The sequence below is a fragment of the Pseudorca crassidens genome, chromosome X (assembly GCF_039906515.1).
Source record: "Pseudorca crassidens isolate mPseCra1 chromosome X, mPseCra1.hap1, whole genome shotgun sequence".
Taxonomy (NCBI): domain Eukaryota; kingdom Metazoa; phylum Chordata; class Mammalia; order Artiodactyla; family Delphinidae; genus Pseudorca; species Pseudorca crassidens.
In genome coordinates, this window is record NC_090317.1 from 132,545,704 (window position 1) to 132,834,061 (window position 288,358).

The 288,358-nt window shown below is 46.3% G+C and overlaps 1 protein-coding gene and 3 long non-coding RNA genes across 10 annotated transcripts; 2 read left to right on the forward strand and 2 right to left on the reverse strand.

Moving 5' to 3' along the window:
• Positions 1-37,852: 37,852 nt before the first annotated feature.
• LOC137217484 (uncharacterized) lies at positions 37,853-71,680 on the reverse strand. The gene is made up of 3 exons (XR_010940110.1): positions 71,576-71,680; positions 41,346-41,394; positions 37,853-38,269 (listed from the first exon to the last, which is right to left on the reverse strand). It is a non-coding gene; the product is annotated as an uncharacterized lncRNA (long non-coding RNA).
• LOC137217481 (cAMP-dependent protein kinase catalytic subunit PRKX) lies at positions 70,962-155,181 on the forward strand. Of its 5 annotated transcripts, none has more exons than XM_067724387.1 (9): positions 70,962-71,186; positions 102,955-103,123; positions 120,025-120,288; positions 128,875-128,994; positions 135,574-135,669; positions 140,738-140,795; positions 144,148-144,225; positions 147,870-148,017; positions 152,283-155,181. In XM_067724387.1, exons 1-8 carry the CDS (start codon positions 71,021-71,023, stop codon positions 147,993-147,995), a joined length of 1,077 nt encoding a protein of 358 aa, XP_067580488.1. In that variant the 5' UTR covers positions 70,962-71,020; the 3' UTR covers positions 147,996-148,017; positions 152,283-155,181. The 5 variants fall into 5 exon arrangements, with proteins under 5 accessions (XP_067580488.1, XP_067580491.1, XP_067580489.1 ...); XM_067724390.1 differs by having other exon boundaries at positions 153,698-155,181; XM_067724388.1 differs by lacking the exon at positions 152,283-155,181 and adding an exon at positions 149,803-150,356 and having other exon boundaries at positions 70,963-71,186.
• A 35,032-nt stretch (positions 155,182-190,213) lies between these two features.
• Positions 190,214-247,114, forward strand: LOC137216484 (uncharacterized). 2 transcript variants are annotated; one of them, XR_010939784.1, is made up of 9 exons: positions 190,214-190,713; positions 209,069-209,168; positions 209,690-209,761; positions 213,491-213,674; positions 214,484-214,661; positions 215,976-216,307; positions 218,066-218,115; positions 218,331-218,428; positions 246,932-247,114. It is a non-coding gene; the product is annotated as an uncharacterized lncRNA (long non-coding RNA). The 2 variants fall into 2 exon arrangements; XR_010939783.1 differs by lacking the exon at positions 215,976-216,307.
• LOC137216485 (uncharacterized) lies at positions 190,338-191,464 on the reverse strand. Of its 2 annotated transcripts, XR_010939786.1 has the most exons (3): positions 191,240-191,461; positions 190,986-191,120; positions 190,338-190,723 (listed from the first exon to the last, which is right to left on the reverse strand). It is a non-coding gene; the product is annotated as an uncharacterized lncRNA (long non-coding RNA). The 2 variants fall into 2 exon arrangements; XR_010939785.1 differs by having other exon boundaries at positions 190,986-191,464.
• Positions 247,115-288,358: the final 41,244 nt, after the last annotated feature.

The following is a 288,358-nucleotide window of genomic DNA, read 5'->3' on the forward strand; positions in this document are numbered from 1 at the left end:
CTCCCAACCACTGCGCCACCAGGGAATCCCTGACCTTTCTTTTTTTTAAGTTTTATTTATTTTTTAAAATTGAAGTATAGTTGATTTACAATGTTGTTAGTTTCAGGTGTACAGCAACGCAATTCAGCCATATATATATATTTTTTTCAGATTCTTTTGCATTATAGGTTATTACAAAACAATGAGTAGAGTTCCCTGTGCTACACAGTAGGTCTTTGTTGTTTATCTATTTTATATATAGTGGTGTGTATCTGTTAATCCCAAACTCCTAATTTATCCCTCCCCCCACCTTTTCCCTTTGGTGACCATAAGTTTGTTATCTATGTCTGTGAGTCTGTTTCTGTTTTGTAAGTAAGTTCATTGTACCATTATTTTAGATTCCACATATAAGTGATGTAATATATTTGTCTTTCTCTTTCTGACTTACTTCACTTAATATGACCATCTCTAGGTTCATCCATGTAACTGCAAATGGCATAATTTCATTCTTTTTTATGGCTGAGTAATATTCCATTGTTTATATGTACCACATCTTCTTTATCCATTCATCTATCAATGGACATTTAGGTTGTTTCCACATCTTGGCTATTGTAAATAGTGCCTCATTTCTATACACTAACAATGAAAGACCAGAAAGATAAATCAAGAAAACAATCCCATTTACCACCACATCAGAAAGAACAAAATACCTAGGAGTAAACCTACCTAAGGAGACAAAAGACTAGTACTCTAAAAACTATAAGACGCTGATGAAAGAAATCGAAGATGACACAAACAGATGGCAAGATGTATCACGTTCTGGGACTGAAAGAATCAATATTGTCAAAACGATCTTTCTTTAAGATGCTGTCTTGTTCACACCGTCTGCTCATGGGATTACTGAAGGGGAAGCTGGGGAAAAGGTCTAGTCATCCATTAATTACTTATTCTTCATTCCTACTTCTTTGATCTAAGAAAAGAATCAACAGGTTAGACAAGGCATTGTGTGATCAAAAGATGTGAGAGGTGTGCTTGGGCCGGAAATGAGTGAAGCATGGGGACACCTGGTATAAAGGTTACGTTAAAATATAGCTTTGCTAAAGTGACAAGACAAGGGACCTCCTGTAAAAAGTTGCTTCCTTATAGCACAGGGAAGTCCACTTCACTTCACTGTACAGTAGAAACTAACACAACTTTGTAAAACAACTCTACCCCAATAAAAAAAAAAAAAGTTGCTTCCTGCAAAGAGCAGCTTTACACACACCGTATTCAAGACCCATGCCAGGCTTTGGGAATAGGAAGATGTGTGATATCCAGGGCACAGTCTTTGACTATCTGACGGATAGAGAGGATGTCTAGTTGGAACTGCAGACCTTGGAAAAAATCACGGTAGCAAAATGAGATAAGTGTTACGAGAAAGGTGTGTGCCGAGATAAGGGGCAGAAGGGGATTCTCTTACACTCTACTGTGCTCTACAAGCAGAGAGCCTAAGAGATACTTCTCATAAAAGAAACCTGGGTGGTTTAACAAACAGAGACAAATGCTATTCTCTTTCTGTAGGTCACTCTGAAAGGAGAATGATGAAATAAAACAAGGAAGCCCAGACAGTTCGGAGTCCAGGGCCCAAATGCCATTCTCGTATCCCATGGTTCCCAGAAACTGTAATCGAGCAGGACCCTATGGGGCCTTTCTGGGACAGATCCGTCCCCCTATATCCTTTGCCTGCCTCTAGTGTGTAGAAAAACTTTAGCCTCCTAGGCCTTCCCCGCGTTCCAAAGAATACATTTTAATCAGAGAAGTAAGAAAATGCAGAAGGAAAGGAAGAGAGTCAAGCAAGACAAAAATAATAATAGTTTAAGCTGTTAAAATCAAGGGCCTTTAGTTCCTCCTCAAGGGCTATAGAGAATATTCTGAGCCACGTCCTGTGAGCTGTCTTGTACATACTGAAACCCCAGCAGGTGGAAGAACTTAGCTCCATGATGCCCTGACTGTTGCCATGACATAAGCTGCTCTATCTTGCACAATTGCAAGAACTGGCCTCAAGGAAATGGGAACAAACTGACCTTGGAACTGAAGATTAACTGTACTTAAAACAACATGATGCTGGTCAGACCTCCACGTGGCCAACATCAAGATGACTGTCGGACTGGGCTGTATTGTTCTGCACATAGCCCCTTCCTCTTTCCCCTCTATGGTCTCTGAGCAAAACTTGGGGACTTGGAAGTTGGTTCTTTGGGACATGAGTCCCCCTTCTCCCAGGATTGCAGGCTTCCTCAGTAAAGCTATCTTTCCTTTTACTCAGTACTTGTCCCTCAGCGTTGGATTCTTGAGCGACAACCAACGAAACCTGTAACAAAAGGATGGAGTAATTTGACTTCTTCTAATTCATATCAGGAAGGGTGGGAAGAAGCACAGTCAGTAACCCAGAGAAAGCTCTCTAGCAGCCTGGAAGAACAAGATTTACCTGGGCTGAGTGTGCAGGTGGCCAACCCTGGTCTTCACCAGACTCCTCCACCATGAAATTTGACTCGGTTCAGGTTTTTTTGTTTCTAATTTTTATTTATTTATTTTTGGCTCTGTTGGATCTTCGTTGCTGTGTGAGGGCTTCCCATTGTCGTGGCTTCTCTTGTTGCGGAGCATGGGCTCTAGGCGTGCACGCTTCAGTAGTTGTGGCATGTGAGCTCAGTAGTTGTGGCATGTGAGCTCAGTAGTTGTGGCTCGTGGGCTCTAGAGCTCAGGTTCAGTAGTTGTGGCACACGGGCTTAGTGGCTCTGCGGCATGTGGGATCTTCCCGGGCCAGGGCTCGAACCTGTGTCCCTTGCATTGGCAGGCAGATTCTTAACCACTGCGCCACCAGGGAAGCCCTTGGTTCAAGTTTTCAGAGAGAGAAAAAAGACCCCAGAGGGTTGTCTGTGCTTTCCTAATGTCACGTTGAATTCATTTCCCTGACTGCAGTTAGAAAGAGAAGGCTTCCTGCCCTTGGGGTTGCATCTACCTGACTAAGGAGGAAAGTGTTTACATTCTTCCCATGACTTGAACCATTATGGATGACCTTCTCTTTATCAAAAAAGGGAGAGCAAGCATCCCTACCCTAGGATTCCATAGGTTATTAGCCCCTTTAAAAAGCAGGGCAGTTGACCAAGTGTGTTCCATCCCTACAATGGACTCTGACGCAGTATTAAAAAGGAAGGAAATACTGACACACATTACAAAGTGGATGGACCTTGAGAACACAAGGCTAAGTGAAATAATACAGTCTCAAAAGGACGAATACTACATGATTCCACTTACATGAGGTACCTAGGCTAGTACTAAGGTCATCAAATTCAAAGAGACAGAAAACAGAACGGTGGGTGCCGGGCATGACGGAGGGTAGAATGGAGAGCAGGTTTTTAATGGGTATAGAATTTCAGTTTTGCAAGAAAAAAAGCGTGCTGAAGGTGAATGGAGATGTTGGTTGCTTAATAACATAAATGTACTTTACTGAACTATAAACTTCAAAATGATCAACGTGGTATATGTTATGTGATGTATATTTTATCACAATTAAACATCTTAAGGAGGGGGAACTACTTCAGAAACACTGATACAAACTGCAAGGCATTATTTTTGGACAGAAAGGACCTTCAAGCACTTTACGTGCCCCTGGGTCCGTGTATTCACGGACGTCCTGTGGCCAGTCTGCCTGCCAAATATTGTTAGTCCGGCCTCAAGGGAGTTCCTCATTCAGATGAGAAGGTCGTTTCTGAACGCTGGGTGCAGCGATGTGATTTGCTCTTTGATTAAATAGCCCCCATGTACTTCTCTGCTGCCCACTTCCCCTCCCCTCAGAAGCAAGGCTGGATTATCCCATGACATAGAAACCAGTGGGTGATGCCAAACCATTCTTTCAAACTCCTGAGATGATTGAAAGGAGTCCTTGGGCTGTGAATCAAAACAATTCTGTAGAAAACTTCTCTAACCAGGGCAAGAACAGCCGCAAAGCAGGCAGCACCGTTCAGGAAACTATAGCCACTCTCCAGGGTAACGCTCCAAGCATAATTTTCCCCCCAGAAAAGAATCTCCGGCTTTCTTAGAAGGAACAATATTTTGCATGCTGTACTGAAAGTCTGTACGTGATTCCCATGAAAATAACCCCCAGCAAGTCCAGCATTCCACATGCAATTCCGTTGGCAACTAGGCATTTTCTTCCCCTTGTAAACCCATCCCTGAAAAACCCTGATGCCTTTTCTTTGAAGTGTATCTGCACAGTAAGTGCTGCCGCTTAAGCAAACACTCAGGAATTCACCGCCGCAGCCCTGCTCACTTGGCCCACGGGGATAGGACTTTATAACCTAATTCCATTTAGACTGTCAAGTATTTGAAAACAAGAAATTACGGGACTGCAATGTCTAATCCTGCCAAGAACAGCTGTTGATAGTGGTGAACAAAATATAAAAATGTACATTTTTTGGAAGTGCATCAGCAAATTGGCAAGTTAGTAAAGAATATTCCGTCTCCAAAACTCTGCCCAGTGAAATAAAAAATGCCCAATGGGAGAGCTGTGAGTTTTAGTCTTATTCTGGGACTTAATAAAGATGATAGCTTGGGAGACAGCCTCTCAGGTAGCGCTGATGAACTGCTCTGAAGATGTGGTGGTGAGGGGGTCATTATATGTCTGGTTTTGCTGAAGGGATATACCAATCAAGCACACGTTTCGATAGAAGGTTACTGCTAGTCATGAGGAACAGATAACCTCAGGGCATGATTTTAGTGCTTTTCTAAGCATGACAAGAGGCAAAAATCCGGGATGCTTAGATATATCTAACCATCTAAGGGCCTCTTTTTTGCCTGTTGTCCCAAAGCACAGAATGCTCCTTCCTGATCATCACCTGAGATCTTTTCAGGGCGTACTGTAGGTCCGTGACTGCAGTGGCTAATAATTTAATCCTTGTAGAACCAGATGGTGAGTGACATTTTTTGTTTGTTTTATTTACAACTCTCAGTGGAGATAAGAAGTCAGAAAGATATGCTGGCAAGGGTAGAATCTACAAAACTTGAACGACTCCAGCTTCCACAGACCCCCAGAGTCTGATATGAGATTCACCCAGCCCGCCTAAAAAAATACCTCCCCAAAGAAAACTCTCCCAACTGACCACCACAATTGTAGCAAATAATAATCAACGCTTAGGGTTTTTTTTGTTTGTTTTGGTTTTTTGTGAGTAGAGTTGGTTTACCATGTCGTGTTAGTTTCAGGTGTACAGCAAAGTGAGTCAGTTATACATACACATAGATCCTCTCTTTTTTAGATGCTTTTCCCATATAGGTCATTACGGAGTATTGAGTAGAGTTCCCTGTGCTCTACAGCAGGTCCTTATTAGTTATCTATTTCATATATAGTAGTGTGTCTGTGTCCATCCCAATCTCCCAATTTATCCCCCTCCCCCTTGCCTCCTGGTAACCATAACTTTGTTTTCTGCATCTGTGACTCTATTTCTCTTTTCTAGATAAGTTCACTTAAATGCTTGTGGTTTTAAACCATGAACTGGTGGCTGAATTGTTCGGCAGCACATCTGATTGTGACCTTTTTGTATCTGAAGTAACGGAACACGCGTAATTTATACCCACACACTTTATGCTGCTGGAACATACATTTGATCCTCGTGATTTGTCGATTCCATATTTGCCAATTCACCTGCCGCTTAAAAAATACTGGAAACCCCCCAAAATCAGTACTTGGCGGCACTTTCACAGTCCTCGGGCATCGCTTATAATTACCTCTGTTCTTCGCTCCGCTGGGAGAGACTTCCCAGAATCACGATCCCCCAGTTCTATGCTTTCCCCACCCGAGAGAGGTTATACGCGATGCCGGGAAAGAGAGGGTGCCCAGGCTTCATTACAGAAGCACTTGTCCTGGCACTAACATTAATTTGACCACAGTCTTCAGAAAGCTCTACGCTACAGGCAGTGAGGAAACAGAGGAATCCACAGGGAACCTTTATTTTATTTTTTTAATTTGTTTTATTGAAGTATAGTTGATTTACGCCAGGTTAATTTCTACTGTAAAGCGAAGTGATTCAGTTATTCATATATATATATATATTCTTTTTCATGTTCTTTTCCATAATGGTTTGTCAGAGGGTATTGAATAGAGTTCCCCGTGCTCTACAATAGGTCCTTGTTGTTTATCCATCCTACATATACTAGTTTGCATCTGCTAATCCCAGCCTCCCACGCCATTCCTTCCCCATCCCTTCTCCCCCTTGGAAACCACAAGTCTGTTCTCTATGTCTGTGAGTCTGTTTCTGTTTTGCAAATAAGTTCATTTGTGTCATATTTTGGTTTTCTAATTTTTTTTAAGATGCTGGGTTTTTTTTAATTGATTTTATTTTATTTATTTTACTTTTGGCTGCGTTGGGTCTTCTTTGCTGTGTGCGGGCTTTCTCTGGTTGTGGTGAGTGGGGGCTACTCTTTGTTGCTTTGCGCGGGCTTCTCATTGCGATGGCTTCTCTTGTTGTAGAGCACGGGCTCTAGGTGCGCAGGCTTCAGTAGTTATGGCACGGGGGCTCAGTAGTTGTGGCTTGCGGGCTCTAGAGCACAGGCTCAGTAGCTCACTAGTTGTGGTACATGGGCTTAGTTGCTCCACGGCATGTGGGATCTTCCCGGACCAGGGCTCAAACCCGTGTCCCCTGCATTGGCAGGTGGATTCTTAACCACTGTGCCACCAGGGAAGCCCTGTGTCATATTTTAGATTCTCCATATAAATTATATCATATGGTATTTGCCTTCCTCTGTCTGACTTACTTCACTTAGTATGATAATCTCTAGGTCCGTGCATGTTGCTGCAGATGGCATTATTTCATTCTTTTTCATGGCTGCGTAATATTCCATTGTATATATGTACCACATCTTCTTTATCCATTCCTCTGTCTATGGTCATTCATGTTGTTCCAAATTAATTGACTTTGAGTTCATTTACAGGAAGGTTATCTTGTGGGGGGGGTCTGACACTACATTACTCTTTCTTATAGTGACTATTCTTTTTTTTAATTTACTTTATTGAGCTATAGTTGATTTACAATGTTGTGTTGATTTCTGCTGTAAAGAAAAGTGTTTCCATTATACATGCATATGTGTGTGTGTGTGTGTGTGTGTATACACACACATACATATACATACACATCTTCCTTTTCAGATTCTGTTCCATTATGGTTTATCACAGGTTACTGAGTATAGTTCCCTCTGCTCTACAGTAGGACCTTGAGGGAAACTTTTAGAAATAAATGTCCAAGTTCGCATCTTACTCCAAACTTGAGGCCCAACATTAAGAAACCTTTCCCCCTAAGCCAATCATAGAACTGCTCTACTCATTAACTAGCAAGCCTGCTGTAGCGTGTGTGCGTTAGTTTTACGTTTAAAGAGACCTGACTCTTTTCATAATAAGAGTGTCTGAAAAGCAATTACTACTTTTAAAGGAGATGTTATGTGCAGATAGAAGTCTGCACGGCTCAAAGCTATGTGAAATCCGTGAGAAATCTTGTGCTGACCGTTGAGTGGCTTCTTGCTATTTTAATCACAAGGTCTCCTGAATTGCTTACAATGAGTGTGTGGGTAATTATGTACTGTGATTATAAAAACAAAAAAGCAAACCTGATGCTGATACCTGACTTCTTCAAACTGACTAATATGTGACTTTTCTACCATAAAAACATACCAAAGAATATCGAACCAGGATTTACCAGGAAATACGGCAGAATCCAAACTTCCAGTATTTTTCAATATGCAAAGGAATCTGTGTGAATAAAACCTGAGGTCCACTCTTCTGTCAAGACACAGCTCTCTTCCAGTGGTTACCATGCACGTTTCTGTATTTTGGATATTTCCTTCCCTACCTTAAAACTCACTGTCCTATATTCAGATCCCTCTCACGTGAGGCACTCCCTTCTAAGAAAACCGTGTTTTGCATTTTTCAATAGCCTTCCCCGAAGCAATGGCTTCACCCCAAGTAGCATCCTCATGTAGAGAGTTCTGGACTCGATGGTGGGGAGAGAAAGCCCTGTTGACAAGCATGGCTCTCGGGGAGCGTCCTTCTCAGCCTACGAAGAGATGACACTCTTCATCTGGTCCTTTCCGTATCAGCACTGTCAGACCATGCACATCAGCTGTGTCGTAGATTCCTCTCCCTTGGCACTTGGGTAAATCGTTGGCTAGATGGGCTGGCCATGCCGTTGCTCCTAAACAGCCCTGGATGCTGTGAGAACGTCACACATTAGATTGTGTTGATAGCATTTCCCTCTGTGTTTCCATTAACTAATGCTCAGTTCTGTCTGGCAGCAAAACCCCTGGTGAGATCAACCAGGGCTTCATGAGTAGCAGGGGAGTCTATAATCGGCAGCCTCTGCCTAGAGAACACAAATCAGTGATAGAAAAAAGAAAAAAACAATTACAAACTAACAGAGCATTCACAGTCAAGGGGAATTCTCAGGGTAAGCGTCAAAACCTTAGGAATTCCTTGATAATTCATTGTGAGAGCAGCTGTGGAAATGGGACCGTTTGGAGGCATACGAACGTAAACATCTCTCCAGGCACGCATGGGGCCAGATTCTTCTGTCATTCGCAGCCCTCAAATTACCCTTCTAGTGTAATTGAAGTAACAGAGCTTTACACTTCTTTCCTGTCGTGGAAATGGCTGTAAATGACCATTGTCATCTTGGTGATCGTACTCAAGTTATCTCAAAAGAAACGGGGAGTGGGGAAGACCGGAGATAGTTTCAGAAGAATAGAAGTCATTTCACATATCCAGCTACATGTTTTAGGATGAGAAGGTTTCATAGGATTTAACATTAATATGTTCACTTAATCAGATCCTGTATTTTCAGGGGCCATTTTAACCTGGAGTTTAATTCTCCCCCTGGGGGTTTTAATGAACATTTAATTAATAATTCTATTCCCACCTTCTTGTTCCACTATCTTTCCAAGATATATTTGGTGCCAGGCATACATGTATGTATACATATAATCTTCAAATGTTATTGTACGTGAGCATCCCAATACACCCTTTTCTCTCAACTTTTGATGCATCGTATTCTAAGATATACCTGAGCACTTTTATTCATCTCAGAGAAATTAAACATACCCTGAAAGACTAAAGCTAAGAAAATGCCCACACTCTCATGCATGGATGGGGGGACCAGGAACTTCTACCATTGATGAGACACTCAACCGTCCTAGGTGTCTCTACCGCCAAAAGACACGCACCAACATTTGTTGAATCCTTGGTCATTATTGCCAAGAACCGGAAGCAACCAAAAGTTCATCAACAGAGAATCGATAAACACACAATCCCGTTTTCATACACGGAAATACCTAGAAAAGGAAAGAAGTATTGAAGGAAAATAGAACTGGTAAAAAGAACAAGAATGAACCTTACGGAGATACGCTGAACTGTTACCAAACACAAGTCTGTGCGCCCGATGCACAGTGCGGCCGTCAAACCCAAAGCTTTCTCCGCTCCAAGTTTGGAGCAGAGAACGGTTTATTGTAGGGCCACGCAAGGAGAACGGATGGCTCGCGCTTACAAAACCTGAACTCCTGGATGGCTTGCTTTCTTTTTTTTTTTTTGCGGTACGCGGGCCTCTCACTGTTGTGGCCTCCCCCATCGTGGAGCACAGGCTCCAGACGCACAGGCTCGGCGGCCATGGCTCACGGGCCCAGCCGCTCCGCGGCATGTGGGATCCTCCCGGACCGGGGCACGAACCCGCGTCCCCTGCATCGGCAGGCAGACTCTCAACCACTGTGCCACCAGGGAAGCCCTCCCTGATGGTTTTCTGGGAGAAGTTTTTACAGGCAAAATTTGGGTTGAGGGTTGCAGGACGTGTGACTTTCTTCTGATTGGTTGGCGGTGAGGTGACAGGGCGGGACTCCCGGAATCTTGTGCTCAGCCTGAAGTTACCATCCTCCAGCTGGGTGGGTGCCTTAGTTCCTGCAGAAGAACTCAAAGATACCGTTACGTGTATCCCTTGAGGGGGAGCCAGGACCCTGCCCCAAGGCTGCACTGTTGCTCCTCTCTTGTCTCTGCATCCCCTCCATTCTCTGATTAGCAACGTTTTGAATCTGCCGTTTTGAACTCAGCGAAGGTCTAGGAGGCTGAATGAAGCCTATTTCCTACAAACAAGAAATGGGGGACAGGAAAGGACCTCCCTCCCCCTACAGGGTCCTGCTCAGTTTCAGAACCAGAAACCAAGAGTACGTACTATGGGGCTCCATTTATACGAAGCTTAAGGGCAAACAGAACTGAACCACGGTTGTAGAGGCTAGAATAGTTATTACTCAGGGGTTGTGGTATTACATGACCTTGAACACTAGGGAGATTTCTGGGTCGCCAGGAATGTAGTATATCTTAGTCTGGGCGATCGTCACGTGAGGGTATACATGTAAAACTCCATCGAGATGTACACTTCAGAGTGGTGTGGTCTCCTGTGTGTGTTGTACCTCAATCAATATGTTTTTTTAAAAGAAAAATACAGAAAAAAATATTGTTTCACATTTTTAAAAGGACAGTGAGGATGAAGAAGATGTGAGGATGAAGAAGATAGATTCTAAAAACTACAGATTGTTGGATTTTTTATGCTGGGCCCCAGCAGAATTCTAGAATTATTTCATACAGAGTTTCTGAGAATTAGGACTTATTCTGGATTTACTAGGAGCAAATCATACCCCAGGTATTCTGCGTCATGATACATTGCCTGGACTAATTGCTTACATCCATGTCATACATTGATGGTTAGTCTTTTTGTTTGTTTGTTTGTTTATTTTTGTGGTACGTGGGCCTCTCACTGCTGTGGCCTCTCCCGTTGCGGAGCACAGGCTCCGGACGCGCAGGCTCAGCGGCCATGGCTCACAGGCCCAGCCGCTCTGCGGCATGTGGGATCCTCCCGGAGCGGGGCACGAACCCGTGTCCCCTGCGTCTGCAGGCGGACTCTCAACCACTGCGCCACCAGGGAAGCCTGATGGTTAGTTTTATATGTCAACTTGACTGGGCCATGGAGCACCTGAATCATTGGTCAGACATTATTCTGGGTAATTCTTGAGAATGTGTTTGGATGAGATTAACATTTAAATTGGTAGATTGAGTGAAGCAGATTGCCCTCCATCATGTAGGTGGGTCTCATCCAATCAGTGGAAGCACTCAATAGAACAAAAAGGCTGACCCTCCCCAAAGCAGAAGGGAATTCTTCCTGTCTGTGGACTCAAAATAAAACATCAGCTCTTTCTGCTTATGAGACCTTCACAGGTTTAATCAGAGAAACAGAATCAAAAACTTCTGGGGCAACAAAAGCACACATACTGACCCCACGCCTGTCTGCTGCATTGCCAAGATGAGCAGGGGTCTCTTCAGAAAGCTGGTTACACACTGGGAGCAGACCCAGAGCGTATAAGGTCAGCATTGCCCTTCCTTGTGGGGGACACAGAGGGAGCTGGGTGAATGTTTGAAGCCACAGTTGGAGTATGAGTATTTACTTTTCTGATTACGTGTTGCTCTAAAGCCCTATATGCGTTATCACAGTCTATCTAAACCCTAAGTGTCTTGATCAGCTGCCCAAGATGTCCACAGGACGCTTATGTATTGTCTCATACGATCCTACATATTTGGGGAGACAAAGATCTGAAATTGACTTATCACAGTCTATCAAAACCCTAAGTGTGTTGACTACCATAACAAAAAACTTTCACTTCATGCGGCCTGTGGGTCAAATTTTTTAGAGTTCTCTGAAGGACAGGGCAGGAAGGTCATAAAAATGATATGCAGCAAAGTTAACTATGTTTGAATAAAATTCCATTCTGTGTCCTCAAGTGGATGGACCTTTCTCTCACACAGAAAACCCATTCAGACCCTTTTCCCTGGGAACCAGTTGCTTTTGTGTTAATTATGCCTCCCTGGTTAAAACATGTTGACCAAGTGACGTGGCCCTGCATGGGGGAGCGAAAGGTTATTGTTGTCACATGCAAACCCCAGGCTGCCGGGAGAGCAGCTGATTAAGGGCTGTATGTTTTTTCTTGCAGTCTTAGGGTTTTTTTCTTAGTCAGAACGCTTATTGTTTTCTCAGAGAGAAAGGAGAATGAATCCAATGTTTGAGATAAGATTGCGAGGGATTTTTATGAATATAAAGAGAACATAAAGAATCCTAAACACAAAAAGCAGAAAACCAAGCAGTGTTCTTCACCCACAGCCGGTGGTACCTCAGGCAAATGCAAGTAAGCTGTCGGCACATGCAGGTCCCAGAGCACGGAGCAGAAAAGCAGCTCCTGTCATCACCACCATCACCATCACCACCATCACCATCACCCCCACCATCATCACCATCATCTCATCATCACTATCACCACCACCACCATCATCACCATCATCACCATCACCACCATCACCATCACCATCATCATCACCATCACCATCACCATCATCACCACCACCACCACCATCACATCATCATCACCATCACCGTCATCACCATCATTATCACCATCACCATCATCACCATCACCATCACCACCATCACCACCATCACCATCATCATCACCATCACCATCACCACCATCACCATCATCACCATCATCATCACCATCGCCATTATCACCATCACCATCATCACCATCATCATCACCATCGCCATTATCACCATCACCACCACCACCACCATCACCATCACCATCATCATGACTAATACCCTGCAGATTTTAGCATGTTACACACAAACTCACATATAATGCATCTACAATAACTCAACTCAGGAGGTGCCTGGAATAGGCAAATTCGTAGAGACAGAAAGCACACTACTGGTCGCCAGGGGCTGGGGGAGGAGGGAATGGGGAGTTAGTGTTGGATGGGGACCGAGTTTCAGTTGCTGAAGATGAAAAAGTTCTGGAGATGATGGTGAGGATGGTTGCACAACAGTGTAAATGCACTTAATGCCTCTGAACTCTGCACTTAAAAAGGGATGAATAGATATTCTGTGTTATGTGTATCATACCACAGTTAAAGCACGCACGCACGCGTGTGCACACGCACACACAGAGTTGGATTTATCCTTGACCCTGGTTTCCAGGCACCCGTGGGGAAGTGTCCTATCTTTGCACCTCACTAGCTGAGCCCCAGTCCCCCATCACAGGCTACATGGTGCATTTATCTTTCAAGAATACTTCATGTTGTCTCCTTCCCTAAAACTCCATCATACTTTGTCTCAGTCATCCCTTCCTGTTAGTTACGAAGCCATGTTCTGGAGCAAAAGACCATACAAGTCATTTTCTTTGGTGACTGGGAAGAAGTGCTTGTATCTGAAACTGGGAGGAAAACCTCCCTGGGCAAACAGAAGCTGGTGTTTGGCAGCTCCAACCCTGGCCAAACCCTAGGGTTCGGGAGGCTGATACTGCATCATCAGTGGATCTGATAATTAACTCTCTGAAGAGTGGGTCTCTCCTGGGAGCAGGGACACTCTCTCGCCACCAGGAGGAAGAAACCGGTGTGATTTCCCTTCCTAATCCCTCAGGGCTCACGGGGCACACCTTACAGTTAGCCTATGTGTGAAATAAACACAGTGCTTCCATATCAGGAACTTCTCTTAAACCAACCTCCATGCAGAAAGCTGTAAAACTTGGCACCTCGGTACTTCAAGGGTGATCAGAGACCTAACTCCATGCGCAGAGCTTTCAACTTGACAGACCAGTACTTCCAGGGTTAAATGATTCGATTTTAAGAATGCACCCACTTGACATAAGAAAATATTCACGCTCTTTTTCTACCTTATGCAGAAAAAGGCAATCAGAATCATGTTGGAAACAAGCTAAAAGGAGCTGACCAAGTTTAACACAGGGGAGCGGGGGGTTGGTACTCTTTGCTTTCAAACGCAAAAATGCTCTTTGGAGAAGGAAACGAGCTTAGCTCTACCATATTGGAGAGACGAGGTCCTGATACAAATACGTACTCAACCAAGGACTTGCATTTGTGGAACCCCACTGAACACCGCCAAAGAATATGACGTTTGGGGATAATCAACTGTTTTGGTGTCCTTTTTCTAAACGAGGAAGGAAGGAAACCTCCCACGGGTTCTACCTCAGTTCTGCCTCTTACCTACCTCTCCTTTTACTACATGTCACGTGACCTCAAGACCGACAGTAGCCTAACCTCCTGCGCCCCCAGCATCACCCAGGAGCAGGTTAGGAATGAAAACATCCCACCCAGACTTCTGAACTCAGCATCTGCATTTTAACACAGTTTCCCTGTGATCCCCTTGCAAGTTAATGGTTGCAAAGCTCTTAACTGTTATAGAGCATCTCCTTAATCTGTTTACAGACCCCTTGGTCTAGACCGGGTGTTCTCAACCGACGGCAGTCCTGCCCCCATGGGGACACCTGGAGATGCCCTGAGACATTTTTAGTGTCACAACTTGAAGAGGGGCTACTGGCATCTGTTGGGAGCCGGGGACGCTGGTCAGCACACTAAAAGCACACAGTCCCCATGACACGTCCCTCCCCAGGCAATTCTAAAAGTACCACAGTGTAGGAGTTTCCCAGGGCTGCCATAAAAAATTACCACATGGGCTTCCCTGGTGGCGCAGTGGTTGAGAGCCTGCCTGCCGATGCAGGGGACACGGGTTCGTGCCCCGGTGCGGGAAGATCCCACATGCCGCGGAACGGCTGGGCCCGTGAGCCATGGCCGCTGAGCCTGCGCGTCCGGAGCCTGTGCTCCGCAACGGGAGAGGCCACAGCAGTGAGAGGCCCGCGTACCGCAAAAAAAAAAGATAGCACAGGGTGGCATCTCTTCCGCCCTCACCAAGACCACCAGACAGATGGGAGAAAATGCATCTCCGAGGGCTCGGGTGGCTGGTAGGATCTGCGTTGAATACCCCCAGGCAGATCCATAGAGGCAGGAGTGGTTCCCGGGAGCTGGCAGGGAAGTGGGAGGATTGGGGCATGGTGACCACCAACGCGTAGGATATATGTTCTCAAATCGGTACAATGCTGTGAATGTGCTCCCTGCCACAGGAGGGTCCACTTTACAGCCCTTCAACCTTTAAGCCGTACGTGTGTGCATGTCACCACAAGAAAAACAGAAAACGAAAACACGGGGTCTCAGAGATGGGACGCCCATCCTCCCCAGGTGTGCCAAGTCCCGCCAGCCTCAGAAGGCTAGGGAGAATGTCCCGTGCTGGCACAAGTTTCAGTGTGGTTTCCTATTCAGCCTGTTTATCCACGGTGCAGTCACCGTGCCCTTTTAGCCGAGCGTTTCGTCGTATCTAGGTCAGGAGCTAGTCGCTGAAAGGAAACAGAAGCCTGGACACTGGTCCTCAGGGGTTAAGTTTCTCCTGGTTCCCAGAAGTACCTGCATCTCATCTGTCTTCTGAGCTCCTCTGCGCTGCAGACCCTCCATTCAGGGCAGCCACCCAGGTGTCCTCCCGTCACCCTCCCGGCAGCCTCTGGAGCCAGGAGCCCACGTGTGCACACCTGCCTAGCGGGAAAGGTTGTCCGCCTGGATCTGCTCACCCTCCTGAGGGTCCTGTTTCCCCAGCCGGCAGGGGGAAGCCCAAGGGCATAACAGGACCCCAAGTTTATCATTTCAATCCCGGAGCATCTCCTAAACTGCCTCTCCTCTCCGCTGGATGGAGCTGCTCTCCAGCGATGCTCTCCTGCACCCTCCCGCCCACAGGTGGAAGCACCAGGCTTGCCCGGGGAAAGCCATGTGCGTCCTTCCTACCAGCCCCTAACTGCCCCTTTCCTCAATCACAAGAAAATCCACCTGAAGAAGAACCCGTTGCAGCCGCCCATCAGAGTCGGAGAGCGCTCATTGTACAAGCGCTACAGTTACCTGTGAGACAGGGGCGGGGGGACCTCGCGCCACCCCCATCACCTGCAGGAGGTCATCGTTTCCTTCAAAGCCCTGGAGTGGGGATCGGGGGCTGGCCCCACCCGTCTGCAAAAAAGCAGCTGGGTCTCTGCAGACAGATTCATTCAGGGCCAGTCTTCAAAAGGGTCCCCGTTCCAGGACCCCTGTGAGATTGGATTCCGTCCAGGGCTCACCCGCTTTGTTGAGAGAACTGCGGGGGTGCACGGGGCGGGGGGAGCTTGGAGGAGCCAGGTCCCTGGCACAGCCCCCGCCCTCTCCCTTCTCGTTTTTCAGGCCTTTGGAGAGGCATCAGCTTACAGAGCACAGGAGGGAAATAGGAGAGCAACATTTCAGGGGAAACGGCAGCTCTGGCTGGTATGTCTGCCCCATACATCCTGTGCACTGGGCAGAAACGGATGGAAAACCCAGCACACCCTGACCCCCAGCGCCGGACAAATGGGGCCCCTCACTCCTGAGCTTCTCCAAGGGCCAGACCTTAGAACTGTCAACTACAGATTGGCCCTTGCTGTCACCTCTACAAGGATTAAATCAAGAGCCGCTGCAGCTGCTGACCTTCAACACCCCCGGAAGGGAGCTCAGGGTGGAGACCAGGAATGAGGAACTCTGTGCTCTGGCAAAAACTGGCGGGACAGGTCTTCAGATAGTTAGAGATTTTCAGGAGACGGTTTTATGAGCCCAATGCTTGCACCTCCTCGTAACCACGAAAGCACTAAAATCCTTTCTGGTGACGTCTGTTCCGTGTGGCTAGCAGTAACCTGCAGGAGACTAGCAGAAACCTGCAAAAATATGTGCTTGACTGCATGCACTCCCCCTTCACCGAAACCCCACATATATACTGACCTCCCCCCTCCCCTGCTACCTCTTTGGAGCGGTTGCTCAGAGCTGTCTGAAATGCTGTCTCCCAGGCTGTAGTCCTCAGTTTACCCCAAATAAAACAGCTCACAGCTCTCACGTTGTGCATTTATTTTTAGTCGGCAGAAGTGAGCTGCTGTGAGACACCTTTCTCGGATATGTTTGTTTCCTACGTTGGGAAACTGGCCAACGCGTGTGGAAAATTCCTCCAGTGAAGCATTCAGCTCGCCCACGGGTAATTTAAGGTGCTACCGCTTCACGCCCAAGTCCCTCTTTGCAAATTAAGCAAGCTTTCCGGGGCACGAGGGGACAAGGGGGACAAAGCCAAAGTCCCTGGTGACTCTCCTCTTCATGCACCCTTTCTATAGGTAGTTTCAAACTCAAGTAAATCATTTTGCAGACACCAGAAAGTGCTTTCTTGGCTGGCGTTAAAGTGTCTTTCCAATGGCTTGCATATTTAAAATCGGTTTTGTCATGGGGCATAAATCCTGCTTAAAAGCCTTCATTTCATGTTATGCGTTGAATGAGATTACAGAGTCATAACATACGGGTTCTTTATTCAGTACGGTTTGGTGCTATCGTAATATGCGACAACGTTTTTCAGCTTTACTGAGTTGTAGTTGACAAATAAAATCATAAGATATCTCAAGTATACATCGTGGTGATTCCATATACGTAGACATGGTGAAAAGATCGCCACCGTCTAGTTAACACATCCCTCACCTTACACATTTATCCTGTTTCTTTTTGGGGGTAAGAGCTGTGGACAAAAACATGTTTCCTGTCCTATCAGGAGTCCTCAATTATTTCAAAGCAAAAGTTAAAAAACATCTAGTGAAGTAGCTTTGCTGGTCCACACCCACATTTTAGAATCGACTGAACAGACAAATGTCCATTCAGTCTATTCTAAGACCTGCTCAACTCAAGGGCAGTGAGGGACCCACGGACACCGGCCCCATAGACACGTTCTCAGGATACCTGGGGTCTCCTGACCGCTTGGTTCAGATGTGGGTCCAAAAGTACAGCTGAGTGGGTGTTTGTAGTGGACTGTTGCAGCCTGTTCTCATGACTCATGCCAGTTATGTCCTGTAAAGTCACTGCGGGTGCTACGTGAGCAGAAACCGAACCACCATCCCTGGGGGCATCCTCGGTTAGGTTCGCGCGAGCCACTGGTCACAACCTCTTCATCGGCTAATCAGTACATAACCTGGCTTTGTGTGTGTTTCTGCTTGTCAAAAGCCTCCTCATTTAATGTTTATTTTTTTTAATTTTTTTATTTTTTAACATCTTTATTGGGGTATAATTGCTTTACAATGGTGTGTTAGTTTCTGCTTTATAACAAAGTGAATCAGTCATACGTATACATATGTTCCCATATCTCTTCCCTCTTGCGGCTCCCTCCCCACCACCCGCCCTCCAGGCGGTCACAAAGCACCGAGCTGACCTCCCTGTGCTATATAATCTTTATTTTCGATGATTCACCTTGAACTCACAGCCAACAGCACTATAACTCTTGCCGGAAGGAAGCTTATCTAACGCACCTGTTTTCTCTGTAAGCCCTGTCACTACCTGCTCCCCCTTAGGAGCCCTGGACAGAACCTCAGCCCTGCTTGAAACAGCAAAATCACCAACCAGAAGCATGAAAATGCCAACAAATAAGTTGGCACTAAATAGATGAGAAAAGGACATTGTTTACAGGAAGAGCTGAAACAAGAAGGCAGAGGGTCACCTTGCTCAACCTCACCTGGGAGCTGCCATTTTTCCCGCATCTGTGCAGGTCCACGAATGACCGGGGAAGTGCGGCCATATTGGTTTATTGGTTTGGTGTACAAGTAGTCCAATTTGGAAACAGAGGATCACACAGGTAATGAGGACAGACTGTACTTTGAGGACCCCCAGATAAACCTTGACCCCCTCATATTCATGCCCCCGTGGGTCCCCTCCCCTGGAGCTAGGGTGACCCTGTGACATGATTTGTCCTACCTACACAACACGGCCGAGGGTGGCTGCACCCGTGACAAGTCTAAGAAGAGCTGGAAGCTTCCGCTTTTGTGATATGGGATAAATCAGCCTCCATGTGAAAAGTCCAACTGCCCTGAGACCCCCCCATGCCGTGAGAAGCCTGAATTAGCCATGTGGAGGAGAACCAAGCCCAGGCAGTATCCCCAGCTGAGCCACTAGCTTCCACCCGTGCATCCAGGCCAGTGCATGGAGCCATCTTGGAAGTCAACCCTCTTGCACACTCGAGCTCCCCCTTCCATGGGGCAGACCCTGGTGTGCCCACAAACCCCACAGAATCCCCAGCAGACAGCCAGGATGCCCATAGGCAGAGCTCTGTGTCATCTATTCTCTACCTGAGGCACACCTTTTCCTGGGAGACGGTTACCTTGACTTCCAAGACTGTTTACCCAATTCCCAGGGGCTTTCTGAGCCTTCTGAAAGCGAAGCGTCTCTTCCAAGAATCAAAGAAACCAAACAGGATGCCTTAGGCATCCCTGGAACATCCCTAGGCAAGTTTTACCCATCAAGCAAAGACAGGCACCAGGAGGCTCCGTTTCCGCAGCTGGGTGGGACTGACGTGAACTTTGTGTGGACCCTAATATGCATATTGTAATGTGGCTACCCAAGTGCTTTCTTAGAAGGTTCTCTCCGGATGGGGAGACGTGACCTGAATGCATTGCCACACTCCTGCTGCGTGCCCTGAAGTTCCATCAGCTCAAAGTATGTCAGTGCCACTAGGTCTTCATGAAACGGAACCACTCCCTCAAAACCCTGGAAAGGTAGGAGGACTTGATATGAAAGATGGTGACACAGGCTTTACGAGTAGAGTTTCCCCATGTATTCTTCATGAGGGACGGGCGGCACAGAGGATGCTGTGTTCACCTCGGGCACGGCACCGTGCATCCCCAAAGGGCCCATGGTGGGCAGACCTAGACACAGCAGCCCCCAATCTGTTCTACAAGAGCAAGGTCTGCTTAATCACATGGGCACCGTGACAAATCACCTCTACATGCTTCTCCATGATTAGAAGTTCATACTGGGAAACAAGTCCCCCATTGCCTTTCCTTGGAATGAATTCTCTTTTTAACTGTTTTTTAAACAATTGAAGTATAGTGAATTTACAATGCGGTGTTAGTTTCAGGCGTACAGCAAAGTGATTCAGATTCTTTTCCATTATAGGTTATTACAAGATACTGAATGTAGTTTCCTGTGCTGTACGATAGGTCCTTGTTCAGAGTGAATTCTCAGTCTCATTAATTACACGGGTCGTTCCAGAAAGTTCTGGGGCACATCCTGGGGGGTGTCTAGGGAAGTTTAGGGCAGCTCAGCTTCCCCAATATGACCAGCGGTGACGTCTGAGGCCAGGTTGCTAAGGAAAGCCCGTGGAGCCAGAGAAGAGGTGCTGTTGGAACTAAGGGACGAGCACAATGCCAGTCTTTGTCAAGACAAAGAAATAAACCAAAGCCACCTGCAGGGCATCCGTGTAGGCAAAAGGCATTAGGACTAAAGTTTAGGTCGCTGAGAGGGGTACCCACCCAGTGTCCCAGCTCCTTCACGTGCCTCACAGAGGGTGGCCAAGAGGCAAACTCAGGACATGTAAGCGTTCTCATGAAAATGATAAGTCAGAATCCCTCGTAACCCTTGTAAAGTGTCTCCTTGCTACTCCTCTTGGGTTCCTTTAAAACATCACCTGGTTGGGGGACGGGGAATTAACATCGGGCATGTGTTTCTCTTTGAGCACAATGAAATAGGACAATGAAATAATGCATCCAAAAAATTATGAACGAATTGATGTTGACCCTGAGGTTTGCTTTATCCTATGCGTCCTGGTGTGACTAGATAAGTCTGATGGGGAGAAATTACCCTCGGCCATGGCCTAGCTCAGAACTCTTCGTATGGCCCACGGTACAACAGTAATTCACTGCTCTCGACTAAAAAGCAGATTCAGGAAAAGGGTAGGAAACTGCTTATCAATTTCAAGAATAAAAGTAAAGCGTTGGCAGAACTGGGCTGTAAAACTCATCATCCAGGGCAGCCTTCCTGGGACTCTTGTTACCTTCCTATCACCTTCGAGGTACGCGGTCGACAGAATGGATGGTGTCTTATCGGAACGGTCCGTATCCTCAAATACACGCAGTTTCCAGTGCAAGTGGACTGAAATGGCCACGCAAGAGAGAGTGAGCCCTCACACAGCATGTTTTAAGCAGTTACCTGGGAGTATCCCAAAAAGCATCTTGATAGAGAATATTTCATCTCTGTCTAAACAGGCTTTGGGGAATTCGCTGTTGGTCCAGTGGTTAGTACTCTGCGCTTCCACTGCTGGGGGCCTGGGTTTGATCCCTGGTCGGGGAACTGAGATCCCACAAGGAAAAAACCCAAACAAACAAAAACAAACAAAAAATCAAGCAAACAGAAACAAACAAAACAAAAATAAGAACAACAACAACAAAAAAAACCCCCCAAGGTTTGGATTTGCTAAGCTAGCATGATAGAACAAAATTTCTTCCACATCAGGGTATTTGGCATTTGAGTAGCTGCTGTCAGACAGATGGAATGTCTTATTTCAGACAAGTGGGAAGGGCTGTCCAGGCTGTCTCCTTCTAGAAAAGGACTGCGGACTCATTTCTACCCGAAAAGAGCAGTGTATTAGTTAAGAGATTGCCGTGTACCAAATTATCACACTCATTTCTTCTGTCACGGTTTCCGGGCAGAACATGGCTGGGTCCTCTGCCCGGGGTCCCACAAGGATGAAATCAAAGTGTCGGCCAGAGCTGAACTCTCCTCTGAAGCTCCGGGTCCTTTCTCAAGCCTGCTGGCTGTGGACAGGACTCAGTTCATTGTGGTTATAGGGTTGAGGATCCCAGAGGCCACCGGCTGTTCCCTGCCACGCGAGCCTTCTCCACCCCAAGGCAGTTTGCTCCTTCAAGGACAAAAACAGAACATCTCTGCTGCTTCACATCCCTCTGACTGTAAGTCGCTCACCTGATTAGGTCAGGCCCACCCAGGACAGTCATCCCTGTTGATCAACAGAACGTCACCCGTTTCGAGACTCTAGTTACCCCTGTAAAACCCCTTCACCTTTGTTGTGTAATGTAACTTAATCACAGGTGTGGCATCCATGCTAGTCATAGCCCCACCCACATTCAGGGGGAGATTAGACAGGGTGTGTGGACCAAGGGGTAAGGATTCGGGGGATCATCTTAGAATATGTGTATCACAAGCATAATTATTACCTAGCTTTTACTTCCTACTTATTAACAAAAGAACGCGTGAAGCCAAGCATGTTTAAATATCCCCAAATCAATAAGGAAGGGAAAAAAGCTTGAGGCTCCATCTGAACTCCACCCACGCTCCCGGGAAGGCTCACAGCTCGGAAAAGGCATCCCTCAGTTTGAACAAGGACTGGATTTGCTTGGAGGCTAACACAGATCTGGAAGCAGCAGCCGTAGCTTCCCGATACCAGAGACTAATCAAACAGTGCTTGCCACACCAAGTCCAAGAGCAATTCCTGACTCTACGTTTGATTTTGAACAACTGCACACACACAGCTCACCCAGACCAGCAATGTCATCTCTGAAAATGAGAAATAAGAGAAAATAAGCCTTCTTGATCTCTAAGACACAGTGAGCAGTGGTTTGAAGCGAGACCTTAGTTCCCTGCCCAGGAATTGAACCTGGGTAGCCTGGATGAAAACCAGGAATCCTAGCCGCTAGACCAGCAAGGCCTAGAGGCTAGAAGCAGAGTCCCCCTGGTTCTTAACCCCAGTGAAAAATGCATTTCTCACAGAGGCAAAACTGTAAAAACAGACGGAAAGTTTATTATTAGAGACCCAGCACAACAATGAGTGGGACAGCACACAGAGGAATGGTTTAGTTAAGACAGAAGCAGGGCAGAGATGCACACCCAGGGAGCAAGGGTGTGGGCGTCCCCCGTAATGAGGAGAAGCCCAGGAAAGAGGTGGTTAGCTCATTCATACAGGGCAGTTCTTCCCGGTCTCTGTTTACCTTTGGCCAGTTACCTGGTTTCTTTTTCCACACCTGCCCTGCCTAGGACCCTCCTCAACACGCGTGCAAAACGTTTTCCCAAGATGGATTTCAGCCCAGAGGCCTATGGGACAGCGTTAGCATCCCTCCTTTTTGAGCCCCCAGGAGCCTTTCTGCACATGTGCAGTGTCTCCCTTGCCCCAAGGATGGGAAATGCACAACCTCTTGATCTTTTACTGAGACAGGGTTTAGCCTCTTTCTGTTCCTGCCACGACTGCTATCTTACGGCGTCCACAGGAGACAAAGCCTGGCTGTTTACCCTGTGTCTGTTGTTATTTCCATTCTGAAGTGCAAACACGAGGCTGGTTGTAAATATCTAACCTGAAGCCCATCTATCTCCTGTCTCAGGAAATGCAAACAAGCCTAGTTGCAAGTGTTCCCCTGCGGAAGCCCATCTTCTTCTCGCCCCAAGAAATGTAAACAGGAGGCCGATGTCAATGCCTAGCCTGGAGCCCATCTATCTCCTGCCTCAGTCTGGTCCTCTTCTTCCTAGCTAGGGGTAGGGAAGAATTAAAATAAAATGTAGCCTGGGATGCTTTCCAGGAAGCTGGCAAGATTGCAGCCCAGAGCAGGGATAAACTCCACAGAAGTGCCAAAGCACATCCCGTACGCAACTGTTAGACCCCAGACTGTGACTCTGCAGGTTCAAGTCCCTGTTGGCTTCTCCATCTGCTGTACAAACAGACGTGTTTTGTTTTGTTTTTTTCTGCATCTGTTGAGACGGTCACGTGGTTTTGTCTTTTCTTCCGTTGAGGTGGTGTTTCACATTGGTTGATGTGCATATGTTGAACCATCCTTGTGGACCTGGAATGAATCCTGCTTGATCATGGGGCTTGAGCCTTCTTCTGTGTTGTTGCATTCGGTGTGGTGGTATTTTGTTGAGGACGTTTGCATCTATATTCATCAAAGATATTGGCCTGTAATTTTCTTCTTTCGGTCGTGTCTTTAGTTTTGGTATCAGGGTGATGGTGGCTTCATGGAACGACTTTGGGAGGGTTCCCTCCACTTCAGTCTTTCGGAACAGTTTGACAAAGACAGGTGTAAGTTCTTCTTTTATGTTTGGTAGAATTACCGAGTGAAGCCATCTGGTCCTGAACTTTTGCTTGCAGGCAGAGTTTTTTAAATTTAATTATTCTTACAGATTCTATTACACTTCTAGTGATCAGTCTGTTCAAATTATTGGTTCCTTCCTGAATCAGTTTTGGAATGCAGGTTGTTCCAAATCCTCTCGGGGGCTGATCTCTACCCAGTCACAGACCCTCCTGATGACTCTTTTCCTAGAGTTCCCCGGCTCTCCAGTGATGAGCCTGCAAATAAGAAGATATTCAGCCCCTTCAAGCTCACTGTTCACTGCTATCACACCGGCCCCAGTCCTCCTATAAAATGTGCAGGTGGAGATAAAGGAGCCTTGGGCTCCTTTGCTAGTTTTCACCCCCTAACTGATAGCAGGTCAACAGAAACCAGCCTTCCTGCCTGTCATTTTGCCCATAAATTAAAAGCAGACCTCTGCAGTCCCAAGGTCTTTCTTTCTTTCTCCAAAAATAAGCCCTGGTATCTGTGCCCCAGATCTTTTCTGAGAACTGAAAAAAAAACAAGACAAAACAAAAAAACAAACCTCAGGAAACTTTCAAGAACTGAACTACTCACCCGACCTAGGAGCAGGAAACAAGATACCCAAATGGATAAGAACCCTGGGTCCCTTCGTCATTTAAAATATAATCACGTGGATTAAATGGTAGCTAAAAAAAACCTTAGCAAGCCCGGCCCGAACAATGGATCTCAAGTAGTCATTGTGTGACGGACAGCAGGTCGCAGGTTGAGCATCTTTTCTCCCTGGGGAAGAACAAAGTTGAATTCACATCATGGCCCGGGAGGATCTAACCCAGTGCGTCCTGGACGAGGGCAGTGGAGAGCATTACCCAGTCCTAATTCCACAAAGAAAGACTAGATTTCAGGATGGCTTCAAGCCAAAGAGTGTCCTGTGGGCTGTGGGATTCTGGGTCCTGAAAGATGATGCGGGAAAACTCTGTTACACTTTTCCCCTTTGTCTTCCTGCATCCCCTCCTTTTTCGGGGGGGCCAGTGCTTGCAACGTCTTCGTTCCCCGACCAGGGACTGAACCCAGGCCACGGCAGTGAAAGCGCTGAGCCCTAACCCCTGGACCACCAGGGACTTCCCCCCTGCATCCCCTCTTAACTGCTGAATTCTTTAAGCATCTCTGTCTCTCTTTGTCCCACTCTGCCTGCCCTCCCTCTGAGCTTTACCTGGTCCATTTTCTACCCTGCAGTGGACTCCTAATGGCCCACCTAGCATCCACGTTCTCCTTTGTCCCTATTATCCGAAGCCTAGTTTATTTGAGGTGGCCGTCGGCCTAGCTTAAAGACTAAGCCCCACGGTCTCCCCTGGCACTGCAGGGTCTCTGATGACGTGTGAGCAGAGGCCGTGCAGTGGCTCCTGCCTGAGAGCTTCTGAACGTAGAGCACCTCTGGTCTTCCGCGTCCAGCGTCTTGGACACGACGACGAAAGCTTGAGGCACCATCTTGAAACATGAGTTGACAGTGAGGTTGGAAGCACAGAGTCAAGAGGACTGGACAGGAAAGACCAGAGTATCCTGGTCTCTGATGACAGTGTAACTGGCACGCGGACCCTGGTCTGTCTCCTTCAGTGCGTCGCCACAATAAGCCTCTGCCTTACGGAGGCGCGTGGGATTTTCTTGTCTTGGCTTTTAGTTTTTCTAAGTTGTATTTATTTATTTATTTGATTGAAGTGTAGTTGATTTACAATGTTGTGTTAGTTTCTGGTGTACAGCAAAGGGATTCAGCTCTACGTTACATATATATCAATTTTTTTCAGATTCCTTTCCCCTATAGGTCATTACAAAATATTGAGTAGGCTTCCCTGTGCTCTGCAGTAGGTCCTTGTTGGTTCTCTGTTTTATATATAGTAGTGGGTATATGTTAATCCTGAACTCCTAATTTATCCCTCCCCCACCCCCTGATTTTCTTTCATAATAGATAAGTAAGAGCGTACTAGATAGGCACTTGATTGATTTTTATAAGTATCGTGCCGTCAGTAAACATCCTCTGAGCTCGAGTGGGGAGCAAGAGGGTTGTAGCAAACATCATTTCACAGATGCTCCCTGGGCGGTTCTGGAAGAGTGCCTCCGCCTCCTGTGCTTTTCCAGGAACCCTGGAGAACCGTGAGGGTCTCCTTTCTAGAAAGCGTGTGGTTAGGGCCAGGTGTTGCATCCGTGTGATCTCCTGAGAGCAAAACCGTCCACCCTCACGCTCACCCCAAGCCCTGAGAGATGAAAGCACACGTGACTGTCTGCTTCGTACGCTGTTGCTATATTCCTCCGTCTTCATTTGTTTCCACAAGGCAAGTCGTTTGATGGTCCGGGCAAGCTTTCAGTTGCTCATCACAAGAACTCCCTAGAAGACCCATCCACTCCCCGCTGAAAAGTGTCCACGGGGAGCGTGCCACGTTTTACCTCCGTGGATGCCCGTACATCAGTATGAGTTGTTGACAAATCTTTTTAATTCACCCAAGTGTTCAGAGGGGACTATTTAATCACACACACATCCATAAAGCCTTCGTTCCCAAGTCAGAACGCCCAGTGCATAGAAAGAAGAGAAACGTTTTCTGAACGTCACCATACTTGACACGTCTGAGCCGCTCCGAATAAAGCCAACGGAAGACCAGTATGTGTAGCCTCAGGTCCTTTATCCTCTCCACCTCCTCTCATCCCTTCTACGTTTCTTATCTTCTGACTTCCAGGAAATAGATGACATGGCTGAAGCGTGTTATCTGAACGGACTCTTGTCAGCCCATATCTGCTTCCGTTGCTTCAAAAGAAACCTGGACGTAGCGCGGAAATGAATGCCTCCAAGGAAGCAATGAAATCCTTCAGCTGAGCGTCGCCCCTCGTGCACAGCTCGGGGCTTTACCATTGTCTCAGCTGCACAGGTTACAGGACGACTCTTCCATCTACAGGTGCAAAAGCTCAGATTCTAAATTTCGACCATGTGCTACGCAACGCTGGATACAGCATACCAGCTGGGAAACAGAACCTCAGTGTATTCAAACACTTTTGCTCGGGAAACTTTTTCTATCACAGACGAATATATTTTCATTATTGGTGGGAACCAAAAATCCAATCACGAGCCCATTGAATAATCCCATCACCGTGCTTAAAAAAGAATCACAAGACCTTCTAAGGCAGTGGTTCTCGAGGTGGGTTCTTGGACCAGCAGCCTCAGTACGACCTAGGAACTTGCTCCAGGTGCCAATCGTCAAGCCACGTACAAACCCCCAGACCCACCGAATCAAAAACTATGTTTCCACAAGCGCTCGGAGTGTTTCTGACCCACCCTGAAGTCCAGGAACCACCGTATTAGGTGTCACTTTCTCGTAAGTAGGTTCATATCATATTTGGCGTCTGGTTTCTGGAATCACATTAATGTTCAAGCACAGCGGAAACCGTAAGATGAGCAGAAGCCATTCTCGAGATAATGACTCAGATGTCCGTGTGTCTGGTGACATGCGCCTGCCAGTAAGGAAGCCAGTGCTCAGGCGGAGAGAAGGGAGCTCTTGTAGAAGGCTGGGGCAAAACAAATTGCGTTTCCAGTGTAAAGCATCATCTTGAAAATGTGCTGCCTTGAACTTGTGTGTGGGGAGGTGTGGGGTTGGAGGGTTCTTGGGTATGGTCATGGGCATGACCTCCTTGGCACCTTTCCTCCCCAGGTTAGCTGATGGTGCCTGCAGCCTGGCTCAGCCTCAGACCTCACCTGGCGTGGTTATCCTAACTGTACAGGGGGCGACAGTCCCTCGCTTTAAACAAATCGAGGTGGAAATGAAGTCTGGATCTCAAAGACACATCTGCACTCTGATGTTCATTGTAGCATTACTCACAGCAGTCACGATGTGGAAACACTCTGAGCGTGTGTTGGTGGATGAAATGATGGGGTGTATATATAATGCAGTATTATTCAGCCTTAAGAAAGAAGGAAGTTTGGCCGTTTACAACAACTGGAATGAATAAGTGGACTGAGCCAGGTACAGAAGGACAGACACTGCATGATTCCACTTTTATGTGGGATCTAAAGAAGTCAAATACGTAGAAGCAGGGAGTAGAATGCTGATTGCCAGGGGCTGAGGGGTCGGGGGAAATGGGTGATGTTGGTTGAAGGATACAGAGTTTCCTTTAAGGACACAAAGTTTCAGTTACGTAGGCTGAATAAGTTCTGAGGATCGAATGTACAGCATGGTGACTGTAGTTAACAATTCTGTGCTGTATCCTGGGAGTTCGTGAAGTGCATGAATCCTATGCTCTGTCCTGCCCCAGACACGTGGAAGGATAAGTCTATGGGTAGTTGGATGTATTAGTTAGCTCAACTATGGTCTTCGTTTCACTACGTATCAAAACATGTACACATTATATCAAAACGTGTACGCTATTTATCAAAACGTTGTATACGTTTTGTATACATTTAATATACACAATTTTTTAATGGAAATTGAAGTATTTTTTAATCTAAGAAAAAAACAAAATACAGTGAGTAAAGAGACATCATTTGAGTTTGCACTTGAAGGCAGACGTGCATTTGGTATTTTATTTTTACCCAGGATCACAGTTCCGTTTGAGAATCTTTTCTTGGGTGAAAGATCTATCCCTTTGCCCCCAGGCCACCTTTGCAGAGATGATCCCGCTCTTGCGTATTCCAAACCCTGCATCTTGGCTGCATTCTCCAGGTACGTGAAAGAGAGCTAACCTGCCACCAAATATTGCTTTCAAAACTCTCAATTCTGCCTTCAAGCCTGCTTGAAGCTACCCTCAAGCAGACACTGTCAAGACAAGTGGAAACCAATGTCACTAACTATTAACCGTTTCCACAAGAGGACATACAATTTTGACTTCGAAGCTAGGTCAACCATGAGATTGCTTGGACATACACAAGCAAAAATGAGGGGACAGCAACAACAAAAAAGCCAGCAAACGACAAATGCTGGAGAGGGTGTGGAGAAAAGGGAGCCCTCCTACACTGTTGGTGGGAATGTAAATTGGTGCAGCCACTATGGAGGACAGGATGGAGGTTCCTAAGAAAACTAAAAATAGAGCAACCCTATGACCCAGCAATCCTACTCCTGGACATATACCCAGACAAAACTCTAATTCAAAAAATACATGCACCCCTGTGTTCTAGAAGCGCTATTTACAATAGCCAAGACATGGAAGCAACCTAAATGTCCATCAACAGATGAATGGATAAAGAAGATGTGGCACGTGTATGTATACAATGGAATATTTCTCAGCCATAAAAAAAGAATGCGATAATGCCATTTGCAGCAACATGGATGGACCTAGAGATGATCATACTAACAGAAGTAAGTCACATGGAGAAAGACAGATATCGTATGAGAGCGCTTCTATGCGGAATCTAAAAAAAATGATACAAATGAACTTATTTACAAAACAGAAACAGACTCACAGACTTAGAGAACGAATTTATGATTACCAGGGGGGAGGGATAGATTGGGAGTTTGGGATTGACATGTACACACTGCTATATTTAAAAGAAAATGTCTTTCCATGAAAAAAAAAAAAAGGTGCTTATCACAAGAAAAAAAAATGTGTAACTATGTATGGTGATGAATGTTAACTAGATTCATTGTGGTGATCATTTCATAATAAATCCACATAACAAATTTTTTTAAAAACCCAAAACAAAACAAAAGGCAATATCCATGTGAACAGGGGGTCTGACCACCTTTGCTGAGTATCTCCTGCCTTTGGGATCCACTATGACTCAGTTTAACTTCCTCCTCCCCGATCCAAGTTCCCAGAGACTGACTTGGACGGATAACATGAAAAGATTACCTCACCCACTGGTTTCCAATCAGAAGGGTGGGGTACACCAGCAGAAGCCAGGAGGGAAAAAGAAGAGGGAGGCTGACCACTTCTGCCCCGTGCAAGGTACCCCTTCCCACAGAGCTCTCCAAGCCTCGAGATTCCGGTGTTTCCTTTCCCTTCTGCTCCTTCAAGACCCAGATTTTTGCATTCTTGCCTGGAGTTTCCCTATATCCTTCCCGTACTTTGGAAACTCGTTCCTTTTTTACAATCATTCTCCAATCACAGAACTTGAGGCTGCCATGGTTTCCTGTGCAGGACTCTCCCCCCACAGCACCCCTTAGTCTGCACCGCGTTTGGAAGAAAACTCGCGGGCTGATTTAGGTGTTCAGACGCAGACCAAGCTGCGTGATTATAACCCCGTAATGTAAAACCCATTGGCTGCGAACACATTCATTTTCTGCCGTATGAGTGGGTAAGCCTGTTGACTGTGGTTTCTTTCTGATGATCGCAACGACCATTGAAACGCTGTTAGGTGATTGGAGATGGTGTCTGAAGAGTGTTTTGATTTCAGATGACTTACGGGAAACTCTCGACGAGAAGCACTTAAGGTTTGCTTGACGAGGACAGCCCGTGCATTATTTATGTGCTGTATGAAACCTGTAATTATGAATATAATTGACAGTCCGATGCTCACTGCAGGAAATAAAGAACAGTTTCTACAGTCATGCTCTGATTTCTGCTTTGGTTCTTAAGACCAGTGGGTCACAGGTAGGGACTTGAAACTTTTCAGCCAAGGCAGGGGCACCTAGGAGAACTATCACTGTATTCTGAGAGATTTAAGGCTTGAGAAATTCATGCACATGTAAGCAGCCCAAGCCTTGTGACCCTTTAATGTCGTGTAGGAGGGAAGCTCCTACCTTAAAGAGGCTGCTATGGGAAACCAAGCCTGCGTATTGATAAAATTAATGGCTATTCTGGTTATTCCCCCCCGCAGTGAACACTAAAATGACTCAGTCTTTAAGTTACACTTACCATCTTTCATGGCATTCAACCACTGCATTATAACATCTCACTGCAGCTCTGTGGATGTGGAAAGTATCGGGAAAAAAGGTGAAGACCTACTCAAACTTTATATACAAAAAGTGATCACTTTTAATCTCCAAAGCTATGGGCACATGAGGGTTCTGTCTGAAAGGCAGCAAAGTTTATCAAATAGAGAAATGCTGGCAAATGTCTTCTGCAAAAAAATGGAGAATAAATACTTTGGGCTTTGTAGGCCATACAAACTCCTTCGAAATTATCCAACTCTGTCGTTGTAGCAGGAAACAGCCACAGATAGTACCCATGTGCAAATGAATGTATGTGGCTGTGTTTCAATAAAACTTTATTTATAAAAGCTGACCGTGGGCCAGATTTGGCCCACGGTTCATAGCCTGCTGACACTTGAAATAGAGCAATGTGGCCATTTCTAAGAGTTTACTGCAAGCTTGCAGCTTATATGTGATGCAATGGAACCTCATTTAGAGCATCCTTTTCCCGAATACGCAGTTAAATTTTCCATTTCACTTTCAAAGCAGGTACCCCTGCCTCTACACCAGAGCTTGACTACAAATCTATTTAAATTCTTAATGAGGAAGGTTCTGGAAACCTTCAGGGATGAGCTTTGCTGTTCTCTTTGACTTCTGCATTAATGACCACAGCTTCCCAGGAGTCTCCCAGAACAACACCCTGGCCATTACCAGCGATTGAAATTCCAGCTCTGAGCATTTTGTACGCAGCAATTAAAGTCAAACCCATCAAAGGGAGTGTTGTCTGTGCTCGGCCTCCGCTTCTTAAAATACATATAAAAAGAATGGATATATGTATCACTGAGTCACTTTGCTATACACCTGAAACTAACACAACAGTGTAAATCAACTATACTCCAATCTAAAATAAAAATGACATTTAAAAAATACGTACAAAATCTGAACCAATGCAGAGATCCCACCTAACGAGACCCTCGGAAATTCGCAGATACGGTAACGGTCTGATTCTTCCGCTCTGATTTGCATCAGTCTTTTTTTTTTTTTTTTTTTTTCTATAATGAAGCCGCTATTGAAGGATGTCTTAAAAAAAAAAAAAAGAAAAAAAAAGAAAAGATTACTTTTGGATTCCAGAAGCTTTAATGCTAGTGTAAGAGGAGAAATTGCAAATGCACAAATGGACAGCCCATCTTAGCTCCATTAAAGGAATCATCCGTGACAGGTGTCTTCCTGGCTTTAGCTGAAAGCAATTCCATCAGCCCAGCCCACCCACTGCCTTGCCCAGCAGGTCAGCACCCTCAGGACGAAGTGACAGCTCTGATGAGAACTCACCTGTCAGTCAGCAAATGGGGGTGACTCTTCCATGAAGCATCTCCTCGGCTGCTCTTACAGCTCTCCGTTCTAGAATCTTGGATTTTAACCATCAAGGTCTCCGGTACCGGGACTTCCCTGGTGGCGCAGTGGTTAAGAATCCGCCTGCCAAGGCTGGGGACGTGGGTTCGTGCCCTGGTCCGGGAAGATCCCACATGCCGCGGAGCCACTGAGCCCGTGAGCCACAACTACTGAAACCCACGCGCCTAGAGCCCGTGCTCCACAACAAGAGAAGCCACCGCAATGAGAAGCCCGCGCACCGCAATGAAGACCCAACGCAGCCAAAACTAAAAATAAATAAATCAAAACAACAACAACAAAAAAACCAAAAAGCCTCCCTGAAACGAAAATATGGAAGTACAAAAATCCTGCACGGTGAAAAAAGCATGTGGGTGGAGGTAGGAGGTTACCAAAAATAAAAAACATCGGCTGTTTTCTGAGAGACAGAAACAGGAAGTGAGGACATGAAATGGAAAGTCTGGAGCGAGGGTGGCGACATTTGTTCTTTAGATTATGCTCAACGTTTTAAAACTTTTAAGCGCACACTCAATATGTATGCAGATGTACCTGTCAACATATTACATATTAGTAAGGTTTATTTTCTCCCGTTTAGTAAATAAAATAAATAGAAATAAAAATTATCATATTTTTCCATATCCAAATAAATCGTCTTTCTTCCTCAATGGCAGAGTGCATACTCTTCTTTTTAAACCACTAATATTTTTTTTAATTAGAAAAAAAATTTTTTGTGGTTCAATAGCAGATTTTATAGTATTTATTTCTTTATTTAATGTATTTATTGGAGCACAGTTGATTTACAATGTTGTGTTAGTTTCAGGTGTACAGCAAAGTGAATCAGTTATACATATACATATATCCACTCTTTTTTAGAGTCTTTTCCCATTTAGGTCATTACAGAGTATTGAGTAGAGTTCCCTGTGCTAGACAGTAGGTCCTTATTAGTTATCTATTTTATATATAGTAGTGTGTATGTCTCAATCCCAATCTCCCAACTTATCCCTCCACCCCCTTCCCCCCGGTAACTGTATGTTTGTTTTCTACATCTGTGAATCTATTTCTGTTGTGTAAATAGGTTCATTTTTACCATTTTTTTAGATTCCACATATAAGTGATATCATACGATATTTGTCTTTCTCTGTCTGACTTACTTCACTCAGTATGATCATCTCTAGGTCCATCCACGTTGCTGCAAATGGCATTACTTCATTCTTTTTTATGGCTGAGTAATATTCCATTGTATATATGCACCACATCTTCTTTATCCATTCATCTGTCAACGGACATTTAGGTTGTTTCCATGTCCTGACTACTGTAAATAGCGCGGCTGTGAACATTGGGGTGCACTATCTTTTCGAATTACGGTTTTCTCAGGGTATATGCCCAGGAGTGGGATTACTGGATCACATTGTAGCTCTGTTGTTAGTTTTTTAAGGAAACTCCATACTTTAAACCACTAATTTAGAAGAGTCTGTGAGGGGAGAGAGAAGGTAGCAATCCATGGGCACCTTGAAGACTGTCTCAACACGGCCAATAGACAGGTTATCTAACCCCCCAAAACATCCCCATCCTGAGGGGCTTCTGCCAGTGGAAGACCCCAAGTACAGTGACACCTTACTTTCTCAGATCCGGGAGTCAGGCACTCAGCTGCCCAGAATCTGTACTGTGTTGTAAGGCTTACACCTTTCTCTCCAAGCAGACATGTTTCCTCTCTAGTTTTGAGCGCAAATATTTGTATCGATATACAGATATCCATGTAAGACTTACACCTTTCTCTGCAAGCAGACATGTTTCCTCTCTAGTTTTGAGTGCAAATATTTGTATCTAAGTACAGCTATCCACAGGAATACCTCAGTGGTTGTTCCTGACACCCTGTGCTGCCGGCATCAGTAAAGGAACGTGAGGCAGAACCTGCCCAGTCGTCCCTTCTCGGGACTCAGGCAGTGGTCTCCCCAACAGTGGGAGCCACCAGGTCAACTCCAGAGAACCATGTGACTTTTATCAGCCGACTCGATCAAAATGATCGATTCTTCTAGCCCATCCCTGGCCCCTTGACTCTCGGGGCTGTGGACGTACCCCTTAAATTTGTGATTTCCACCAGGTCACCCCGAGGATGGGTGCTCATCTATAGTAAGTGTGTCTACATGCTGATCTCAATCATACTATACTTGTGTACTCATAAGTTATAGAAAAAACTTGTTTGAAGGAATTCCCTGGCGGTCCAGTGGTTAGGACGCGGTGCTTTCACTGCCAGGGGCCCGGGTTCACTCCCTGGTCAGGGAGCTAAGATCCCACAAGCCTCGCGGCACGACCAAATAAGCAAAGAAAAAAAACAAACTTGTTTGATTCTCTCTGAGATTGAATATCTTCGTGTGAGCTGAAAACATGACCAAAAGACTGTGAGATTCAAGTGTTGGTAAGATTAGCTAATCCACATCGAGACCTCAACACGTAACCCCATGTGGCAATTTCGCTATCCCTATAAGCCAGTTTCTAACGCAAATATGTATCAGGTATGTGATATCCATTTTTGCCATCTATACACTGAGTACCGGATAGAGAAACGGTCATCATCTTGTAACTCGTCGATGGTTAATGGTTCCAAAAAGAAATTGAATTCTGTTGTTACATCCGTCGAGACAGAAAGCACGTCAGTGGTTGCCAGGGGCTGCAGGAAGGGGGATGGGGAGTGAGTAGTCCACGGGTGCGATGGATGTCTTCTTTGGGGGGATGAAATTGCTTTCGCGCTCCATAGAGGGGACAGTGATACCGTGTCCTGAGCTTACTAAATGCCAGTGAACTGTACCCTTCACAGTGGCTAATTACATATTACGTGAAAGTCTGTTCGATTTAAAAAAAGAAAAAGGAGTGGCACACTACATGCCTGCCTTGTCCGGAACCGTGATCAGAAGAAGCAGGTATGAAATACAAATCCGTCAGCCATTTGCCTCATCATATTGACCCTGACTGCGTTCGTGAATCACATATAATTTCCATATATCGTAGGCAAGTGGCAGCCCCACCCACAGACCCTGAAGCAGCAGGGCTCGTGCGATAGCCAGGATTTCCATCTGCTACGTTGGCAAAGATGCCCACAGTGAGCTGAGAGCCCGTGGGCTGGCTCAGTGAGACGGACTGTCCCATCCCTACAGATGCAGGGAAATGAATGAAAACGGGCTGCAGTAGACGCTGCGTGTTTTATCGTCTCCTTCGTTGGAGAGTTATGGGAAAATAGTCATTGGGGTATAGATACGCCACCGAGGTACCACGCTGGAACCAAGTAATTCCAATTGACTTTCCAATTGCTATAGATTAAAAACGTAAAACCATCAAACAGAAAGCCACAGAGCGAGTCAAAGATCGGGGTGACCAGGGGTCTTGGGGAGGGAGGGATTTTAGGACCCTGAAATGATTCGGTATGATGCCGTGATGGTAGATGATGTCGTCATCCATTTGTCAGAACCTCCAGCATATGCGCTACAAAGAGTGAGCCTTAATGTAATCTCAGATTTCAGTTAATAATAATGTAACAGTATTGGTTCATCAGTTATAACAAATGAACCACACGAATGCAAGATGTTAAAGGAATGAAATGTTATAGGGAACACACTTGTGGTTGCCAAGCAGAGGTTGGGGGGGGATGGATTGGGAGTTTGGGATTATCAGATGCAAATTATTATATGTAAGATGGATAAACAACAAGGTCCTATTGTACAGGACAGGGAACTATAGTCAATAGCCTGTGATAAACCATCATGGAAAAGAATATGGAAAAGAATGTATATATATATATGTACATATATATCTGTATGACTGAATCACTTTGCTGTGCAGCAGATATGAACACAATATTGTAAATCAACTGTATCTCAATAAACTACATTTTAAAACTATGAGCTCTTGTGCATGAGTGGGAAGAAAGAGGGTGCATGGGGACTCTACTTCCTGCTCCATTTTTCTGTAAACCTGAAACTCCTCTAAAAAATAAGCTCTATTTTTAACAATAGAGTAAAGCTTAAAAATAAAGATGAAATGAAATAAAATAAACGTCTTGCTCTGCAAATTTAAGTTACGAATTGCCCCCTCCATTTGCCCCTCACAACTCCTTCAATGTTGAAATCAACATATTGGCTTATCCCACTATGGAGAACAGTATGGCAGTTCCCCAAAACACTAAAAGAAGAGCTACCATATGATCCAGCAATCCCACTCCTGGGCATGTATCCAGAGAAAACTCTGATTCGAAAAGATGCATGCACCCCAGTGTTCATAGCAGCATCATTTACAATAGCCAGGACATGGAAGCAACCTAAGCGTCCATCGACAGATGAATGGATAAAGGAGATGTGGTAGAAATACACAATAGGATACTGCTCAGCCCTCAAAAAGAAGGAAATAACGCCATCTGCAGCAACATGGATGCACTAGAGATGATCATACTAAGTGAAGTCAGTCAGACAAGGAAAGACAAATACCATATGGTATCACTTATATGTGGAATCTAAAATATGACACAAATGAACTTATCTACGAAACAGAAACAGACTCACAAAGAGAACTGACTTGTGATTGCCAAGGGGGAGGGCTTGGGGGAGGGATAGAGTGGGACTTTGGGGTTAGCAGATGCAAACTAGTATATACAGGATGGATAAACAACAAGGTCCTACGGTAGAGCACAGGGAACTGTATTCACTCTCCTGCGATAAACCATATGGAAAGGAATATGATAAAGAATGCATATATATGTATAACTGAATCACTTCGCTGTACAGCAGAAATTAACACAACATTGTAAATCAACTCTACTTCAATAAAAAAGAACATATTGGATTATGACAAGAGAAAAATGGTAGCTCTGTGTAGTGATGACAGAAGTTAACTACAGTTATTGTGGGGCCATTTCTCAGGCTATACGTATACCAAGTCATTATGCTGGACACCTGAAACCAACATAATGTTACATGTCAATTATACCTCAGTAAAGGGAAAAAAAATATTGGCTGCTCAGAAGTTTGACAGCAACGTCGAAATGAACTGACATCCTAAAAGGAGACATCTCATAGCAAATACATAAATGTGCTTAGCACACAATTGTCCTTCCATTTCATTAGGGCACACTGCACGCTGTTTTCTATATATGTTTTTAGAGATCTGTTTTTAAAATTATTTTTTCTAAGAATGACAAAATCTTTTGATAAACCAGAGTACTTATCTAAAATGATTGGAAACTCCTTAGCCAGTGTCCTTTATTGCCACAAACAAGCCAAATGTGGGTCTTAGTGCTATGAAAGGGACTGATAAATATTGGGAAAACGGATGACAGCTTAATGACAAATAACATCCCAGGTTGCATAACCCGAAGTAGGTTTACTTAGTTAGATGCTGAATTTTTTAAAAACAGAAAATCACCAAGCAGCTCACAGGATCCGAGTTATGGTGTCTCAGTCAGCTGGGGCATGATCACGGATGGTAACATTTAACATTTTCATGACTCTTCATGCAAATGGAGAAATCATTTTTTTTCAGTATTCTTTTCCCATACCTACCAAAAATGATGCCATGTTCTGCAACACCCAGCAAAACAGGATCGGTTTCTGTTAGGCGCACAGAACTATTACAAATATATAAAATAGTAATAAATGTTATCATTAAATTTATTTATAAATCTGAATTAAACTACTATCGATTATTTACTAACGGCCAAACATACGAAGTTTTCCTTATTATTATTAAGCAGTGTACCAAACATTAAATTTATTATTATTATTATTCAGTATACAAAACATAAGATGATCTATTACCATTGTTATTGTTAAGCAGTGCTTATTATTGGTTCCTCACTAAATGGCAAACGTTATAATAAGCTCTTTACGTGAAATATTTTGTGCTGGTTTCACAACAGTCACATGAGTTTGTTACGTAGGCATAGCCAGAAGCCAACTCCAGGGTGGTTGGATCTGAAGGCCAGTTTTCCTAACCTTGACAGTCCGATGAAAACATAAACATTCAAGTTTTAAAATGCTGCTATTTATAACCACAGCCACCTTTGAAGGAGAGGGACGCTCCTTAAATAGAAATCTTGGCGTTCTTCTGGGTCTTAGGAGGGCCTGGATATGTGCCTTGGGGAGAGCAGGATGGATTTTCAGAATCAGTGGAGAAGCAGTTCAGGAAGCCAAAAGCTATTTACAAATGGGATGCTTCAGCTGAGAGGAAAAGTGTGTGCATTTCTCCATTGTAAACTATCTCCACCTTCCCTGGAAGGCAGAAGAAAAGGAGTATTAAATTCAATTTTGGCCTCAAAATACACAAATAAAGAGAAACAGAATAAAAGATGTGTGGGTGGATGGATGGGTGGGTGGATGGATGGATGGATGGGTGGATGGATGGTTGGGTAGATGGATGGGTGGATGGATGGATGGGTGGATGGATGGTTGGGTAGATGGATGGGTGGATGGATCGATGGGTGGGTGGATGGTTGGGTAGATGGATGGGTGGATGGATAGATAGATGGGTGGATGGGTGAATGGATGGATAGATGGATGGATGGATGGTTGGGTAGATGGATGGGTGGGTGGATGGATGGGTGGATGGGTAGATGGATGAATGGATAGATGGATTGACGGTGGACGGATGGATGGATGGATGGTTGGGTAGATGGATGGGTGGATGGACGGAGTGTGTGTGTGTGTGTGTGTGTGTGTGTGTGTGTGTAAAACAATGTGAATTTGTAGGAACAAAATTTACAGGAAATCTAAAATTCCCACTCTATTCCCTTATTTCTGTTTCCCTTCTATTCCTCAGCATACATTTGGTTGAATCTCTTTTCATCGAGTCTCGTGTCTAAGTCATAAAACGTAACCAACGGGAAACAGATCAAAACGCAGAGCATTAGCAGGAAGGCCCAGAAGACGAAGCGCACGCATCAGGCCCCAGGGAATCCAGAGCTGAGGCTACACAGGCTTGACCCAAACTTCACATCTGACTCTCTTCCTGCTTCGCAGCCTTTAACCGACAAGAGGAAATGATTCCATGCCATCTCTTAGCGACACGAGCCCAGACTGGCGTAGCTACGAACTGAGGGAGCTGGCGTTCGTGTCCAAAACAGGCGCAGATTGTCTCTTTAGGGAAGAACATCCAGAGGGAATGGGGGGGGGGGGCGGTCCCTGCGGGCTGGATGCACCTGCTCCCAGTAGCTGTGCAGAGCCCGGGAGCAGACAGCTGCCTCCTGGGCAGGTCTGGGTGCTCGGCGGGCGGGCATCTGGGCTGTGCCCGGGATGAGCTCGGGGATGCGCCCTCCTGCACGGGGCACCTGCGGGGAAAGTCTGTACCTCCCTGTCTTGCAACCTGCCCTTCCAGGGCGGCGTCCACCACACGGGGACAGAGGCAGTCGCTGGAACACAATTCTTTGAACAGGAAACTGGCGTTTAAGATCATCCACTTGGACTTCCACCCACAATCCTTAACTCACCACAAAGAAGGGGAATGTCTAAGCCTGGATGACTCCTCCGTACATCTGGCCGCACTCAGTAAGGCAGGGAGTCGTGGCTACCTTTCTGAGGCTTGGGGCTGTCCCATTTTTGTGCTCATTACCTTGAAGTATTTCATTCCCCCACCCCTTCTGGGGATATAGGAAAAATGAAGAGTATGTAGGCCTTGCTCTGTTTTCTCAGTGTCTCCGTCAGCCTCCCAGGCAAAGGCCCCCAGTGACCTTCACTCAAAAGCAAAGGAATAAAATCATCTGATTGTTCCATACGTTCTTAGCCTGTTTATCCCTGAGAAAAAGGAAGTGAGACATGTAGAACCATTGACCACGAGAAGCATGCTAACCACGAATCAGCGTGAAAACCACGTGTATCACAAATTTACAAGCCAAGACCAATTCGTTACGTTTGGCAACAAGATGAGAAGAAAATAAGTGACTTACTAGTTATCTTCATAGAGTCGTGGTAATTTTCTCCCATAGCGTCCATTATTAGTAATAATGAGTGATGTAATATATATTTGAATTTTTCTTCAGGAAGGAAGAAAGGAACTGCTAGGTCCCATGCAATCAGCATGCAATTCTGAGTAAGGCTGTTATGAACTGAACTGTGTCTTCCCGTAACCCCTCTGAGGACATATTTGGAGCCAGGAACTTTAGGGAAGTAATTAAGGTTCAATGAGGGCATCAGGGTGGCACCCTAACCCCACAGGGCTGTGCCCTTGTCAGGAGAGGAAGAGACACCACAGTTCTCTGTCTCTCTCTGTATGTCTCTCTCCCTGTCTGTCTACTGGCATGTGCAGAGAATTGGCAACCTGAGGACACAGGGAGAAGACAGCCGTCCACACGCCAAGGCAAGGGGCCCCGGGAGAAACCAGCCCTGCCCACACCTTGATTTGGGATGTCCAGCCTCCAGGGCTGGGAAACAGTGATTTCTGTTACTGGAGCCCCCAACCCATGGTATTCTGTTATTGCAGCCCTACCTGACAAATACAAAGCACCTCACCTGTTTGCATCTTTAAGACCAACCCCGACCCTTATACCCCTCACACATCATAAGCCCTTAGTAACGTTTTACCGAATTGAGATTTTAAAAAAAATTCCCTTCTCTGAAGTGCACGCAAATCATTTGACGAAAAAAAAGGTTTAGAAAAAGTGAGAAAAAGACAAAACTCAGGGACTTCCCTGGGGGCACAGGGGTTAAGAATCCGCCTGCCAATGCGGGGGACACGGGTTCGAGCCATCGTCCGGGAAGATCCCACATGCCGCGGATCAACTAAGCCTGTGCGCCACAACTACTGAGCCCGCGTACCACAACTACTGAAGCCCGTGCTGCACAAGAGAAGCCACCGCAATGAGAAGCCCACGCACCACAACAAAGAGTAGCCCCCGCTCACTGCAACTAGAGAAAGCCTGCGCACAGCAACGGAGACCCAACGCAGCCAAAAAAAAATTAAATTAATTAAAAAAAAACAAAAAAGACAAAACTCCAACCGGAGATATTCAAGGGGGAATGAACAATTGGGATCACGTATTGGAGTTCTTTGTAGTGTCTGAAGTGTGTGGTGCACTTATTCATGCCAGGGTCGTTGAGCGGTTGAGGTCCCACCCATCACATCCTGTATCGGATTTCATTCCAGAAGTCTCTGAATGCAACACTATTACTCTGCTCTGCCCTCACCTAGTAGGTATCACAATAGGTTATAATCATGCATTCATCTCTCTCCATCCTCACGTGGTGACCTCTCTGAGGACAAGAACGGGGTTTGTCCACACCGACTGTTGACACACTCTTCCTGTAAAGGGCCAGGTGGTAAATATGGGCCGCCACGGCATGGGGGAACATGTACCTTGGTCTGGAAGGGTCTAGAAATGGATGCCCCGTGGACAGGTTTCCTCCTGCAGAACAAGAAAACTTTTGTGAGTTGTCGCGTGAGCATATCCTACTATCTCAGAAAAATAATTCCGTCTGCCACAGTCAGGGCGTGTGACGGTCCAAACAGAAACCCAGAGGAAGGCTGTGGTGAGCACACAGGTAACAAGCCCCGTGCAGTCCTGGATGGGAGATTGATGAGGGAGATAAGGAGAGAAAGGTTCCAGTTTGGAGGACCTGATAAGTGCACAGTCAACAGGATGTGGTGACAGACCGCATTTGGAAAAAAGAAAAGAAAGGCAGAGATAACGTCCAAATTAGGACTCAGCAGGATTGAACAGAAATGTGTATATATATATTTTTTAATATTGAGAAAGGGAACCACCAGCTTGGGTGATGGGGGCAAAATGTGGTAGCAATGAATTCACTTGTTATTATTTTTACTCTGGAAAATCAGTTTTCGACCCTGAGCCTTTACAAGGAAGGAATAAGAATGAACAGATCTTTCAATTATCACTTTAAAATCATGTTCATATTCATATTCAAAGCACATGTACTTGCTTTAATAGTCAAGACGCTCACGTTTCATCAAAACCAGATAAGATGCCTTCCGTTGGTGATTGGTTCAATTGGGGGTTATTTTATAAATACATAAAAAGAATGAGAACGTACACTTCTAAAATGAACAAATAATAATTTTCATTTTAAAGAGGGCAAGATACTTTTAGACTAGCTTTGCATACATGAAGTCTAGTTGACGTCTTTCCTAGAGAAAGATTAAGGTCAACATATTGGAACTATGTCCTGTCATATATGGGATATATTGCTTAGTAAAACGAGAGAGAAGGAGAGAAAAAAAGCTGGTTCTCAACCTATTCTACCACTAATTGCGACTTTGAGGGTTTTTTCCTCCATGCATATTTCTGTATTTCTGGTCTCTTCTGGGTCTTAAATTCTGATTGACGTGCTGCAGTTACAGAATCACCGATAAATTCTCACCACAGAGTGTAAATAAACCAGTCGATAGAATTATTTTCTTTTCCTTTCACGCATGCATGAGTATATAGTATCTTGTAGAGTTAAAAAGTAATAATATGAATACGCATGTACAATGTAGTATAAAGCAAGACACACATCCCACGTGGTATAAGCTTCTTGTCTGTCCCTCCAAAGCCCTCGCGGTTAAAATATCCTGAACGTATGATCCTCATTAATTTGTTCTTGTTTGTTTGGGCCACACCATGCGGTTTGCGGGATCTTAGTTCCCCAAGCAGGGACTGAACCCAGGCCCTCAGCAGTGAAAGCACCAAGTCCTGACTGCTGGCCAGCCAGGAAATTCCCGCTCGTTATTTTGTTTTATAAGTAGTTTTGTCATGGGTCTCATCTCTAAACTGTAAAGTATGTTGTTTGCCTGTTTTTGATCTTTATATAAATGGCATTGGGTTACACGTCTTCTCCTCCAACATGCCTATTTCCTTCAACACTGTTTCTGAGAATTACGTTGTTGATGTACTTAGCTGTGTTTTATTCATTTTCTTTGCTGTGTATTATTCCACCATCTGACTATCACGTGGTTTACTTACTATATTTTCCCTCTCGATAACCATTTGGAGGGTTCCCGTCTTTTTTTCCTAGTACACGTTTGTAAAAGTCTTGCCAGGGTAAGTAATTTGTGGAATTACTGAGTCATATGCATTTCCTCATCTTTATTTAGTCATGCCACATGGTTTTTCCAAGTAGCCGTAACACATCTACAGGCAGAGTATGCGTGTTCCCATGTTTCCATGTCTGTGCTCAGCTCTTCCTACTGTTGTTACCAAACCACACTTGGGTCCCCTCACCCACGTGAAGTAAAACCAATCTACTGACACGGGATTGTGGTGAAGGAAAGGCACCAAGCAAGGAGTCCGGGCAGTTAGTACTCAGAAGACCCAAACTCCCTGATGCCTTTCAGGGGAGGGTTTTTCAAGACAGAGTGAGGGAGGGGGTCTGTGGGTGTGTGGTCAGCTCGTGGACCTTCTTCTGATTGGTTGGTGGTGAGGTCATCGGCAGTCCACATCATCAACCTTCTGGTTCCAAGCGGTCTGGGGTCTCCATGCTGGTGGGCAGCATGCAGGTAACTTCTCCCACCTGGTGGAGGTTTCAGTATCTGCAAAACAGCTCACAGGACATGGCTCAGAATATGATCCATAGCCCTTGAGGAGGAACTAAAGGTCCTTGACTTTGTTTAATGGCCAAACTATTCTTATTTTGTCTTGCTTGACTGTTTTCTTTCTGCATCTTCTCACTTCTCTGATTAAATGTAATCTTTGCCTAAGTTTTTCTACAGACAAAAGGCAGGTGGAGGACATGGGGTGGAAGGAGGTGGGGGAGACCTGTCTGGGAAGTCCCCATAGGGTCCCGCTTGGTTACACTATGAGATACCAGTGCTGGTTTTAATTTTATATCCCTGATGACCACTGAGTGAGCTGCTTCCCTTTGTTTAATTTATAACTTAGGTTTCCTTTTCTTTGAAATGCCTGTTGGAGTCTTTCACCCTTTTTTCTATAATCATGTGGTCTTCTCAAGTGGACGTGTAGGAGTTCTTTATGTATTATGAATACTAATCTTCTGTGGATTATGTATAGCAAATAAGTTCCCCAGTGTGTGTCTTGCCTGGCCGTGAGGCAGGCAAGGAGTCGTGAGGCAAAGAAGTCCTTCGCTGTCATGTCATCGAATGCAGCAGTCTTCTCTTTTCAGAGTTTCTGCCGATTGTCTCTTGGTTAAAAAATTCTTTCTTCCACAAGGTCATCAATATATTTGCTTGTATTTTCTTCTAAAGCGTGTTAAGGTTTCACCTTTTAAACCTAACTGCTTAATCTTAAAACCTTTGATTTTTTTTTTTTTTGAAGCATTGTTGATTTACTTGAAACTTTTGATTTTGAAGTATGGCTTGGTCCTTATGGAGAACGAGTGGTCCCAGCGCCATATTGATTACGTCATGGTTTACCCATGGATTTGTCACACACTACCATGCCTTCCATCGACTGTTTTCAGTCCCAGCACCCAGGCACCACTGCATTCCTACTATTGCATCCTTAAAGATAACTTGACATCTGCAAGAATCATCTCCCCCTTGTTTTTCTTCTTCACATTTATTTTAGCAATATTGGCTATCTGTGTATCAGTTTTAAAGTCAGGTAGTCAGACTTTTGAAAAAAATGTTGCTATAACTATGAGAAAGAGAGAGAGAGAGAGACTGCTTGCATCTTTATGCTACCCAATTTTTCAAACTTTCAACATGATACATTTCTCAAATTATATTCTTCAGCTATGTCTGTCAACAGGACACTAGATCTGTACAATTTTCTTCATTTGTTCTTGTGTTTCTTTTAGTAGAACAATCCAAAAGACTTTATTTTTTCTTGTTATTATAAATGGGATTTTTTTTCATATTATGAAATATTCTTGTTCCAGTGTATTGAAAGGAGACTGACTTTGCTTCACGATTTTGTAAGTGGTAATTTGCTAAACTCATTAATTCTATGTTTTATCTAGAAACTTGTTTGTCTTCTTCTGTATACATGTAGAAAATGCCCTCTGCCAATGATATGATCCTCCTTCTTTCCAGTTCTTGTACTTTATTTTTTTCTTGTTCTGGTCTGATTGTACTGGCTAGAACCTGCAAGACAGTGTTGAATAGAAATGATGTTATCCCTGAATTGTTCCTGATTTTAAGGAGACCACTTTCAAAGTTTCGCTCTTTGGTCTTATGTACAATCAGTTGTTTTGTAGAAAGCCTTTATTCAATTAAGGAAGTTTTTATTTATTCCTGTTTTGTTAAATCAAGAATGGATGTTCAGTTTTACCCAAGTTATTTTCTGCATCAGGTGGTATAAGAAGGGCTTGTTTTTACTTCATTTTATTCTTTCCTTTAATCTGTTCACATTTAACGTGCAACATAAAACAAACTCACTTAATGGTTTACCTAACTTGTTTTGCCAACACTTTGCTTTGAAATTTGCAGTTTTTTTTCACAAAGAGTGAGATTGATCTGTGATTTTCTTTCCCATGCTTTCTTAAGTTTTGGCATAGAAATATTACTGGTTTCATAAAATGCATTGAAGATGTTGCTTGTTTTTCTGTTGTCTGGAGTAGTTTAGATAATACTGGAATTTTCGACTACTTCATAAAACTACCTGAGCCGAGTATTTTCTCGGTGGGAAGCTTTTAGAGTACTGATTCGATTTATTAAACGTCTATAATACTTTTCAGCTCTTACATAGGTAGTTGAGTCAGTTTTGGTAAAAAAAAAAAAACCAAATTCATAGTACAGTGTGAATGCATCTGTTGTGTCCAAGTTCTTAAATGTACGGGGAAAAGCGTTATTAAAAATGTTATCTTCTTGGGCTTCCCTGGTGGCGCAGTGGTTGAGAGTCTGCCTGCCGATGCAGGGGACACGGGTTCGTGCCCCGGTCCGGGAAGATCCCACATGCCGTGGAGCGGCTGGGCCCGTGAGCCATGGCCGCTGAGCCTGCGCGTCTGGAGCCTGTGCTCCGCAACGGGAGAGGCCACAACGGTGAGAGGCCCGCGTACCGAAAAAAAAAAAAGATATCTTCTTGGATTTTTTTTTGTTGTTGTTATAAACACTGCTGCATCTTAAGTTATATCTGCTTTTTATTATTCATTGCCACATTCTATTTTCTTTTTATGTTCAATCTTACCAGAATTTTGCTGATTCTACTATTTCTATTTCAGTGTGCTTGTAGCTATATTACAAATTAAAATTTAAATTAAAATAATTGAATGTGTTAAATGTAAATTTTTATTTGGAATTGAGAGATGGGGATTGACATATATACACTAATATGTATAAAATAGATAACCAATAAGAACCTGCTGTATGAAAAATAAAATTAAATTAAAAAAAAATTTTTTTTTTTTTTGGCCACGTGTCCTGGCTTGCAGGATCTTAGATTCCCGACCACGGATCGAACCCATGCCCCCTGCCGTGGAAGCACGGGGCGCTAACCCCTGGACTGCCAGGGAATTCCAAATGTAAATTTTTAAATAACACTAATTTTACTAAAATTCAATTTTAACTTAAAATGGATTTTATTTAAAAGTTTTAAATGCTTTTAATTTTGACTACGTGGATCTTCTGTTTCTTTTCTTTCTTTCTTTTTTTATGTAACGAACCCTGCTGTTTCCCTTTTCTTTCTTCCTCTTTCCTTTGTGTGTGTTCAACTGCTGTACTCTTTCTAACCTCCCAGGTCGGACACTGTGCGCTTTTAATCTGGTGCCGTCTCTCCTTTCCTGGCACAAACACTGTACCTTTCAATGTAACCTCTCTGCATCCCACAGCCTCTGAACTGTTGAAGAGAGTACCAAGTAGCCCCAAATGGAACTCGCCAATGTTTTCTCAGGACATGGAGACTGTCTATGTAAATATAAGGGCGCAGTCGCGTTTCAAAGATAAACATTTGCCCCATGTGAAGGTCACTCTGTGCTACCTACTCCTCCGTGAATTTGCAAAGAACGGACACTTTGTTGCGTTTTTAGCAAAGCTCCCTGTCGGGGAGCTGGAAGCAGCGACAAGATTCCCGGAGCCCCTTCGGGGAGACTTTTGTCCTTGCAACAAAAGAAGTAGGCAGATGGATTCCCCGTGCCTTTAGCCTGTGCTCAAAGCATCCGTGACCGCATGACTGGGTGACCCAAAATAGCACAAACGAGACCCGTGTGGGAAAGCACAAAAGGGAATTAGCCTTCGTGCCTGTGTCTTTGCACGTAGATTAGATGATTCGTGGCCGATGCTATATGTGCCCCACCATCTTCTGGGTGGAGGAGATGGGTACTTGCTTTGTGCTGGTTTTGAAGAGGGAGGGTCACGTAGGTGGCCCCTCCCAAGCTCCCTGCATCTTTCCTTTTCTTTAAAAAAATTTTTTTTAATTGAGATATATTTGATGTACCATGTTATGTTTCAGGTGTACAGTATAATGATTCATAATTTTTACAGATTATACTTCATTTATTATTATTATAGAATATTGACTGTATTCTCTGTGCTGTACAATATACCCTTTTACCTTATTTATTTTATTTTATTTTTGGCTGTGCCGCGCGGCATGTGGGGTCTTAGTTCCCTCACCAGGGATAGAACCTGCGTCCCCTGTAGTGGAAGCGCAGAGTCTTAACCACTGGCCCGCCAGGGAAGTCCCAGGGCTTATTTATTTTGTACACAGTAGTTTGTATCTCTTACTCCCCTCCCCCATCTTGCCCCTCCCCCTATCTTGCCCCTCCCCCTTCCCTCTCCCCACTGGGAAGTTCTCTAGATCTATGAGTCTGTTTCCGTTTTTGTTATGGTCCCTATAGATCTCTAGGTCTGTGAGTGCGCTTCTGTTTTTGTTATAGTCACTGCTTTGTTATATTTTGTAAGTTCGACATGTAAGTGATATCCTACAGTATTTGTGTCTCTCTGGCTTATTTCATTAGGCATCGTACCCTCCAGGTCCATCCCTGGTGCTGTATCCCTTGCGCCTTTTCGATGATGCTGAGGGAAGGGTGTCCTCTTACCTGGTGCGCTTCCCCAGGTGGGACGCAGGGGGAGGATTAACTGGCCTGGCTGCGTGTCATCTTTGTCAGCTCCTGAGGTGTCCATGGGAGCTGACTGCTGCCGCATCACGTAGAATCGTGCCAGGAATTGGGTTTTCTTTTTGTTTAGAACGCGCACCACGTGTTGTATTTTTCATGACCCTTGAACCCAGCCTTGCATCCCTAATTGCCTCTTGGCCAACACTGGCTGAAGTCTTGCTAACCCTAATATCACATTTACACACGCATACCCAGGCCTGATTCGTGACATAGCATATACACGTCCATCTGTACTTTCTTCTCAGGTATTTTCTTTAAGCTTCTTGTCCCTTTTTTAAAACAATTAATATTATTACCTTTTTAATCTTTTGGCCGCTCTGCACGGCACGTGGGATCTTAATTCCCCGACCAGGGATCAAACCCTCACCCCCTGCCTTGGCAGTGTGGAGTCTTAACCACTGGACCGCCAGGGACGTCCCCTCTTTTCCCTTTGAGTTCAGTTAAAACAAAAGAAACCATCTGTAAATGCCATGAACTGTAAACTGTAAACTGTTCTGACCTGCTGGAAGAGTTTAATTTCAATAAGTACACCAAATATAAATAAAAGTTTAATATTATTTCCCTTTTAAAAAATGCATGGGTCGTCATTACTGAGTTTTGAGCACTCTGGTGGGCTCAATTATACCCCCAACCTCCCCCAAAGATACCCTGAAATCCTAACCCCAGTATCTCAGAACGGGACCGTCCTTGGAAATAGGGTCTTGGCAGGTAGAACCAAGTTAACGTCAGGTCCTAGTGGAGTGGGCGGGGCCCCTCTCTTCATAGAGCTGGTGTTTTGATGACAGGATGGTCCAGTGGAGACACAGGGAAAAAAACCATGGGACGATGGACGCAGATCCTCAGGGGCTGCAGGAGGGGAACGGAGAGTGACCGCTTGATGGGTACGAGGTCTCTTTTTGGGGTGAAATGGGGGGTGCACAGCATTGTGCGTGTGCTGACTGCCCCTGAGTTGTACGCTCTATGATTGTTAAAACAGCAAGTGGGAAACCTTGTGGGTGCTATCACAGTCTCTCTCTGTGTCTCTGTGTCTCTCTCTCCCTGTCCCTCTTTCCCCCCTCCACAAATTGTGACAACCAAATGTGTCTCCGGACACGTTGCCAAGTGTCCCCTGGGGGTGGAGGGAAAAGGTCAGCCCCAGGTGAGAATCACTGATCTCAAGTCTAGTACCCACGACAGGGAATTCTCCCCCTCTCACCAGCCGCAGTCACCCACCTGTCTGCCTCGTCCATCCTTTCACTGATTTTTCACATCGATTCCGTTATAACGGCTGGCTTTTCCTTTTCTCTTCTGTTATTCTTTCCCTACCGCCCAAGCACTGCGTCTTTCAAGCTTCAACTGTTCCCGCACTCGTCTAGTTTCTGCAACATAACTTCTTTTTTTCTATTCGCCCAAAACACACATACAAGGGACCAAAATGCAGCCCCTGCCGTGGGACGGCCGCCTGGGGGCGCTTGCAGTATTCACTCCACTCTCCTTCCGCCACGAAGAGTCTGCAACCCGGCACAAGGCCTCTCGGATTCAGGACAACGACCCCAGGCTTCCTTGCCGCTGGAGGGGCGTAGGATGACAGTTGGTTGGGCATAATGAAAGCAAGAAGCCCCCGGGGGCAGCTCCCATGAGCCTCTTCGGAAGAGCTGGGTGTCTGTCACCTTCTTCTCTGACGTCTCCAGCCTCCCTCTGAGAAGCCAGATGCCGCCATCCTGGGCTGTCCGGATACAGACCAGCCTGCGAGCGGGCAGAGCACCCCACGGGCGTTGGGCTGCATCCGGGTGGACTTTCTCCTTCCTAGGAAGAGAAAATATCCATCTCTTCTGCATCACTGTGCACTGGGCTTTCTGTTGCCTGCAGAGGAAATGAATCCTACCCAACGTGGTACCCACATGTATTTTATACTTGCTGGCGTTGCTGAGACCGCGTGGCCTGTTCAGGGTCAGGTGGTGAAAAAGCAGGTGACCATGAAGACACCATCAAATCTATGAAGGCGACAGTGGTGACGGGTGGATAATAAATGTCCCTGCTCTTTGGCAAGTCACCTGACGCCCCGGGCTGACCCCCCAGCCCACCCTGCTGCCCTCTCAGACTTTATCTGAACCACGGTGGGTCTCAGCGGGGAGAGCCTCTATACACGTGGCACCATCTGTTTTGAAAGATGCTTGCACGCACTTGCTTGACGTAAGTGGCAGGGTGAGAAATGAAAACACCTGTACACACACGTTCACAGCACTGTTCACAACCACCAGCAGGTGGAAACCACCCAAGTGTCCACGGATGCCTGGATGGACAGATGGATGGAGGGAAGGAGGGACGGATGGATACACAGAATGGGATCCATCCACGCGTGGAATATGACTCAGCCGTGAAAAGGAGTGAAGCTCTGACACAGGCTATAACGCGGCTGGACCTTGAACACACGATGCTCAGTGAGAGAAGCCAGACGCGGAAGGACACACAGTGTGTGATTCCGTTGATACAAAACGTCCAGAACAGGTAGATCCAGACAGACAGAAAGTGGGTTCGTGTTTACCAGGGAGGGGGTGAGGACTGAATGTTCATGGGGACGGGCTTTCTATTTGAGGTGATGAAAATGTTCTGGAATTAAATAGAGGTGCTGGTTGCACAACTCTGTGCATGGACTGCAGGCATCCCATTGTACACCTTGGGTGAATTGAAAGCTATGTGAATAGTATCTCCGAAAGCTGTGAAAACGGAAAAGCGCTAGAATTTCCTTCTTCCCATCTGCAGACCGCAGCTAAAAGTAAAATGATACAAAATAATAAAATAAAAATAGTGAATTCTGCTGGTTTCACCTATCTCCTTTCTCAGTTTTGTTTGTATTTCAACTGGGACCTTCTGGAAGATGATGGAATCCCAAGGGTCTCCACAAAGAAGGTCATTTCAGGCACCATGCAAGGGCAATCTTTTTTTTTCCCAGCACCTCAGCCCAATTCAAGCCTGACGCCGTCATGAGACGTTTGCCCAGCTGGATTAGATCTCCTGGTTTTTACTTATTGCAACACTTCATACTCTAATAACAATTCCACCTGATCATTGGTTGACAAAATGTTTTCACACAGGTTGTTTAAGCCTCAAAACATTTCTGTGAAAGACATCTCACTCCTGATGTTTCCAAGGAATAAACAATGTAAACCCTTGAACTTGGAAAATGTAATTATTTTCCAATTTAGGATTCTCATCCTACAACTTGGCTCACAGCAAATAATATTCATGTAATCATAAAAAACAAGTTGGGATGACTCTTCACTTCTCTTTGTGACATACACACCTCAGACTTTATTTAATGAAGGGTACCTAGAGTGAAACAAAGCAAAGCCAAAGCCACTTTTCTTTTTCAAAGCACTGCGACAGCACTATAATTACTAATGCAAACACACACACACACACACACACACACACTCCTTTCCTTGCAAAGAATGTGCTCCTATTAGCTGGAAAACTTCTGATCATATATAATTATATAGTAATTAGGCTTGTAATAGCACTTTCGTCATGCGTTGGATTAGATGGGTAGCATAATTATGGCCACCGTTTCGATCTGTATTAAAACCATGTAATTGTTTGGCGGGGCTGGGTGACACAGAACAGAGCTGATGCTCCTTGGAAAACATAGATGCTAAATAAATCCTCCCCCGTGTCCACTGAAAGTTCACTTCAAACATGGTTGTTTCAGAAAAAGCAACTGTGTAAAAAGCATTGAACGGTAGCTCAGAGGCGCCTTTCCTGGTAGAGCATAGAATGAGAGAGAATCAGACCGGCAGATGCAGGAGAGTTTTGCGTATTTTTAATGTTTGGTTGGTTGGAAAAAGGCCAACTGTCGATATTTCAGAGGTTGGACTTGATTGAAGGCTATTTGAAGAACGTATTCATGTATTTTATTCTTTAACAGGAAGGGAATGTTTCAGATACACTTTTGTGTTTCCTTGTTAGGAAGTATATTGAAAATCGTGAGTGTGGTGGGTAGAATCCTAAGATGGGCCCAGTTGTGGGTTCAGTGGGTCCAAAATGTGTGTCTACCCAGAACCTGCAAATAGGAATTCGTTTGGAAATTGGGTCTCTCTGCAGACGTGATGAAGGGAAGGGTCTGAGATGAGATCCTCCTGGAGGAGGGTGGCCCTAAATCCAGTGACAGCGTCCTTACAAGACACAGAAGAGGAGAGACACAGACACAGGAGAAGCCACATGAAGACGGAGACAGAGACGGGAGGGACGCGGCCACGAGCCCAGAGATGCCTGGAGCCCCCAGAAGCTGGAAGAGGCGGGAAGGACCCTCGCCTGGAGCCTCTGGAGGGGGCGCGGCCCTGGGGCACCTTGACCTCTGACATCTGGTCCCCAGGACTGACAGAGGATAAATTTCTGTTGTTTTAAGCCATCTGGTTGGGGTCATTTGTGAAGGCAGCCCTAGGACATCTCATACAGTGGCACCCCTGGCCTCTAATTATAACAATCAAAAACACCTGCAGGCGTTGCCAGTGGGCCCCCAGGAGGCAGGATCACCCCTGGCTGAGAAGCCCGACTCTAAGCCTGCAACAGTCCAGCTTTGAGTCCAACAGAAATGAGCTCCACGTTTTCTGCCAAGAAGCAGAAGCCTCACTGAGTCTCACTGGCCTGGACAGCGTCCCCTGCCCTCACGTGAGCTGACCCGAGAAAGGAATGAGATTCTGCATGACCCCAGCACTTGGTGCCCAGCCCACAGCCATCACCGGGGAGGGGTGGGTGCGCTCCAGCGTCTTCCATACTGTCAGGTGTCTTGCCCATCGTATATCCACCCCCAGGATGCTGCTCCAGAAGAAGGGTCCCATCCTCCCTAGGGATTCAGGTGGTGAAGCTTGGGCGTCTCTGGGAAGAAGCAGCCTTCTACTCTTAGCCTGGTGCGTGCTTGGGAATTTCCCAGAAGGCTCGTTCAACACAGCCACACCCCCAGAGCTTTCTGTTCATCCCGTCTGGGAGGGACCCCAGATTCTGCATGTCCAGAAAATCCCCAGATGATGCAGCACTGCTGGTGCAGGCTGGCTTTGAGGACCACTGATTATCGGAAGAGGGAAGTTCTGTGTGGGATTCATCACTGAAAGGAATGTGCAGTCTTTCAGCGAGAAACCAAAGCTGAAGCCAGGATATGGAAGCAACCTAAGTGTCCATCGAGAGATGAGTGGATAAAGAAGGTGTGCTACATGTATACAATGGAATATTACTCAGCCATAAAAAGAAACGAAATTGAGTTATTTGTAGTGAGGTGGAAGGACCTAGAGTCTGTCATACAGAGTGAAGTAAGTCAGAAAGAAAAACAAATACCGTATGCTAACACATATGTATGGAATCTTTTAAAAAAAAAAAGGTTCTGAAGAACCTAGGGGCAGAACAGGAATAAAGACGCAGACGTAGAGAATGGACTTGAGGAAACGGGGAGGGGGAAGGGTAAGCTGGGACGAAGTGAGAGAGTGGCATGGACATATATACACTCCCAAATGTAAAATAGATAGCTAGTGGGAAGCAGCCGCATAGCACAGGGAGATCGGCTCGGTGCTCTGTGACCACCTAGAGGGGTGGGATAGGGATGGTGGGAGGGAGATGCAAGAGGGAGGGGATATGGGGATATATGTACACATATAGCTGATTCGCTTTGTTATACAGCAGAAACTAACACCATTGTAAAGCAATTATACTCCAATAAAGATGTGGAAAAAAAAAAAAGCCAAAGGCAGCATCCTGTAATTTTAGCACTAGGCTGCCCAGGTATTAAGGAAGATGGTAAAAGGCAGAAACAAGAGACTCAGAGACTCGGGGAGTTTGTAGAGTCTCCCACAAAAGTAGATGTGATATTGTGATTTATAAGAAATATGTCTTTGGTCCTCACCCCCCTTTGTGGCATGGAGCTCCCCAAACCTTTGGAATTTCGTGAGGAGAGAGACCAAGGTGTCTTTTGTTATGCTAATGAGGCGACTTTTGTTAACTTGCCTAAGGATGGGGGCCCGGGGAACCAACCCTGTGATTAGAGGTTGGAATTTTCAGTCCCACCCCCCTGATTTCCAGGGAGAGGAGAGGGGCTGGAGGTTGAATCAGTCATCCATGGCCAATGAGTGAATCTGTCGTGCTTAAGTAATGAAGCTTCCCTACAGACCCAGAAGGGTGGAATTCAGAGAGCTTCCAAGTTGGGGAGCGAGGTCAGTTCCACGTGACATGATGCCAGACCCCACACTCCACAGGGACAGAAGCTCCTTTGTTTGGGACCTTTCCGTCTGGCTGTGAATTCGTACCTTTTAATATCCTTTGTCACAAACCGGTAATCTAGAGAATAAACAGGTTTCCTGAATTCTGTGAACCACTCTAGCAAATTAATAGAATCCCAGAATAGGTGGTCGCTCAGAAACACAGGTGTCACCCTGGATTTTGGATTGGCATCTGAAGTGGAGGAAGTCTTGCAGGACTTGAGCCCTTCACCTGTGGGGTCCGACCTTTTCTCCAGGTAGATGTGTCAGAATTGAGTTGAACTGTAGGACACCCAACTGGTGTGCAAGCATTGATGCGGGGAACCCTCCCCCCACACACACACACATACACCTTGGAATTCGTACTAGAATCATTTTTATAGCACAGGAACTATTCCTGCACCATTGTATTGGGTTCAAACATGTGACTGGCCAATGCATCAGTAACAGGTGACCAAAGTGTGGGCTCTAAATGAGGCAGCCTCGTCTGTTTAATCTTCTTAGCTCCCATTCTCTGCCAGAAGAGTGGGACACCCCAAGTACCCGCTGCCCCTTGGCCTGCACCCCAGCATGAAGACCCATGGGGAAGACAGTCACCCAACCAGAAACTTGGGGTCCAGCCGAGCAGATCCCAAGTCAGTCCCGCTAAGGTTAGTGTTCACGATTTCCAGTTCGTTTGTGTATCGTCCTCATGTCTCTTGAGTCGTGATTCACAACCTGGGGGTTATTTTGCCTCCCCAGGGACACTTGGCAGTGTCTGGAGACATTTTGGCTGTGACAGCTATAGGGGAGGGGATGCTGCTGGCACGTGGTGGGTGGAGACCAGGGACACTGCTCCACAGCCCACAGTGCCCAGCACGCCCCGCATCACAGAGTCACGCAGCCCCAAAAGTCAGTGGCACTGAGGCTAGAAGACAGTGATTTCCCACACAGTAAAATGAGCGTCCCTTGCGGGGAAGTGAACCACGTGCCATTTCTCTGTGCTCACGTCTCGTCTCTTGAGTAACTGCTGTGTTTTAGATCTTCTTGTCCAGAGATAAAATGTTTGTGCAATTTTCTCGATCGCTTGCCAGAGGACAAGGACAACATTTGAATCATAAAACGCCTTTCGAAGGGACCGTACAAAAAAATACTTAAAATTTTAATTCTTAAGGATGTACACTTTAGACTTTTTTTTTTTTTTTTGGCTTGATTCGTTTGAAGCATTTTATTCCACTCCAATATCCAAACCGTATTTTAGGAAAGGCATTTGGGTTTGCAAATATGTTTTTGTAATACGGATAAGTGCCTCTGGAATAGAGCTCACGATTGTATTTCTCTAGGTAAAAAAACAGAAGATCAGACTTCTTATTAGAATCAGAGGGTGTTTCAGAAGCGACTGAAGGAACACCGCGGTCCCAGAAATCTCGGGAAAACTGGGGATGAAAGCTAAACTCAGCATTAAAACTACAACGTGTTTCAATTCCATCTTAAATCAAGGAAGGAGTATTCATTCTAGCTGCTAATTCTATGCTTAGGAAAACACCCACCTCCCCCATGTCTTCATAAAAGTCTACTTAAATAGTACAGACGTAACGATAGATTGTTTTATATTTTTAAAATCCTTTATTAAAATAATCAACATAACTTATGTCTGCATCTTCTTCCTTTTAAAAACTATGTTTAAACAAAACGTTAAATGAATATAGGCGGCGACATCTCTTTGTTCATAGAAGTTGGGGGTGCTTTCTTCATTTGGTTTTTTTTTTTTTTTTTTTTTTTTTGGTCCGGGTGTTAAAAGGACCTCCAGGTCAATAAAAGACAGATGAGTGAGATTCCTGACCCCAGATTTTCCCGTCTGAGGCACTGAGATAAGCAATAACGTCTGGAAGAGTGAGGTCTGCTGACGTAAACCCTCTCAACCCCCAGGAACTGCACAGACTCTCCCAGTGACATCTGATTAGACAGACAAGATCAAAATTCCACGGGATGAACACAGTTTCTCCCCTCGAAGCCCAGATTGCTCAATTTAAAACAAACACCCACGAGGAAAAGAATATGGATGTGTCCACAGATGCCTTAGGGGTGATCAGCTCAAACATTTAAAAATACCTAAAATGTCAGTATCAGCGTCTAACTATTTTCTTAAGAGTAATCATTACCTGGCTTCAACCTAATTTTAAGCTGTTCTTTTATACAAAGTAATTTCACCACTGAGGCAAGATTCGTTTGGAAGGAGTTATGTCGGAAAGAGGACTTTTTACATTTGGAAGCTGCAGTTTCCAGAGAAAAGCTGCATTTGGTGATGTTTTCTCAAAGTTGCGTTCTAGTGTTTGCACTAGCCCAGGGACAGTTTAAGGAATTAATGAAATGAGCTGGAGAGAGCTTTAGAAGTATCAAGCTAATGTGTCTTCAGATTCTCTGAGAAAGCTTTGCAAATGCGAATAATTCCCGCATATGCTGTGTTGGGATTACGCTACCCACGTAGGTGCAAACAAAAATAGGTCTAAAAAAAAAAGCTCTTTATGCTTATAGACCTTTACTTAAGAAAAACTTAAAAAAATACAAACGCAACAATTTGTTTGTTTCTTTTGGTCACTGTGATTTCCGCATTGGATTTCTTACTGCACTGTTTTCTATACAAATATCATTTTAGCTTCCCTGAATGGAGTTTCTTTCAAACTGGAGAGTTTCACAAAGCATGTGAAACTTGCTTCCCCCTACGCTGTCATGATAAATTGGTTGAGTAGTATTGTCATGGAACAGATACCAGGAAAGTAGCTAAGTTTGTAGAAGTATTATTTAAGATTAAACGGAGACTGGGCTTCCCTGGTGGTGCAGTGGTTAAGAATCTGCCTTTCAAGGCAGGGGACACAGGTTCGAGCCCTGGTCCGGGAAGATCCCACATGCCGCGGAGCAGCTGAGCTTGTGCGCCACAACTACCGGGCCTGTGCTCTAGAGCCCGCGAGCCACAACTACTGAGCCTGTGTGCCGCAACTACTGAAGCCCGCGTGCCTAGAGCCCATGCTCCGCAAAAAGAGAAGCCACCACAATGAGAAACCCATGCACCGCAACGAAGACCCAACACCACCAAAAATAAGAACAAATAAATTAATTAAAAAAAAAGATTAAATGGAGACAAATCCATTTTAGGGATGTTTTCTTTAAATGAAAATTGTAGCCAAATTTAAAAAGACAAATGTGGGCCTATCTATCTATCTAAGTTGTCTATTATACAATACATGTCTGGTACATAGTTTCTATCTATCTGTCCACCTATCCATCTAGCATCTATCTGCCTATCTATCTATCTAAACGTATATATACACACCCACGTACAAAAATTATATCTATCATCTGTGTGGAATAGCAGCTATACATGGTGCTAAGACAGTGATTCTCTACCACAGACAATGCCCTCCTTCTGCAGAGAGGCAAAGTCTGCAGACATTTTTGGTTGTCAGCACTGGGGAAAAGGACATGGTCCTGGCATGGGGTGAGCGGAGACCAGGGATGCTACTCCACAGCCCGCAGTGCCCAGGACAGCTCCCCTACAGCAAAGAATTATCTGGTCTAAATACCCACAGTGCCAGGGAAGAAGAACCCTGGGCTATAGATGAGGAACTATTCAGCGGGACCCGTGAAATGTGCACACCAGGGAAGGGTGCCCACGGAGTGATGGACAGAACAACACAAACGCTGTAGAACGATCTGATTAGTGTCATTCTCACCTGGCATCTCTGGTCTTTGCACCCGGTGGCGTGCCCTATACATGGAGTTGAACATAACTCCAGGTACCACCTATTCTAGAAGAGAAATAAAATAGAAAGTCCCTAAACAATTTTTAATGTATTGTCCAATAAATTATGTATTTTCTTTTACAGTGTCTTTTTTTTGGGGGGGGGTGGATGAGCCAGGGCTTTTGGGGGTTTGTTTTTAAATTGAAATAGAGTTGATATACATATACAATATTATATGTCTCAGGGGTACAACATGGTGATTCACAATTTTTCCAGATTAAACTCCATTATAGGTTATTACAAGATACAATGGCTCTATTCCCTGTGCTGTACAATATACCCTTGTATCTTATTTATTTTATACGTAATACTTTGTGTCTTTTAATCCCCTCCCCCTATCTTGTCCCTCCCCCCTTCCCTCTCCCCACTGGTAACCGCTAGTTTCTTCTCTGTACCTGTGAGTCTGCTTTTTTTGCTATATTCACTAGTTTGGTTTGTTTTTTAGATTCCACATATAAGTGAGATCCTACAGTATCTGTCTTTCTCTGCCTGACTTGTCTTGCTGAGCGTAATATCTTCCGGGTCCATCCACGTTGTTGCAAATGGCAAAAGTTTGTTGTTTTTTTATGGCGGCATAAAAATGTTAAGGAACCTCTCCGGAACCCCTCCAACGTCAGAGCATGAATTGTTTATGCCCCAAGGTTCAGTAAAACACTCAGATGGCTTTTGACTGCAAACTGAAGCAGGAAGTGTTAAGGGTGGGGCCCCGGCTCGGTGGCCAAAGTGGTTTGAGAAGTCAAGAAGATGGTATTAAGAAAAGGGTATTAAAAAAAAAGGGGGGGGTATCAGTTGAAGATTCTTGCTTCACTGCTCTGCGGCAGCTGATCCGGTGCGTGTCAGAGTGCAGTCACGGTACTTCAAACGAATGACATCACCTTTTCCCACCGTCCCCGTAAAACAAGCACCTTAAAGATGGCGCAGCCCCGGAGGTGACCTGACATCTCCCTTCCACAGGTTCTTATCTTGCCTTTCCCCCAAGAAGTGGAGCCTAAATTCCTCCCCCTTGCATCCGAGATAAACTTACTATGTCTCACATGTCTTAGTTCCCTAGAGCTGCCAAAACAATGCACCACTGATTGGGTGACGCACTGGGGCTGCACCCAATCGCCATGCGACTGGGGCTTAAACATCAGACATGTATCTCTCCCAGTCCTGGAGGTTGGAATCTGAGATCCAGGTGTGGGCAGGGCTGGTCCCTCCCGAGGCCTCTCTCCTGGGCGTGTAGACGGCCATCTCCTCCCTGTGTCCTCACAGGGTTGTCCCTCTCTGCGCGTCTCTGTCTTGATCGCCTCTTCTTATAAGGGATCAGGACCCACCCTAGTGATCTCACTGTACCCTCATCCCGTCTTTAAAGACCCCATGTCCAAACACAGCCCCATCCTGAGGTGCTGGGGGTTGGGACTTCAACATATGGATTTTAAAGGCACGCAGTTCAGTCCATGTCACCACAGAATGGGGGTGGAAGGGACACTTGTAAGAGGTTAGGAAAGCCCCTGTACCTTCCTCCCATTTCTCCAGGGATGCTCCCAGGGCTGGGAGGAAACCGAAGCCCCATGGACGGGGTCCTGCGGACAGCCCCAGCGCAAGCCAGCTTCAGGTCACCGCTCCTCAGCTCTTGATTTGATGACCGCTGCGTGCTCATTCCAGAATAGCACCCCATCCATCTAAATATGCAACCGACCTCATCCCATTTAATGAAAACCATGAAGAAACCTGAAGATTGGGAAGAGAGAGGGCAGAAGTTGTGCTATTTCATTCGTATTCATTATGCAGGAGGGAGCCAGAAATCCAGTCTGTTTCTGAAATAACTGCATTCACCTCCTTCGGAGATTCCATTTCCCGGCAGCCTTTACTTTACTTTTGACAAGCTGGAGTTGCACCAGGTGTAGCCTTGAGACAGACGGCTCCCTGTGGCCCCACAGAGCTCTGACGCGTAGGCTCTACCTGCAAGCATCCCGGCTCACACGGCAGGAGCTCAGAAGAACAAACACCCAGCCTGCAACCACAAAAGCCTGCAGCCATCTCACACCTCCGAGTCAGGAAATAATAACACGCGCCTCTTATGAACACTGGCGGCTAGTATGAGGGACGCTGCTTCTGTCCTCTGTGTCTTGTTCTCACTGCTCCTTGCAAAATTCTGGAAAGATCTTTGAGAGCAAGAAAATCGGTAGCAATAGTTCCAAAAGGAGGTCAGAGTTTTGAAGCTGTCATTCTTTTTTTTTTTAATTTAAATTTTTTTTATTGAAGTATAGTTGCTGAAGTTACAGGTGTACAATATAGTGATTCACGATTTTTATAGGTTGTACTCCACTTACAGGTATTATAAAATATTGGCTATGTTCCCTGTGCTGTATAATGTATTCTTGTAGCTTTTTTTTTTTTAACGTTTTTATTGGAGTATAATTGCTTTACAATGGTGTGTTAGTTTCTGCTGTATAACGAAGTGAATCAGCTATACGTATACATATATCCCCATATCCCCTCCCTCTTGCATCTCCCTCCCACCCTCCCTATCCCACCCCTCTAGGTGGTCACAAAGCACCGAGCTGATCTCCCTGTGCTACGCGGCTGCTTCCCACTAGCTATCTATTTTCTTGTAGCTTATTTTATCCCTAATAGTTTGTACCTCTTACTCCCCTCCCCCTATACTGCCCCTCCCCACTTCCCTCTCCCCACTGGTAACCACTAATGCATTCTCTACATCTGTGAGTCTGCTTCTTTTCTGTTATAGTCACTAGTTTCTTATGTTTTTTACATTCCACATATAAGTGATAACATACAGTATTTCTCTTTCTCTGTCTGGCTTATTTCATTTAGTCTGATCATCTCTAGGTCCATCCATGTGGTTACAAATAGAATTATTTTATTCTTTTTTATGGCTGAGTAATATTCCATTGTATATATATATATATATAGCACATCTTCTTTATCCATTCCTCTGTTTGATGGACATTTAGGTTGCTTCCATGTCCTGGCTATTGTAGATAGTGCTGCTATGAACATTGGGGTGCATGTACCTTTTCCAATTAGTTTTCATCCTTTCTGGGTATATGCCCAGTAGTGGGATTGCTGGATCATATGGTAGCTCTATTTTCAGTTTTTTAAGGAACCTCCATATTGTTCTCCATAGTAGCTGCACTAATTTTCAGTCCCACCAACAGTGCACGAGGGTTCCCTTTTCTCCACACCCTCACCAATTGAAGCCATCATCTGTGGCAAGTGCACAGTTTATCTTGGGTGGGCTGGACTGTGGAACATTCTTGCACCATCAGTTTGGGATGTGACACATTGACAGACCCCCCCACCGGTACAACCTTGTCATTTTGCAAAGAGGAAGGCAACCTGCCAACTGGCTAAAGGTAGACAGATGTATACATATTTTTAGAGTTTTTCTGTAAAAGGTTTATCCCGTGCCCTTGGGGCAACAAATGGGAGTGTCTACAGAAACAGACCCTCCACAGTACGACCTCCAGTTCATCAAATTCTCATGGGGATCTAAAATAAGACAAGCTGATGTGTTGGATTCCTGGGGTTACTGTAACAAATTACCCCAAACTGGGGCGACTTAGGGCAACAGAAATGTATCCTGAGTTCTGGAGACCAGAAGTGTGAGAGGAAGGTGTGGGCAGGGCTGGTTAGTTCTGGAGGCTCTGAGGGAGAAGCTGTCCCATACCCTCTCCCAGCTTCTGGTGGTCCTGGGCTTGTAGATGCATGACCCCAACCTCTGCCTCCTTGTAAACAATGCTTTCTCCTCTTGTGTTTCCTTTTCATGTAGGGACATGTGTCCATGCATCACTGGATTTAAGGCTCACCTGGTTCATCCAGGCTGATCTCATTTTGAGATCCTCAGTGACATCCACAAAGACTCTTTTTCCAAATAACATCCCATTGATGGATTGTAAGAGGACATATCATTTTTTTGTGGGGGGGGAGAGAGGGGGGGCCACCATGGAACCCAGTACCTGGTCCATGAAAGACAACCTCTAAGCTTCTTGGCCATTGGCTTTTTAAGAATATGGTGGAATCTCATCATTTTGGCCAAAGATTGTGGAATCCCCTACCAGGAATTCACATTTATCCAGGTACCTTCAGATTCCTTAGTGATCACACAGTAGAAATATTAGACTGATTGACATTTTCAAATCCTAAAATTTAGACCCACAGACTCCAGCCTAAATGACTTCACGGTCTGTATTAAAATGCCCCACAGAAGGCTGGGCCCATTGAGGGATCAATGTTCCCCCAAACTATACAGTTTCATCCATTGAACACTCTGTTGTGAATCTTTTGGAAAATTTTTTTAATTTATTTTTTTTATTGAACTAACTATAGTTGATTTACAATGCTGTGTTAATTTCTGCTATACAGCAAAGCGACTCAGTTATACATATATATACATTCTTTTTAATATTCTTTTCCATTATGGTTTATCCCAGGATATTGAATATAGTTTCTTCTGGAAATCTGAAACTCTTTGTACTGTCTCTAGACAAGCCCACACCTACTGCCCCCCTTTTAAGAGCTGAAGTGCTGTATCTGATATTCAGTGAACTCCAGTTCTGTGTGCCCACACAGCAGATTAAATTTGTTTCTAAATTGTTCTTAGTTCTGTGTCCCTCAAAGATTTCACACCACAGAACATTCCTATCCCATGAAGGTCTTTTTGTATTTAACCTCAAGCTTATCTGTCACACTTGTATCATCTTTCTTTTTGCCCGAGAGGGCAGCCACGAATTCAGCAAAATTCAAAACAAGTGATACCAAACCCTCGTTTTCTTATAAAGTTCCACTGTTCATTATACAAACACATGGTTGTGTTGTTGTTCTTGGTGGTGGTAACCCCAAATATAACCCATGTATGCGTGATGGATACCACCTGTTGTGCCTTTTATCCTGTGGACAGGTGTTTGATGTTAAGTCCAGGCATGAGGTGTTGGTGGCATCCTTGCTTTCTGGGGATGGGTGGAATCTGCTCTTTCAAGGTTATGGGATCCTTTTGGATATGTCCAGTATTGCCTGTTTCTAGTCAAGTCTGTCCACATTTTCTAAGACTGTTCTGAACAGCACTTCTTTTTTTCCCCTTTACTTATGTACTTTTAAATTGAAGTTTTGTTGATTTACAATGTTTTGGTTTCAGGTGGACAGCAAAGCGATTCAGTTATATATATATGTGTGTGTCTGTGTGTGTGTATATATATATATATATATATATATATATATATATATATATATATATATTCTTTTTCAGATTCTTTTCCATTATAGATTATTACAAGATATTGAGTACAGAGCCCTGTGTTGTACAGTAGGTCCTTGTTGTTTATCTATTTTCTATATCTGCTAATCCCAAACTCCTAATTTATCCCTCCCACCCCCTTTTCCCTAATTCGAAAAGATACATGCAGCTGAGTAAATAAAAATAAATTAATTAAAAAAAAAATCTTAGGGAAAAACCTGAACAAACTTTTTGGCCACCCCAATATAACTTATATATACACCATGGAAAACGTATACGTTATACAGATGATACAAATGTATTTATTATGAGTATCGTATTTTAAAATCCATATTCTCATCTAACGCTCCAGGGCTTTATTGTTGCACATGCCTTTTGACACGTGAAGAATTAATTTCCGCGTCAAGAGCGGACCAAGAGGCCGGCTTTATTTACGTTTAAGTCACCCTGCAGTTTTCCGAATAACGTTTACTGGGTGACCCACGTTCTTTGCCCTGTTAAAACGGCATACGCATTCTGGACTCCTGTGAAATGCATTTCTCAATCTCTTTCTTTCCTCTGCAATAGGAAACTATTTTTTTTAAATCCTGGCTTTATCACGAGAAAAGCTAGTTGCCACCTCATTCCCAGTCTTATTTTTCGGGATTTTTAGAGCCCCGCCACCACGCCTCGGAGGGGATGATGCTGTGAGGCTGGCCTGAATCCTCCATTAAGGAAGAATTCCAGCCACAAATGCCTTCCTCCAAGATCAGGGGGTGTGTTTCTACTTCTAGTCACATCCTCCTCACGTCCTTCACGAGTTTTCAACTTCCCTCTTCCTACCGATAAATACTGATGACCAACTACAGCAATCTGTTTCTGCGATAAGAATTAATGTTTTCTTACGTCCCTCCTGGAAGTTAAGATAAACTACAGAACCACAGTTTCTAGGCAAGCCCTAAGATAACTCTCATTCTGTATCTCCTGTGAAATCTTGTGTGTTCTGAGGTCTCTGTCCTTATGAAAAAGAAATTGGCGTACAGCATTAGAAAAATCTTTGTAACGATTCTCCTAATCCAGACACAGCCTTTTGGGACATTTCCCTCCCTTTCTGGGGCGGGGGAGGCATCGTCTTGTTATATAGTGAAGATCAGAGTGTGTTACAAAACTTGGACGGCTGCCTATGATACTTAAAATCTGGTCATAATGCTCCCATTCTGAAGAGTTTGAAAATCCCCTTACGTAAACAGACCAGTATACTTTCCCCATTTCTGGGTGTTGAAAGTATGTCTACTTATTTCTCTATAATAAAAACTGCCTTGAATCATTGGTGTCATTGTCAGATCATGTCACAAAAACAGAATATCACGGACTGGGCGGCTTAAACAGCAGAAATTTATGGTCTCCAGTCCTGGAGGCTGGAATCTGAGATCCAGGTGTCAGCAGGGCTGGTTCCTCCCGAGGCCTCTCTCCTGGGCGTGTAGACGGCCGTCTCCTCCCTGTGTCCTCACAGGGTTGTCCCTCTGTGTGTGTCTGGGTCCTGATCTCCTCTTCTTATAAGGACACCAGTGCTACGGGATCAGGACCCACCCTAGTGACCTCATTGTACCCTCATCCCCTCTTTAAAGACCCCATCTCCAAATCCAGCCACATTTTCTGAGGTCCTGGGGGTGGGGACTTCAGCATCTGAATTTGTGTGAGATTGCAGAGCACACTTCATCCCATAATCATGGGTAACTCTGATCATGAGGCTTTTGATATTCTCCAAAATTTAATTCTGAAAAGTACATTTCTAGACATAGAATGACTGCACCAAAACATATGATCATTTCGTAACATTACAACCAAAAGTGTATAAGAATTCCCTCATTAGCATGGAACATTTCACCTGTACCATGTCAGGTGGATTTAAAAACAAAAAGAAAAAAGCCGTCACGTTTGTTCTCAGTCCAGTTTCTTTGATTACTAGTTACTTTAAAGATTTTTTGTTTCCTCCCTGTGTGAAGGACCCGTAGCTATGCCCTTTTTTGGGTTAATTGTCTGTTAATGCCCATTGAACGTATATCAGTTTGCCTCATGTACTTGTCTTAGGCACTTTGCATTCTTGTTGTAAATGTGTTTTTATTTTGTTTATAATTCCATAATGTTCTTACATTTTTAGGCTGTCAGATCTGTTTATCTGTTTACCCCTGTGATTCTGTCTCTGTCAAGTTTAGGAGGTCCTCCTATGACCATCCAGGGATTGGAAAACTGACCCCACTCCACTATCATGTTCTAGTCTTGTTGTTTTATTTTTTTTGGCCATGCCACACGGCTTGGGGGATCTCAGTTCCCTGACCAGGGACTGAACCTGTGTCCCCTGCAGTGGAAGCGCAGACTCCTAACCACTGGAACACCAGGGAAGTCCCTAGTCTCATTGTGTTGTTTGTTTTCCCACTTCTTTATTTAAAAATTCTTAATTTATTTAATTAAAAAATTTTTAATGTTTATACAATTTTTAAAGGTTACTTTCCATTTGCAGTTATTATAAAATATTAGCTATATGCCCTGTGTGGTACAATACAACCTTGAACCTGTCTTGTACTTTCCCCCTATCTTTAAATCTAGTCCTTCTGAAATGGATTTTAGTTTTCTTTCGTGGTAATGTCTTCGTGGTACTTTTTAGTAGCATACAAGGTGAGAATCTAAAAACCTAAAGACGCTTTTAATCCAAAGGAGATAACAGCTGGTACTAGAATATTATTTATAATGTCTAGAGACATATATGACTTGATCTGGTATAATTTTTCTCATGTTCCTTTGTGGTACTTGGAATTCATGGAAAGCTCCAGACACTAGCACATGAGCTAAAAGGACAGCCTGACCCAAGTGACAAGGTCTGGTTTGTGGATTCTAGGATGCAGGTCACCGTGGCTCATGGGGGCCACCCCACTCATTCATTTTCACAACTTGAGATTTTAGGTAGGGAAAGGAAACTGCATTAACATATGATGGAACAGAATGATCGATGCCCTTGGTGAAATCTCTCTTAAGTCATCATATTTACTTCCTAATCATCTTTGCTTTCTAACCATCACTATGATTCCTTGGGTAAAATGTGACTTCTAAAGTTCAAGTTCAGAAGTCCAGTTACACAGCAGCCACAGGGGCATCGAACGTTAACTTCCCTTTCGGATGAAGGATGCGTCTATCCACCATATGTATTCACGTTTCGGGAAGCATGACCCACCTGTGTTCCTCCAGCATCACAGCTTAGATTTTCCATGAATCTCTTCAGCATCTGACAAGTAAAAACTTTCCTGCAAATCTTCAGTGATGAATAAATGCACCATCTTCTAATTACAGGCTGGTCTATCCCAGGCAATGTGTCTATTCTCAACACGTTCCTCTACAGTTTCCTTTGAAATCTCTCAAGAAAAGCCTCCGAGTAAATAGACATGTATAAAAACATTATTCAGGCCTTCCCTGGTGGCGCAGTGGTTGAGAGTCCGCCTGCCGATGCAGGGGACACGGGTTCGTGCCCCGATCCGGGAAGATCCCACATGCCGCGGAGCGGCTGGGCCCGTGAGCCATGGCTGCTGAGCCTGCGCGTCCGGAGCCTGTGCTCCGCAACGGGAGAGGCCACAACAGTGAGAGGCCCGTGTACCGCAAAAAACAAAAACAGAAACAAAACAAAACCATTATTCATAGACGTTGGAGCTCCATACATGAATAAGAGCAGTGTGACAGTCAAATGTCCTTGTACTTCTTCAGATTTTTAAACTTCAGTTTGTAGAGAGGGTGGCTTAGGGTTTTGTTTATGTTAGTGATGGTGGATTGCTTCATTTTACCCAAATGTGCACGTATTTAACCATCCAGGATTCTACCTTGGATGAGTTCATTGCTCTCAGCCCGTTTGGAGTTCATGACCTCCCTAACCAGGGCAGTGTGTGTGACATCTCCGTGGTGAAAACTTCATTTCCATCAGCAGGAAGGCCATTGCTAGGTCACAACTTAGCCACGTATGTTGGGTCAAACACTTATTCAACAAGTGAAATTGAAGCTGTTGGAAAAGGGGGTCCGCTTTGCATAAAATATCTCTAGAGAGCCAGGCGCCAAAATACAGCCTTGGGGTGCGTGGGGACGCTTTGTGAGTGGTGGGGATTCAGCTGGGCTCCCACCGGGGCAGGCCTCTGATGACTGTGGGTGTACTGATCGTAATGATAAAATAAGTACCATCATCTGTGACTCATCATGCCAGCAGCGGTCCATCCGTGGAGGCAGAAGTGCCCAGGATTGTAATAGAACGTAGCCAACTAACTAGGTTATCGTGAATTTCTAGCGCATGAAACCAACGCAAACCCACCATAGGGCCGTCTGGACAAGGGAAAAAGAAGCAGCAGAGGGTTGCAAACCTACTAAAAGTGAGCGCTTATAAATGCTTGGATCACTCCTTGCCAGGAAAACATTCACTGGTGCTGAATGAGAGCACAAAACCCCCCTACGGGGCTATGCAGCAGCTCACCTGAGAAATGGGAACAAAATCACTGAGCATGAGACATGACCTAGGCTATTCCTAGTAAACCACGGCTTCACCTGAATGACAGTAAAGTCTGACCACGGAAGTCGGAAACCGTATTCCTGTAACTGGACGCTTCTCTGAATCAGAATATATAATAAAATATATTAGAATGTATATTCCAGAATATATTAGAATGTAGTAATGTCACATAAATAATACCTAATATATATAAATTGTAGCGTCTGAAGGCAGCTGAAAACTTCTTTTGGAATATATATATTAGGACATATAATAAAACATGAGAATATATATCTCAGAATAGATTAGAATATGTGGGGTATAAATAGTATCTGATATTATATACATTAAAAACTGTAAAGTCTGTGAGGGCAGCTGAAAACCTCTTGGAATATATATATTAGAACATATAATAAAACATTAGACTATATATTCAGAATAGAATATATGTGATATAATAATATCTAATATAGATAAAGTCTGTGAGGGCAGCTGAACACTTCTTTTGGAATATATATATTGGAACATAATCAGATAGAATATATACTGTAAAACATATGTATCACAGAATAGATTAGAATATAATATGATATTAATATCTATTATACACGTATAAATTGTTAAGTCTGTGAAGGCTGGTAAACACTTTAGAATATATATCAGAACACATTGGAATGTAATATAGATATAATAATGTAGAGAGACTGTAAACTTCGGGAAGGCAACTGTGCGCTTTTTATTTTCACTCAGTACACACACGCACACATATCTACCTGTCTACTTATAGACATGCGCATTTCCAAATACATGCAATTCCAAAAGAAGTGTCCAGCTGCCCTCACGGACCACCCTTTTGCTCTCTCCCTCATTCAACCCCGCCTACACCTGTTCCGGCGTTGACTTTAGAGCTCATTCTGCGTACGGGGAGCGTTCAGTCCGCTGGGTTACAGAGTTCGGTATTTCCCTGCCCCATCACCACCGAATGCTCATCCCAAAGGCGGTACAAATGCCCCTGTAATGCCTCGCTTGCACGGCTTTTTTTTTCTTTTTTGCCTTTCAAGAAATATGCTGTGGTTTCTGAAGAATTTTTATGAGCCTTCCAGATGAAAGCGGCTTTGTTCATCAAGGTGTTGTGAAACCCGCCGGGATATTTATAGGAACAGGTAGGTATGCGGTCAAACTCCGGGCGGGCGAGGAAGGGTCAGATCCACTCCGCCACCCAGAGTTTAACTCTGCAAGCGTCTCTGTTACTTTTTCCTCCCCGGCTGCCATTAGAAGGGCAAGGCGTGCCTTTCACTGGGCGTGAAACCCTAGCCTTGACCATCGACCTTAATTAGCCAGCCCGACCGCAGTCACAAGGTCGCGTCCGCGGGGAGCGGGCGCGCGCTCCGCGTGGAGTCGCGCCCTTGCCCGGCGTGGACCGTCCCGGTCGCCCCTCCGCGGGGCACGGCCTGGTGGCCTGAGCGCGGGGGACCAGTCCTTGTCTAAGCAGCCGCTGGGGCGCACGCGGCCCGCTCCTGGAGCGCATTTTTCGCATTCCAGCTCAAGATCTGGCAACCAGCAGAGAGCAGGCGTCTCGCCCGGGGAAAAAGCCACCCACAGTGTGCAGAGGAGGGCAGGGGCGCGGCTGGCAGCCGGGGGCCAGAGCACCACACCCAGAGCCGGTTCTGATTTCCTGTCACCCCCTCCCAGTTGGCCAAGCGAGGCAGGCCCGGCCTGGTCCCCCGTAAAACGCCTCCTTTCTGTAGTTCTGGCCTCTGCGACAGACCGTCCCCACGCCGACTAGAAGACTCAGGGGCAGGACCCTCCCTTTCAAGGGCGGAATCGCTGGAATCCCGCCAAACAATAGGGCAGGCTCGGTGCCTCTCGCTGCTCAAACTGTGGTCCGCGGACCTGCGGCCCGGATAGCCCTGGGGGCTGCTCTGAAAGACCGATTCCAGGCGTTCCTTGCCCGGCCCGCTGTGGTCCAAGGAGCACTTTAACCAGATCCCCGGAAAAACAGTGCCCGCATCCGTCTAGTTACATTTGCATTTCAGATACAGCCCCGACATTTTGGGGGTATAACTATAACCAAAGGTGGCCTGGGACACACTTCCCATTAGGAAAAACCTAACGCTATCGTTGTGTAGTTGTCTGTGACCGTACTGCGTTTCTTTTCCGAAATCGTCCCTGGTGTGTTTACACCAGCTGCCCGTCAAGTTGCATGCGCCGCATTTGGTAGTTGTCTGATTGTTACCTGCCTCTTAGTATTTTAAGAAATGGTTCTTTTGAAATAATTAAAGATTTATCGGAAGCTGTCAAGAAACGCTCCGGGAGCGCGGCTCCGCGCCTCCCCCATGGTGCGTATCTTACATGACTGCAGTCCAACAAGCCAGCGCTGGGAGCGGCCTTGGTCCCGATGGTTATTCGCCAGACGTGGCGGCCGCCCGCCGGGACTCGCGGGCACCGCGCGGTCGGCGGAGCGCGCCCCATCCGCATCCAACTCCAGCTTTATTTTTTAACTTTACTTTTCTTTAAGCCACGCCCTCCCGCTCCCCAGCCGGTCCCGCCTTCCCCCAGCCTTCCGGGCTGGGGCGCAGGGGGCGCGGGGACAGGCCTGCGCGTCTCCCGGGGGAGCTCGGCCGAGACCCCATCCCTGGGGCGCCCCGGGGCGCGGAGGCCGCGCAAGCAACCTCGCCGCCCGCGCCCGCGCCCGCCCCAGAATGGCGGGAGAGGCTCCTGGCGCCCGGGCCCTGAGGTCCCAGGGCTGGGGCGCGGAGGGGGCGGGGCGCGGCGGCTCGGGCCACACCCCCAGCCGGGCGGGCTGAGTCCGGGCCGGCGCCCGGGCGGGCGGAGGGAGCGCGCGGCCCCGCCCAGGCCGCTTCCGCCCGGCCCCCCAGCAGCGCGCACGCAGCGCCCGCGCGGCGGCGGCGGGCGCGGGACGAGAGGAATGAACAGGCGGCCGGGCGGCCGCGGCCAGAACCCCGCCTCGCGCCCGCCCGCCCGGGCCGCGTCCCCCGCCCAGGCCACTACGCGCCCGCCCTCAGAGGCCGCTGGCTACTCCCATCGGCTGCCGCCGCCGCTTCTGCCCTGAGCGCCGCCCCGCGCCCAGCCATTGTCCCCGCCGCGCCGCCTGCTGCGCCCGGCCGCCGACCGGGAGGCGGGGGCCGCGCATGGGTGGGCGCCGCTGATGCCGCCGCCGCCGCCGCCGCCGCCGCCGCCGCGCCGCCCTCCGAGGCTGCGTCCCGGGAAGCCCGGCCCCCCGCGCCTCCCGGCCCGGCCCGGCACCCCGGATCTGAGCGCGCCCCCATGGAGGCGCCCGGGCTGGCCAAGGCGGCCGCGGCGGACGCCGACGCCCGAGAGAGCTCGGGGGAGACCCCCGACGGCGCGCCCGCGCACTTCCCCGGCCCCGGGGCGCCCTCGCCGGAGCCGCCCGCCTACCGCCCGCAGGACTTCGACACGCTGGCCACCGTGGGTGAGTGCGACGCGCGGGGACCCGGCCCGCTGGGGCGCTCGGCGCCGCCCGGGAAGCCGGCGTCAGACAAAAGGCTTGTGTGCGGTCGCCCGGCCGCCGCCCGGGGAGGGCCCTGCCTGGTCCCGCCTGCTCGGGATCTCCGCGCGGGGCTCCCCGTGCGCCCTAGGACCGCCGAACGCCCCGAGACTTGGAGGGCTTCCTTCCGGCCCCCGAGAGCCTCCCCACCTGCGGGCGCTCTGCCCCGCACCTCCGAAGTCTCCTGTTTTAGACCTTCCCTCCCGCCCCCCAGCAACCTCCCCGGTGTCTGGGCCCCCCCGACGTCACAGAACTTGCTGGGGTCACGTCACATTGAGGGCGGCGGCGGCCGCGGAGACCCTTGCAGACCTCACCTTGGCCAGGCTCCCCCTCTCCCCCGCGTCAGGATGCTCCCGCCTGGACTTGAGAGCGTATCTGGAACTGGGAGGTCAGGTGTCCCGTGGCGTTTTAGGGGCGCGGGGCGGCGTTGGGGGTGAATTACGCATTTCCTTATCCTGCCGTATTTTCCGTCTGTGTATCCGGAACTGGGCATTTCTTTTATCCGGCACTGATTTCCTTTTTGTCGTCCTCCTTTGAACCTGATCACTCCTAGGCAGCTGGAAACGTGAAGTCTCCAGTCCCATGAGTGCCTGGATCCCAAAACGTGTTGGTGTATGGAGCCCGCCCTGAGTGGGTCAGAATATCCCGACTCCGCGAGGGCGCTGCCTTCAGGCTGTGGGCTCAAGCCAGCCTGTGGCTTCTTAGCAACCCTTTGTTGCTAAGGGAGTTGTCCCAACCTGTCAGGAAAGAATCAGTGGGGAAGGGGGCACATACCGTAAATGACCCTGGAGCAGGGGTACCCAGGTACTTCTTCGGGCCCTTCCCCACCCTCTCTTGGAAGGGAGGAAGCATTGGCCTCAAGGGCATGGCTTGGGATTTCATATGACCAAGGGGCACAGCCAGAGTGGCATTAAAACCACTCAGAGTGGCCTTGAAACCTTCCCTTTTCCGTCAGTAGCCTTTTGCCCGTATGTAGTTGGCTGTGAGGAAGGGGTGCCCAGGAAGCCTCGTTTGGGACGGAGGGGACAGGAGGCACCCTCCCTCTCTCCTGTTTCTCTCCTCCTCTCCCTCCAAGCCTTCTTGTCCATCTCCTCCTTCATCTTCTTTCTCTCTCTCTGTCCATCTCTCCCTCCCTTTCCTGTTTTTCTCTCTCTCTCTGTGTCTCTCTGTCTCATCTTCTCCATCTTCTCTCTCTCTCCCTTTCTTTTTCTCTGTCTCTCCCTCCCTCCCTCCCTCCCTCTGGGGCGCTCTGCAGGGCTGCTTTAAAAGCTGGCTGTGTTTTGCAGGGTAGGAGACGAGGATAGAAACCTAGACCAGTGCAGTCATACCGGTAGGTGGAAACACAATTCAACAATGGAAAGTTGGTGGAGGACCCGGCGGCCCTTGGCACACAGCGCTGGCAACTGGATCTGTTTTGGGCACTTAAGCAAGTCTATTGTGAAAGGTGCCAGGGCATCAGGCGGGGCGTGGGCTGGTGGGTGGGCTGCGGACGTGGCGTAGCCCGGTGTCTGCAGCTGCCTGGGGGCCCTTTGGGCGCTGCCTAGTGGGCATAGGGTGCCCAGTGAGTCATCTTGTCCTTAAAAATAGAAAGTCACTGGCTCTGGGGACCGAGCAGGGCCGGGTGGGGGGGAAATGAGCTCTCCAGTTGTCTTTCCCTTTCTTAATGAAGAAGATACTTGCTCTTCAAGGATAACTTCCTGTGGGTTCCAAGGGTGTGAAGGGAGAGCCAGGTCACACGTGTTCAGGATGTTGGACCAGCAGGGGCCTGGGACCCAGGGGGTGTGTGTGTGTGTGGCTTTGCAGTTTTGGTGGCTTTTTAAAATCACCTTTTGCCAGAACTTTCTTTAATATTCCAGATTTATCTGCGCATGGTTAATCTAAGAAAGTAAGAATAAGCTTTTAAAAAATCCCAAACCCATCAGAGGTGTTAGAATTTCCAGTAACGTTAGACCATGAGGTGTCATGGACAAAAGTGAGGGGCTATGTTGGGCTCTTTACCCACAGTTAGAACGCAGTTGGGGCCAGCATGGTGCCTCTTCATCCTAAGCTTCGGGCCCAGGAAACTTAAGTTCCCTTTTGACTGCCCCGGACCCATCCCTAACTGTCCCCCATCGCAAACAGGCACCCCCAGTGGCTCTGAATCGTCTGAGGCCATCTGTATGCATTTCTCCAGCTGAGCAAGGCTGTCTTCCACAACTTGAAACGAACCCACACACAAAACAGAAGACAAAAAAAACATCCTGACAAACCTCTCAGCCTTTCTTAACATAACCACAATCCCCACGCCCTTGGAACCTTCCAGAATGAGTCAGGGTGGAAGGACCGGGCCGGCTGGGCTTGTCCTCCACCCTGAAGTTCTGGCCTCACACAGTTGTGCATTTTCACCTGGTCTGATCTCCGCTCCGGTGTGTGAGCTCTTCTTTTTCTCACCAACAGGTGTTTTTTTCATCCTTTTCTTTTGCCTGTGAGCTGGGCCCCGGGGGAGGCGCCTGTGGGACAGAATTGCTGACTCACAATCCCCCAAGGACGGTTGTGACGATCAGCGCAGGTGGAACGCAGCAGGTGGGCACAGATGTGCTTCTCCATGATTTAGCAAAACCGGCAGTGGCTGTTCAGATGGCAGGACCCCCCAGGAGGGTTGGCACCAGGATACCGAGACCCAGCTGGAAGCCGACGGCCCAGTTCACGGGGCGGCCATGACACCTTGGAGATAGAATAAGGAGGAAAGCCAGTGACCAGTAAGGTCTCAGATGCTCTTATTCTGTGCTCCTGAATAAACTGTCTATGGGCAGTTGTCCGTGTTCTAGGTTGATTAGCCCTCCACAAATTCAGACAGCTTGGAAGGAAGCTTAGCTTATGTTGGGGAAAAATCTCATGGGCATTTTGGTGGTGATGTTGGGGTAGGAGTTTATTAGTTTATTCATTTATTTTGGCTGTGCTGGGTCTTCGTTCCTGTGCGAGGGCTTTCTCTAGTTGTGGTGAGCGGGGGCCGCTCTTCGTCGCGGTGCGCGGGCCTCTCACTATCGCGGCCTCTCTTATTGCGGAGCACAGGCTCCAGACGCGCAGGCTCAGTAGTTGTGGCTCCCGGGCCTAGTCGCTCCGCGGCATGTGGGATCCTCCCAGACCAGGGCTCGAACCTGTGTCCCCTGCATTAGCAGGCAGATTCTCAACCGCTGCGCCACCAGAGAAGCCCCAACATGGGCATTTTTTAAAGAGCGTGGAAGGGACCTTGGGTCCTGTCTTGGCCAAACTGATTTCATAGATTGAAAAACAGGCCCAGTTACAGAAGGAATGGTGTGCAGCCCCCGGCCCACATTCCTGGTCCAGGTGACCAAGCTTGATTTCTCGCTATGAGCACGAACAATGGTGCTATTAAAGATAAATGTTTTGAAATAATGATAGGTGCACGGGGGATTCCAAAACCTGCACCTAGTCCCATGCACCCTTCATGAAGTTTTCCCCCGTGATGTCTTCTGTAGGTGTCACACAATATCAAAACCAGGATGCACGCCGTCGTGGGGTCCATCCTGCTAAGAGACCACAGACCTTCATCAGTGCTCCCACCTTTCATGGGAACTCCTTTGAGCTTGTGAGGAGCGGGCATGCGTTTGGTTTTGTGCAGTTTTATCCTGTACATCCGTCTGGGCAGCCATCAGCCCCGAGATCGAGGCACAAAGCTCATTCCCTGACCACAGAAACGCGCTCACGCCTGACACTTGTATTTTTTTACTATCACGTCACACTGTCAGAAAGTTGTATTTTCTTTAGACCGAGGAGACCTTCCGTAGTGAGTAATTAAACCTGCACTGCTGTCTCTTACTTTCATTTTCCTCCCTGCTGATAAGATTGTCTCATGCACCCTTGGTTCCCCAGAACCGGCCCTAATTTTTTTCTCTCCCACCTGGACTCCCAAAGCATCACCGGGAGCAGCACGCCCTGGAGGCGGGTGGAATCCGCAGTGGGGAGATTTCCCACTGCATGTGAATGGCTTCTCCCGGGGCGATGTTGACAGAAGCCTTTAGGAGGGAATGTTGCTTACGGTGTAGTGATACCCAGAAAATTGTGTTCACCTTTTAATCTGATTTACCTTGAGTGGGCGTGAATGGTAGTTTCAACTTAAGAGCATCAGAGGAACTTCGAAAGTTAGGTAAAATACGAGAAAAGAATGTTTCTTTTTATAAAATTACGGAAAATACTAGAAAAGAATATTTCGTCTTACAGAAGTCCTGCAGGCTGTTCCTCCTCATTTAAAAAAAACTTTTACTTGTTTTTTGGCCACTGCCGGTGGCATGTGGGATGTCAGTTCCCTGACCAGGGATCGAACCCTGGCCGCCTGCAGTGGAAGCGCGGAGTCTTAACCACTGGACCGCTGGGGAAGCCCCTGTTCCTTCTCATTTTTAAAAAATTGTAGTGAAATTCACATAACACAAAAGGAACCATTTCAAAGGGAACCGTGCCGTGGCGCTTTACACGTTCACAAAGTCGCACGACCCTCATCTCTGTGAGGTTCCAGAACATTTTCGTCTGCTGCCCCCGCAGGGCGACCCCAAATCTGTGAGCAGTCACCCCCTATTTCCTCCGGCTGCTGGGAACCCCCATCTGCTCTCTGTCTCCATGGATCTGTCTGTCTCGTGTCGTCTTCATCTTACACACTCTGCTTCCTTACTTCACATCTCCAAGGGGACGGCGGGGTGGGGGAGGGGGGGGACTTCGGGAAGAGAAGCTTAGGAGATACACAGCCAATAGTTCCCTACTCAGGAGGAGAAAAGGAAAATGCGCCAGAGGATAGAAAGTGTGGGATGGGGGGGCGGTCAGGTGAAGACCAGCCAGGAGGAGAAACGTGCAGGCAGTGAGAGAGGCAGGGGTGAGCCAACGAGTCACAGACACGTGCACACAGAACCTGCTGTCCTGGGTCGGATCGAGTCCCCTTCTCCCCCGAAATTCATGTCCTCTCAGAACCTGGGAACCGGGACCTTGTTTGGAAACAGGGTCTCTGCAGATGTGATGCAGTGAAGGGTCTGAGATGAGGTCCTCCTGGATGAGGGTGGCCCTACATCCAGTGACAGGGTCCTTCTAAGAGACAGAAGAGGAGAGACCCAGACACAGAGGAGAAGCCCCAGGAAGACAGAGGCAGAGACGGGAGGGATGCGGCCACAAGCCCAGGGACGCCTGGAGCCCCCAGAAGCTGGAAGGGGCGGGAAGGACGCTCCCCTGGAGCCTCTGGAGGGGGCGTGGCCCTGGGACACCTTGACCTCAGACATCTGGTCCCCAGGACTGGGGGGGACGGATGCCTCTGGCTTTAAGCTCACAGTTTGTGGGAGCCCCAGGAAACTAATTCACCTGCCAGAGAGGACTGCAGAGTTGATTTCTGTGTGGCCTTACAGCTTGGTCCATAAGGCAGTTTCCTCACATCCTTGGAGGTGGAGGACACCAGGTTACATGTGTTTTCCGAGGGCGTCCTCATCCCACGCAGCATGTGGGTGTGGCTAAAGCAGAGCTCACTGTTTGACAGAGGTCATCCCCCGAGCTGGATGGGGCAGAGTTAGTTCCCATGTGGTCAGGCCAAGCTTCGCCATCTTGAATCCATCCCGACCTTGTTGTCTTGATTGGCCCAACTGCCATGACAGAAGACCGTCCCCTGGGTGTCTTACCACAATGCAGATGGATTTCTCCCAGCTCTGGAGGCCGCAAGTTCGAGATCAGGGTGCCAGCGTGGTTGGGTTTTGGTGAGAGTTTCTCTCCTGGGTCGCACTGGCTGTCTTCTTGCTGTGTGCTCAGATGGTGGAGAGTGGAAAGCTCTTATAAGGACACTAATCCCATCCTGGGAACCCCACTCTCATGACCTCATCTCGTCCTAATTACTTCGCAGAGACCCACCTCCGGATACCGTCACATTGGTGGGGAGGGGATAGGGCTTCAGCGTGGGAATTTGGGGGGGCACAGACATCCAGTCCATAACACTGGGTTGACTCCTCCTTACATGTCGCCCTGGCTTCTTTCTCCTGAGCTTCTGCCTTTGGGGTGCAGGTGGCTGTCCGAGCAGCAGCCTCACCTTGCCACATCCTGGATTCCTTACAGGAGGACACCTCTCTCCCTGGATCTGGGGACGACCCTCCTTGTCCCGACCTGGCTCATGCATGGGGACGAGGACATGACGCCATGATGCTGGTCTCAGACCTGTTTCCGGGATGGGTCTCTCCACAGTTGGGGACCACCAAGGAGGCCATGTCTGTCACTGCAAGAAAAGGGCAGAAGCACCACGTGACACAGACACACGCTTCCCCTTTCCGGGGTCACTTGAAGCTTGTGAGCACGGTGTTCTTCTTGAGAAACACGTGTTCACGATTCTCAGTGCCTCCTTCAGTCTCAGGAGCAACTGTTGGGGCTCTCCTGGTATTTTCCCCCAAGTTTGTTTATTTTCAAACACCCACATGTCACCACCTTCACACCATTTAAAACGTTTCCCCTTTTCCTCTTTTTTTCGAAAACTACAAATGTTCTTTCTTGCTGGGAAGAACAGTAAAGAACTGAGAAAGGAAGGTTCTTCAGAGAACCTGACTGAGAAAAGAATCGGGGGTAAATCCAAGCTTTGGGGGTTACATGATTGGAAAGCTGTACCACCCCTTGGAGACACTGAGGGGGTTAGGGATGGAGCAGTGTTGGGGGGAAAAGCCCAGGAGTACCGTTCGGGACGTGGTCAGTTCGATCTGCCTGGGAGGCGTCTTTGTCGTTATCTCCATCGTCACCGTCCCCTTCCGCCACCTACTGCCACATCCTGCCACCCTCCACCAGCATCACCTGCATCACTTCTGACCCTCGGGGAACTTTCGTTTAATGGAAACTCACAGAAGGTTGTTTTAACGTGAACAATTCAGTGGCACAGTGCTGTGCAACCACCGCGTCTATCTGGTTCTAAAACATTTTCGTCATCCCCCAAAGGACACTCTCTACCCGTTAGGCAGTCACTCCCCGGCCCCTGGCGAACGCTAACCCATGTCTCTGTGGCTTTGCGTGTGCCGGACGTTTCACGTCAGTGGAATCCTACACTGTCTGGCCTTTCGTGTCCGGCTTCTCACCGAGCTTCACAGTCTTGAGTTTTGTCCTGGTAGCCTGTGTGAGTGCCTCATTCCTTTCTAGGCTGAGTCATGTTTCATTGTGCTGGATGGACCCCATTTTGTTTCTCCTGTTGCATGCATTTGCTTAGAGAAACAATGTACCACAGCCTGGGCGGCTTAAACCATAGACATTTATTTTCACACAGCCCTGGAGGCCAGAACCTGAGATCCAGGCGTGGGCAGGGCTGGGTTCCTCCCGAGGCTCTCTCCTGGGCGTGTAGACGGCCGTCTCCTCCCTGTGTCCTCATGGGGTCGCCTCTCTCTGCGCGTCTGTGTCCTGATCTCCTCTTCTTATAAGGACACCAGTGCTCTGGGATCAGGGCCCACCCTAATGACCTCATTTTACCTAAAGACCCCCTCTCCAAATACAGCCGCATCCTGAGGTGCTGGGGGTCAGGACTTCAAGATGAAATCCTTTGGGTGGAGGGACGCAATTCAGCCCATGACACCATGAACCTTTCAACGCATCTTGTGGTACCTCAGCCTCCTTGGCGTTCCCATGATGCACTAGTTGAGCCTCGCCCCAGGTGGACTTGGCTCATTGCATCCAAGGTAGGCACCATAATATCATCACCCTCATCATCACCAGCATCACCTTTTCCGAACACAGGCTCACCTCGTGTTCCAGGACATACGGTAGTGTCTTTGTGTGGATTTGGCGCTAACTCCTCTCAGCACACCTGTCGTGCGTCCACCCCTCCGGTGCTCAGAGCACCTCCTCCTTCTGACCCCGGAGTCAGGGAGCCGGAGAGGGGAGGGGGGCGGGCAGGGCCCGCACAGGGAGCCCAGTGCAAGCTCCACTGCCCGTGGTCTCCTGTTGGGATCTCTCGCGTGGCCTTTCCCACCTTTGGGCTACTGGAACAAATGACCTCAAACTCAGTCAACATGCATTGACTAACCTGCAGTTCCAAGGGTTAGGAGTCTGGAAATGGTATTACTGGTTGTTTTTTTTCCTTTCTTTCTTTCTTTTTCGGCCGTGCTGTGCAGCTCGCAGGATCTCAGTTCTCCAGTGCTCTCGGCAGTGAAAGCCCCCAGCCCTAACCACTGGGCCGCCAGGGAATTCCCAGCATGGCTGGGTTAAAAACCAAGGCGTGGGCAAGGCTGTGTGCCTTGGGGAGGCTCCAGGGGAGAATTCTTTCCTGGCCTTTTGCAGCTTCTAGAAGCCGCCCGCATTCCTTTGTTTACGATAATCTTCCTTCGTCATTGAAGACGGCATTGCCGGGTCAAACCCTTCTCGTGCCGTTTCTCTCCTGCTTCTCTCGGCTCCTTCTAAGGACCCTGGTGATGTCGCTGGATTCACCCAACTAACCCAGGGGCATCTCGCTATTAAGACTCTGCTGATTCACCTCTGTGGTTAGCTCCTTGAAACTCAGTTCCCCTCGGCCACGTAAACGAACGCGTCCCCAGGTTCTGGGGATGACGACAAGGACATCTTACTCTGTGTATCGTGCACCGATGCTTCTACTCTTCTGTGTGCGCCTCACCCGAGACGCAGCACCGCTTTGGAGGACGTGGCAGGTGGATGGCTGCGCCCAGCCTGGCCTCAGCCCTGGTCTGACGGCCTTGACTTCCACAAACGGAGGGACCGCAGTTAACAATAAAAAGCTCTTCCGTTACTACCTGGGAGGAGAAATGGGAGATCCACTGACCGACAGATGGGGCTGGACATTGGGTGTGTGTGTGCGCGTGCCCGTGCACGCTGGGGAAGGGATTCATGAGTTACCTGAGGCTGTCACATCTTTGCCCTCTTTTGAGGGGCTGGAATGGTGTCACCACTGACTGCCACGTCCCCGGCCAAGCAGCACCAATTCTCGTGTTGCAAGAGAAAGGCCAGTGACGGGACTGCTCCAAGATGAGATGACAAAGCCTCAGACCTTCGAGGAGCTTCTGGCCCCGGGATGGACCTTTAGACACACGGCTGTGACCCGTGCGGAGGCAGGTGTGGTTAGCCACGTGGAATCCCAGAAACCAAGCTTGTGTCCACGCGGGGGCGGGAGGTAACGGCGGCGGCGGGCGGTTTCTTAAGGAGGCTTGAGCGTGTTCATTGACTGGACAACACGGGGACGTTTATTTATCTTTTTTTTTTGAGGAACTTGGCAGGCTCTCCCCCCGCCTCCCCGAGGTTCCCCTTGGAAGAATAATAAAAGCAACACTACGAATGCGTCTAAGCAGCTCCTAATTCCAGCAGCGTCCTGCCCCGCCTGCGTTTCACGGGGAGGACGGATCTGCGATACTGCGCTGGGTTGGGTGCACAGGGTGCTGCATCTCTCGCTACACCCCTACGGCACTCCAGTAAACGTCCGCTTGGCATCTGGGTTGCGTCTCCAAATAAGAGCATATGTTACAAATAGCTCTTCAGTGCCTTTGGAGTTAGCCGTGGAGGACTCCAGTCACGCATCCTGAGTGTCCCCGAGGCTCGTCCCATTGGAACGCCCCGTATCCGCCAAGGCCGCGGATGGAGTGGGCGCGTGTGTTCTACGATGCAGGTCCTTTCCTCCACCGGCACGGGCCGTCCTGCTGCCCTGGGGCGTAGGAACGTGAAGGGGACATTCTCCGTGTGGGTGGCTGTCACCCGTCCTGTGAGTCACCTTGTCCCCATGTAGGAGCTCCCGTCGGACCCCTCTGGGCCGTCCTTCCAGCCTTTATTTCGCGCCAGGTGCTGCCGTGGCCTCCCCAGCGCCTGCTTGGCCCAGTGCCTCCCGCTTAGTCTAGGAGGTCTGTCAAGACTATACTCTGGGCGTCCGAGGTCCCCTCCCACTGGGTGATTCCATGCTTGAAAAAAAGATCCACCTTCGGCCCCTTGCACATCTGTTCACCCCACTTACCATTTGGAAATTCACGCTGGCTTTCCCTCCAGTTACAGGAAAAACAAACCGTCTCCCGGAGTCCCTGCTCAAACGCGGGAGTTCCTGAAAATGGTTGCACCCAGCGCTCCCACGTCGTGCGCTGCTCTCTATACGCATCCTCTGGACGTGTCCTTTGGACACGGTTTTGATGAGGCGGGCTCATGGAAGGCGTTTGGAGGGCAGCCTCCCCAGGGTTCCTGTAACACAGTTGACAGTGATTTGGGTCGATGATGTCACCCTGCTGCCTCATTATCTCGGCAGCCAGTTCACTGAACAAAGGACCAGACCGGGCAGATCTGAGGGCTGGGTGTGGCGGGCAGGGCTCCGCTGCTCACAGGACGGCCTTTGTAACGCCGAGGGCACCTGGGGTCTGAGGTTGCAGGGGCAGACAGAAGCAGGGCTCGTGTGCCCACGCCTGCTTGTGCCTGGGTGTGTGCAGTCTGGGGGGGACGGCTAGCAGGGAGCGAGGAGAGGTGGGTAGTTAGCCAGCTGGTGTTTGCGGACAATTCCAAAAACATTCAGCACAGATTGAAAACTCTCGCTTGGAGGGTTCCCCCCCCCGCCCCCCTAAATCGAACGGGCACCCAGAAGGCCAGCTATCTAGAGTTTCCTCTTGTGGAAATTCTGCCTGGGTGCTAGTTTCCATTTATCCTCACACCGTAGGGGAAAAAAACATTTACCCAGAAAAAAACCAAACACCAGTGAGTCAGAGTATTGGCTCCTTGAATACAGTCATTGTTGGCAGGGATTATACTCATGAAGACCTTCATTTCGTTGATCCTCCGAAAGATGAGTTAGCACGTCCTTTTGGTAACAGATTCTGAGGTATCCGTTGTATTGATTTGGGTCAAAGCCGCAGCTTCTGGTTGCCTCGATTATTTTTTCTCTATTGATTTCTTGTTTTCTTTTATTATTATTATTTATTTCACTGCGCTGCGTCTTAGTCGTGGCACGGGGCATCTGGTTCCTTGACCAGGGATCAGATCCGTGCCCCCTGCAGTGGAAGCGTGGAGTCTTAACCACTGGACCTCCAGGGAAGTCTCTTGTTTTCAGGTTCATTGCTTTCTGCTTGTACAGTCAGTAAAGACCTAACACAGAGACGCGGGTTAGGTCTTTATTTCTGCTTGCTTTTGGTTTTTGTTACTCTTCTTTGGGTAGGCTTTTTCTTTCTTTCTTTCTTTCTTTTTTGGGTCTTTATTTACTTTTCCTGGTAGTAACATGTTGTATTTTGATTGAGATTCTGGGCTACTCCTCTGAGCCTCCCAGAGGGCCATGGAAGAAAGGGAATCGTGACCCAGGAGAACCGCTAAGCCCGCGTCATCTTTTCCCACCCTCCCAGGGCACCTTGGTCGTTGGGGGAGTCTTGTGTTCTGTGCACTGTGGCTGGCGGACCCTCTTGCAGGTCTGTTTCCCTCTCCCAGCTGCTGCTGCTTTCGTGACAGTTCCCCCTCCACGAATGAAAACCCGCAGCTGCTTCCCTGGGGAGAACCAGCCACAGAAATAAGCAGGGAGAACAGCGAGTCGGCGGCCACCTGCTCCAGCCTGTTTCTGAGCGCAGTGCATTTCAGGACAGCCGCTCGGCTTCCTTAAAAGCAAAAGTAAAACGAGGGCGCCGTCAGCTTTAGACGCCAGCTTTACAATCCCCGTCTAGAACTGGGGATGCCATTGGCAAAACCGTCCGTGGGAGGGGTGGGGGGTGGGGGTGTGGACCGGGTGCTTCACCTCCTGGGCTATCGGCGGGAGGTCTTCTACCTTTGTAAAAGGGGAAACCGACTTCTTTCTTTAGTTGTCCAGTGACTTTCCGTGCTGCTGTTTCTCCCTGCATGACTGCATCCACAGGTGTGCACACACCCACGTACACTGGGAGGTTTTTGGCTGAGGGGGTGAGAACCCTTCTGGCTGTTGAAAACACTCCAGTTCTCCGGACGTCACCAAATACTCGATGAAACCTGAGACCGGCCACTTGTTTGGACGGGAAAAGCCATCTCCTGTTGCCAGGCCCGCTGCCTAGCCTTCCTGTCAAGTCAGCAGGGCAGGTCGTTCCTAGGCAGACAGTCCCGAGTCTGCGCCAGAAGGTGGTTTCTGAATTGTCCCTTCAGAATATTTCTGTTCTGGAAACAGTGCAACCTCGGACGGTCCAGGTTCCAGGCTGCTTCCTTGGCGGTCCAGGTTCCAGGCTGCTTCTTTTGCAGCCTAGAAAAGAGTAATGAATCGTGACAAACATCACACAGGGATAGGAAAGTAGAAGGCAGGATTAGTCTAAAATGAGGACGCCAGCCCAGCCCAGGAATCGCTCAGTAGCACAGACAGCAGGAGTCTTACATGTGGATTCCTGAAAGACCACAGGTTTGCAGGGGGGCCGTCGAGATGGAGTGAGCAGCTTTTATCAAGGCTCTGGAGGAATTGGAGACATTGTCTTTCTATCGATTTTATTTGTTGCCAGCATTAAACTTGACTTGCCAAGTGGCTGGCATGAAACAGGTCTCTGGCTGTCCTGACTTTGCATGGACTGGCCGTGCCCGGGCTTGTAGAGGAGTGTACTTTGGGTTACGAACATGTTCTCTGGCTCCAGCTGGGCAAGGCTCAGGCATGGGCATTGGGAGACACTCGTTTCTGTCTTCTTAGTAGATGTTTGGATTCCATGTACTTTCCCGGGACGTGGTTCGCCTGTGTCGTGCAAAGATGAAGGGGGGACGCTTACCCCAACCTGGGGCCACGGGGGACTTTTAAGATGACTCCTGGGGACCCTTAGGTCGCTCCCTCCCAGACCCCCTGGTCTCCGCCCTTAGTCTTTGGGGAATGAGGGTTATGCTGTGGGAATTGGATATCCTTGACTGGTAGGAAATCCTGGAGGAAGATGGTTGAGGGAAAGTGGGTCTTCGTCACATTCTCAAATGACACCTTTGATCTTGGTGAGAAGGTTGTGGTTTGAAGTAGGAATCATCAGAAAGACTTTGAATGGGAGACAGTTATATTTGATTATGTGTCGTTTGTTCAGGTTTTCAGAATGCCCGTATTTAGTGCCGTGAGCTCTTAAATGATCACAAAATAGATACTAAATGAGACTGAAAAGGGCGGATTGTAATACCTAACAAACTCAACTCAAAATGTGTCTGCTTTGCAGAGCCTAAACTAAAAAGGCTGTAAAAATATTTCTTTATCCAGTTTGGAAAATGCTGGCTCTTGCAAAATAGTCTGTTTAAGAGGCAGAATGAAATGCCTCTTGAAAGACCGCATCGGTTACGCGATGGGTTGCTACGGTCGGTCCATAGCTGAGATGCAAGTGGTTCTCAGAGTGGGGTCCTGGGGCCCATGGGAGTTCCTTGTGGGACTCTGAGGTCACTATGACTTTTGTAAGAATACGAAAGCATTATTTGCTTTTTTTTCCTCTCTCCTTCTCGCATGAGTGTTGGGTGGAGTTTCCAGTGGCCGCCTGACCTGGGATCATGGTTGCCTCTTTGACCACCAGTGAAATGCATCCTTGAGGGCTCTTGCATTTTCTTTATTTTTGTTTTACTTGTTACTATGGCTGCTATGGAGAGGCACCCCCACGCCCCACACCAACAAACACTCCTCAGGGATCTCGATAGATTTCTAGCGCATCCAGAAATCCTGAGATCAGAGAGTCTGAGAGGTGCTGCTTTGAGCGTGGGGGGCTCTGAAGTGGACATTGACGGGCTTGCAGGTGCCCTGGGTCTATGTCTACCACACAGTGTGTGTATCACTCTGTACCCTGGGGCACAGTAGGGACCCCAGAAGATTTGTCCAGCCAGACACTGGAAGAATGGATGTGTTGCTGGCTGTCAGTTACCCTGGCGAGAGTTCAGAGCCTGAGGTCAGTTGGAAGAATGGAAGGGTCACCTCTCAGGGATGTGGTCAGCAACAGAGAGAAGAGACGAGGATCGGGGTCGGGGCTTTAGAAGAAGAAAGCTTCTTGTGCTCCGGGAACCCAGCGGTTGCTCAGCTGGGGGATATTTCAGCAGGATCCGTGCTTTCCATTAACCATCACGCGAACGGTCTAAACATTGTAAAGACTATTATGCAACGTTAGTACTGTTTTCTGTTACCAAGAATAAGTCTAGGGCTGAACCCTGACCCTCCCCTATCATAAGGATGATTCTCAGTAGTTTGGGAGCAGCATGGCGGCCTCAGCGCTATCACGCAAATGAGCCAGGCTCCCGAGTAGACTCCGCAGGACCAGTTCAGCAAGTTCGCGTGCCTCGTTCTTGAGTCGTCTGCCTCTCCTGGATTCTCTCATGGCAAACTTCTCCTGTTCTTGGATTCTATAGAGCAGCGCGGTCCAAGAGAACCGGGTGCCGTGAGGACCATGTCCTAGAATCGATGTTGCTATGGTGACCAGCTGAGGTACCAGCTTCTTTTTTTAAAATTTATTTTATTGAAGTATAGTTGGTGTACAGTATTGTGTTCGTTTCAGGTGTACAGCAAAGCAAAGTGATTCGGTGATACATGTGTAACATTCTTTTCCATGATGGTTTGTCACAGGATATTGAATAGAGTTCCCTGTGCTCTACAGCAGGACCTTGTTATCTATCCATCCTATACATAATAGTTTGCATCCGCTAATCCCAAACTCCCACTCCATCCCTCCCCCACCTCCCCTCCCCCTTGGCAACCACAGGTCTGTTTTCTATGTCTGTGAGCCTATTTCTGTTTTGTAAATAAGTTCATCTGTGTTGTATTTTAGATTTCACATATAAGTGGTATCATATGATATTTGTCTTTCTCTTTCTGACTTACCTCACTTAGTATGATAATCTCTAGGTCCATCCATTGTTGCTGCCAATGGCATTATTTCATCATTCTTTTTTATGGCTGAATAGTATTCCATTGTATATATGTACCACATCTTCTGTATCCATTCCCCTGTCGATAGACGTTAGGTGCTTCCGTGTCTCGGCTGTCGTGAATAGTGCTGCTGTGAACATAGGGGTGCATATTGTCTTTCCGGATTACAGTTTCGTCTGGATATATGCCCAGGAGAGGGATTGCTGGGTCATCATCAACTTCCTTATTTGACTCCACCTCACTTCATTGGACTTTAAATAAGCCACATGTGTCTGGTGACTACCTCATTGGACAGCACAGCTTACACACCTAAGAATCTCAGCAGTCGTATAGGTCAACAAAATCAGACGTCAGAATTCCTTCCTTCTGGGGTGCCACGACCTCAGGATCGTTTTTAAGTGATTTCTCAGACACTGTTAGGGATACCAATGGAAACAGCTCTTTAATAAAATTCTCGGCTGTCCCCTGATTCATTACGATACCTGGGATAAATGACACGTCAAAAAGACCTCCTTTCCCTAGTATAAGTGAATGTCCAGAGGCATACGTGTATTTTCCAAAAGTGATTGAATACCAGATGCCATTTCCTAAACATCTCTGGTTGCACGTTCCACACGGACCCCTTATAGCATCTCTTCTGTTTCTACATGAACCATATTCTTGTGGTTACTTGAGGATTTCATAACAAAACACTTTCAAACGGGCAAAACACCTTCACTGATGGGAAGATGGAGTTTGTCAGCAGAAGACAAGCTACATCTTCCTTGAGAAGATGTAGCGAAAGTTACAGTTTTAAATATATTTACACACAGGCATAGTTCACTTTATCGCACTTCGCAGATGCCGCGTTTTTTTACAAATTGACGGTGTAGCAGCCCCGCCTCGAGCAAGCCTGTTGGTGCCACTTTTCCAACAGCACTTGCTCCCTTTGTGTCTCTGGGTCACATTGTGGTCGTTCTCGCCATATTTCAAACGTTTTCATTGTGATGATATGTGTCATGGTATCTGTGACCGGGGAACTTGGATGTTACTGCAACGAGTCCCTGAAGGCTCGGAGGATGGTTTGCAGTTTTTAGCAAGAAGCTATTGTAAAGCGAAGGTCTGTACATTGTTTTTTTAGACAGAATGCTATTGCACACTTAACAGACTACAGGGGAGTCTGTCAACTGGGAAAGATCACTTTTATACGCCCTGGAAAACCAGAAAAATTCCTGTGACTCGATTTATTGCCATATTTGATTTATTGAGTTGGTCTGGAACCCAACTTGTGTCTCTGAGGTCTGCCAGTGTGTGTGTGTGTGTGTGTGTGTGTGTGTGTGTGTAATTTATTTCCGGCCTCTCTCCATTGTAAATATCATCAGAGACTTTTTTATTAATTAATTTTTATCGGAGTATAGTTGCTTTACAGTGTTGCGTTAGTTTCTGCTGTACAGCGAAGTGAATCGGCTCTACGTATCCATTTATCCCCTCTTTTTTGGATTTCCTTCCCATTTAGGTCACCCCAGAGCACTGAGTAGAGTTCCCTGTGCTACACAGTAGCTTCGCATTAGTTGTTGATCGTATACATAGTATCAGTAGTGCAGAGACGTCTGATGTCGTGTGGCAACCTGACTGCACACAGATGCCACCTGCTTGCTGGTACGTGCGCACACGCGCGCGCACACACACACACACACACGCACACCCCTCATAGTCTCCCTCTCCCAAGTTTCCATTAAACTGATAATACAGTTTATTTTCAGGAACACAGGAATAACGTAGGTACAGACAGTCGTCACGAAGGAGCTGCAGGTGTCACGCACAGGTTAGAAGTTGCATCAGACTTCGGGGCAGCCCAGAGCACACGCCAGCGTGTAGGACAGTGTGGACGAAGCAGCATGGGGAGGGCGGGACACGCCAGACCCCAGACGAGCTGTGACAAGAGTGAGCATTGAGTGGGCCTTCCCGGGCGGCCCAGGGGTTAGGACTCGGTGCTCTCACTGCCGAGGGCCCGGGTTCGATCCCTGGTCGCGGAACGGGGATCCCCGCAAGCCACACGGCGGGGCCAAAAAAAAAAAAGTAAGGCTTGAGTAAGGAAGCTCAGGGATCCCTGGAGAACTCTACAGCTCCTGTGATGAGCATGGTGCCCAGAAAACCATCAGCGCTGTTGGAACAGTTTATTCAGTAAAGAGACGGAAGGCAGTGGTTGCCCTCTAAGGGTAACGTTCTCCTAATGCTCTCATGCCGAGGGTCCCAGCCTCACTCACACGTGGAAACTTGAGTGGTCATCTGAAGACCCTCATTCTTAACAGGAAACAGCCACCAAACTCGCCTTGTTCAATCGGTTTACACAGTCTGAGACATCAAGATAGCAGAAGACTTGAGATCCCAGAGAAAGCCAATAATTTAGGGAACCTAAGAGAAGGTGAAAACAAGGGAACGTAAGGAATTTTGTTAAAAGTCTCACTTTGAGTCATTTTCAGAGAAGTTTGACAAGATACTGTATCCATCAACAATAATAGGAAGTTCCAATAAGAGAGAAACAAAAGAGTTTCCAACAGGATGGCTGGGTATTACAAAGGAGAATTTTCTAAAGTCCAAAGGGTGATCTGATCCATGCTTGTGACTGTAGTTATCATCCTGGAGCTGGTGGCCAAAGGCACAGCCGTCACCTGCACCTTGCTCTTGCGAGCTGCAGGGTGGTCTCCAAGGCAGACCCTGTTGGGTGGGTTTGTCTCTCTCTCCCCGACATCCAGGGGGCCCCTTATATTAATTTCCCGGGGCTCTTGTTACAAATCGTTACAAACCAGGTGACCTACAGAAACAGGAATCCATCCTCCCCCAGTCCTGGAGACCAGACGTGTGAGGTCAAGGTGTCCCAGGGCCGTGGTCCCTCCAGAGGCTCCGGGGGAGGGTCCTTCCTGCCTCTTCCAGCTTCTGGGGGCTCCAGGCGTCCCTGGACTTGTGGCCGCGTCCCTCCCGTCTCTGCCTTCCAGCTTCACAGGGCTTCTCCTCTGTGTCTGTGTCTCTCCTCTTCTGTGTCTTAGAAGGACCCTGTCATTAGATGTAGGGCCACCCTCCTCCAGGGGGACCTCATCTCAGACTCTTCACTTCATCACATCTGCAGAGACCCTGTTTCCAAATAACGTCCCATCCTAAGGTTCTGGGTGGACATGAATCTTTGGGGGCTCGATTGAACCCAGTAAGTACATCCCTGCTCCTCCAGACATCCGCAGGGTCCAACATGGAACTTGTCACCACCCTCCCCAAAACAGAACAACTCAGTGGGCCCTTTGGACACCTGCCAGGGTTTCCTGTCTTTTTTTTTTTTCTTTCTTTCTTAGAGCATACACTGTATACTTTTAGAGTGAATTATGCATAAAAGTCTGTGCAAACAATAACATATATTACAATAACATTCTCAAAAGATCTTACTATATTTTAGCGTTGTTAAGTTATATAAAATACATCTTCATAAAAGTACAGGCTCTTTTTTCAAGTTTTAAATCACGACCTTCTCAGATGCCTCAGTGCTACCCTGTGGGCATCTCCTCCCTCCCTCTCCCAGCCCATCCCCTCCAGCCTCATGCAGGATCTGTTCTTTCGCTCCACACTAGTCTTTCGTCCTTCCTACTGGCTTCTGCAACCGCAGGGAAATCTCTGAAACAAAACGGAAAGCACGCCGAACTCAGAGGAGCCAGTCACTTCCCCCTGCCCGCCGCGTGAGTTCCTGTAATCCGTTGCCTAAAGAACACAGTGGAAGGATTTCAGAATCCCCGCCTTCTCTTGCCCTGTTTCCTCCATCCTCACGAATCTCCATTCTCTCTGTGGCCTTTGCTATCCTTAATTTCCTTTTTTTTTAAATTTTTAATTATTTTAGTTTAGTTTAGTTTTTTGGCTGCATTGGGTCTTCGTTGCTGCGTGCGGGCTTTCTCTAGTTGCGGCGAGTGGGGGCTACTCTTCATTGCGGTGCGCGGGTTCTCACTGTGGTGGCTTCTCTTGCGGACTGTAGGCGCAAGGGCTTCAGCAGTTGTGGCACATGGGCTCAGCTGTGGCTCGCGGACTCTAGAGCGCAGGCTCAGTAGTTGTGCTGCACGGGCTTAGTTGCTTCGCTGCATGTGGGATCTTCCCGGACCAGGGCTGGAACCCCTGTCCCCTGCATTGGTAGGCAGATTCTTAGCCTCTGCGCCACCAGGGAAGTCCCACCCGTCCTTAACTTCAGTGAGCCTCTACTTTCCAGTCCGCCCAACTCTCCAATTTCCACTGGAAACTTCCGTTCCTCAAAAATGAACGTCTTTCCCGACCTTCACCCCGAGGTGAGGTCCATCCGTATGTACCTCAGCACACCTGTGTCCTGAAGTCCTGCAGCCTTAGAAGCCCCTGAAACACAGATGAGCGCGTCAGAGTCAGGATGGCTGTTGTCATTAACGTTTACTGTCAGCCTTTCCCGCACGATGGTAACAAAACTAAGATATCAGGGACCAGCCTTGTGTGGATTGTGGCTGTTTCTGAATCGTGCAGAGCGTCCAACACACAGCAATATTTCAGTAGTTTTTTTTTAATACTTATTTATCTGGTTGCACTGGGTCTTAGTTGCGGCTCACGGGCTCCTTGGTTGCAGCGTGCGAACTCTTAGTTGTGGCATTCATGTGGCATCTAGTTCCCTGACCAGATATCGAACCTGGGCCCCCGGCACTGGGAGTGCGGAGTCTTAAGCACTGCACCACCAGGGAAGTCCCGGACCCCGTTTTTGCTTAGAGAGCTAGGTGGTCTTCACAGCGTGGGCCACACAAACCATCTGTTGTCAGAGGTACAGCATTCTCTACATTTCCAGAGGGGCAAGTTGACACTTGACGCAGGAATTGAGCGTGAGCTGAGTTGCGGCACCTTGAAGGCTGTCCGGTATGACAGCTGCTGGCCACGTGAAAGACGATCAAAGCCAGTCGCCCAGTCTCTGGAGCCGCTGTGAGCTTGTGGCCACGGGTTGGACGGCACGGACGTAGACTGTTTCTGTCACCACAGAAAGTTCGACTGGGCTGTCTTGCTCCAAGTTGGTGCTTCTGAACGGGGGGCAATGCTGCCCCCAGTGGACACTTGGCAGAGTCTGGAGACATTATTGATGGTTACACCTGGGGGGATGGAGACCAGGGAAGCTGGGCCCAGCACGCCCCGCATCTGAGATTCATCCAGCCCCAGTGTCAGTAGTGCTGAGGCAGAGAAACTCTGCGTTGACATGAGAGACCCTGTCTGTCTGTCTGTCTGTCTATCAATCATCTATCCATCCACCTATCATTATTATATCTATGCACCATCTATCAAAACTATAAATCTTTCATCTATCCATATCTATCTATCCATCTGTCATCTACCACTCTACCTATTATCTATTTATCCATCTACTGTCTGTCTATATTTCTCTATCATCTATCTACCATCTCTGTATTTCTCTATTATGTATGTATGTATCCATCTATACCTATATCATCCATCCATTTATCATCTGTCTTCTGTATCTTTCTATCCATGTATCCATCCATCCATCCATTTATTACCTTTTTCTATCTAGCTGTCATCTGTCATCACTCTTACTTATCATCTACCACCTACCTATTATCTATCTTCTATCTGTCGTCCATCTGTCATCCATCTGTCTATACCAGTGGTCTTCAACCAAGGGGATTCTGCTCCTCGGGGGGACACTTGACAATGTCTGGAGGCATTTGGGGTGTCACACATGCGGGGGGGGTGTCTACTGACATGTGGCGGGTGGAGACCAGGGATCGTGCTCCACAGCCCACAGTGCCCAGCACACGCCCTCCCCCCCAACCCCCGAATTATCTAACCCAGAGTGTCAATTACGCTGAGGGGCATTGTTCGTAACTTTGCAGGGTGCTATGACATCATCACATCCCACCCTGGATGCAGTACCAGGCTGTGACTTTTAACCTGCCCGGATGGTGTTGTCAGAATACAAAGACCAGCCTTTGTGCTCCTGGGTGAAGAGTCACCCAGCGCGGTTCCAGGTCCCTCACATCTGCTCCTGGGGAGCCCAGTGCAGGGCCAGGGATTCCAGACGTTTCCTTGTGTTACATTCCTTAGCGTTGGGGTTGGTGTGAGGGACTTCCTGTGTTTCTTTTTTCTTGCGTGATTATACACTTTGTATCTTTCTTAAGAGAGAGTGTAGCTTAGTAATTAATCTGTAAATAGAAGAATTGTGTGTCTGAAATATCTGTTCTACAGGAGGGCTCTGTGAAAGGGAATGTGGCTTGACACAGCAACATTTTGAGAGAACTGATTGTTTTTGTTTTTTTTAAATCTGTCTAGACTAGTGAACTCACAACTCTAACCCCTCCCACCCAGGGCTCAGCTGAATTGTGTCCAGTTTAATCAGCTGATCTTTGAAGGTTCCAAGTTTAAAAAAAAAAAATCCTCAGAGCTTTATCCAAAGCACACATTTTTGGGGGTAAATTTTGCTTATTAAGAGATAATTCACAAACCGTAAAATTCACCCTTTCAAAGTGTACAGTTCCACAGTTCTAATTTTAATCTGAGTTAGCACACATTCTTTAATAAACACCTTCTAAAGATTTTTTTTTTCGCCTGTAAAACAGAAGTTTGTACTAGTTTGCAGCCGTAATTTCCAAAAGCCAACTTTGAAAAGGAGAACTGTAGGCTTGGGACACATGATGTCATGTATTGTAGTTTATAAGCTTTTCTGATGTTACCTTAAAGGGGGGAAACCTCAAAGAAAAGAACTGGGTTTTACAATGATACATTCTTTCATTATGGTGTAGTAATTATCTTGCAATAATTATATAATGTATGTTTATTGAATTGATCAATTGAACATAGATTTAACTATCATGTACCTGAAATATTTCTACAGCTCACAGATTTAAAAAATGAAAATTATACATGGAAATGCATCCCTGTTTTTGGCCCCCATCTGCCTCCATCACCACATCCCCTAGCCAACTCCAGGTACCCAGCTTAGTATCTTGTATCTTTCTGCAGAAGCCCCTTTCAGGGACTTCCCTGGTGGTGCAGTGGTTGGGAGTCCACCTGCCAGTGCAGGGGGACGCGGGTTCGAGCCCTGGTCCGGGAAGATCCCACATGCCGCGGAGCAACTAAGCCCGTGCGCCGCAACTACTGAGCCTGCGCTCTAGAGCCTGTGAGCCACAACTACTGAGCCCGCAGGCCACAACTACTGAAGCCCGTGTGGCTAGAGCCCGTGCTCCACAACAAAAGAAGCCCCCTCAGTGAGAAGCCCGCGCATCGCAACAAAGCATAGTCCCCACTCGCCGCAACTAGACAAAATCCGCGCGCAGCAACGAAGACCCAACGCGGCCATAAATAAATAAATTTATTTATTTTTTTAAAAAAAGTCTTTTCAACATAGAGGAGCACATATCACTATCAAGAGTGGACTGACGTTTTCTTCATATACTGCCTTCTTTCAGCCTCCTTAGAAATTATAGATCCCTTTTTCAATTGGTTTAAACATCTGCAAACTAATTTCACTTGTCTAAACAGTTGAGGAGATAAAACCTTTGCTCCCGTTGGGTGGAGGAGACAAGTGATTCCTGACACCTTGCAGGCGGGGTTCCAGGCAAAGGGGGTGACTGCTGATGACACTTGGGATGCACGGGTGGTGGAAGGGAGTTGGATGGGACCCCCGGATCCCCCCGGGTGGCCAGGTGACGCTGCTGAGGCTGAGGCTGCCTGCCGTGTCCCAGGCTCACCTGCGGGTCCGCTGAATTCTTCCCACGTCTGGGCATGCTAGCGCATTGGGGGTATGTCACCCTCTGTCCAGCCCCCATCTTGCAGAATGGCTGCATCAGAGGCCACGGTACGACGAGGCCGGCGGTGTGTGATCCTCAGGCAGCCTCGGCTCTGAAGCGTGGTCCAGACCCCTCTGTAGCCCCTTGAGGGTCGCTGGGTCGCTCAGAAGTCTCCCAGTTGCAACCCTTAATATTATATACATCCTGTGTTAGCCTCTGTACCTTAACCTACCTCGACCATATAGAAGTGTGAGGAAGAAGAGTGTTCCCTCGAAACCCGACGCAGAGCTCAACCCCCTGGCCCAGCAGGTGACACACAGGGTGTGGGGATTCTGCTCCCGCTGAGGGGACCTGGGTTGAAGCGCCTTTTCCGCCGCATCCTCTTTCCCAGCGCCACAGGGAAGAGATGCCGTGCTTTCTTGGAAGCGCTGCTCCTGTGGCATTTTTACCCACCCCCCCGCACTGGCCTGTCGGCTGTCTTTTCTCCTGCATTTCAGGGCAGGTTGGGTCTCCTCCACCCACACTCTCTGTCCCCTTGGCCATGCCTGTTCTGTTTTGTTAGCATCTGGGATACACCAGTGCAAGGCACACTGAGCATCGTAACTTCAAGAGAGATCGCAGGTTACAGAGAGGTGGAGGGTGCAGGGGATGGGATGGCCGGTAAGGCAGGTCTCTCTTTAGAGATGGTTGGGTCACCTCTTTCTGAGCTCTGGCTCAGCTCCCTTCCTGCCGGTATAAACAGGTATGATTCTGCTCTGTATACAAGGGGCGGGTGCAGACTGTTCCAGGATGGGGTGGATACGCACTGAGAACTCTTGCAGTTGGTCTCTTTGTGATCCTGAGATGCTCCCCTGAAAAGCTTTACCTCTAACAAACTTCTGGTTACCAGGGGATAGTGGGTCATGGGAGGGAGAGATAAATTAGGAGATTGGGGTTAACAGAGACACACTACTATATATAAAATAGATAAACAACAAGGACCTACTGTAGAGCACAGGGAACTGTACTCAATATCTTGTAATAACGTATAATGGAAAAGAATCTGAAAAAGAATATATATATATATATATATAAAGAACTGAATCACTTGCTGTAAACTGAAACTAACACAACATTGTAAATTACCTATAGTTCCATTAAAAAAAATAGCTTTCTCTGGACTTCCCTGGTGGTCCAGTGGTTAAGAATCCGCCTTCCAGTGCACGGGACGTGGGTTCGATCCTGGTTGGGGAACTAAGATCCCCCATGCCGCGGAGCAACTAAGCCCGCGCGCCACAACTACTGAGCCCTCGCACCACAACTAGAGAGAGGCCCGCACGCCGCAGCGAAGGAGCCCGCCGCATGCCGCAACTAAGACCCGACGCAGCCAAAAATAAAATAAGTAAAATAAATATTAAACAAAAAAAGGTTTCTCTGTATCAGACGGCTGTGGGAAGTGAGTTGAAATTAGTTGGCGTCCGGATCCCAGGAGTCTTCAGGAGTGAGGTTTCTTGACGTCAGAAGCTGGGTGACGGGTGTATTTAATCCTCTTCCCAGCTCTCTGTGCTTTAAGGTTTGATAGAGTGGTTTGGACTGTCCTAAGGTTGCGTCGGCTGTTACTAAATGAAGATGGAGATTACAGGTAATTGTCAGGTGGACTGTGATGAGGTTTTGTCTCCTCTCTTGGAAATAGGCTTACAAAGCCCGTATCTATCTGTCACCTGTCTCTCCTTCGTCCATCTCTCCATTCTTTCTATCTGTCCACGTATCTGTGTATCCGTTCCTTCCTGTTTTTGACAGGGGTGGGGGGGATACAGTCAGGTTACGAAAAAGAAGGCAGGTGAGCTGGTACAGTCGGTCCTTCTCGACCGATGCCTTTAGCGAAGTGTCTCTGGTCGAACCTGGAATCTATGGATTTCGGACACAGGGCTTCTTGAAGATGGTCACGTGGGGCATAGGATCCTCCAGGGTGTACGACAGACGCGATTTTTTACAAGAACTTTTTATGATGAACTAGTTGAAGACGATTCATTCAGCAGTTGAAGACACAGGAGAAGTTGTAGAATAGTCCACAGAGGGGAGTCCCCCTGAGTCCTCCTCCGGGACCCCCAGTGATAACATCCTCCGTAAACACAGGACGAAGTTAAAACCAAGACCTGGCTTTACAGGATCTCCCGAGTGGGCCTCCTTTGGTAAGAGTGGAGGCAACTGAGAGACTTTCTGCACGAAATCTGAGCTTTGATTCTGGGTCCCTTGTAAGAAGGTAACACCCGGGAGGCCACCCTGGGATCTTTGGGTAAAGAATGGATTAGAAGGATGAAGCTGATGTCTTCCGTTGCTGGATTAGGCCCATAGATGTGAAAGACAGGCCTTGACATCTCAGACCCCCGAATCCATCCCCAGAGCCGTGGTACCTCCTGTTCAGAACTGTTTCATCCCCAGCGTGACCCAGAATGGAAAATGTGTGTGTGTGTTTAAGAATTGTTTGCATATTCAGATAACTGCCCCTCCCTTGCTGTGTGGACGAGGTGTCATCCTATTTATTGATTTATTGTTTGAATTTTTTTTTTTTTTTTTTTTTTTTGCGGTATGAGGACCTCTCACTGCTGTGGCCTCTCCCGTTGCAGAGCACAGGCTCCAGACGCGCAGGCTCAGCGGCCATGGCTCACGGGCCCAGCCGCCCCGCGGCATGTGGGATCTTCCCGGACCGGGGCACGAACCCGTGTCCCCTGCATCGGCAGGCGGACTTGCAACCACTGCGCCACCAGGGAAGCCCCTATTGTTTGAAATTTTTATGGGAGTACAGTTGATTTACAGTGTGTTAGTTTCAGGTGTACAGCAAAGTGAGTCAGTAATACATATACATATATCCACTCTTTTTTAGATTCTTTTCCCAAATAGGCCATTACAGAGTATTGAGTAGAGTTTCCTGTGCTCTACAGCAGGTCCTTATTAGTTATCTGTTTTATATATAATAGTGTGCATGTGTCAATCCCAGTCTCCCCATTTATCCCTCCCCCCAGAGCTCATCCTTTTTAGAGCAGACCCTTCAGAGCATGAACTCAGTCATTTTTAGGGAACCAGTACTATTTCTGAATCTCTGAAACAGGAAGAAAAGAAAAGGTGATTTCTCGTCAGGTTAAAAACTGGTTCAGTTCCCTAATTTTCAACAGAACACAGGAAATACGGTTCTTATGTACAGGACTCCCTTTGCACATTTAACCAGTCTTGGCTAGTTTCCACCTTGGTGGAGTTTCTATCTTAATTCTGCTCCACGGGTTGTTACAATGATCCTGTTATTTCACGTTGTCTTTTCCTTTATTTGTGAAATAAATGTTCTCCTTAAACGTGTCCTCAAAGGATTTGTTTCTACCCCTTTCATCATCAAAGCGTGGATACGTCCTTTCTTGTGGAGTCTTTTTTCCTTAAAGCACAAGACGGAAGCGTGTAAGATAAAGTCACTGCCGATGGTCTCCACGATGTAAAGTCATAAAAAAGCAGTGTGTTTCTTAAAGGTTAAATTTTGTCAGAGGTATCTAGAAATAGATAGAGGGGTATTGCATATTTCATTTGATTGCTGCAGTCTCAAGGATTAAAAAAACAGTCATTGGGAAGCCAGACTTCTGTGTCATAACGGTAAGCTTAAGTATGTGCATTTTCGCAGGAGACATTATGCGTATACACTTTTACAAAATCCTTTGTAAGAGGAGGAATCTTCTCACTTCCAGTAATTAAAACATGAAATGAAAATGCAGTTCATAAAAGGGAATGTGGAATTTGGCTGTCTCTCTGGCAAAACTGCCTGTGTCAGAGACTCCAAGAGAAATTCCCTTTTCTGGCGGGGGCGTGTTCCTGGTGAGGACAGCCATGGGGCTTACCCCACCGGAGCAGAAACCCAGCAGTGTTTCCTTTGCCCAGAAAATGTTGCTGTTATTAGCTATCATCCTATTCTGTCTTGAAGCAGACTCCTGGTTTGCGTGCTTCTTTTTTTTTTTTTTTTTTTTTTGTGGTACGCGGGCCTCTCACTGCTGTGGCCTCTCCCGTTGCGGAGCACAGGCTCCGGACGCCCAGGCCCAGCGGCCATGACTCACGGGCCCAGCCGCTCCGCGGCATGTGGGATCTTCCCGGACCGGGGCACGAACCCGTGTCCCCTGCATCGGCAGGCGGACTCTCAACCACTGCGCCACCAGGGAAACCCTGCATGCTTCTTTTGATAAGCTTTTGGAAAGTTCATCACTTTTCCAGAACAGACCGGCTTTTCATTTTATGAATTCTAGAGTTTTCGTTGAGTATCTCCTCATCAACTATCTGGACAAAGACAGTTGAGTGTGGTGTCCTCAGTGCTGGCCCTTAAATTTCCCCGGATTTCCCAAACCACATCAGTGTATCAAAAGACTTGAGCAGATCCCTGTTGGGGTGTTTGAAAAACGTAAATTTTCATTTCCAGACGTGTTCTCAAACGGGAGGAAGATAAGTAAAAATCCTGTTAGGTTCTGTATGCAAAAACATGAACACATAGGATTAGGTGATTAGATAATAAGGATGCTAGAAGAATCGTTGCATTGCTTGCTTGAATTTGTACCCCTGGAGCTGCCGTAACAAATTACCACCAAACTAGGGAGCTCAAAACCATAGGCATTCATCCTCTCTGAATCCTGGACACCAGATGTCTGAAGTCAAGGTGTCCCAGGGCCGCGCTCCCTCCAGAGGCTCCAGGGGAGGGTCCTTCCCGCCTCTTCCAGCTTTTGGGGGCTCCAGGCGTCCCTGGACTTGCGGCCACATCCCTCCCGTCTCTGCCTCTGTCTTCCCGGGGCTTCTCCTCTGTGTCTGGGTCTCTCCTCTTCTGTCTCTTGGAAGGACCCTGTCATTGCATGTAGGGCCACCCTCATCCAGGAGGACCTCATCTCAGACCCTTCCCTTCATCACCTCTGCAAAGACCCTGTTTCCAAATAAGCTCCCGTTCCCAGGTTCCAGGGTTAGGAATTGAATCTGTCTCTTGTGGGACACAATTCAACCCTCAACTGGTGGGAGGAGGGTTAGAAAAACTGTGTGTAGGTGAGGCAAACAGGACCAGGCCCACTGTGGGTCCCCTCCCAGGACAGAGGTTGCGTAGGGTCCACATGGGCGATGTCGGTTTTCTGGTGTGTTGGTCCATTAGTGGATTTTTTCTGCAGAACGTGGTGCGGGAAAAGGGGGGAGACCAGAGGGGGATGGAGGGTGAAATCAGAGGGCGTGGCCTCCCTATCATTTCTGTCATTACCCCTGTGATCCCCATACCCCGAGATAAAACCCAGAGTGGTTCCCGTTTTCTCCTTTTGTAATTCCCTGGCATTCCACGCTACTCCTACGGTCCCCATTCTGTGTGGATTTCCCCCCAAGTGTTTTCAGTTCCAGCAAACTTACAATGACCCACACGAACTTAAATCCTAGTAGCTTTGATTTTCCACCTGCTTCATTTACATTATGGGTTTTCAAAGACAAAATAAGGTGGTCGCTTTTTTTTAACCTGGCGTCTGCAGGGCAAAGGCTTTGCCATGGTCCCTGTGTGACCTCCCTCCTCTCGGGACAGTTTGTGGGTTTGGGGCTGAGGAAGACGGCAGGTCAGTCCCTCCTGACCCTGCGAAATGCATTTTCTGTGCTTTCCCACACCTCACTCTGCAGTTCTTTTTTTTTTTCCCCCTCTGTTGTGACTTCACAGTAAAGTGATACCTTGTGTTCAAGGTGACCCCTTTATTTATTTTTTAAATTTTTACTGGAGTGTAGTTGAGAAATAGGTTTGTTTGTTTTTTCCGCGTTTTTTTGAGATGTGTTTGATGTATAACGCTGTATTAGTTTTGGGTGTGCAACGCAATGACTGGATATTCGTATATATTGGAAACTGATCACCACAGTCTATCTAGTTAACATGCATCACCTCACATAGTTACACATTTTTTTCTCGTGATGAGAACTTTTAAGATCTACTCTCTTCGCGGCTTTCAAGTAAACAATACAGTGTTACTAACTGTAGTCACCATGCCGTACCTGACATTCCCAGGACTTATTTATTTTGTAACTGTAACCTTCTACCTTTTAACCCCCTTCATCCATTCCCCCGATCGCTCACCCCTCACCTCTGGCGACCACCGTCGACTCTGTTTCTATGAGTTTGCCCTTTTTTAGATTCCTCATATATATGAGATCATACAGTGTGCGTTTTTCTCTGTTGGACTTACTTCACTTAGCCTAATGCTCTCGGGGCTCATCCGTGATGTCCCAAGTGGCAGGATTTCCTTCGTTTTTTAATTTTATTGGAGTATAGTTGATTATCACACTAAGTGAAGTAAGTTAGACAAAGATCATACGCTGTCACTCATCTGTGGCATCTAATTAAAAATGATATAAATGAACTTACTTACAAAACAGAAACAGACTCACAGATTTCGAAAACAAACTTATGTTTACCAGAGGGGAAACGTGAGGGGGAGGAATCAGTCAGGAACCTGGGATTAACTTACACATACTAGTATATATAAAATAGATAATCAACAAGGCTTTCCTTCATTTTTACGCTGAATAATATTCCATTTCGTCTCTTATTGGGCGGAGGTGGGTCATGTAACCATCCTTACCTGCAGCAAAGCTAAAAGGGGGACTTTTCTACTTTCCAACGGGAGATATGGAGAGCTGGGGATGTATATTGGAGAGCCTGCCAACAGCGAGCAGGAAAAGATGTTTGTCCTTTTTCTTTCCACTGCAATAACGACTTCATACCAGCACCATTGAATGTTGGTTTGGTCTTTAGCGCGTTAAAGCCGGTCACCTTAAAAATTACAGCATGCTGGTTTCATCCGCCGTCAACAAGACGGTTTCCCTGTATCATCCTGTAATCTGACTGTGGTGCCGGGGGAGTTCCCCCATCTCTGCACTGCAGGCACTCTGCTTTGAGTTCTCAGTGTTTACAGCACACACAGCTCAGAGCAAAGCTTAAAAGATGTGGCAGGCAGAAAGGTAAAAAAAAAAAAAAAAATCTGTTGAGTCATAGCCGTGTTGTCTTTCTTTTCATCGTTAGAATTTTAGCGTGTGGCGAGACCGTTGATAACGTCGATCTAGTCACCTACCTGTTCTGTCAGAGAGATGAAAACAGTATGAGTCCAGACGGGTTCATTTGTTTGCGTTCGGTTCACAGAGCAAGTCAAAGGCACAACGTGCACTAGAAGCCATGCCAGTGTCCTCAGTTCCCGTTCCTGCGCCCTTTGCCAAGCGATCTCCTGAAAACCCCTAACCTGTGTCCATTCACTCTCCTCGGGGCCCTTTCCCTACTTGCGTCTCTGTGAACCTGCTTGCGCAGAACGTTGTCAACGCTGCCTCACTGTGACACAATTCTGTGTTTACTTCTGAATCATCTTTTGATGAGGACGGACTTTTAAAACCTGTACTGGGGCTCATCATTGGCTTCTTCTGGCACAGTTTCTTTCCTTCATGTGTGTACATCGCTTTCTACTTGCGCGATAATAAAATATTCACGATTGGGAACTTGCTTTAAAAGCCAAGGTGACGTAGCCATGTCCCTCACCCCAGCTGCGTAAGCCAGTAGAGGCACTTACGTATTTTGCAGCTTGAGAATTTCAATTTGTAGAAGAGGCCCTCCCCCCAAGTGCGTTGCTTAGGTGTAACTTTGTTTTCCTCTCCATGTTACCGTGTGCCGTAAATGGCGTTCCCAACTCTGTGGAAGAGGAGAAGGTGGCTGCGTGGTTGCGTTGAAGGTCTTTTTCGTCTTCGAGCCATCCCTGAATTCCTTTCTTCCTGCTTTCTCATCATGTTGATGGCCATTTTTCCAGCCAGGGAGCCCCAATTCGTTGGCCGCTTTCCACACCTCCTTCCCCTGGGAGAGCCCTTCCTCTGCGTTATTTCTTCGATAAACAGGGGCGGAAAGGACAGCCGTCTTGGGTAAGCTTCCAGAGGCTCACACAGACAGATGTCATTTTTCTGCCCCCAACTTTACCTTTTCTCTGGCCGTAGGTAAAATGCCTTCGGAGCTTTAATCTCAGAGGTGCCCCAAGTGATTGCCGGCCGGGGGGAGGGGTCGCAGCTGGACCCCACCCCACAGGGAGGCTCAGAGGGTGAAGAAGGGCTGGTGGGAGACCACAGAGGAGGAGACATTGGGTTGACAGTGTCACAGCCTATGGTACACAAGAGGGTTTGATTGCCTGTTACATTTATACTGTTGATTTCCTTTCATGTTCGCAGTGGTTGCACTTTTTAAATTTTTCTCTCTGTTAGTATCTGCATCACTGGTTCTAACCCTTGGCAAGTGTTCACAGAAACACTGAGTGCGTTTAGCTGGCATTAATGGCTTAAAGGAAGCAGCTTGTGAGGAGGGGTGTGTCACACTTAGCCTTCTTTGTTTTGTTTTGTTTTGTTTTAACAGGACGGTGGCAATCACCAACACGTGTACTAGACTTTTGAGTTCGTTAGCCTCTCATACAGTGCTTTGTGGGATAAAGAGGAACCTGGCAGGGATACTCACAAGTTTTCATGGAAAGAGTTATCTTCTGATTTTTTATTTTTTAATCCAATTTTTTAAATTGAAGTAGAGTTAATTCGCGATGTTGTGTTAGCTTCAGGCGCACAGCAGAGTGATGCGGTTATATATATGCTTATCTATTCTTTTTCAGATTCTTTCCTATTCTAGGTTATTATAAGGTGTTGAGTAGAGTTTCCTGTGCTCTACAGTAGGTCCTTGTTGTTCACCTGTTTTATATATAGTAGTGTGTATCTGCTAATCCCAAACTCCTAACTTATCTCTCCCCACCCCCTGCTCTCCCCTCCGGTAACCGTAAGTTTATTTTCTGTGTCTTGTCTTGATTTAGAAAACCTAAAGAAAAAGACACGTCGAAGGAATGTATTTAGCATCATTTTCCATTCTGCCTTTCCCTGTGTGTGTGTGTGTGCGCGTTTCCTCTGGGACGACTCATTTGCAGAAAGGATGGCCAGTCGCCCCTATTAAAGAACAATTCGGGGGCAAGTGATCGTGTGTGTGTGTCAGTTCAGTTGACCGTTCCAGACAGGTGCCTGTCACCCAGCCCTCGCGCCAGGTGCATCGCCCATTACTGAGCTGTCCGAGCCTCCAGGTTGCCTTGAGGTCGGGGTGCTGGTCTCCCGTCCTGGGGGCCGTGGCTGCTGACACCGCGTCTCCCCACTGCAGGTACGGGGACGTTCGGTCGCGTGCAGCTGGTCCGCGAGAAGCAGAGCACACGTTTCTTCGCCCTGAAGGTGATGAGTATCCCGGACGTCATCCGCCTGAAGCAGGAACAGCACGTGCACAACGAGAAATCCGTGCTGAAGGAAGTCAGCCACCCGTTCCTGGTCAAGCTGTGAGTCCCCTTCGCCGGGTCCCCACCCTCCCGCTCCCCAGGTGGATTCTCCTGCGGGAGGTGGGATGGGGTGCGGTCACAGCGGGTCACCCTCTGCTGAGACATCTCAGCTCCCGGTCTCGCGGAGAAAGGCGCCGTTCCCACGAGTGCCTGCCAGGGTGGCACGCCTGGCGCTGCCCCCCCTGCACCAGCCGCGTGTCCACAGGGCCGCCTGGGGCCCGCCAGAGGCTCTGTCCCCTCCTCCCACACCCAGCCCCCTGGACAGCCGGTCCAGTCGGTCTTCCTGGGACCTCAGTCACCTGCTCACCTCTGCTCGCTCACATCGTTCCTTGGGTTTCTAGCTGGCCGTTCAGTGGCCCCATGTCGATGCCTCATAGAACCTTCCAGTTGAAGGTGCCCAAGGTGGACCAAATGGATCCCTCTTTCTGCCACGCTCTTTGCTGGCGGAGGATAAGGCCGTTTCCCACTCAGGGGCCTCAGGTGTGGGCGTCCACAGAGGGCTCTCCGTCGCCATCCCCGGGGGCCTGCCCCTTCCGCCGCCTTCCTCACGCCCCTTCGCAGCCCCCGACCCGTCCCAGCCCAGCCTGGTGTGGGCCCCCCTCTGTGGCCTGACTGCCCAGCTGTTCTTGGCCTCCAAGACGTGCCTCTTTCAAGGCGTTCTTTGCTTTCACTACAGCCGTAGTGATCCCTTCACCCGCACGGCCCTCTGATGACCTGCGTCTCTGCTGACACATCCTCAGGGAATGACCCCAGGGGCTCAGTGGCCTAGAAACGGTTCATCCCGGGCTCTGCCTCTGCCTCTGGCTCTTTTCAGACACTCTTGCCTCCATCCCAGGAAAGTGACCTGCAGGAGGAGGTGGGAGGTACCATCCATGTTGTCACCGCAGGGCCACCCGCCCCCCCATGGTGCCCCCTTCATCTGCCTCTCCCCACCCCCTGCCTCTCCCACCTCACCCTCACCTGCCTTTCTTCTGCGATACACCTGCCTGTACACAGAGACAGGCGCCTGCACCCTGCTCTTGGAGCACCTTGCCTGTGCCCCAGTGCAGGGAGATAACACCTGCCGGCTCACAGCCACCGGAGCAACGTCCCCAGGGCCCGAAACAGCGTGTCACTCGGAGCAGGGACGGGCGGCATGTTTGACGGGTGACAGAAGGGAAGCAGCTGACTTCTTGTCTTACTTTCCTTTTATGAAGCCCAGTGGCCGTGTTGGGCCAGTGTGGACGGGTCAGTAGAGTCTCATGCTGTTGAGTCATTAAAATCGAAACAGAAAAAGAACTTAGCCAGTGCAGCAGAGCCACCACCCCTCCCTGTTCAGGTCTGAGTCTCCTCTTCGCTGGGAGGTGGTGGGGAGATGGGTAGAAAATCTCATGCGTGTAGATCTTCTTCTGGAAAGAAGAAAAGCTTCTCCTTCTGGTGTCTCTTCGAGAAACTGAAATAGTGATTCTGGATGACGACTTCAGTTGGCTAGGGTGTTCAGTACACGTTTTGTAAAGGAGCTGTGGACTCCTTTATCTGTTGCCAAGTCATTCTCACGTGATTTGGGAGAACGGTCTTGGGCTTTTACCAAATACAGGAAGTCTCAAGCCAGGACCCCGGGGTGTGTCCCCCAGGGTGCTTTGTGGCTGAATTTTCCCAGGAAGACGGGGCACCTGGCCGCTGGGTTCCGGTTTGCTCTGGAGACCAAGTGGCGTGATGGGTTATGTGTCTGCAGTGAAATTAGGAGAACACGGAAGAGAAGCAGGTGGAGTTGATGGTGAAAATGAAAAGTCTGAGACATTGGCGTCGAGAAGACACAAGTTTGGAGAAGAGGGAAGAAGGCAGCGGGAGGAGTGCTTCCCAGGGCTGTGCGTGGGTGGTGGGCGTGCCGCCCGGCGGCTGGCGGGGTTGCTGAGGTCTCCTCAACGCATATGTTCTGGGATCAGGCACGTCCCCCTGGAAACATTAGGGTGATGCTACAGGGAACCTTGGGGGATGGCTTCCATTCTGGGAACTCCACCTTGTGGGTTGAATTGTGTGTCGTGTCCCCCCCCCCCACCCCTGCAAAAGATACGTTGATGTCCTGACCCCCAGTACCCGTGAATGTGACCTTATTTGGAAGTTGGGTCTTTGTAGGTGTCATCAAGATGGAGGTCGAGGTCCTATAGGAGTAAGGTGGGTTCTCCATCCGATGTGATGGGTGCCCTCGTACCAAGCGGAGAAGACACACAGAGACACACAGAGAGGAGAAGGCCACGTGAAGACGGAGGTGGAGATTGGGGTGATGCGGCCATAAGCCGAGGAGCCCCAGGGGTTGCTGGCAACCACCAGAAGCTGTAGAAGAAGCTAGGACAGATCCTTCCCTGGAGATTCTAGAAGGAACCACCAACGCCCTGATCTTGCACTTCTGGCCTCCAGAACTATGACAGGATGCATTTCTGTTGTTTAAGCCACCCAGTTTGTGCTCTTCTGTTACGGCAGCCCCAGCAAAGTACCACACACCCCGTCGTCTCCTGGAGTGGGCACCAGCCTAGGGGGTGCTTTCTAACTACGTCAGAGGAGTCCCCAGGATAGAATCCTTGAGCTTTGGGAAGTTAAAAGGGAGTAGGGAAAAGGAGGACCGTGAAAAACAGAGCTTTAGTCAGACAACTCTGCTTCCTTGTCTCCTGGACAGCTAATCAGGCGGTCTCCTCCTCAGGTAGGGTAGACTGCCGAATCCAGAGGGACGCAGACTGTGTATTCCGACGTTCCGTGCTTTTGGATAAGTACCTGAATTGTTTCCATCACAAAGGCTGTAAGCCCTAGTTTCAGTGGGATGCAGTTTGACCCCAGGTTATCTAAATCGGGTTTTCTCTAATTTTAAAGAGTGTGATCTCTCTGCACTGTGGTGGCTCTGTAGTCTGACAGTCTCTTTGCTACCTTGATATTCCTGTTGCCATACAGCTCACTGGGTGCAGGCACACCTCAGTGTAGTCTTTTTATATGTCAGGTCCAACTGTGCTACGGCCAACAGGCAGGAACGTTTCCTGGTCCTTTAGTCCACAAGGCTGTCCTCTGCATGTCTGTGTCCTGGCCTCGTCTTCCTATAAGGACCCCAGCCCTACGGGATCAGGACCCAGCCTAGTGACCTCATTTCACGTTCATCCCCTTTTTAAAGACCCCATCTCTAAATCCAGCCACATGCTGAGGTCCTGGGGGTTAGGACTTCAGCATAGAGATCTTGGGGTGGACACTACTACTTAGTGACTTGCTAAGTGCAGGTCTTTCAGTGCACAGGGGTCTTATTATAAAGTACTTGTAGCCTTTGGAAGTTTTCTGTGCACCATCACTTGAGGGGCCTGGCGGTGTTTGAAAACTGGGATTGAATTGATCCAGGGTCAGCAGACTCTAGAGGTGCCCCACACGTAATGGGGAGAGCGCTGTATCTGACCAGCCCCGCGAACGGGGGGAGTGGGGTGCCCAGGGCCACTGGATGGGGCACCAGATTTGGTGGGAAGAGACCACGAGGGAAGCAGGTATCGAATCCCCCCAGCTGTGCAGTTTCTCTTGGAAATGAGTTGCTTCTCCCAACATCTGCCTTTCATACCATCCAGAAGTGTTGAGTGAGCCTTACTCATGTTCCCGTGAAGCCACATGGAATACCGATGACCCCGGGTATCACGCCGAACAAAGACTCAAGTTTCAACTTCCACGTGAACGGTTTGGCACGTTCGCCCACGGTGTCGTTAGCGTGCGGTATTTGAAGTGCTACTGGCTGCGTTGTTGAAAGTCGGCCAGGACGTTCATTACGTCCACATCAGAGAATACATTCTGTTCTGGGATAAAGCCATCCTGAAGGCCGGTTCAGCCAGCGTAGAGATAATTTCAGAAGAGCTGACAAACTCAGTGTAGAAGGATTGTGTTACAGTCCAGGTGTCCCGGGGAGGAAGGCTTGTGTCCCCCCCAGACCGGGACCCTGTGTCTGCTCCCTGCCCTTTGTGCATATAGAAATCTATGGCATCTTAGAGTTGGTGGGATCCAGGACAGGCGTTCTCACCTGGGCGCCACTGACATTGGGGACGGGAAATTCTTTGTGGTGGCGGCTCTTCTGTGTAGTAGAGGAGGTCTAGCAGCATCCCTGGTGTCTACCCACTCGATGCCAGGAGCACACTCCCTCCGTGGTGTGATGGCCAAAAATGTCTTTAGACGTTGACAGAAAATGTCCCAGGGAGTGAAATAGTCCTGATTACAGACCACTGCCTAGATAGATAGATAGATAGATAGGTAGGTAGAAAGAAAGAAAGAATGCGTGGATGGATGGATGGAAGGAAGAAAGGAAGACAGGATGAATAGGCAGGTGATATAGAAATAGATAGTGAGATAAATAGATCGATAGGTAGATATTTGGGTAGATGGATGGGTGGGTGGATGGATGGATGGATACACAGATGGTAGACAAATGATTAGATAGGTTGACGGATGGATGGATGGGTTGAATGATGGATGGAAGGTTGGTTGATAACACCTGTGATAGGGGCACACACAAAGACTAGGTGGGTGTGGGTGCATTCTCACTTTCCTGTCCCAGCCCCTGCACGTGGAGTTCCATCATTTCGTCTTGGTGATGAGCCTGTGGACCCAATAACAGTCCCAGTGCCGTGTTGCTCATTGCGCAGTAGAAGACCCAGCTAGCCAGCCGTGTTTCATTGGCTTTCCGCTACAGATCTGGGTATGAAAGAACTCAGAGGTCCATCACCCGTGGGGCACATCCTTCTCATTATTGGCGAAATGACAGCTTGGATCTCCACATAGAGGAACTTGGGTCTTGGTCTGGAGAGGACGAGCCCATAGCCTAAAGGAAAGGTCTTTCTTCCTGCCCACAGACTTGAGTCTCGTGTGCATCTCCATGGCACGTGGACGGGTAGTTAGTAAACCTGTTCCTTGGCTTTTCTGGTAGTTAAGGAGGAAAGAACACCCTGTTCAGACTTCCCTTGACCCCTCTGCACTTGAGTTTCAGAAGCAAAAGTCCAGAAATAGCTCTCCTTCCTCTTTCACCATCGCCTGCAAGGGACGGCTGTGACAGAAGGAACACGGCCACTTCCCAATTCCTTGTTCTGTGCTTTGTCCGAACGTAACGAAATGTCCATTTTGAATTTTGGGGTGTCTGGCAAGGTGGATGCTTGTAAAAGGGAGGTTTGAATTCTCCTGATGGAGGGAAACTGTGACGTTCCCGATGAGGCTCTGGTAGATGCCAGCGTGGTTGGTAAGGACGGAATCGTCAGCCCTTCGGGGCCGGAGATCCTAAGCCGCTGAGGATGCTGCGGCAGAATCTCGCAGAAGGAGAAGGCATTTGGTGGCTGACAGGTGGGGGGAATGCTTGGTGCAGGGGCCACGGGTCAGCCAGGAGGCTGGGACATGGGGAGGGATCTGAGTCCGCCTTGGACGCAAGGCTGGACGTCGGGGGCAGCTCCAGCATCGATGCTGGTGTGTAACTCAGGAGCGGGGGTAGGAGATGGGAACGGGCCCCCAGGGCGCTTCTGGGGAGGTTAGATGGACACACTGTGCGCCCGGGCACCTCGGAGGGTGCGCTTCCCTGTGCGTTCAGCTGGGGACTTGGGTGCGAGGACAGAGCACGAGGTCACCCCGTCCCCGCCTTCCACAGCGGCGTACTGGCCTGGCACACGCCTGGGAAGTTGGACGGGAGAGACAGGGTTCCAGGTGGGGCAGTTTCCAGGGAGCCATCTGGGAAGAGAGAGAGAGCGAACGGTCGTCCTTGGGAAGGCATCAGATGTAGCCACCGAGCGTTGGGACCCCTGGGATCCACAACAAGGGGAGCCTGGGCTGGGGACGGGGAAACAAGTTCAGGTCCCCTCGGCGGGGCGGGCGGGGGGCACTGGTTACCGTGGAGCCGGTTCGGAAACTGGAAGGGATGTTCCAGAACCTCAGATTGCGCCGGGCGATGGGGCTCAAGAAAGGGTGACGTGAGTGGCTTTCTGTTTTCTCCTTTTGAACGGCAGAGTCCAGCTTTACGGCAGCATCTGGAGAAATTGTGACCAACTTTAAAGTTAGGTGTCTCCAGCTAGATGAGGCTGCCTTTTAAGTTAATTAAAATGCCACAAGGGAGGTGCTCACTGCAGACTTTGCAAATAAAAGACAATAATCAAAGGTGGAAAGTGCTTCTTTGAGCTCAGAGCTGACGTCTCTGCCAGTGTGTTCCTCCTCATTGTCAATGACGGCCATTTTTTTTTTTTTGCTGTTTATGGAATAATTGATTAATATGTTCTCTCCAATGCATTTTTTCAATTTTAATTTTTTAATCGTGGTAAAATGTACCTCACATAAAATTTACCATCTTGACTTTTTTTTAAACATCTTTATTGGAGTATAATTGCTTTAGAGTGGTGTGTTAGTTTCTGCTTTATAACAGAGTGAACCAGCCATACATATACATATATCTCCATATCCCCTCCCTCTTGCATCTCTCCCTCCCACCGTCCCTATCCCACCCCTCTAGGTGGTCACAAAGCACCGAGCTGATCTCCCTGTGCTATGCGGCTGCTTCCCACTAGCTACCTATTTTACATTTGGTAGTGTATATATGTCCATGCCACTGTCACTTCGTCCCAGCTTACCCTTCCCCCTCCCCGTGTCCTCAAGTCCATTCTCTACATCTGTGTCTTTATTCCTGTCCTGCCCCTAGGTTCTTCAGAACCTTTTTTTTTTTTTTGATTCCATATATATGTGTTAGCATATGGTATTTGTTTTTCTCTTTCTGACTTACTTCACTCTGTATGACAGACTCTAGGTCCATCCACCTCACTACAACCAACTTAACTTCGTTTCTTTTTATGGCCGAGTAATATTGCATTGTATACACGTGCCACATCTTCTTTATCCATTCGTCTGCCATCTTGACCATTTTTAAGCGTATAATTCAGTGACATTAAGTCCATCCACATCGTGCAGCCATCCCAACCATCATCTCCAGAACCTTTTCATCTTGCAAAGTTGGAACTCATGGTGCCCATGAAACACTGCGTCCCCCTCCCCCTCCCCCAGCCACACCATCTACTTTCTGATGAGTGTGACAACCCTAGGGACCTCCTCTGAGTGGAATCCCACACTGTGTGTCCTTTGGGGGCTGGCTTCTCTCACCAAGCATCATGTTCTCAAGGCCTGTCCACATTGTAGCCTGTATCACAAGGTCCTTCCTTTTTCATGGCTGAGTAATATTCCATTGTGTGACTGGAACACATTTGTTTATATCCATCATGCATCCACGGACACTTGGTTTGCCTCCACCTCTTGGCTGTTGTGATGCTGCTGTGAACACAGGTGTACAGGCGTCTCAGTCCCAGCCTCAACTCCTTGAGTGCATTTTCAACATCTCTTTCTCTTTCCTGCCCGTGGAGAGTGCTTAAGCATTTTCTCTTCTCTTCTCTGCTTTTCTTTCTTTTTTATTTTTTTTCCTCGGCTTGCCTCATTCCCTTTTCTTTCTTCCTTTGTCCCTCCATCATCACCAGGTCACCACGTGGACAGTTTGGTATGATGCCTTCTGTCCTTCTCCCCGTGCTTAAAGAGCTCTGTGCGTGCGCGCACACACACATGCAGAGTGTGGCATTCTTACAGCATATTATTTTTTTGCCTCTCACTGTTTTTAACTCTGCTTCGTAGAGATCCCTCCTGGGCATTTTGGGTGGACGCTTTCCAGGAGGCCGGGCAGGGGTGAGGGCGTACAGAAAGGGAGGGAGGTCTCTTAGCTTTTCCTTGGAGAGAAGCTGGGCCATGGGCCGTGCAAGGTAGAGGTGTGAGGACCAGGGAGCGGACGTGGTATAGGGGACGGACGTGTGTGAACGTGTGCACGTGCTCCCAAAACCATGCACTGTAGTCACACTTGCTGCACACTAGACACTCTAGACTCCTAAGCTCAGCTTCTCACTCACACCTGCTCCTTCCAAGCTAGACTCATCCACCCACCTGGCGCCTGGTCCCTTCTGCCCGGATGTCTCTGCAGGCAGTTCAGGGTCCTCATGTTGGAAAGGAATTCTTGACCTTCCTCTTTGCCCCACACCTCCAATCAGTTCCTCCTTTGGACTCCCCCCAAATGGCCCTTCCAGCTCCTGGGTCCCCCCCCACCCCCCCACCCCCCGGGCACTGTTTTTGATTTCCTTTTCTTTGCTGCTGTGTTCACTCTCACCAGGGCTTCTGCCCTTTCCTCTTCCTTTTTTTTAATTCTTTGAACTATAGTTGAATTACAATATTGTGCTCGTTTCATGTGTACAGCAAAGTGATTCCGTTTTATATATTTATATAAAACTTTTTTCCTATTCTTTTCCATTATAGATTATTATAAGCTATTGAGTACAGTTCCCTGTGCTGTACAGTAGGTCCTTGTTGGTTATTTTATATGTAGTGGTGTGTATATGTTAACCCCAAACCCCTAGTTTTTAACCCCTCCCCCCGCTTCCCCTTTGGTGACCATAAGTTTATTTTCTGTGTCAGTGAGTCTATTTCTGTTGTGTAAGTAAGTTCGTTTGTATCATATTTTAGATTCCACATCTAAGTGACATCATATGGCATTTGTCTTTCTCTTTCTGGCGTACTTCACTCAGTATGATAATCTCTAGGTCTGTGAGTCTGTTTCTGTTTTGTACGTAGATGCATTTCTGTTACTTTTTAGATTTCACATATGAGTGATACTGTATAACGTTTGTCTTTCTCTGTCTGACTGACCTCACGTAGCATGATCATCTCCAGGTCCATCCATGCCGCTGCAGGTGGCATTGTTTCATTCTTTTTCATGGCTCAGTGGTATTCCACTGTATGTACACGTACCACGTCTTCTTTATCCAGTCCTCTGCCGATGGACACTTCTGTTGCTTCCATGTCTTGGCTGTAGTGACTACTGCTGCTGTGCACACAGGGGTGCATGGATCTTTTCAAGTTAGAGTTTTCATCTTTTCCAGACCTGCCCTTTCCTCTTGTAAGTCACATCTCCAAAGTCCGTCCACCTTTGTTCATCTGGGTCCCCTCTCTTTCTTCTCAGTCACCTCCCCAGGGCTTATCCACTCTTGATTGGAGACGGGGGCTTCTTTCTGACATGAAAACCCAACTGTCATCCTTTGTTTTCCAGTCCCGTCAATGACTTTCCTTCCTGCCGTCAACAAAATGCAGACTCCCTACGGTGCATCCACAGCTCTAGGGTTTGACTGGTGCCTCAGTTTCCAACTTCCCTGTATGTCTGTCCCCAGCCTCCTTCGACCACAGATACACCTGGGCAACCCTTCCCATCTTGCTGGGACACACACCCCCTTCTGTGTTCGGTGTTTAGAGCTGGTTCCCCTGCTTCCCACAAGGCTCATGACAGGCCAAACGGGAGATGCCCTTTCCAGTGTGTCCAAGATAGGACATTGCCAGGTTTGAAGTGGGTCCTTTGTTTGGTATTTTTTAAGATTTCTTTTTTTTTTTTTTTGATGTGGACCATTTTTTAAGTCGTTATTGAGTTTGTGACAATATTGCTTCTGCTTTATGTGTTTTGGTGTTTCGGCTGTGAGGTATGTGGGATCTTAGTTTCCCCGACCAGGGCTCGAACCCGCACCCCCTGCACTGGAAGGCGAAGTCTCAACCACTGGACCACCAGGGAAGTCCCCGAAGTGGGTCCTTGTCCAGATGTATCCACTAAACAGAGAAAACCAGTGGGTGGTGAGGTCAATAAAGATGGGCGATCATGAGTTACTGGAGATGCTGCTTGGTGATGCTAACCGTGGGTCCCACGCCTTTTAGATCCACTACATGCGTGCTTTTCTCGTAGCGACGTGATAAACCTTGCTTTTGGCCCTCGAACTTCTATTTTTTTTATAGACTCGGTCCTGCAGTTGATGAGAATGACGGGATGAACAGATTAGCTCCTGCAGTTCATCCCGCTTCTGATTCTCTAAACTCAAGAGTTGAATTCCTCTGTGGTCACGTGGACTGCCTCCTGTCAGCCACAAGCACCAAGCGATGACTGTAACTGTTCTTGGAATCGTGATGTCAGGAACTGTTTGAATATTCGTTTACTTCCGATCGTTAATAATACCCAACTTTTTACAACTTCTTTCCATACAAGAAACCTCTTAACTGGTGGAGCTTTGAAGCAAAGATGTATCGGAGGAATTTGTTTTCTTCCTTTCGATAATGTATCTGATTTTCGTGATTTGGAGGAGGAAAGTGGCGTCAGGGCCCTCAGGACTTTCGTTTGTTTTATAGCCGTAAGTTCTATTCGTTATGGGGGCCTTTATTTGAAAAGTATTGCTTCTTAAGCAAGCTGATGACGGATCACTTCTGCGTGTGATCTACAAAGGCAAAAATGACTTATCCGCTTAATATACGGTGGCTTTCGTAGGTATGGCGGTTGGTTGAAGGTTTGTTTGATTTCATTAGATATTTGTGGAATGAACATCTTCATCCAGCTTGGTCGGTCGGTATAGTTCTCCCCACTCGATCCCTTGTTTGTGACATTTGCGATTGTGATACGGTGATTTACCCTAGGAAATATTTATTTGGTCTTCTTCTCAGTTCCTGGCACAGAGTTCCTAAAACCCTTGCAATTTCCTAAGTGTCGAGAGCCATAAAGGTGTCTTGGAAGGCCCCCGGGTCACCTGTGGCTGGGGGCTGGTTATAGGGGAACCAACCCTTAGAGGGTTGGAACTGTCAGTCCCACCCTGACCTTGGGAAGCGGAGGGGGGCTGGAGGTTGAGTTCACTTCCCAGTGGCCAGTGAGTTCATCAGACCTACGTAATGAAGCCTCTATAAAACCCCAAGAAGGTAGGGTTCAGAGAGCTTCCGTGTCGGTGAACATGTAGAGATTTGGGGAGAGTGCAGCCTGCCCCCTCCCCAAATCTCACCCTCTGCATTGGTCCCATCTGGCTGTTCCTGAGTTAGCTCCTCTTATAATAAACAGGCGATCTAGCGCGTAAACGTTCCTGACTTCTGTGAGCCGTTCTAGCAGATGAAACCCAAGGAGAGGTCGTGGCAACCTTCCACCTGCAGCCGGTCGGTCAGAAGCACAGGTGGCCCCCTGGACTTGCCGTTGGGGTCTTGTGGGACTGAGCCCTTACCCCATGGGGTCTGATGGTACCTCTGGGTGCATAGTACCAGAACTGAGTTGAATTCTAGGACACCCAGCTGGTATCCGAGAAGGGCTTGGCGTGTGAGGAATTGGGAGCCGGATAACAGACACTTCACCCTCAGTTGCTTCCTGTGTCGGTCGACCTACCCGTGGATGAAACTGCAGTTCCCCTGGAGCCCAGGGGACGGAAAGAGAGACTGTGACCCCGGCCTCCTTCCCGAATCACCTGGTGTCCAGCCACGCTATTTTTGGGGACTGACGCACTCCACCTACTTGCTCAACCCTGAAAGTCGTCTCATTCCTCGCTCCTAACCCCATCTGGGTTCTGTCCTCACCTCCCCACGTTGTTCATTATCTGATGCTCCTGAGACTTGAGATGAGTTTGCCTTGGAACCTTGTGATCCATTGTTTGCCGGAGCTGGGAATACGTCAGGGCAGCTTCTTAGCCTGGTAGTGGGTCTGTGGGAGCAGTTACAGAAGTTACGCAAAGAGTGAGTTGCCTAGCAGCTCACTGATGCCCTCCAGGTGCGTGTGTGTGTGTGTGTGCGTGCGTGCGTGCATTGGAGCAGCAGAGAGATAGGCTTATATATATTTCTCCTACCTTTTCAACCCAATTCACAGCTGTAGAAAATGGTCGTGCCCTTGCTTAGATATTATTGACTGTTTCACGTCTTCTTAAGGGCTCAGTTCGGCCCCGAAATCCCAGAATACCAGGCCTTCCCAGATGAGTTGCTAGCTAGATTGGCCATCCGCCCTGCCCCAGAGAAATTCAGCAAGTCACCAGTTTACGTAGAGGTTCGGTGTACAAGTTCACCAGTCAGGTGTCAGGATCCTACAACAGCGGTCCCCAAGCTTTTTGGCCCCGGGGGCCGGTTTTGTGGAAGACAGTTTTTCCACGGAAGGTGTGTGTCTATGGTGGGCTTCAGGTGGTAATGAGAGCGGTGGGGGGGCGGGGCGGAACGGCGGCTCATCGCCTGCTGTGCGACCCGGTTCCTAACTGGACGCGGACCAGTACCGTGGCCTGGGGGTTGGGGACCCCTGCCCTAGAACACATCTCCCCGTCAGAACCGCAAAGCCCTTGCTGGGTTCTAAGCTCGCCCGCAAAACACAGCGAGGCTGTCATGCGTTTGGGGTACCGTGCGCTTCTATGCAAGCGTCACGGCACGGAACGTCCTTGCCATACACGTAGGTATGTGGACCGGAGAAGGAGGGCGGGCGGCCCAAAGATAACGACTCATCTCGATTTTAAATGATGGAAGGAGGATGGGCGTCTGCTCAGATGATTTCTCCAGAAAGCCATTTCAGGGAGGAAGACATTTTCCTTATCCTTCCAGGCTCTTCTGGCTGGTCTGAGAATGAAATGGACGTGAGACAGATGAACAGGAGAAAGTCACACGAAAGTTGAATCCCCTGGACACACGGGAGAGACCCAGGAAAACGGAGTCACTCACAAACATGGTCCAAACCCTCATCTTAAATGCTATCATCTTCAGCTAAAGACAAAAGAGCCTGTTGGGGTAGTGGCTTGGGACTTCAAAGGGGAGGAAGGCCGTCGACATGGAGACGGAAAAGAAAAAGTTGGTAGACAAGTGTTTGCTGAGCCTGCAGAGACAATGGGACACGGAGTGGACCCTGATCTCCAGGCCCTGCTGTTTCCCCACCACGGGTGGCCCATATCACGGGCAGACATCTCTGGTGAGGATAGGGGTCCCAGGAACAGCTCCTCCGTCTAAATTCTTTTAGGCTATTAGCGAGAAGGTCAAAGTTTCTCTTTTGAGTCTTTGATTGTTTTCAGGTCGAAATAATCCGCATGCCAAGAGATACTTTGCGGGGGGGAGCAAAGTTGTGTTCCACTCCAGTAGCAATAGCCACAACCCACAACCCCAAAGCACTCTTCCTGCGTCCTGTGTTCCCTCAAGTTTCAACACGGCAAATCTCGAGCCTTTGAGCTGTCAGATGTGAGAAGGGGAACAGGCCAGAGATGCACGGCTATCAGGAACTGGGGGAAAAGCAACGCCTAGACGGGGCTGCCACTGTGCTTCTTACAGACAGGACCCCGGGCCGTCTCTCACTCTGAGAGACAGAAATCAACGGGGAACACCGAGAAAGAATGGCATGTATGGCAACCCTATCGGAGGGTAGCCGTCATCCCCCAACCGCACCCGTCGTGCAAAGAGTCTGCACGTGGAAACGCGCATGTAGAGAAACCCTTTCGTAACGCGTGGCCCGTATTGTGCAAAGACATAAAAACCATAGTGCTTAACAAAAAAGCCATTCATTTGAACATCAGAAGAGTATGTTGTCCTTTTTTCTTTTTAAAAGGCTTCGCTTGGGCATAGAAAAGTTTTTCACATCCACAACGGGGGGCGTTTTTCCTCTCTGCAGCCCATCTTTTTTTTTTTTTTTTTTTTCAAATTTGACCGCACGCACCGCAAGGCTTACGGGGATCTTAGTTCCCCAACCAGGAATTGAATCCGTGCCCTCGGCAGTGAAAGCACCAAGTCCTGACCACTGGACCGCCCGGGAGGTCCCCCATCTTTTTGTTTATTGCATAAACTTACACCTTCCTGACCACTGCCACACTCGGTTATTGCTTCGTGATTTTCCTTCCAGCTAGTTTTTGGGTCATTGCAAACTATCTCCTCCAGTGCTTTGTGTATATATCGATACGGTTGATTACAGGCAGATCTCAGAGATAACGGTGGGTTCCGTTCCAGAGCACCACAGTAAAGTAAATATCGCCGTAAAGCGAGTCACACGAAGCTTTTGGTTTCCCAGCGCATCTAAAAGTTACGTTTACGCTGGACTGTAGTCTGTTAAGTGTGCAGTACCATTGTGTCTAAAGAAAAGCAGTGTGGGTGCCACAGTGAAAAACACTTTATTGGTTAAAATTGCTCACCAACCTCGGAGCCTTCCGTGACTTGCTTTTTTGCAATAGAAACACCCCAAATCACAGATCGCCACAATAACGAAAAGGTTTGAAGTATCGCGAGAATTACCAAAAGGGGACCTTATCGCGAGAATTACCAAAAGGGGACCCAGACACACAAAGTGAGCGAATGCTGTGGCAAACATGGTGCCCGTAGAGTTGCTTGCAAAACAGGGTTGTGACAGACCTTCCATTTGTTACAAATGCGGTGTGTGCAAAGCACACTGAAACGAGGCGTGCCTGTATTTTTCTTTATTTTATTGGAACAGCCCCTCCCAGCAGCCAGGACCATCTGGTGCATGGTGCCCTGCGCATCCTCACCCAAGGACGCCGGCTCCTCCGAGCATCCTTTGTTTTCATGGAAGCCCAGAGGGACGCAGCTCTTTGGGACCAGCCTTGGAGGGGAGCACAGTGTCCTGAGCAGAGAAGATGCCCGGCCCGGGGGTTCGGGGATCAGGCACCGCTGGCACGGTAGCCTCGCGTTGCTTCACATCGTCGTCTGTGTGTCCCGATCCTGCGGGGGGACCTTTATATGCTTGTGCGTGAGTCACATGTCTGTGTCCTAATCCGCTCAGAAACAGAGCCCTTACTTCCAAAGAGCGTTTCTCTTTTTTTCTACATCTTTTTTTTTTTTTTTAACATCTTTATTGGAGTACAGTTGCTTTACAATGGTGTATGAGTTTCTGCTGTATCACAGAGTGAATCAGCCATACGTAGCCACATCTCCTTTACAGGCAAACTTTCCTCTCCATCAGTGCTTATCTCCCCAGGATGTAGCTGTTGCTTTTCCTCTTTGCCATGACCTCTAAAATTCATTCAGGACTCTGTCTCTTCTCGCATCTAGATTCTTCTTTTCTCCTCAGTTTCTCGCTGCTGCCTTTGCTCCCGTGAACAGAGCCAGTCAGCGCCTTTCTAAAGGTGACGCGTCTCTTCTGACTCTCTGGGGACATCTCCTACCCGTCGTTGCTTAGAAGTCTCTTGCTTTGGGGTTTTGTTAATGGCCACCTTTCCCAGCAGGTGTCTGGGAGGCCATCATGAATGGACTGGAAATTTGCAGTCTTGATGACGACCCTGGGGCCACTGAACCAGGTGTGATCCCTGAGGTGTGCCCACCCCGTGTGAGTCTGCTCGGGCTGTGAGACAAGCGCCCCAGATGGCACGGCTGTAGCAGCAGAGTTATTGGTGCATGTTTGGGGAGGTTGCAAGTCTGAGGTCAGGATGTCGGCCTTGTGGGTGCCCTTTGAGACTGTGGAGACGGCCGTCTCCTCCCTGTGTCCTCCCAGGGTCGTCCCTCTGTGTGTGTCTGTGTCCTGATCTCCTCTTCTTATAGGGCCACCTGTTCTATGGGATCAGGGCCCACCCTAGTGACCTCATTTACCTTCATCCCCTCTTTAAAGACCGTATTTCCTAATCGAATCACCTCCTGAGGTCCTGGGGTGAGGACTTAACATATGAATTTGGGGGTTGGGGACACAGTTCAGCCCATAACAAGCCTTTCACCAGTTTATCGTCAGAAGTTGGTATTTACTCTTGGCCGTTCTGAGACCTTTGCACGTCGACAGGATAGCCATCCCTTAGCATTGTGTCTCCCTGTATCCTAACATCTGCGTGCACCTGAATCTTAACGTCTGCCTATACGTGTCCAAACGTGTGTCTGTACACGTAACGTTAACATCATCTGTGCCACATCTTAGCGCATCGAATGGGTACCTGTAGCCATAACATGGATCTCTGCCAAACCTTAACATGTGTCCACACACATATCTCGACATCTGTTCACCTATACGAGTATCTTAACATCCACCTAGAGATCGATCTTAACGTGTATTTATACACATAACGTGACATCTGTCTATGCCATGTCTTAACATGTATCTGTACCAATAACATCGCTCTCTACCAAATCTTAGCATCGCCGCACACACAAATGTGGGCATCGGTCCATCTGTATGAGTATCTTAACATCTACCTAGGGATGTATCTTTTCTTACAAAATAATCATCTGCTTATGTGTTGGTTTTTCTGTTCTAATACCTATAGACATATCTTAACATCGATCTCTACCAAATCGTTTTTTTTGTTTTGTTTTGTTTTGTTTGCAGTACGCGGGCCTCTCACTGTTGTGGCCTCTCCCGTTGCGGAGCACAGGCTCCGGGCGCACAGGCTCAGCGGCCATGGCTCACGGGCCCAGCCGCTCCACGGCACGTGGGATCTTCCCAGACCGGGGCACGAACCCGTGTCCCCTGCATCGGCAGGTGGACTCCCAACCACTGCGCCACCAGGGAAGCCCTCTACCAAATCTTAACATCTGTCCACACACGTCTTGCATCTGTCCATGTATATGAGTATCCTAACATGGACCTAGAGATTTAAAGATTTAAATGAAGTATAGTTGATTTGCAATGTCGTGTTAATTTCTGCTGCACAGCAAAGTTATTCCCTTATACGTATATATGCATTCTTTATCATATTCTTTTCCATATGGTTTATCGCAGGAGAGTGAATACAGTTCCCTGTGCTCTACAGTAGGACCTTGTTGTTTATCCATTCTCTATGTAATAGTTGGCGTCTGCTAACCCCAAGCTCCCAGTCCATCCCTCCCCCACCCCCTCCCCCTTGGCAACCACCAGTCTGTTCTCTGTGTCTGTGAGTCTGTTTCTGTTTTGTAGATAAGTTCATTTGTGTCTCATTTTAGATTCCACATAGAAGTGATATCATATGGTATTTGTCTTTCTCTGTCTGACTTACTTCACTTCGTATGATCATGTCTTACCGAGAGATATATCTTAACATGACCTGTTCATGGAACACGACCTCCGTCTAAGTGCCATCCCAGCATCCGTCCGTCCCTGTCCCTTCCTGTCCCTCCGAGGCGCAGCCCTCACTCCCGCTCTGGTCCCGCAGGTTCTGGACGGGGCACGATGACCGCTTCCTGTACATGCTGATGGAGTTCGTGCCGGGTGGTGAGCTCTTCAGCTACCTGCGCAACCAGGGCCGCTTCTCCAGCTCCACCGGGCTCTTCTACGCCGCGGAGATCGTCTGTGCCATTGAGTACCTGCACTCCAAGGAGATCGTCTACAGGGACCTCAAGCCGGAGAACATCCTGCTGGATAGAGACGGTCACATCAAGCTCACTGACTTCGGGTTCGCCAAGAAACTGGTGGACAAGTACGTGAGCGTTTCCCCCGTTTTCCCATCTTCCCGCCCCCTGCCTCTGGCAGCGTGCTCTGCGTCCTCTGCGCTGTGACGTCCTTTTTCTTTAGATTCCACACAGAAGTGACATCGTATGGTATTTGTCTCTCTCTGTCTGACTCACTTCACTCAGTATGACGATCTCCAGGTCCATGCATGGTGCTGCAGATGGCATGATTTCATTCATTTTGATGGCTGTGTAATATTCCATTGTGTATATATGTATACATATATATATATATATATATGTATATATATATACACACCACATCTTTATCCATTCCTCTGTCGATGGACATTTAGGTTGCTTCCATGTCTTGGCTATTGTAAATAGTGCTGCAATGAACATTGGAGTGCATGTATCTTTTCGAATTAGAGTTTTCTCCAGATATATACCCAGGAGTGGGATTGCTGGATCACATGGTAGCTCTATTTTTAGTTTTTTGAGGACCCTCCATCCTGTTCTCCATAGTGGCTGCACCAGTTTACATTCCCACCAACAGTGGACGTGCTTTCCCTTTTCTCCACACCGTCACCAACTCATATTACAGCTTGTCTTTCTTTTTTTATTTTTATTTTTTGTGGTACACAGGCCTCTCACTGCTGTGGCCTCTCCCATCGCGGAGCACAGGCTCTGGACGCGCAGGCTCAGCGGCCATGGCGCACGGGCCCAGCCGCCCCGCGGCATGTGGGATCCTCCCAGACTGGGGCACGAACCCGTGTCCCCTGCGTCGGCAGGTGGACTCTCAGCCACTGTGCCACCAGGGAAGCCCAGTTATCTATTTTACACATAGTATCAATAGTGTATGTATGTCCACCCCAATCTCCCAGTTCATCCCACCACCCCTCCTTCCCCCTTGGTGTCCATACATTTGTTCTCTACGTCTGTGTCTCTATTTCTGCTTTGCAGGTAAGTTCATCTGCACCATTTTTCTAGGTTCCACATATATGCATTAATATGCGATGTTTGTTTTCCTGACTTTCTTCACTCTGTATGAGTCTCTAGGTCCATCCATGTCTCTACAAATGACCCAGTTCCGTTCTAGGCTGCTGTTAAATGCAATCTGATTTTCCCCTATAGAATTTCATCTATTTCATGGCTGAGAATAAAACGGGATGGTTTTACGTAGAAGAGTGTGAGGACTTTATATAGTTTTAAAAATTGGTTTATGGCGTTGGTGCTGCCCCCTATTGGTAACGTGTGGTATATAGTCCACCTGCTAGTTTTTTGGGGTTTTTTTAATCATTTTATTTGGAAGCCCTGATTCAAACAAACAACCAATAAAGTGTTTCACAAATTCACTCGGTGATAAGTTTGGCCAACCGTCATCATTTTACAGCTGAGAAATCTGAGGCCCTGAGAGGTAAGGCAGTTTGCATGTATCCCCACAATTGCCAAGTGGTAGTACCTTACGGCTTCCGGGTTAAATTTATTTCCCTTACCAAGAGCCTCTGTTCACGGAAGCACCTCAGAGGGGCAGTTAGGAATGAAGAGTGGATATGGGGACCACTTGCCTCTGCTGGACCCCTGTGTCTGCCGCTCTCCAGCTGGAGAGATTGAGTACGTTGTATGTTGTCGTCACCCCGTGTGCCTTGGTTTTGCTCGTCTGTGTAATGAGAATTGTTCCTACCCTGCAGGGTGATTGGTAACAATGGATGGGTCTGCTCGATGGAAAGTATTTCCTAAGAACGGTTCCTCTCATGTAGTAAGCATTGAGTAGACTGTAGGTGCTTCTGACTTTATCATGCCCACCCTCACATCATCATCACCACCACCATCGCCACCACTGTCATCACCATCATCATCCCATAGATATCACCTTCATCACCATCACCACCGTCATCATCACCCTCATTATCACCATCATTATCACCATCATTATCACTATCATTATCACCATTATCATCATCACCATCATCACCACTATCATCATCATCACCACCATCTCCATCATTGTCATCTCCATAATTATCACCTCCATCACCACCATCACCATCACCTTCATGATCACCACCATTGCTCTGGACTGAACTTGTGTTCCTCCAAAATTCATGTCTTGAAGCTCCAACCCCCACTGTGTGGCTGTATTTGGAGATCATGTTGTTAAGAAGTAATTAAGGTCAAATGAGGTCATGACAGTGGGGTCCTAATCCCATAGGATTGGTGACCTTATGAGAAATGTATTTCTCCCAGTTCTGGAAGTCCATGGTCAGGATGCTGGCTGATTTGGTTCCCGGTGAGGCCTCTTCCTGGCTTGTAGACGGCCTCCTTCTAATACAGTAGAGAGATCTCTCTCTCTTCCTCTTCTTTTAAGGACACGAGTCATTGGATTAGCCCCAGTCTTAACCTGATTACATCTGCAAGACCCTATTTCCAAATACATTCACAGGTACTGGAGTCTAGGACTTTTGGGGGGGAACACAATTCAACTCAGTGGGGATGCCATGGAAGGCAGTGGGGGAGTCGGAACACATGAGCAATTGGACGTCTGTTTCACAGAGCATACTTGGATAACGGTCTCCCACCCCCAGTTGTGGTGGACCTGATAACAGTGAGAAAACTGAGAACGGCGGGTGTCACTTGGCCCTCTCTTCAAGAGCCAGTGAGCAGAAACGATAAGATCAGGGGCATCGATAATTCACAGCCTGGACCGGCACACTCTCCCAGTAACATCCCCCACTGTCTGTCTTGTCTTAACACATTTACTGCAGTCTGAAGCTCTTTCTAGCAATCTGTGACTCTCTACATCCAAGAAGCATGGGGGCTTTTTGCAGGAAGCTTTTTTAAGTATAAAGAGAATTCTCTTAAAAGGAGAAGACTGCTTCCACCTTGCACAGTAATCATCTGCTATGCACCTGGGTGTACACATGTTTGTTAGAGTCCCTGCTTTCAGTTCTTTGGGGGCCTTAACCAAGGACTGAAGTTTCTGGGACTTACGGAAGTTCTCTTTAACTTTTTAGGGAACTGCAGTACTGTTTGAAATCTAGGGCTTTAAGGACGTTTACTGCAGTCTGAAGCTCTTTCTAGCAGTTTATGCCTCTCTACATCCAAGAAGCCTGGGGGCTTTTTGGAGAAAGCTTTTCCTTGAATGAGGGGGTCAGGCTACCTGAGTTTACTGAGAAACTGGAAAGTCATACAGCCTTCCATCTGTGCCCCGTACCCCAGGATGAAGCCAGGGAGAGACTCACCTTTCCACATGTAAGCGGAGACACCACACCTAACACAGATACAATTATCTGCACCCACCTGCACCTGGTGAGGACATCAGCTAAGCGCCAGGCTTCCAGCTAGATTCAGGCCACCGTGGATGTGCCCCACCTGGGAATACAGCATTCACGGGCCAGTACCTGGATCTCTCAGCAGAATTAATGAATTTCATGAGCCAGAGCGACGAGGGTTGACTTTGAGTTGACTCAGCTGGGTGTGGCGGGAAGAAAGATGCTCCTAAGCTTAAATCTTGGGGACAAGAAACTCCCAGCTGGACCGCCAGGTGGTTCTGTGCACCCTGACGGGTTGCCACTTGAAAAAGCCCAGCAGGTAGTGTGAGCCCCTTCCCGCTCGACTCCGTGTGGGAAGAACCCACGTCTCCCATCTCCTTTCCTTCCTTGAACTTACGGCCACCTTCTGCACCCAAATTCCTGGCTGGTTACCAGACCATACAATTTCTATCTGCACCAACGTAACGTGACCTTCCATTCCTTCCATAGGATTTGAAAGTGGAATGGTACTTTGTATCACGGGGGGTCCTAGGGAAATGGGAAAGAGTCTGTCGTGTGAAAAAAGAATCAGAGATTGGGAATGGAGAGGTGTCATGGAGAAGGGAAGCAGGGACCCAAGAGCACCTTTGGGTGGGTTCCTGGAGAGAGCTGAACACTCCCGCCCAAGACCCCCAACACTCCAGTGGACCTGGGGAGGGCTCGGACCAGATGCACTGCTTACACAGCAGGGTCAGCGTGAGCTCGATGATGGGCAGAGAAACAGAGAGAGTGGACAGACGTATCAGTGAGCAGACACTTACTTTCTTTACATGAAACCTGCAAGATAGGGGTTTCTTCTATCAGTGCTTCATCATTGCATCTCTTGTTGGAGGAGTTCTTTGCAAAGGGTATTTTCTCCCTCCTAAGATGCCGTTCCTTTCTCCCTGTCTACAGACAGGTGCCAGACACAACGGCAACACTAGGCAACCCGGGCACACGTGGTCTGGACCTGGGCTGCAGCCCAGAGTTTTTAAGTGGCTGCCCCAGAGACATGCTCCTTGGCAGAAGCGTGCCAGCTGGACGTGGGTCCCACACAGCTCTGTCTGGACTTACTGGTCCCGGATCCTTTTCAAACCCGCCCTTGGTCCAGCTTCTGCCGAGGCTACCTTACCTTGACTCTGGGTATCAGACACCTGTTCCTGGATCTCCCGCCCACGGGAACACCCTCCTTTCTTAGCCTCTTCTGTCTCTGCACTTTATAAAATTTTAATTGTGGCAAAATATAGATAGCATCCAAGATACCACCTTAACCGATTTTAAGCGTAAAATTCAGCGTATGAATTACATTCAGTACGTGGTACAGCCATCCCCACCATCCGTCTCCAGAACTCTTTTCTTCTTGCAGAACTGAAACTCTGTCCCCGTTAAAACGTGCCAGCTCCCCTACTGCCTCACCCTCAGCCCCTGGACCCACCATCTACTTTCTGTCTCTATGAATATGACTCCTCTAGGGGCCTCATGTAAGTGGAATCATTAGGTAGTTTTCCTTTTCACTGAGCATAATGTCTTCAGGGTTCTTCCATGTTGTAGCAGGTGTCAGAGTCCCCTTCCTTTTCAAGGCCGAATAATACTCCATAGTCTGGATATATTCCTTTTTGTTTATTCATCCATGAGGGACACTGGGGTTGCTTCTCCCTTTTGGCTGTTGTGAACAGTGCTGTAATGAACACACGTGTGCAGATATCTCTTCAAGACCCTGCTTTCATGTCCCGTGGGTATATGCCCAGGAGTGGGATTGCTGGATCGTAACGGTGATTCTATTTTTAGTTTTTTGAGGCCCCTCCACAGTGGCCGCACCATTTTACATTCCCACCTACAGTGCAGGGGGGCTCCCTTCTCTCCACATCCCGTCACCACTTGTTCTCTGTTTTTTTGATGGTAGCCATCTGCATGGGGTGAAGTGGTCGCCTCTGCACTTTCGACTCTTTCCTCTCGCCGAGCCCAGGGCAAAGTCACAAGGAGAACCTGAAGTTCTTCCTCATGGAAACCCCATCGCATCCCCTTTCTGAGCTGTAGCTCCTTGTCTACGTGACATGATGTCATCTCTCCAAGCCTGAGGGGGCAACTGGGTGGTCAGCCTCTTTAAAGAGATAAACGTGGACATCATGATGACAATTTTCTGGACCTCCAAAGCTGTGTTTCCAAATGTTTTGTTTCCCTGGCCATCATTTAGCTTGTAGCCCGTCACGTAGCACAAGTTATAATACCCAGTGTGGAGTGTGAAAACCCCAGGTGCTTTAGAAGCAGAGGTGAACTGGGTGAGGGCTGATGTGATATGGCCCACATGGGGTGGGTGTTTGGCTTCTGAGACCGTCATAACAAAGTACCACAAACGAAGGGGCTTAACCCAACAATGTTACAGCCTCACAGTTCTGGGGGCCAGCGTAGGAAATCAAGGTGTTGCCAGGGCAATGTTCCTTGCAAAGGCTCTAGAAAACCATCTGTTCTGTGCCCCTCTCCTAGCTTTTGGTAGCCTCACGTGTTTCTTGGATTGTAGATAAAGAAGCTAGGAGATGTGTATAAAATGGAATATTATTCGGCCGTAAAAAAGAAGGAAATCTTGCCATTTGGGACAACATGGTTGGACCTTGGGGGCGTTAAAGTGAGATAAGTCAGCCACAGAAGGACGCATACTGTGGCATCTCACTTAACGTGTGGAATCTAAAAAAGCTGAATTGGAGATCCCACTCCTGGGCATATATCCAGAAAAGACGAAAACTCTAATTTGAGAAGATACATGTGCCCCTGTGTTACTAGCAGCACTGTTTACAGTAGCCAAGACATGGAAGCAACCTCAGTGTCCATTGACAGATGAATGGGTAAAGAAGATGTGGTACATGTATACAATGGAATATTACTCAGCCATGAAAAAGAATGAAGTAATGCCATTTGCAGCAACATGAGTGGACCTAGAGATTATCGTACTAAGCAAAGTAAGACAGAGAAAGACAGATGTCATATGATATCACTTATATGTGGAATCTAAATAAATAATACAAATGATCTTATTTACAAAACAGAAACGAACTCACAGACTTAGAAAACAAACTTATGATTACCAAAGGGGAAAGGGTGGGGGAGGGATAAATTAGGAGTTTGGGATTAACAGATACACACTACTGTATATAAAATAGATAACCAACGAGGACCTACTGTAGAGCACAGGGAACTATATCCAATATCCTGTGATAAACCATCATGGAAAAGAATCTGAAAAAAATATGTGTTTAATTGGATCACTTTGCTGTACACCTGAAACAAACACAACATTGTGAATCAACTGTACTTTAATTTTTTAAAAAAACAGCTGAACTCATAGAACCAGAGGGTAGAATGGTGGTTGCCAGGGGCAGGGGATGAGCGGAAGGGGAAATAGGGTGAAGGTACAAACTTCCAGTTGTATGATAAATACGTTCTGGGGGTCTAGCGTATATCATGATGGCAGACACACCCCAAAAACACAAAACAGGCAGATGACACTGATTGCCTTGGACGTTTACCCAACGTAAGAACGTGGGCTGGAACCAGGCGGTTTCCAGATCTTCTTAGTGGTTTAACAGCCTAGCTGTGTCAGTTGCACTTTGGGGAAGAGAAAGTCACCGTTCAGACTTTGGCTGAAGGCGCCGATGGAGCTCATAGCTCATGTGTCACAGCAGCGTTTTCCCCGGCATCTCCTTTGGTTGCCCTTTTTTTTTTTTTTAAGATTTTTTTGATGTGGACCCTTTTTGAAGTCTTCATTGAATTTGTTACAATATTGCTTCCGGTTTATGTTTTGGTTTTTTTGGCCACCAGGCCTGTGGGATCTTAGCTCCCCGACCGGGGATGGAACCTGCACCCCCTGCATAGGAAGGCAAAGAACCACTGGGCCGCCAGGGAAGTCCGTGGTTTCCCTATTTGGATATTAATCACTATCGCTGATCTGTCATATAAAACGTGAACATGACCATAGCGTGTTATTTTCCTATGCTTTGGACACAGGGTTTTGTTTTGTTTTTTGGGGGGTTTTTTTGCGGTACACGGGCCTCTCACTGCTGTGGCCTCTCCCGTTGCAGAGCACAGGCTCCGGACGCGCAGGCTCAGCAGCCATGGCTCACGGGCCCAGCCGCTCCGTGGCATGTGGGATCTTCCCGGACCGGGGCACGAACCCACGTCCCCTGCATCAGCAGGCAGACTCTCAACCACTGCGCCACCAGGGAAGCCCTACAATTTTTTACTCTTGATGAGAACTTTTAACATCTATTCTCTTAGCAACTTCCAAATGTACAATACAGTATTATTAACTATATAGTCACCACGACATATGTTACAACCCCAGGACCTAATCTTTCAGCTGGAAGTTTGTATTGTTTTTATCTTTTCACGGGTGAATTTTTGTTAGCAAAATCCTCCATACTGAGATATACAAATAAAGAGAAAATTAGGAAAATCATTCTTTATTTTCCATAGGGCATAAAAATTTAGATATTTCAGCAGAAATGTTACAAATTATAAGTTTTAATTAAACATTGGGGCTTTTTAAAGTATAAATAGAATTCTCTTAAAAGGAGAAGAAGACTGCTTCTCCCATCTGTTGTGGGAGCACAGGGAAGGGACGACCCAAGTAAAAAACAACCACCCACGCGATCAGAAATCTCCGCTTTCTGCGCTGGGTCCGGCTTGGCTGGTTGGAATCTCTTGCTTTCAGCCAGCTGTCCTCTAGGTGGCGCTAAAAGCTAAATATTTTGCAAGTCTCAACTCCTGGGGAGAAAATCCTTTCCCAAGCTGTCCGCCCCATTTAAACCCCAAACATCCCAGAGCCCCTTAACCTGAGGATTTCCAAAAGCCACCACGGATACTAAAATGGCCGCGAACCCACAAAAACACTTCAGGCCTTTTGCAGAGCAGGTGGAAAAGGCACTTAGCTGTCGCTTGGTGTTTCCTCTGGGGGCACGGAACCAGCTCATTTATTCATAAAGCAGACGTCTGGGTTTCTGAGGGTCGTTCCCTTGAGTCAATCCTTGAATCCTTTTTTCCATCATTTTATGGGAAAACAGGGACGGGGGGTTTTGCTTCTGAGCAGCAAAGGTAAGCACCAAGAAGAAGACACAGCCGTGATAACAGGGCCGTTACTCAGATTCTTTCTTGGTTACAGAGTGTTTGCTATAAAGGACAAACGTCAGGGAAGCCGAGGTTACTGTCTTTATCTACCGGGCGAGGGTTTAAGGCATCTTGTTGATCAATTCAGTGACTAACCTTCAGTGCTTCTGAGACGCATGCACTGGCCAAGCACAGCTGAGTTTTGTGGACCCCCTTCTCTGCCCACAGGACGTGGACCCTTTGCGGGACCCCCGAGTACCTGGCCCCCGAAGTCATCCAGAGCAAGGGCCACGGGAGAGCCGTGGACTGGTGGGCGCTCGGCATCCTCATATTCGAGATGCTCTCGGGGTGAGTCGGGTTTCCGTGGAGAAGTCTGCGGCAAGTCCCTGCCCCCCTCGCTGGCCCTGGGGTGCCCAGCCCGCCCCCAGGATGGGGCACCGGGGGTCGGGGGCAGCTTCTCGGGGTCGGGTCGCACGGCAGTTTCCCGCTGCTGGTGACGGTGATATGAACGGACCGTCCGGCTTGATTTCCAAAGAGCAAAAGCGGAGGCTTGAAGGACCAGCAGGGCACGGCTGTCGAGGTCTTCTGTCCTGTCTGTAAGTGTCCCTGTCTCCCACGAAAATGCTGTTCATCTCCCGCACGGACGCTCTGGAGTGATTCCCGGAGCTGGGTAACGTACGTGTCGGATCACGCAACTGAGGACGTTATGAACGGAGAGTGTGCCGGAAGGGAAAGAGGGTGTTCTTCCCTGGAATCCCAAACGTGCCTCGGGGGAGGTTAGGAGTCACGCTGCCCCTCGTCCAGATAGCCGAGAGCCGGACTGTTTCTCAAGGGGTCGGCATGATTAAATAGTGAAGTGTGTGGCTTCTGCGTGAGACGTGCAGGATGGACACAGAAAGCAGGCATCCCCCTCGTAGAAACTGTGGACCTGGGGATTCTTCCCCGTCCTGTGAACGCGAGGCTCTTCTGTCTGACGTGCAGCCTTCCGTCCACACTCCCGCCCCTTCCCTGTGTCCTGCCTTCATTGGCGGCTGTGCTTTTTGCTGGTAAGTTTTGCAGACACTGAGTTTGCTCTGGTTTTAATAAAACCCGGAGCCTGTTCCATGCCTGTGTGATTCCCTGCAGGGCTGGTCCACAGCTTTCAGTTGGAAAGAAAGATGGAAAGAGGCCTTCTCCTGCATTGAGTGTGTGAGCAACCAGGAGGCAATCTCTGCAAACCTGTCCGTATTCATCTATCAGTCGTCCATCTCTTCATCGTCTACCTATGATCTGTCTGTCGTTTATATCTAGTTACCGTCTGTGTATCTGTCATCTGTATCTATCTGTCGTCTTTGTATATCTTCTCTGTTGTATCTGTTGTCAGCTCTGGTATCTATTTACATAATGTACCTATCTGCCCACTCTTGTCACCTGTTTATCATCATATTTACCTATCATCTAGTTTGTCATTTTTATCCATCATCTGTCTACCTATTTGTCTGTCTTACTATCTGTACCTATTTATCTCTAACTGTATATCTGCTATCTATCATCTGTATGTCATCTATTCTATGTATCTATCATCTGTCATCTACCTATTCTATCATCTACCTGTATCGATCTCTAACTCTCTATTTATTTTTATCTACCTATCGTCTATTTATATCTATCTCTAACTGTATATCTATTAATTTTTAGCTATCTGCCTTTCTGTCAATCATAGATCAATATCTATCAATCATAGATCAATATCTGTCAATCATAGATCAACATCTATCAATCATAGATCAATATCTGTCAATCATAGATCAACGTCTATCAATCATAGATCAATATCTATCAATCTATCAAATCTTTTCAGTTTTCCATTGCTCTTTAGTCAGACACCTCTAGCAAATCACATAGACCCAAGTTTCTTCATATGCACCCTAGCCCAGGAAGTCCTCATCAAAGCAGCACGCTGAAATAAATGGCATGTACGGTCGATCCACCAAGAAGGTATAGAAACTGTACATCTTTCTGCACCTGTACTTGATCAGCTTCGACGCTCAAGCCAGCAACATACCTTCCCTCCTGTGCATTGCTGACCACGAGAGGGCAGCCTTGTCCGAGGAGAATTGAATCCCGGCGCCCAGTCATGTTGAGCAGAATGGGGTCCACGTGTCCTCTGTTTTGTCTTTATTGTTCGGTTGGACTCTAATAGTACAGAACACAGTAATGCGGAATATCATTAGGAGAGGCAAGGTTGGAATATAATACACTGTTAGAACACAGTGTGGATAGACCATAATAGAAAATTATTAAAATAGAGTAGGATAGGGTAGAATTAGAATATAATATTAGGATATACTAGAATTATTATGAGGGTTATTATATAAACATAATTATTAGAATTCTAATAATTTAATATGCTATTTTAATAGTAACTAAGATACTATTAGGATATAATATATTAAAATAATATTCTCATTACTATTGGGATGTAGTATATTAGAATATTAGAAAATAGAAAATATTCTGTTCCAGTAGAAGGTTAGCCATACGGTAGTTCTAGTGTTCTCAGAGAATATTAGGAATTCAGTAGAAAATAGTGTAATTAGAATCTATTACTAGGTCCTATTATTAGAATAATTGGAGGTTAATAATTCAAACCCTCTGCTAACCCAGAACCCCGTAAGCTGAACTTTGCGTTTCATAAAAGGGAACTGTTAGTTCACAGTCGGCATATTTTTGTTTTCCACATTTCAGTTAGAGTCAGGCTTGTCTGGGTGGTATTTCCAGAGACACCCGTCCTTGCCCACACCGCACGCCTGGCTGCCCCGGGGCTGCCCCTGAAGTCTGGCCAGCCTCTGCTCTCGCCTGGACCCGTCTCCTCCAGCTGCCCCTGCCCGTGGCCCGTTCCCCTGGCAGCCACCGGAGGGGTCCCTCACCGACACCCGCCAGGCCACGTCCTTCTCCCTAGCAGCCCTCGAGGGGACAGACCCGGAGCTCCTCGTTATAGGAGGCTCTGAGTCGGTCTGTAGAAGATCTGCCCACCTTAGACGGAGGCCTGGCCCCTCTCCTGGGATCGCGGGCCTTCCTGCTGCGCCTCCAGCCCCCGATGCGGCACTGCTGTCCCTCTCTCTGCCAGCCGCCTGAGGGCATCCCCCCGGCCGGTCCCTTCGCTTCCAGTCCTCACGATTCAGGCTCACCTGTAACCTGCCCTCAGAGCCCTCCTCCGCTGCTTCCAGCCACGCTCCGCCCTAGCACCCCTTTCTGTTCTCTCTGGAGCGCTCAGTGGATCTGAAACCATCTGGTTCCGTGTGTTCGTTGCCCACGAGATCACTGGATGGTGCAGGCTGCTCTTCTCACCCCCTTGAACCCAGACGCCTTTGGTGGCCAGTGGGAGGGAGTTCTCATACAGATGGCGGAGGTGGCCTTTTCTTCCAAGTTCCCGTCTCCCGCGTGCCTGTTGGATTTCCATCTTCTGTTTTGGCACCTTTAGCAAGATCAGGCTAGACTCTGCCTTGTCTGTTTGCTTATTGCTTTCATTGGTGGGTGAAATGTTTCATGAAGTACAAGAAGTACATTTGCTGGGTACAACCAGCCCCGTGATTAGGTATGAGAGCATGTCCTAACTGGGATTTTATTTTCATCGAGTAAGAAATGTTTCGGTTGGATTGAAAACAGGTGGACCATTCATGGGCTTTTCCAGGAGCGCCCAACTCAGCCCTGATGTCTTCCATCATCTGTTCCTTTCATGTCCACCCATGTGGAGAGTTTCAGTCGCATGCCTGTTTTTCAGGAAGATGGAACTAGTCTGCATTTGGAGTTGCCTCCATGTAGAACATTAGCTGCGGTGCAGTGGTTCTCAAAACATTTCAGCCGCAGGACCCTAAAAGTTTTCAGTAACCATCTGTCCTAAAAGTGACTCCCTTCCTAAAAGTTATGAAAACGCCCCTAAACGTTAGTATCGACCCCAAAGAGCTCTCACGGATGCAGGTTCTATCTGTCAACGTTTACCACATTTGGAAGTTAAACTGAGATTGTATATATAAGTATATAAGTTTATACGTAAAAGCATAAGGTGATAGACTAATGATGAACATAAATCAAATTTTTAATGAAAACAATAACTATTTCCTAGTATTAAAAATAGTTAGAGAAAACAGTGACGTTGTACACATGTTCACTATTTTATGTCCAGCTTCATTGCGGGCCACTGCGTCCTTCCCTTGTCTCACACTCTGTCTGGTGTGATTCGTTGTTTTGGTTGAGGTATGTGACGAAAATGCAGCCATATTCAGATTTATAGTCAGAAAAAGGGTGTCACAGATCTCCTGAAAAGGCCTCGAGGAACCCGAGGGTTCCCTGGGACCCCACTTTGAGAATCACGGCTGCCATGCCAAAGATAGGGTGCCCCGGGACTCTCTCTCACGTTCCAGTCTGCCCGGGTGTTTCCTGGCCCAGTACTTTGTTCTTGCCCCTTTTTCTGAGGATCTCAGATATTTGTCTTATAGGAACGTACGAGGCCGAGGACCTTGGAGGGAGAAGTCCAAAGAGGGCGATACTATAGCAGGCCATCTCTCACTTCTCTCTCCAGAAACTCTTCTTTTCCTTGAAGCCATTTCCAATGTACCTGCCTTCCAAGGTCCTTTCCCTGTTACAATGGGCTCATAGTTTGGGACCATCATTTTGTTTTTGTTTTCTGGCCACATCCTGTGGCATGCGGAACTTCCCAGACGGGGGATCAAACCCCCCGTGCCCCCTGCAGTGAAAGCACAGAGTCTTTTTTTTTTTTTAGATAAATTTGTGTATTTGTTTGTTTATTTGTGGCTGCGTTGGGTCTTCGTTGCTGTGTGCGGGCTTTCTCTAGTTGCGGCGAGCGAGGGCTACTCTTGGTTGCCGTGCGCGGGCTTCTCATTGCGGTGGCTTCTCTTGTTGGGAGCACGGCCTGTAGGTTTGCGGGCTCAGTACTTGTGACTCGCGGGCTCTAGAGCGCAGGCTCAGTAGTTGTGGCACACGGGCTTCGTGGCTCCGCGGCATGAGGGATCTTCCCGGACCAGGGCTCGAACCCATGTCCCCTGCATTGGCAGGTGGATTCTTAACCACTGCACCACCAGGGAAGTCCAAAGCATGGAGTCTTAAGCACTGGGCCACTGGGGCCGTCCCAGGAGCATCATTTTGTAACGGGTCTCTGGGGTCTGATGAGAAACGCAAGGTCACAACAATGGCGCCTGTTTCTGGACAATCCATTTTTTTTTACTGGGAGATTTAGGTAGGTCGACAGTATCTATACAAAGAATCCAGATAGATGATGGAGAAAATGGCAAAATTGGCATGAATTTTTCAGACGAAAGTCTCGAGCCTGCCTTCACGGGGATGGGCAGCTTGTCCTTCTGGCTACGTCTCACCATGGACAACGCAAGGTGCACATAACGCCCACTTCTGTATAACAAGCACCCGTTTATTAAGAATTGGAAGGATTCTGTTGGATTAAAGGTAGAGACTTGAGGGCACTTTCTCTGGCCGCTTTGCACACGCCGAGTTCTCCGATATGCCCTCTCCGTGCTTTTTCCTTCAGGCAAGATGTGTTAGTGCTCTCCCTTATTATTGTTTTTTCCGCTCGCTAAACTACTGCTAACATGCCTTTCCCATGATAGTGTCGTGTAATGCCAGCTCCCCCAGAGTACTGCGTGCCACATTCTCCACACACGTGGGTAGGTATGTATGACACATTTTCTCCCTGAGGACCTCATCTCAGACCCTTCACTTATCACATCTGCAAAAACTCTGTTTCCGTATAAGGTCCCATTTAGGTAGTCAGGGTGAGGACACGGGTGTAACTCTGGAGGCCACCATTCCACCCGTGATACACTGTTTCTCTTTAAAAAAAACATGAGGAGTTGATTTGGAATCAGCACGAGAATTATTGGTGATCATTGAGATTTGCCATCAATCAGACCATCATTTGAAAACTCCCCTTCATATTTCCACTGCTTATTCTACTGAATTAGAAGACCTCCTTCTAAAGAAACTAAATAGAGGTTTTGCTTTCGAGTAGGTCTTTGCCTTGAACACTCTGAGGAAGTATCAGAAGTATACCTCGTGCCCAGGGACGTGTGGCTATCTGGTATGCATTTAGTGGTTTACTTCTAGAGTTTCTTGGATTTTTCGTGGTCCGCACAGTTGGAAGTATATTTCTTCTTTAGCTTATGTCACGTTGTGTTGTTTTTCTATTTCCAGATGTTAGAAAGGATAGGTCTGTTAGTTTCTCTAACTAGACTATAGTCTTTAATTGTGGTAACACTGCCGCAGAGGATACATACGTGTATGGCATGCGTGTACCAGTACAACTTTATTGACAAAAAGAGGCTGTGGGCCATCATTGGCCAACCCCTAGTGTAGATCTTTGTGCCTAAAATCGCAAACTGGAAACCAGCCCTGCTGTCACTCACCTCCCAAAGTAGGATGGAGGTGAATTCATCGACCGTGGAGATCTACATATTGGCTTCTGTAAAGTTATGAAGTACTTGAGCCAAAAAAAATAGGATCCAGTGTAACCTCTCCTCTTACATTTGGCCTGTGTACACTTATTGAGCACCTACTGTATGCTCCACACTCCCGTACGCAGGAGGGATACAAAGAGGTCCACTCATGGTCCAGTTGGGGAGACATTTTTAATGGCACCCTAGTGACCTCAGAGTTGGTCAGATGGCCTCACGGTCATTGCCTTTTCTTTGCCGGCCCATCCTCTGTCCTCGGGCTGCAGTGCTTCACGCTTGGCCTCTCGCAACCATGTCTTCGAAGCTGGTCTCGAGCCATCCATGGACTCCAGGATGCGAGGAAAGAGCGGCCGTGAAATAAATTCTGTTCTGCCCGGGTCAGGCGGAAAGAGTCCTCCTTACCCAGCAGGGATGTTTTCCACACTTGCTCAACACTAAAAATAGATGTTTATGTTTCTAACAGGTTTCCTCCGTTTTTTGATGACAATGCATTTGGCATTTACCAAAAAATTCTTGCAGGCAAGATCGATTTCCCCAGGCATTTGGACTTCAGTGTCAAGTAAGTAAACCGTTCCCTCCTCGTCGGGTGTGTTTGTTTTTAAAGCATCTAAGAAACCCCAGTTATGGCATCTGCCGAGCGGGGTACCATCCTGTGTTATTCTCTGTGCTGGGCTGAAGCCGTCTTGACCGGTCCTTTTTTCCACCAAAAGGGAAGAGGTTTTCATGACTCTGCTGGGATGAGAGTTCACCTTTTAATGACTCTCAGCCCTATTTTATACCGTTTAACATAAATGACACTTACAATTAGCGAATAAAGGCGTTTGTTATCATATTTAATACGAGAGCCGTTTTGTTATGTGACAAGGAGGGTGTCCTTCCTCCCAGCTAGTGTTGCGGTTGGCACAAGCGTTGATGGCTTTAGCAGAGTTTATCTTTTCTCTCCTGCTTAAATTATTTTCATTCTTAAAGTCCTTTCTCCTGCTAGAATTTTGAGTTACGCCCTCGTTGTTTCAAGAACTGTCGCGTTGCTTCAGTGTTAAACTTGGGGTGTGCATTTTTGTGTCAGTGGGAGGAAAAGCTAAATTTTTTAAAAGATAAGAACGCTTTAGGTTTTCCAACGATTTTTCCAACGACCTTGCTCTGTGGGTCAGCTTTTAGCCATTGGCACCGTTGTGAGTCCCAATTTCTAGCTGTTTTACTGTGTTTCCCAGATACATTGATAGGTGCTTCCAACCTCTTCTGATCCCCAAATGGGGTTTCATTGTGTTTAGTTGAGAACTACACTTTTCTCTCTTTTTTTGCTACATAATTTTAAAGGAACCTGTTAAGTTCAGGGAAAACTTATTTCATGACAGTGATCAGCTGTGATCCTGGGGCCACTGGCTGCATCTAGTTTTGTTTCACCTGAAACAGCAATGCTCAGTGTGGACCAAGGATGGTGTTCTTCTTGGTTCGTGTGGCTGGAGATTGTGTCGTGTTTGACCCACCAGCTAGGTTTCAAAAGATTTTAGCAAGAAAAGGAGACTCCAGTTAGATGTAAATTATCCGGAAGGGAGACTTCTGAGTCCTGAATGGTCCGACAGTAAGGTGACAAGGGGAATGCATACAGCACTCAAAAGTCTATTGCTCTAGAAAGAAATGAAGAAATATGGTCTAGGATTTCTCTCCCAGGCTCCGGATCCCATCAGTGTTGATGCGAGGAGTTGATTTGGAATCAGCACGAGAATTATTTTTGATCCTTGAGATTTGCCAGTTATTTTTGATCGTTGAGATTTGCCATCCATTCGAAACAATGTTTCGAATGGATGGCAAAACACTTTACAAATTGAGTTATAGGGGAGGGGTGGGGAGGGATGAGGAAGGATCGGGGGAGGGTATTAAGAGAAGACAAAATAAAGAGAAAAAAGTAAAGTTAAGTTATAAATGTATCAACGATTGACCGATGATATGATCAGAGTAGCACCTACTCACACCCATGGGCGCTGCTACTTGACGGCCCCTGTAGACTCCCTGGAATTCTCCTGGTACACCTGCGGCTTGTAAACACCCGCTGCATGTTGGCGGGACCCGCCCGTGATGGGTGTGACGTCACTGCTGCCATGGGTGCACGTGCTCCAAGCAAGATAAAGATGAACTACCTCCTGTGTCCTCATAGCCTGCTGCTTTCTTTGGTAAACTTGTGACGGTCTCAGGCAACACAGATCATCAGACTGGATCCCCTTCCTCTTTCAAGGAAGGACTTAAATTCTTCCAGGAGGTGTTTCCCCAGGAGAAGGGAAGATCCATAAATCTTAGGTCATTTATTTGCTTATGTTAATGTATGTATTTGTAATGGTTAAAATAGTAAATTTTATTTCTATTTTACCCCCATTTTTTTATCCATTCTGTTTTATTGAAGCGTAGTTGCTTCACAGTATTGTGTTAGTTTCAGGTGTACAGCAGTGATTAGGTTATACATATACACATATATGTACATATATATGTATATATATATTATATATATATGTATATTATATATACATATCAATTCTTTTTCAGATTCTTTCTCATTATAGGTTATTACAAGATATTGAATATAATTCCCTATGCTATATAGTAGGTCCTTGTTGTCTATTTTATATACAGTAGTGTGTATCTGCTAATCCCAAACTCCTAATTTATCTCCCCCCACCCCCTTTCCCAATAAGTCTGTTTTCTGTGTCTGTGAGTCTGTTTCTGTTTCACAGATAAGTTCACTTGTATCTTTTTTTTTTCTGGCCATGAGCGCAGCATGTAGGATCTTAGTTCCCCGACCAGGGATTGAACCCAGGGCCCCTGCATTGGAAGTGCGGAGCCCTGACCACTGGAAGGGAAGTCCCTGTATCATTTTTTAGATGCCACATACAAGTGACATCATATGATATTTGTCTTTCTCTTCTGACTGACGTCACTTAGTATGATCCCCTCCAGGTCCATCCACGTTACTGCAAACGGCACAGTTTCATTCTCTTTTACACTCACGTTCGTATATAGAGTACGTTTCCAACATTTCGTGAACAAGAAGATGTTATAGAAAGAGAACAGACCTAAGCGTAATCTCCGTCCGGTCTGCTGCCAACTCCCCGTCTTTTTCTCCTAGTTTACTTTCAAGAGAGAAGCAGCAGAGGCTGTTCTGGAATCCTTGGTTAGGGTGAGGGTGAGGGCGAGGGCGAGGGCTCACGTGCGCAGCTCCAGGCGCTTCCTCTCACGTCCCCAGTGAGGGGCTCACCAAGGGCAGGAACCTGGGACCCTCTGCTGCCCTTGGTGATGGCAGACCATAGTTGAGTAAAGCTTTACTTCTTCACGTTTTAGCCTAGATCTTCATGAGCTGGCTGAGAAGCAGAGCCCGAGGGAGTGATTTCCTACCCAAGTGACTGTCACCAGGTGGCCCTGAGGGTAGAATTTTGACTGAAGTTGTTCAGGTCCTTTGTGGGTTCCTGCAACCTCAGCGTTGGACCGTGTCAGCGTGTTGGCCTGGGCACATGTCTCTTTGGATGAAGCTTCGGGTTTCCTTGCAGGAATATGTTTAATGGAAAAGGAAGTAGAAGCTTGGGGGCTTTGTGCCGACTTGGTAGAACTCATATTTATTTACAAGTGTTTCTCTGTGTCTGAAAGTGTCGAGGAGAAGCCAGCTGGCACCCGGGGAGTCAGCAGGATTCAGAGTTTCAGCCTCGGTGAATGAAGGGCCTGCCAGTGGACTCACAGGCATTCCAGGATGGAGGTGCCCACCTGCCGCGTCTTGGATGCCTGCAGAGTTCCTGTGTGGTGTTGCCATATCGGGTGGCCCATTTTCCTTTGCACCTTTTGCCTGCAGGATCGAGCTGTTTCGCAAAGATCTGATTTTATATATTAAATAAATCTTTGATTTTCTTGTAATCCTGGGAATGGCAGCTTTAAGGATATGCACTCATAGGACTAAGGGTGCTGTAAATAATAGGGAAGAAGAAGAAAAAAACACATGGGTTTGGGGATGTTTTGCGAGTGTGGTGTTTGGTGACCTTGTGTTTTTTAGTGTGTTCCTTTGGTATGTCAAAATAATGAAGGGGAGACTCACTAAGTATGGGAAAGGTACCTTCATTTCTCAGTGCTCTGTATCCCTGTGCCTTGCACAAGAGTACATTTCCTCTGTTTTCGATGGACACATCAAAATCCTAGCCTTAAGGCTACATCCTAGCCTTAGGTGAGCCAGTGTTCTTGGGTTTTCTCTTTGAGATGGATTTGGGAGAACGTCTAGAAGGACTCCCGTGCTACTTAAGGTACACAGTGTGGGGAAACTGTGTTACAGTTATACCTTAACAGAGTTGGATCAGTAGGAACCTGGGGGATTTCACAGTGCAGATGTGAGGAGCCCTGGGTCCCCGGTCCCTCATTTATCACCTGACGCAGCTGAGCCTCCTTAGCGGGTCCCACAGCGCCCAGGGCGTAGCTGGAGCCTGCGTTTGTGCTGCTTACCCCGGGGCATCGTTGGATTCAGGAAAGCTGAGATGCTTAAAGCTGAGTCGGGGGTGTTTGATTGTCCTGGAAAACATCCTCATATGCTTGAAGTCCCTGGATATTAATGTATACACAACATGGTCAGCGTATTAGATACTTAAACACACACATTATACTTTTTATTTCCTTAACTGTTACTCTGAGAGCTAGCCCATCTTCTGGAAGTCTTGAAAACCATCTCCAGTTTCCCATCATAATTGACCATCCTGCTGTATTCTGGTACTGCCTGCAATTTATTTATTTATTTTTAAACAAGATTATTTATTATTTAATTTATTTTTGGCTGTGTCGGGTCTTAGTTGCGTCATGCGGGATCTTTTGTTGAAGTGCACGGGCTCTTCGTTGCAGCGTGCAGGCTTCTCTCTAGTTGTGGCGTGCGGATTTCCTCTTCTCTAGTTGTGGCGTGCAGGCTCCAGGGCGCGTGGGCTCTGTCATTGTAGCGCGCAGGTTCCAAAGGGCGTAGGCTCTCTAGTTGAGGCGTGTGAGCTCAGTAGTTGCGGCACGCAGGCTTAGTTGCTCCGCGGCCTGTGGGATCTTAGTTCCCTGACCAGGGATCAAACCCGTGTCCCCTGCACTGGAAGGGGGATTCTTTACCACTGGACCACCAGGGAAGTCCCCCGTCTGCTATCTAGAGGGAGGATCTCAGTGAACCGGCACACACGAAAGGGATCCAATAAGTTTACGTGCTTACGGGAAGGCAAGGATGGCCAGACAAGAATCTCACAGATAAACAGACCCACAGGGCAAAGCGAGACCATCGATTTTGGTGAAAGCGCATGTCGTGTAGTCGGCGGGGATGGCCGGACTCGTATGTCTGAAATGAAGCCTCCCCATCCCCAGGGCAGGCACATTTTCTCTGGCTCTGGGGCTGTTCTTCTCTACGATGATCTAATCAACCTCTTCCCCTTAGCTAGGTCCCTTTCGCAGCTCTGCGCCGCAGAAATTATTGAGGAACAGATCATGGTTAGAAAGAAGCGTTAGAAAGCGTTCAGCCAGTGTGAACCGCTGCGCCCGTTGTCCACGTTGTACGGTGTGGATTTTAGTACTGTTGACCTGCTGTGTTTGCCTGGGTCCATATCAACACGTCTGTGTTTTTGTCTCCGTCTCCCAAACAGAGACCTCATTAAGAAATTGCTTGTTGTCGACAGAACCAGGAGATTGGGAAACATGAAGGTGAGTGTTTCCGTCCGTACGTGTGAAGTGGTATTCGTTATAAGTGCCTGTCATTTGACTTCACACCCTTCAGCAAAGGCAGAACATTCGTATTCAGTCATTGGTCAGATTCCAAATCTGGGTTTCTGGGGCCTGCAGAATCAAACTGGGTCTACACCCCATCTCCTTGTCTCTCCAAAGGAGCTAGTGACTCAGCAGTGATCTGTAGGTTACGAATCATGACTTTATTTACTTTTGCATTTTTAAACAACGTTGTTGAGGTATAATTCACATACCATCCAGTTTCCCCGTTTTAAAGTGGACGGTCCGATGGCTTGTAATGTATTTGCAAAATTGTGCGACCATCACCACAGTTTTAAAGAACCTGCTCATCCTTTCCAAAAGAAACCTATATCCTGTATCCTGTGTCTGTCACCTCTCTATCCTTCTATCCCTCCTGGTGGTAGGCAACCACTGGGCTACTTTCTGTCTCTATAGATTGTCTTATTCTGAGCTCTCATGAAAATGGAATCATACACAACATGACCTTTTGTGTCTGCTTCTCTCACTGAGCATCGTGTGTTCAGGGTCCATCCACGTGGTAGCCTGGGTCAGAGCTTTTCTCCTTGTCCTGGCTGAGTCCTCTTCTACTGTGTGGATGGACCCCGTGCTGTGTATCCGTCCATCCGTCCATGGACACTTGGGCTGTTGCCACTTTTTGGCTGTTATGAATAGTGCTGCTATAAACATGCATGTGCAGGTTGGTGTGTGAATTCATCGTCATTTTAGAAGCTGTACACCATGTGTGCTTTTGTCAAACTTTTCATCTGGAGGGAAACACGTGGAAGGAACTGACTTGTATAAACTGTGATATTGTATATGCCTGTCTTGGTTCTGTTTTGGCACTGCTGAATTTGAGACAAACCAGGGACATTTTCTTAGCTGTTTCTAGCTCTGGACGTCTGTGGATAAACTTAGACGCGGACCAGTGCATTGACCCTGTCCGTTGCAGTCTTGAGGGACAAAGGAGACCTGTGTGTGAGACTTGAACCCCGCAGGTCTCGTGGGGCCCTCTGTTTATGTGGGTGTGTTCATTTCCTGGGGCGGCAGTAACAAAGGACCACAAATGGTGAGCTTAAAGCCACAGGAATCCATCCTCCCCCATCCTGGAGACCAGACGTCTGAGGTCCAGATGTCCCAGAGCCGTGCTCCCTCCAGGGGCTCCAGGGGAGGGTCCTTCCTGCCTCTTCCAGCTTCTGGGGGCTCCAGGCGTCCCTGGGCTTGTGGCCGCCTCCCTCCTGTCTCTGCCTCTGTCTTCCCGGGGCTTCTCCTCTGTGTCTGTGTCTCTCCTCTTCTGTGTCTTGTAAGGACACTGTCATTGCATTTAGGGTCCACCCCAATGGCTTCATCTTGACTTGTTTACATCTACAGAAACCTTGTTTCCAAATAAAGTTACATTCACAGGTGCTGAGAATTAGGGCCTCAACATGTCCTTTCGTGGGGAGCACAGCTCAATACATAACGAGTTAAATCGGTTGGCTAGTTAAGGCTCCTCATGGAGATTGGCTCGTGTTGAGGTCCTTAAGGGAGGGGAGTAAACGCTGAGTGGTTGGATATCACTGGTGAAAGGAACAGATCTGTGAAACGGGATGGTTGTTCATCCAGTAACGGGCTGTGTTTCTCCTCCTGGCGCTCCTTCATTTGCAGTGTTTCTCTTTTTATTTCCCAAACAGACCATTGTGTTTAACTCCTTCATCCTCTGTGGACACTGCTCTGTCCTCCACACTTGGGAAGTTTCTAGCACTTACTTTCTCCTTCACTTCTTTGTCTATTTGTTGTATTTATCTATCATCTATGTCTGTCTATATGTCTGTCATATTCCATCATCTATCTACCTATATATCCGTCATCTATCAATCATCTATCTAGATATCTCATCCATCTATCTCTCCATTATCTATCAATTTATCTATCATCTATCTGCCTATGTATCTATCACCTATCATCTGTTATCTTCCATCATCTATCATATGTCTGTTGTCTATTGAACACCTATCTACCTAACTTTCATCTATCATCTATAAATGTATCTATCTAAATAGCTCATCATCTGTCCTCTACCGTCATCTACATCTATCTCTCTGTCATCTATCTAGATACCATAAAACCTTAGTATCCATACTGAGTTTGAACTTTTAGGGAGTAACCTTCAGTCCCATTTACCTTCTCTCAGCATCCCTCAAGGTAACACTCATCAGATGTCATTATTTGACTTACATATGGATGGAAAGAAATAGGAAAAGAAAAAGAGTTTTCAAAATAATAGGACTGGAAAAAAACTAGAAAACATTGACACCCCATCTCCTACCTTTTGGAGATATGGTTACAGAGAATTTTCTTTTTTGAGGATAAATCATTTAAAACTTTAAAAAATATGAACTGATACACGTTTTAAAAAGTTAACTTCAGATGCACTGGCTCCTGTGTCACAGACATCACATGTTTCTGTCTTATAACTTCATGCATTTAATTGATTAAAAAGTTGCTACAAGTGTCGTAAAAAAGGAGAAGAAGGGTGCAGCTGAAGGCTGAGAACTTGGAAGGGATTTTCAGAGGTCCTGGTACTGGTGGTGCCTCCCGTCCAGCTATTGACACCACAGCTGAGGATGAACTAGACAGACCTTAGTACACATTGGTTTTTGTGTTTTGTTTTTTTAAAATTTTTGGGGGGGTAGAGTTGATTTACAGTGTTGTGTTAGTTTCAGTTGTACGGCAAAGTGAGCGCATATGCATGTATCCACTCTTTTTTAGATTCTATTCCCATGTAGGTTATGACGGAGCATAGGGTAGCATTCCCTGTGCTGTACACATTGTTAATTGAGAGGCAACGTTGGGTAGTTGTTAAAGTCTCTGAAGTTTGACATTCTCAGTTTGAGTTATAGACTTACTCGCTGGGCAGTACAGAGCAAATGACATCATTTAATGAATCTCAGTTTATACATTTCTAAAATGAGCGTAATTTCACCTGAGGAAATTGTCAAGATGAAAACAGGTGTCAAACTCAGACCTGACCGCGCGTCAGTCTAATTTTGTGTCAAGAGGCTGAATCATAATTATACTTCGGTCTTTGGTCCAGAGCGGCATACACGTGAACCTCGTGCCCGGATTTCTTTCTACGACAAAGGAAAGCAAATGAAACTCAAATGCCTTCATCTGTAGTTTTCCCTAATAGCTCACACTCTGGGCACAGTGACTGCAAACGTAGCAAACTCTTGTTTTTCTCCGTAGGGCATCACGTAGAGGTTCTCTTGGAATATTTTCTTTCCTATCCTGTCAACCTTCTGTTCACTGATGATGCATGTTTCTTTTGCAGAATGGAGCAGAGGATGTGAAACGGCATCGGTGGTTCCGGACCATGGACTGGGAGACTGTCCCAGAAAGGAAACTGAAGGTACAACATATTTAAATGGGCAGTTCGTCCCTGGGCAGCCTGGAGCTCTCCTGAGCTCTCATTCACTTAGGATGGACACATAATGAATTGATTCGGTACAAGCAACCATCCCAAATCATTAACAAGCCAAGTTCCCTATTCGGGGGGAGCTCAGCTAAAGAGTCACCTAATGGGGGCTTCAGACCCCACTTTTGCAGTTGGGTTTTTGGAGAACTGGCTCCATCCGTCCCTGGCTCTGAGACGATGATGAATCTCATCTGTTCCCTTTCTAAGGGGGAATAACACAGGTAGGACGCATGTCTCATACTTATGGACGGATATGGCACAGTGATGGTGGTAGCTTAGATGGAAAGTATTCTGAGGCCCATCTTTGAATTTAATATGTGATTGACGGGTATCCTCAACAGCAATGTTTTCAACGTTGCACTTGGGCGCCAGTGGAGAGACTTAAAAAATGCTAATGCCTCGCCCCCAGCCCAGACTCTAGGGGTGGAACCGATATTCATTTTGTTCAAGGTTTTAACTTTTATGTATTTTATTCTATTACACTGACTTACAAAATTGCCTAAGTAACATATTCGCATTGTTCAAAAACCAAATCAATATTAATAGGTATACATGGCCAGGCTGTCCCCTCCCAGCTGGCTATAGGTAACCACTTTTATTAGATTCTTCTGTGTATCCTTTAAAAGTTTCTTTAGGTTAATGTAAACCCAGGTGGATACACATATTCTTATTTTCTCCCTTTTTTAAAAAATGTATTTGTTTTTATTTATTTATTTGGCTGTGTCGGGTCTTTAGTTGTGGCACGCAGGCTCTCTAGTTGTGGTGCGAGGGCTCCAGAGCACTTGGGCTCAGTAGTTGTGGCACGCGGGCTCTCTAGTTGTGGCACGCAGGCTCTAGAGCACACGGGCTTAGTTGCCCCGTGGCACGTGGGATCTTAGTTCCCTGACCAGGGCTCGAACCCATGTCCCCTGCATTGGAAGGCAGATGCTTAGCTACTGGACCACCGGGGAAGTCCTTCTTCCTTTTTTAAAAACAGAAAACCTACAGTTATACGTGCACTATTCTAATTTTGCTTTTTTCATTTAACGATACAACCTCGAGATCTTCCCATATGCCTGAATAGCTTTCTCATTCTTTTTAAACCGCATGGAACTCCTTTACATGTCTCTACCATCGTTTACTTAACCAGACCTCAACTGACAGACCCTTAATGCCGATTCCAGTCTCCTAAAAGGAATAATTGCGTACATTTCTTTTGTGTTGAAGATGACTTTCCAGAAGTGAGATCCTTGGGTCAGAGGGTAAATGCGTTTGAAATCTAGGTACTTTTGCAGCATACGTCCCTGTAGAAATGGCATCCTTTTGTGCTCCCAGGGGACTCGTTCTGAAAAATGCCTCTTTTCCCCCAGCTCAAGAGTGGTGAGTTATACAACTTTTGCAGTTTTGCCTAACTGATGGTTAAAAAGAGGTATCTCTGTGTAACTTTATTTTTATAGCTTTTTCAAAGCTCATCAAGTGATTCCAAATATGCCACCCAGATAGAGATACTCCCCTGGAGCCATTGACTGGGCTGGAAGGTTTCTGAAAGCCAGAATCATGCACCTTCTGTCCACGTGGTGCCTGGTTTATAGAAATAGCTCATTTATTGAATGCAGTGAGAAAGAATGAAGGAAAAGTCACCATTAAACTTACTCTGTGACTTTTAAAATCTTTGTAAATCCTCAACCTCTTTTATGGAGCCAACCCAAGATCTATTCACGTGTGGCTTGGCCCATTTGGGGATGGGAGTTGTCTGCTGTGCGTATACAGCGTGAACCTCACTAATTAGACTTTCTGGCACGGAACTTCTGAGTCAGATGAGGAACGTGGCACCTTCACCTGAAGTTCCTTGATGTTTCTGAGATGCTGACCACTCCATGCTCTTTGCACTTTGATACACTCACCGAAATATACAAGTGACAAGAGGGTTTTCTTTTCTTTTTTTTTTTTTTACATGAATAATTTTTAATTTACTTGACTCATTTCTGTGTCCACATAGCGGTTAAAATGTTCCCCCTGGGATCCACGTATGAGCACATGCTCTGTCAGGATTCTCCAGCTGCATCTGCTTTGCTGTGGTCTGTTAGGAAGCACGGAGCTTTGGGACAGGGACAAATCTAGGTCCTCATCCTGGATTTGACTTGAGGATTCTAGCATCATGAGCCTCAAGTGTCTTGTGAAACATCCAGGTTAGGATCCATCCTGCAGAGGAAGGGAGAGAGGGGTGGTGCTCACCACGTGTGTTAAAGGCTCTGGACAAAGCATAACCGTTTCATAGGATTAGAGAAAACTAGTTGGTGTCTGTGTGTGTGACAGAATCTTGGAGTTGGATGTATGCAGGAATCAGCAAAGTACAACCTGTGGGCCAAATCTGGCCCCTTGCTTGTTTTTATAAATAAAGTTTTATTGGCACATAGCCACATCCATTTGTTTAAAGATTGTCGATGGCTGCTTTCCCACTGCAATGGCAGCACTGAGTAGTCGCAACAGAAGTTGTATGGCCTAAAAAACAAAATGTTTTACTAACTGGCCCTTTATGGGAAAAGTTTGCTGACCCTCTTCTCAATCCCAATGCCTTCATTTTTATCAATGCAGGATTGTGGTATGGCCTCTTGAGATAATAAAACCCAAGTCTGGAGCTCTTTCCGTCTTTCTGGAATTTTCCAAAGTATGGCTACAGGACCAGCTACATCAGAAAGTCCCCAGCCTGGGAATCTCAATTTAACAAGCAGTCCAGGTGGTCCTCAATTCTAGAATTTAAGAAGCAAGTGCTGCGTACCTTCCTTCTTCCCTAAATTCTTCAAACTGTGTAAGCATTCATCAATCTGATAGTTGACACCTCACTTGCAATATCTTTAATTCCAAGCTTTTCCTGTTCATAAACAAAGAAAAGCAGCTCTGTTGTTTTCCAGTTCTTTTTACATTTTCACAGAAAGCTGTAGACATAGAGGGATGTATGGGTAGACCTCGGAGATACTGTAAGCTTGGTTCCAGAGTACCACAATAAAGCGAGTCACACTAATTTTTTGGTTTCGCAGCACATATAAAAGTTATGTATAGGGAATTCCCTGGTGGTCCAGTGGTTAGGACTGTGTGCTTTCACTACCAAGGGTGAGGGTTCGACCCCTGGTCCGGGAGCTAAGATTCCCGCAACCCAAGGCGTGGCCAAAAATTAAAAAAAAAAAAAGAAAAATTAAGTTATGTACAATATATACTATCCTGTAATCTATTAAGCATACAGTCATACTATGTCTAAAAATAAGTGTCCGTACCTTAATTCCAAAGTACAAAAGAAAACAAAACAAACACAATTTCAGTAGTAACATCAAAGATCCTTGGTCACAGATCAACATAACAGATATAATCATAGTGGAAAAGTTTGAACTGTGAGAATTGTCAAAACGTGACACAGACCCGAAGGGAGCCAGTGTGGTTGGAAAAAGGATCCCAGTAGACTTGCTCAGGGTAGGGTTGCTGCAAAGCTTCCATTTGTAAAAAACACAGTCTGTGCAAAGTGCAGTAATGTGCCCTGAGCGTAATAACATCCTGGTGCGCGCTGTTCCTCTGTAACACGGTGTTGGGTCTTGTTGATCCCCCAGCCTCCCATCGTGCCCAAAGTGTGCAGCGAGGGCGACACCTCCAACTTCGAAGCTTATCCCGAGAACGACTGGAACATGGCCCCTCCGGTGTCACAGAAAGATCTGGAAGTCTTCAAGAATTTCTGAGCATGGGCTCCCCACCTGGAAGGTATATCTTTTTTTTTTTTTTTAATATCAAGGAATCTCATTTCATGCCTTAATTTTATCAGTTGAATTCTGTTTCTTTCTTTCTTTCTTTTTTTTTAACATATACATGTAGCTATTCTTTTTCAAATTCTTTTCCCATTTAGGTTGTTACATAACACTGTGCCCAGTTCCCTGTGCTCTACAGAAGGTCCTCGTTGGTTGAACTTATTTACAAAACAGAAACAGACTCATAGACTCAGAGAACGAACTTATGGTTACGAGGCGGGGAGGGTCGGGGGGGAGTGGGGAGGGATACATTGGGAGTTCGGGATTGATACGTCCACACTGCTGTATTTAAAATGGGTAAACGACAAGGTGTATCTTTATTTTTAGTAGTTAAAAATCAGCGAGGGGGCTTCCCTGGTGGCGCAGCGGTTGAGAGTCCGCCTGCCGATGCAGGGGACACGGGTTCTTGCCCCGGTCCGGGAAGATCCCACATGCCGCGGAGCGGCTGGGCCCGTGAGCCATGGCCGCTGAGCCTGCGCATCCGGAGCCTGTGCCCCGCAACGGGAGAGGCCACAGCAGTGAGAGGCCCGCGTACCGCAAAAAAAAAAAAAAAAAAAAATCAACGAGGTTGACAGAACCTCATGTGCAGGAGGTCTTGCATAGACCGAGTGGGGCTTCTCTCCCCCCTTCGGGCACGAGCGATGGAGCAGAACCAGCCCTAGTCCCTTCCAGGGCAGCAGAAGAAACAGCCGGTGTGTGTGGGCTGCACGGCCAGAGCAGCAGCCTCACCACCAGGATCTCACTCCCCGGACCGACCTGCCGGGGCAGGGTCTGTACCAACACATACGGCTCCCAGGAGACCGGTGCGCCTGCACATTGGAGAAGCATGGCTCTTGTGGCCGCTTCCTGGAATCCACAAGGTCCAGACCACAGTACTTCCCAAGGATTTTCAGAAGGGCTCTTGGGTCTCTTTTTGTTAGAAAGGAATCATCTGAGAACACCTTGTAGGAAATTTGCTAAAGTCAATTTGAGATTGAAAAGAAATGACTTTGAGTCCCTTATTTCCACGAACCTTTGAAGGTCTATATGACTGTCTGACTTTGAAGGTCTAGTTTATTTAGTTAGTTATTGAGTTAGTTTAATTGCCTTTTATTTTTCTCTCTGGTATCTAGGGGTTGGTTTTTATTTTCTTCATTTTTATTTTTTATTGAAGTATAGTTGATTTGCAATATTGTGTTAGTTTCAGGTGTAGCAAAGTGATTCCATTGTATATATGTATAGATTTTTTTTCAGATTGTTTTCCATTGTAGGTTTTTGTAATATACTGAGTATAGTTCCCTGTACTGTACAGTAGGTCCTTGTTGCTTGTCTATTTTATACCTAGTAATGTGAATCTGTTCATCCCGAACTCCTAATATATTCCCTCCCCGTTTTTCCCCGTCGGTAACCATAAGTTTGTTTTCTGTGTCTGTGAGTCTGTTTCCGTTTTGTAAAGAAGTTCATTTGTATCATTTTTTTCCCCAGATTTCTAGTGGAGTTATTTTTAATGTACTTTGGCCAATGGCAGGGGCCGTATTTGATGACATTCTTGGTGACCCTTTGGAAGTCAGGAGACCATTTCACGATCTCATTGCTTCCTGTTCATGCAACCAGCTTGCACTTTGCTCTTCTAAAAGCCAGACACTTTCATATTTGAATCTCTCTCAGTCATCTTACCGGCTGGTGTTGTCCGCTGAGCGATCAGGTGTGATGATGCTATGCGAAAAGATACTCTTTCTTGAAGCGAAATCTCATCCCACAGGTGAGACCCGAGTTCAGCTTCGTTACAGGATTCCGGAGCTCTGTTCTGCAGCTGTGGGACTTACTCGTGCCTCTGTGTGTGGACTCCTGCTTCTCAGCAGGTGGAGATGGATGTTAAGACAGCTGGCAGGGGACCTCTCGGCTCTCTGTGCCTTGTAGTTCTCTTCATCATAAAATGTTTTTTTCTGGTTGTATAATCCTACAGCAAAGCACATTGAAACTAGGATCTGTTTTTGTTTTGTTTTGTTTTGTTTTGCGGTACGCAGGCCTCTCACTGTTGTGGCCTCTCCCGCTGCGGAGCACAGGCTCCGGACGCGCAGGCTCAGCGGCCATGGCTCACGGGCCCAGCCGCTCCGCGGCATGTGGGATCTTCCCGGACCGGGGCACGAACCCATGTCCCCTGCATCGGCAGGCGGACTCTCAACCGCTGTGCCACCAGGGAAGCCCTAGGATCTGTTTTTGCTTGAGTGATGAATCTCCCTTCTCATCGTGGGTGAGGAGAGGCTAGTTCTGTGCATGTCAACACTGTAGAACATTAAAAACCCACCTTTCAAATATTGTTCCATGTCTCTTATTAGGCATCTTCTCTCCTTAGAATTCAGGCTTGTGGGTCTTTGCAGTAAGAATTCCAAAGGAAAGTTGGGTTTCTTTCGTGCTATTATTGTTGCTGTTCTTAGGATGACAAACTCTACCCAGGTGTTTAAAAACTAACAAAATCCTTTGTCTGATTTCATGCCAGAAACAGGGTGATTTGAGCCTGCCTGGGACAGATGGCTGCCCCCAGGCGGACCTGAAGAAGCACCTTCTTAATGGGAGAAGGACTGTTCCACATTTATGTACACCCGGATGTGTATAAAGAGATGGCAGAGCCGTTGACAGTTGTGGACCTAGAATTATTTAAGCAACTGGAAATCGACTGCACAGTAGGACGTTTTGAAAAATTGTTTGGTTGTAGATTTTATCTTTTTAGGCTTGTGTTCCTACTGGGATATCCTGGGGTTTTTTTTCTCATCGACTTTATAAGTTTGAGCTGAACTTGTTCAGATACAACCACAAATTGCGTGTGTGTGCCTGTGCGTGTGTCTGTGTGTGTATAAAAAGGACGGTGTGCCTGGATCAGGGAAATTGTGCAGTGAAGTAAATGTTCCTACTTTCCAGAGCCTATGGTGTTTTATGTTTCCGGTTGTTTTTCAAGCATCTATTCTCTTGGGGACAAATTTTGAAAGTATGATATGTGCATTCTTTACCATCTTATGTGCATTTTATGGTTATATGTGAAGAAAGTATCATACGACTGTCTACATCCAATATCTTCAACGCTTTGTGTCTGGTAGCCTTGGGTCATGAATCCAGGGCGACAGGGAAGGAGATGTGGCTTTGGACTTTAGTGCAAGGCTAGCCATTGGCCATGACTGTTATTCAGGGAATTTTCTCTGTTGCATTAGAAAAATCTCATACTCTGTAGGGGGATGGCTATCTATTAATATTCCAGGTTAAATCTGTGGACCAAACGGCATCTCCCAAAGCAAACTCGTAGCTTTCTGTATTGGCTCAATGAAGTTATGCAAATGTTTTCTTTTCCCTTTGGTTTTAGGAAAAGTAAGAAACAAAACGGGTACGATGGAAGTGTTTGAACCTCCCTCGTTTCTGCTTAGTTTTGCTTCTTCTTGTCAATGTTCAGTCCATCTGGGGTCATAGACCTGGTTGGCTTGTGCAGCATAACCGTTGGGTGAGATTCGTTTCTCTTTGGACGTGATGGTGAGGGTCCCCTGAGGAGTGCTCTGCTGTGCCTTCCCCTTAGCACTGATCTTGAAAGCCACGTGCTGAGTGGGTCGCCATGAGTGTGTTGCTGTGTAAATAGGGGTCTTCCCAGAAGCAGTGCCTGGGCGGAGGGCCTTGGTGTCTGTCTGGTCCCTCGTGCGTTTCCTCCTCTCCTCTCTGCTGCTGCTTTCTGATTCCAAACTTTGCTGTGAAAATCTAATGGCGCCGCCCATACTCTGTTGGCTGTGAGTCAGCTGAAAACACAGCATTGCTCAAACCTGTTACGTATCCGATCTTAGGGCCCAACCACGGCCTTCTCCGTGGAGGTCTGTGCGTTTAAGAAGTAGGTTCCAGAGCCTTCAGTGGCGGCAGGGATGCACCCGATAGATCTCCGAGATCGCCTCTCCTGCATCCTCCCTTTTCCTGCCAAGAAAGGTCCAGCTCCTTGGGCAGCCGGCATGGGGCAGAGTATGCCCCACAGGTGTGTTGGTGTCAAGTGTTGGGCGCCCCCTGAGCTCTCAGCCCCCTCCCCGGCCTCTGCAGCTCATGTGTTCTTGGGTTACCGGGCAGGTTCTTTGCCATCAACACTGTTTTTCCTGGGCTGGGCCAGGAAGGCTTTTCTTCCTATAGCCCCTTCCTACCTCTATCTCTTCTGCAGGCACATCTGGGGGTGTGGAGAGCTGCCATTTGCAAAAAAATCATACATCTTTTTTACCGCAGCAAAAAATGTCCAAGGAGATGCAGTCACCTCTCACATTTGGCCAGTTTCCACTCACGAATCCAAAGACGAGGGCTGTGTGTGTTTGAAGGTGACATGAAGGCAGCTTACACCTATAAGAGCTTTAAATTGAAGACACTAAATCACCCCCTTCTCATAAATGACCTCGTCTTCAAAAACCAACTCCATAGGTGAGAGTGAGTCCAAAATTTAGTAAAAGAAACCCATTACAATGAGTAGCTCAATAAAAATTTATTTTCCGAGGGTGCGCTTGGATAAATGTTCCCACAGAACTGTGTTTTCAGTCTGTACTTTTCGGGCGCCGTGCTCTTTGGATGAAGCCGTGGGCCAACAGGGGCTAAAATTTTACCGTGTAATTTCTGCACTGTTTCATCGTTGAACGTCAGAAGGTTAAATGAGCAAAGCAAACCTGCACGGAGGTGTAGACACATGAGGAAAAACATGTCCTGTGTCTTCTGACTATAAAGATAAACAATTAGGGCTTCCCTGGTGGCGCAGTGGTTGAGAGTCCGCCTGCCGATGCAGGGGACGCGGGTTCGTGCCCCGGTCTGGGAAGATCCCACACGCCGCGGCGCGGCTGGGCCCGTGAGCCATGGCCGCTGAGCCTGCGCATCGGAGCCTGTGCTCCGCAGCGGGAGAGGCCGCAACAGTGAGAGGCCCGCGTGCCGCAAAAAAAAAAAAAAAAATTATTATTTGGAGGTTTATGCTTAAAAAAATACAAAATAAATGAAACACCTTTCTTGAACACAATGCAAAATTGTACACACACACGATCCCTATGCGTGTTTTTTTGGGTTCGCGCTTCCTGTCCAGGATTTAATTTATGAGATGAAAAGAGTCCAAGAATGCATGAACACACACTGCCTTAATTTTGAACAAATATGCAGGGAAGACAAAAGTTCAAATGCATTGATGACTTGGTTCTTTAAAAACGTTGTCATTGACCGTCAGCCACGCAAAACATTGAAAGTGAAGAGGAATTCCAAGAGTACCACATGGTGTTTGTCTCACCTTCCAGACCCTCGGGCCCATTTAATTACACAAAGCGTTACCTGCCGGTGACCAGGGCATAAATTACATGGTTTGACGTAATGCAAAGATGGGTGTGATCAAAGTGAGTCTTAAGCACATGGCATGCTCCCCGTGTATAACCGAAAAATTGTTCCCTCCCTGGAGGCCTTCTGCCGCGTTCACATATCGGATCAAAAATAATCAGGGTGCAAGGTTTTGGAGAAAATTCACGTCCATCAGCACAACATTCAGAGCCGGAAAAGGACAGATTGATTTTTGTTTTCTGCAATTTTGACAAGTTGGTAAATGACAATGCTATTTAAAAAGTCTTTAGGACACACATGTATTGCAAGAGGTGGATTGAGGCGGGTCTTGTTTTCCTAAGGGGATTGTCGCCAGCCTGCTTTGATAGGCATCTGTAAAGCTGAGAAGGAGATGAAATCACAGCTGACCATACGGCATAATGTTCATGGTCACAGAAGTTGGAATCCCCCTCAGCAGAAATGTATCGTGTGCCAGCAATGGAAAAATCGTGATTTATGCTCTCCACATGTCAAAATACGCAAAAGAAACTCCAGTCACCAGGTAACAGGTGTCCACGTCACACCATCACGATGCTTTAAAACACCACCTCCTGTTGTGCTCCTGGGGCAGCTGCACCATCAGCTGTTTATAAAGGTCTCGTGCAGTGTTTTGTTTCCTTCTGTCCGTCTGTATGTCGGGACTCCCCTGCTGCCAGCCACAGCGTCACCAGTAGCGCTGAGCAGTTGGGTGATGTGACACACATTTGCCCTGTCTACGTACAACCTAAGTTACCTCTCAGTTCGGAACCACTTGAACTGTGAAATACAGCTCCATCCTGTTCCCGCGAGACCCTGATGCACCGCCCCGTAGGCACCGAGGGCCGCCCACCCAGGTGAACCCTGCAGGCTGCAGCAGGTCCCATCAGAACATCAAAATTCTCACGTTAGCTGCAGGTGCAGGAAAGATTGGATTTTTTTTTCCCCAGCCCTTTGATTTTGCATCGCGAAATTTACACCATCACAGGAGCCCTTGATGGCTCCCAATTAAGATTTGAAGGGACACATGCCTGCATTATTCTTTCTCCAGGGGTCCGTCTCCCTGGCGTGTATTTTAAACCTGTTGGGCACATCCTACGTACTGTATGTACCCTCTAGCCCTGTTTCTAACTAATTAGTTCCACTTCCCTGGCTGTTGTTGAGTTACCAAAAACAAAGAGAAAAACACATGCACAGTTGTCTTAATATGTTTGAGTAGTTGTGTGTGTGTGTGTGTGTGTGTCTGTCTGTCTTGTTGGAGGTGGAATGGGGGGGGATGCTTTCACCAAGCATAATGTTTTCATATCAAGCTTGTTTTTGCAGACCCTGTGGGGTTGCATCCAAGGAGCAGTGCTTCATAATCAAAAGGAAATACTCTGTATCGGTTTCCTCTAAATTATTGTGTCTTAAGATGTCCTGTTGATCTTCCATGGTGGACTTTTGTTATTTAAGTACAAGTCATTACATGTTTGTTTTTGCAACGGGGATGTGAAGCCTTTCTGCTCGCAGGCCGTCTTTCCTGGTTCCCTGAGATGCTTTTCCAGCTCTGCAGGGCCGTCAGAGCTTCCTTCTTTCTTGCGGGATGAAGTTCCTGGGCCAGCGTGGCACGTCCCCAGTGAGTCACACTGGGAGCCCCGCCGGGTCATCCCAGCTTCTCATGTGGATTAAAAAACCCTGTCAATTCCTTGCACAATGAAAATCACTGTGATTTGTATATATACCCTAGGAAAATTTTACTGCTGTCTAATTTATGGAATAATACTATTGATTCCAGGTTTGTTTAATAAAACTTTGTATCTTCTAAGATAAAGTCTGTCTCCGGTCTGGTTCTTTGCTCACAGGGAAAGCTGTAGGTTTTCTGCTTTCATCGAGCCTAGGTGTCGGAAGTCTTTCTTTTTCTTTTTAATTTTTTATATTTTACTGAGATATAATTGACCAAAAAATTATGTTTGTTTCAGGTTTACAGCATAACGATGCTATATATGTATACGTAGCAGAAAAACACCCCAGTATATCTATTCAACATCCGTCCCCTTACATAGTTATAAAATGTTTTTCTTGTGCTGAGAACTTTCAAATTCTCCCTTAAAACAAGTTTCAAACATATGTTACAGTATTATTGTATTTTCTTCTGCAGAGGGCCAGATGGTTAATATTTTTGGCACTGCAGGACAAGCTGTGTGCAAAAGCAGCCCTAGACTGTATGTAAATGAAGGGGCGTGGCTGTGTTCCAATAAAGTTTTATTTATAAAGAGAGGCTGGGGGGCTGGATTTGGCCATGCTTTGCCAACCTCTCGTCTAGTACCCGAGGGTGTCTTTGCCAGTCGCCTTTGCGGTTTGTTCAAAATGTACCTCCATCATTGTCATCAAAAACTGAACTATTTTAAAATTTCATTCTCATCCGTCACGTAGCTTGGCGCCCGGCTTTCCACGCTACCTCTGCAGTTTGCTGAAACATGCGCCCTTCCTCACTGTAAGTCAACCCGTGTGTGATTTATAGCATTCACGTCACTGCTACAGCCAGGTAACAAGCATCACACCAAAACGAGGGTCCCGTACGAGCCTGTTTATTGCTTGATGGCCACCCGTGTCCACCTCTGCTCATGGAATTCCTTTGGGAACGTCTCCACAGACAGGCACGGCAACTCAGGGTCTGGCTGCAAACCTTCTGGGAGTGACGGTCTAGAATTTCTATAGAGTAGGTGCTTAGGGGGTGACATTCTGGTTTGGGAGAGAGAGAGAGAGAGTGAGTGTGTGTGTGTACGTGCGTGGACGTGTGTGTGTGGACGTGTGTGTACATGCACGTGCACATCCATGCATATTTCGGGAGAAAATGAGAAAGGGTTTTTGAGGGACTGCTGGAGATGGTCCACGGAGTCTGTGTTGCGAAGCAGCTAAGTTCTTCTGTCTCCTCTGCCGTTTTGGTTGCCCTCATTCGCTTCTTTTCTTTTCTTTCTCCTTTTTTTTCCGTAACCATACTCTGTTCATGGAAGTCTGGAAGCCAGTCTCATTTTGCGTTCTTGTTAAAGAATCCAACAACCTTGTCTCAAGAAGTTAAGGAAGAACAGGTGTGGTCTCAGTCCAGGCTGCCTCAGGTATTGCCTGCGGAAAAAAAATCTTTCTTCTGTTTTTGGAGCTCCCCTCCATACAGGACAGTAAGATACCTGCTTTACAGGGTTTGTTTTTTAAATTATTATTGTAATATAGTTGGCATATAACATTCTGATAGGTGTTCCACGTGTTGGTTGATACATTTATGTATTGCAGTATGATTGCCCTTGTAGCGATAGCTGTCATCTCTATCAGGTTACCTAATTATCATTTCTGTGTGTGTGTATGTGGTGGGGATAATTAAGCACTAGTCTCTTAGTAAGGGTGACGTTTATTATACAATATTATTGTCTGTAGTCACCGTGCTCTGCATTAAATCTCCAGGACTTATTTACCTACTAGTTGCAACTTTATACCCTGATCAACATCTCTCCTATTACCCCTCCACCCCGCAGCGCCAGTAACCACCTTTTAACTCTGTTTCTATGAATGTGACTTTCTTAGATTCTGCAGATAAGTGATATCATACCCTATTTGTCTTTCTCTGTCTGGCTTATTTCACTAAGCATAATACCCTCTCGGCCCATCTGTGTTGTCAAGAATGGCAGGATTTCCTCTTTGATGGCCAAGTAATATTCCGTCGTATGTATCTGTACGCCACATCTCCTTTATTCATTCCTCTGTTGACAGACACTGAGGCGGTTTCCGTGTCTCGACTGTCGTGAATAATGATGCTGTGAATCTGGGGGTGCAGATACCTCTTCAAAATGCAAATCAGAACCACAGTGAGATACGACCTCACACCTGTCAGAATGGCTATTATCAAAAAGATAACAAACAACAAATGCCGGAGAGAGTGTGGAGAAGAGAGAACCCTCCTACACTGTGGGTGGGATATAAACTGGTGCAGCCACTATGGAAAGCCACATGGAGGTGAGGTTCCTCAGAAATTAAAAGTAGAATTACCAAATGATCCAGCAATCCCACTCCTGGGCGTGGCTACCATTTAACATTTAAAAATAGGAGATATCTGCCCCCTCCTTTAAAGGTAACAAAATTGAGGCCGAGAAAAACTAAGTGATTCACCACAGTCTCCTAGTTAATAAATCATGGAGCTGAGATTCAAACTCCACCTGACTCCGGCTCATTCCAGTGCACCACATGACATTTCAGTAATAAAAATATTAGGACCGTCATTGAAGAAAGAAAGAACCAGGTTCTCTATATTTGGAGGAAAACATTGGTTGCCGGGCAAACTGTCAAATGCTGAAGACCTCCAGTCAGTGGATTGATAAGAGCATTGACAATTGCATGCTTTGCTTTGTCTTAAGGCAGGAAACCATGATCTACTTGAACCCTTTTGAAAGTCAGAGTTATTAACAGGCAAATTACCTTCCAGAAATGCAGGCGAGAGACTCTTTTGTAGACCTGTGAAGCTACGAGCACAGATAAACTTTTATTTTTAAATGGTGATTGAAAAGTGCATCACGGGAGATCTACCCTCAATAAAATTTTAAGTGCAAAATGCAGTATCGTTAAGTATAGATGTTACTGGACGCACGTTCGTGTGCCCGACGCACAGTGAGGCGGAACAAACCGGAACGTCGGAGTTTGCGGCAGAGAAAGGTTTATTGCAGGGCTTGCCAGGAGACCGTGCTCAGAAAATCCCATACTCCCTGAAGGGTTTCAGCAAAGCGTTTTTAAAGGCAAGGGGAGGGCGGGCTGGGGTTGTGGCACCTTCTGGATGCTGGAATCCTTTGCTCTTGCATCTGTCCATGTAGGTCAGGTCACCGCGTTCACGTAAGCCTCCAACAAGACACATGTTATTCTCTGTTCTGCAACCTTTTATCTCTATATGAACCGAAAAGTGTTTTACTGGTAAAGGTCAGAGCCCGGAGCATGTGCCGTTACGTATATTTCAGGCCACAGGCAACATTCTTTTACAAAAGGTGCAGAGCCAGCATCACTGAGCACAGGCGACAGAGCACAAAGGTCAAAGGAACAGGTAACTGGTTTCCCCTGTTACGTAGGCACCATCAAGTCCAGCAGCTCCCTAGGATGTATTGCTCTCACGTAACCGAACTCTATCCCCGTTGAACAGTGAGTGACTGCCTCCCACCGCTCCCCTGTCCCCACTGCCCTTGGTCCCTGGCAGCCGCCTTTGGGGCTGGGTCTCGAATTTCACCCGAAATGTTTCCAGTTCTCAAGAACATCCTGGAGAATAGACTGGCTTTGGTATCTGGTTAGAAAGGTCTGGCTTGGAGCCCGCTGCACAGTCAGCTTTTATAGTCCCCCGGGGAGGGCGATGTCTCGGAAAGCCACTGGCTGAACAATGCTTCTTTCTCATGAATCAGAATTTGTGTGCAGGCTGTTTAAAACCAGTGCCTTAGAGAAAGCGAAAAATAAAAAATCCACAAAAGGCAGAGTTTTTAAAGGGACGTCCTTCCAGTAAGTGGGAAAGAACAAAGGTTAATTCGGCCCACGGAGGTCGGAATTTGGGCAGTTCTTATCCACTGTGCTTATTTTTGTCAGGGTGGAGAAGCACGACCCAATGCCTAAAAGGCAAAGGGGGAGGATTGGCCTTGTGCAGAGTACATTCTAATACCCGAGAACTCTCCGTTTCCCGGTGGCCAGATGGTTATTTATTTTCTTAAACTGATATCCTTTTATTAAAAAAAAATTTATGATTTATTTTTGGCTGCGTTGGGTCTTCGTTGCTGCGTGCGGGCTTCTCATTGTGGTGGCTTCTCGTTGCAGAGCACGGGCTTCAGTAGCTGTGGCTCGTGGGCTCAGTAGTTGTGGCTCGCGGGCTCTAGAGCACAGGCTCAGTAGCTGTGGCGCACGGGCTTAGTGGCTCCGCGGCATGTGGGATCTTCCCCGACCAGGGCTCGCACCCGTGTCCCCTGCATTGGCGGGCGGATGCTTAACCACTGCACCACCAGGAAGTCCCTGGCCGGATGTTTAGATCCTTGGCTTTTTCTTGGGAATCTGTTGTCTTTTCCTTCCTAAGGGAGGGAGCCCCCGTGACCTATTCGGGGGAATTTATGCCACTTTCAGAATGTCATCTGAAAGAATTGGGCTTTAGCAGAGATCCCCTAATTCGTGCTTTTCAAGCCTTTACTGTGGTCATGGTGGGAAACCTATTTGGCATGTTTAGCAGAACCATCCAGAAATGAAACCACATTTCAGGCTTGGGTCTTTTGTGGGAAGCCCATAGGTGACTGCTCTGAATCCCGCTTTTTTTTTCCTCACATGAACTCCAAGCTCTGTGTTGCTGATTTCACGAGGGACCGAATACTAGGGAGGGGTTAGAAGAAAAGCTGCGGCTCTCTTTCCCATCATGTCTGTGAACTTAGAAGTTGATCCTCTTTTCTACCCCTTCATTTCCGTTGTTCACCACGGCGCACACCAGCCTTCTGGTTCATCGGTGCAGTTTACAGCATGCTTACCGGTGCTGTGTCCTCATCTGTGCGGTTTACGGCGTGCTTACTGGTGCTCTGTCCTCATCTGTGCGGTTTACAGCATGCTTACCGGTGCTCTGTCCTCATCTGTGCGGTTTACAGCGTGCTTACCGGTGCTCTGTCCTCATCTGTGCGGTTTACAGCATGCTTACCGGTGCTCTGTCCTCATCTGTGCGGTTTACAGCATGCTTACCGGTGCTCTGTCCTCATCTGTGCGGTTTACAGCATGCTTACCAGTGCTCTGTCTTTCTGGACTCATATTTTCTTTTCTCCAGCCCTTATTCCCAGTCCCTGCACACTTGTACTTTGACAGAACGTTGGTCCAGTGTGTTCTTTTATTTTTTAGTTAGTTAGTTTGTTTGTTTTACAACTGTTGGGTCGAAATTGCCATGGACATGGCCTGTGGCCAGCACTTTTTTACAGTCTGCTCTGGGATGCCGGTCGGATGGATTTTCCTTCCTAACGGTGGTGGAAGGTCTTTGTCAGCTCTGGGCAGCTGGCGATGGGGCAGCCACCAGCCTCTCCCCCAGATGTCTCCAGCTCTCATTGAAGATCTGTTACCGGCCGGGGTTCCTGGCCTCCTTAATCAATAGAAATTGATCAGAGGCCAGACAAGAAATTCAGGCAAAGCTTTACTGGGGTCCCTGCTGCAGCAGGGGGGGAGCGAGAACAAATAACAGGTGCCCTTGCCCCGCTCCCCGAGTGGGGGGCAGCTGGGTCCTTCTACGGGGTGAGGGTAGGGGTGGGTCCAGGGGTCGGGCTGGAGGGGAGGCTTAGGGAGTCTGCCCACCCCTTTGGTGGTGTGAGTGCAGGGGGCATGCGCAGTGCCCTGCTTTGGTGGTGTGAGTGCAGGGGGCGTGCGCAGTGCCCTGCTTTTGCTCCAGACTCTTCAAAAGTGGCAGTTGCGTTTTTTGGTCTCTTTGTGTCTTTTGTCCAGAATTTGCCCCAACTGCACATGCACGCAGTTATTTTTAGTCCCATACAGTGTGTTTATATTTTGTTGCTGGAAGAGAGGTGTGTCCAGGTTCAAGCACTGCGGCACTGCAGCCAAGGGTCCCGGGTCCCAGCCAGTCTCAGATCTGCATAGACGTCTGGGCTTCTGGATGGCTGGGAGGGTTCTCTTTTCCAAAAGGGGAAGAGATGCTGGTGGGATTCCGCGTGCCTTACTCTCAGCTCTCTCAAAGCTGGCTCCAGAATTCAGCGTGTCCTCGTCAGGTGTGGAAGACCCCGACATGTGTAACCATTTTCCTATGTGTCCATCCCCCAGTTTTCACTTTATTTCCTTGTTCTCATTTGGTTCTTACCTTTGACATTTTCTACTGGTCTTCACTGAAAATCGGCTTCATTTTCTGCCCTTGTAGAAATATTCTTTCAGTCGTGACAGATAATCCTCTTTCTGAGCTCCCGATAGATGTACTGTTTCTACCCAGGCAAGATAAATTTGATAACCCCCTTTAAAAAGATTTTCACCACTTTTCGAGGCGTCTGTTTAACCCCTCAAATGGGTACTGTTGCATATGTAAAGCAATTATTTAAAACAGTTTTGGAATTGTAGTATTTAGATCGTGCAACATTTCATTAAGAGTATAAATGTAATAAAGAAGGGTGTGCTGATCTCTCAGGGGAGAGGTGTGCTCTCCACACTCGATGGGGTACAGGACGCCGCACATCAGAGTCCTCCAGCCCCAAACGTCAGTAGCACCGAAGTTCAGAGACCCTGGACCTTAGCATAAGACTGTCCATCCACCTATCTATCTATATCTGTCTGTCTGTCTATGTCTGTCTGTCCATCATTTACACCATTTCTTTAAAGACTTTGCTCAGCTGTCTTCTCATAAAGGGGTCCCTCCTGCATCGTATTTAAAATTTCAACTCATTTCTCCTGCCCCTATCACCAGCCCCTTCCTTCATTTATTTTTCTCCATAGCACTGAGCACTTTCTAATGGGTCATGACCACTTTTCTTACTTATCTTTACTGTCTGTCTCTCCCCATTATAATGCAAACTCCATGGAGGAAGGGAAGTTGGTCTCTGGTTTTGTTCAGGGTTGTATGTCTGGTGCCTGGAACAGTTCTCAGGACATGCAAGGACACCCTCATGTAAAACTCTGTTATGTGTAGTTTCTCTGCCACTAAGTGTAGAGAAACTTACTGCACTTTCCTGTGCAATGAGGAGATGGTCTCCTACTGTAGGCAAGGTGCCCTTACGTAATTTATGTATTGAATTGCTGGAAAGAAGAGAATTTTTTTGCATTTTGTACAGCGCAAACCATGCTTTATATAAAATAGCGTGCATGTATATACACATGAGGTTGCATCTTTGTGTGTGTGTGTGTTGTGGGGCAGGGGTCCCCATCCCCTGGGCCATGGACCGGTACTGGTCCGTGTCTTGTTAGGAAACGGGCCGCACAGCAGGAGGTGAGCGGCGGGCGAGTGAGGGAAGCTCCACCTGTATTTGCAGCCGCTCCCGTCGCTCGCATTACCGCCTGAGCTCCCCCTCCTGTCAGATCAGCGGCGGCATTAGATTCTCACGGGAGCGTGAGCCCCACTGTGAACTGCGCATGCGAGGCATCTAGGTTGCGCGCTCCTTGTGAGAATCTAATGCCTGGTGATCTGAGGTGGAGCTGAGGCGGTGATGCTAGCGCTGGGGAGCGGCTGCAAATACACATTATCATTAGCAGAGAGGTTTGATGGCGCAGAGACCATCATAAATCAGTTGCTTGCAGACTCATATCAAAACCCTATCAGTGAGTGGCAAGTGACAGTTAAGCTGCGTCTTACGGAGTAGACTGGACATAAGCCCTCACGTCGGGTGTCACTGTCTCCCATCACCCCCCAGATGGGACCGTCTATTTGCAGGAAAACGAGCTCAGTGCTCCCACTGATTCTGCATTATGGTGAGTTGTATCATTATTTCATTATATATTACAACGCAATAATAATAGAAGTAAAGTGCACAATAAACGTAATGTACTGGAATCATCCTGAAACCGTCGCCCCCCACCCCCGACCCCTGGTCCACGGAGAAATTGTCTTCCACGAAACCGGTCCCTGGTGCCAAAAAGGTTGGGGACCGCTGGTGTGGGATGTGTATCTGGTGTGTGTATATCTGAGGTCCGTGTGTGTGTATCTGGTGTGTGTGTGTGTGTGTGTGTGTGTGTGTGTGTGTGTGTAGCAGTCGTTCCTAGAAAAGGATCTAGAAACAAAATGCTGGATCCAAAGGATTTGCTCAATTAAATTATGATCAGATACTGCCCGTTGCAACCCAGAAACACTTTTATCAATTTACACCCATCAACAGAGAATAGAAGTTTCTCATAGCCTTGTCCACAGCAAGTGGACAGGCCAGCTTTTATAGTGTTTGGTACCTGGATTGGTTTAAAGAAGTCATATCTCAGTATTTTCAGTCCACATTTATGAGTGAGGTTTTGCACATAGCCACATGTTTTGGACTTTCACATTTCTTTTTTTCTGAATTGCCTGTCCTTTGCTTAATTTTTAGCAAATCATTATAAATCACCCTGCACCATTTCTTCAACCTCTGAACTCAGCAAATAATCCCATTGAAAGGGGTTTTCTTATTATTTTAGGCTGGTAAGGCCACATGAAACTTGTAATCATTTTATGAGCGCCCACTGTATACTTTGTTTTACCATCGGTGTGTAGTGTTTGCGTATACATTAGCAGATGTAGATCTACAATGTTTCTCTAACATCTGAAAGTAAATTAACAGGGTTTTTTTGTTTTGTTGGGGTTTTTTTGCGGTACGCGGGCCTCTCACTGCTGTGGCCTCTCCCATTGCAGAGCACAGGCTCCGGACGCGCAGGCCATGGGTCACGGGCCCAGCCGCTCCGCGGCATGTGGGATCGTCCCGGACCGGGGCGCGAACCCGTGTCCCCTGCATCGGCAGGCGGACTCTCAACCACTGCGCCACCAGGGAAGCCCTGCGTGAACATTTTTTTTTTTTTTTTTTTTTTTTGCGGTACGCGGGCCTCTCACTGCTGTGGCCTCTCCCGTTGCGGAGCACAGGCTCTGGACGCGCAGGCTCAGCGGCCATGGCTCGCGGGCCCAGCCGCTCCACAGCACGTGGGATCTTCCCGGACCGGGGCACGAACCCACGTCCCCTGCCTCGGCAGGCGGACTCTCAACCGCTGCGCCACGAGGGAAGCCCTAACGGGTTTTGAAGCCTGTGATTGTTCTTCTGGCCAGTTGTTCTGAACATTAGGGGGTTGCAGCCTATTCTGCTTCTGCATTGAGAATATTCCTATTCTCAAATTTACTCTGCTTTCTGTTTAACCGAAAGCTGCCAGTGGAAGGCAGTTGTCTCCTAAATTTGCACCTAGGCTCCTGGGTCTTTTAGTTTGCTCTTAGCACCATGTAGTAGCTCAGAATATACCTTTCTGGATTTTCACTCCACATCTGTTTTCCCGTCAATCCCCACCATCATTGGTATCCTGATCACACTTAGAAAACCGTTTAGTGGCTTTGCCAGGCGTGATGAATCCCATATATAGCCTGCTGCTCTAATCCCTTGAGACCAAGAACACAGAATTCAGCTGTCGGCGTGTTACCGAACTCGGGTCTCGCTGCTCGCCACTCCAAAGCCAGTACTCGAGAGGCAGGCATTGGTAGCCTGGATGGTGGCAACTGCGGGGAGAAGGTGGACTCATGTCTAACAGCCACCTCTCCCCTGCTGATCAGTGGACAGGAGCTTTCAAAGGGGAGTTTCAGGCTTCCCTGGGGCGCAGTGGTTGAGAGTCCGCCTGCCGACGCAGGGGACGCGGGTTCGTGCCCCGGTCCGGGAAGATCCCACATGCCGCAGAGCGGCTGGGCCCATGAGCCATGGCCGCTGAGCCTGCGCATCGGAGCCTGTGCTCTGCAATGGGAGAGGCCAGAACAGTGAGAGGCCCGCATACCGCAAAAAAAAAAAAAAAAAAAAGAGGGGAGTGTCAAGGCGGAGGGACGGGGCTACGTGCAGAAACAGCACAGTCTGCTGTGATCGTCATCTTGAAATTGGTCATGGGATGGTCTGATCTGTACCCTCTTGATTGTTTTCCGTACGGTTGGTCTTCACTTCCGAGGTCAGTTGGTTCCCATTTCCTTGAGGCCAGTTCTCAGAATGGTGGCAGCTTATGTCATGGCTACGGCCTGGTCACCGTGCAGTGCACTTCTTCCACCTGGCGGGGTCTTCAGTATCTGCAAAGCAGCTCACAGGACGTGGCTCAGAATACGATCGATACTCCCTGAGGAGGGACTAAGCGTCCTTGACTTTGTGTAATGGCTCCACTGTTATTATTTGGTTTTGTTTGACTGCTTTCCTTTGCTTCTGCATTTTCTCACTTCTCTGATTAAAGTTATTCTCTGGCTAAAGTTTTTCTACAGAAAAGAGGCAGGTGGAGGACATTGGGTGGGGGAGTGTCTGTCCTGAGAAGGCCACATAGGGTCTTGCTCCGTGTCAGTGCTGCAGAGGCTTAGAAGGTCTTAGGTGGTGGTGTGCTTTGTAAACCGGTTCTCCCGGGGGAAATAAGACCCTGACGCGTAGCTTCTGCCGACATCCATGGTGTCAGTACTTAATCCCGCCGTGACTGATTTCAAGCTGCCGACAGTGGAAGAGCTGGCTCACAGAGTTCTTCAGAATTTAAGTCCCCTTCTCAGAGCTGGAAGAAGCCAGCTCTTACTGTCCGGGTGGTGGCAACTGGGGGGGAAGGTGGACTTCCCAGAGCTGGAAGAAGCCAGCTCTTACTGTCTCCGGCAAAAGTGCTCCAAGAAGGAGGCGTCCTGGATTGGCTTAGAGTCTCTGGAGGGAAGAGGAACCTCCATCCACACTTGTCTTCCTCTGCTTGTCCTCCTGGTGGGTCTAGGAGCTCCTGAGGCCCCACATAGGGTCTGCCTGCTCCCCCCATGGAAGAGATGTCCCACCTGCTGGTCGACAGAGCCAGTCTGCACCTTCCCCCCCCCCCCCCCCCGGTGCAGGAGCCCCAGGGCTGGGGCAGAAATGTGGCTTTCCCACCCTTTCTTTCTCTTTCTACCTCTAGGATTTTAATTTGAACCATGAACACACAAATGGGAAATAGAAAAACGCCTCACTCTTCGTCTCTCCTCCTCCAAACTTCCTGCTTACCTACATGTTAAATTCTGATACAGCTTGGCAAATTGGCCTTCAGAAAATATTCTTCCTGTTTCTACTCAATCATTTAAAAAAAATACTTTTCTTCAGATCTTTACTGCCGCGTACTTTGAAGTTACTTTTAAGGGTTTTTTTGCTAGCTACATAGGTAAAATCTATTTCACCTTGATATGCATCTAAAAATTTTTGTTTGTTTGTTTTTTTGTTTTTTTGCAGTACGCGGGCCTCTCACCATTGTGGCCCCTCCTATTGCGGAGCACAGGCTCCAGTCGCGCAGGCTCAGTAGCCATGGCTCACGGGCCCAGCCGCTCCGCGGCATGTGGGATCTTCCCGGACCGGGGCACGAACTCGTGTCCCCTGCATCGGCAGGCGGACTCTCAACCACTGCGCCACCAGGGAAGCCCTAAAAATGTTTTTTGTTGGGTGAACTCTTTGGTTTTCTTTTTTCAATTTTTATTTTTTATACCATTTTTAATGGTTACACCCATTTACAGTTATTACAAAATCTTGGCTGTATTCCCTGTGCTGTACCGTACATCCTTGTGGCTCATTTATTTTATATCTACTAGTTTGTACTTCTTAATCCCCTCCTTCTATCTTGACCCTCCCCACTTCCCTCTCCCTGCTGGGAACCACTAGTTTGTTCTCTATATCTGCGAGTCTGTTTCTTTTTTGTTATATTCACTAGTTTCTTGTATTTTTTTAGATTCCACGTGTAAGGGGTGTCATACAGAATTTCCCTTTATCTGACTTATCTCCCCAAGCACAGTGCCCTCCAAGTCAGTGCTGTGCAGTTTTAAATGAACCAAGTTGACCATCTGTTATATGTTACTTTCTTCATGTTGCTTTGAAATGGGTGAGATAACTTATACCATCTGCCCCTTCCATCGGTTATCTTTTCCTAATAATTTATATATGCAAAACATACGATAAAGTGGGAATTCCATGTGGTTTGAGTTTTCTTGCCATGGGCGTACATAACTTATGTTAGAGAATGGCAACACACATTTCTGTGTGCTGGAATTACCAGATAGTTTGGGTTCTTTGAGTCTTTTGTATTAAAGTACTAAAGAATAAACTAAAAACCAAAGCAAGAAAAAAGTGGCCTGAGACAGAATCATAAAATTAGGGCGAGATTTGAAGATAAACCAGAGTACAGCAGTGTACAGAATGAGCTTCAGGAGTTTAAAAAAAAAAAGAGAAAAAAGCTGTGGAAGGCCTGTGTTTTGGGTCAAGGGAAGATTTCTAAGATATATTGGTACGTGGAAAAGTGAATTCAGAATTCGCTCAGGCGAATCCGTTGTGTTTCGTTTGGGGGGGTGAAATGACGCACTTCGGGAAACTACATGTTTTTCAGTATGTTCCTATATTTATGGACCCAGATCCATAGAAAAGGTCTAGAAAGATACACATCAAACAGATGACAGCTGAGGGACATGGAGGGAGATTGTAAAGGACAACTTTGGATTTATTCCCTTTTATTCCTCCATGGTTTGAGTTTTGAAACCAAGCCCCGAATTACATATGACTGGCAGAATTGAAACGACCGTAGCGTTCGAAGTGCCCGAGGTTTCACATCTGTTTTTATCTGGTGGCTCCCTTTGTCTTGGCGTGTCGGATTCCAACGTGCAGCTCTGCCCGTGCGCGGCCATCTGGGTAGGTAGCTTTCTTGGGAGCACATTTCGATGCAGCCTCTCTTCGCCTTGAAACACCTCCCCTGCCTTTTGCCCCTCCCTTATCACCGTCATGCCAGGCGGTCTCCAGTTGGGTGGAGGGATCTTGCAGACTTTTTACAGGAAGATATCACACCTGCTCTTTAGCTGTGTGGCCCCCCCCTGGTGCTGTGAACCCCTTGTGCGTTCTAAAAATATCCTGTGTGTTCACTTTGATGGTTTGTTTGTTTGAAGTCAGCAGAGTTAGATGGAATACCTACTTTTTTTTACGGCCCTGTCTTCGTCACTGGGCCAGAGGCACACGTGTTAAGCATTATACTCATGCAAGCGCAGGGGAATTGTTGAGGAAAAGGATAAATTACAATCCTTAAACATAGGCATAGGACTCCTCTTAAATCAGAATCATTGGAAAATGACTATTATTAAGCATTTCAGTCCAAATAATTACAGATTCCGAGCAACAGTATAAAGTTTGTAACATTTTGCTCTATAACCAGCTCATTACAGATGATCAGGGGTGATTCCATCCTGATTTTGGCTCATGAAAAGAGAGAATGCTTATTATTATGATTATTATTATCGGTTTTTACGACTTCTTTTTTTTTATAGGGCTATCAGATCTGAGGTCTGTTCATTATTTCAGAAATGCCTCGTGCCAGAGCGTTGTAGGATCTATTTTGGGGTTATAATGTGGTGTCTGTGGCATCTGACAAACTCATGTTTTAATTTATTTCAGAAACTTCTGGGACTTGAAGGCAATGTGTATTTGTAAAACACATTTTGATTCCATCCTAAGTATGCACTCATGTGTTTAAAAGATGTGTTCTTTTCACAGTGGTTAGGCCGGCCAACAGAGATTTGAGTTAAAAATTGACATGGGTTTGGGCTGGAGCGGATCCTAAATTCCATCCTTCCTGCAAATGAGGGGAACACACTGTTCAGGTGTCAAAAACCAAAAAACGTGAGATCACACTGTGAGCTACTCTTTCTGGAGAAATGGGCTGAAATGTAAGACTCTCAGTATTTAATTGGGCCACAGCGTCTCTCGTTAGGGAAGTAGATAGTAAAGCCTTAATTTTTAAGCCGAACCCAGCTGAGCAATTTAACGGTTAATAGACAATGAACACAACTTCAGAAGAGTATTTACCAGCGAAAGGAATAGGCAAACCCTTCTACGATTGCATTTCTCATCTTTCATTAGGTAAAAGACCTTCCAAACTGAAATTCTCTTCTGCCCTATTCATTGAAAAACAATGGATACCAGAGAATAAAGACCAAACATCAATCACAGAGACCAGAACCATAATTATTAAAACAACAAAACACCGTACTATATGTGTAGTTCACAGACAGGGCTGGTCCGAAGAGGTCTCTGTAGTAAATTTTTAAAGTATTAGCCATGACCAGGAACGGACACTCCCAGGCTGCTAGGACGACTTGTAAATAAGGAATTTCAGCATCACCAGTACATCCTATAATTATTTATAATGGCGGCGGAATGTTGGTATTTCCGGTGCCTTTGGGGATCCGTAAAAGACAAGAGTCATATTTCTTCCATTAGCGATTGTATGGTCACTAATGCCACGCAGGGCACGCACGTACCCACCGCCTTGCCCGTGCTGTTATCCGAGAATGTAAAGCAGGAACCGAAGCCTCATTTCTCCTGTTTTATTCGGAAACGTGCCGCTTCCTCATCGAATCCAGTTCTAGAAAGCTCGCCCTTCGAATGCCAGAACCAATTTTCACCATTCTGGGGTGAGAACCTCATTAGGTGTATCGCTTCCATTTCATTGATCTGCCACAGACGGAAACAAAGTAATTTAACGTGTCCGGACCGAAGGAGAGAAGTCAGAACCCACGAAGTAGCTGTTTTCTCTTGTCCCATGTCAGGCTGGCTTCGGGCCACTTTTATGCCTCCAATACGCCTCCGCTGTGAGTGGGTAGCCACGGCCTCCGAGCTCAGGGGGGGCGGGCAAGGCATTTTCTAAATTCCTTATTCTTGCGTCACAGCCCCCTGCCCCAACCAGGAACCTTGGGTAGGGACTGTTACCCGACTGGCGTTTATGTCTAGCTTAGGTCGCCAAGCTTGCTGCAGTCCCCAGCCTCAGCAGTGCCCACACTCCCAGCAGGGTTCTTTTCGCCTGTTTGCAGCATCCCCGGTAACCAGCGCCCGCTCTGGAAAGGGCACAAACCTTTATCCAGTCGCAGAGAATGAAGGTGACGCCCCCAAGGCGTGAGGATGGGACACGGTCGGCTGTTAACCTTGGGTCTGAGTCCAGCACCAGTTTCTCTTTCCGCGGTAGAACAACTCGATGTTCTGAGCCTGCTGTTGTCTGGGACCCGCGTAGACAAGCTTGCGAAGAGGTTGCTGGTGGATTGAGGGGCGGGGGGCGGAGCCGTGGACATCTTGGGAAGGAAGGTATCAGGAATGCAGGGCAGGATTTCCGTACGCATCGGGACAGCCCGTGGACGGCCTCAAAAGATTTATTGTTGCCCATCGTCTCCTGTCTCAGGGACTTTAAACGGCTGCAGGTTGTACTCCACGCTCAGATGGTCATTGGTTTAGTTACAGGTGATTGGCGTGAACGTTCAAAGCTGCGGGTGACCCCCCCCCCATCCATGCCCCGAGCAAATTATCGCTGCTAGAAAGTAAAAGATAGTTCATGCAGCATCCTGGCTGACTTTCAAAAGTAGCTTTGGAAGGACCAGGATTAACTATTTCCTCAAGACCAAAATGGTATTATAGTACCATCTGCTATGCACATCCCACCGCCCCCAGAAAGGGCTTATAAAGGCAGGGTAGCCTAATAAAATACAGGAAGCCCAGTTACATTTGAGGTTGGGGTAAATGCTGAATGATTGTTTAAAGCATGAGCATGTCCCCAATTAACGTACGTACTTAAAAAAACTATCCATTATTTGCCCCAGCTTCCAAAGTAGCTGGTGAATAGACGAGCGGTAACTGTTAAGTAACTGTTAAGTGTGTCCAGCGCAGTATTTGGGACATCCTTGTGCTTGCGGGCGTCCTGTAATTTGGTTTGCTAAAGCAGCAGCCGTCCATAAAGGGCACTGTTGCAAATTGTTTGTGACAGAGGGATAATCATCTAGCGATCCCCAGATGCTTTCACTCAGAAAGAAGTCTAAATAGGGTCGACTTAAAGAAAACAAACCTTAACAAATAAGAGAACAAGGCTCTCCTTCACGAAAGGGAGAGGCTTGGCAAAAAAAGAAACAATCGTCTGAAATAGCTTGAAGAATGGCACCGTCCGTCAGTCCGCCCAGGATGCCGTCGTGGTTCTTTGCTAAGAACGTCATCCTCTTCTTCGGGTTGGCATTCATCCCGGTTGGCAACGCTGTGAGCCTTGGAGAGAAAAAATATTTGGGGCTTCAGTTTGTGCCCGAACTGACCGTCTACCCATGAGAAGCCCTAAGTGAAATCAACGTTATGCAAAATAACTCCCAGATGATACATCTGGGCGATTGTAACAGTTTCATAACTATTCCTATCAACTTAGATTCTCCCATCTCCCCTTGCCATTGCAGTGGCTTTAAATGTTATTTCGTGTGGAAAAATAAACACGACATTCTTCTTCCTGCTGCCTTTAAGACTTTATAATAATAAGTAAACAGTTACTTCCTGGCCGCCTAATATTTATACAGGTGGAGCTTGTTTCTCTGGGCAGAGGAAAACATTTTGAAAGAATGCATGCAGCAGCTTTCTGTCTTCTGTGACATTTTATTTTCATGAAACGATGACCTAGAAAGCAAAAGTCCACATGTAATCCAAGGGCTTTAACGTTTTTCCTTGAAACCAGAAGCTAGCGCGGTGGCTACCAACACAGTGGATACGCACTAGGCACTGGCTCCTGATTCACGTAGGACACCTGGGTGAAGTGTGCTTTGCAGACAAAATCGTTACAACGGATTAAAATGTGTGTATCCACGGGACTTCGGGGACAGCCAGATTTTCCTCGAGATTCTAGAAAAGAGAGAAGGCAAGCCATAGTACGTGTCTTCCCACTGTCGCGTGCTTTCCTGCTCTTAAAAAAAGATGGCAAGGAGATGAATATTGGTGTGACGTATTCAGGGTCCAGCTGGCGGGATGATGGTGGTTCACAGACTTCCAAAAGTCATCGGATGGACAGACGAAGTGTCAGGTGAATGGGCTAAGGGGGCATTTGGGTCACCACTGAGAGAACTTGCCTTTATGGGTTCGGGACATTGGAACCTTGCGTCCAGGGCACGGCTCCGTGTTCATACAAAGTCCTCCCAGCTGACCATCACCTGTGGCGGTTTTGTGTAGACACGGATGCACTGAAATACCACGTCGGGGACTATAGCGGATTGCGTGGCTCTTAGAGAGATCCCCTCCCGCAGGGACACCTGGAGCTCATGGCGGGAACACACACACGTGGTTTTAATTGATGGAAAGGAAGCTTGAACCAGTGGCAATGGGATCCGTCCTCCTTTTGGTTACCTTAGATTCTTGCTATTTCAGGACCAGAGGACACCGGGTTTTCGAGGATTTATATTACGGTACTTCATTTGCAGGGGGAGCCGTGAGCCCAGAAAAGAAGCACGTTTTTAGGAAGCCAAGGAGGAAAGACAGAGAAAGATGGACAGAAGCCATGAGTCCCACAGAGGAGCAGGTGGGGAGGTTGCCCCGCCCTAGTTTAGTGAACCCCACCTTTTCCTTTTCGTTCCTTTTCTGGTCTGAGGCGATGCCATCGTGACCATCGGTACCCAACATACATGCCACAGAAAACCTCTATTGCAGGAGGAAGGTAATAATAATATTACGTCTCTACCCTTTTTGGAAATACGTTGTGTAAGAGAGATGGCGCAGCGTAGGTTCATATATGGGTGGAAGAGATGGTATAGTTTTAAAATGATTGAAAAAACGAATGAAAGGTTTAATTACAATGTTAGCAACCTGCGTATATTGTATGTTTCATCGTGTGTGTGTGTGGGGGGGGGTGATGCCACAGTACAGAATAGTATGAAACGCTCGCCTGTGTGAGACGACCACCCCTGGGGGCCAGCAGGATACTGAGTTTCTGTAGCTGCCCTTGTGAAGAGCGTCTGGCCAGACGTTAGATGCTCACTAAGTACGTGGACATCTCATGACCCAGCCCTATCCGTTGTAGGTGTAAATCCCAGAGGAATTCTTACAGAAGTGTGTGAGGTGACGCATCGCGGGTATTTCCTGTGGTTTAGGGCATTCCAGGCTGTCCTAGGTGGTCATCACCCTGTGAAGCTCGTAAAACACGGTAGACGCATGCTACAGACAGATACACTTTACCATAGTTGGAGTTTCAGCTACAGGATGAGGTCTTAAAAGCATTTTTTTTTAAACATCTTTATTGGAGTATAATTGCTTTACAATGGTGTGTTAGTTTCTGCTGTATAACAAAGTGAATCGGCTATACGTGTACATATGTTCCCATATCCCCTCCCTCTTGCATCTCCCTCCCTCCCACCCTCCCTATCCCACCCCTCTAGGTGGTCACAAAGCACCGAGCTGATCTCCCTGTGCTATGCGGCTGCTTCCCACTAGCTATCTATTTTACATTTGGGAGTGTATATATGTCCATGCCACTCTCTCACTTCGTCCCAGCTTACCCTTCCCCCTCCCCGTGTCCTCAAGTCCATTCTCTACGTCTGCGTCTTTATTCCTGTCCTGCTTCTAGGTTCTTGAGAACCTTTTTTTTTTTTAGATTCCATATTTATGTGTTAGCATAATAGCATTCTGCTGTTTTTAAGTTGATTCCACACTGTGCCCAAGATAAGGCAAGGCTTAATCATTGTTCGTCTCTTGAACTTATCTACAAAACAGAAATAGAGTCACAGACGTAGAAAACAAACTTATGGTTACTGTGGGTAAGGGCGGGGGAGGGATAAACGGGGAGATTGGGACTGACACATACACACTACTATATATAGAATAGATAACTAATAAGGACCTACTGTACAGCACAGGGAACTCTACTCAATACTCTGTAATGGCCTATATGGGAAAAGAATCTTTAAAAAAAGTGGATATATATGTATAACTGATTCACTTTGCTGTACCGCAGAAACTAACAGCATTGTAAATCAACTGTACTGCAATAAAAAATTTCATAAAAAAAAATAATTATTTGTCTCTAAATTTGGCTTAGAAAAGACTAATTTTCTTGTTAACAGCAGGCAAACAAAAACCCAGCCAGATATTCCACTTCATCCTTGCACTCGAGAAAATGCAGCACGTTCTTGATGAGATCCTTCTGGGCGAAAAGTTGCTGATGTGAACAAAAGCAAGGGGGGCAGGGGAGGGTGGATTACCTCAAGTAAGACATTTGCTAAAGAAAGAGTAAAATCAAAAGTCTTTTTTTTTTTTTTGAAAGAGTATTCTTTTCTCAAAATTGATCCCATGTTAATGTAATTTTTCGTGTCCGACGGGGCGACGTGTGTGGGCTGGGACCTGAAACATAAAGACTGGGTCCCTAAACTTGAGAAAATGAGCTGCAGGGAGGGAGCCCGAGGAAAATGATGACACCCCGGGGAAATGCCGTTGATGCCTTTAACCGCAAACAGCTGTCCTTTGCAGACCACTGGGCGGTGGTCATCAGTTTGCAAATGTTAGGTGTGGTTGGTCCAGAAAAAAGCCATCGTGCTGACTTCATTATAAACTACTCTTGGGAAAAGGCAAAGGCCAAATGGAGCTAGAAAGACCCAGTATCTGACACGGATTGCAGACATCTCTCCGACTTCGCTTTGTGGTGTTTGCAGCGATTGTATCGATATTTTCCAAAGGACGGCTTGAGTCCCACCATCTGTTTCCCCATCAGCTGCAACATCCGGGCGTGAATCCCACAGGCATCTTCGTCTGATGCTCAAGGGGGCTCCACGTTGCACAGAAAACCCGAGTTGATCCTCGTCTCTGGAAAATGTGGATCCCCTTCTGCAGAGAGAAACACGCGTGGCTAGACAGCATCGCCTAAAAGATTTCAAGGGGCAGATTGCACAAGGATCCGATAACCCCCTTATCGGTCATGCTGGAGATATTCACAGCGCATTTCTCACTGCTTTCGAGAGGGTAACATTTGCTGAAGACTTTGACATATTAAAAATGTATTTAAGGGGCTTCCCTGGTGGCGCAGTGGTTGAGAGTCCGCCAGCCGATGCAGGGGACGCGGGTGCGTGCCCCGGTCCGGGAATATCCCACATGCCGCGGAGCGGCTGGGCCCGTGAGCCATGATGGCCGCTGAGCCTGCGCGTCCGGAGCCTGTGCTCCGCAACGGGAGGGGCCGCAACAGTGAGAGGCCCGCGTACCGCAGGAAAAAAAAAATGTATTTAAGAAGCTGATATAAATTGCGCTTTGCCTCGTCTCTAGAGTGTGTGCGTTTGGGACTGTCACACAATCTGCACCAACAGATGTGTAGGGTATGGGTTTCAAAAAGGAGAACGGACTCGAACAGGGTTGTATGTGGGCATCAGATTTCCTTGGAATATTATTGTTTTCCTTCCACATCATCTCTCGCGTGATAGCACAAGGTTAATATATGATGTATTAAACCCCTCAGCTGGAATGCTTGAGATATGACCCTCTGAGTCTCATCCCCCGAGGCCGGTGGAAACCAGAAGTCCGGCTCAGCCACAGGGAACACACACGGCCCTTTCCTTAGCCCACAGAGCACGCCACGCCCGACACAGGAAGGGCAGCCTGCATTTTCTGCTATGGGTCCATCAACTCCTCGAGCCATAGGGCTGGAGGGCCATTCAGCCAACGTGTGGCCAAGAATCTTGCAAGGTTCTCTAGCAACTTTCACTAAAATCAGCGTGGGCGTGAGCTGTGAATCCCTCATTGGAGATTGGCTTTGCCCTAAAAGCATAACATCGAATATAGTTGCATCACTTTATAGGATCAGAAAGAATCTCCAGCTGAGGAGTCTCTCCCTTAATTCTGTGCAGGAACATAGGCATGAACGCTCCCATGCTTTGAACATCAGGCATCGTGAGGATGATGTGGACCTAAAACTTCCTCTGGGGACTTGGATGTGCTGTAACCTCCTTCCTCCTTCACGTGACATCTCATGCATCAAGGACGATCCCGTTAACGGTCAAAACACAAGACAAAAAAAACCCACCTGCAGTACGTTAACATCTGGAGTGGAATTAAAATTAAAATACTTTTTTTTTTAAACATCTTTATTGGAGTATAATTGCTTTACAGTGGTGTGTTAGTTTCTGCTGTATAACAAAGTGAATCAGCTCTACGTATACATATGTTCCCACATATTCAGTGTGAGAAACAGTGGAAAGAGTTTCATCTCTCAGAAGTTCACATAATCAAGACAAGGTTTCCGTCCAGATGCGTCAGTCGCTTCTGGTTTCAACAGAATCGAGTATGTACCTCTTAGTTTCAGTGACAAAGCCTTCGAAAATGGGTCCCTTCCAACACGTAGTATTAGTATTATCATTATTATTGACTTATTTTTTCTTTTAAAATTATTTTTAAATTTTTTATTATTTTTCAGTGGAAGTATAGTTGGTGTACAATGTAGTGATTCACAATTTTTAAAGGTTATACTTCACTTGTAGTTATTAGAAAACATTGGCTATATCTCCTGTGCTGTACAATGTATCCTTGTGGCTTACGTATTTTATACATAGTAGTTTGTATCTCTTAATCCCCTTCCCCTATCTTGCCCCTCCCCCCTTCCCTCTCCCCACTGGTAACCACTAATTTGTTCTCTATCTGTGAGTCTGCTTCTTTTTTGTTATATTCACTAGTTTGTTTTATTTTTTAGATTCTGTCTGACTTATTTCACTTAGCATAATGCCTTCCAAATCCATGCATGTTGCTGTAAATGTCATTATTTCATTCTTTGTTTATGGTTGAGTACTATTCCATTGTATATATACACCACATCTTTATCCATTCATCATTATTGACTTACTATTCCAGTAACCAGCCCTCCATGACACTTGAATTCGATGTTTTTGCTTTTCTCTACACATGCTTCATTCCTTGCTTTGTTCCCATGAGTTTCCTCAGAGTACTGATTCTCCGTGTCTTGTGTGCAAATAAAATCTATTTTTCAACACCGGGTACAAATGGGTCTTCCTCCATAGACCCATCTTGGGTTCCTAGGAAGCTCTCTCCTTTTCCCGTCATGCGTGGTTTATATAGCTTGTACCCAGGTGTCACCTGCCAACTTCTAGTACCTTATTTCCCAGTGGACTGTGAATCCCAAAGGTACCTGAGTATTGGGACAAACATTCCACCAGCTGAAGCCATTGAAGACATAACTCATCCCTAAGAACAGTCATTCTTCTGGACACGTGGGGTCCAGATGCAGCACCTTGAACTTCCACTTTTAAAACTTGCTTTCATGGCAGAGATGAACGTTCAGACGGTTGAAACGTAGGGGGAGCCTGTTTGTCACCAACAGTGTGGGTTCAACCATGTAGAGAGGCGATTTGATCCATTACGTGTCCCGCCCAAGCCATGAGAACGGCAGAGCGGCCGCCGGATTCCTCCTCTGCCCTGTTGGGGCCCTTTCCCTGACAGCCCCAGACAAGCCTCCTATCAAGAAGAACCACTCTCTGTATTGACAAAACATACAATACCCCTTCTCCTTTCTCTTTCAAGAGCTTTCTGGCTTTTGTGTTAGATTTAGTTGTGGGATTTTTCTCCTTTTTTTGTGGCATCATGAATCTCAGGGTCCAGAAAAAGTGGACTAAAATCTAGACCGGACTCTGTGTGCATCTTCTGTATCTTGAGCAAAATCGAATTCTTCACGGGAAACCACGCTGCCTACGTCTTCAGGACCGTCGTGAATTGAATAGAGTTGGCGCGACGAGCTGTCACATCTTAATGGAAAAACCACAAGACGTAATCGACTACCTTTGGGTTTTCCTGCCTCCTTTTTGCAGGACACTTGATCTAATGTTGTATCAATGAGTTCTTAAAATACATGCGTTCAGGTCACCGTGACGAAAATGCATGCTTCCAGCTCATTCATCCCAGACTCCTCAAGAGGGCGACTTTACCTGTTCCCCCTCTGCTCCCCGTTTACCAGCCACTTCTGTCATCTATGAACCGTGTTTCCAAATATGCAGTGTTGTCATCTCCTGTCTGGACAAACCCCTCCACCTGTCTCACCCCTTGCCCTCCTTCCGCTCTTGTCTTCTTCCACCAAGCCTCCCAGTGCATGGCTGGAAGCCTCCCTTGGGTTTCTTTAGCAAGTCTCATCTTTCTGATAAAACCTTTCCCCGGAACGCTACACTGCTCTCCCGTTCTGTATCACACCCAGTCATGTGCGGATATATCCTAGGAGCTGTTCTCAGCCGGTACTGGGGAACTGGGGTTGAGAGCTCATGCCAATTTCCCTGCACCATGGCCAACTCCAGGATACCCACGTGACGTCATGGAACAGGGAGCTGGAGACAGATGGGCACCCTTGGTTCTCCCAGCTCTAACCCGAATCCCTGCCCCTGCCCTGCCTGCCAGTCAGTAACACAGCTCACGGTCTGGTGGTTTGTTCCGTTCCTTTGCTTTTGTGGTGGGTGCGGTGATGGTTTTCCCCACCGAACTTGTCTACCTCCTTTTGTCCCCAGAACCTGTGAATATATCTGGTTATGTGGCCAGATAAAGGCTGCTGATGGGATGAAGGTTGTTCATTAACTGGCCCTTAAAATAGGAAGATGATCATGGGTCATGCCGGTGGGCTCGGCGGAACCACTTCCTAAAAGGGCAAGAGGGAGACAGGAGACCAGAGTGAGTCTAGGTGAGAAGGGCTCAACCCCCCACTGCTGCCTCTGAGGACAGAGGAAGGGGCCCCAAAGCAAGCAGCCAGCAGCCTCCAGGAGCTGGAAAAGACAAGGGAACAGATGGACCCCTGGATCCCCCAGAAGGAATGCAACCCTCCCCGCACCTTGATTTTAGCACCGTGACATCTGTCCCAGACCTCTGACCTCTGCAGTTGCAGAATAATAATTCTGTGTTGCTTAAACTCACAAAGTTTGGGGTCATTTCTCACAGCAGCTCTGAGAAGCTAATATCGCTTCTGGTCTTGGTGAGTGTGGGCCACTTACTTAAATTCCCTGAGCACCAGTTTGCTCAATATAACAAATCCTGGACTTGCTTGTAATGCTGTGAATCAGCAGCTGGGTCTGGGCTCCCCCGGGACGTCCTTGTGTGGGTCGGACTGGGGTCAGTTTTGGAGCTGCCATCCTCTGGATGGTCTGGATGGGAATGGATGGTCTAGAGTAGATGCGCCCATACGCCTATTGGGTGATTCCATCCGTCAGCCAGACAAGGGGCTCCAGCTTGGATCATCCATCGTTGGTTAAAACTGCCGGGTGACTGTGGCCATGTGACACACCCTAGACAAGACCAAGAGAGAGGCAACCCAGTTGAGCCCAGTCTAAACGGCCAACCCCTAGAAACGTGAGCAAGGAAAATGGTGGGTCATCTTTGGTGACAAAGTATTGGGGTTGGTTGTTACCCGGTGATCTCATAAGGGTCCTTAACGAACAAGCAGCTAGTGTCATGGAAGCCTGGGAGCTCTCATGCCTTCTGTTTATAATTAATTCCAAGATGGAGGAGAAGCCACCCTTGGATCTCGTGGGGTTGGAAATGCCACGAGGGTCAAGGGGAGATTTTGGGCAGGCAGAAGCTCGTTTTAGTTGCTGTACATTCACGGGTGGGCACATCCCTCCAGAGTGGCTCAGTTGCAAAGCTGGACCAAGGTCAGCTTGGGTTTCTGAAGGGAATTCCCTTAGAATAGGGGAAGTTGGACAGAGGGAAAAGAAAGTATTTGTTTTAGACAAGATTTTGTTTATTACTTGGAATTTGTAAAATGACTTTGCTGCCTAATCCAAGGTGGTGACCCAGCCAATTTCCCCTGCATTAGGCTTTCCAACCAAGCACTGAAAATGTACCTGGTTAAGATTCCACCTTATGTAAAGAACAAAGTCGCGACGTTTTGGCTTTCGTTGGGAGTTGGGTGTCTGAACCGTAATTAAAGCTTTTTAAATCTTCCTCTTGGTTAATTGATATTTTTTCATTGATCTTCTCATTTTTATCCTTCATCTTCTTAACACTGAAATGCTTATGTAATCTCGGGGAGAATCAATCTGTTTCTAATTTATTTTATATTAACTCACTGAATATTTTTTCTCTGTACAGAAAGTCTTCTGAGAGCATTTAATGTACTATTTTGATCTTTCTCCACTAAAAGCATGAAGCCATATTTTTTTTTCTAAGGGTACAAATCTGGAAGAAATTTAAATTATGATCAAAACAGCAAACTCATGAAGTTTTAGAATGGTTTCTAAACTTGGAGAAAAGAATTTCTGGAGTCTCTTTTATTTTAGGAGAAAGTCAGATTTGAACTCCCTGGCGTTGCACGAAATGTACACGCTTTTTTTCCTCAAAAATCTGCATATGATTCCCTGTTACAAGAGGCATTGACTTTTCCTACCAATCCTGTGTAACCTCATTAAAACATTCAAAAATATGTAAATAATCTCAATGATAATTTTCAGGGTTTTTTTTCCCCCCAGACGTTAGGAGATACTTAAAAGATATATAGGATTTAAATCTCGTGATGATTTTTCAGGAAAATTGGATCATGTTTCTTCCAGTGAGAAAGTAGGAATTGAACAAAATAAGGAAAAACAGAGATGTGAAAATGAAATTTACATCCAGTTCTTTACACATATGTCAGTGGGGGAGACCTGCGGAATCAGGGACACAAATTGTCCCCCCGCCACCACTAGCAAATATCAGAAAAGTCCCCCAAAGCACCCTGATACGTGCACATGTGTGCCGTGAAGCCTTCTAACAAAGCACACTTAAATTCCTTCGCCCTGAAATAGAACCAGATGCACTGGATTCGTGGTGGGGGAAGGTCTGGCTGAAAAAACACTGCAGGACTTATATTTTATTGCACATTATGCTCAAGGGACTTTTAGGAGTGGACTGCCTAAAAGCCACTTTCTGGAACTGGAAGTACACTCCCTGTGTATTGTGGATTCGATCATAGGAGTTAAAAATTAGCACCGTCGTTTATGACTCCTTCAGTGGCAGTTGTAGAAAGAACTAAGCAGTGAGAGCATTTACTTGGACGTTTACGGCGTGGTCATTGTTGACAACGTCGGGCCCGGTATGGGGAAAACAAGTTGAGGAAAACCCGTGTGCCTCTGGGGTGCTTTCCAGGGGCTTGGGAGGGATGGACAGACGACCGCCAACCAGAGTGGACAGGATAAGGGATGGAGCCAGAGGTGCTGGGGGGACAGGGAGGGAGCAGGGGCTCTGCAAAGCCAGGCTGGCCAGGGTGCAGGGGTGGGAGGCTGAGGTGGGCAGAGCGAGTGGGGGAGGCGTCCCAGGCATGCCCCCAGCAGGGCTGGGTGCAGGAGTGAATCAAAAGGGAATCAGACGCATCACTAAGTCCTCCAAGAGCCGTTTCGGCAATTACCAAGCCACCCATTTCACCCCCCAAAAATGTTGCATTTTAAGTACTTGTACGTTTTACAAATTATCTATCTATCTATCTATCTACCTATCTATAAGTATATATAATTTAAAAATAAATAAATAAGGATAAATAGAATAGATAGATCATAATATATCATATGAAAGAGAGTAGCTAGGTTAGATAAATTGTAGATAGGTAGATAGACATGGATATATAGCAGATTGGTGACAGGTATTAGCTAGGTAGCAAGCTGTCTCGTTACCTAGATAATAGAAACAAGTAGATAGATGCATAATAAGATAGATAGATAGATAGATAGATGATAGATGATTTTAACAGCTCTCAAAGATTTTGGTGAATGCTTGACCATTTTTACTGTTCATGAAGTGTACGGCAATTCCTATCACGTCGGATGATTTAAGATAAAGAAGCCCAGTAGCTGTTCCTTGACCGGTTTTATTTTATTTTCCTAAAAGCTCTCTAAGGGATGTCTGATTATCTGTGTCCCAGCTGTCAGCTGCTACCAAGGAGTGAGCTGGGGCAGACCGTCCCTCTGCCCCAGGAAAGACAGACAGTCAGGTGAATGAGCACCCAGCCCAGCCTGCAGCTCTGCTTCCCGGGGGTGAGGGCTACCCTAGGAACATGTTTTTGGTAAGCCAGTAAAACAGATCGTTTCTAGGAATCGATCCTCTGATGAACTGGCTTTTGGAGCATTGACCTGAGGCCAGGAAGGAGGGGACAAGAAGATGGGGCAGGTCAGAGGCAGCCGTTCTGAGGGCTGCAATCAATGGTGGGGCTGTGGCCTGCAGGGACAGACAGGGTCTGGGTGAGAAACCCAGCTTCCTTCTGGAAATGATGGGGACCTGCATGGGTCCGAGGGACCCTCCCTGCGCCATCAGATGTGTCTGTTATAACTTTCTCAGTTTTCTCTAAGAAGGAACGTGCTGCCTGCTGTGTACCGTGCCCCAAATTCCCTAATATTCCAGGTTGGTGACCAGGACGCTTTCATTCCTGCCTTTCAACTCACACTTTTTAAATTGAAATATATTTGACACGTAACATTGTGTGAATTTCAGGTGTGTAACATGTTGACCTGACACATGTATCGCACGTTCTGCCCTTGTGGGCACAGTTAGTGACTTTATCACATCATATAATGATTATTCCTTTTTTGTGATGAAAATAGTAAGATCTAGTCTCTTAGCAAGTTTGATGTTTATAACACCGTATTGTCTGTAACCACTACGTTTTGCATTAGGTCTCCGGGAGTTATTGATCTCCTGGTCAGACATTTATTCTCTTAACCATCTCCCCAATTCACCCACCCTCCCAGCTCTTCATTACCGCCGTTGTACTGTGTATGTTTACAAGGTCAGCTCTTTTTGAGATTCCATACATAAGTGAGATCAGATAGTATTTGTCTTTCTCTCCCTAACTTATCTTACTTAGCATAATGACTTCGAGGTCCATCCGTGGTGTCACCAATGGCAGAATATCCTTCTTGCTAATGGCTCAAGTGTTATTCCATTGTATACAGACCACATCTTCTTTATCCATTCCTTCGAGACAGACACTTAGGTGGTTTCCATATCTTGGCTACTGTGCATAAATGAGGCCGCCATGAACATCGGGGTGCAGCTGTCTCTTCAAGATCTTGTTTTCATTTCCTTTGAGTACTTAACTTCTGCTTTTAACTCTCCAGAATTGAGGTACGTTTGCAGAGAAATCTGAGATCCCTCTCTGAGAATAACATTCACTTCAAAAAATAAAGGAAGTTTTAAGGCTGGCCATCCTGTTAACGTCCTTTGCATAAATGTCACGCTCCAGTTATTTCTAAATGTATTCTTCAGGTCACGGTTTCTCAGTCTCAGTGCTGTGGACATTTGGGGCCAGGGAACTCCTTGTTGGGAGGCATGCTGTGCCCTGTGGGGTGCAGAGCAGCTTCCCTGGTCTCCACCCGCCAGGTGCCAGGAGCACCCCTCCCCCCAGCGCGACAACTAAAAATGTTTGCAGACATTGCTGAGTGTCCGCTGGTGAAAACAATCACCCCTCTTTGGAGACCACTCCTTGATGAACCCTTTAGGTCATAAAACACTGTTTTCTCCCCTACAGATGCAGCTGAAGAATGTAGTTATGACTAATGCAGAATTAATACAGTCGGGTGGATATCATTTGCGTTTTTGTTAGGTTATTCACTGACACAAAAAGCATGGTGGAGGCCACCTTGAAGAATATGGTCTTTGGCGACCTTTTTCTAAATTATTTTTTTTAATTGAAGCATAGTTGGTTTATAATGTTGTGGTAGTTCCTGGTGCACGGCAACGTGATTCAGTTATGTATATATATTCTTTTTCAGATTCTTTCCATCATAGTGTATTACAAGATATTGACTGTATTTCCCTGTGCTGCACAGTAGGTCCTTATCGATGATCTGTTTTACACATAGTAGTGTGTGTCTGTTCATCCCAAACTCCTAATTTGTCCCCCCCCCCCCGCTTTCCACTTTGGTACCATAAGTTTGTTTTCTATATCTGTGAGTCTGTTTCTGTTTTGTAAATAAGTTCGTATGTATCATTTTTTTTTAATTCCACATATAAGCGATATCATAGGATATTTGTCTTTATCTGACTTACTTCACTTAGTATGATCACCTCTAGGTCCATCCATGTTGCTGCAAATGGCGTAATCTCATTCTTTTTTTATGGCTGAGTGGTATTCCATTGTATATATATTTTGATGACCTGTTAATTAGGTTTCCAAACCACTGACTTTGGGGGAAATTAGGAAGATGACTGGGTTCTACAGATCTGCTATTCAACATCATGGCTGTGGTCAATACTGACGAATCGTATGCTTAAAAATGTGTTAGAGAGGGTGAGTCTCAAGTTGTGTTCTTACCACAGTGAAGTAAAAGTAAAAAAAAGAGAGAAATTCTCTTAAACTCAGGAAGGAAGACGCAGTGTGTGCTTGTCTTGTGCAGGTGCCTTGCGGTGTGTTATTAACACATGGAAGTTATCACCATAGCAATGTGCTCATGTTACCGTCAGGTTCTATACTGAGAGAGAAAATAAGCAGGCTGATACCTCTGCCCTTGCCACAGGGGATAAAGTGTTAGCTATACATGTAAATATCTCTCTATCTGTCATCTCTGTCATCTATATATCTATGTATGTATGTATCTATCTACCTATTCATCTATCACCTATCTATATGTATTTATCAATCTATGTATCTATCAATCTGTCATCTACCATCTATTCATCTATCACCTGTCTGTCTATATCTATCTGTCTATCTATCATCTATCTATCACTTATCTGTTTATCTATCATCTATCTATATCTATTGTCTATCTATATCTATCATCTATCATTTATCTCTATCATTTATCTCTATCATCTATCTGTTATCTATCTGTATGTATCTATCATCTAAATCACCTATCTATCCTCTATCTCTCTATCATCTGTCTATATCTATCATCTATCTATGTACCTATCTATCATCTATCTATCTACCTACCCATCTATCAATCTATCATCTCTACCATCTATCTATTCATCTATCACCTATCTATATCTATCTGTCTATATATCTATCATCTGTCTATCACCTATGTATCTATCATCTATCTATATCTATCGTCTATCTATATCTATCACCTATCTATCTACCATCTATCTATCATCTATCTACCTACCTATCATCTATCTACCTACCCATCTATCAATCTGTCATCTCTACCATCTATCTATTCATCTATCACCTATCTATATCTATCTATCTGTCTATATATCTATCATCTATCTATCACCTATGTATCTATCATCTATCTATATCTATCGTCTATCTATATCTATCACCTATCTATCTACCATCTATCTATCTATCATCTATCTACCTACCTATCATCTATCTACCTACCCATTTATCAATCTGTCATCTCTACCATCTATCTATTCATCTATCACCTATCTATATCTGTCTATATATCTATCATCTATCACCTATGTATCTATCATCTATCTATATCTATCTATCATCTATCTATATCTATCACCTATCTATCTACCATCTATCTATCTATCATCTATCTACCTACCTATCATCTATCTACCTACCCATCTATCAATCTGTCATCTCTACCATCTATCTATCTATCTATTCATCGATTACCTATCTATCTATATCTATTATCTATCTATCTAAAACATCTCCTTTCCAGTACATGGCAAACAACAATAAAACAGGGGGTAGATGAGTTTCTACCGTAACTTTGACAATCCGGAAACCTGCCTCAGCTGCTTTGTCCTCGGCAGTTGTTTCCGTGACATCCTCCACCATCCTCACCCCTAAAAGCATGGCCGCTCATCTTCAGGGCAGCGCTGAAGGCACAGATAGCCATTCGTGGCCCCTATTTTTGGAAATATTTTTGTCCCCTAAAACGTGGTTAATTTCCTCCAAAGTAGGATAACGAAATCGGAGTGAAAAGAGAGTGAAAACATTGCATTTTCCTCGATGCTTTTTTGTGTAGACGCAGAATCCTAATATTATCACAACTCCAGACACCTGCCTTGACATCCTTACAGAAATTCCTCACGTTTCTGAGCTGCTCTCTGTATGTTCCTATAAACCCTCTGGCAATCAGATCATCACTGGGGGAAGATATTACATGTATTTTCCCACTTTTCCCTTAACCTCGGAAGACTGCAAGTCTGTTGGTTCGGTTGGTTTCCAGCCTCTCCCTTCCCAGCAATACGTAATGCAAACTCAGGTTTCACACAGAGGTTTCACACATGTGCTTCCCTCTGTTTCCTAAGTTTTCAAGAGTCCTATAATTTATTATGTGGCAGGTTAAGGGAAAATATGCAGAGAACAGATGGGCGTGTGTAAGGGAAACATGTAACGATGTGCTGAAACCAGTTCAAACCTCCAGATATATTTAGGGGAAAGGAGCAGAGTGTTCTATGATCTGACGAGAGCTTCCTCCTTTCTGTTCATTGTCATGAGTGGGTGGAGACGTGAATCCATGGTTCCAAAGTGGAGATGAGAGTCTTTTCACCATCCGCGTTAAGTCAAGCCATGTGGGGATGATAGGTCCACAGAGGGATCCAGAGACGCTCCCCTGGAAGGCTCAGAGCAGCCAGCGCCCCTTTCCCTACGAAGCCCCGTAAACAGAAAGAATGAAGCTGGGATCTGTGTTCCCATGTGGGTGAGCCTCAAACCCATGATGCTCAGTGAGAGAAGCCAGACCCAGAAGAACACACGGTGTGCGATTCCATTGACCGGAAACGTCCAGAACGGGCCAGTCCACAGACACAGGAAGTGGGTTTGTGCTGCCAGGGGCTGGGGGAGGGGAACGGGGAGTGACGGCTCCCGGGGATGGGGTCTCCTTTGGGGGAATGAGAACGTTCTGGAACCGGAAAGAGGTGGTGGCGGAACAATATTGTGAGCGCGCTAAATGGGCTTGAATACCTCACTTTTTATTCTAATAATTTTTTTTAATTTTATATAATTTTGAAGGTTACTTTCTCCTTACAGTTATTACAAAATATTGGCTGTATTCCCTGTGCTGTACGACAGATCCCTGTAGCTTATTTATTTTCTACATAATAGTTTGTACCTCTTACTCCCCTCCCCCTATCCTGCCCCTCCCCCTTCTCTCTCCCCACTGGGAACCACTCGTTTGTTCTCTACATGTGTGAGTCTGCCTCTGTTTCGTTATATTCACGAGTCTGGTGTAGTTTTTAGATTCCATGTATAAGTGAGATCATACAGTATTTGTCTTTGACTTGTTTGAGCATCACGCCCTCCAAGTCCATCCACGTTGCTGCCAATGGCATGATTTCATTCTTTTTCATGGCTGAGTAGTATTCCACTGTATACATGTACCACATCTTCTTCAACCATCCACTTGTTGGTGGACACTTAGGTGGCTTCCATGTCTTGGCTACTGTACATAGTGCTGCCATGAACATAGGGGTGCATGTGTCTTTTTGAATTAGAGTTTCATCTGGATATATGCCCAGGAGTGGGATTGCTGGATCCTATGACGACTCTATTTTCAGTTTCCAAATGTAGGATATGTTTGAATTGTTTTTTCAAATGGCCACTGTGGACAAAGAATACCACCTGCCATTCTGATAAACAGTGAATGTTTCCTGCCATCAAGCCATCAGCCACTGCAGCTGGCCCCAGTGGTGCACTCTCGGATGGAGGAAAACAGTATCCTGGCCCTAGACAGATAAGGTGCATATCCAAGGAATGATTTCAGTGAGCCCAGACTCTCGCATCTTCCCATGCATAGAAAAGTGCGAAACTCATTGACCTGAGATGTCTGGTTTTTTGTGATTAGCAGTAACTATGATGTTCAACTGCACGTGTTTTTTGGGCGCTTTTTTCAGCAAAAACTCCTGTATACCCAGGCTCTTCCCTGAGCTCTTTGGAGCCTCCTGTCAGAGCTCTGAGAGTCTGTCTCCTGGGCTGTGGTCCTCAGTCAGGTCCCCGAATCAAACAGAACTCACAGCTTTTAGGCTGTGCATCTTTTCCGTCGATGCCCCCCAGATTCTGTAAGCTTCAAGCCTGCACAAAACCTGGATCATCTAAATGTACTCCGTTCCTTGTTGGGATGCTGGTAGTTGTGGTGATGGTGCTTTTCAACTTCTCAGGAAAGCAGGCCCTGGGATTATCTGAGCATTTAATCCATGGATTCAATGCAGAATGAACCCGTTTATCTGTAGAACGTGTGTGAGCTTTTCCTCTTCCCGGAGCTGACTGCCCCATGAAGGCCATTCACATCTTGTATACCTTCACCACTCGCCAGTGCCCATCATGCTTTGCAGATACTTTATACTTTATACTTTATACTTTCGTTGGCTCAGTGGAAAGAATTAGGTTGAAGTTCTTGGGCTGCGCTCTGTGCAAAGATGGCAGACCTCCACATATCTTGGAAATGCGGTTTCAGTCGCAGGCTCATTGTGTCCTATAGTCAGAAGGGTGGCAAGCGCAAGACAGGAAGCCCGTGAGTATACCTGAGTTTGGGATTTTAAGCACATTCTCCTTATTCTTATCTTTGGAAGGCCTGATATCTATTGGGATTTAAATTTGAAATGTCAGATAATGATCCCTTGTTTCCTAAAATACTGTAGAATTAAGTTTTGTTCATATTTTCTGTTTTACAAATTCAGTTGCTTTCCAGTGAAGTCCTCTGAAACCACCCTGGAGAATAGGTGGGTCTATTTAAAGGAAACGTTTAACTCTGGCGGGAAATGATAATAGAATCATATTTGCGAAATACACATGGCCTGATCCATCTTTTTACATCTGGTGTTCCTTGACAGCCCTCCTTTTTTCAAGCCCCTGCCTGTCCCCTACCCCGGGCAATGGTGTTTCCCTGAGCAAGTTACGACTTAGACAAATTTTGCTTCTCACAGCTCTTTACTTATTTGATTTTTCCCCCATCCCAGGAATTAGGGTGACCAGGTCGTCCCAGCCTACCTGAGAAGTTCATGGTTTTAAAACTAAAGTCTCCACATCCCTGGAAAGTGCTCAGTCCCGGGAAAATCTACAAAGATCCTCAGTGTAGCAGGAAGCTGTTCTTTGTCCTGTTCTGAGAATCCTTCACTCAAATTGTGGTGGCCTAATGGAGTATTTATTAGGTGATAAAGGGAACTTGATTGGTCTGAATCCAACACTTACGGACTGGGGAACTTGGGACCAGGGTTTCTATGACCCAGTAGGTGGGGGGGCCCTTCCAGAACTCCATGGGGCTGCTCTCTGGGCTCCACTCTGCTTGCCCACACACCCCAGTCTTGCCTACTGTCCCACTATTCTTGTTTTCATGAATAGAGACATCAGCTTTCCTCCCTCAATACCATGTGTATTAGTCTGAGGTCTTGAGAGAAACAACAGCAATAGCAGTTAGATAGATGGGTGGATAGATAGATAGATGATAGGCAGATAAGCTTGGATGGATGGATGGGTAGATGGATGGACGGATGGATGGATGGATGGATGGATGTATGGACAGATGGATGGATGGACATATGGATGGATGGATGGACGGATGGATGGATGGATGGATGGTTGGATGGATGGATGGATGGAGTGATGGATGGATAGATTGGATGGATGGATGGACGGATGGATGGATGGACGGATGGACATATGGATGGATGGATGGATGGTTGGATGGATGGATGGACGGATGGATGGATGGATGGACGGATGGATGGATGGGTGGATGGATGGACGGATGGATGGATGTATAGATGAATGGGCAGACAGATAGACAGATAGAATCTCCCATGCTAACATGGGGTTTCTTGGCATCAGCAACCCTGACATTTGGGTCTGTACCATTCTGGGGTGGGGTGTCCTCTGTACTTGTACGATGTTAAGCAGCATCCCTGGTCTCCACCCACCAGATGCCAGTTGCACCCCTACCCCCAAGTTATGGCAACCGTAATGTCTCCAGATATTGCCCAGTGTCCTCTGGGGGTACAGTTGTCCCTGTCAAGGACTGTGGGATCTGATGAACACACCGAGGACCCTTTCGAATATGCTGCCTTTTGTCTCTTCCCTGTCACCCACCGGGACCAGAAAGGATGACACACAGCAGGAACATCTTTCACTTACTCGCCATGCTTCTGAGCAGCTCCTCCCTGCACTGTGGAAAGTCCCTGGCTCTCTAAGTGGGCTCAGATCCGCCTGGCTTCATGGATCCAGCAATGAAGTATTGCCACATACTTGTTCCATTCTGAAAAGTGCTTGTGGAACCAGGAATAAAAAAAGAAAGTGTTGTAACCAAGCAGAAGAAGGTACGGAAAACCCTGCCCCTCCTACCTGTTGCCCTCAGGGGCCTTTGCGCCAACGATTGTAAAACTATAGAAATAGCAGACGTGGTTCTGTGGTTGCTGATGGATTATGTTACATGATGACGCTAGTGGAGCTTGCAAAACTCTCCAAAGATAAGCACACCCCACAGATTTAAACGTAGCCAATTAGAACATTAAAAAAAAACAAAAAAACTTATCACTGCCTAATCTTTGCAAAAGGGAAGAAATAGTTTACTTCATGGTCATTTGAACTGCAAACCTACCAGCCGTCTGTATACAGAATATCTGCTGACATTGCTGAGTGTGGTTTTGTGGACGATTAAACAACTGTATAAATTAACAAGAAACATTTGCACATTTCTCTCCTCTCTTTATTCCGGAAACAACCCGTCCACAACTGAAAAAGTATTTTGTGTCACAGGCCCACGGGATCTTTTTTGTTCAAACTGTGTCCACGAGAGGGCAGCTGACGCCACTTCAAGAGTCTCTCCCCTGGGATGTGAGAGGTATTTTTATTCATCCAGTCGATTTCTGTCACTCGGCTTTAAAAGTCACTTCCTTCCGGGGAGCCAGGACCCTCATACCCAGCTGGGTGACTCGGAAGGAGCAGATGGGTCTCAACCAACCTCATCTTCTGAGACAAGACAGTTCACACCGAGGTCTACACGCTCTGCGTTGGTCATCTGCACTCATCAAATCATGCATGCTTGGACGGCTGGCGCAGGGTAGGGAGTTCTGCATTTAAACCCCAATAGACATTGGAAACACATCAGCCACTCCTGTTAACAGTGGCCGATGCAAAGCAGCCTTGCCTTGAGGCCCCCTGGCGGGCACCAGCCCCGCAGTCGGCGAGCCTGGCTCAGCCTCTAAGACCACGTTCTCCAAGGCTACCCCTGGGCTCAGGTCCCCGCGGAGACAGTCACCTACTGAGCGGGGCTGTCCCACCCCGCCAGGTCTGTAGGCGGCACCGGAATCTCCCTTCACGTGCCGTGCTTACCTCTCAGCTCGTGGGCTGAGCCTTGTAACCGTTTCCAAACGTGCCTCATCCCACCCTTTTCTCGCTCAGAAGACAGGCTCACCACCTGTGTCTCCATGCACATTTCAGGCTGTCGGGACCAGGCGCTGCTTCCCCCTGAGAGACACACATATCCGCATCTTTCATCCCCATGCCCCGTCTCCCTTGGGATCCTACTGCCTCTGTGAATCCCCTCTGGTCCAAATCCCTACAGGACTCCTTGAATGATTGTAAACCTGTGAACGTGCGTGTATCATTCTCCTGAGTAAAACCCTTTCCAATCGCTCCACGTCATTTAGAGCAGGGATTGGCATATATTCATTTTTTTTCTTTTTTTTTTTGGAACTGGTCGGGGAGTCATTGTATCTCAGGCTTTGCAGGGTATCTGGCTTCCATGGCAGCTCCTCGACTCTGCCACTTTATTGCAAAAGCAGCCATAGAAAATATGTCAGGGAACCGGCGTAGCCTTGTGCCAATAAAACTTTTTTACGAGAAACAGATGGTGGCCCAGATTCGGCCCATGAGCTAGAGTGGGTCGGCCTCTGATCTAGGGGATAAATCACAACGGTCAGGCGTCGCATGGAAAGTTCTTCATAACCTGAGCTTGCTGACCTAAACTGTCCTCTCTTTCCTGCCATGTCGTCTGAAGCCAGTGGATGCCTGCCTCCCCGTGCACCATAAAAAGATGCTGAGCAAAAACCAGTGACACGTGCAGACCCAGTGACACACGCAGACTGTTTCGGCACCAGGCACTCTGTCGGGACCCTGTGATGGGCTCATTGCGTCCCATCAAAATCCACATGTTGAAGTGCTCACCCCCAGGACCTTGGAAGGGGGCTGTATTTGGAAACAGGGTCTTGAAAGACGTGAGGAAGGTAAAATGAGGTCACTAGGGTGGGTCCTGATCCCACAGGACTGGTGTCCTTACAAGAAGAGGAGATCAGGACACAGACGCGCAGAGAGGGGCGACCCCGTGAGGACACAGGGAGGAGACGGCCGTCTGCACGCCCAGGAGGGAGGCCTCGGGAGGGACCAGCCCTGCCCACGCCTGGATCTCAGACTCCAGCCTCCAGGGCGGGGAGACATAAATGTCTGTTATTTAAGCCTCCTTGTCTGTGCTGCTCTATTATGGCAGCTCTAGCAGCTCATCTAGGCACCATCTCAGCGCCCCAGAAATGATACTGCTTTGTGGCTTCTCAACTTATTTGGCTGTAAAGCCGGGCTTGAAATAATGGCTTTCAGGGATTTGGTGCTGTTGAGTTGGAAAGGCCCAACCTGTGAGAGATTCAGAGGTAGTCAGTCACCTCACTGCAGCTCAAACGAGGACCTGAATTTGACACTCCTCGGAAATCTGAACTCCCACCTCCAACCCCTGGCCCGTTTCCTTTGCATTTGGGCATCACCTTAGGAGCATGGCTTGGTTCTGGTTTTTCCATTCTGCTTTAGTTCATGAGATGCTACAACGGATGGATGTATTTTTCTTGGTGCAAAAACCTTCACGGTTTTTTTTTTTTTTTTTTTTTTTAATGCAGTTTCTAGTCTGGCTGAGGAAAGTGGAAAATTTTAGGCAGTGGTCCCAGGGTTTCAGACCGTTTCCAAACTCTTGCTGTTGAATACAAATATCGTACGTTCCTCTTTTCTGTGATCCACCCAGACTGGCTTTCTCTGTTCCTCACGTTCTCTGGGTTCTTTCTTCCATCTGTGCTGCGTTTTGCTACCTTTAAAACATATTCTCAGTGTGTTTCTGTTAAACGGCATTTTACAGGCCTTTCGAGGAATCGCCGTGTCTGCATTTGCACGTTACACGTTCTCGGAAGGGTAAAGGTGTTTGCACCTGCCTGCTTCTTCTCACACCTGACGTGTGCTTGTGTTGGCTGAGGTGCACAGACCTTACCGCGACACGACAGCACAGTTTCGCCCAATTCTTTAAAATCCACTCGTGCGTAAATTGCAGACGAGCGACTTAAGATGCCTCGTCCAATCTCATTAAATACGAGAGAGGCGGAGAGAGCCATCCGGAGTGTGTAAGAGCATTGCTGTGTTACCGCAAAAACGCAAAAGCGGGATACTCTTAAATCAGAAGGACTGTGCTTAGTTTGTTTTTCTCTAGCCCCAGTCTTATAGTATTTTCCTTCCTAGAACTTCATAACATCGGTTGCAATAAACACATCTTACTTTATTTGCTGCTCAGAAGTGGCTCTTCATACCCACAGGCCATGTTCATCAAAGGTACACACAGTCCAATGGAAATTCCACTGATAATTTAAATGCTGGACAATGAAAGCCACTACTAACAAACAGAAAAATCCCTGTTCCCTGCAATCTGTGGGACTGTTAATAAGGAACTGGTGTGTCCCACTGTCTTTGCCATATTACAGACCCAGTTCTTCTAAGGATGTCTCCACTTACTGCTTGTGGAAACTTGGCCTCGTTCCCCAATTTCTCTGGGCTTCTGTTCCCTTAGCCGTGAGTTGGAGATGAAAACGGTGCCCATCCCAGGACTCTGGTGACTTCACGGGTTACCCTGTCTCTCAAGAGCTTAGGGACGTGTCTTTAAATATTAGGAAGAGCCAATACCCGCTGTCTGTCTTTCTCTCTCATCATTCTGCGTTTCAATGCCGTTATCTTGTTCGTGTAAGAAAGCAAATTTGGTCAAAATCCATACTAGTCATTTTATTTTTTAAAATTTTATTGGAGTATAGTTGATTTACAATGTTGTTTTAGTTTCAGGTGTACAGCAAAGTGATTCAGTTATACATATATTCATTCCTTTTCAGATTGTTTTCCCATATAGGTTATTACAGAGTATTGAGTACTGAGTAGAGTTCCCTGTGCTATACGGTAGGTCCTTGTTGTTTATCTGTTTTATATATAGTAGTGTGTATATGTTAATCCCAAGCTCCTAATTTATCCCCACCCCCCGCTTCCCCCTTTGGTAACCATAAGTTTGTTTTCAAAATCCGTGAGTCTGTTTCTGTTTTGTAAATAAGTTCATTTATAGCATTTTTTAAAAATTAGATTCCACATATGAGTGATATCATATGATATTTGTCTTTCTTTGTCTGACTTACTTCACTTGGTATGATCATCTCTAGGTCCATCTATGTTGCTGCAAATGGCATTATTTTATTCCTTTTATGGCTGAGTAATATTCCGTTACACACACACACACCCCACATCTTTTTTTCATGTTTAAAGTAATTTTTATTTTTTACACCTTTATTGGAGTGTAACTGCTTTACGATGGTCTGTTAGTTTCTGCTGTATAACAAAGTGAATCAGCTACACGTATACATATATCCCCATATCCCCTCCCTCTTGCATCTCCCTCCCTCCCACCCTCCCTATCCCACCCCTCTAGGTGGTCACAGAGCACCGAGCTGATCTCCCTGTGCTATGTGGCTGCTTCCCACTAGCTATCTATTTTACGTTTGGTCGTGTATATATGTCCATGCCACTCTCTCACTTTGTCCCAGCTTACCCTTCCCCCTCCCCATGTCCTCAAGTCCATTCTCTAGTAGGTCTGTGTCTTTTTTCCTGTCCTGCCCCTAGGTTCTTCAGAACCATTTTTTTTTTAGATTCCATATATATGTGTTGGCATACGGTATTTGTTTTTCTGTTTCTGACTTACTTCACTCTGTATGACAGACTCTGGGTCCATCCACCTCACTACAAATAACTGTTTCGTTTCTTTTTATGGCTGAGTAATATTCCATTGTATATATGTGCCACATCTTCTTTATCCATTCATCTGTCGATGGACACTTAGGTTGCTGCTGTGTCCTGGCTATAAATAGTGCTGCAATGAACACTGGGGCGCATGTGTCTTGTTGAGTTACAGTTTTCTCAGGGTATATGCCCAGGAGTGGGATTGCTGGATCGTATGGGAGCTCTATTTTTCATTTTTTTGTTTGTTTTTGGGTTTTTTTGCGGTACGCGGGCCTCTCACTGCTGTGGCCTCTCCCGCTGCGGAGCACAGGCTCCGGACGCGCAGGCTTAGCGGCCATGGCCCACAGGCCCAGCCGCTCCGCAGCATGTGGGATCTTCCCGGACCGGGGCACAAACCCGTGTCCCCTGCATCGGCAGGCGGACTCTCAACCACTGCGCCACCAGGAAAGCCCTATTTTTCGTGTTTGAAGGACCCTCCATCCTGTTCTCCATAGTGGCTGCACCTGTTGACATTCCCACGAGCAGCGTAGGAGGCTCCCTGAGAAAAGTCTTTTTAGACTGAGCGGATGTCAGGTATTTGCTGAGACCAGGCGTCAGAGCTCCCAGGGCAGGCTGTGAAGTTCACAGAAGTTTCCTCTCTACCAAGTGCCCTCGGTTTGAGCTCACGTTTGACCCCCAGATCAGCCGCCTCGCATCCTGCATCCTGCCTCGTGCACCCTCCGCAAGGCCCCCGTCTTAGTCCGTTCAGGCCACCGTCACAGGATATCACAGACTGGGGGTCTCATAAACAACAGACATTTCTTTCTCACAGTTCTGGAAGCTGAGCCCCCAAGATCCCGGTGAGGCAGGTTCTGTGTCTGGTGAGGACGCAGTTCCTGGTTCCTGGACGGCATCTTCTCACTGTGTCCTCACCTGGAAAAGGGGCGAGGGCGCTCTCTGCGTAGTTATCTTGCCAACTCGATCTGTATTAACATAACGACCCATATCGTGAGTGCAATAAGTCGTTGCTGCGTTTGTTACCGTGAATTTTAACCACAATCTAAGAGTCAGCCTTATACTTTCCTTATGTACAAGCTTTCTCAACTTCTGCTGTACCTAGCACCCATTTATGTCAAAAGCAAGTCTTCTCCGCTTGACTTTCTCTTTGAAGTGAAATGCAACTCACTTGTCAAACACGTGCTCTTCTGGAGGGTGAATAACGATTTTGATTTTTGCCATGTGTGTTCACAAGGTATCCTAAATCTTGATGTGAACCTGTGACAGCAGTGAATTCTTTGAACACGCAGCACGTTGAAGCCCTGTCCCGTGAATGTGTTCCCACATATGATAGTGTCCAACGGAGGCCAAGCCTAATGCTCTGAAATACCACGATGCTTTAAAGTCCATCCGCTGAAACACTCAGAGAACAGTCACCAAAACAGCTGATATCTTTTGGAAACAGCTGTTCTACTTCTGTTATTTTATTCAGAATCCTAAAGTGGGTGCGGTTGGCTGAGTAAAGCCCCCGTCTCCCCAGATGTCTGTTCTCTAAGGCTCGGAACTCATGAGTGTGTTAGCTTATGTGGCAGAAGGGACATTGCAGGAGTGATTAAGGGTCTTGAGATGGGGAACCGGCCCTGGGGTACTCAGGTGGTCCCTGTATGTCTTGACAAGGGTCCTCGTAAGAGGCAAGCAGGAGGGTGGGGTTAGAGAAGGAGATGGGGGGAGAGACTGAGAGACAGAGAGATTGGAAGAGTGTGCGCTCCTGGTTTCGAAGATGGACAAAGGGGCCATGCGCCTTTGCTGAGCCAAGCCGTGGAGGTGGCCCCTAAGAGCTGGAAGAGACAAGAGGACAGACTCTCCTCTGGAGCTTCCGGAAGGAGCACCACCCTGCCCGCCCATTTCAGGGTCTAACCTCCAGCGGACACGGGTTGCAGGGGTGCACCGTGTAATGAGAGGGGAGAAGTGGCCAGAACCCCAAAGTGCAGAGCGAGCGCTTGGCTTGTTTGGGGCTACGCGTGGAGGGGAGCATGGTGGTCCTCCCGAAGCTGGCATTTGGGACTCATAATTCTCAGTGGGCCCCATCTCCAACCTGCCCCGACGTGAGTTATTCTCTGACACTCTGAGCAGGAAGTGCTGGTTGATAACTGAAGCCCATTCTCAGTTGAGCTCAAGGTTTTTGCCTTTTGAAGAGGGTGATAATGTCCCCAGATTAGTGTACAGATTACGTCTGCTAGCCTCTCATTCAGCTGGGTGTGGCCATGTGACTAAGTTCATAGGATTTTGGTTAGGAGCACTTTGGGACATTTAGGAAGGCTGCTGAGAATACTGAGTTGGAAGGTAGGCTCTTCAGGCATTGTTTTGTTCGGTTTGTTTTTAATTTTTGGCAGGGCTGCGCGGCATGCAGCCTCTCAGTTCCCTGACCAGGGATCGAACCCTGGCCCCCTGCCGTGGAAGTGCAGAGTCTTAACCACTGGGCAGCCAGGGAAGTCCCAGAAGGTAGGCCCTTTGATTCCACACTGCTCCCTCATTTCTGCTTCCAGGGATGTAGACACGATGGCTGGAGCTTCAGCATCCATCTTGAGCCACGTGGCAAGCTTGAGGGTGGAAGTCAACATGTTGGAGTGTTAGAGCAGAAAGATCAAAGAATTCTAGACTCCTGAGCGTCTTGGAGTCACCACTGTGATCCTTATCCTTATTCCAAGTTGCCTGTAGTTTTCAGGTTTATTGTTTTTACTTCTGTCCTGTCTGAGCCTGATGCTCACCTGCTACTAATTCTCTTAAGATTAAGTACCTGGTGCATCTCACAGAGACATCTGGCTGTCACCAAGCGTTGTCCACTTTCGCAACATCTTACTCCGTGATGATTTCGATTTTAAACCCGCTCTGCATCTCTAGCTGATTTGCTCTAGATGTGAAGCTGCTGGTGAAGACTAATTATTTGAGGCAACCAAATGCTCCTATAGTTTAACCCAGAACGCGATTATGTAACTGTCCGTTTATTGTGCCCCGTGGTCAGACTGGGAGCTGAAGACTGCAAGTCGACCCTGGGAAGGTGAGAAATCTATGTGTGCCCATTTCAGGTGAACTTCTCTGGGGAGTGAAAGGAGAGAGAGCCTCCTTTTCTTCCCAGAGCACCACCCCCTCCTTCAAGGGGTGTGCACGGAGCCCAGAGTGTGAGAAAATGAGCAGCCTTCCAACTGACTCGAGAATGTACACTGGCCACATCCCTGCTGGGGTCTTTGTAGAGCAAGGTTCCCACGCCGTGAAAAGCGTAAAGCGCCCGGTCTGCTACCACTACAGATGTCTGCTTCACGACATCTGCTTTGTGACATTCATTCTTTGATGACCGACCTTCCCCTTTGGGGGTGGTGAAGGGTCAGAGAATGAGCTGCGAAAACCTGGAAAGCCCTTCAAGGAAACCTCTTAAGGTCCCAGCGACCACGGGTCGTCAGGCTGAGCTGTGCTTTTCGGCAAGAAACACCCCTGGAGGTGTCTCTGTACTTTGGTTGCAAGCTCCTAATTTGCGTGGAGGTCAAGGAAAGTGACGCTTCCTATGTGAGGAACGGCGAGGGTCTTCAATTAGGAAACTTTGGCCCAATGAAAAAGGTGGAAGCGACAGGGAGCCTTTGGCCCGTTTTATCAGTCAGGCTTTCCTTTCTTCCTGAATTCCACTGACCCAGGCACCTTTTTGCACGATGATGGGGTGTGAGGCTGGGATGAAAATGGCCAGAAGTGAACACCGAATTGAGTTGTAAGCCACAGGTCCCTGAGGAAGGAAAGGATTTAGGCAGGCACCTGTCAGAGGCTGCCGGAGGTGTCCCACCCAGGTGTCCCAAAGGATGAGATTTAACGCAGGACCAATTACAGAGCGTGGGCTCAACACACGACACAGGAGGTCTGGGGACGTTTCTCCAGGACGCTGTTTCTAACTTCGGGCTGAAGACACGGGGAGGAGAAGAAAGTCGCTGGAGACTTTTGAGATACAGGATTGTGGAGAGAGCTTGGAGGGACGTGAAGGACCCCGTTAATTTGGGGGCATATGTAGGGACCACCGTGAGCTTCTTGTCGACGAGGTCCAGAACCACCTGTAGCCCTCGGGTGGCTGTCTGTCCTACCGAAGCCAGGGCTCTGTGGAGGGTGATTCTGAAGACATCCCTGTTTCAGAACACTGACCAAGGCTCACAAGGGAAGAGACAGGAGTTCGGACACACAATCAGTCACGAAGCTCTCTCCATCACACACACACACACACACACACACACACACACACACACACACAGGCACAGAGCCCGCAACTCAGGATGACAGACGGAAAAGCAGCCCGTCCAAGTGCCGGCAAACAAAGGTGACCCAGCATCTCTCCGGACCCGCCGCAGACTTTCAGGGCAGAGCCTTAAGATGTCAGTCTGCCTGTGCCGGAGACCGACACGGACTCCCTTTGTGTCCTGCTTGCCATTTTCCTTCTCCTGGAGCCTTGCTTCTGCTGCCGCAGGTCGACGCCGGCACCAGAGCCTTTGTCTCCCGGAGGCAGGGGAGGGTGTTTCCGCTTCCAGAAGTGGGTGTCCTGGGTGTTCTGTCTTGCAGCCACCTCTTCAGAGCTCCCTGACCTTCGGACCAACTCCGTTATTTATCCTAGTCGGTGTCATAGCTTCTTGTAGTCCGCCTCGCCACTCGGGCGAGGCGGACTGCCTTCAGGGTCGGGGTGTGAGTTACCCCACCAGGACCACAGGGTCTGTCTTTTCTCTACGGGGTGGCTGGCTGTGCGGGGTAACTGCCTTATCCGTCCTTCTGCACATGCGTGTGCTCCTCTCTCCCTTGTTTTGTAATCTTCAACTTGCTGTCTCTGGGTCCTCACCTCCTTGGCGTTCCACGTGCTCAACCTCTGTTTTATTTCATCTCTGAATGCATGTTTTTAGGGGGCCTGGGCCGACGACTTTTCAGAGGTGTTAGAATTCAATTGTAAAGTGATAAACCTTGGTCACAGACTCAGATCTGAGATGCCCTGTGGATATGAACACAGGAAAGATGAGGGCGGGGTGACTGGACACCTTTCCTTGGAGTCCAGCGTTTAACCTGGTGTTCATTTCATAGGCTCTTTCTGAATGTAATTTCAAACACTATATATAGACCACATCTTCTTTATCCATTCCTCTGTCGATGGACATTTAGTTTGCTTCCACGTTCTGGCTCTTGTAAATAGTGCTGCTATGAATATTGGGGTGCACGTATCTTTTCAAATTAGACTTTTCCCCGGATATATGCCCAGGAGTGGGATTACTGGATCATATAGCAAAGGAGCTGCTGTCTTGAAGCCAGGAGAAAGGGACGACGTTTACAAGCTTGGGTCGTTTTCACCTTGGGTTTCCTAACTCTTTGGTGAGTCTAATCTCATCGTAGGAGCACCATAGAACTTAACGTTTGCTGCAGAAGCGCATCGGCAAGCTTGATACATTGGTCCCGGTTGTACATACAGAGAACACCAAGGCTGTTTCTCTTCAACCTTCTGGAACTGAGATGACCTTTTTAAAACCCCAAACAAGTTGACTGACAGCAAAATCAAACCATGTGAAGTACCACGTAAGGAACAGAACACATCCGCCACGGCGTAGTTCAGGTTGCCAAGGCAACAGGTTTTTAATTCACAGGTGAATGAACCCCACAGCTATCTTCCCTTATAGATCTGAGGTTTCTAGAAACTGAAGTCTGCTTAGAAACACACATGGAGAAAGTAAACATTTCGTTATCTGTTAACAAAATCGCACATAGTAAATTCTGACCAGCTGTAATTATCCGGATGTTTTAAACAAAACCCTCTTCTTTCTTTCAAAACAACCCAACATCGCAAAAGCCAAGCATGCTGTATCCTCAGATGATCTCAGAATATCCCTAGTTTCCCACTTGACTGGCACTGTTGGAAGTGAATTACTCATACATAAAATGCTGGGTTTGGGATTTATCTTTCCAAGAGGTTTTTTTTTTTCCTTGCCTACCTAAATGTGTTTGCATTTTCTTGTTGAAATATTGCATAGTCTATAATTTGTTAAAAGGAAATATTTAAAAATGAGTTGTAAATCTGAGTGCGTGAGCTGGGCCAAGGTTCTGCGTGACATAGAAAACAGCCCAGCTCCCCTTAGCCGGTCACTCAGAGTTTCCTCCAAATGGACACCAACTCATGGTCCAAGCATCCCATAGTCAGTTTCCAAGGGTCAGAGCAAGGGTTGTCCAGCTCTGTGTGAAAATTTCCAGAATCACTTATCTCCGAGGCAGCCCATCTGGTGTGATGATACACATGGTGAGACATCCTACTCTGGGGTTGGGCTACAGTTGGGGTTGTTGTAAAGTTTACGTTTTGTAGACTTTGTTATAAATTCAGCTCCATCCTGAAGAGCAGTCCAGACGAATGCGGACTTCCCCGTCCCTAGAATGTGCTTCCTGTCTCTTTGTGGAGTTGCCTGGGTCCCACTCTTCAGGGCACAACTTGGATTGTCTTGATAGCGATGGTCGCCGTTTACATGGCATACTCTGGGCTCTCAGCATCCCGTGTCAGGGCCACACGGCGGAACAGAGCCCTCCCCTAGATTCTGAACATCTGAGAGCGGGAGGTGACAAAGCGTCCTTCCTTTCATGACTCTGTCTTTCTAGCAACATTGCTTCTGGTTATATTCGCTTGATAGCCTCCTGGTGAGCAGTTGATTAGATGAGCCATATGGGACTGAAGGATGGCTAGACCCTCTTGGGTTGGTTGGATCTAACCTTTTCTGTGTTTCTTCAGTTCGGGGGGGATTTTCAACTGTTAGTTGTCCAAATATTCTTTCTCCTTCTCTTCCATTCTTTCTCTTCTTTCTGTCTGGGGCAGTCATTGGAGTTTAGCTGGACTTTTATGACCTTCTAGATGCCTTTTGAAAGGCTTCTTAGAGGAGCATCTTCTCAGTTGTATTATTGGTTCAACAATTCCCTAAGTAAAGGACACTGTAGAGTTACCTCACATGTTGAATTATTTATCACAATTTTTAATTTATTTATTTTGCGGTACGCGGGCCTCTCACCGCCGTGGCCTCTCCCGTCGCGGAGCACAGGCTCCGGACGCGCAGGCTCAGCGGCCATGGCTCACGGGCCCAGCCGCTCCACGGCATGTGGGATCCTCCCGGACCGGGGCACGCACCCGCGTCCCCTGCATCGGCAGGCGGACTCCCAACCACTGCGCCACCAGGGAAGCCCTTACTTATTTTTGACCACTGTGTGGCTTGTGGGCTCTTAGTTCCCTGACCCGAGATTGAACCTGGGCCACGACAGTGAAAGCAGCGCGTCCCAGCCACTGGACTGCCAGGGAATCCCTTTACTTATCACAAGTTTTAAAATTTTCCACAAGCTGGGACCATGGCAAAGGACGGTAGAAGTTATAATGCCCAGTTTCCAAATTCAGGTTCTCTTTCCCTGTCTTTCTCTTTTGCTTGTTAGCCTCTCAGGAACCCACGTTAGGGGGGTGGTCTCTGTCTCCACCTGGATTTAGCCGCGTTGAAGAGATTCATGGGGGACTTACGCTTCGGGATACTGTGAGATTTGTATTGACTGCCGTTGCGCTTGTGGGAGGACTCCCGGCAGTCATCGTGGCGGCATCCTGTACAGAACGACCTTCCCAAAGTGGGTTCAGATCTCACTGTCTGCCATCCACTTGCAAGAGGGAGCCCCGATATCTGGAGAACTCAGAGTCCTTCTTCCCCACACCTCTGCCACACCAGACTCCCCCAGCAGCAATCCATGTGTCTCTTCCAGGACTTGACGCTTTATTTTTAAATCTCACAACAAATACTGGTGACAGGCCTTATCTCCATTTTATAGAGGAAGAGGGAACGTTTTGAAAAAGCTTAATTAATGTACTCCAGAACCAACGGCAGAGCTGCAGTTTACATGTTAGTCCTCACGCATAGCTGTGTACTGTGGTCTCCCCCGTGCACCAGTGTCTCTCCATGCACTCATGCACACGCCACATACATTTACACACACACACACACACACACACACACACACACACACAACCACTGGCTCCTTTTGTTTCTTTGCTCTGGACACAGAAATGAGCTATTCCCAGTGTGCAAAGTAGGAACGGTTAAGTGGGAAACTTAACTTCCTGCTTAAGTTTCAGTCTCTCCCAAGGGTTTTTATTTATTTAAAAAAATTTTTTTGTCTGCATTGCTCAGCTTGCGGGATGTTGGTTTCCTGACCACGGATGGAACCCGAGCCTCGGCAGTGAAAGCCCAGAATCCTAACCTCTGGGCCACCAGGGAACTCCCCTCCCAAGGGCTTTTAAAAAGAATAAGAAGTAAAGAGAATGAGACAAGCTGAAGGGAGATCTCCCCGTAGCATCTTAGGGTGTGAGGCGATCTTGCACGGAAGGGTCAGTCTGGGAAGAATGGAAGCACCCATGTTCTGTTTCGTTGTTTTTTTTAAGGTTTAACTTTATTTATTTATGTTTGGCTGCGTTGGGTCTTTGTTGCTGCACGCAGGCTTTCTCTAGTTGCGGCGAGCGGGGGCTACTCTTCGTTGTGGTGCACGAGCCTCATTGCGGTGGCTTCTCTTGTTGTGGAGCACGGGCTCTAGGCACGCGGGCTTCAGTAGTTGTGGCTCACGGGCTCAGTAGTTTTGGCTCGTGGTCTCAGTTGTGGCTCGCGGGCTCTAGAGCGCAGGCTCAGTAGTGGTGGCTCGTGGGCTCAGTAGTTGTGGCGCACGGGCTTAGTTGCTCCGCGGCATGTGGGATCTTCCCCGACCAGGTCTCGAACCCGTGTCCCCTGCATTGGCAGGCAGACTCTCAACCACTGCACCACCAGGCAAGTCCTGTGACTTGTCATTTGATGCTGCTTCACCCATGACCACCAACCGGACGCCCAGGCATCGGTGGACATGAATGAAATAGATTGAAATGCGTGAATTGTCTTCCATAGACAGCGTGCAGAGTAGATGCTGGAGGCCCCAGAGCTCCCTGAAGCTGCGTCCCAAGACTTACCAAATGCTCTCACATCCTGTTTTCACAAACCACAGAGGAGCCAGTGTAATTTCCACCCAGTAGAGATAGTGCCGCTTAGATCAGCTGCAGGCAAGCCACAGCCTCCCACTCCAGCTTCTACAAGAGTTGGCTGGGAGGACAGTTAAATGGTCCCAACCCGCTAATGGATATTCAAAATGAAATTATCCTTTCTTCTGCTTGTCCGTTGCTCCCCAGATGTGTCCTTTTCTCATTCACGGAGTCATTAGCCATGGTCAAGTGGAAATTTATGGGGTTTTTTTAATTTTTAAAAAATTTTTAGCGGGATGTATTTGTTTTACAATGTTGTATTCGTTTCCGGTGTACAGTAAAATAATTCACTTATACACATATATATTACACATCTTCTTTTTTTACGTTCTCTTTTTCTTTACATTGTGTCTTTTTAGGTCTTCTGCCCATGTTTGGATGGGGTGGTTTGTTTTTTTTGATATTGAGCTGCATGAGCTCTTTGTATATTTTGGAGATTAATCCCTTATCAGTTGCTTCATTTGCAAATAACTGACACACACACACACACGACTACATATAAAATAGATAACTAATGAGAGCCTGCTGTGTAGCACAAGGAGCTCTTCTCAGTGCTCTGTAATGACCTATACGGGAAAAGGATCTGAAAAAGAATGAATATATGTGTACGTATAACTGATTCACTTTGCTGTACCCCTGAAACTAACACAACATTGTAAATCAACTGTACTCCCATAAAAATTAACTTGAAAAGTCCATTTAAACTATATTCTGAAGCACAGGAAACCCCATCCCCATGGGAAAAAAAATGATACTGGTGAGGTTTGAGCTCTTACCCGTAGGGGAATATGGAGGAGAGGAAATTATCCAAAATGATGATTGATGAAGCGCCGTGCGAGAGGTACGGAGAGCAGAAGAGGATACGGTGTTGTGGAGATCAGAGAGGAATGGTTTCTGGGGAGAAACAGCAGTGAACAGCTCCAAGAAGATGGGTTCTTGAAAATGGGTTCTTGGGTTGGAAAGGAGGTCGTGCCGTATTTCCCGGGGCAGCATCACAGCAGTGGTGGGTTGGGCTGAGCAGTCAACGTAACGGGAGAGCAATGAGTGTGGTCCATGTTCGAGAACATTCGGTGGGGACAGGAAGGGGAAAGATGGGGACAGTAGCTTCAGGGAAGGAGGAGGGAGGTCTCGGGAATGTCTGAGGATGCCTGCCAGTTCTTTTTTCCTTTGAAAAATGCCCAGCCCCATCTGACATCTGGCATTTATGTCGCGTTTGTGGAAGCAAAGGAGAAGAAAGGGCGGAAGAGAATGTCAGGGAGATGCCTCACGCAGAGAGGAGTGGGTGGACAGCTGTGGTGGGAGAGGCAGGAGATGTCTGCGGTCAAGACATGAATTATGAAGGGGCCAGATGGGGAGACTGGAAAGAGTGAAGAGGATGGAGTTTGGGAGGGACAACTGGACACTCACGCTGGAGATGCCGCTTCTCGTGAAGATATGCCACCAGTGCTGCATCTAAGATGGACGGAGTGTGCCTTGAGTGAAGCTGATGCCGTAAAGATGACAACGTCCCCGAAAGCTGTCCCCATTCTTATTAGCATTTCTTCACGTCCCTTGATAGAATGACAGGACATTCTCATTGATGGCTCTTTACCCTCTTCCATGCATTTCCCTTGGTGTGAAACGCAGTGCTGAGTAAGCTGTACGGCTTCTTCTCTTTTCTTTCTTTTTTCTTTTTTTTTTTTTTAACTTCACAGAACTCCCGATGTCCCATCTTTCTACAGGCATCAGATTGATGTCATCTAAACCTCGGCATATGCTTTTCGTTAATGATGGAAAGTTTCTTTCTCATCACCAAAGGAGTTTATGAGAGGCCTAAGGGTATAAGTGAAACACTTTATTACTAAAAAAAAAAAAGAAAAGAAAAGAAAATTACCTGTGTCTTTGGGAAAATTATCTGGAGATATGAAAACATATAGGAAAGTTAATAAAAAGGGATTCTGCACTGTTTCCATCACATGTTCCATCCTCTGTAATGTAATGTCTTTTGTCAAGTTACGAGAGCAAAGCGTATGACGCTTAATCACAGCATCTTGAATTCATGTGGAGAGGATGCACATGTGTCCAAATGTGCTAGATGGACAGATTCTGGAAGTTCCAGATGTGAAAATTAAAAAGAAAAGAAAATACAGTTCATCCCCCGAAGTTCTGTCAGAATCCCTTAGGACTGGTTCATATTTCTTACTCTAGTAGGAATGTTTACTAACACTACTACGGGAGAAATACTACTCTGGGAGAAGCTAGTTATCTCGAAGGCATCTCCGCCGCCATGTTTCAGTGGCCGTGAAAGATTTTCTCTTCTTTCTGGGAGAGTTGATATTTGTTTGGCTTTTCTGACCAACTAACATTTTGGACCCATGCGCTTGTCCCAAGGTCCCTTGCATCTTGCCTTCCAGGAGAGAGCAGAGCGGAACAGAAACGGAAGAGGGTGGATGCGCCCGGGCTCAGGATAACGGAGGGGAATCGTCCACTGTGAAAGATAACTTCATTTTCTCTTGGAGAGGCACCACGAATGGGGGAAACGGTGGCTGGGCGTCTGGCCCCAGTTTGTCCCTCTAACCTCTTGGGACCTCTCTGAGATATCTATAAACTCTGAAAGGGAAAACTCCCAAGGTTCGTTTTCATTCTAGCAAACACTGCTTGTTTCCCTTCCAGCAAAGAAATGGCATTCACCGGGTGGTCACGATGCATCCGCATTCCCACTCTTCCAGAGTAATCATTAAAAAAAAAATCACCCCTCAAAGTTGTGACAGCTTCTTCCTGTCATAGCCTGAATCAGTGTCTGCAGAGACAGCAGGTCTCTGTCTCTAGAACTGGGGAACGTGACCTGATTTGGAGAAGTCGTCTTTGCAGACTGTCACCTTCAGAACTCAGCCTTGTCTGAAAATCCATCCAGTCAAGGTTAGATTTTTTTTTTTGCTTTTATTTATTTAATATTTAATTTTTTTATTGAGATATAGTTGATTTACAGTATTATATTCATTTCGGGTGTACAGTGCAGTCACTATTTTAAAGGTTTGTAGTTATAGAATATTGGCTTTATTCCCCACGTTCTACAATATATCCTCATGGCTTATCTGTTTGACACATAGTAGTTTCTACCTCTTAATCCCCTACCCCTCTATGGCCCCTCCTCCCATTCTCTCTCTGCACTGGGAACCACTAGTTTGTTCTCCGTATCTGTGAGTCTGCTTCTGTTTTGTTATAGTCATTCATTTGTTTTATTTTCTTTTTAGATTCCACATATAAGTGGTAACATGGAATATTTGTCTTTCTGTGTCTGAGTTATTTCACCTAGTATGATCATCTCTGGGTCCATCCATGTTGCTGCAAATGGCATGATTTCATTCCTTTTCATGACTGAGTAATATTCCATTGTATACAGGTACCACATCTTCTTTATCCGTTCCTCTGTCGATGGACCCTTAGCTTGCTTCCACACCTTGGCTACTGTAAATAGCACTGCTGTGAACATGGGGGTGCATGGATCTTTTTGAATTAGTGTTTTCATTTTCTTCAGATACACAGCAGGTTTGAAAAGGGGGGATGAAGGTCCACAGCAGAACGTGAAGAGGGAAATCCTTTCCTAACACGTGCTAGGGGTAGAGCCGTGAAGTTGTCCCTGGGATTCCCAAATCCTGAGCACCCAGGCCATGCTTGCCCATCCGGACCCCCGCCCTGCCTGGACCCTGCCTCGGAACCAGGAAGCTCTAAGAAGCCTGAGAGATCGAGGCAGGTCACCAGCAGAAACTGGAAACAAGTGCTCCATCTTTAGATGTAGGTCACTGCTTCTCCCCGTGGTGGAAAGCACGCACCGTTCATCATCCATCTGGCGTATCAGTTGAGCAATGACCGGCAGCTGGCCACAGCCTCCGCCAAAGCTGTCAGCCGTGGGGGAGGTCAGCCTCGAAAATAAGTCTCCAAACACGTTGGACCTCCAGATGCTTTCAGTGTGGAAAGCTAGAGTTCCTTTATTAACAGCGTACGTGCATGTCCCCTGAGGAGCAAATGAGAAGAACGTGGTCATCTGCTCTAGGCAAGCGCGACACAAAAGGAGGTGGAAAGAAGTCCCCTCTCGCAGAGAGGCTGTGGGTTCCTTGCAAAGGTGTTGTTACTATTTATGGGGAAGGTCATCAGTTTTTCTGAAGTGAGTGTGCTAGCAAACCGAGAATGTTAAAAGAAGAAGGGTTTTTAAATTTGATATATGACACTTACATGTAGAAATTGCAATTTTTCTTTAATTAACCGATTTATTTATTTTTGGCTGCATTGGGTCTTCGTTGCTGTGCGCGGGCTTTCTCTAGTTGCAGCGAGTGGGGGCTACTCTTCGTTGTGGTGTGCAGGCTTCTCATTGCGGTGGCATCTTTTGTTGCGGAGCACAGGCTGTAGGCACGCGGGCTTCAGTAGTTGTGGCGCACGGACTCAGTAGTTGTAGCTCACGGGCTCTAGAGCGCAGGCTCAGTAGTTGTGGCTCACGGGCTCAGTAGTTGTGGCCCGTGGGCCTAGTTGCTGCGCGGCATGTGGGATCTTCCCGGACCAGGGCTCGAACCCGTGTCGCCTGCGTTGGCAGGCAGATTCTTAACCACTGTGCCACCAGGGAAGCCCAGAAATTGCAATTTTTAACTCACTTGAAATGGCTATCCCCTAATTGCTGGGTTACTCTACATGAGAAATTCAACTGCATGGGTGTGGGTATAAGCATAAATTCATATAATATGTAATACATATTATTGTAGCTATCTATCATCTACCAGTGTTTCATATCTATCAATCGTCTATCTACTGTCATCTATCAAATCTATCAATCTTTCCTCTATCCATATCTATGTATCTGTTATCTATCTATCCATCCACCCATCATTTATCTGTTCTATCATCTATCTACCATCTATCGAATCTATAAATCCTTCATCTGTTCGTATCTATCTCTCCACCTATCACCTGTCATTTATCTGATGTATCTATCTTTCCATCCATCCATCCATGTATCTATGTATCTATCTATCCATCCATCCTCTATTTGTCTGTCTGTCTCTCTCTCCATCCATCCTTCTATCTGTTTATCTATCCATCCATCCATGTATCTATCTATGTATCTACCCATCCATCCTTCTGTATGTCTGATTGTCTGTCTGTCTGTCTACCTATCTATCCATCCATCCTCTATATGTCTGTGTCTGTCTGTCTACCTATCTATCCATCCATCCTTCTATATGTCTGTCTATCTACCTACCTATCTCTCTATCCACCCTTTTATATATCTGTCTATCTATCTATCTCCCATCTCCCCAGTAAATCGTTCACACATGATACCCTCAGTGATTCTGCCATTGTTCTCATTCTTCAGGTGAAAACGCACCTGATGCAGTCACCATCTACCTGAGGAAGGGGACACAGCCGTAGGAGATGGAGCTGAGACGTGGCCTCACCTGCCCTTTTCATTCAAGGTGTGTGATTCACAATCACACTTACATTTGACCTGCTCCAGGGTCATGGCGACCCGTACTCATTTGTGTACACAGCTGTGTTCAGTTTTGTTATTGTTCTGTAGAATACTTTGCAGTAATTCAGTCAGCATTACAAATACCCACTGGGTATTTCATCTTATTCCACCTCACTGTCACTGTGCAGAGTCCCTGGAATACATCTTTGAACCCAGTTTTTTGAGTGTGTGAAAGAGGTCTCTCTGACAGGGGACAGAAGGTGAATTTCACTTGTGTGAGCTTCTCAATCACAAGGATTCCAAGGGAGTGGGAATTTACAATACAGTCGGCTTCTAGAGAAGCCCATGGGAGCCCATATAAGTGCCCTGCTACCTTGGACCAGCGCTTATGGTCATGGCTAAATTGGGTTCTTTGTTTTACTGTTGATGTAATAATCAGTTACTATCTGATTACTATTAAGCTCTTGGACCTATTCCGGATGTAGTTTAAACACATCTCACTTAATGTTCTCACCCCGCCCCCAGGAGATAGGACTCAAAGGGATCAGTTTTACCGTGGGAAGCAGCCCAGGCACCAGAGCCCTGTTTCCATGGCAGGTAGAGGTAAGTAAGGAAATGCCACACAGCGGTTCTCATTGCTTCAAATTATCTTTGCATGAAAGACGTCTTGATACTTCACACAGAGAGTGCATTGCTCAAATCCAGATGTTTTATGGGAGAGTGATGGAAATATTTGTATGGCTGAATTCTAAGTCTGAATTTGAAGCATTTCCTTCGCTCAAATGTTTGAGGACTTTTTAAATTTTAACTTTATTATTTTGTTGAACTGTAGTTAATGTACAATATTATATAAGTTACAGGTTGTACAAGGTAGTCATTCACCATTTTTCAAGGTTATACTCCATTTATAGTTATTGTAGAATAGTGGGTATATTCCCTGTGCCGTACAATATATCCCTGTAGCTTATTTTCTGCATCATAGTTTGTGCCTCTTAATCCCCTCCCCCTGTCCTGCCCCTCCCCCCCTTCCCTCTCCCCACTTGGAACCACTAGTTTATTCTCTATCTGTGAGTCTGCTTCTGTTTCTGTTTTATTCCCTAATACTAGTTGTATTTTTTAGATTCCACATATAAGTGATATCATACAGTATTTGTCTCTGTCTCATTTCACTTAGCATGATGTGGAGAGAACTTTCATTTGTAGGGACGGTATCAGCTGTACTGAGGGACGCTCACCACCCAGTCTGCCATGAGCCCCCATGACAGACGTATAACCATCCTGTTTCCATGGCCAGTTATTAGGGTTTATGCATCGGCCCTTATTACCCAGGCACAGAAAATGTGGATTTTTCCATGCCTTTGCCAGACGATACGACGTTAAAAGCCATTCATTTGGGTCAAGCAACCACCTGAAAGATGCGATGTTTGGGGAGGTTGGCTTGAAGGACCATGGCTCGTAGATAGCATAGGTGTTACTTTCAACTCACCCTGGACCACCCCAAAGCTGAGTTCTTAGACCACTGCTGTTGTAGTTCTCCACAGAATTGCTACCTCTGCACAGCACCTTGTTAGTACGCACTGGGTGTTAAAATGAAAATATTTGTAGCAGAGTGCTTTTCCAAATTATGTCACTGTGTTCCCTGTGGGGGAACTATTGAAAACATTTTAGGGATTAATGACTCAGAGATATGACTGGAACAGATTTTCTTCCCAGGGAGAATTGTTGGGAAATGGTTATTCACAGAACAGAAGAGGTATCACTTTTTCCTTTGGCTGTCAAGAAGCTCAGAACTCAGTTAGTTTTAAAAATCTTGTCATTGTGGTGGACAGGGACATAAAGACATTGCAGGTGAAGGGGTTGAGGGAAGAGTACTTTTTAAAATATTCTGTCTTCTGAGGGACAGGGATAAATTGGGAGACTGGGATTGACACATACACACTACTATATACAAAATAGACAACCAATAAGGACCTACTGTAGAGCACAGGGAACTCTACTCAGTGCTCTGTAATGACCTATATGAGGAAAGACTCTGAAAAAGAAAGGATACATGTGTACGTATAAGTGATCCAGTTTGCGGTACACCTGAAACTGACAGAACATTGTAAATCAACTACACGCCAACAAACCGTTTAAAAATAAATAAATACATACTCTGCCTTCTAAAATCTTTGTGATGGTCAGATTAAATTTATATTTGTTTGGAGAATTGCAGACATATACGAAAGCAGGGAGAAGAGTCTATTGTATCCCTCATATACCCATTGCACTGAGCGATTACCACCCCCTGGGTAATCTTGCTGAACCTATAGCCGCACCCACTCCCCTCCTTGGACCTCCAGACTCTCCTTGAGGCTAGTCACAGGCGTCAGACAATTGCATTCAGTTATTTAATGTTATCTCATTTTGTCCTGCATATTCTTAAGCAATAGACACAGTACATGTAAGGCATGTGGTGAGGAGGCAGGCAGACACAGGCATATTTGCACAAACTCATGTGTTTTTCCCATGAGTCACTCAACTTCTGCACCCGTGCTTGGGTTTGCACTCACTCTCAGCCTTGGAAACTGGCCCAAGACCACCCCTTGCTGGTGAGAGGGTGTCCAGTTGCCAGGTCTGTATGGTGTTGATGGCTCTTACCCGAAATTGTTCCTTGCCTTGGACCCCAATGGCATCTTCCACAGTGGGAAGATGCAATATAAAAATAAAAGTATATCTCCCGTTGGAGGAAACCAATAATTCTTTTCTTCCCTCACCCTCTCGTATCTGGAGTCACTACCAAGGACTGCATTTACCAAGCAGACGATGCTGTCATCCTCGGGATTCTGGGAGGAGAACCCATCCTATCCTAGCATGAGATGACACTATATGTGTGCCACCTGCTAAGATCAAGAGGTGACGTGAGTCCAGTGCTTCTCAGTACTTCTCCCCTCGTCTGGGAGCCGAGAAGCCCAAAAGCCAGAGAGACGACACTTGCTCTCCAGCTTTTCTTTTCTTCAAAACGCCATGACTGCTTCCATGATCCCGCCTGCCTTCATCCTTTCAGCTCGCTTCTCGGAGTCGTTTCCACATAAACCACCACCTAATGCACTATGAAATCACCCACGATGCCGTTCTCTGGAATGCGCTTCGGGGTAACAGCTGCCGTTGGGTTTCTGCTCTTGCAAAACTGGTCCTTATGGTAATCCATTTAGCAATTCTGATTATCTCAGTTTGTGGGAGCTTGGCAAGGAGCTGACATGGCCTGGCTGCTTTGCAGAAGGAGAGATAATGGACTGAGTTTTCCAGAAGGAGATGACTCAGCGCCTTGAAAGCTGTGCGGAGCAGGGCTGTGCGGGGCTCGTTAGAGGGGAAATGGGATCTCTTTCGGGACACACCCATCACTGGCGACAGCTGGGGCTGTCAAGGGTGGCGTGGGCCTTACAGACAAGGTGTCCTCAAAGGTGGAAAACCCTCAGAAAAGCATCGGGAGATGATGTCTGCGGAATCTTCCATAGGAGACTTCTGCAGAATAAGGTGTCATCCCATCACAGCGACGGCACAGCTAATGGTTTCTTAAGGTTTTTGCTTGGCTTCTCCTCAAAGAGCTAGAGTGCGACTTGGCACCCGTGGTCTGTACAGAGCCAGGGAGGAACTATTGGGGGCTTTCTCGGCCCTACACGTCGTCTCAACTACTCAGCTCGGCCTTGCAACGGGTACACAGATAACCGCGGTGCCTGAACGGATGCTCTTGGTTGTGTTCCAATAAAGCTTTATTGATTTGAACGTCACATAATTTTCAAGTCTCACAGAATATTGACTTTTTTCATTTCTTTTGACTTTTTCCCCCAACCATTTAAAAAGTACATACTTATTCTTAGCTCGTCCACAGAAACAGGCAGCTGGCACGATTTGCCGGGTTATTTGTTGGGTTATTAATCTACGGGTTATTGTTCTCCATCTGCTAGTATAGATGACCTGTTTTAGCATTCTGCAGGGAAACAGAACCCATCGGGTATCTATCTATATGTATATATCTATATCTATATCACCTATCATCTATCTATCTAGTCTGTATGTCTATCATCTATCCATCTCAGTCTATCTAATATCTATCTAATCCAATCCTCTGTCAATCATCTATTGACCTATCTATCTATCATCTATCTACTTATCATGGATCCTATCTAGCTAGCTAGCTGTCCATCTATCTATCTGTTTAGCTATCAACCTCTGTCTCTGTCTATTATCTATCAATATCTATTCATCTGTGTATGTCTGTATCTGTCATCTCTCTACTTATCATATCTATTATCTATGTATCTGTCTATCTACAGAGAGAGAGAGAGAGAATTGTTCACGAGTAATTGGCTCCCGTGATAATGGAGACCCAGAAGTCCCACCGTCTGCCATCTACAAGCTGGAAACCCCTTCCTACCTGCTCACCTGCAGAAGAGAGAACTGAAAGTGACTGATCCGTGTCCCAGGATACTTCGCAGCTGGGCTTGTCCCCTGAGCCAGATTCCTCCAGGTGCGTCCAGCGTCATTGCAGGAGTCCCAGAGATGCGCTAGAAAGGCTTGCCGTGAAGTACACATCTCCTGGCTAGCACCATGCGGTGGGGTCCTCCGGAGATGCTGGGGCAGGGTCCGCTCTCCAGCCTTGGTGTCGCGGAGACTGCAGAGTGGGGTGACAGTGTGCTGCTTCCACGGAGAGGTCCGAGGGGCTCTGGGTGGAGCCCGGTCCTGTCGCTCCTGTCTGTGGGCCATCCAGCCTGGTCCTCCAGTACCCCAGACGTTGTTCTAAAAGCAGAACATTTGAAGCTCTAAATGCTTCTGTGTGTGGAGGCTGATAGATTTAGGGAGGTGAAGAGGCTTGAGAAGCTGGTGGCTAACGGTGGTGCCGTTAATACAATGAATCACAAGGCAATTCGCCCATTCGGTCTGATTCCGCTGCTAGTACAGCTACTGTGGTCCATGGCCTTGCGGACAAGGAAGGGGGCAGATGGAGAAGACACATGCTGATTCTGCCCTCGTAATGTCCAAACAAGGACTTGCTTTTAACTCTCTGCAACTGGACTTAATTAGAACGTTAGATTGGCTAGCTGAAATCACCTGCTGGAGTTGGGTCAGACCATGAGACATGCCTGCGTTAAGTGGCTTTGTTTAAATACAGCCTGCGATGGATAATTTTATCTGTCGACTTGGCCAGGCCACAGGGACCAGTCAAACGGTTTAGATGTTTCTGGGAAGATACTTTATACCTGGAATGAACATGTGCATCAGTAGCCTTTGAGTAAAGCAGATGACCTGCTGTAATGTGGGTGGGCCTTATCTAATCAGGTGAAGAACATAAGAGAAAAAGGAATTTGAGGTCCTCCAGAGAAGAAGGAATTCTGCCTGAGTTTCCAGCTTGCTGCCCTGATGACACTTGGACGTACGACTGAAACATCAACTCTTACTGAATTTCCAGGCTGCTGGCCTGCCCTGGGGATTTTGGACTTGCCAGCCCTAAAATCATGTGAGCCAATTCCTTAAAATAACGTCTGTCCCTCTCCTGATAGATAGATAGATAGATAGATAGATAGATAGATAGATAGATAGATAGATAGATAGATAGATAGATAGATAGATTAGATAGATAGATAGATAGATAGATAGATAGATAGATAGATAGATAGATAGATAGATAGATAGATAGAAGTGATGGATGGATGGATAGATAGGTAGATAGATAGATAGATGGATAGGTAGATAGAAGTGATGGATGGATGGATGGATAGATAGATAGATAGATAGATAGATAGATAGATAGATAGATGTGACGGATGTACCCAGTGGTACATTTGTAAAATTAAAATGGATGTATGAACCCATTGACACGTTATCACCCCAAGTCTGTAGTTTACGTTAGGGTTGGCTCTTGGTGGTGTACATTCTGTGGCTGTGGACAAATGTTTAATGACATGTATCCATCATTTTATCATCATACAGAGTAGTTTCACTGCCCTAAAAAATCTTCTGTGCTCTGTTCATTTCCCTTTTTCCCCTAGACCCTGGCAACCACTGATCTTTTTTTCTGTCTCCATATTTTGTCTCTTTTTTTTAATCATGTCATAGAGCTGGAATCACACAGTAGGTAGTCTTTTCAGATTAGCTTCTTTCGTTTAGTCATATGCGTTTAAGTTTCCTTTCCCAGGTACTTTTTTTTTTCTTTTCTGTACTTATCTTTTTAATATTTATTTTTTTATTGGGGTACAGTTGCTTTACAATGTTGTGCTAGGTCCTGCTGCACAGCAAAGTGGCCCCACTGTGGGTATGTATACACGTGTCCCCTCCCTTTTGGATTTCCCTCCCATCCAGGTCACCACAGAGGACTGAGTAGAGTTCCCTGTGCTATACAGCAGGTTCTCACTAGATATGTATTTCATACCCAGCGGCGTATATAGAGTTCAGAAAAAACATTGTCTATGTGCCTATTTATATCTATAAGCCTTTCAGGATCCATCAGGGGGATTTCTCTTTCCCCAGCATCACCTCCCCCTCTGCTGTCATCAACTGACAATCACTTTTCTGGTATTCCTCACGAGTCATTTATTCCAGATGTGGCAGCTGGGCAGGCATGCACGTGGACCACTATCTCTGTACATTTGTCATCCATAAACACTCACTTCATCCTACAACCATTTCTTAATGTCTAGCCTCTTCACAGAACACATAGGAGTGAGGACTCACCCGATTTACCATTTTGGAAATGGTCTATAAATGTTAGAATGTGTCCTGCCGACATCCATCCTGCTATGCTCAGCGCACGAAAACCCATCCCCTCTTCCAGGATCCTGCCCTAGACTCGCCCCGCCGGCATACCTCGCTTCTCTGGGCCTCCACGGTACCCAGGGTGACCCGCCCCCAACCCCCAATGGACTGAAGCGATGCCCACGGGCAATGAGCCAACCCAGTGAGGCATGAGGAAGATTGGAACCATCTGGAGAGGAAATCTCCATGAGCCTCTCTCTCTCGTGTTTTTTTTTTTTTTAATTTTTATGGGAGTAGAGTGGCTTTACCATACTGTGTTAGTTTCTGCTGCACAGCAAAGTGAATCGGCTCTACGTACACGTATATCCCCTCTTTTTTGGATCCCCTTCCCATTTAAGTCACCACACAGCGGTGAGTAGAGTTCCCTGTGCTACACAGTAGGTTCTCATTCGTGATCTGTTTTATACATAGTGCCAATGGCGGATATATGGGAGGTTGGGGTTGACATATATACTCTGTGATTCTCTCTAAATAGCCTGGGTTCGGAAGACATGGAAGCTTGGCCAGCGGGTGGCAGGACCCCAGTGGTAGCATGGCCGTGGGGTATGCAAACTGGACAGCCACCACCTGTAGGCATCTGATGACACCTGCAGTGGATACATCAAACAGGGTGGGTTGTCCATGGCTTAGACGTCTCCGTCTACCAGAAGCTCCCAGGTGTGTCTGATTGGAGCTGAATCATGACAAGCCAGAGTTGAACTTGCTGGGATAAGAGCCTGGAGCCAGACATCACTGTCTCTGTGGAGATTTAGGGGAGCAGCAGGGACCACCCTCCTTGGCCACTAGTTCTGGCATCATGGAACCCAACGTGTCTTCTGAGAACAGATGGGCTCCATGGGGAACAGGTGAACCACTGAGAAACGCATGAAAGATTCTCACAGCCGTTGACAAAGGATAAATCCAGGACGAAAATGGTGGTCGACCTCTCTCTAAAAGAGAACGCCCGACCTGGGCACATTACCTTATTTGTGGTATTTTCCACCTTCTGATCATTTAGAGCAGCTCGGGGATAGGACGGCTTTGTTCTAATCATTTGAGAACTTGGGCTTACACTCTCCACCCCCCGACCCCATTCTAAAAAAAAAAAATCCTCCAAATCTCTTCTTACCCTCCAGTTTTCCCCTTCTGAGAATGGTCCCACTGTAGTTGAACCTTGAACCCCGTGGAGGTTCAGAGCACCAAAAATTTGAGTATAACTTAGAGTCAGCACTCGGTGTCCATGGTTCCTCCATATACGAGGGTTCATCTAACTTTGGATCGTGTGGTACTGTTGTACCTACTTAGTGGAAAAAATGTGCTTAGAAGTGGACCCACGCCGTCCAAACCTGTGTTGCTCAAGGGTCAGCTGTATATATACATAATTATTCAAGTCAGAATCTGGAAGTGGGTGCTCTAACGTGGTGTTCTCAGACTTTAACATGTGAGTCTGACATGATAGGTCCGAGGCGAGACTTGAGAACATCCGTTCATGGCTGGCACCCAGGTGATGCAGATGCCGGTGGCCCATGTGTTGAGTGGGAAGGGTCTAGAGACGTATCCCAGTGGCCCAACATAGTAGCCAGTAGTCATCCCTGCCTAACTAAATGTAAATGATTTAAAATAAAAGACAACTTCAAACCTTACTTCCTTGGTCATACGAGCCACGTTTCAAGCAAGTGCTGGGTAGCCGCCATGTTGGATGACACAGCGTAGAACGTTATTGCAGCACTGCAGAAACTTCTGCAGGACTGTGTTCGTCTAGAGGCTGGCTATCACCCAGGAACATCTAGTTACAATAAGGCTAATGGGTTTTTAACCTTTGGAATTTTTTTTGATTTTAAGATTCGAAGGGGCATGAGTGAATACCCACATAAAATTCTGTATAGCAGCGTAAAGCCCTTCCTAATCAGGGCACAAATATACGTCCCTCAGAACATGGGGCTCCCTGGATATGCTAAAAAGCCCTGATATTGAAGAGCTAAATCCTGAAAAATGTCCCAGATGTCTAAATATGTCTGTTACACATACTCCTGTACCCCCCATGCAGGGTAGCTGTAGAAGTCTACAGCTGTTTATTTACACGTATCTGCATAGTCTCATCTTTTCTTACAATTATTTTACATTCTCTAGGTGAGCGAAAGACAAGAAGATTCGAGCTTCCCGGAAGCGGAATCACGCAGGTGAGTAAACAGCTGAAAAGTCAACCAATCGTGTTTGAAAATGAGAAACTCACGCTGGCTGCGCTGTCACTGGAGATGCGGGAGGCTGATCCCGTTGAGACGTCGGGGGCTGTGTTGCTGAGAGTAACGCGAACTGCCTTGACAAAGACCCCGGAGAATTTCGTAGACTTAACGCAGCCACAGTTTGTTTATTTTAAAGGACTCGTCCTTTGCAGGTGTTCCTACTTGAGGCGATTCCTTCCCGGCGATGAGTGAGAGATCCAGGTTCCTGGCCAAAGTGGTCCTCTGCCATCATCAACACCTGCCTCCCAAGGTACCCCAGTTTTCATTTGTTGGTTGGTTGCTGTTGGTGTTTTTTGTTGCCGTCGCTTCAGTGCCGCACGGCTGGAAGAGAGAAAACACGTACACGCTTACCCATGGGAGGTTTCCATGGTGCACATCCTTCTACTCACATTCCTTTAGCCAGAACTCAACCACACAGACACATCAAACGCTGAGACCAGCTGGGAGGCGATGCCAAGCTGAGAAGAGGGATAATTTGGTTTGGGATCAGTTAGTAGCCTCTGCCCATGGATAAAACCCTCTGTTGATGCGTACGCAAGCAGTGACAAGACTCATCCCTTGCTGCCGGGACTGTACGTTGGTACAGTCGCTTTGGAAGTCCATTTAGCTCCATCTTGAAAAGCTGAGGGTGACTCAGAAGTTCCCCTCATTGGTAGAAACTCTAGAGAATGTCTTGCATGTGTGTCCGTGTATAAGCTCGCTCTCAGGAGTAACGCCTCTCCTACCGCAACCTGCAGGCGACCCACGTGTCTGCTGGCAGGAGAGCCGATATATAGAGTGTGAAGTGATCGACACTGGAATATTGTATAAAAGTGAAGCAAGTTGACTGAATACATAGGCAACGTCCTCATGCATTTTAGAAATGCACAGTTGAGAGAAAAGAGTACAGGAGACCAGACAGTGTGCTATCAATGAATAAAGCAAGCAGAGTGGAATGCTAATATGTTGTTGAGAAATACAGAGACCTTCGGCAAAGTCATTACTATCTTCTTATTGCGCATAAAATTTGGGAAAATACTTAACTCTGGGGGGAGTGTTTCTCGAGGAGCATTGAAAGGAAAGGGGATCCCAGAGAGTAATAACGATTCGGAAGTGTTCCCGATGTTTGAAGCGGCTGGTGGATCCATGCTTGTTTTGTTCATTCCTTTGTCTATTCGTTACCTTCACATCACTGCATATCTTCTTTTGAAGATCACCAACAGTTCACACAAAAAATAAGTTCGTTTTAGGCGCAATAAACTAGTTTTAGCCAGTCCTGTGTGGCTTCCCACCCCCTGGTTAATTCCCCATCGTTGAAAGGATCTTTTTGATTCACAGGTAGCTTCTCTACAACCGTCTTCTGCTGTCACCATCATTTGCGGGGCTTATTGATCAAGAGGTGGTGACCCAACCCAAACTAGGTCCATACGATTGATCCCGGAGGGAGGAAGCTCCTGGAACCCTTTCAGATTCAGGGCAGAAAACAAGCAGACTTGGCTGTTTTGTCTTTAGTTTGTAGAGGATCTTTTCTGGAAGGTTCCAGTCTTTTTCATCCATGGCTGTTCTGCAGGGTTGTGATTTTGGTGTGTCCGTGAGGCGAGGTGACCTCGGGGTCTTTGCTCCGCCGTCTTTGCTGCTTGGCCCCCGACTGGGCTGTTTGGAGCCTGAACTCAATGCGTCTGCTTCCCATCGCTACGTCCTGCCACCCCGAGTCTCCTTGCCTGTCTCTTGAGGAGACTAAAGGTGTTCGAATAGATGACTTGGGGAAGACCCTGATACAGGGTGCCTTAGAAGCTTGTTCAGTTCCCAAAGATCAGTCCCTTACTGAGAGAGTTGCCCAGGAAGCCTGCAAGTCCCCGGCGCCCTGTGTCACCTCTGTCTCTGTCCGTGGCCCCATATCAGCAGCTATGTGTGTCTCCCCTGCACTGCAGGACCCATTGCCACATCTGCACCGTGGATGTTACCCTGCCCTGAATCTCATTTACAGCATCCCTCTGTGGCTTTCTGCCCTGAGAAATGCTCCCCTAACATCTCCCCCTGAGACACACATGCCTCTGCTTTTGGAATCAGCCCCAGAGAGTCACCCCCTCCCTCCCTACTACTTCCCCAGCATCCCCGCAACAGAGCCAGGCACACTCCCTAGATGGTCTCTTTGCACTGTCTGTCATTTCATGATAGCCCTGGTCTCACTTCCCTACTCATCCCCCGTTTGCCCTGTGGTCTCTGAGCGATGTGAAGGTAGGGGGTGCAGCTTCTCATTTTTATCAGTCCTGCCCCAGCACCGTGCCTGCCCTCCGCCAATTACCACTGAGCATTTTCAAGAAATACCAAGGCATGAGAAGTACAGCTCAGTGATGAACTGTGGATGCCGGTGCCTCAGTGAGCTCAAGGGTCCATGTCTTAGGTGGGATCCCCCAGAAAGCAGGGAGAAAGCAATGAGGCTGCACTGGTCCAAGCAAGTGGCAGAGAGGGAACAGGGGCCGGGGCAGGGAAGCAGGGAGAGACAGCGCAAGGCGGGGTTACCGCTTCTGGGTATGAGCCAGGCTGACTGCTCCATCTTAGGCACCCTCTTCCCAGTGGACAGAAGGAACTGACCCTCAAACAGAGGGAGGGAGAAGAAATTACCGGCTGGTAGATGCCTGTCTGCCGTTGTTCACGACTCCAGCCTTCCACGTGGGGTCTTAGCCTGCCCCTGCTTTTAGGTTGTAATATATCAGCTGGAAATGGAAATGAATATATGTTTGCATCTGTATACACATATAGATCTATGTGTGTGAATTTGTGAATATATATGTATATTCCCCAGAGAACATATATTATATTCAATATTAGATTTAAGATGGACATATTATATGTGATAATATATAAGGCATATATATGTAATATATATAACATGTGTTATATATGTCTATATATAAGTATATATATTAACATACATAAAATAATATTATATATAATATTAATATTGCATATTTGATACATATATGTGTAGCCCATTTGGGCTGTTAGAACAAAGTGCCACAGACCGGGTGGTTTAGAAACAACAGACATTTATTCTTCCAGTTCTGGAGGGTGGGATTTCAAGATCTGCTGGCAGATCTGGTGTCCACTGAGAGCCTGATTCCTGGTTCGTAGACGGACATCTTCTTGCTGTGTCCTCACACGGAGGAAGGTGTGAGAGAGCTCTCTGGGGTCTCTTATAAGGACACTAACCCCATCCACGGGGGCACCGCTCTCCTAACCTCATCACCTCTTCATACCATCACCTTGGGGGTTAGGGCTCCAACATACGGAGTTTGGAGAACAGAAACATGCAGACCCTAGTGATGTATATATAAGGAGATTTGCTGTAGGGAAGAGGCTCCTGCAGTTATGGAAACTGAGAAGCCACAAGATCTATAGTCAGCAAGGTGCAGGCTCAGAAGGGTTGATAGTGTCAACTCCACTCTGGGTCTGAATGCGGAAGACAGATGTCCCTGTTTGAAGACAGTTAGACAGAGAGAAGTTCCTTCCTTTCTGTGGGAGAGTAGATCCTTTTGTTCTGCTCAGGCCTTCAGTCGACTGGATGAGGCCCACCCACATGGTGAAGGGCAGCCTGCTTTATTCTGTCTCCTGATTCAAATGTTCACCTCATCCAACAAGGTCCTACTGTATATAGCCTGGGGAACTATATTCAGTATCTTGTAATAAACCATAATGGAAAAGAATCTGAAAAAGAACATATATATATATATGTGTAACTGGATCACTTCGCTTTACACCTAAAACTAACACAACGTGGTAAATCAAAGGTACTTCAGTTTTTAAAAAATGTTAATCTCATCAAGAAACGCCCTCCCAGACACACCCAGAATCATGTCTCACCAAATATCTGGGCCCTTTGTGGCTCAGTCAAGACACTTAAAATTAACCATCATAATGTCTCTGTGTGTGTGTGTGTGTGTGTGTGTGTGTGTGTGTGTGTGTGTGTGTGTGTGTGTGTGTGTGTGTGTGTGTGTGTGTGTACATCTTAGGATGCATTCAGCACTGGGCCGAATGAAGGATGGAATTTTTGCTGGAACATATGGGCGCTGTAACAGTATTCTAAAGTCATTCTGAAACATCATTTGCAACGTCCAAATACAAATGAAGGGAAGGATCTGAAAAAGTAAAAGAGGGAACGTAGCCAGTTGGCCAGGCATACAGCTTTCAGACAGCTGTGATGCCACATAAAAATTCCAGTAACTCCAGAACGTTTCCATGTGTTCTGAGCTCCCCACTGCTGAGGAGAAGACACCCATCCGGTCACCCTGTTACGGTCAAGGCATTTGAAGGAACTGGCTGCTGGCAGCCCTGCAGCTATGAGGTCTGCAGGGTGTTTCTTTCTCCCTTACATTCCTCTCTAGAAAATCTGTGTTCCCAGTTCATTTAAAGAATGCAGGGCATTATTTCATGCTTTGGAAAAAACATTGCAGGGCAGGTTCAAACTCAGTTTAATTTTAAAATGACAAAGGCAACCACCCTGGGACGAAAGTGAATTCCTCACTTCTTTCCTCTGCATCAGAAACAAAACTTCCAGCCTCACAATCTGGTGCCACGACCTAAATGTGGAGAAGGATGTGGCCTCATTTTGTTTCATGAAGCAGCTGTTGTAACAGTCCCTGGCATCCCAGGCTTATTACGCTTTACCCAGAAGTTCTTTTCACTTTGGAAGGCGGACGGTGTGTAATTGTGTATAAAGTAATAAAAACGACCAGATAACCTGTTTTTGCAGAAGATGCCAGAAATAGTCAGTTCAGACAAAAGGCGCACATGCCCAAGAATCTTTAAGCAATATATAAGAGAACGCAAATATTGCGACAGTCTCTGAAGCTATGCCTTAGGACTGTCTCTATTTATGAGAAGCTAGCTTCGCCATGACAAATATTTCAAACCGCGGCAGACACTGTGTCTGGTGGGGTCTCCCAGGCATCGTATCAGCCAGAATTCCACGCAGCAGGCATACAGGGACTGCCTCATTGTCTGGATACCCTAAGGAGGCCTATTTACCCTTGATAAATGCCTAATTAGAGCTGATGTAATGTTATCCTTGTAAGCAGTTCTGTAGTAAGGTAGACCACTGGATGAATCACCACAGATGTCTCACCTCTCCTGTGAGGCAGCCAACATTTAACATCTCTTTATGGCATTTCATACTTAAAACTTGGCAGTGAAGATTCAGGACCGGAGTGAAATTTTTAAACAAAGTGTGAGGCATACCATTTGGGCTTTTTCTTGAACACTAACTAGATTTCGGGATAATGAGCTAGATTCTCTCATCCTACAAGACCTTTTGGTAGCCAGTCCAGTTCTGAGGAAGAATTGGCCCCAGTGTTTCAGAAGATGGTCACTCATCAATCCATTAATATTGATGAGTATTCATATATCAGTCTCCGGGGGCAAGACCTTTCCTAACAGAGGTCACTGCTTGAATTTGATGACACTCTGCGTTTTATAAACTCACATTTTCCATGAGGAATCTCAGTGCGTATCGGTGTTGCCAAGATAGCAGAACATCATGGCGGATGGCATGGGGCAGGGCTGGCCCAAGGAGGTTATGAGCCATTTAACAGGCATTTGTGTGTAAGGGTCTGAGCATCTGTTGGATCATTTGTGTACTTTCTGCTTCATCTTCCACTCTCTCGGATGGAAAGAAGTGTTGCCAAGTGACACGGAGAAAGCCAGTGAGCATTTCTGGTTTTCATTTCTCCGTAGTCCTTTTTATACGGGTTCTCCCTGTCCCCTTGCAGTGCACTGTATGTGCCTTTTTTTTTTTTTTTTAACAGAGTGCCCTGAGCTGAAAGGATTTCTTTCCTCCAGACTACATGGGGAAACCTCTTCTTCAAGATAAGAATGAAGCCTATTTACCTCGTGTGGATAAAGCCACATGCAGTACTGGTCCTATTTCAGCCGCTCAGTGAATGTTTGTCTAATACAAAGCCGTGAAATTCCTAGGAAACGCGGGCGAGTGAGTCACAGGGGATACGTGTTTTTGACATCTACTGTCGTAGTTTCTGAAACATAAAGAGATTCTGCAGTGCCTACATTTCCCCCAATTTCAGCCACGGCAGCTGCACCCTAGCTTCCCACAGATAAGAAAAAAGGGAGAAGACAGTCAGGTCCTTGAATATCTCGATCTGAATATGTAGCCTGTCCTCACAGCCTTGCTACCCAAGACGTCAGTAGATGGTTTGATTTCCGTTCCGTGCGGGTCAGGGGCTTCTCCAGGAACAATAGGGAGCTACTGCTTCCAAAACCCAGAGGCAGAGAGACAGCGACCCTTCCAGCAAAGACGAGGGCTTGACACACAGAGAAGTATTTGTATGGGGGGCAAAGAAGAGTGTGGCTCCAAAGAGGCCTTTGCAAACACGCGTGTGCAAAATGAAATCTCTCGGAAGGGCCATCCGTGAATATCAAGGGAACAGTAGCACTGGATTTTCAGCGTTTTCTAATTCAGGCGTATGCTCCTCGTGCGACTCAGAATTTAGAATCCATTCTCGTTCCTGAGCATAACTGACGCCGCTTTGATCTTCATATATTTGTCACGGAAGCCAAGAACCTCCTAGGATACCCCCCTTCCTCTTCACGTTGGGATTATCCACTACAAATCTCAAAAGTTATGTCGGCAAGGGAGCTCTCGGTCACTTCCCGTGATACCTCCTCCGTCAGTCTTGGTTCCACGGCCAAGAGCAAAACCCATGGTCCGTTCCTGACATCTCTCCTCCCCTCCACGTCCCCTAGAACAGCATCCAGTTCATAGGATGGTGTTTCTGCCTCCAGAGCCTATCCCGAACCGGTCGTCTTTCCTTCATCTCTAAGAGAGCTACTCCTTAAATCCATCCCCCTCTCTTACCTGCACACCTGCGATAGCCCCACGGCTGAGCGTCTGCATACACTGTCACCCCACGTAGTCTTTTCTGCGCCCCAGCCAAAGGATGTTCAGAAGCGTAAACCTTCCACCATCTTCCTTACCTAAAACTGTCCGCTGACTTCCCGTCACATTGAGGACGACATTCACACTCCTTCACATACAGTACCTGGCCATGCATTTTTTGGACCCATCTGTCTCTCCAACCTGTTTTCCCGTCTCTCTTCCCTACACCCCCTCCTCTTCCCTTGTCTGGGTGGAATGAGGTCACTTAAAAGGCAGGTGCTGCAACGTGATCAGCACAGCTAGCTCATAAGCCTGTGCACAAGCTATGTTGTCAATAACCTATTGACCATTGATAAATGCCAGTTCATTGCCGTTTTTATATTATTTTTACTGAACGATGGTTGATTTATAATATTGGAATAGTTTCAGGTGTACAACAAAGTGATTCAGTTATATATATATATTCAGTTATAGATAGATGGATAGATATTCTTTTCCATTATAGGCGACAACAAGATACTGAACAGAGTTTCTTGTGCTCTACAGTAAATCCCTGTTGTATATCTGTTTTGTACATAGGAGTTTGTATCTGCTAACCCCAAACTCCTAGTTGATGCTTCCCCTCCCTTTCCCCTTTGGTACCCATAAGTTTACTTTCTGCGTCTGTGAGTCTGTTTCCGTTTTGTAAATAAATTCATGTGTATTATTTTTTTAGATTCCACATACAAGTGATACCCTAGGATAGTTGTCTTTGTCTGACTGACTTCACTCAGTCTGATCATCTCTAGGTCCATCCATGTTACTGCAAATGGCAATATTTTATTCTTTTTTACGGCTGAGAAGCAACCTAAGTGTCCATCAGTAGATGAGTGGGAAAAGAAGATGTGGTGTGTGCGTGTGTATATATATATGGCAATATCACTCAGCCGTTGTTAATCGGTAGTTTCTGTAGATATGTTGCCCGTCCAGAGATCTCCTTTCACTGCAGTCAATAAACATGGAAGGATTTAAACTGTTTGACGTGGAGCTTGTCTTGGGGCCACGCTGGCGCCAGGGAGAAGGGAAACAGCTATAAAACCCAGAGACATAAATCGCTCTTTGGATATTCTTAACTTGCAGGGTTAGTGAAAACTGACAAGGTATGAATATGAATAATGCAAAGATGGTTGCACTTAAGCCGACCTTTTCTCTGTATGGGGGAAGAGTCTTTTAAACTTCTTTCAGAGTGAATGTGTGCATAGGCCGAGACCCAAGACCCGTCAACACCGTTGTGATGTTTGCACGGATCTCATTTGGAAATGCAATAAAATATTTGGGGAGAGGCTTTCCTTGAAACCTATAGTTGAGAAGTAACGGTCCCCTCCGGTCCCTCTGGGCTGGGGTTTGGCACACAGGTTTTCCAATGCAAAAGAAACATTTATTTTTCTGTGGAAGGATGAAAAGGAGAAACTCGAGGCCCCCATCATCTGTTTAAGGAAAGAGAAGGAGCCTTGAATAGGGTGACCAGCTTCTCCCCGAATTTATGTTCCTGTTGAATCTCTGAATGTGATTGTCTTTGGAAAGAGGGTCTTTGCAGGTGTAACTAATTACGATGAGGTCATCCTGCAGCAGGCCGAACTCGAAATCCCATGAGGGTGTCCTTAAAAACGAGGAAGGCTCAGAGAATGGGGTGTAACTCTGGAAACAGAGATGGGAGTGATGTGTCTACAAACCGAAGAACACCAAGCGTTACCGACAGCCGCCGTCAGCTGGTGAGGGATGGTGGGTGGAGCAGATTCTCCCCAGGAGCCTCTAGGAGAAACCAAGCCTGCTGACACCTTGGTCTCAGACTTCTGACCTCCAGAGCTGGAAGAGAGTAACTTCTCACTGTCTTGCCAACCCAATTTATGGTATTTCGTTATGGCAGCCACAGGAAAGTAATACGCCTAGCTTTGTTGACAACCTGGGTTCTGGAGAGAGTATAAGCTTTAGATGTTTGACAGCCTTTCCGACACATTTTGTACTGAAGCCTCCCAAGGGGAGTTCGTAGGTGTCACAAAGAGTGTGAGAAGCACCCCCAAATCACAGCTGCTCCAGGATTGCCATCCTTGGAACAAGTCTGGAATTGCTTTCTCTAAATGACCCCTTCACATTCCTCTGAGCCTCATGCTTCCACGTCCATGGTAATCATAAGCTCAGAAAGAAAGCTAAACATCCCTCCAGAGCCTCTCCGTACCGTACAGTTGCACAAACTCCAAAGCATGTAAACAAGAGGCTCAGCGTCCTCAAGTTTGCCGCCAAGTGTCAGAGATAAATCATCCGTCTTCGGAGCCCACATGCAATCATCAGCAAATTAAACTTTATCTTTCACATCCTGTGTGGCCAAATGCTTTTTTTGTTTTTGGGGGTTTTTTGGTAGCAATTAAAGATGCGTTCCCCCAGTGACCGTTCTCGGGAGGAGACCTCAAGGACGCTTTCCAGACCGAGAGCAGAGGACACCACTTCATGCTTTCGAGGGAGAGGAGCTCTGCTGGAACAGGGCATCCTTTGTGACGTGGCCAGGAGGGATTTCAACGTGTAGATTAATGGACCTTCTGCAGAAAGAGATCACTGTGGTGTGTCATTGTTTTCTTGTTTTTAACTGAAGTACAGTTGATTTGCAGTGTTTCAGGTGTACAGCAAAGTGATTCAGTTTCACATATATATATATTTTCAGATTCTTTTCGATTTTAGGTTATTAAAAGATACTGAATAGAGTTCCCTGTGTTATACAGTAGGTCCTTGTTATTTATCTATTTTATATGTAGTCGTATGTATATGTTAATCCCAAACTCCTAATTTATCCCTCCCTTTCCCCTTTGGTAACCGTAAGTTTTTTTTTTTTTTTTCTGTCTGTCAGTCTATTTCTGTTTTGTAAATGAATTCATTTGTTTCATTTTCTTAGATTCCACATATAAGCAACATCATATGGTATTTGTCTTTGACTTACTTCACTCATATGATCATCTCCAGGTCTGTCCATGTTGCTGCAAATGGCATTGTTTCATTCTTTTTTATGGCTGAGTAGTATACCATTGTATATATGTACCACATCTTCTTTATCCATTTATCCGGTTTTTTTTTTTTTTTGGTCTGACCCTGCTTGTATACCTCTTCCACTGGAACCCTTCTCTCTAGTGCTTGTCAAGGTTACTATTCAGGGGTTGTAATCTGGGACGAGACTTCAGGACATGTACACCCAGGAAGGTCGTGGCACAATTGCCACAGGCAAGAAAAGAACAGCTGGAGATTCCACCCACTCACGGTTTGGATGTTGACAGAATCTGAGAAATCAGTCTCCTAGCAGCTCATCAAGGGAAAGGTCAGGTGTCCGAGCTGCAGAGACGCAGGCAGTGACTCCAGCCCACAACGTTCTCCACGCACCCGACTGCCCTGGTGTTGGCTTCCATCCATGCAGTGCGTCCTCTTACTGCATTCAGCGGGGAACGTTCTCATACTGTCCTGTAACCAATGCACGTGCACATCTACTTTCCCTTCAAGTGCAACGTGGTCCTGAGAAAAGACAGAGCAGTGTGACCCTGACAAATCCAGCCATCTCACCTCAGGGAGGAGTCTACCAAACACGGATGCTAGGACACGCAAATTAAACAATGCATGTTTTGAAAAATTACTTTTTTTATTAAAGTAGAGTCGACTTACAATGTTGTGTTAGTTTCTGCTGTCCAGCAAGGGGACTCAGTTACCCATATATATACATTCTTTTTCATATCCTTTTCCATTGTGGTTTATCACAGGATACTGAATATAGTTCCCTGTGCTCTACAGTAGGTCCTTGTTGTTTATCCATCCTGTACCTAGTAGTTTGCATCTGCGAATCCCAAACTCCCAATCCTTCCCTCCCCCCCACCCCTTCCCCTTGGCTACCACAAGTCTGTTCTCTATGTCTGTAAGTCTGTATCTGTTTCATAGGTAAGCTCATTTGTGTCATATTTTAGATTCCACATGTAAGTGACATCACATGGTATTTGTCTTTCTCTGTCTGACTTACTTCACTTAGTATGATCGTCTCTGGGTCCATCCATGTTGCTGCAAATGGCATTGTTTCATTCTTTTTTATGGCTAAGTAGTATTCCACTGTATATATGCACCGCATCTTCTTTATCCATTCCTCTGTTGTTGGACACTTAGGTGGCTTCTGTGTCTTGGCTATTGTGAATAGTGCTGCTGTGAGCATTGGGGTGCACGGATCTTTTTGAATTATACTTTTGTCTGGACATATGCCCAGGAGTGGGATTGCTGGATCATATGGTAGCTCTATACTGATTTTGTTAAGGAACCTCCATACTGTTCTCATAGTGGCTGCACCGGTTCGCATTCCCGCCAACAGTGTAGGAGGATGAGGAAATCGTATTTTTAAAGAGGCAAAGAGCCTAAGACTATCTTCATGTCCTGGATTAGATTGTTCAAAACGTCCCGTGAAGTGTAAACTCAGAAACCACAACCTGCCTTCATTTTCACTTTTGCAGATGTAAGGGGAAGTAGGAAGACCATTGAAGTAACAGTATCTGTATCCATGCAGTAAAAAAAAAAAAAAGAAATCAACCTTTCATAGAATGTGACTGTGGTTTTGCTCTCGTGAAACGTCTTTGGACTTTCGTGACAGCCAAGCTCCAAGGCCTGGCTGCAGGCGTGTCCCCTTGGTCATTTACGTGGACAAAGGCAGGGACCAGGTCCGTAAAGCTGTAACCTGACATCCAGGAAGGACACACATCGTAGGAGCGCGTTTCCTTCCGAAGGCTCAGATCGGTCGCCTTGAAGCTCCCACTTGAGAGTTTCAGCAAGGAATCTGGTGCAGGGCGGCTTGTGCTAAGAGTAGAGAAAACAGTCTCCAAATGTCAGTGGGTTAGGGCAGAAATAGTTGTGTCTAGTTCCTGCAAAGCCCAACGGGGTTGTTCCCCATGGGGGGTTGTCTTGAGCCATTCTCTGGGGTGAGCAGCCCCTAGGAGGGATCCCCGTGGCCTTCCCCTCCTAACACTCGCACTCTTGTGTAGACCTTTTCCACAACGGACCGGCTTTGTTCGGTGCAACCGATGTGACAGAGGCGATGGTTACGTCACGTCTACAAGTACATTAGAAAAGAGATTAGTCTTACTGTGACGTTTAAGGTTCCTACAGATACGTGTTCTCTTCTTTCTTGTATGTAGAATAGACTCATCCCTTGGGACGATTTTTGTTTTTAATGGGACCCGTCTTCTGCCCAGTTGCCGTTGGTCAGCATCCGTTAACATTGTCCAACGTACCAGTGTTGGGGTGGGGTGCAGGTAGGGTGTGGTCTTGCTGTGTTCCCTGGGGGATAAAGGATCATTTCTGTAAACTTCCCCCAAATTCCTGGTCACCTCTACCTTCATAGCCCTGCAAGATTTCGTGTTTTGATCAACAAGCTCTATTTTCAGATTATGTACATATAACCGTCTTCCTTCTTATTAAAAAAGTCACAGCGGTTCTCAATATTACATTAGACTGGGATTCAAAGTCAGTGCTGTACCCAGATAGTCTATGTCTGCTTTTTCATCAGGGTCAGTGTATTGCTAGAACAGTCCGAATAAATTTCCTGTTTTTAAGAACTATAGCCTGTATTTCAAAATTCAGATTCACATTCCCTGACGTATCTGATCATTTAGATGACGTTGAATTCTGAAGAACTATTTCGGGCGTATGAATTTACAGTTTCAGGAACATGTGACAAATGGAAAAATAAGGAATGACTGTAGCATTTAGGTAAACACTGCGTGTTTCGTGTCTTTGCCCCTTTGCGTAGCATTTAGAAATTTCCGTCATAAAGAAAGTGCAGAGGAACAGTTGCTTCGGAAGATACGAAGTTTCATAACCCACGTTACCTGCAACAGAGAAGATAAGTAAGTCTGGTAATGCCATTGCTGTGTTTGCTTGCAGACTTTCTGATACATGAGAATAAGGGCAAATGAAAAAAACAAACAGTACATTCCTTTCTCATCATTTCTCCGTAAAATAACCTTTCTCGCTGCTCCGGAAGAGCATTTGTACAGCAAGTGACGTATTACATGAAGTTAAATATTTGGGTTGGTGTGTTAGTAAATTTGCCACTAGAAATACAGACAGCATTTGAAATTCCACCTTGCTTCCTGGGCACAAACTTTTCAGTGCAGTCTTCAGATCGTATTTCTTAGACTTCCTCATGAATGGGCTTGAGGACGGCTGCTACAAATGCTAATGAGCGACAGGAAGCATTTAAACCCAGCTTCTGTGAGATTTGACACAAGACATTATTTCTGAGTATTTTTCCAGCTCCCTCGACTTTTTCCCCCCTAAGCAACGCTTCTGTTTATCCGCTAGACTGCATCACAGTGACAAAACACTACACTGTGTTTGCGTGATCAGTCTTTAAGCAATAAAATTGCTGATTTATCTGTTTGGTGAGTCTCTCATTTATTGTTCTTATTTACTCCATGGGAAAACTACTTCCGGAATCTGCTGCGGAGAAGGTGGAAGGCAAAAAGAATGTTCTGCCGGCAACCTCTGGCTCCGCACGAAAAGCCAGCCCCCCGGACCTGAGCCAAGTGTATTCTGATTGGAAACGTCGACGGGTTTCCAGCTTTCCACTCACACACGAAACGAGGTGTGCTGTCCCAGTTTGCCTTTCTGTTCAGATGTAGTCGCTTTGGAGAAGGTTCTCCTGAGAGGCGATGGGATGCCAGGTGTGCACGGCTCGGAACGCAGAATTCATTGCTCAAGATGAAGGGAAACACCCACAGAGGCCCCCATCACCCCCGCGGATGGAATGATCGTCCGAGAGTTGGCGTCTGGTGAGAAGTTCGGGAGGCAGAAAGCAGACGTGATTGCGGGATGCAAACCTCCAATGAAGTACAGAATCTGCAAGGCTCGACCGCCTCCGCTGGCCTCGCGATTGATGGAGAGGACGTGAATGAGCGGCTGCTGTCCAGAGAGACCGTGGGAAGGTGCTGCCCTAGAGGAGAGAGGGGAACACATTCTGCTGCCGCTGAGAAGCTGAATAAGAAAATATCGTTAGAGCAGAATGCGGGGGGCAGAACGGGAAGGATTCATACGCTGGAATAGTGGGTGGAAAGGGAGCGACAGGATGCAGGAAGGCAACCCCAGAGCAGAACGAAGGTGGGACTTGTGTTAAGCTAAGAGTGAGGGATACTTGATCCAGCAGTCTCACTCCTGGGCATGGGTCCAGACGAGACTCTAATTAGAAAAGATGTACGCACCCCAGTGTTCACAGCAGCACTATTTACAATAGCCAGGACGTGGAAGCCACCTAAATGTCCATCGACAGAGGAATGGATATAGAAGATGGGGTACGTGTACACAATGGAACACTACTCAGCCATGAAAAAGAATGAAATCATGTCATTTGCAGCAACATGGATGGACCTAGAGGTTATCATACTAAGGGAAGTCAGTCAGACGGAGAAAGACAAACACTGTATGATATCACTTATATGTGGAATCTCAACAAAAGTACAACAAACTAGTGAATATAACAAAACAGAAGCAGACTCACAGATACAGAGAAGAAACTAGTGGTTCCCAGTGAGGAGAGGGAAGCGGGGAGAGGCAAGATAGGGGGAGGGGATTAAGAGGAACAAACTACTGGGTATAAAATAAATAAGCTATGAGGATATATTGTACAACACAGGGAGCATTGCCAGTATTTTGTAATAACTATAAATGGAGTATAATCTGTAAGAATTTGGAATCACTACTTTGTACACTTTAAACTAATATAATATTGTCAATCAACTATACCTCAATTTTTAAGAAATTGGTTTTAATGTAGCAGGAATAAGGAAGATAGATGAATAATACAGAAGCACTCTTTGGTGTGAATACAACAAAAAAGAAATAGACTCACTCATATAGAGAACAAACTAGTGGTTCCCCGTGGGGAGAGGGAAGCGGGGAGGGGCAACATAGGGGGAGGAGAGTAAGAGATATAAACTACTGTGTATAAAACAAAGGCTACATTGTACAGCACAGGGAATACAGCCAAGATTTTGTAATAACTGGAAATGGAGTACAGACTATAAAAGTTTTGAATCACTTTGTTTATACCTGAAACTAATATAATATTTTAAATCAACTATACTTTAATTTTTAAAAAAACAGTTATAGGAATTTGGGAGAAAAAAATATAAAGGAAACAATGAAATGATTCCAAGGACATTTAAACTGCAAAGTCAGCTAATCTGAATAATTTGTGTATTAGTAAATGTTTCCCTTGTAAATATTAAAATATTAAAAACATACAAGAGGGAGACCTCCCTGTCCTATTTTTGCAACACCTTTTGAATCTATAATCTCATAAGCATTAAAAGTTTAAAAATTTTTAAAGGGGAGAAAAACAAGGAGACAAAGAAAATGTGTCCATTTAGAGTTTCTGTCATGTTCTCCTCTTAAGTCATAGAATTGTAGTCTTGTGTCTCTAAAGTTGGAAGGATCTTTGGAGATTATCTGACCCAGAGGAGAAAATTAAGAACCAGAATAGTTGTGGACTTTTTTTTTTTTTTTTAATTTTAAGGTCACGCAATTGGTAAGAAAATTTAAAAAAAAAAGAAAGAAGGGGCCGAGTCATACTTGAAGAAACAGTGGTTGCTCATTTTAGCAGATCTGTGAATGACCTTTTTTTTAACTTTCTATTTTATATTGGAGTATAGGTGATTAACAATGTTGTGTTCGTTTCAGGGGTACAGTAAAGTGATTCACTTATACGTATACATGTACCTCTTCTTTTTCAGATTCTTGTCCCATTTAGGTTATTACAGAATCTTGAATAGAGTTCCCTGTGCTATACAGTAGGTCCTTCTTGGTTATCCATTTTATTTATTTATTTTTTCTTGAGGAAACTTTATTGAGAACAAAACTTCCGTTTCAAAATCACAGTAAAAATGGAAACTTTGTTGTAATGTTCCAATTTTGATTTTTTCAAATATTTTATTAGGAAAAACTTTAAACATATAATTTGAAAAGATTTTACACTGAACACTCACGTACTGATCACCCAGAGTGAAGCATTGACATTTTACTAGACTTGCTTTGTCGGCCTATCTGTCCATTTATCTATCCCAATTTCCATCCATTATTCTACGCTTCTTTTTGAGACATTTTAAAATACGTACAGACATCCACACAGGCTACCCTGAAACTTTCAGTATACGTATCATTAACTAGGTTTTACTATTTGTTTAAAATTATTTCTAGGTAAAGTTTACATACAATGAAAGGCATAAATATTAAGTGTACCCTATGATAAGTTTCTACAAATAAATACGTCTGTGCGACCAACCCTATTGAGGTAGACATTACCATTAGCCCAGAGCATCCTCTCATCCTCCTTCCTTAAAATTAGCAAAGCCTGAAGGTCTGTGGGACAAAGTCCAGGAGAAGCAAGGCACATACTTCCAGGCGTCCTCTCCCGGTGGAGTTACGTGGTTATGGCTAATTGTCCCAGCAGTGGTATGTAACGACACATCTGAACTCTGGCCAGTCAGATTAGCCCACCCGAGCCTCGGTGTCCAGGAATTTTACTGGGGATCTGTCATGAAGGCTGAAGTACCTACATCACAATTTCAGCTCTTCAGATTCCAGACCCCTAGAGCAAAGACTTGCATTCATCAAATAGCACAATTTAAGAATAAACTATTTAATCAGGTTTGTACCCCTTGGCCCCAAATGTCAAGCATACAGCAATGTTCTTCTCAGACACACTGTTCTAATGGCGCAGAACTCATGATTTCCCAGGTGGCAGCCTGAGGCCGTTCCTGAAAAGAAGCATTTGTAATAAATATGGAGGCAAGCCCTACAGAAATGAGAGGACATGATTAAACTGCATAATCACACACAAAGAGAAAGGGAGACAGCAGAACACAGTTCGCGACACAATTCTGAAAAATAGAAAACGGATGGTTAAGGTAACAAAAAAAACTAAAGACACCTGCGTATTGGGATGTTACTGGTTATCCATTTTATTTATTTATTTTTTTTGCGGTACGCGGGCCTCTCACCGTTGTGGCCTCTCCCGCTGTGGAGCACAGGCTCCGGACGCGCAGGCTCAGCGGCCATGGCTCACAGGCCCAGCCGCTCCGCGGCACGTGGGATCTTCCCGGACCGGGGCACGAACCCGTGTCCCCTGCATCGGCAGGCGGACTCTCAACCACTGCGCCACCAGGGAAGCCCTGGTTATCCATTTTAAATATAGCATTGTCGGGACTTCCCTGGTGGCGCATTGGTTAAGAACCTAACCACCAGTTCAGGGGACACATGTTCGAGCCCTGGTCTGGGAAGATCCCACATGCCGCGGGGCAGCTAAGCCCGTGAGCCACAACTACTGTGCCTGAGCTCTAGAGCCTGTGAGTCACAACTACTGAGCCCATGTGCCACAACTACTGAAGCCTGCACGCCTAGAGCCCATGCTCTGCAACAAGAGAAGCCACTGCAATGAGAAGCCCATGCACTGCAACAAAGAGTAGCCCCCGCTCGCCGCAACTAGAGAAAGCCCACGCGCAGCAACGAAGACCCAACGCAGCCAAAAATAAAAATAAATTTTTAAATGAGATATGACCATAATTTAAAAGTAAATAAATAAATAAAAAATAAATACAGCAGTGTGTACATGTGTGAACAACTTTAATTCCCCAGTTGAAAAATCATGGTATGGAAAAATAAACACACCATCAAACACATAGCAGGAACATGGTAGACATTCAAAAACAGAGGGGAAAACTTAAAATAGCCAGGTGACCTCAAAGTATCCGCTAAGACCCAGAGAAGACATCTCTACACCATCAGGAGGGCTGGAAGCTAGAAGTATGTCTTTTAAGCATGAAAGAGAGATTTCTGGTTGTCTAAGATTCTACGCTGAGTCGAGTCTATTCTGAGTACAGAGGAAATAAAGACATAGTGCAAAGCCAAAGTGTTTCCCCAAAGAGTACAGAGGAAATAAAGACATAGTGCAAAGCCCGGGTGTTTCCCCAAAGCCAGAGTGTTTCCCTCTCACGGACCCTCATTATTGGGACTTCAAAAGGAAACTCACAGGAAGGACAATGTTGGAGTCAGATGAAGGAAAAGGATGCAAGAAACATTGTGAGCAAAAGGAGAAAAGGACCAGAGTGTGAAACCGGTCTAACACTGACCACATCAAAGCCAGCACCAATAATAAAATTACGACTCCATGAAGGCATACAAGCAAAGGTGGGGCCGAAGTTAGCAGTGATATAACTTGCAGAATGAAAATGGAACAAAGTTAAAGCAAGTCACCTCTTTGAGAAGACAGTGAACGTGAGCTTCATTATTTTTCTGCTGAAGTTGTTAGGCGTATTAAATTTAATCACTAAATAATGAAGACTGAAAACAGCTTCCTCTTAAAAACATGGGAGAAATATTTTTTTTTTATTTAGGTATCATAGAAGAGAAATAATAGAAGCGAAGAAAGGAAACGGTTCCTAGAAATTGTAAAATAAGCACCCAAAATGAAATTTAGAAATATTAGCAATGGCAGTACATATAAACGGATGAAAATCTCTCTTGACAGATAACTCTCAGATCGGGTTTAAAAAAAAAAAATCTAGGTTCTTGCTAGTTTGAAAGGGTCTGAAACCAATAACCAAGAAAGGCTAAGATAAAGATATGAAAACACTAAAATGGTGAGTAACTGAAGAAGAACTTTCTGGAGCCCTATTCAAGTCAAGTAAAAAAGACTTTAGGAAGTTAAAAAAAAAGAAAGCTATGGATAAAGAAAGCTAGTATGAAGCGATCAATTTTCGCCAAAAAGTTATGAACATGCTAACGTTCTTTGGACCTGGTAGCAAAGCACTTAAATACACAAAGCAAGATTTGGGGGAATTAGAAGAATAAGGTGTCCAACCTACAGCCCAGCCGTCTACAAGTCTTCGCTTAGAGAGAATCCTGCTTTCAAAGGAAAGAGAGATATAACAAGTCTGATTTATGTAGAAATGAATGATCAGAGATAAAGTATAAACTGAATAAAGCTTGCCTTTATTTCTACTTAATTGGCCTTTTGACCACTCCGTGGAATCCAAGGGACTTGATGTACTGAGTAGGTGGTAGAGGGGGAAATGGGATTCCTCCAAGCTCCTTCTCACTCCTGGGAGAGCCTGATACCTTAGCCACCCTAGAACATGTGTGATCCATTAAGAAGGATTTTTGCAAGGGTCTGAATAAACCTGGAGGCGGAGGTTTTCTGTCGTCAATGTATTTTCATGGAACCATGGGACACAGTCTCGGGATGACAGCCAGAAAGTTGCCAGTTGGAAAAAGAGTTGCATCAGTTAAAACCTTTTACCCGCCAGCCACTTGGAAAATGAAAGTTACACGACGAAAATAAACATACAGCCCAAATGAAAACCAGATGCATGCGGCTTTGACGATCTCTCTGTGTTCGGTTTCCTCTCCATCTTATGTTACATTCCTTCTAAAATGGATGCAACTTCTGGAAATTACTTTGCACAGTGAGATCTCCCATTTGTTTGGGGCAACATCTTTAGATAGACAAATAGAGAGATTCCCCAGTTCTGACTCGGCTAAGGGAGATAGAATGTCTAGTGTACATCCGAGGACACGTCTGGAACAAATCAGGCCCATTTACTTGTTTCTAAATACCAATCCAGACAGTAGCTTAAAAGTAATTTATTATCCCCTCTCCCCGCAATCCTCCGGCTTAGGGTGGCCACACCCAGTGCAAATTTTTCATCCTGTCGACAAGACCTTGACTTTTATGCATTTGACACTTTTTTGAGATACTGCACATCTTGTCTTTCTGCTTTTCTAAAAAGATGGCTTACTGGACAAAAAAGAATACGTTCACTCTGTGAAATGCGCGAGTAGGACTGGAAATGTGCAAGGGGCTTTTCATGCTCCCTTGGTTTTGACACACGCTTCAGGGTATGGCTACACGTATGACATTTTTTTGAAAACCAAGTTGAATAACGGCATTCCACAGTGTCTGGAGGCAGTGGGCAAACCCTGACGTTATAACCAGGCACATCAGATTCAACTCTGGGCTTTCACACTGAGCTGTCTGAATTTGAGCTTTCTCACCTGTAAGAGCAAAAGCAAGAAAGAGAACGCACAGAAGAAAACACTGTGAGGTTACCACGAGAAAGCATGAGGTATAAATCCCCCAGTTTTGTACAGCACGAGGAGTATAGCCAATATTTTTTAAATTAATTTTTATTGGAGTATAGTTGATTAACAATGTGGTGTTCGTTTTTGCTGTACAGCAAAGTGAATTAGTTATACATACACATGTATCCACTTTTTTTCAGTTTCTTTCCCCATATAGGTCATTACAGAGTATTGAGTAGAGTTCCCTGTGCTGTACAGTAGGTCCTTATTAGTTATCTGTTTTATATATAGTAGTGTGTATGTGTCAATCCCAGTCTCCCAATTTATCCCTCCCCCCCTTTCCCCATTGGTAACCATAACTTTGTTTTGTACCGATATTTTGTAATAGCTGTAAATGGAAAGTAACCTTTAAAAATTGTATAATTTTTTAAAAAATTTTTTTCACATCTTTATTGGAGTATAATTGCTTTACAATGGTGTGTTAGTTTCTGCTGTATAACAAAGTGAATCAGCTACACGTATACATATATCCCCATATCCCCTCCCTCTTGCCTCTCCCTCCCACCCTCCCTATCCCACCCCTCTAGGTGGTCACAAAGCACCGAGCTGATCTCCCTGTGCTATGCGGCTGCTTCCCACTAGCTATCTGTTTTACATCTGGTAGTGTATATATGTCCATGCCACTCTCTCACTTCATCCCAGCTTACCCTTCCCCCTCCCCGTGTCCTCAAGTCCATTCTCTAGTAGGTCTGTGTCTTTATTCCCGTCTTACCCCTAGGTTCTTCATGACCTTTTTTTTTTTCTTAGATCCCCTATATATGTGTTGGCATTCAGCATTTGTTTTTCTGACTTACTTCACTCTGTATGACAGACTCTAGGTCTATCCACCTCACTACAAATAACTCAATTTCATTTCTTTTTATGGCTGAGTAATATTCCATTGTATACATGTGCCACATCTTCTTTACCCATTCATCTGTTGGTGGGCACTTAGGTTGCTTCCATCTCCTGGCTATTGTAAATAGAGCTGCAATGAACATTTTGGTACATGACTCTTTTTGAATCATGGTTTTCTCAGGGTATATGCCCAGGTGGTCTACTCACACACTCTCTTTTTTAATATAAATTTATTTATTTATTTTTGGCTGCGTTGGGTCTTTGTTGCTGCGCGCAGGCTTTCTCTAGTTGCAGCGAGCGGGGGCTACTCTTCATTGCGGTGCGCGGGCTTCTCATTGCGGTGGCTTCTCTTGTTGCGGAGCATGGGCTCTAGGCGCGCGGGCTTCAGTAGTTGCAGCACGTGGGCTCAGTAGTGGCAGTATGTGGGCCTTAGAGCGTGCAGGCTTCAGTAGTTGTGGCAGCCGGGCTCAGTAGTTGTGGCCCGTGGGCTCTAGAGCGCAGGCTCAGTAGTTATGGTGCACGGGCTTAGCTGCTCTGTGGCATGTAGGATCTTCCCTGACCAGGGCTCGAACCTGTGTCCCCAGCATTGGCAGGTGGATTCTTAACCACTGTGCCACCAGGGAAGTCCCTTCACACACTCTGCATATTACTATATGCCTTATGCTCTCAAATTTTCTTAGCTCAGAAAAGAAAAGGTTGACGTGTGATTTATAAGACATTTTCTGTTAAAAAACAAAGTCCATCAAACGATGCATTCACACAGCTACTGCGTTTTAGCATTGCTTCACAGAAAAGGCAGCTGGGAGGAGAATAGGACTTGTTTTAATGGCATTTCTTGGAATTTTTTTTTTTTTTTACTCTTGGTAAAAATCTATTGTCCAGGGTGGTCCTCTTTTCAGGACAGTGAAAATTATTTTAACTGTATCATAAAGTGATGAAGAGAAACTACAGATGCTAAATGGATAGCGTTGGTTTTTCCTGTCTCTGGAGAGAGATTTCATGTAGCCACAGCCCTTGTAAAAAAGAAACATTTCTTGGTTGGTTACGCTAGAAGACTCCGACCCCCATATTTATTTTACCCCATGTGACCTTACCAGTGGTTCTTCCATTTATGAAGGAAAAGAAAATCACGTTGAAAGAGAACGATGATGAAGGACAGACATAGTAAACTTGCAGCCAAACAGTTTGTTTCAACAGCCTGACCAGACTTTGTCAGTGAACCTAATGTAGAAAGAGATCAGTTAATAGTCCCAAATTACGGATTACCTTGTGGTTGTTCAGAGCGTTTCAAACACTGGCTATCTTCCAGCTATTTTCAGTCACCGGATGAAAAGGACACTAGGTTTACAGAGATGGAGTTTCATTTTATAGGATACCATCCAAATATACGTCTATTTTTAAGTTTAAAGCAAATCGTAAAGGGGAACATCTATTCGGATAATTCTGTGGCTTCTTTTATAAAGAGTAGAAGTCTGTTTTGCAAGAACTTGTTCTTGAAAGGGATCTAAGATGATTTTATGGTCATCCATTTTTTTTTCCTATTGTATTTTAACATCTATGGTGTGTTGTTTCACTGTGTTTTGTTTATAGAAGCTTAGATGTTCCCTTGAGCTGTGTGACCGCAGCAGCCTGACACGCTGCTGAGCAAAGCTGAGCTTCCCCAAAACATGGCCAAGGGGTTGTCACAACCTTGAGGATGTTGCTTTGATCCTAGCTGCCCGACCTTCCCTGTGCCTCCCATCTAGCAGTTCCTCCGTAAATGCTATTTCCATTCCCATGCTGTGCAACCCATCGATGTAAACCAAAACACAAAATAAATCCCATGCTCGCCTCTCAGAACTCGCTGACCTTTGCATGTCCATCTGATTCCATCGGCAGCTCCAACGCTGAGAAAACCAAAACAAAACCAAACACCAGTGTTCTCGCCATGAACCGCAGCAACAAAAGAGAAGAAAGTAATAGAAAAATGAACTCCTCCTTTGCACAGCTCCCCAGTTTTCATTTGGCGCTCAGGGAAATCCAATGCTTATGTTTGTTGGGTATATATATAGCCTCATAGCATAATGTAAGGCATATTTTGAGCTCATGATGAAATGTTTTGGAATCTAAAGGTTTTGAGGGAATGGCCAGTCTTATCTAGTCTGACATGTTTTGTTGAGTTGATTTGCTCACTGGACACACGTGTCGGAGCCTGCTAAGTGATGTCAAAAACTGAGCTTGTCTGCACCGGCGCCAGATCGAATCTCAGAGACAGAGTTTGGGGCGAAGTAGAAAAGGAGAGCGTTACTGCTTTGCCAGACAGAGAGGGGCACAGCGGGCTCCTGCCCTCGAAAAACTATGTATCCCACCTTGGGAGCATTTGATGCGTTTATAGCAATAGTTCAAGGGTGGGGTTGCTGATAAGATCAGGGCGTGTGCAGGGTCTCCCGGTCAGCAGGGACTTGATTAGCAACTGTTCCACATCCACCCTTGGGAACTCCGGGAAGGTCTCGGAGGCTGCAGTCTTGCCTACAAGAAACGGGGGGACAAGAAAAGGCTTCGGGAGCCCACTGGGCGTGCTACCCCGCCCCAGTCTCCCTAGGACTCAGCATTCCAAACAAGATTGACACACCAGCCATCTCGCCACTTTATCTGCCCGCAAGAGCAGGGCGGACAGTTACAAATGACAATCTTGCCATTTCAGTTTTGCGAACACTCAGACCAGCCCTGACTTTCACCCACCCTCCGGCCATATCTTTTTTTTTTTCTCCCTGACCTGATCACCCTGGGGCTTTTTATTCTTATTTTGCCACGCCTGAGCCTCACCGCTGTTTCTAGATACGGTAATCTCGTTCTCGTCAAGGGAGTGAGTTGGCTTTACTTCAGCTGGTTTTAATCGTGGGAGCTTAAAAAGCCTGCTCTTGGAATGGGGTTATCTGAATCACTGGTGAAAAGTATTTCCTGATCCAAGAGTGAGGTCATGTAAGTTCTCCTGTGCCCCCGTCTGCAGACAGAACCAGAGAGAGCGTGCCATTCCAAGCGCCACAAGGCATCTGAACTCTCTAGGTAAGATCGGGCTTCCGTTCGACGTATTTACAAATGCCTGCGTTAGCCAGCGTTTAAACACGGGACAGAATACAGATTAGTGTTTGCCAGGGGCCACAGGGAGGGAAAACGGGAGTGACTGCTTTCACGGGTACAGAGTTTCCCCTTGGGGTGATGAAAACCGTTTGGAACTACATAAAGGGGATGATCGCACAACACTGTGGCTGTGCTCAATGCCACCCAGTCGGGTATTTTAAAATGCTTACAACGGCGTTATGAGTTGACTGTGTGCCCCTCAGATTCATATGTTAAAGTCCCGACTCTCTGTCCCTCCGAATGTGACCTTATTTGGAATTAGGGTCATTGTGAAATAATGAAGTCGTGCCGGAGTAGGGAGGGACCCTAATCCAACAGGACTGGAAATCTGGACACAGATCCACACAGGCGGGGAGAACGGCGTAGGAACGTAAAGACAGAAATTGGGATGATGTCTCTGTAAACCAAGGAACGCAAGGATTGTGAGCAGCTACCAGAAGCTGGGAGAGAGGCGTGAATTTCCCCCAGAACCTCCGGAAGAAATCAGTCGTGCCTCCACCTCGACTTCACGCTCTGCTCTTCAGAGTGACTTTTCTGTTGTGTGGAGCCCCCCAGCGGGGGGCACTTTGTTATGGCGGCCCTAGGAAATTAATACAGGTGGTGCAATGTATATTAGGGGTATTTTAACCACAGTAAGAAGGACAGGTTATCAGGATGTAAGATATGCCTCAGAATGACAGGCTTGGAAAGTAGTTGTGACCTAAAAGCACAGAGACATAAAGTAAATAAAAGAAAATTCACACATGCAGATGAATTTCCAAGGAATCAGGCTCTTGTGATGAGCGATTTACTGAACTGTCCCAAACCCTCCAGTCGGTGCGGCAGAAAGATCCCTTTGGCCCCAGAGTTCACGGACGTTGCGTGGTTCTTGGGTCAGGAAGGGTTTTTTTTCCCCCCCCAGGGAAATCCCAGGGGTGTTCTCCACATCTGTGAAGAACTCAAGGTGAGCTCCCTGGGGAGGGTCCTTCCAGGTGGATGACTTTACACCTGACCGAGGATGCTCAGTCTGCCTGTCAGCATCTCCTCTGATGCAAAGAAAACCAGCTGGGCAGAGCAGAGTCCTGACCTCCAGGAGGGTTTTGGGCAAGCGTGGAGCTGAGGGGCAGGCGCCCTCTTGGAGGACGTAGGAGGACGTGGCAGTAGGCAAACTGGAGAAACCTGGACCAAAAAATGACCAAGAGAAAGAGAAAGCCTGGAGTTCGAATGGACAGACCTCACAATCCCTGGCATTGTGCCCCTCAGCACCCCTGTTTTCCCTTCTTAGACATGCACTTCAGCTCCTCAGTATTCAAACAACTTCCTCTAAAAGATCAACACTTCCCCAAAAGTAGGAGCCACATCTATTTTGTCCCCATTCGTCCTCTAGGTGTTAAGACAGAGACTAGCCCAAATCAGCACCCAACAAAAATTCTTGAATAATTAAGCGAACGAATGAGTGAATAAATTTACGGTTACCAGGGGGGAAATGGGAGGAGGGATAGTTCGGGAGGTTTGGGTTGACATGTCCACACGGCTATATTTAAAATGGATCACCAACAAGGACCTGCTGTAGAGCACAGGGAACTCTGCTCGATATTATGTAACAACCAAAATGGGAAAAGCATTTGAAAAAGAATAGATACATGTCTATGTATCACTGAGTCACTTTGCTGTTCCCCTGAAACTATCACAACATTGTTAATCAACTATACTCCAATATAAACTAAAAGTTAAAAAATAAAAAATGTTAAGGCTTTACGTTCTGTCAAAAAAAAAAAAAAACAACTCACCCAGTGCCCTAGAATTAAGAGGCGTGCAACAAATGTTTGGTAAGTGATTGGATCCCTGAAGATGACGTGACATTTGCTCCCCTCAATTTTCCTTTAAGGATGTTACACCCCAAACCATTTATGCTTAAAATAGGAGTGACTCAGAGAGGCAAGACACAAGTGTTGGAGAGGCTGTGGAGGAAAGGAGACCTTCGTGCACTGTTGCTGGGGATGTAAATTGGTGCAGCCACTATGGAGAATAATACGGAGTTTGCTTACATAAAAATAGGACTGCCGGGCTTCCCCGGTGGCGCAGTGGTTGGGAGTCCGCCTGCCGATGCAGGGGACGCGGGTTCGTGCCCCGGTCCGGGAGGATCCCACATGCCGCGGAGCGGCTGGGCCCGTGAGCCATGGCCGCTGAGGCTGCGCGTCCGGAGCCTGTGCTCCGCAACGGGAGAGGCCGCAACAGTGAGAGGCCCGCGTGCCGCAAAATAAATAAATTAATTAATTAATTAAATAAAATAAAAATAAAGTAGTAGTGACTTACGAATTTGCATGACAACCCTTGCTGGGAGGTATAATTGTGTTTTGGAACCGTTCTCCAAAATGAAAATATTTACTTATTGAGAAAATAATAAGGAAATGAATATAGCTGAATTGGATTAGCATCAAGACTACATTCTAGTTCTCGGAAGCAATTTAGGACGATAGAACAACAAACAAACCACTACAAACAGCAAAGCAAGAATTGGAATTGAGGGGAATTAAGTGTTTTTAGAAAACCCAATTTATGCTCTACTCCTCAATAGTATTAAAAGCATGCAAATGCTTTGTTGTGGAATTGAGTCCGACTTTTTGTTTCCTCAATAATTTGTTTTTGCCTTGATGATATAATTTGTCTATTTCTCCTGAGGTTTGTTGACATTATTTGGTTTTCCCTTGTACTGTAAGAAAGAAAATGAGACTGTATTTATACTAAAAACGTGAGCGGGGCCATTTTAACATATTACAGCTCCAGGAATTTCCGTAGGGTCAGTCTCAGCTGATTCAGTTAAAATTGTCCTGTTGAAAATTTGTATTCTGTAAGCAGATAATGAAATGTTTAGGGGTACTTCAGGGTCATGTTTTGTTTCCCTTTTATCCTCCAAATATCATTATATAGATTATTTTAACATGAGTCTTAATGGTTTTTCCTTATGGTTACATCTTGAAAATGGGCTCGTAGCCATGAGTGAATGTATTTCTACTAGATTTTGCTGTTGTGGAAAGAAGGTTGGATTCCACATGGAAATGTGAGTTTGAGCCCTGTTTCTGATTCTTATTAGTGAGATCTCGGGAGAGGCATTTAACTTTCATTCATTCAGTAGACATCTACCGAGTCCTGCCTTTTTGCAGAGGGACTCATCCATCGTGAATTCATTCATTCATTCAGTAGACATCTACTGAGTCTCACGTTTGTTCAGAGGGACTCATGCGGCTACTGGGCTACGTCAGGGAAGAAAACATGTCTTGCATTCTGCTGAAGCCTCTATTATAGCATAAACATCAGGCATCTGTGAATCACAGAAAATGCTAGAAGGTGATACATGCCATGGAAAGTTTAAAAAGCAGAAGAGTAGATGGGGAATGGGAGCCCTCAGCTGAGAGCAGAAGAGAAGTTGAAATTTTCTGTGCAGGACTGTCAAGCTTGCTTTCATGGAGAAGGTGGCATTTCAGCTAAGGCATGGGGACCATGAGGGCTGATCTCAAGCAGACGGCTGGAGGGAGAGTTTCCCAGGTAGTGGGAACAGGTTGTGCAAAGGCCCTGTGGTAAGGGTCACCTAGTATGTTCATGGAACAGCACAGGTGGGGAAGAGTGAGTGAGGAGCAGGTTGTCCAGACAAGATGCTAAGGGGTGAAGCGAGTCCTGTAGAATAATGAAATCACGTGTGCCTTTGGGAACATCCCTAATAATCCACGGCACTCTGACTGTTTGCTGGAAAAGAGTTGGTGGTATTTTGGATCAGGGTGATTGCAGTGAAGATGGTGAGAAGTGCTCAGAGAGCTGGTACACTTGAATGGTGCTGGGGGTTGAATTGGTCCCCCACCAAAAAAAAACGATGTTTGACGTCTCAACTGCGAGTACCTGTGAATGTGACCTTATCTGGAAATAAGTGCTTTGCAGACACGATCAAATTAACATGAGGTCATTTGGGTGGGCCCTCACAAAACGTGACTGGTGTCCTTAATTAGAAGCGTGGGATTAACGTATACACACTACTATCTCTAAAATGATAACCACCGAGGATCTCCTCAGAGAACTATACTCAATATTTTGTAATAACCTATAGGGAAAAGAAGCCGAAAAAGAATACATACGTATAACTGAATCACTTTGCTGTACACCTGAAACCAACACAACGCTGTACATCAGCTATACTTCAATTAAAAAAAATAATATTTACAAATTATTTTAATTTAAAAATATTTTTAAAATCCAAAAGTAAAAAAGAACAGGGAAATTTGGACACAGACAGACACAGGTGGAGAAGGCCATATGAGATCAAAGGCAGATACAATACTCCCCCCCATCTGTGGTTTCACTTTCCATGGTTTCAGTTACCCATGGTCCACCTCAGTCAGAAAATATTAAATGGAAAAATTGAAGAAATAAACAATTCGTAAGTTTTAAATTGTGTAGCATGGTGTGAGAAAATCTTGCGCGGTCAGCTCTGTCCTGCCCGTGACGTGAATCCTCTCTTTGTCCAGCAAGTTTCACCCTTTCCTCGCTTCACAGCCGTCTTGGTTATCAGATCAACTCTCTCCGGTATCTCAGTGCTTGGGTTCAGAGAACCCTTATTTTACTTAATGATGACCCCGAAGCACAGGGGTAGTGATGCTGGCAACTCGGGCATCCTTTTAATGTACCTAATGTATAAATTAAGCTTTATCCTAGGTATATATGTGTAGAAAAATACAGCGTGTACAGAAGGTTTGGTATTCTTCGCGGTTGCAGGGGTCTTGGAATGTATGCCCCGAGGATAAGGAGATTGGAGTGATGCATTACAAATCAAGGGACACCTGGCGCTGTCAGAAGCTGGACGGCGGAAGGAGGGACCCTCATATAGAGCCTCTGAGGGGAACATGGTCAGGCTCACACCTTGGCCTCGGATGTCTGGCCTTTAGCAATGTGAGCGTATACATTCGACCGTCTTAGGTCTCACACAGCAGGGGCTCAAGACACATGTGCTCACTTGAATGGAACCGAAATGAGGAAATCCTGACGTTGACCCCAAAAATGTAAAATTTGCATACAATCCCTGGTAGTGATAGGAGCAAGACCCTGTGGGGCTCCTGGGCACAAAAGCTTTTCTGTGCCCTGCACTTCTTGATCACAGGAAATAGGCTTCCTTCAGCCCCCGGGACCTTCCCTGCGTTCCAACGGGCAGGTTCAAACAGTTGCTAATCAGGGAAGGGAGGGGATGCAGAGACAAGGGAGGAACAGTCAAGAGAAACAATGGTGCAGCCTGGGGGCAGGGTTCTGGTTCCCCCTCAAGAGATACACATGACACCATCTTTGAGTTCTTCTGCAGGTACGGAAACCCCAGCAGGTGGGAGAAGTTAACTGCATGCTGCCCACCAGCACGCAGACCCAGACCCGTTGGAACCAGAAGGTCAATGATGCTGACTTCGATGACCTCACCACCAACCAATGAGAAGAGTGCCCGTGAGCTGACCACGCCCTCTTTGAACCATCGCTGTAAAACTCCTCACAACCACCTCCAGGTTGGGACACACAGTTTTCTGTGTTTTGTTTAACATTTATTTATTTACTTTTGGCTGCATTGGGTCTTTGTTGCTGCGCGCGGGCTTTCTCTAGTTGTGGCGAGCTGTGGCTACTCTTTGTTGCGGTGCGCGGGCTTCTCATTGCGCTGGCTTCTCTTGTTGCGGAGCACGGGCTCTAGGCACGCGGGCTTCAGTAGTTGTGGCACGTGGGCTCAGTAGTTGTGGTGCATTGGCTCAGTAGTTGCACCTTGCAGGCTCTAGAGCGCAGGCTCGGTAGTTGTGGCACGTGGGCTTCAGTAGTTGCGGCTCACAGGCTCTGCAGCGCAGGCTCAGTAGTTGTGGCGCATGGGCTTAGTGGCTCCGCGGCATGTGGGATCTTCCCGGACCAGGGCTCGAACCCATGTCCCCTGGATTGGCAGGCGGATTCTTAACCGCTGTGCCCCCAGGGAAGTCCCTGGGACACACAGTTTTGAGGGCATTAGCCCACTGTGGCCCCCTTTGCCTGGCAAAGCAATAAAGCTATTCTCTTCTGCTTCACCCCGAACTTGGTCTCCAAAAATTAATTTGGTGTCAGGGCACGGAGGCCGGATTCGGCTTCAGTAGGAAACATCCCATCCACCAGCAATGATGTCCACTTGCGCCAACCAGTGGGAAATGAAATACTGGCTGTTGGAAGCCGGATGTTTTCTCTCAAACCACCTCTGTGGACCAGAAGGATCGGCTGAGAGATCTTAGGAGCAAAAAGGTGCAACTCAATCTTTCTGCCGTAAGATGGGTGCGTGCGTCATTTTATCAGAGGTAGAGATCCATCTTTAAGGCAGTCACAGCTTTGCAAATGTTCCGCTCCATGCTGCTGGCTGAAGAAGGGGTCGCTCATCCTCTTCCATGAAATCAGCCACTGCAACCAAGCTAACGGAAAGGCTGCGGTGGAAAGAATCTTTGATTGGGCTGCTGTGGCATTTCTGGCATGCCAGCCCTCCTGTGTGTATTGCATATTTTGCAGGGATGCCTTTGGCTCCCTTTGGAAAAGGGAGAGACAAAATTCCCTTCAGTTAGCTGGGAATCTGGGTGTCCACAGAAAACACAGACGTTTGTGCGAAAGACAGAAACCATCCCACGACATTCAGGCAATATTTCCTCCCCAAAGACTTTATTTTCAGAGCCAGATCTTTTATCGGGGGGCTGGGGTGGGGGGCGGAGGGCGCCGTGTAGCTTGCGGGATCTTAATTCCCTGACCAAACCTGGGCGCACGGCAGTGAAAGTGCTGAGTCCTAACCGCTGGACCACCGGGAATTCCCTAGGACTGAATCTTCTATAATTTCCTTGTTGCAATCAGAAGATCAGTGTCAAAGTGGTATCAGCTGCTTTACCTCACAGAGCAGTGGAGAGAAGGGAAGTCTTATTTAAATAACACATGTGGTCAGGGACGTGACCTGGCCTGGCTGAAACTCGTACCAGATGCCGCCGTGTTATACGATACAGGAAACACAGGGTCCTTTTTTGGTTTTGTCCTAAACTGTATGCATGGATTTAATATGATATGTGTTAGAAGGTGTATATATATAAACATATTGGCTCGTACACATTAGAATAATCCTGGCAGTGTGCTCATGTTCACATCCGGACTTGTTAAAATGCGTTAGTGCTCCTACAGTAATACACTGCACTCTCAAATAGCCAACAAAATTAGGATACTCTGTAGTTTATGGTCATGAACATGATGTTGCCTCAATATTTAACCAAGGGCAAACGCGTGCAAAACCCTGTGCCTGAAAGACATTTCAGTTACAAAATAAACGAGTCGAGAGTGTGAAAAGTGCAGTGTGGCGAATGTAGTCAATGACTATGTGATAACTTTGTATGGTGACATCGTAACAAGACTTAGCATGGTGACCATTTTGAAATGTTTAGAAATACTGAATCACTGTGTTGTGTACCAGGAATAACATAGTGTCGTAAGTCAATTATACTTCAAAAACCCATAGAAAAAAATCGGATGAAGGAAGTCAAAAGGTACGGTTATAAGATAAATAAGTTATAAGATAAGATAAATAAGTACTGTGGTTGTGATGTACAACATGAAAAGTAGAATGAACACCTGTGGGGTCTTCTGTATGAAAGGTGTAAAGATAGTCGATCCTAAGAGTTCTCATCACAAAACGGAATTTTTTTCTATGTCTTTAATTTCGTATCTATAGGAGATGATGGGTGTTCACTAAACTTGTGATAATTATTTCACGATGTATGTAAGTGAAATCATTGTGCTGTACACCTTACACTTATACAGTGCTGTGTGTCAGTTATATCTCAGTAAAACAGGAAGAAGAAAAAAATGCTAATTGGAGTAGATTTTTCTTACAGGGAAGTGTAAATCATTAAACTGCTTCCCCAAGAAAAGTGATATGAAAATAGAATTTCAGAGACAAAAAAAATGAAGAACTTCTGACCTGTTAAAATGAGCTTGTTCAAGTATTTTCATATGCATTACGGTGGGAATCCAAATGGATCCATTTCAAAGACTGATGAAATTTTCATGTCAATGTTCACAATTTTCTGTAAACTGTATATTTTACAACTATTGAGACATGATGAGGAATTTTAGAGGTCAACAAAAATTTCTGAGAAGGGATATAAGGTTTCAAAATTTACTTAAGACCACTTATTTAGAATCAACCAAAATAATGTGAAACTTGGTCCTAATTTAACAGCATGAATTTTACATAAGAGATATTTTTGTTTTTAGCTAAAAGAAGGAGCTTCTGAGCACTCTCATATCCTATTCAAGTACAGTTGTTTTCGTTTTTGTTTTTTTTTTGCGGTACGCGGGCCTCTCACTGTTGTGGCCTCTCCCGTTGCGGAGCACAGGCTCCGGATGCGCAGGCTCAGCGGCCATCATGGCTCACGGGCCCAGCCGCTCCGCGGCCTGTGGGATCTTCCCGGACCAGGGCACGAACCCGTGTCCCCTGCATGGGCAGGCAGACTCTCAACCACTGGGCCACCAGGGAAGCCCCAGTTGTTTTTTAAATTGTACGTTATGTATGTAACTGTGAGACAATTTAGCAGAATAGTAAAAGAAGGAAACCTTGTTTTACTAAACTTAGCAGAAAATGGATATGGTTTAACTTTATTATTATGTCTAAGGCTAATTAACTAGAACTGAAAAAAAAATTGCTTCCCCAAGAAGGGGCAGGGTTACGGAACAGAAGAAACAGAGAGGAGAGAAAAGGTGGAAGAAAAAATTCACTTGATTTACAAGGGTTTAAGGCAAGAAAACTGGGGGGGTCCCACAATGGACTAGAGAGATTACATCTTGCCAGTGGCTGGTTAGAAGCTACCTTGGCTTGGATCACCTGTCCTTTTGTCAAAGGTGAGCATGAAACAGCTCAGGGAGCGAACCATTCTGCTTGAGTGAGTCTAATGTTATTTTCAGATAAGCAGACTCAGCTTGCATGGAGAGACCATGAGCTGGATTTCAGGAAAAGCCCAAGAAGAGTCCACATTTCTCTTAGGATATGCCCGGGAGAGCCTCCCCAAGCCTGGAAACACTTAACCATCCCTTGCTTCCTTGAGAAAAGTCAGAAAGGATTATTGAAACAGATTGGAATGTTGAACCAAACTTATAAGTGTTCCTAAGCTGTGTTCATTAACCAAAAAGGATGCTGAAACAGGAAAAACAATGAACCTGGGAACGTAGCTATGATTATACCCCTCCACCCCCAAAGGGGAAAGGAGCTGTGAATATTTAAGAGAACAGAATATGTTGGTCATTGACAGCGAAGAAAATAAGAGAGAAACCGTCCAAGGAAAATACTTTAAAGGTAATTTTCTTGGAGGGCTGAAAGAAAAGATGCCAAAAAAAATAATAAGCAAACCAAGAACTCTTATCAGTTATGATGTCAGGTCTTTGGGTGACTGTGAAATGCATTTCTTCATCAGATGAAGACAGGGCTTGGAATTCAACACATCTATTGCACAAATACGGTTTGACCACCTAGTGCATATACGTCAGTGTGGGCAGAAGTTTAGTAAAAATGGAAATGTGACCTGTAGGAACGGGAAGGATTCCATGGATGCCTAAATCGTATTGAGAGTGTGATGCCTCCTACTTCGAGAAAGGAGATAGCTTTAAGGTGACATAGTGATTCATTTTCGCAGGCAAAATCCTGCAAGGACTCATAAAAGTTAGGTGGTAGACCAGATATCCCAGTTGGTTCTGCCCATGGAGACTGTACAGATTATGATTTTTGAGCAGGAACAGCTCCTTACCTGTTATCAGTGCCATCAGGGAAAGGAAGAGAATAGGGAATCTGATGAATGTCAAGGGAAAACTCTAGAGGTGGAAGATTTGAATTCCAGTTGCGGCCAAGTGCATCACAACTCTTCGGATGCAACTGGACAGAGAGAAATTAGGAAGTAAGTTGCTGTGATGATCTCACATTCAGAGGTTACTCAAATTACCCAAAATGACATGATAGGGACAAAATTGGGAGTAGATCTAGAGTTAAGGTCTGGCAGAGAGGTTTTTCTCATGAAAGCCTGGAGACTCCTGTGCATTGGGAGCCCAAGATCCCCACACCAACCCCAATAGCTCAATGTAAGTGCAAAGATTTTCAAGTAGCAGATGAGGAACTTCCAAGAAAAGTTTCCCGTGGGGGAAGAAAATGCACATTGGAGGAGATGGATTCCCTGGAAATGTTTCTGTTAGGAGGGCAGTCAGATGTCGATTCATCAAACGTCAAACTAGGTTCTTTTGTGTATCCTGAGTCAGAAGCATGCTCCATGATTTTCCTAGAGAGTAAAAGGCATGGTTTTCAACTCAGCCCCGTCGGAGGAGTTTAAAGCACTCTTATTTGAAAGTCACTCCTCTGGTCCCAGGGAAATTCTGAAGCTGAGTTTCCTTCCTCTGATTGTTAGAGAAATTATATTTGGTGGGTATAAACTGGAAGTCATGACAATTCAGGCATTGTTTCTCTGTAACCGTTAGATGTATATTTTAACATGTATTTTTTTTCCCCTCCATGTGTTGGTTTAAATATAGTTGTTTGTTCTAAAGTTGGTGGTAGCTTGAAGGTAACTCACAGACTTGCTGCATCCGGCATGGGAAGCAGTCCTCCCCTGCATGCACAGAGAAGGTCATCCTTTTCCTGGCACTCGGTCCTGAACGGTACTCCAGGTGTGTGTCAGGGGCAGAGCCGATGTAACAGAGAAAACAGTTGGAGATTCAGGGAGGCGTCTGCTCCTCAGATATGTTGGGTCATAATCAGCTTGATGCATAGCAGTGACCAGAGGGTTCAAGGGGGCATTACCTTGAACGTCAGTTACTGCACTTTCAGAAAGCTCGTAGGACACATCCTGGGGGGCGTAGCCATTTAGTGTCCCCCTTCAGAAAAGTAGGGCTGTGGGCTGGAGTGTCCAGCCCTCTTCCTGCACACCTGGGAGATGTTTTAGGGTTGACCCCCACCATTCTTTGAAATCATCCATAACTCACACTTCAGAGTGCTTAACCCAAATGAAATCTGTGCATGTGGAAGCTCTAACTGACTACATACTGAAGCAGTTTCCATAGTAGGTGTGAATAGATGTATGACTGATAGATGATAGCTAGATGGATAGATGATAGATAAATGATAAATGATTGATGACAGATAATGAGAAGATGATAGAGATAGATGATAGATAAACAAGTAGATGATAGATAGATGATAGATATAGATAGATGAAATAGAGAGATAGGTATAGATAGATTGTTTATAGATACATGACAGGGATAGATAAGTAGAAGATGATAGGGATGATAACTAGATAGATGATAGATATGGAAGGATAGATGGATGAATAGGTAGATGAATAGATGGGTGGATGAATGGGTGGAGAGAGAGAGATGATGTATGGAGAGATATATAGATGCATAGATATGGATGGATGGACAGATAGACAAATGGATGAAAAGAGATGGATAGATGGATGGATGGATGTATAGATAGATTATATAGAGAGATAGAGGATAGATAGGTAGATAGAGGATAGATAGATAGATACTTAGGTAATAGATGGAGGGATGGATGATAGATAAATGATAGGTAGATAGAAAGATGATGATAAAAAGATGATAGAGATAGATAATAGATAAATAGATAGATGATAGATACAGATAATGATAGATGAAATAGAGAAATAGGTAGAGATAGATAGTTTATAGAGACATGATAGGGATAGCTAAACAGATAAATAGAAAGATGATAGAGATAAGTAAATAGATGATAGATAGATAGATAGAGATTTTCTAGGTCTCCACTGTGCTGTTGTGTTAATTACTTTGGAACCATGGTCGCACTTATATTCAAACCATGCTTATTAAAATTCAAGACGTGAGAGCACAAAGGGTCATGCAGAGTCCTAGGAAGTACATTATATGTAGGGTTACTTTCGTCCAGAACTAAAAGTCCACCACAAAATGGCAGCACCCAAGTGTCCCCCAACCCCTCTGTCTATGACTCTGTCCTCCTGCATCATTGATCTGTCAGTGTCAATTCAAGGAGCATTTTATTAGAGAATCACCCACCACAATGAACAAAGCACAGCCCTCCCACCCGTGAGAGCAGCAAGTCAAGGGCTGCCAGGGTCCAGGCAGGTGTAATTAATTAGAGAATGTTACCCACCCCAGCACCCACCCAGAGAAAACCAGTGAGAAACAAACTCGTGGGTCATCTGGGCAAAAACAAATGCTGAAGAATGTAAAACACAGCCTACACGTGTCCCTATGTGCTTTCCCTTGCTCCTGAGGGCAGAAACCCACTCCAAACACCATAGTCAGGGACAGTCAGGGTCTTTGCAAAGCCTCCGTGTCCAGCCAGTGCTCACTCAGTTTTTTGAGGGGCCTATAACACAAGCATATGGTGGGCTGCAAAATCCATTTGCCCCAGTGATAGAAAATTATAGCGCTAAACACCCAGAGATGGCATGTTACTCAGCTCAGGCTGCCATAATGTAGTACCACACATGGGGGGCCCTTAAACAGCAGACATGTATTTACTCAGTCTTAGAGGCTGGAAGTCTGAGATCAAAGGGCCACAGTGGTTGGGTTCCGGTGGGGACTCTCTCCTCGGTTTGTAGATGGCTGCCTTCCTGTTGTGTCTTCATATTGTGGAGAAAGAGAGAGAGTGAAGGTATCTCTTCTTCTAAGGACACTAATCCTATTGGATCAGGGCCTCACCCTCATGACTTCATTTCACCTTAATTGCTTCCTTTCTCCAAATACACCTGTGCTGGGAGTTAGGGCTTCAACCTATGTATTCCGTAGGAACTCAAACACTCAGTCCATAATAGATGGAAGTATACCACGGTACACCTTCTGTGTGTTGAAAGTGGATTTCCCCCCCCCAACCCCTTCATTAGCCTAACAAAACACTTTGTAAAGTTTTTGTCAGAAGTAAAAAAAAAGAAAAATCATCCACATCAGGTCGCCCACCTCAAATTTCTTTTGCAAATTTTATTTTCAGTTTCTTTCGTATGTGGGTTCAATGCAGAAGGCAGTCCTGTACATGGTTTTATTTTCTTTTCAGCTGTTAGTGTCTTTCCAGGCATGGCATGTGGGTCAGCGTAGCAGTTTGAACCCAGTAGGAATTCAAATTTAAAAAATTGTTGCTGGGACCTCCGTGGTTAAGACTCTACGCTTCCCCTGCAGGGGGCATGGGTTCTATCCCTGGTCGGGGAACTAAGATCCAAAACAATTGGTGCCCATTTCATTGGGTTTTAACATGAATGTTCACAGCGGTGTATGTGCCTGACTGTGGGATAAAAGTTGAGTCTGCACATGTGCTGGACAGAGGTATCCATGGTAACCATCGGTCACCAATAAGTAGTGGACACTAGTGTTCTTTCCAGGACCACAGTAGGAGCTCGGTTATGATGGGGTCAGATGCCCAGATTACCAGACTCACTTTTAGACATACTCAGCGCCGCTTGTGCTGTGTTTTTATCTGTCAGCTACTCTGATGGGCTTGCCAGCCTCCTGCCAAGCTGGGAGGATGGTAGGTGTAAATTTAGGGTAAACAGGTGATTCTCTTCAGGGGTCCTGGGTGTCTTTTGAATACATGCGTGGTGGTCCTTTATCCATCTCCAGGAGTTCTCCAAGCTGATGTGTGGCCGAGAGATTAGGTGCACAGAGCTGTCCTTCCGACCACAGGACGAAGCCGTGAATCTGGGGCTGGGGTTGGGTTGAGGAGTGGCTGCCCTGAGCTCCTGTTGGAGCCGAGGCCAGCCTCGTCCACCTGCACGTGGCTAGCACTGGGGGCTGCATCCTGCAGTCTGCCTGCCTCCTGGATGTCCTGGTCAGGGCCGAAAGGCCAGCCACGAGAACCCTGCCCTGTCTCAGCCACATCCCACACGTGGCTCTGTCCTGGGTTACCGTCTTTAACCTTTGTGTGTCTGGGTGTCTGAATGTGTATGTTTCTGCATGAGTCTGTATCTGTGTGTTTGTGTATGCACATGTATTTGTGTGCATATGTGTTCTTATGCAGGCATGTGTTTAGGTTTGCGTGTACGCATCTGTGTTTGTACATGCGTTTGGGTGTATGTGTACGCATGCGTTTCTGCATGACTTTATGTATGCATGTATGTACGCATGGGCGGGTGTATTTACCTGTCTGTGTGTATCATCAAAAGCAGTCTTCTCCTTCCCATCTCCATTTTTTCCTGCATTCTGTCTCACTCCCTAAATGCCGTTGCAAATAACAAGGAAAAGAACAAGCTCATTAAAATGTCCCTCGTTTGTGGAGTGAACTGCACATCTCAATGGCATTTGTTATTAGGTTGGGAACAGAGACTTTTGAATCCATCTCCCAGGACAGTTTGAGAGGTTTATGTTAAGATAAATCCTGAGTTCCACCACACCTTCAAACATATTTCCAACAGGAAAAAAAAAATGTTTACCCAAAGAAATGTCTGACAGATAAATGAGAACTTACTTCAATGCCTAGAGACCGTATCTCAAACTTCATGTAACAAACACACCCACAGTAATGTGTTCATGTATAAATATTACGGATGGGTGTGTGTTGGTAATGGATTTCCCTGCAGGACATTTTAAGATTCCGTTGGATATTTCCATGTGCACCCTGGTTAATCTAGTCTAAAGTGTACACTGTCTCATAAACACACACACACACACACACACACACACACACACACAGAGAAGCGTCCTGAAGCCCAAATTCATCACTTCTATCCATCATCCAGCTCATGGTGACCTCTGAGAAAGATAAGAAACACATACTAGGCACTTCCAAATTTTACATATGGTTAAACTCAGAGCCAGGAGATACGTGGATAGCTTTGTCCCATGGATAATATAACTTTGAATCATGCTCTCCTTGCAGAGATAGATTTTGGGGTAATGCAGGTCAGGTCTACAGGAGCAGAAGAAAGAAAAAAAAAAACGCATCATGGTGACAATTATTGTGAGCGTAGCACCTAGTCAGTGAGAGCTACAGAGGATGTGGGAACAGAAAAACCATCCCTAAAAATCACAAGACAGGAATGCGCCCTTGCCCGGGGCGGATGGTGGAGGCAGACAGCTCAGGTATTAGACACAGCAGCGCCAAGATTTATCATGTTGGAGGAGGTTTGTGCTCAGCTCCGTACCTCTGGGCAGACAGCTGCGCCTTAGCCCTTCCAGGGGAGGTGATGTAATGGGTCCTGGAAAAGGCAGGCGAAGGTTGAGTGGTGTCTGCAGAAAGCTGGGAGGAGACCTCAGCCCCTTTTTCGGCTTTATCTATCACCTTCCTTTCCAAAAGCCCTCCCCCGGGGCGTTTGCATTGCCCTTGTAACATCTCCAAATGTCGCAGCTTCTCCAGGGGAGAAGATGTAGCCTGTTGGAAAATGTTGTTTTTGCAAATGCATCCTTTTTTAAGATAACCTCTTGGGGCCACAAAGAGGGTCTCGTCAGCAGTCCAGACTTACTCATCTCTCTGGAGGAAAAAAAAAAAAAAACCACTCAGGGAACTTTCCCAAAGTGACCCGTGGAGCATTTGGCATGCTTGGCCTATGGTAACTGCAGTGGGGCTATCGTTAAACCGTCTCTTGTCAAGTCACTTCCTGATGGTAAAGGAAGAGCCCACAGTGACCATTTGCACAGTTGCCAAAACCGGCTTCTCTTGCCGCCTCCTGGGGAATCTGCCATCTTCTGGGCTGTGACAGGCAGCAGAGGTAAAGAAGGGACAAAAGTGCCCCTCAACTCGGAAGTCTGGACATCTGGCCGTACCCAGGAATTCCTGGGGAGAGAGACGTCCAACTAGATCTCACTTTTTCCACTCTGGACGCACATCAGCTTGTCTTGAAAAAAAGCGTTTCCAAAAAGTTACGATAATTTTCTGGCTCACACCAAAAGCACAGGCAACAGAAGAAGTAAATAAGTAATTAAATGGGACTTCACCCAAACTAAAAACTTCTGTGCATCAAAAGACACTCTCAGGTGGCCCGGACCTAGATACACTACCAAACGTAAGGTAGATGGCTAGTGGGAAGCAGCCACATAGCACAGGGAGATCGGCTCAGTACCTTGTGACCACCTAGAGGGGTGAGATAAGGTGGGAGGGAGGGAGGGAGATGCAAGAGGGAGGGGATATGGGGACATATGTATACGTATAGCCGATTCACTTTGTTATAGAGCAGAAACTAACACACCATTATAAAGCAGTTATACTCCAATAAAGATGTTAAAAAAAAGAAAAGATACTCTCAAGGAAGTGAAAAGACAACCCCCAGAGTGGGAGAAAATATTTGCAAATCATGTATCTAATAAGGGATTCGTGTCCAGAATATGAACTCCTCCAAGGCAACAACAACAAAACACAAACAACACAATTTTTAAAATGGGCCAAGGACTTGAATAGATGTTTCTCCAAAGAAGATGGGCCAATGAGCACATGATAAGATGTTCAACAGCCATAGTCATTAGAGAAAGGCAGATAAAATCCGCAATGAGATACCACTTCACACAAAGCAAAACACAAACGTGGAAAATAAGAGCTGTCAGTAATGTGGAGAAATCGCAACTTGTGCGTTGCTGGTGGGCGTGTAAAATGGTGCAGTCACTATGGAGAACAGTCTGGCAGTTCCTCAAAAAAGTGAAACAGAATTACCATACGACCCAGCCAATGCTGGGTACATATACCCCAAAGAATTGATAACAGGGACTCAAATAGTCATGTTCATAGCGGCACTATTCACAAGAGCCAAAAGGCAAAAGCAACCCAAGTGTCCATCGACAGATGAATGGATAAAAAAGGTGGTCTTTCCACACAGTATAACTCAGCCCTGAAAAGGAGGGAAGCAGTGACACAGGCTACAACGTGGCTGAACCCTGAACACACGATGCTCCGTCAGAGCCCTGACCAAGCCATGCAATCCTTGCTAGAGTTCGTCTGCAAACACACACGCGTGCACACACACACACACAAACTCTGCAAACACACACGCGTGCACACACACACACACAAACACACACACATTTTTTCCCCAGGGAGAGGAGACATTCCTCTTCTGATTCTTTCCATCACTTACACCTTTATCACTTCATCTTGATCATTATTAGTACATTTTTACACAGACTTCATTCAAAGCGCACTCACGGCATTTGCAGACGTGCGATGATTATGGGATAGCGGCGGGGTGAAAATGCACTTGACGGTGATGTCAGGAAGTCCCACCCACTCTGCTTTCTTTGGATGTGGGTAATTCCATCTCCCCAGGGACACAGACAGGGCCAGGAAGTGGGAGATGCGTTGGGACTTTTTGGTTCTTAGGTCCTTTACTTTTTAAAAAAATTTTATTAGGGTTTAATTGATTTGCAATGTTGTATTAGTTTCAGATGTACAGCAAGTGAATCTGTTATACAAACACATCTATCCACTCTTTTTCAGATTTTTTCCCATATAGGCCATTACAGAGTACCGAGTAGAGTTCCCTTGCTGTACAGTAGTAGGTCCTTGTTGGTTATCTATTTTATGTATAGTAGTGTGTGTGTTTGTCAGTCCCAATCTCCCAATTTATCCCTCCCCCGCCCTTACCCCCGGTAACCATAAGTTTATTTTCTACATTTGTAACTCTATTTCAGTTTTGTAGATAAGTTCATTTGTATGTTGGGAATTTAAATGAGAAAGCTGAGTGGAAAATGGGGAGAGGACAGAAAACTTTGGACCCAGAGAACCTTGAAGAATGTGAACTCCTTGGGACCATCATGGTCTGTTTCTACCCAGAGTTGAGAGCCCCGGTGTGTACTGGGGTTGGCCAAGGATGCCTGGCCCGAGGGTGAAATATTGATCCCAGAAATCCTTAACAGTCCCATCGATTAGACGCATGTGCAGGCAGGGTTGATGGACACAGGAGCAGGATGTATCTAGAACATCACTATTGATAAGGCAAAGGTACTAATTTGCTAGGGTAAATACTACAGACGGGGCGGCTTAAACATTAGACATTTATTTCCCCCAGTCCTGGAGGCTGAAATCTGAGATCCAGGCATGGGCAGGGCTGGTCCCTCCCGAGGCCTCTCTCCTGGGCGTGTAGACGGCCGTCTCCTCCCTGTGTCCTCACAGAGTCGTCCCTCTGTGTGCGTCTGGGTCCTGATCTCTCCTTATAAGGACACCAGTCCTTTGGGATCAGGACCCACCCTAATGACCTCATTTTACCTTCGTCCCCTCCTTAAAGACCCCACTTCCAAATCCAGCCACATTCTGAGGTCCTAGGAGTTTGGACTTCACCGTATGAATTTAGGGGGACACAATTCAGTCCATAACAGGAGATCAGGGCATGGCACAGATTTTTCCCTCTGCAAAGCTGCCCATCTGCGTGGGGAATTTAGGTTTGTACAGACACACTGAAATAAACACTTTTTATTTTTGTCTCCATCAAAGAATGCAACCCTTCCCTCTTAATATCATTACGGGGGCCTAGAAGAATTATTTGACAGATGCCAAAGGAAACCAAAAACATGCTTTTATTCTTTGCACTTCCAAGAGAGTGTCCTTGAGTCTCCGTCAGTCCCAGTAAACGGAGGGAAGGAGAGAAAAGTCAGGGGGGAGAACTCACTTACCCTCCTCGCTCAGGGATACATCTCCTCCCGTGGTTACTGTCCATTGAAAGCTCGATAAGCATCTCTTGTCTCCCAGTTGGAGGGACTTGGCTACATGTCTCATTTCACATCAATAACTAGTTCACCAAACAGATAAATGGTAGGCGGACATAGTTTGCACGTGTATCTTTTTTTTTTTTTTAATATATATTTATTTATTTATTTTTGGCTGCATTTGTCTTCGTTGCTGCGTGCGGGCTTCTCACTGTGGTGGCTTCTCTTGTGGCGGAGCACGGGCTTTAGGCATGCAGGCTTCAGTAGTTGTGGCTTGCAGGCTCTAGAGCACAGGCTCAGTAGTTGTGGCACACAGGCTTAGTTGCTCTGTGGCATCTGGGATCTTCCCGGACCAGGGATCGAACCCATGTCCCCTGCATTGGCAGGTGGATTCTTAACACTGTGCCACCAGGGAAGCCCTGCACGTGTATCTTTAAGGCAAAAGGCAAAACGTCAAAAACACCTACTCCGGCATGGGTCTGGGAGATTGGAGCTGTATTTCCATGTTCTAGGAGAACACGGTCATGCCTTCTGCTGAGAGGGGCATGTCTCATAGGAAAATGGCAACTTGAGATTTAAATCCATCTGAGTTGGGTTTGAAACCCTGACCTGCTCCTACAGGACACTCCTTGTCTCTTTTGTGGGTAAGTTTTATCAGTTGCAAAATGGGAACTAAGACCCACCTCGTCAAGGGCGATGAGAATTATCTATACTTGCTGTGAAGTGCCTAGTAAACCCCAGCTTGGGTCATGCCAGACGCCCGCCTGGAGTTGCCGTTGCATTTTTGCCCATGCGGGTGGGAGAATGTGGGCAAAAACAGGTAGGCACCCGGGGTGAGTTTTTTGACCTTATAGCATCCTCAGATCTCCCAGAAATTCTCACTGCCTTTACAAAGTTTACACCTCAATGTTTTAGATATGGATTGCCATTTTTTTCTAATGAAACATCTCATGTAAAACTTTAAAAAAATAATATTTAAACCTTGGCCTAGGGTGGAAAAGATTCATTCTCCCCCAGCTTTCTCGAGGTATAATTGACAAATAAAACTGTAAGATATTTAAAGTGTATACTGGGATGATTTGATATACATGGTGGAAGGATGGAATGCTTTCTTTTTCTTTCTTTTTCTTCCAGTTCTATTGATAAGATGAATTCTTTCATCACACACACACACCCTCAGTGGAGGTCCAAGAACTTGGGAAATATCTGCAAAACATCAGAGAAGGGCAGAGATGGAAGTTCATACAACTGCATGCCTATAGTGGGCACACCACAGTGAGCTTAATTCACGCTTTACAAAGTTACTTCAGAACAAAAACACTATAAAGTGTATTTTACCATAAAGCAGCCGCTAAAAGAACAATCACGTGCATTCATCTTATTATTGCAAACATTTTCTGTGTTTCTGTACAAACATATGAGCATAGTAATTTATTCAACTCATCATTTCACTTATCTAAACCAAAAACCTGCTAAAGCAAGAAAATAATAGGATAAAATCGCGATTAGATTCGAAAAGTAAAGTCTATGATTTACTTAATTGCACTTTAAAGTATTTAATACAACCTACTTTTTCAAAATTTGTTTTTATTGTTGGCTGCGTTGGGTCTTCGTTGCTGCGCGCGGGCTTTCTCCAGTTGCGGCAAGCGGGGGCTGTTCTTTGTTGCGGTGCGCGGGCTTCTCACCGCAGTGGCTTCTCTTGTTGCGGAGCACGGGCTCTAGGCACACGGGCTTCAGTAGTTGTGGCCCGAGGGCTTCAGTAGTTGTGGCTCGTGGGCTCAGAAGCTGTGGCTCACGGGCTCTAGAGCGCAGGTTCAGTAGTTGTGGCGCACGGGCTTAGTTGCTCCGCGGCATGTGGCATCTTCCCGTACCAGGGCTTGAACCCGTGTCCCCTGCATTGGCGGGCGGGTTCCTAACCACTGTGCCACCAGGGAAGTCCCCAACCTGCTTTTTTATCCTCACCACTATACGAGTATACTTTCAATGCTTTAATTATACAGTTGAAACCTTTTAAAGCTTGCCATTTAAAATTGAAAATATTGGTTTAAGTTATAATAAACCTGAAATCAGTGTAATCCTTCTGAAGCAAGATGTCATTTAAATGTGTTCACATTTGTTCTTATATCTGTAATATTTTAGGCATGTTAACTTTTGTCTGTCTCTAATTAAAAAGTTAAAATTTAAAATAAAGATACCACCTACTTTGATTCTATAGGATTCAATGCTAGAAATCTTAATGATGGTCTCTTCCCTAAGTCTGACCTTATCAGTTGCTTGTGGTCTTAAAGACAGCTAGAAATACTCTTTTTCAGAGCCAAGCTGTCTTGACTTCCCCAGACTCTGGGTTCCCTTTTTTCCTGTGTCCTCACGTTGGCTTCATCCCAGCTGGGCTGGAGCAACCCTCCAAACTTGTACAGATAGAGAAAACTCAGATTGCAAGAAAAGAACACAAGGGTCTGGTCCTTTCTGATCCCCGAGGGGCCCCTCACTGGGGGGTTGCCTGTCATCAGGGCCAAATTTGTTTTCCATTTATGTTGAAACACAAAAGCCACCTGGGTTGAGTCTTTTGCTTCTGTTTTTTTCTCTTCCTCCTGAAAATTCCTTCCATTGTTCTGTCTGGCACTCTGCCCTGGAGGGAGACTGTAGCAGCCTCTCCCTGTCCAAGTCTGTCTGATTTGGGGCACCTGGAAGAGGCGATGGTCCTTCCCGTGAATTTGGTCGCTACAGCTGTTCACCACAAACGCGGGAAACCCATCTCCCCTCCCGAAGACTTCGGCTTTCTACTTCACAGGAGCACTCGGCCCCGAGGAATTACAGGGCTCCCTTAAATCTCTGCTGAGTCAAGATGAAAACAGTTCTGATACGGAACTTTCACGTCGGAGGCACGAAGGCTTGTGAATGAAAGTCTGAAGATCAACTTTTCACAAAATAACGCTAACCCTGTTTTCTCTCTGGGTTCCTTGAGTCTTATGCATGCAGTCTGGAGTTGCTTGTGGTTTTCCAGAACCACGGGTTATAGTGTTTATGGTATAATTTCCCAACACAAATTATATTACCAAGGAGCGCTGACATTTGAGTGGAGATATACAACTCAAATGATTCTGCGGGTGTTGTTGACGCCAATAGATGTCTTTCATAAAGTCCAGTGTTAGTGCCAAGGTAAGGGGGGAAAATGCCTTCTAATAATCATTTTATGTTGTTCCTGTCTTCTGCTAAGAGCAGATTTTTTTTTTCAAAGTTCTGCTCATTTTACCCTTTACATTTTAATGCTTTATTAAAAACACAAATATAAAATGTAAGCATAAGCTAAATAGATAACATAGTTATATATTAAATTACAGATTATCATTTACCAATCTTGCGCATATATATATAACTTACACATTCAATATGTTTACATAAAATAGAAATATAGGCGTACCTTAAACTGTAAATCTCTCTTGTGGATATTTTTTTCTTTTGTGGATTCTTGACGTTAACTAGATAGGCCCATATCTGCTTGAACTCATTCGTTTAGCAATGTATTTCTCCAGTCATCTAGGGAAATTCCAATGATGCTTCAAGTTTATGACGCGGTATCTTTGATTCCCCTTTTTTTTCCCCATAAGACAGGATCCAGGTGTTACTCTAAAATAAGCCCACGTGTAAGATTTCCACTTAGCATCAGGAAGTGGGTGGATTGTAAGTCTGCACTTGACCATAAACTAATAGAGATTCCTATACATTCACATTCTACCTCGGGAAAAGTTACAGTTATTTTTACATGCTGATAATATGTAAAAGTGTGCTTCTGTTGTTCACAATACAAAAACCGTGAAATCCTGTTGCCTGTGCTAGAAGTATATACTTAGAAAAAGAAGAGTTACTGATCATAAAAGTCTGCTAGATGTCTTAAAGAAAGAAGACCAACTAAAAATATGGTGACCCTTAGTGCTTTATTTTTTGTTTGGTTCACTGCTGTCCTCATTGGAGTCATAACCTCTGGCATCTTGGCTTTGACTTCCCAAGTCTTTCATCTAGCTATCCTTTCCCATATATTTTGTACAGAATACAATAAGGGGAGAAAAATACACATGCCGGAAGAGGAAGATAACAGAATTGCCATTTCCATCTTACCAGAGTCATCTAGAGCATCACCTGAGAAGAAATGGGAATGCAAGACAGCATGTCTTGGGTCTTACGTCCAGCAACAGAATCCCACCGTTTATAAAATCCGTGTACTGCCTGCCTAGGAATTACGTTTTTTCTCCGAGAAATGACTCATTTTATTACTATAACCCATGCATACATTTGTTCTGATTCTTGAATAGGTAAAACTATTTCTGTTTATACCTGAAGACATTTTTTAAAATAACGTTTTTACCAGCTGTGGAGTGTCTACAATAACATATTTATTCAGAATATCTGGAAAATGTTTCAATGGAAATTACGAAATAGGATTTTATTGTAAATAGTAGTCGGTGCATGAGGTATGACATCCTCTGTTGTGGAGTATGTTTTAAAGATCAAGAGGTGGGCTTCCCTGGTGGCGCAGTGGTTGACGGTCCGCCTGCCGATGCAGGGGACACGGGTTCATGCCCCGGCCGGGAGGATCACGGCTGGGCCCGTGAGCCATGGCCGCTGAGCCTGCGCGTCCGGAGCCTGTGCTCCACAACGGGAGAGGCCACAGCAGCGAGAGGCCCGCGTACTGCAAAAAAAAAAAAAAACTTGTAACAAAATAAAGTAAAAAGTGTATGGCAAATTTCTTTCTTACCAAACACTGATTATCGTTGTAGCCTTATCTAGATATCTTTGGTGCTCTTAAAGACATTTGTTAAAACTGAAGGAAAACCCATTTCCATTCAGATGCTCTGAGGGCCCAGTCCCAACATGTCCCTGACAAGCAGAGTTTAACAAGGGATATTTTCATAGATTTCCCTTCATTGCACGAATTCCTGCTGACATGATGCAGAACTAACTGGTGCCCTATATTTCATATCCTCCCCACATGGGACCTGTAAAAACTGGAAAGTCTAAGACTCAGTGTCAGTTAGCAGTTTGGGTAGGATCTGCCATTGTTCTCTCTTGTCACCCAATGAAAAGCGTGCTTTAAGGTTCCACGAACACAATGGCTCTTTTTTTCTTATCTGACACCACTTGGCTTCTCAACTCCAGGCCACATCCACCCACAGACAATGGCAAAACTTAGCATCGCAGAAACCCCAGGCTAAACTGTGTATTGAAAAAACAAAATCCCTTATCCCAGCTTCCGTGTAGCAGTCTGACCGGGTCTTTTTTGAGATTATGTACAGAAAATAACACTATTGTTTGACCAAGTGTCATCAAACCTGAAATGAATATTTATTACGTTCCGAAAGCTCCATTAACCGCTTGCCATTTATCACTACTCCAGGCAGTACTTTTGTTATCATCCCCATTTGCGAGAGGTGCGGCATTGTCATGGCAGTTTGAGTGGACGGCTACACTGTCCGTCGGTCCATCGTGTGTGGTCCAGCAGGGACTCCATCTGATGGCTTTGCTTGCGTAGAACAAGAGAGAACAAGTTCTATACTTGGATGTGGATGAGAGCCTCAGGCTCCCACTGGACTCACTGGGTCCCTGTCTCAGTCCCACGGGTGGTAAATCTCTGGAGACGCGAGTCCGATTTGGGTAATGACCCACGATGCTGTTTCTACTGGGCTGGTTCTAGGTGTGCGTCCGTCGGTGTATGGGTGGGTGGATGGAGGCTGGGCAGAAGAGGAAGATTCTGGTGGGGTCTACGTGGAGTTCCTCATATGGGCTGGACTCCCCATTAAACCTCCCTGAGCACCCCAAGGCTTTGTCTGTGAGGGACACATCTCTGCCTCCACAAACAGACTTTCTGGTCCCGATGAGACTTAGCTGCTATGTACCAGGAGGAAACATTTACCGCGATTAAACTTTTAATAACACTTCATTAAGATTATACCATCTGAAGCAACTTGGCTGCCAAAGACCTAGCTGTTGTCATAACCTTGGGGTCTATTTACAGAGGAAGAAGAATTAAACCAGGCTGCGATTCCCCTGCTGTTTTCTCTTCCTGGATTAAAAAAGATACTCTAAAAAAATAAAGTATTTCTCTGAGAATTAAATTTGTCGAAATGCATGTGCATTCGTTTATTGTGAACGGAATCCAAACATTGAATTTTCAGCATTCCCTCCTACTTCTTTCAGCTTTTGCCTTCGCGTCACCTTTTTTTTTTTTCCTTTTTAGTTCCAAAGGCACAGCCAAAAAGCACACACAGAAAATAATTTAACGTTTTCTGTTCCTAAAGTATTTTCATAATCTAAAGTGTCAGCGCCTTCCTTTTAAGTTTATATATTTCCACAAAGAAAAAATATATGCTCTTACTGGCACACGAAGATATGCTTAACAGTCATCATCATAATAAAGTACACCTACTCCACATGCCAGAGGGATGAAGAAAACAGATTCTTCTCTCTCCGGTAACCTTAGAAATGCGCTCAGTTATTTTTATGGCTTCTTTGAGCCAACTTAAAATGCAAGTGGTATTCAAGTTGCGTCGTTAGAATTCTAATGTTTGCGAAGTTTGTAAAACTCACGCCTGCTACCCCTATGTTGTCTTTGATCTCATGAGCCCCAAGCCGTCTTTCCCTTGGCCTCTCCCACTGCTTCTTTTCTGGGTCACACATAGGATGGTCATCACCAGCACCATGTCTGAAATAATGGTTCCCAGAACTCCACTTTCTAACCCCGACTCTGGGGTCACCATCTCCAGGGTCCTCCCACATCTCTAGGGCGCCGATACGTGGACGAGTCTGGTTGCATTTCCACGACTTACGGTCCACTTCATGGCTGAGAGCCATAATCACTGCCTTGCAAACACCCACCCACTCTTGGACAGCAGAATTCAACACGCAAGCGTGCTCAAATCCGGACTGCCAGTTCCCCATGAGCCGGGTGTGAGACAGGCTGGGAGCTGGGACCCTTTGCTGCAAGGCTTGCACCTGGACACACCTCTCCTCAAGCAGCAAGATACAAAGAAACTAGAAGGGGCTAAAAATAACCGCATGCATGCGCAGTTGGGGCAAATTATAGACAAAAAGATACAAAAAGACCAAAAACAACCCAACTGCCACTTCTGAAGAGCCGGGAGCAAAAGCAGAGGGTCTGGAGCAAAAGCAGGGCACTGCACATGCCCCCTGCACACAAGACCACAGAGGGGTGGGCAGACCCTCCAGCCGGACCCCTGGACACCTACCCACACCCCGTATAAGGAATCCGCTCGTCCCGCCTTGGGAAGCGAGCAAGGGAACCTGTTACCTTTTCCATGCTGTAGCAGGGGTCCCAATAAAGCCTTGCCTGCATTTGTCATCTGGCCTCTGGAGGCCTAGAACTGTGGTCAGTAACAGCTGTGGGCTGGGGAAACATCACACCAGTGTGCCCAGTTGTCTGCTGTATCCTCTTCCTCCCAGTACAGTTCTTTCCCCACTTTTTAAAATCATTGTTTTCCACGTCTCCCCGTTTTCTTAAAACCTCAATGATCCTATGCGAACGATCTCGACTTCAGTCTTACAGAGGAACAGAAATTCTCTCAGCTGAGATCGACCTCACCTCCCCTCCATCAAATCCACCCGCCTTTTCTCTGTTGCCTGCAACTCACGCGAAAGAAGTATCTGAGCGTATTAATGTTGAAACGCCTATATTTTCCTTCCCTGCTCTTGGCAACCCGAGGTAACACCCACAGTCACAAAGGGGTTGGTGTACTGTCCATGGACCCTCTCCTGGGTCATGTCCATCTTCATCGCCTGCTGCCTTGGGTGTTCTGTCTCAGGACTTGTGGAAACTCAAACTTTTGGGGGTGGGGCGGTGATCGTGAATGCCCCCTGTATTATCCACAACAAACAAGGATGGGTTTGGGGCATAGATGTCCCATCCTTGTGGGGGACACGGTCCTGATAACTCATTCTTTTTTAAAAAACTTTTATTGGAGTAGCGTTGATTTACAACGTTGTGTTAGTTTCAGGTGTACAGCAAAGTGAATCAGTTATACATACATCTGTTCTTTGTTGGATTCTTTTCCCATATAGGTTATTATTCTTCTCCCTTATTATAATATTTCAGATTCTTTTCCCAAGATTACAGAATACTGAGGAGAGTTCCCTGTGCTCTACAGTAGGTCCTTGTTACTTACCTATTTCATATACAGTAGTGTGTGTATGTTAATCCCAACTGATAACTCATGCTACAAGGATGCTGAGAGAGTTGCCAGTGGGACCAAAGTCACCTTTGTTCCTTTCCCTTTCTTCCTGGCTCACTTAACACCAGCTTCTTAGGACAACATCCCAAATAAACGACCTCACCCAGGTCCCTGGCTCAGGCTCTGTTTTTGATGGAACCCCAACCTAAGACATCCACCTCCACAGGGAATGCCTCCTTTTCCATCACGGAGAACAAAAACCCTCATCATTCCTCTGAGAGGAAGAAAAGGTTCACCTCAACACAGAAAGGCTGGGGAAGTCTTTTCTTGAGGCGTAGAACTAGGAGCTGGACACCTGTCAATCTTCCCCCCCGCCGCAACCTCCCTACCCCCTGACAACCACTTTTCTACTCTCTGTTTCTATGGGTTTGACTTTTATTTGTATTCCACATATAAATGAAAGTGTGCAGTACTTGTCTTTCTCCATTTGACTTATTTCACTAACCACATTGCCCTCAAGATTCATCCATATTGTCCCGAATGGCAGGATTTTCTTCTTATGACTGAATAATTTTCCATTGCATATATATATATATATACACACACATACATACCACATATATATATACACACACATACATACCACATATATATATACACACACACACCACATATATACACACATACATACCACATATATATACACACATACCACATATATATACACACACATACATACCACATATACATATACATACCACATATATATACACACCACATATATATACATACCACACATATATATATATACCACATATATATACACACACACATACATACCACATATATATATATACATACCACATATATATATATATATACACATACATACCATACATCTACACATAGCACATCTTCTTTATCCATTCATCTGTTGATAGACACTTAGGTTGCTTCCATGTCTTGGCTAGTGTACATAGTGCTGCTATGAACATAGGGGTGCATGTACTTTTTGGAATTAGTGTTTTGTCCAGATATATGCCCAGGAGTGGGATTGCTGGATCATATGGTAGCTCTATTAATATTTTGAGGAACCTCCATACTGTTTTCCACAGTGACTGCACCAGTTTACATTCCCACCAACAGTGCAGGAGGGTTCCCTTTTCTCCACATCCTCTCCAGCATTTATTATTTATAGACTTTTTGATGATGGCTGTTCTGACCGGTGTGAAGTGATACCTCATTGTGGTTTTGTTTTGATTTCTCTAATAATTAGTGATGTTGAGCCTCTATTCATGAACCTGTTGGCCATCTATATGTCTTTTTTGCAGAAATGTCTCATCAGTTCCTCTGCCCATCTTTAGTCAGATCATTTGTTTTGTTTTCTATTGAGTTATGTAAGGTTATCTTATTTTTCTTGAAAGCACTGGTTTTAAAAATGAAAATTGCAGTAATTTGCAAACGACCTCATATTAGCTCATGGATAGGACACAGCTCAAATGCAAAATAAAGGGTGTTCCAGACACAAGCACTCACGGCTAATGGTTCCTATCCAAGCTATCTGGGAATTATAATGGGGAATCAGAACAATCTTGTGCCCTGGTAGAGTAATTGATCCTAAATTAAAGACTTAGCTGGATCCCAAGGAACTGTTCAAAATTGGCAAGCCACCTAAGCCCTGTATCTTTGTCATCATATTGAAAATGGAAATAGTTAGCAATGGTATGCACTCAAAACATAGTTACAGTTTCTTTTAAAACTTGAATATTGAGTTCGTGGCAACATTTGGGTTAAAGTTATGTTCAAAAACAAGGATTGTCTTCCGAAATGTGGATGGAATGAGAGGCACATATGCACGGCTCTGTTTATATATCCCTCACAATAATTAGTTGAACAGGCAGAGAATTCCTTTTCCAGATTTAACCTGCTAGACAGGACTCCAAGAAATAGAGAAAGTCCATATGCATTTTCATTCTTAGGGGATATTATCCTTTTGGAAATATTACCGAAATGTGGAGGAAGCAGAATTACTCCCTTCTGGAAAACAGGTGTATCTAGTATTACATGTTTTTTCCTCAATTGCCTATCTTTTACCACTGTTCTTAATTTTCTTACAATTTATGGAGCACTAAAGTGACTTTCCCTTCAAGATCGTAAAATATAAGACGACAAGATCTTTACCACTTTATAGGCATTTGCACACACGCTCGTGAAGAAAATGTTTTAGCCAGTGTTAAGAGTTCATTGACCATCTCAAGTCAAGACATTCGCGTACTGCAAAAAAAAAAAAAAAAAAAAAAGGTCCCAGTTTTTATGGGCCTAATATAAACCACCGTCATGGAGCGGAAGCAATATTGGGAAAGCTTTCCTGTGAGAAGCCAGCAGGCTCAGCGGCCATGGCTCACGGGCCCAGTTGCTCCACGGCATGTGCGATCTTCCCGGACCGGGGCACGAACCCATGTTCCCTGCATCGGCAGGCGGACTCTCAACCACTGCGCCACCAGGGAAGCCCGAGAAGCCAGCACTTTGAACTCCAGCTGTGACGTCTCCCTTCTCTTAAACTCCAAAACTTTTCAATGGTTTGAATTGACCCGAGGGTAGACTTTAGGATCTGTACAAGGAGAAATTGATTAAATGTCCCTCAGGAAATCTTTTCAGAGTAAAAATAGTTTACCTGGGATGCGGGATGCTGAAAAAGCCGGAGGGTAAGGACTTCAACATTGACATCTCCGGCAAGAACCCCGAGGCTAGCTATTGAGAACAAACAACCAAAAAGTCAGGACTGTGTCTTTTCATAAAAACGGAGACCTCTGTTGTATATCTAGTAGAAGTCACGTCAATCTTGCATGGAAAGACACTGGAAGATGCCTCTGATTGGGACAAAATTTTCCCTAGAAAAAAGAATTCCGGGTTCGTGCCAATGTACGTACAGTTGTTAAGACCTGAAGACGAATAACATTGGGAAACCTTCCTGTTTCTGGAAGAATTTATTTATGTATTTACACTGATCGAGCTCATTAATTCATTTATTGGCACCATATGCCAAGTTGTACTTTGCCCAGAGGGACTGTCAAGAAAAATTCACAATCACAACACTGGAAATGAAACACCAACAAAGCTTGTCTTGCCTTACAAGGACGTTCTGTGTTCCCAAATGATTGATTTTAATGGTTGGATGTTTCAGTGAAAAAGAAAATCCCTCGTTGACAAAGGTGAAACCACCTGGCTCCTTTCCATCTTACAAAGGTTGGAATAGATACTTTGGCAAGAGAAGGCTTGCAGTTTTCATGTTACAGTTGGTAGACCTTTTTGTTGAAAAATGGTGCCATAAAGTTAAACCGTCTGCTTCTTTTCATACCTGTGCAAGCTTCGCATTTTCTTCTCACGTGAAACACGTATCAAGCACACACACACATATATCAAAGGCAGGAAATGGATATCCAGTAAACATATATATACACACACATACACATACATGTACCGTACATCGCTTCTTGGTTGTTATATATCCTCAGTCACTTCTTGGCTCTGTTTTGGTCTAGAATTAATTACAAGCTTGGTGAGGCCAATCTAGGTGTAGCAGCAAACTTGGGTTTTTAGGGTAAAAATCAATAAAAGGGGTACAGCATGGTGTCAACCCTCTGATCGTCACCTTCTTATAAACGGACGTTTATCTCTGCTAACTGGAACCACCAGTTAACAGAAGCTTTGTGATGAGCTTTGGGTGACTGGGGTGTTTGGTGTCAGCCTCAGGGGATGAGGACAGCCCGGCGCAAATTAAAACTGGCCCTTGCCCTCTGACCTCTACCACGGGCTACCTGGCCAGCCTAGGGCTGTCAACTACTTCCCAGGGTGACATTTTCATCTTCACTCCATCTGCTTGGAGGGATCCAAGTGACTCCATGCTCCTAAGTTTCTGATGACCTTAGTACTGGGAATGACAGCAAAACTTAATACGTGGGGCCCCCCTGGTGGCGCAGTGGTTGGGAGTCCGCCTGCCGATGCAGGGGATGCGGGTTCGTGCCCCGGTCCGGGAAGATCCCACATGCCACGGAGCGGCTGGGCCCGTGAGCCATGGCCGCTGAGCCTGCGCGTCTGGAGCCTGTGCTCCACAACAGGAGGGGCCACAGCAGTGAGAGGCCCGCGTACCGCAAAAAAAGAAACAATACGTGAATTACTTGCCAATTCCTGTTGTGCAAACGTTCACCGCGGCTGATTGCAAGTCATCGGTGACTTGAGAACCTGCAAACAGAGCTTCTATTGGTCTGTCTGGTCTGTTATTCTACAGATTAGAGGGACCCAAAGTTGGCTGCACATTACCCGAGGAGCTCTCAAAAATCCTAATGCCCAAGGATATGGAGAAAAGAGAACCCTCGTACAGTGTTGGTCGGATTGTAAATTGCTGCGGCCACTGTGAGAAACAGTATGGAGCTTCCTGGAAATTTTAAAAATAGGATTACCATATGATCCAGCAATTCTCCTCCTGGGTATGTTTCAGAAAAACAAAAATGCTAATTTCAAAAGATACCTGCACCTCAGCGTTCATAGCAGCTCTATTTACAGTAGCCAAGACATGGAAGCAACCTAAGTGTGCATCAGCAGATGAATGGATAAAGAAGATGTGGTACATGTATACAATGGAATATTACTCAGCCATGAAAAAGAATGAAATAATTCCATCTGCAGAAACAGGGATGGACTTGGAGGGTTTTACGCTAAGTGAAACAAGTCAGAGAGAGAATGACAAATACTATATGATTACACTTATCTGTGGAATCTAAAAACTACAACAAATGTAAAAGAAAAAGAAGCAGACTCACAGTTACAGAGAACAAACTATTGGTTCCCAGTGGGGAGAGGGAAGTGGGGGAGGGGCAAAATAGGGGGAGGGGATTAAGAGGAACAAACTACTAGGTATAAAAGAAATAAGCGACAAGGATATATTATACAGCACAGGGGATAGAACCAATACTTCATAATTACTTTAAATGGGGTATAATCTATAAAACATCAATTCGCTATGTTGTACCCCCGAGACTAATATAGTATTGTAAATCGACTATACTTCAATTAAAAGAATGCTAATGCCCAGTATGAATTGCTGATCAGTGAAGTGGAATATCTGGATTGTGTTTGGGTGCCAGCATCTTTAAAGGTCCCCTGATGACTCCGAGGTTTGATAAGCTTTGAAATCCTCTGCTCCAGTATTAAGCCACTAATCAATTAATTAATTAAACCATTTTGAAGATGCTTGTTTGTTGCCTGCTTGGAAGTGACTGGGTTTTGAGGGTTACCCTTGAGGCCCTTACCCTGAGATCTTTGTACAAGGCGGTCCCCCCAGGCCCCCAGAAGCATCATCAGGAAAGCAACCCAGCGTAATATTGTTTATTATGGGCATGCTTGTATAGTTAGGGAACAAAATTAAATCTAGGGTTTCATATCAATTCATGTACTAGCTTCATGGAAAGTCATTTTTTTAAATTATTTTTTAAATTAAAAAGTTAATTCATGGTAGATGACATGTCATTATACATTTTCCAAAACCCATAGAACGTACAACACCAAAAGGGATCCCTGATGTAAACTGGGGGCTTTGGGTGATGATGACGTGTCAGCGTACGTTCATCAGTGAAAACAGATGTTCTGTCTGGTGGCGGATATGGGCGTTGGAGGAGCCTGTGGGCAGGGGTCGGGGAGCAAGGGGCTGTCGGAAATCTCTGTACCTTCCCCTCAATTTTGCTGTGAATCTAAAACTGCTCTAGAGAAAAAAAAAAAAGTCTTGAAAAAAAAGAGCTAATTAGCCTGATGCAAATTCAATATTTTTCTCCATTTGTAATGACCTTAGAAATAATAGCTGAAGAAAGAGTTGAGCTTTTCAATTACTTTTCTTCAACTTTGACTCTTTGGGGGGTTTCTTTGTTTGTGTTTGAATTATTTTTAACTTTCTCCATTTTAATTGAAGTATAGTTGATTTACAGTGTTGTGTTAGATTCAGATGTACAGCAAAGTGATTCTGTTTCACATCTTTCAGATTTTTCAGATTCTCTTCCATGACAGGTTATTACAAGACATTGAAGGATAGACAATGAGGTCCTACTGTATAGCACAGAGAACTGTATTCAATATCCTATGATAAACTGTCATGGAAAAGAATATTTTAAAAGAATGGATATATACGGATATATGTGTATAACTGAATTACTCTGCTGTATAGCAGTAATTAAAGACAACATTGTAAATCAACTATACTTCAATTTTTTTTTAAGGCATTGAATATAGTTCCCTGTGCTACACAGTAGGTCCTTGTTGTTTATCTGTTTTTTATATAGTTGTGTGTGTTTGTTAATCCCAAACTCAGCTGACTTAGATCCCAAGCACTAGGTTATCAACTGACTATGTACTTCTCTGGGTGAACTGTTCAACCTTCTCCCTACTTCTGCTCTGCTTACCAGTGAGCTCCTTGGGATTACAGATTACGGGATCAGTGTCTACCAGATAAAGCAAAGGTTTGCAGTCTGCTTGACTTCAATTCTTGAGCAAGTGTTTTTATTCAATATCTTTGGACCTTGTTGGGTTATGGACGGGATTCAATAAGACGCCATATGGCAAGGACTTGGCTCAGAGGTTGTATACGACTTATCTTCCTATTTGTGTTCCCTGGGCTTTGAGACGGTGCCTCTCGCTGGATGAAATGAACCCATTCTCACATCATGGGGTTAGATCCAAACCAAATATAGAAACACACATTTCCCCTAATGTTGATGGAATTCCATATGCAAGTATACATATACACACCACCTCCTTCATCTGCTACGTCTTACCAGAGTCTCTAAAATACTGCCGCGGAAGCCATTGGGGAAAATAGAATACTAGGAACCCGTGACTTTGGGATATAACCAGAAGGTCATGGTGGATCAAAGTTACTTTCCTTTTCAAAGAATCTGAAAAAGAATACATACCTATATACACGTGAATCACTTTGCTGTACACCTGAAACGAATACAACATTGTAAATCAATTATACCCAATTGAAAAAATCGAAAACAACACAAGAAATTAATTATTCCATCCAAGGTGAGAAAGGATGTTTAGCGTTCATGAACGACCTCGCGTCCTCCTTGGCATCCGGAACCTGACTGCTGGCAGCTTGAGAAGAGGAATCCTGACGTGCCTCTCAGTCTGAGGCATAAACGGAATCAAGCGGTTATTAGGATTAATAAGATCTGAGACAAGAACAGCATCAAAAGAAGAGTCCTTACGCTCAGAATTCCAACGTTTAGATGAGAAACAAACCTAACATCACAGAAGGTATTAAATACAATATGTTCCCGTGAGCGGAACAAGGAGCTGCTTCAGACGTGGTCATGAACTGTGCGGTCTGAGCTACCCGAGTACATTCTTTGCTTTTCAGAATCGTTGCAAGGAGCCAGAGAACAACCCCCGAGGGACAGAGTTTCCTGTTTAACTTTCTCGTCCAAGACAGGCTTCCTGGTAGCGAACTCTTTAAATAGCTCTGGAGTGCATTACTTGTATCCATTGATTGGTGCGTTTTCGTTGCATGCCTGCTAGGTGACGGGGGTTAACAAGTGAGTACAACCAGAGTACTGGAAGCGAACGGTAATTTAAAAATCAGACGAGTGGACATTTATAGACTGTGGTAGGTGCCACGGTGGAAATAAACAGGATGCTCGGAGAATGCCTAACAGACAGAGTGGGTTGGTCCAGCAGGTCAGGGATGGAGCTTCCGCAGAAGACGCAGTACGTCCAAAGGTCTCCAGCAAACGGAGCTGAGAGTGAAGGAAAGCGGTGTGACGGGAGGGCATGTGGAAAGGGGAGAGAGGTGCGGAATGAAACTGGGGAGGGAAGGAATTTAGCATCCTGGACATCAAGCCAACTATATCGTTCATTGTAACAGCCATGGCAAGCTGTGAAAGCTTTAAGGAAGGAAGGCTGCCTCGAGCACAAGGGAGTTTTGGAAAAGTCACTGCCTGAAGGGTGGAGAATATGGAACAGAGCCAGTCCGTAGGGTGGCCATTCAGGAAGCAAAGCGTCCAGGTGACCGATGATGGTTTCCTAGTGGTGCTGATGGGCACAGAGAGATGCAGGTCAAGGAGAGCTGTCCATGAGGGCCGCTGATGGATAAAACAAGGAGGAATGAAGACTCCTAGGCTCCTGGCTTGTGGGCCTGGACCTGCAAGGCTGCGAGGCAAGTTTGATTTTTGGTCTTGATGACTTTAACGACCATGGAGGTGTTGGAGATGAAATACAGGGGTCTGGAGGGTGTAGACAGAGCCTAGGCTACACCACACATTTGGAATGTTGGAAAGTCTAGAGTGGTGACCGACACTGAGCAAAAGTGGGTCGAATAAGAGAAAGTAGTCCAGGAGAGACCCTAGAGGAAGAATGGAGAAGGTCAAATGCATCCTCTGGGGTCAGTGAAGTTCGTTATCATGTACTCACTGAGAGCTAAGGGTAGATTTCAGATTATATCTGAGGATGAAGAAATAGGACTGTCAATATCAACAACTCAATATGGTTCACTATACTCATCTAGTGATGCTTCCACTTCTTTTTTTAAATAAATTTATGTATTTATGTTTGGCTGCGTTGGGTCTTCGTTGCTGCACGCGGACTTTCTCTAGTTGTGGCGAGAGGTAGCGGGCTTCTCATTGCGGTGGCTTCTCTTGTTGCAGAGTACGGGCTCTAGGCACGCAGGCTTCAGTAGTTGTGGCACGTGGGCTCAGTAGTTGTGGCTCGCGGGCTCTAGAGCGCAGGCTCAGTAGTTGTGGTGCACGGGCTTAGTTGCTCTGTGGCATGTGGGATCTTCCCGGACCAGGGCTTGAACCCGTGTCCCCTGCATTGGCAGGCGGACTCCCAACCACTGCGCCACCAGGGAAGCCCCTTCCACTTCTTCTTCTATCACCTACGCGTAACGTACAATACATTAATCATCTTATCTCATTAGAAACTAGGTCTCCTGCTATTTCTCTTACCAGTGCATAGGGTTTCAATTCAGCAAGAAACTGTAGATTCTGTTTCACTGAAGGAAGTGCAATCTGTATGTCTCTTATCTCCCCTGGAAAAGAATATATTTTAAAGCCCGGAACTGAAACCATGAATATGCAAAAGTACATGTCTTCCATTTAATGGCATGGCCAATTGCCAAAAGGAAGCGTGTGTTTTGGGGGGGAACGTTCCAAAAGTCACCAAGTCTATGAAAAGGAGAAGACCATTCCTGGAAATCTGTTCACAATTTCAGTAAAGTATCGTGCATTCCAGAAGATGTCAGGAGGAAGGTCCTTGCTGCCCCCAAAAATCCGTTCAGTGGGAAGCAGTCCTGTGTTTCCCCAGATGAAGCTGCTTGGTCAGCAATTCTTTGCACAGGCGCTGAGCTGCACAGGCGATTTCCACCACGAGCCTGGTGACGAGGCTGGACCACTTTGAAGGACCTCTTGTCCAGATGGTTCAGGCCGTCCTCTTGTGTGGTCAGCAGCCAGTATTCCTGGGGAGGAAAAGTGACAGATGCCATGGCTGGCGGGTCTGGGGGCGCAAGGGGGGCTTGGGAGGATGAGGCGTCTGCATTCGTCACCAGCCAGGGAAATCCCAAGAAGGTGGTAGACTCTTCTTCCCTGAAAGAACTCAGAGCAGATGCAGTTTTTACACTGTGGTCTCTTGGAGGCCACAGGGAACGTTTCGGGTGGGAATCTGGTGGCTGCCAGAGGGAGCATGTCTGGGGGAGGAAACGCAGTGGATAAAGCACGGAAGGGAGCAAATCAGAAGCTCCTGGGATGGGCTGAGGAAACTCGAGAAGTCCGGCAGCAGGAACAGAAACGCTATAGTCAGAGTCTCATGGGGTTCCTCCCTGCTTTCCCTGTCCTACCCACTCATGTGTCCTCTGCCCTGTAGCATCCTTGGTCCCTGTCTGCCCTCTCTATCCATCCTTTCCACCTCCTAGCTCGCCCTTCCCATCCTCTTTGCGCATCCTCTCTTCTCCACTCTCAGAAAATGACTCTGCTTCCAGCTAACCAACAACTACTTCTCCTTTATCCCTTAGTCTCTTCCGGGGCACATTTCCTTTAAATACAAGACTGTGAAACCCTGCCAACAGAGAGGATTCTTCCCCGGGGACGTTTCAAGATGTGACAGGCAGGTGAAGGGGCTCTGTTGATCCGGAGAAGCTTTTTAGCAAGCCTGAAAGTCAGTCCTCAAATTCTCCCAGACCCCCACAGCTGGCTTCATGTGACGCCGACAAATGTTGGACAGGTTTTTACCACGAGACGTGTATGTATGTTTCTGCAGGTCAGTAAAGAGTGATGAAGATTGAGTGACGAACCCAGATAGAGGGATAGGCATTGTGTGGGGAGCTTAACTCTATGACCGACTGATCTTACTGATCTAGGACACGACTCTGAACCCCAGATTCCATGTGTGTATTTGTGCCCTAGAGCCGCCATAAAGAAGCACCTTCGACTGGGGAGCTTAAACAACAGACATAGATTGTCTCCAGCCCTGGAGGCCGGAATCTGGGATCCAGGTGTGGGCAGGGCTGGTCCCTCCTGAGGCCTCTCTGCTTGGTGTGTAGACGGCCCTCTCATCCCTGTGTCCTCACTTGGTCATGCCTCTGTGTGTGTCCTAAGCTCCTTTTATTATAACGATACTGTCATGCACAGTTTCTGGTTCGTGGTTAAGGCTGCATGGAAGTACAAAAGTGAACGGTGCAGGTTCTTCAAAATGTTCATCAAAGGGCTTCCCCGGTGGCGCAGTGGTTAAGAATCCGCCTGCCAATGAAGGGAACATGGGTTCGAGCCCTGGTCCAGGAAGATCCCACATGCCGTGGAGTAGCTAAGCCCGTGCACCACAAATACTGAGCCCGCGTGCCACAACCACTGAAGCCCATGTACACCTAGAGCCCGTGCTCTGCAACAAGAGAAGCCACCGCAATGAGAAGCCCGCGCACCACAACAGAGTAGCTCCCATTCGCCGCAACTAGAGAAAGCCCACGTGTAGCAACGAAGACCCAACGCAGCCAAGAGTAATAAATAAAATAAATAAATTTTTAAAAATGTTAATCAAAGAAATACTATATGACCCAGCAGTTCCGTTATGGGCTGAATTGTATCCTCCCCCCTGCCCCCAATTCATATGTTGAAGTCCAGGCCCCCAGGACTTCAGAATGTGGTTGGATTTGGAGATGGGGTCTTTAAAGAGGGGATGAAAGTAAAATGAGGTCATTAGGGGGGTCCTGATCCCATAGGACTGCTGTCCTTGTAAGAAGAGGAGATCAGGACACAGACACACACAGAGGGACGACCCTGTGAGGCCACAGGGAGAAGACGGCCGTCTACACGCCCAGGAGAGAGGCCTCAGGAGGGACCAGCCCTGCAGACACCTTGATTTTCAATTTCCAGCCTCCAGGACGGGAGACAATAAATGTCTGTTGTTTAACCCAGCCCATCCATGGCGCTATGCTATGGCGTCCACAGGACATCAATGCACCTATGCACTGGCCATACCTGTCCAGGTAGTCTGCATACCTGAGCTGGACAGTTTCTCTCCCCAGGCGTTTACAATGCTGATGAGAACCATGGCTGCTAACCTCAAGGTATTTGGTTCATGGTTGGTTTTTTTTTTCCATTTTCAACTTAGATTCATTATCTTTAAATCATTTCAAGGCTTATTTTAAAACAATATGGGTCACAGAGTTTTGAGAGTTTCACACAGCGTATCTGTGGCAATGAGTTTCAACTTTTAGGGATTCATATCTTTTGCTCATCTCTCTTCCCATTAACAATAAAGGCTGCCATTCATGAGTGATGTGTGAGAAATAGTGATCGAAGCAATTCTTAGTCATAGCAAATGTCCAGTCCGGTCAAGGATGCCAGAGTCACTCAGAGAGTTTCAACAGGAAAGTTCACTCCCTTGATCAGGGTTGAGGAAATTCATAAGTCACCAACATGTTTTGAAACACAAGGAAAACTGCACGCGGATGAATTGGTATTTTTAGAGCATCGTAATAAAGTACAAAATCAAAACGGGGTCAAGCCCTGAGTAGGTTTGCATTTTTGTCCAATTCACCCAACACCAGTAGATGGTGAAGTGTTTAATAGGGCTAGAACGACAGAGCAGGCAAGTAGGATGAAATACACACACACACACACACACACACACACACACACACACACACACACACACACACACACACCCCTGAAAGACTGAGGAGGCATATGAAATATCCCTGCAATGGAATGATGTTCCTGGCTTCAAGAGAAGCCATTCTAAGTTCTTTTTCCTGTGTCTCCTGGAGATGAGCTATGGCAGACGGCATCTGGTGGCTTACGTTTGCAGCTGGCATTCCTACAAAGACGCCATGCTTGGGTCTAGTCAGAAGATGGTCTTCATGCCTAGACACTGAGTTCCGCTCTCCTCCTGCACGCAGAGTAGGCTGGCCCTGTCGACCAGAGCTCTTCGACCACAAAGCCCGGGGACAGCTCTATTGTCTAAGACAAATGGCGTCCATGCCACGAGTTTGCCTTCTGGGAACCCAATAGATACACTGGATATATGTGATGAAGAACCTCCCACGCATAACTTACCTAAAGAGTTGCTCGCTGAGATCATGTTTGGCCAGAGTCATGGATTCTAATAAATCATTATTTTCTACTCTTCCTATTGCTGGTCATTTTTTTTTTTTTGCATGTGTTATTCTGTAATTCTCCAGGGTTGTTTTCGCATCCTAATGGCCCATCTCCTCAGCACACAAATCTTATATTATCTCAGCATCTTGTCGGTCCATAGCATGTCTGGAAGAGGAAGAAGCAAAAGAAAGAGCTAATTGTAAGACCGCGACGAACCGACTTCTGAAAGTGTTATAGAATCATCACGACACTGTCAACTGAATGGCCTCTGTGTGTGCTTGGTCCGGGGCTAATGGCTTCACAGACGTTATGTTTGTGAGTCAGGCACTTATTATCCAAGTGGGAGCTGGAATCTGAGCTCAGGGTTTGGCTTCTGTCTCTGAGTTCTTAACCACTAGTCTACACACAGAGCATTGCAGAGCTCAGCATAATCATTATATGTGGGTTTTTTTTTTTTCTTTTCACATCAGGATCTTGGAATTCTTTCAGCACACAAATAAATGTGGATTTTGTGTGTCTGTGAAACAGAAACTTTTTGCTAGAAATTCTTTTTTTTTCTTTGCTTTTTCTGTTTCATCTCCCTCCAAGCAGAAGACTGTAACTGAAGAAAACAAATGGTGATTCAAGTAAGAACAGCTTAGGATGGGGCAGAAGATACGGACAAGACTTGCATTTTTGTTCCGACGTAAACCAGGAGTGAGGCCATAGGAGGAACCACGCCTAACCACCCTACTTGATTTTGAATCTGCAGGTGTGCTTCCCTGGTGGTTTCTATGAGGTGCCAAAGGACATTTCTCAATGTGAACTCTCCCAACAAGAGAATCTGTGCAAATCTGTTTCTTACATTCCCCTGAAGCCCTCGTAGCTGTGAAAAAGAAATCATCTCTTTCAAGAAGTACAGACTTGTGGACGGCCCTGCCTTTTCCCCTGCTCCGTTTAGCTGCAAATGGATAAGACCGGCTGAAGCTCTGTCCTCCCTGCTCTTTACTCCTCTTTGTTTCACATTTCCGTAACTCTGAGCTGTGAGAAACTGTCTGCCTCTTGAAATCACCCTCACCAGCAAGACATGTTCAGGCCGATCTCATGGTGCGGTTGGTGACAGCTGGACTTCAGGCATGGTTGGTTCTAGCAGCTCTTCAGGAAATTTCTTTTGGAAAAAAAATATCTAGCACTCGTAGTAATAATGTGTTTCAGATGATGCAAGTGGGTATGTCAGGGAATGCAGATGGGTGGACCGGGAATGGGTGCACCGTCCCCGTGGAAACTACGACTCTGCAGAGGTGTCTCTTATGTAGGCGTGAGCCCAGGGAAGCCCTGACTGAAGGCTGTGTCTCGCTTTTCCTCTCCTTCATGGTCCCTATTACCACCTGTCTCCCTATCCTGTCTCGTCCAACTACTGTCATCAAGGATGGGGATGGAAACAACCTAAGTGCCCGTCATCGGATGAATGGATAAAGAAGATGTGGCACATATATACAATGGAATATTACTCAGCCATAAAAAGAAACGAAATTGAGCTATTTGTAATGAGGTGGATAGACCTAGAGTCTGTCATACACAGTGAAGTAAGTCAGAAAGAAAAAGACAAATACCGTATGCTAACACATATATATGGAATTTAAGAAAAAAATGTCATGAAGAACCTAGGGGTAAGGCAGGAATAAAGACGCAGACCTCTTAGAGAACGGACTTGAGGTTATGGGGAGGGGGAAGGGTGAGCTGTGACAGGGCGAGAGAGAGTCATGGGCATATACACACTAACAAACGCAGTAAGGTAGATAGCTAGTGGGAAGCAGCCGCATGGCACAGGGATATTGGCTCGGTGCTTTGTGACAGCCTGGAGGGGTGGGATGGGGAGGGTGGGAGGGAGGGAGACGCAAGAGGGAAGACATATGGGAACATATGTTTATGTATGACTGATTCACTTTGTTATAAAGCAGAAACTAACACACCATTGTAAAGCAATTATACCCCAATAAAGATGTTAAAAAAAAAAAAAAAAAAAAAAAGGATGGGGATGGACCACGTCCCAACTGGCAAGTGGAAACACCACCAAAGAAGGAAAGAAAATGTTTGTGACTGAATTTTTTCCTCCCATCTCTTAGCTGTAGCCTTTGAGACGTGAGTGCACACTTTGTGTTCTCATCCGTCAAAGTTCCTCAGATCAGGGATGCTAAGGTGGTGCAGAATGGAGGCCAACACCTGGGGATCAGGGAAGTGGGCTGCGGTTGCCATGGTTCCTCCTTGTTGTCATGGGAACGTGGCCATGTCCTAAGAACACTAGGTCTTACGTTTCCTCTCCTGGAAAACCAAGGAGTTGGGGTCAATCTGGGTTTTTCGATCCTGACCACATATTAACGTGACCTGGTCCAGTGCTAGGTTCTGGTCCAAGATTCTGCTCTAATGGATCTGCTACTCAAGAGTGTGGTCCATGGACCCACAGCATCAGCATCACCTGGGAGAGTCTGAAATGCAGAATTTGGGGCGCCTACTCCAGATGTACCGAACCAGAATCTGCATTGTAACAAGATCCCGGGTGATTCAAAAGCACATTAAAACTTTAGAAGCGCAGGTCTAGGAAGATCTCTCAGACCCGTCCATTATGGGGTTTTCTTCTTGCAAAGCGTTACGCATGATACTGTATCTCCTAAACTTAGGGAGCACTGATTGTATTTTAAGAAACTCTTAACAGGCCGTCCACCCATGAAACACATTCCCCCAGCACCCTCTTCACATACTCTATAGATATTACATCTGCATTTTTATTTTTAGATTGCTTTAATAGATGGTTGCCCTCACAACCCTTTAATTTAAATCAGGATAAATTAAGAGCCAGAAAGGAGCCTTCAGTCTCTTTCAAAGTAAACAATATTGAGAAAGAATCTTTTGATGACTCATGATTTTTTTCCTAAACCGAAGCTAAACCCCCCAAGAACATCGACTCCAATTCCAGGGCACCATGTGGACTCTTAGAAACAAATTATATGTTAACAATTTGCGACCACAAAGTCCCAGACGACCGGTAACCGGGAAGGTAGGCACAACTTACAAAGAATAAAGAAAAACTTGAAGAAAGGAACCGTTCTTTCAGCCATGGCTTTACTTTTTAATTTGGAAATTGGCTTCCTTTTTGAATTTGTGTTCCAAGATGTGGAGCGACTTAACGGATGGCCCCTTGCCATCTGCTTTATTGAATTTAACACTCCTCTGATCATATTATTTTTTTTTTTGACCACCACTTTTCCTTTCTTCACATCTACCTGCTTAGTGACCGTGAAAACGTGCATTTGCTCTAAAAAGCTGCAATTTTCAAGGTCTTTGCCAAAATCATAAAAGGAGATTCAGTTGCTTCTCTTTATTAAGTTTAAAAGTTTTTTCTTTAGACACTGACATGCTGTAGATCATGGTCTATTCTATTAATCTGTCTTTTGCTTGTAATATTCACCATATGCATTATTTAGTGAAGATGTGTTATGTTTCGCATTTGTGACATAGTCTCGTATAGTACAGTCATGGCAGATTTTTTCTTTTCTGTGCTGAGGTCTGTTTAAGAACTGTTCAGATAAAAATGTCTAAAAATGCCAATTTTTCCCCTTTTGCATGTAGTTGAATTAAAGTTTCCAAGGGTTTATAGATCATCAAAGGTTACGTCTGACTCCAGGGTCAAAACGAAGAAGTTCCAGTGTTTTGAACTGATTTCACTTTTATTTCCAAATGCTAGTCCTGTAACCGTTTGCAAACGCAAAGGACATCCTTTAAAGACACCCAGAAGGCAGGTGGCTGAAAATGATCAAAGAAGGACAGGATGAATACGTTAGTATCACAAATGGAGATGAATTTTTAAAGCACATTCGGGTTAGTTAACATAAATGAATTAATTAAAAGTTAAAAACAAGCAAACAAAAAAATACATTCAGTCCACATTTCTACTTTCAAAGAGAAGCCTCTGTTTCCTGTGGGCTTCATGATTTGTCTCTGCCTCTTGGTATCCTGACCCGGAGATGTGAGAAGAAATGGCAAACGAGAGTCAGCAAGCAGGTTTGACTTTGGGTGGGCATTAGGACGATTCCTAACGCAGCGGGATTTGAGGCAAACGGAGAAATTCTTCCACCGAAAGACAACAATAAAATAATAATAATTATTATTGTTATTAATACATTATATATTTTAAGCAATCAGTAGAATAATAATTTTTATAGAATAATTCCTCTATAAAAGTTATGTATAGTATTCTGTAAATAATACTGATGCAATAGAATAGTAATAATAATTATTACTACTCTATTGATGCCAAAGGGTCCAATATTTGGTCTAATATCAAGCCACTTATCTTTTATTTCTCAAACTCCAAATGGCCAGTGGTAGGGTTGCCAGGTTTAGAGGATTCCAGTGAAAGGTGAGTTTCAGATTAACAATGGATAATTTTTAACATTTTTATTTTGTATTGGAGTATAGTTGATTTACAATGTTGTGTTAGTGTTCAGGTGCACAGCAAGAAGATTTGGTTATCCATATACATGTATCTATTCTTTTTCAGATTCTGTTCCCATTTAGGTTATTAGAGAATACTGAGTAGAGTTCCCTGTGCTCTACAGTAGGTCCTTATTAGGTATCTGTTTTAAATATAATAGTGTGTATATGTCAATCCCAATCTCCCAATCCTTCCCTACCCCACCCTCCTCCCCCTTGGCAATCACTGCTCTGTTCTCCGTGTCTGTGAGTCTGTTTCTGTTTCGTAGATAGGTTCGTTTGTGTCGTATTTTAGATTCCACATAGAAGTGATATCACATGGTATTCGTCTTTCTCTGTCTGACTTACTTCACTTAGTATTGATCATCTCTAGGTCCATCCATGTGGCTGCAAATGGCATTATTTGATTCTTTTCATGGCTGAGTCGTATTCCATTGTGTATAGGCACCACATCTTCTTTATCCATCCCTCTGTCGGTGGACATTTAGGTTGCTTCCATGTCCTGGCTATTGTAAATAGTGCTGCTGTGAACATTGGGGTGCACGTATTCTTTCAAACCATGCTTTTCTCCAGATACATGCCCTGTAGTGGGATTGCTGGGTCATACGGTAGCTCTTCCTTCATACAGTATTACTTCTCTGCCCTTGAATGGTGTAGGTCATCGGGTGCAGACACTGGCTTCCTCTGTTTAGGGTCAGAACTCTTGCTGGCATCTCTTTGGGTACACCCTGATTTTCTAGGTGGCTTCTGGGAATTAAACAAGGCATTCCTTGGGATGGAATTACATGGAAAAAAAATATTTACTGTCCCTTTGGGAGCTAATAGGCAAACACTGCCTACACACTGTTTCTCTTTATAAATTTCAATTTACGTGCGTTCCCACAGACAATTAAAATTCTGTCAGTCCCCCTTATGTCTGGACCACAGCCAAAAAATGGGATTGGCTTCAAATCAGAGAAAATTACATTTTTTCCTCTAGGGCGCTGAGTATAAAACACTGTGAAATAAAACAATTTCAGAAATATAAATTGATAGTATAATGACTCAAGTCCTTAAGGGGTAAACACACACACATGCACACACACGCACACACACTCTAACTCAGGTTAAAACTTGAGTTCTTTTTACCCTGTAGAAGGAAAACATGACCACCTTGATTTTTTAAAATTAATTTATTTATTTATTGGCTGCGCTGGGTCTTCGTTGCTGCGCGCGGGCTTTCTCTAGTTGTGGCGAGCAGGGGCTACTTCCCTGCAGTGCATGGGCTTCTCATTGCAGTGGCTTGTCTTGTTGCAGAGCACGAGCTCTAGGCGTGCAGGCTTCAGAAGTTGTGGCTCGCGGGCTCAGTAGTTGTGGCTCGCGGGCTCTAGAGCGCAGACTCAGTAGTTGTGGCGCACGGGCTTAGTTGCTCCACGGCACGTGGGATCTTCCCGGACCAGGGCTGGAACCCGTGTCCCCTGCACACATCTGGTATGTGGGTGTCCTCTGATTCTGGTTTCCAATAGATGTGCTTCTGCACCCTTCGTAAGAAACCCCATGGCTCTCTCAGTCCGTGATTAAACCTAATTTGTTTTCCCTCCTTCCTGAGACGATACTTTGTACTCATTTAGCACTCCACCCCCTAAACCTGGGCACGCCCATTTCTCCCTCCAATATAGACTGATGGTTCCAGGCACGTTCTTAGAAAAATGCAGTGAGAATGCTGACAATCCCGTTGACCTCATGTTCCAGGGGGAGCGGTTAGAGACGATGCAATAAATACCAAATCCAAGTATTCACGACTGTTTCCAAAAGTCCATCAGGCCACAGGGAGGGGGGAAGCTTATTCTGGAACAAAGGGAAGCAGGAGAGCCACTCTGAAGAGACGGTATCTTTTTTGTTTGTTTGTTTGTTTTTGCGGTACGTGGGCCTCTCACTGTTGCAGCCTCTCCCGTTGCGGAGCACAGGCTCCGGACGCGCAGGCTCAGCGGCCATGGCTCACGGGCCCAGCCGCTCCGCGGCATGTGGGATCTTCCTGGACCGGGGCACAAACCCGTGTCCCCTGCATCGGCAGGCGGACTCTCAACCACTGCACCACCAGGGAAGCCCCAAGAGACGGTATCTTAATAAACCATTCAGCATTTGGAGAAAGAGGCTTCCAGTAGGTTTAAAGGGGCTGAAGGGATCTATCGTGTGCTGTAGCTTGACCGACAGGATTTAAGTCTATTGTCTCCTGGGGCTGCTGTAACAATACCGCCACCGCTTAG

Coding starts and splice junctions, on each gene's coding strand:
- LOC137217481 (XM_067724387.1), top strand. CDS start 71,021: ATGGAGGCGCCCGGGCTGGCCAAGGCGGCCGCGGCGGACGCCGACGCC. Junction 71,187..102,954: donor CGACACGCTGGCCACCGTGG/GTGAGTGCGACG, acceptor TCCCCACTGCAG/GTACGGGGACGTTCGGTCGC. Junction 140,796..144,147: donor GGAGATTGGGAAACATGAAG/GTGAGTGTTTCC, acceptor TTTCTTTTGCAG/AATGGAGCAGAGGATGTGAA.